Raw genomic sequence first — 286,606 nt, 5'->3', positions numbered from 1 at the left:
TGGAAGGGACCCAAAGGGACCCCACTCCCAACTCCCTGCGGTGCAGGAATGATGGCTAGGAGGCAGAATCTGGAGACTTAAGCAAATTTGATTTCCCCAAAAACACTCTTCAAAAGCCCCCTTCTATGAATTCTGGATATATAGCAGAGTTAGGAAAAACATAAGACAAAAGCATGAATGCAGCTCTCAAGACTTGGCCCTTGGGAGTGTTCCTAGGCCATTCCCCTTCCCAAGCCACATCCCCCATGAGTCCTACTCTGTTCCCTCCTCAAGGACTTCTGCCAGGCAAATCTCAAACCTTTATTGAATGAATGATTGATTACAAACTTTATTGGTATAACAACAACAACAACAACAACAACAACAACAACCAATCATAAAGTGTTGTATTTATTTCAGGACAAATACATGTGCAGATGTACAGCCTTGAACTATGATGATGCCTCTTGCTTGCCTGTATGGAGAACAAAGAGGCAGCATGTTGTTGTTGTTGTTGTAATTTATTATTAGTCCTTCACCCTAAGATCCCAGAGCTGGTTAAAAATTGAAACTCAACAATAAAAACAGCTTAAAACTGCTTAAAATAACAAAATAAGGTGCATCCTAAAACACACACACCTCAGGTGTCAAAGACCAAGGTAAAGAGGCATGCATTGGCCATACATTGACAACTCTGTGGGAAGGTGTCAGGAACCCCCCCCCCCCCCGCGGGAGCGATTGCAGTATAGGGAACTCCCCAAGCTATTTACCAGCTCATCCTGCAGTATAGGGAACTCCCCAAGCTATTTACCAGCTCATCCTCCCCCTCTTCAGCCGGAAGCGACCATTCCTCCAGTGGGGAGGGGGAGTCAGAGGCAGGAAGGCGGTGCAGGGGCTCTGAGAGGATCGCAGAGCCTCAGCACCGAGGGGAAAGCGGGGAACGGGGTCAGGTTCCCACGCTCCGAGGGCGCAGGCTGGAAGGATGCGGAAGGGGGAGGCGGGGGTTCAGAATCCCACGCCTCTTTTGCTGGACAAAGAACAGGAAGGGGTCATTCCTGGACTCTGCGGAGGGATGAGATGGACGTTTGATCTTTTGCTCCACTGTATATAGCTGTGCACAATAAAGAACTTAGTTTTAGAAGTTCTGCGTCTGGCGCTTTACTCATGAGCAACCACTCAATGTCCTTACAGCAGGGAAGTCTACAACTTAGGGGCCACCAGAGAGAAGGCCCTTTCCTCCTGGGCCACCCTGTCCCCAGCCTCTGAGGGTAGAGGACCTACGAAGAGGGCTCACTGTGCCCATCTCAACATCTGAGAGATGTTGCTGTGTTGTGTGTGCATGTGTAGAAAGCTCTGGTTTATACACAGCTAGAATGTAGCCTGCCGTACAAAGTCAAGAGGAACATTTGTTGCTCTGCCCATGTTTGCCTCTGGCCCTGCCCACCCTTGGCATGCTGCAAGGGAGTGGCTTATATTCAGGTAATGTCTCCCCTCCCCTTGAATTTTAAATGTGCAGCTTATATTCGGGTGCGGCCTATATTCGGGCAAATACGGTATATGTTTAACCATTTGGTTTCCCCCGATATACATAAAAATGTATGGCTGTCGTCACGCTGCAGTTCACGTGACCACCTTTTATTTATTTAACATTTTCTGTGCGACTTTTTACACTTAACCATGAGTGTGGCCTCCTCTGTTTCTTTTGATGCACTAAACTACCCTCGTTGGTTTTGTTCCAGCGAGCACGATCTGGGGGAAGACATCTATGACTGCGTCCCATGTGAAGATGAAGGGGATGACATCTACGAAGATATTATCAAAGTGGAAGTCCAGCAGCCCATGGTGAGGGCACCATTGAAGGCCTGAGCATGCTCAAATGACAATGGAAGGAAGGGCCTCAGCCTCACAACTTTTTTGGGGTGGTCCCCTTAGCTACTGTTTTTAGAACTGAATATCAGGAGGGTGGCAATCTGAAGAGAATTGTGGTGGTGGTGGGTAGCCACTTCAATGAATTGGGGGAAGGGCCATAGCTCAGAGATAGTGATAGTGTGGATCAGTGATGGATAATAGATCAGTGATAGCGTGGGTGCTTCCACACTAAAATACTTTTTTCTTACCAATGCAGAATGATTCTTATGTGCCACTTGTAATGGGGTGTGTGTCTCTTATTCCCATCACCAATGACATACCCACACCCATTTTTTTTTTTTTGTTCTTGTTTGAAATACAGCTTCTTCCTCCCTCTCTGAGAGCCAGTGTGGTGTAGTGGTTAAGAGTGGTAGACTCGTAATCTGGTGAACCGGGTTCACTTCCCCGCTCCTCCACATGCAGCTGCTGGGTGACCTTGGGCTAGTCACACTTCTTTGAAGTCTCTCAGCCCCACTCACCTCACAGAGTGTTTGTTGTGGGGGAGGAAGGGAAAGGAGAATGTTAGCCGCTTGGAGACTCCTTCGGGTAGTGATAAAGCGGGATATCAAATCCAAACTCTTCTTCTTCTTCTTCTTCTTCTTCTTCTTCTTCTTCTTCTTCTTCTTCTTCTTCTGGGTCATCCTGCACACTAAACCTTCACTTCTGCCGCTTTTTAGATGGAGAAATAAAACATTTTGGGAGGTCATCTGGAGTATGGGGAGTGCCTTCTGGAAAGGGGTGGGGAGAGAGAGATGAATGTGTGAGAGAGGCATAAAAATAGCAAGCAGATGACAACCTGCCCTGGCTGGCTGTCACATCTTTTCTCTTGAGGCTGAAAAAAGTTGGGGTGGATGGGTGGCTCAATTAGCCAGCTGCACGTCTTCTCCTGAGAGTATTTTTAGATTCTGGCAAGCGTTGACAGACATTTGCAATCAAGGTCCTGATATTCCGCTCCCAGGGGGGGGCACCTTTTCCCCTTTTTTTGAGCTGTGTGTTAAAAGTCATGCAAAGTATGCTGCTTTCAAAAGGGAGGAGTTTGGGACTTTTCAGTTTATAGATTGTGGATGGAGATTGTAGACAGAGAAAAGTTTTCCTCTCCTCTCATAACACTAGAACGGGTGGACAACCAATGAAGCTGCATGTTGGAAGATCCAGGACAGATAAAGCCCCTATTCACACAGAGCATAGTTAAACCATGGATCAGACAAATTCATGGAGGAGGAGAGGGCTTTTGTATGGCTACTAGCCATGATGGCTCTGCTCTGCCTCCAGTTGGACGTAGCAATTTCTCTGAATACCAGTTGCCAGAAACTGCATGAAGGGAAGAGTGCTCTTCTGCGCAGGTCCTGCTTGTGGTCTTCCCATAATGGGCATCTGGTTAGCCACTGTGAGGACAGGAAGCTGGGCTAGATGCAACCCCTATGGCATGATCCAGCAAGATCTTCTTTCATTCTTATGAATATACCCATGACCTATTAGCGGCCTTTGCAAGCCTTTGTAACTTATTCCCACAATGTGCAGCGAAAACGTTTTTAGAATTCCAAATGAAACAGGTGATTTGTGATGTAAAATGTCCTAACCCTTCTTGATTTTGCCTGTGTACCCCTTCCATGCTTCAGATCAGATATATGCAGGTAAGTGTTCCCGGCTATAAGCGAAAAGAGTTTTTATCCATTGCACATGCCATAGTCCCAAGCCCAGGTTTGCATGCTTTTAAATGGACATCTCAGGTGCCTTTTGTGCCTCATTTGGAAGATGCATAGATCTGGCTATTTATTTATGAACTGATTTTTTTGTGTTTGTTTTTGCCACCAATAGGTTACAAAGCAGTTTACACCTCAATAAGTAAAACAATTCATTGGTTAGCATAAGACAGTATTAAACCAAACCAAACCAAAACAAACCAAACCAAAACAAAACAAAACAAAACAAAACAAAACAAAACAAAACAAAACAAAACAAAACATACATTCATACACTTAGAATGTGATAGGACAAGAAGGGGCTGCAACTGCCCTCTTAGCCACAAAGTGGTGAGGGTAGCTATCGTTTTCTCCCTTAAAGAGCACATAAAGTTGAAAGAGGAAGTTGGCAGAGTGACCCTTTTCCCCATTTCCTCATGTAACCCTATATGCTCACGGCTGAAATTAATTCTACTGGGTCCAACTTTTACCCAGATCCCTTGGGAAAGTGGAGTGTGTGCAAGAGAAGGACTGGTTTTTGGGGGTGGGGTGGGGTAGAAGTGACCAAAGGAAATAGCACCCAGAGCAGTCCCTCCAATATCCAAATATTTCCATAGGCCTAAGAAGGTTGGCGAGTGCTAATCCAGGAGCTGCTTCTGTGAACATCCTGCCCCATGTGTGTCTAGCTATCTAGTCAAAGCTACTGATGATGGCATTATACTGTGGTCTGATAAGGCAGATTCCTTCATTCCTATTTTAATATTACTTTCTTTTCGGTGAAAGGACCATAGCTCAGTGGTAGAGCATCTGCTTTGCATGCAGGTGGCCCCAGGGGCAATCCCCAGTGGCATCTCCAGGCAGGGCTGGAATTGCCCCCCCCCCCAATGCCTGAAACCCTGGATTGCTGCTGCCTGATAGCATAGACCAGGCATGTCCAACAGGTAGGTCATGATCTACCGGTAGATCACTGGACATCTGTGGTAGATCACTGATAGATCAGTGGCTCCCTCCAAAGAAGCTAAAAAACTTTGGCTCTTCTAAAAAAATGCTCAACCCCTAGAATGACCTGAACCACCAAAAATAGGGCTTTCCTTCCTAAAAAAAAAAAAAAGCTCAACGTCGCTTTCCTCTTCCCTAAAAAAGCTCAACAACTTTTACATGAACCCCCCCAAAACAGGGCTTTCCTTCTTGAAAAAGGCTCAACAACTTTGACCACAGTCTCTTGGAAGTTGGCCACCCCTGGCATAGACAGTCCAGTGGTCTGCCTCTGCATGAAACAGCTTCCCTTGTCCACCTGAAGGTATCCCTAAGTTCCATTCTGTTGAGTTCAGATCAAAACGAGCAGCTTAGACATGCTAACATGTCGGTGTTTATGTTTTCCCCTCTAGAAAATGGGCATGACAGAAGATGACAAAAGGAATTGCTGTTTGCTAGAAATCCAGGAAACTGAGGCCAAATACTACAAGACTCTCGAAGACATAGAAAAGGTGAATGTCAAGTGCAAATTGCTACATTACATATGTCAGTGTATTTGATGCTTGGGCTCTACGATGGGGATCTTACAATCAAAATTTTGACAATAGGGAATAGGTCTAGGTATGACCTTGTGGGCCACTCTCTCTTTCTCCCCTCCCTCCCCCTCTCCTTCTTCCTGCCTAGCCTACCTATGCACCACCTTAAGCTCATTGGAGGAAAAGGTGGGAGATAAATGCTGCAAACAAACAAACAAGGGAAGGAAGGAAGGAAGGAAGGAAGGAAGGAAGGAAGGGAGGGAGGAAGGAAGGGAGGGAGGGAGACTTTAAAACAGCCAGACCACCCTCCTTCCATGGAAAAAAAATCCCTGGAGCTGAAGGCATCATGAAAGGAGGCGGAGAGTTTTGTATTTCTGTCCTTGCTGCCAAAAAGTGTTTTTTCCCCCCTCCCTCCTGCAACATCCAAAGGCTCTTCTTTGTCCCAGCCCCCTTTCGTGCCCAGTCCAGTGACAGCTTTTAACAGACTCATTACTCTTCCTGATGGGCAGGAGCTCCACAACCATTCTGATAAGGACCCTTTCCCTTACCTCCGTTTGATGGCCTTCAAATGATAAGGGAGCAGGGCCATTTATCTTGTTTGGGGGGGGCATCTTGCTAGCCCTTCCTTTTAATTCATTTTGATGAATTATGGATTGGTTTTGCATTTCAGAATTGTTTAAAACCACACACACACACACACACACACACACACGTATGTAAAGATGATGACTTCAGGAGCATAATGTGGAGCCAGGAGCCAAGTAATTACTTTCCCCTTTGGTGATTAAGCAACAGTGTAAACACATTGTTGTTTTTAAAACATGAAATTAGCTCAACTTACAATTTGCTTTTTATTTCTTGGCTATATATATATCAAATGGATGGACAAAGAGAGGTTTTGTACATTGAATATTTAGTTACGGCAAGAGTTGCTCTTGTGCTCAGGTCCTGCATGTGGGCTTCCCATAACAGGATCTGGTCAGCCACTGTGGGAACAGGTTGCTTTTATTGGATGGGCCACAGGCCTGATCCAACAGAGCCTTGCTTAGGGTCTCCTGTTTCTTCTTCACTACTGGAGGCAGGTACATGCTGTTGCAACTTTGGTCCTGTTTGTGGCTTCTGGTTAGCCAGTGTGAGACCAGGATGCTGGACTAGATGGGCCTTTGGTCTGATCCAGCAGCCAGGCTCTTTTGAAGCTGTACCTCTACTTTCGGAGGCAGCATTGCCTCTGAGTTTCTGGGAATCTCAAGTGGGGAGAGTGTTGCTGTTGTGCTCAGGTCCTGCTTTTGGGTTTCCCATTAGGGCATCTGGCTGGCTACTGTGAGAGCAAGATGCTGGACTAGGTGGGCTTTGACCTGATCCAGCAGGGCTCTTAAGTTCTTACTCCCTTGTGGGCAGTGTTCTGAGGGCCATGTTCTGAGGGGCCAAAGACAAAAGTGGCAGAATAAACAATATGACTCTCACCCTTGTACAGTAAGCTATATTCCAAGTCATAGGTTTCTAAAGATACACCCATCCACCCTCCCTCCCTCCCTCCATTCAGGTAAGCAAGAGACATGATCACAATTCAAGGGCACATTCCAGCCAGGCAAAATTACCTGAGGAACCTGCAGAGCAAGACCGATGAGCAGCACAAATATGGGAGATGGAGAGTGGCCTGTTGGGAATTTCATGTGCTTAGAGGGCCATGTTAGATTCCCTCACCCCTGCTGTAGAATTTGGGTGTTGTGGCCTATGCTTCCCACCTTTTTCTGTTTCACTCTTGCAGAATTACATGAATCCATTGAGGCTGGTTTTGACTCTCCAAGAAATGGAAGCAATATTTATTAACTTGGAGGTAATGTTGTCTAAGATCCGGACCTTTAAATCTCTTCTCCCCTCCTTCACACAAGCTGCAGATTTAGTTGCTTGATTTAAGGAACCTGGGTTTCAAGTCTGACCCTGCTGCAGTTTATACCGGTAATTCACTTTACACATAAGGACTCCTTTTTAAGAGTTCCTGAGTGGTTAATTATGGTGGCCTGAGTGGAGCCTTTTTGTTTCTAAATAATAAGTAAATTGTACCCTCTTTTGCATAAGTGGGCACTGGCGGAGGAAGAGGAGTGCAGGGGGGGAGCGCATCGCCCCTGGCAGCGCGATCCCGGTGGGGTGTCATCATGGCTACCCCCCCCCGCCCGTGCTGGGCGCCACACCTCCGCAGGTGCTGTGCCACACTCCCAGGACATGCACCAGCCCCGCCCCCGCCTGCTCTCCGCCCCCCAGTGCTGGAGCATGAAGCTGCACCACTGTAAGTGGGCATAACCTTTGGGTACTATGTCTCTTCCCCTTTCCTTTCTTTTCCAGGACCTCATCAAAGTCCACTTTAATTTCCTGAGAGCCATCGATGTTTCCATGATGTCTGGAGGGAGCAGCTTGGCCAAAGTGTTTTTAGAATTCAAGGAAAGGTAAAAGAAAAAGGAGGAAAAGGAAACTGGCAATTGTTGGAGGGAGAGAGAGAACATGGCAGGGATTTGTGGGAACCTCCTTCAGGTGTTCACAGAGCCCCAGATCTTTAGCCGCATGGGGGCATAATGATGGCAGATGGCTGTATTTCAACCCAGGTCTCCTGCCACCACAAAGGAAGAAGGATGTGGGAGTCTCAATCACAGAATTGTAAAGTTGGAAGGGACCTACGAGGGTCCTCTACTCACAGCTAATAAGCCGACCCCCTGCAGGAACAACAAAAAAGGGGGGGGGACAACTTTGGATGAGTCTAGCAAATATATCCCAGGCGTGTTCTGCACACACCCCACTGGGGCACCCAAACTGTGCTATGGGTGATTCTCTTGACCTCATGCATAATCTGGTCCACATCTGGTGAAAGATCTCAAGCTGGGACTTGTGTCCTGGTGGGAATCCAGAGGCTCTGGCTGGGGAGGAATTTCTAGAGAAGAAGGTTTTCAGCAAGACTGCTGGAAACTTCTCGGAGGGACTTCGGTGCATCTCTGATGCCAGCTGTCCCTGTCCGAATTGTTTGGCACTGAAATCCTGCCCTTCCTTCGGAGTTCCGGCCCCAAAATGCATTCATGTCAAGCTTGGCAGCACAAAGATTGCAAAGGCTCCAATTATCTCCCTCAACGAGCCGCCCAAGGAGAACTGTTTCGACATAAAAGCATGTGGCCAAATTGGCTGGAACAAGAAGAAGGTGATGCAAGAAGAGAGCAAGATATTATGTAAAGGTCCACCCAAGTTTGTGTGTGTGTGTGTGTGTGCGCGCGCGCGTGTGTATGTTCCACCCTTTACACAATCCAGATTCTGGAACAGTTTCATACAAAGCTCTGGCTAAGATTTCTGGTTTCTTCTTTGGATAGTTTAGGTCACACAAGGGTGGAGAACTTTTCTTTTTTCAGCCCACTATTCTGAATATTGCTTTTTATAGGGCAGGATAGGATATTATTTTTATTTATTGCTTATTAAATATGTATATGTCCCTTCATCTGTAGATCTCAGGTTCACAGCATAAAAATACAATAAAGAAACACAAAATGCATAATAAAAACAAAACCAAAAAAGCCATAATCCCTGCTCTCCAGGCCCCTTCCTATGAGCCCATTTAAAAGGGGTATAAGATGTTAATCAGCCAAAGGCCTGGTTGAAGAGGGAAGTTTTTGCCTGGTGCCTAAAGGGGTATAATGAAGGTGCCAGGGTAGTGGGCACTGGTGATCAGTTTATGGAACCACTTGGTTCCATAAAGTTTGGGGACCACTGTATTAGGTGGGTGCTGGAGCTAGAGCAATCCCACCCTGAATCTTGGAACCTAGAATACAAACCAAAATCCAGTGCATGGATTGTATGTACTCTGCACGGGGCTCTTTTGGAGAGAAGGGAGAGGTAAAAATATATTAAAACTTGTGTCAGGAGTGGGATCGTCACATCACCAACGTTAACTAGGGTTGGACTGTGTGCCATGCCAAAGTAGGCCAAGCAGAGAGTCAGAACAGTTGTCAAATGTGTTAATCCTTTCCCCTTCTTCTTCCTTGTAGGCTCTTGATATACGGCGAGTATTGCAGCCACATGGAATATGCACAGACCACACTGAATCACCTCATGGCCAACCGGGAAGATGTTCAGCACAAAATCGAGGTATAGCTATAGAGGTATAGCATAGCCATCATGGCTAGTCACCATTGACAGCCTTATTCTTCTTCGAAAGCCTTTCATGTTGATGGCCATCAGTGAAAGAAGAGCTCAGCTTTGATCCCTTATAGTCTAGGCCAGGGGAAGGCAACCTTTTTGAGCTGTGGGCTGGTCCACCGGCCCTAGACCTTGTGGTGGGCCGGACTATCTGCAGTGAGGGGGGGGGAGGGAGAAATGGCGCCGGAAAAAAAATGGTGCCGATTTTTTTTCCCGGGGGGGGGGGGGCAATGTGCGGAACCCCCACACCGATCCACGGAACAGACATGGGCCAGTTCCAGGAGGCTCATGCGCCGGATCCGGCCCATGGGCCATAGGTTGCTGACCTCTGGTCTAGGCACTGTTTTTTAGATGCAAATTGGATTTCCACAGTCAGAGCAATTGAAACTAGATAATTTCTTAACAGTAGCATGATGTGATAGTCTTTTGAAAACAAAGATTTTCTTTTTTCCTTTTGTTAAGCATTCTCACTTTTCTCCCCCCTCTTTCAGGAATGTACGCTGAAAGTTCAGGATGGGAAGTTTAAACTGCAAGACTTGTTGGTGGTGCCAATGCAGAGAGTTTTGAAGTATCACCTCTTACTAAAAGTAAGTGGGTTCACCTGCATTCTGATAGGGACAGAAATTCCTCCAGCTACAGTGTGTGTGTGTGGGGGGGGAATTACGGTAAGGTATATAAAGCAAATCAAGAAAAAAACAATAAATGTTTCTTGTGAATATTATTATCATTGTTATTATCACAATTATTATTACATTACTATGCCTCATTTCTTCCAACGAGATCAGGGTGGTGTAAACAATTCTCCCCCTCTTCATTGTGAGGGGTAAGTTAGGCTGAGAAAGAGTAACTGAGCCCAACATTACATTCAGTGTGCTTTATGGGAGAGTGGGGGATTTGAACCCGGGTCTCCAAGGTCCTACTCTGACACTAACCACTGCACCACACTGGCTTTCAGTAGAAACTGTAGAAGAGCATATTTGATTGATGTGTGCATTGATATTTGATTGAGGAATGGAAAGGAGTATCGCGGAAAAGAGTAGAGTCGGCTAAAATCAAGAGCAGGGAAACACACCCATGCTTGAAACACTTTGTTGCAGGTCCTGCTTTTTCCCAGGGATTCAGAGCCAGATATCCCTTATCTGAACCCAGGACTCCAGGTGTTATTCCACAGCTTTAATTAGAGGGCTCAAGTTGATGGATGTTGCAACTTCTACCACATCTACAGTTCCCTTCAGGGCAGCTTACAGCCCCTTATCAAATTCAAATAGAAAATTAAAACTCATCGATGTCAAAGCAATTAAGCAAAACTACAAGAAATAACATTTAGATTGAAAAGGTCACTAACGTGTTTCAGTTTTCCTCAGTTGTCAGATCAATGGGCAGCAAAAATTTGCTACCTTTTGTCTTCTGAAACAGCCTTGGCTAAGCAAATGGAGTTTCCTTCATCCTGTGGCAGGTAGTCTTTTGGATGAAATAAGGTTGTGGCCATCAGCATGTGGAAAGGAATGATGCAGGCATCTCCCTATTTTGATCTGTGCCATGTTGGCAGATGTGATGTGATCAGCCTGACAGCATAGGTCACATCGGATGCCCTCTCCGGAGTGGCCTTTAGCTACAACACTTCTCTCCTCTCCTCTCCTCTCCTCTCCTCTCCTCTCCTCTCCTCTCCTCTCCTCTCCTCTCCTCTCCTCTCCTCCCCTCTCCTCCCCTCTCCTCTCCTCTCCTCTCCTCTCCTCTCCTCTCCTCTCCTCTCCTCTCCTCTCCTCTCCTCTCCCTGCTGCCACCTCACTCTTGGTTCAATATCCAGCCTGAGGGGGCACGTTTGGCAAAGTCTGAAAGTTAGACAGGAGTTTGAAGTTGGCAGAAGGAGAGCAGCAGTGTGTGCAGAGTTAGCCTGGAGAAAGATGTCCCCAGTTCACACAAGCTACAGTTTGTTATACTAGCTCCCTTGTGCGAAGCTCAACAACTCCCATAAGGTGAGTTGAGGCACTTACCTGAATATGCAGAAGCTGTGTCTGGATAGGCGGGGTGGGCAAGTAAGCCCCACCCCCAGCATCCCCTTGCACAGCATGCTCAGCCCCCAATTGTCCCTGCAGGGTAGGCCTGTGGAGGCTTGTGTTGGCACTTGTTTGATCAGGAGCGATACCTCTCGTGCAAACGTGGAACCTGATCAGTCAGGACCTGGGTATTTCGTGTTCAAGCATTTTCTGTTCCGCAATAAGGAAGAATACAAGCTATGTGGACTTGCAAGATTGTCAGCAGGAGGGAACCCCTCTGCAAATCCACGGGGGACTGTTGAAGATAGATTCTGGGGCTTAGCTTGGGACTCCACTGAAACTCCAGTCCCTTTTCTCTCATCAAGCTCTATACGCCGTTCTTATTTATTGCATTTCTATTCCACCTATTTCTCCAGGGAACTCCAGGTAACATACATGGTTCCTCCCACTTCTCGATTAATTCCCCACAACAACCCTGTGAGGTAGGTTAGGCCAAGAGGCAGCAACTAGGCTAAGGTCACCCGGTGAGCTTCATGTAGCAAAGTGGGAACTGGACCCTGATCTCCTAGTCTGGCACAATTGAGAGCTACGCTGTTGCTACACACCTTTTCCAGGAAAGGATGCATAGCTCCCTTCCCCACATTTATTTCCCTCCACCCTCTTTCGCTTGTCTTTTTAAATGTTAATAATTGCACCAGCGCCTCCATGCAAGGGAGCCTTTGTGAAGCATGGGCTTGTTGGTCCTCATTGTTTTGCAAGGAGGGTCAATTAGCTGATGGGGAAAGAAACCTACAAATAATTTGCTGATGCATGAAATTCTTTCTGTTAGCTCTGGGTGCACTGGGCTGCCACAACACACCCCTCATGGGTTACTTGCTGGATGATTGTAACAGGCTTCTGGTTTGCAGCAATACACAGTGGAGGTGGAGTCATCGCCCCCCACCCCCCTCACTTCCCTGCTGCCATTGATTCTGTGGCTGCAGAAAGTTTGCCACTGATGTTGGCTTCCATTGTGAGGCTCACACTGTGGGATGGAGCAAGACATCAACATGCCTCTGACATGCTGCAGTTTCCTTTCAGGAGCTTCTCAGCCATTCATCGGATCGGCCAGAAAAGCAGCAGCTCAAGGAAGCCTTGGAAGCGATGCAGGTAGGAGCCCCAATTTTTAAAACCAGGTATTGAGGTGGGGGTCCTTGTATTGTTTCAAGGCCACACTTGTTCCTAATCTTGCAAAATTCCAGATATTCTTATAGGCAAATCCACGGAGGGTCACAATGGCTGTGTTTGACCTCCGCTGTTGGAGGCAGTGTGACTCTGAATGCCAGCTGCTGGAATCACAGGAAGGGAGGGGAGCTCTTGTGCTCAGGTCCTGCTTGTGGGCTTCTTCCCACTGGGGCATCTTGTTGGCCACTGTGAGGACAGGAGGTTGGACCAGATGGACCCAGCTGCAAGGCTTTCATGCTCCAAAGTTCAAAGTCCCAAAGTTTGATCTGTCAACTTAATCTGTCAATCATATCTGTTTCTCTTTTCCAAGCTGAAGTTCTGTTCACCTCTGCATCAAGTTATGGTTTTCTCTGCTGAGTTTCCACACTGAAGCATCTCAAAGCAAAAAACTGGAAACAATGCAAGTTGAAAAACCATCACAGCAAAAGTCTAAATGCTACAGTAATTCCTTTCAAAGTGCCATGCTCCAGTCCAAAGGAATAACTCCTTTTGATAATACAGATGTTATTGCAACATTTTTCTATTTGTGGTCAATTAAGACATCAGTTGTTAAAGCCTGTCCAATGATCCCAGTTAGTTAAAATATCTAAACCATAGTAAGATAATATTAAACATCTCCAACAAAGACACTGACTCTACTGAGCATCTGCCAATGGATTCCAGTGAATACTCAAAATTATTAAAAAAAAAGCCACAGCAAAATATGTCACTTTAAATGCAGTGGTCCATGAAATCCCTAAAAGCAATCAATTTTTTGTGATTTTTCTTGGGAATGGGGTTGGACTAGAGGATCCTTCCAACTCTAGGATTCTGTGATTCTATGAAACATTTAAAAGCTTCTTGAAATGAAACAAAGGTGTTCAATAGGTGTCTAATAGGGAAAGAGGGAGGGATCTTGCTGGCTCTCCTTGGAGGTGGCATCCCCTGATATGAAGGGAGGCTCCTAAAGCTGCACATTGGGAAGCCCTGGACACACTACCTTCGGGGACGTATTTCCCTGACATTCTGAACCTTTGATTGACCCCTGAAGAGCCCTTGAGGTCCCTTGAAACATGGTTTGAAAGCTCTCCCTGGATTCCCGAACCTTCCTGAAATAAGCCACTTCCTGGAATGCAAGGAGATGGTGGCCACAGGCAACTCTCGGCTCACTCCATTTCACTTTGGGTGTTGTTTGCCTTGCTAACTGTTGCTGCCACTCAGTGTTTGAAACCCTGGGACTGTGTGACCCTTAACAAGCACTGTCACTTCAGCCAGGGATTAATCTTCCTTATGTTGGGGAAGCTGCGGAAGGTCAGCACCCCCAGGGCTTGTCTTGGAAAAGTCTCCATCCCTCTGACTTAATCTGAACTGACAGGGCAGAAAGTGTGTTGTGGGGCAGGGGGGATGGAGGAGATGGAGGAGGTAGGAGACTATGAAAAGTAGTGGTATGTGTGTGTGTGCGCACACACACACACACACACACACACCATGCACACATTCTAAAGATACAGTAGAGCAGAGGCTGCCAACATGGTGCCCTCCAGATTTTGCAGATAGCAGTTCCCATCATCCCTGACTGGCTGATGGGAGTTGTAGTCCAAAACATGTGGAGAAGGACAGGTTGTTGAAGGCTGCATTACAGTCTTAGAGCAAGAGCTACCTACATTTATTCCCAGTGTCTCTGCATGAGATGCTGATTTTGAGGGAAGGTTATCCCAGAGCACTGACAATATGCGGCACCATCCTGTGAAGGCAGGTTCTTCTGCTGGGCAGCTCTTCAGAATGTTCAGATTCCTCTCTTTCCTCCCACTGGGGCAAAAATAATCACCAAGGACTCCGCCCCCAAATATGTATGCACTGCAGGGGAGAGGCAAAGATTAGAGCAGGCGTCCTCAACCTCAGCCCTCCAGATGTTTTGAGAATACAATTCCCATCATCCCTGACCACTGATCCTGCTAGCTAGGGATCATGGGAGTTGTAGTCCCAAAACATCTGGAGGGCTGAGGTTGAGGAAGCCTGGATTGGAGCCTGTCAAAGTTTGCACAGGGACTCAACGGGCAGCCTGTTCTCTGCATGAGTGCTCGGGCTCTCAAGTCTGTTTAATTTATTTCTGGTGGTGGATGCCGCCGCATGCGCACACACACACATGCACACGCACACACACAGGAACAGAAAACAAACGTGCTGCTCTCCTTCCTCAGCCTTACACCATCTGCTGCCCTCTCCTGCCCACCAGGGGATTTGCAGCATCGTGACCAAGGGCTCCCTTCTGCTCAGCGATTGCATTTCTCCCAATGGCAAATCTTAAAACATCCCTGAACATTCTATGCTGCCAGTGGGCATGCTCACATGCAAGTGTGGTGAGGGAGACCACCGTGCTGCATGTGTTTTCTGCATGAAATTTCGGTGCTGCCATGTAAAATGCAAAGCAGCCCCTGTTGCAGTGTGCACATTTTGGGGACCGAATTGTTTTTTGTTTACATTTATTGTATCTATCACTTTTTATCCAAGTTGCTCAAGGCAGCATTATGTGGTTCCCCCCCCCTCCCTCTGTTCTTCCCTCACAAACAACCCTGTAAGGTAGATTGGGCTGAAGGAGAGAAAGTGAAACAGAGATTGGTGCAAGATCACCCTGTGAGCACCTGTCAGTCTGAGTGGGGGGTTCGAACCCTGGTATGTCCTGACTCCTAGTCCCAGCCCTTTAACCACCACACAAATTTCATCAATTTTGAACAGCACCACAGCTCCATTCAAGAGGGCCCTGTGACTTAAGAATCCCCATGGAAATGGGAGCAGCAATTGCTGACGTTTGCTTATTCATCCCATGTCTAGAACAGAGATCAATCCATCAGATATAATCAACATTTGCTGTTCTTGCTACTTTCAGTTCGCAAATGATACATAATTGATTACGTCGTGTCCCCCCCCCCCCACTAATTGGGTTGCATTAAATGAAGTTTACCATGCCCATAAATGCCAATGAGTCTACTCTGAGCAGGACTAGCACTGGACACTATTCATTGCACTTCCTTTGCCATTGAAATCTGTGGGGTGCAGTAACGTAATGATGGCATAAGTAATTAGTATATGAAGCCCATGACAACTTGGGTCCAGTTCACCTCCAAGAGCACCTTACCTTCTATGTACCCACTTGGCTGCTTTGATCAGAACTGGCCCTGTTATAGGGACCATGTAATACCCACCCCAAATATGTAAGAAATTGAGCTTTTAGTGCAGCAGAACCTATATTTTGGAACTCCCTGCCTAGTGATACCTGGCAGGTGCTTTTGCCTGTACTCTTTCGGGTACCTGCTGAAAACATTTTTGCTCATAGACAAACATACCCAGATGTTTAGGAAGTTTATGTGAGTTTTGATCTGTTTTTAGTCTGTTGCTATTTTAACTTTTGAAAGTATTAATTTATTATTATTTTCTTGATAATTTGTTTCATCTTTTTGTAAACCGCTTTAAAGGACGATGTTTGTTTTTTTTAAGGGCTATACGGTGTGTGAAACAAACAAACAAACAAACAAACAATCGTGCAAATGGTATAAGTTACATAATTTTGCTACAGTAGGCGGTGAGGCGAATAGGAAGATGCACTGCAACTGATTGGAATCGTGTTGCATACAAAATAGAAAACAATGCTGCCTTTTGCCCCCACCTGTGGCCATCCCTGCAGCAGCATTGCAAGGGATTCTGGGTGTGGCATCTTCTAGGCTCTGCCTTGGAATAGCCCTTCTCTGAACTGATCCTTTGAAAAATATCAGAACAGGCCAATCCCAAAGCCAGTGTATGCGTGCCTGTCCACCACTGTTTCTTATTGTGTTGACGGCTCTCAGCTGATTCTGCCAGATCACAATGTTACAGCCAGCTCTGTGTGTGTGTGTGTGTGTGTGTGTGTGTGTGTGTGTGTGTTTCATTTTTTCAGGACCTGGCCATGTATATAAACGAAGTCAAGCGGGACAAGGAGACGTTAAAGAAAATAAGTGAATTTCAGAGTTCCATAGAAAACTTGGTGAGATAAAATTCTGGCGACCTTCTGAATGCTGTTCCCCTAAAAAATAAATTGAGGGTGTAGTCCTCATTGTTCTGAATAGAGGGATGGATTAAATAGGAACGGAGGAAGCAGCTGCCTTATGCTGAGTCAGAGTCTTGGTCCCTCTAGCTCAGTGTTGCCCACACTGACTGGCAGCAATGGTTAGGACATTCCTAACCCTACCTGGAGGTGCACCTGGGGATTGAACCTTGGACCTTCTGCATGTAAAGTAGTTGCTCTTCCACTGAGCTGTGACCCTTCCCAGAAACATAGGAAGCTGCCTTCTATTAGTCAGACCCTCAACCCACCTAGCAAAATATTGTCTATATTCTCTGCCCATTGCCTTGACAGGGGACATTCCCAGGCCTCTCTGGAAACCTTCTTATTGCAAGATAGGCTTGCCACTGAGCTGCAGCCCTTTCCAACATAAAAACACAACCTATAAACAGAACAAAAACAAGCACAACCAAAGCAGCTAAAAGCAAAGAGAGCAGCTTTAATAACAGATCACACACCACAGAACGTTGGGAGCCATGGGATTTATAAACACCAGACCAGTGTTGGTGCTGACCTTTAAAAGCCCTAAACGGCCTCAGCCCAGTATACCTGAAGGAGCATCTCCACCCCCATTGTTCAGCCTGGACACTGAGGTCCAGCACCGAGGGCCTTCTGGCGGTTCCCTCACTGCGAGAAGGGAGGTTACAGGGAACCAGGCAGAGGGCCTTCTCGGTAGTGGTGCCCATCCTGTGGAACGCCCTCCCAACAGATGTCAAGGAGATAATCTACTATCTGACTTTTAGAAGACACCTGAAGGCAACCCTGTTTAGGGAAGTTTTTAATGTTTGATATTTTATTGTGTTTTTAATATTCTGTTGGGAGCTGCCCAGAGTGGCTGGGGGGGGGGGGTCCAGCAAGATGGGTGAGGTATAAGTAATTTATTATTATTATTATTATTATTATTATTATTATTATTATTATTATTAGGTTTTTGTTTCTCCCCCTCTCTCAACACTTTCCTGTGTTACCCCACAGCCAGTGAAACTGGAAGAATATGGGAGGCCCAAAATAGACGGTGAACTGAAGGTCCGTTCAATAGTGAACCATACGAAGCAGGATAGGTGAGCAAGCGAGAGAAGTGCAGAACAAGCAGGTGGCTTCTCCTCACCAAATAAACCTGGGAACTCTGGTTTGCTAAGGATGCTGGGAATTGTAGTGCTATAAGTGTAAATTACACTTCCCTGAGTTCTTTGAGGGAAGCCACAACTGTAAAAAGTGGCGTAAATATGCTTTAAATGGATTATGTGGATGGGAAGAGAGTGACACTCAAAATTACTTTAATGCTGTTGAAAAATGTGTCTTTCAAGCCTTGGCTTTGTATTTTTTCTTTGGTGTGGGGCAGATACTTGTTTTTATTTGACAAAGTGGTGATCGTCTGCAAACGAAAAGGCTACAACTATGAGCAGAAGGATATCATCGAGCTGTTCTGCTACAAGATGACGGATGACCCGATGAACAATAAAGATATAAAGAAGGTTGTTATTATTATTGATGATGATGATTACTCACCACCCCAATTTCTTAAGTGGTGAGAGACCCCAGGGGTTCCAGGCACTTACCCAGGTTCCGTTTCCTTGCAATGAGGGTTAGCTGAGACTGCTGTTGCCCTTGGGATATATGGTTTCATTTACACATCTGTACAACCTGAGCATAGGATGGAGGGGCTCACATTAGTGCTTTTCCATTAGTCTCAGCTTTGGATCCAGCACAGAGCAAGCAGGCCTCTGTGTATCCAGCCTCCAGCCTGCTTTCAGCTCAGCCTCCCCAGCCACTCTGGCTCTTGTTTGCTTACCTAACAGCTAGGAGTGGATGGTGAAGGAAAGACCCACGCCTTAGCCAGAGGGGCACCTTCACTTAGTTGGGGCTTTTGCAACCAACAAGCTCCTTCTTTGGGGTGCTGATGAGGACACTAAAGTAGCCGGCTAAGGTCTTAAAAAGAAACTTCTCTCACTAGTTTGGCAAACTCCTCTGCTGGATTCCAATCCTCACTGGGTACAGGAATTGGAAGGGACTAAGGGCATCTTCCAGACTGACCCCCCCCCCAAACCCACATTATTAGCATTTACATTCCTATTCTGTCCTTCCTGAAGAGCCCAGGGCGACAAACCCCAGAATGTTAAAACAATACAATTAAAAAAATAAAATTAAAACATTTATGAAATGTTTACGAACCTCTAAAAGCAACCATATTACCCTGATTATTTTAGGGTTTCCAGGAACAGTCTTTTCAACTACCAAAGACCTGGGTGAAAACAAATATTTTAAAATCCCTCTGAAAGCCAATAGCAAGGGAATCAAGCACATTTTGCCAGTGAGGGCATTCTATAAAAGGGGGGGGGGAGCATCGAAAAGACCCATGACTGGAATCTCCTGGTGGAAAGAGCTTCCCTTGCCTGCTAGGGTCCTGAGAAGGTTAGCTTTGGCAGGTGGGCTGCGTTTAGTAACCATTTTGGGGCAGAACGCTCCTCCATATTTTTGATCAGATCTAAGAATGTAAAAATTCCCTGACCTCAATTCAAAATGTGGCTGATGGAGGACTTCTGATGTGGCCATGTGCCCATCCTAGTTCCTTGCCTCTTGATCATCTATATTTTGGGGTGCAGGGGTTGGTTGGCTGGCAGGAGGTTGAGTCTCATGGAAGCCAATCTCTCTCTTTGAAACATGGGTGAGCTGGACCCAGGAGCCTCTTTTTAACAAACTGTGTCTCCGCTTTCCCCTCTCATGCTTCTCAGTTGCATGGAAAAATGGTAAGCTGCGTCCACACATTCAGATTTAATTTTATCTTATTGCTGTGACACGTCAATAAGGGACGCTTTGTAAGGAAGGAAGGAGGGCAGGTGGGGGCTGGCTGAGGGCAGGCTGAGGTTGGCGGGACAGCGCTCCCCGTTTGCCCTGATTGGACCAGACTCCATTGGGAGGAACCATTTTGATTGCTTTCGCATCCACTGCTCTCTCTCATTTCCCTTGGTAGTGGTCGTACGGTTTCTACCTCACTCACCTCCAAGGCAAGCAGGGCTTCCAGTTCTTCTGCAAGACAGAAGACATGAAAAGGAAGTGGATGGAGCAGTTCGAAATGGCCATGTGAGTATTGGGGCACTTAAGGGTTGACAGCCACCATGTTGGCACATATCAAAGGAAACACCGGCAAAACCCCAGAGCCAGTAAAAGACCCGACAACAGGCAACATTGAGGCAGTTTGACATTACGTAATTTTATTTCCAGTTCTATATATATTTTAAGAGAAGGGTTTTTAAAAGCAGGTGCCACCAGTCTTCCAGTCCTGCAGCCCCTGAGAGGATGTCCCAGGATCTCCTTGTCCAGTGTTTCTATGGGATTTGTCATTTGAATTGTTGTTAGAATGTCAGACTAGGACCTGGGAGAGACTAGGGTTCAAATCCCCACTTGGCCATAAAGCTCATCTTGGGCCAATCACTGTCTCTCAGCCTAACCACAAGCGTTGTTCTTGTGGGGATTAAATGAGGAGGGAAAGAACCTTGTACACCACTGTACTTGCACTTCCTTGAGCTTCTTGAAGAAAAGGAGAGGAATAAATGCAAATAAAATAAATAAAAAAATATTTTAATTTAGAAATTAAAACAAAATAATTGAAATGCTGAGTTTATCAGGGAACTTTGGGTTCGTGATCCTCAGGGTGCCCACCGAAGCCTCCTGAATAAGTTGGAAAAGCGTGCAGTGTTACTGAAGCTGATCAGGATAGTCTTGAGAACTAAAAAATAAAAATTAGCTGTTTTCCTTTTGGATCAGGTCGAACATCAAGCCGGAAAAAGCCATGGCAAACAACCACAATTTCCAGATGTACACCTTTGACAAGACGACAAACTGTAAAGCATGCAAGATGTTTCTCAGGTGAAAGGGGACTCTTCTGCTGGAAAGTGTCTATCCAGACCAATGGTCGGCGGGAGGTGGTTTGGCATCTGCTGGCAGATCTCTGGGTGATTTGCAACAGAGCGGCTAGGCTTGCAGACTCCCAGTGGTTCAACAATGGCAGTGACTAAATGACTTGGGGACAGGCCACAGCTGAGTGGCAGAGCAGCTGCTTTGCAAGCAGAAGTTCCCAGGTTCAATTCCCAGAAACATCTCCAGGTAGGGCTAAGATTGTCCCCTGCCTAAAATCCTGCAGTACTGAGCTAAATAGACTTAATATGGCCTGACTCCATTTAAGACTGGAATCGTATTTTATTTTGAGGGAAAGGATGCATGGTTGTAGGTCGTCAGTTTTGCATCCAGGAGAACCCAGGTTCATTCTCCAATGGCATCTCCAGGTAAGGCTGAGAAATAGCTCTGCCTGAAATCCCGGAGAGCCTTTGCCAGTCAGAGTGGACAGTACTGAGCAAGATATACCAATAGTCTGACTTTGTGTAAGGCATCTTTCTGTGCTCTCTGCTTGGGGAAGGGGAAACACCTAAAACGAATGCAGGTAAATTGGTTTGGTGTGGGGAAGCTTGTACATGAGAAGTATCTGGTCCTGTGTCTCTGCTGATGGTGGGGGAAATTACAAGAAGGGGGATTACATCTAGACCTTAAGAAGGACCTTCTGATGATAAGAGCCATTCAAAAGTGGACGGGATTCCCTTGGAAAGTGGTGAACTCTTCTTAACTGGAGGTTTTTAACAGAGGCTGGAGGGCCATCTGTCATGGATTATTCAGCTGTGATTTCTAACCCTCCCCAACTCCTCTTTTCACAGAGGGACCTTCTACCAGGGTTATCAGTGCGTGAAATGCAAAGTTGGCGCTCACAAGGAGTGCTTGGAAGTCATTCCCCCCTGCAAAATCAGTAAGTTTCTCCTATGCGGAAGCTGCTTTTCACAATTGTGGTTTGCATCAGTGATCTGTCAGTCCCTAACGTGGTACTTTTGAGTGCAATGGGCACCCTTGAAGTCTTCTCTTGGTGTGCCCACAGAGCCTCAGAGCAGCCACCCCAGGCAACACACTGCCCCCTTGGTTATGAAGGGCCTTCTTGGTGGCTGCTCCCAGACTTTGGAATTCCCTCTCTAGAGAAATTAAACCGGCTCCCTTTTTGTTGTCCTCCTGCCAGCAGGTGAAGACTGTTTTATTCTCTCAGGCTTTTGGGGACTTTTTAAAAAATTATTATTATTATTATTATTATTATTATTATTATTATTATTATTATTATTATTATTATTATAGGAAAGGGCTTTGAAATAGTGCTGTGCTGTTTTTATTGTCTGTATTTAAATATATTTGATATTTTTATTGTATTAATTCTATTAAATTAGTTTAATTCCTTTTTAGCAATTATCTTTTATATGCTTTTAGCTTTTTGTATTCTGTTTGTGCTCTTTTAATTTGTGTATGTCATCTTGAGTCCTAGTCTGGGAAAAGGGAGGGGTGTAAGTAAGTAAGTAAGTAAGTAAGTGAGTAAGTAAGTAAGTAAGTAAGTAAGTAAGTAAATATTCTCTTGGGGTTTGGGGATCCTTTCAGCCCATGGTGTAAACTGAAATGTGGAGCTTCCTGCTCAAGCTAATCAGAATTTTCATTTCATTTCTCCCCAACCCACCCAAATCTTCAGGTTCACCTGCAGACCAGGTAAGCTCCAACACTTCTTTTTGCCTTCTCTCCAGGAAAGGATGTTCCTATCTGTTGGTTGCAACTGCCTGTGATTTCATTTCCTCTGTGCACTGGCATCACTGGGCAATGGAGATGGGGACGGGAGCAGTCGGTCACCCCTGCAAAGTCACTGCCACATACTGGGAAAGTTGAGGTGACAACAGGGAGGGCAGTTCTGTCCAAGTGTGGCAGCAGAAGCAGCAGATTGGCTCTACTGACAGGCATACCCAGTGCCAGCCTACCTGATGCCTTTTCTCTTTGCTCCGATGGAGGACAGAGAAAGCAAGGCAAAGTGTGGGGAAACCTCGGGCTTTTGCATAGCTGAATTTTATCCACCTGTACTGTGTTTGCCCCCCCCCCTTTTTTGCCTGCTGCGCCCACTTTTTATTTTAGGCCCAGTCACCACTGACATGCATCCCCTAGGAAGAGCTCCCAGATTGAAAAAGGGCCCCCCACCCCCGTATTAAGCAAGAGTTAATTTTTTGTAACTTGACAAGGTTTGTACCTGTTTTGCGATACTTAAAAAGAAAAACTCTCAGAGGGAAGATAGAGGAAGAGGATGTTTTGTGTCCCAGAAAGAATCGTATACCATTTTAAAATCTCTCCCTTTCTTTCTTTCTTTCCTTCTGTCTGTCTGTCTCTCCAGGATTCATTGAATATGGGTAAGGTTGCTATTTTCTCTTTATTATTATTGCTGGTGCTTTTTCTTTTTTTCTCAAATTAGTCCTGCTGCTTAGTGAGATGAGTAACAGTAAATTGCAAAACAGATCAGCTGCATCCCGGGTGTGTGTCTCAGAGCATGGATGAATGGTCTGCATTATCCTGAGTCACACCACTTGCCCATCAAGCTCAGTATTGCCTACACTGACAGCAGCAGTTCTCCAGGGTTTCAGGCAAGGGACTCTTTCCCAGCCTTGTCTGGAGATGCCAGTGGAGCTTGAACCAGGGACCTTCTGCATGCAAAGCAGGTATTCTGCCACTGAGCTAGGGACTTTCCACTAAAAATAAATGAGGTTCATGTCCTCATTGATCTGAATAAGGGTAGAATTAAATACTAGCATTATACCCCAAAAGTTGGTCTATCTAATTCAGTGTTGTCAACACTGACTGGCAGCATCTCTCCAGGGTTTCAGACAGGAGATATTCACAGCCTTACCTGGAGATGCTGCTAGGGATTGAACCTGGGACTTTCTATATGCAAAGCAGCTGCTGTATTCTCCCCTTAAAGTGATAGTCTAGTTCTCATTGTTTCTGAGTAAACGGTAGGATTAAACAGGATAGGCTGGGTTGGTGTTTTTTTTAAAAAAAGAATATAAGCTCAAGGGCAGAGACTGATTTATTTATTTCTAGTTGATCTGTAGGCTGCTCTGGGAATCTTTATTAACTTATTCATTGGCCAAATAGTGAAAAGGGGAAATGCATTAAATAAATGAGGCTGCCCCAAAGCAGTATCAGCCTTCGATTCCCCCATATAAGAGCAAAGTCAACAGATAAACAACTATGGCTTTTAGGAGACATCTAAAGGCAGCCTTGTATAGCAGATGTTTAATGTTTGATGTTTTATTTTGCTGGAAGCCCCCCAGAGTGGCTGGGGCAACCCAGTCAGATGGGCGGATGATGATGATTACATTTTAATAGAGGTTCATTCACGGACTAACTTCAGCATGGCTTCTTCTCCTTCCTTCTGTCTACATGCAGGTCCCAAAATGGTGGCAGTCCAGAACTACCATGGCAACCCAGCTCCCCCAGGGAAACCCGTCTTGACATTTCAAACGGGAGAAGTTATTGAGCTCCTCCGAGGGGACCCAGAGTCACAGTGGTGGGAGGTGAGTGCTGGGAGGCCCTCTGGAAACATCCAGGAGATCTTAGGTGAAGATGGGGTACAAGTTCAGCCATTGCATACAATGGAACTGATTTGCAACTTCGTTTTAGATAAGGGTGGGGTATTTCAGGCTCTAATCTGGCCCTCCAGACCTCTCTCTGTATGGCCCCCAGGCCACACCCTCCTTGAGCATTTTTGCTTGGCTGGAAGGCATTCTTGATTTCTGACATGTCTCTTCCTTGAGGGGGGACCTCAAGGGTGCCAGTGCACCCATGGGTGCTATGTTGGAGGCTTCAGAACAGTGGTCTCTTGGGCAACTTTGAATGCTAGCATAATTCCCCAGCCCTTGCCCCAGCAGCTTGCTTGCACTGCGGCCTTCTCCTGGTCCTGCTTCTCCTGGTCCATGTTAACTGAAGCTATGACTCTCTGAGGCCAAAAGCAGCCCCCTATGACTCTGCCCTATGACTCTTTTTCTCGTCTTTGTTTCCAGGGAAGGCTAATATTGTCGAAGAAGTCCGGTTATTTCCCCAGCTCGTCAGTCAAACCCTGCCCAGTGGATGCCAGAGTAAGGAGACAGGGATGTTAGCAGAGTCACTTAACTTCTGCAGATGGGAGAAAAGTCTTTAGAAAACCAGACAAAACCAGTGTATAAGAAAAAACAAATCAAGAGGTTTTGTGTTTCTTATTCTGGAGACATTCAGCCAAACATACAGGGGGGGGGCATGGAAATAAGCCAATCAGCATGCATGCTACTAGCCATGATGAGTATACTTCTGAATAATACCAGTTGCTCTGAATTTTCAAATGGTGAGAGATTGTGTTGTGTTCAGGTCCTGCTTGTGGGCTTCTTCCCATTGGGGTACCTGGATGGTGACTATGAAAACAGGATGGGCTCCCTGTGGCCTGATACAGCTGCAGGCCTCTTACGTTCACTTAAGGGCACAGTTATGTTGCTAACATATTGTCCAGTGTGGCCAATTTCATCTTCCTCACAGCTAATTCATTAACTTACACACTTATACTTGGTCCATGAACTCTCTTGGAAAGTGCTGGGCTCTCCTTCATTTGAGGTTTTTAAGCAGAAGCTGGACGGCTATCTTTCAGTTATTCTTTAACTGTGATTCCTGCATTGCAGGGGGTTGAACTAGATGACTCTTGGGGTACATGCCAACTATACAATGCTGTGATTCATTAAAAACAACAACCACCCACTCTTTTCTGCTCTGCTTTCTGCAGCCTCCCAACAGCCGGCCCCCATCACGAGAGATGGATTACTCTGCCTATCCTTGGTGAGTTCCAGTGTTCAAATTAGGCATGCATTACCAGGAGACCTAAAGGTGGGAGCTCACGGCTTTTGTTTGGCATACCTTGGAGTAGCCAAAGTCTTTCTGGAATCCAACTTCCATTGTCCCGTGACAATTGTCATGACAGCTGGGACTGATTAAAACTTATTTATTCAAGTTACCTTATTGATAACTTGATTCAGATGAGTTCTGTAGCACTTAATACATAGCTGTCAACTTTTCCCTTTTCTTGCGAGGAATCCTATTCGGACTAAGGGAATTTCCCTTGAAAAAAGGGAAAAGTTGACAGCTGTGACTTAATATGTAAAATGAATCTCGGAGCAGCATACAGAAAACTAAAGCAACAACAGCAGACCACCTAAAACAACAACAAATGCTGAAATAATGCAAATGTGGCATGGATACAAATTACTAATAAACCCATACAAGTTACTGCTTGGCCACAGGGGCTAGAAACTTGGAGAAATGAAAGTAGGGGTTCCAAACTAGAAAATTCAGCTCTCAAAAACAAATGAATATCTCTTAACAATGAGCGTTTCATGTTTTGTTTTGTTTTTTGCAGGTTTGCTGGAAACATGGAAAGGCAGCAGACAGACAATCTCCTGAAGCTGCATGTTACTGGGACGTACCTGATCCGGGAGAGGCCGGCAGAGGCCGAGCGCTTTGCAATCAGCATTAAGTAAGTGATCTAACTAGGCTTGTTCTGAGATGGGGGTGTAGTTCCTTGCAGGAGTGGTTGCAGTTGTATCACCAGCCTTGTTAAGAGAGGGGATTCTGCCTGGGCAGCACCACAATAAAAAAGGCTCCTGTTGCTGTAGGGCAAGGAGAAGGACCTCATGCTTCTGTCCTGGCATATGAGCACATGGTTAGGGTATGGGCCCCGTGGGGAGATGAGCCCTGGGTATTATTTTGCCTGCAACCCCAATCTTACTGCCCCATAAACTATATTGTTTTGTAAGCTGTTTTTGCTCACTCTGCATTTTAACACCTTGATAACGCAACCAGAATTTGCGTGATAGTTCCCAAGATCAAGGGGCAGGTTTTTGTCTGACCTTGGATACAATTTGAGGATGCAAATTCCGAATCAAAATAAGTCGTACCTTGGAAGTCAAATGGAATCTGTTCCGGAAGTCCGTTCAACTTCCAAAATGTTCAAAAACCAAAGCACAGCTTCTGATTGGCTGCAGGGAACTCTTGCAGCCTATCGGAAGCCCCGTTGGACATTCGGCTTCCAAAAGAACATTCAAAAACTGGAACAATCGTTCAGGAGCCAAAACGTTTGAGAACTAGGCAAGTTCGAAAACCAAGGTATGGCTGTAGTGGACTGAAGCTTCCACAACCACCAATTCAAAACTACATCGTACACTAACCACACATAACAACACATCCCCTCTTTCTTAAATATTTCTGGCAAACTGAAAAAAGAGAGTCAGATTTGCCCATCCCTTGTGGTCAATAGGCCTTTTTTAGGACACTACCATTCCTGTAGGGCAGGGGTTGTCAAAGTTTTTGTGGCTTGGGCCGGTTCACTGTCCCGCAGACGTTGCGGTGGGCTGGAGTGCATGCATGTGCAAACGCTATTTCCAGCACTCCTTCCAGCACAGAGGAGGCGTACACAGCTTCCCATTGGCTGCAGGAGCTTCCTGTAGCCAATGGGAATCTGGCCAGCGTGGCGGAAGGCAGTCCCCGCTCTGCTCCACGCCGGTTTAGCATGGTGCACAGGAGCCGACCAAGCGGGCAGTGGGGGTCCGCGAGCAGGCGGCGGGGTCCATGGGCTCGTTAAATGACCCCCATGAGCCGCTTGTGGCCCATGGGCCTTAGGTTGCTGACCCTTGCTGTAGGGGCACAGTGGCATTCCAAACCACCCCAATCGGACTGTGATCTTTCTGGTTCACCAACTCCATGTCTCCCCCTGCAGGTTTAATGAGGAGGTGAAGCACATTAAGGTGGTCGAAAAAGACAACTGGATTCACATCACAGAAGCAAAAAAATTTGAAAGCTTATTGGTATGGTTTGTTTGGAGATAACAAATTAAAATTATTATTATTATTATTATTATTATTATTATTATTATTATTATTATTATTAAATTAATTTACATATCTCATAACATTTATACACAGCTTGGTTGATTGTAAAAAAAAAAAATCCCTCATAGCTATTCACAAAAAAAGATAAACCAAAAAGAAGAATTGACAACAATACAGTAATTTAATACTTTTGAAAAGTCAAAATAACAATAGACTAAAAACATTGATGCTCGTATCAACTTTCTAAACTCCTGGGTAGACTTGTCCAAACAAAAATGTTTTCAGCAGGCTTTGAAAAGAGTACAAAGACGGCACCTGCCTGGTGTCAATAAGCAGCGAGTTTCAAGTGAAGGGGCTGACCGTCCGTTTCTAGGCACAATTCAAAGTGCTGGTTATGACCTATAAAGCCCTACCTGGCTTGGGTCCAAGCTATCTGAAAGACCATTTCCTCATACAAACCTGCCAGAGTTTTGAGATCTTTGGTGAAGGCCCTTCTCTTGGTACCACCACTTTAACAAGCCCACTTGGTGGGGCTGCGGGAGAAGGCCATCTTCGTTGACTGCTCCCAGATTCTGGAACTCCCTTCTTGGAGAAGCCTGACTGGCTCCCTCCTTGTTGTCCTTCTGCCAGCAGGTGAAAACCTTGTTCCAACAGGCTTTGGGGAACTGACTGCTTTTAATTAAAGAGCTGGTGCTATTTTTTAACTTGGCCTGGTATGCCTGCCTTGGTGTCTAAAGTTTATTTAGAGAACCCTCTTCCAAGAAGTTAACACTTTTGTGTTTTTTTTAATTTCTTCCATCCCCTTGTAGGAACTTGTTGAATACTATCAAACTCACTCACTCAAGGAGAGTTTTAAACAACTGGACACAACATTGAAGTACCCTTACAAGTCCCGGGAACGCTCTACCTCCAGAACCTTGACTCGGTCACCAGGTAATAAAAGGAAGTTGAAATCCCTTCCTTCAGTTTCTCTTAATCACTCGAGAGTAAAAAAAACACCCAGGACAGGGAAGTTATGGGTGCTGTCCACATTTCAACAGTAGAGGAAACCCTCTGCTTGCGAGGCACAGGCCAAGGATTGCACCCAAGTAAGTTCTACTCAAAGTAGACCCATTGGAATTGCCGTACCTACCTAAGTTAATCATGCCTATCAGTTTCAGTGGGTTTGCTTGGAGCGTGACAAGCATTGCATGCAACCCCAAAAGCTACAGGGGCTTAGTTGCTACCAACATGCTATATACTTTGCGGGAAGTGGGTCCTATGGGATGTGTGTATCTCACTGCCCCCTAAGAGCAGGCAAAGACAGTCGGGCTCCCTTCTTCCTTGCTCTAGGCCAAAATGGGCAATTTGCGAGGGCAGATGAGCTATGCTCTTCCTCCACAGCCAGAGGCAGCAATGCTTCTGAACGCCAGTTGCTGAAAACTGCAGGAGGGGAGGTATGCTGTTGGGCTCAGGTCTTGCTTTCCACAGGCATCTGTTTCCAGATGGCCACTGTGAGAACAGGATGTTGGGCTGGATGGGCCATTGGCCTGATCCAGCATCCAGACTCTTTGTATGAGCCTTGGTCTGATCCAATGATAAATGTTTTGATATTCCAAAAAATAAAACATAGTTATTGTCATTATTGAGGGGGGGGGGGGAGAGAGAGAGAATGAAAAAAATAATAATTCTGCATGTTCTGAGTTTGCTTTTACTGGGTGTGTGCCGTGTTTTTCTCTCCCCACCTTTGTTAATTTCCCTCGTTAATTGTGTTTTCCGACCCTTTTCTTCCTTCTTTCCTTTCTCCTGTTGCTTTGTTTCTCTCTCTCTGACCTTTCTGCAGCTGCCTGTGCTTCCTACAATTTTTCCTTTCTCAGTCCTCAGGGCCACAACTTCACTTCTCAGAATGCCTCCACTCCTTTCTGGTCAGGTATATATATATACATATGTGTTTGTTAGTGTGTGTATATATATATCTAAATATCTGTATGTATACATGTGTGCATGAAAATAGTGAGGAACTTGACCTCTGGTGGTAACCTGAGAAATTGCAGCATGTTGCCATCTCCATCATCACCACCAGCAGACATTCATCCATTGGTCACCTGGAAGAGAAAAGGTCCTTTCACATTGGTCCTTGGCCAGATCCACAGCAAACTTTTAATATGCATTCAAAGTTACATTTAAAATACATGGCTTCCCCCCCCCCCACTCAAGAATCCTGGGAAATGTAGTTTCCCCTCACAGAGTCCAGGGTTCAAATCTCCCACTCAGCTGTGGCATTCACTGCAGGTGACTTTGGAGCCAGCCACCGCCTCCCAGGTTAAACTACCTCACAAGGTGTTGTGGAAATTTAATGAGGAGGGGAGAGAGCTATGGAGAAACAGGTGAGATATAATGCAATAAATAAATGCAACAAATGAATAAAATATTCACCCTTAACAAACTACAGTTGCCAGGGGAAGCCATGTGCTTTAAACGTATGTTGGTTGTGATTTAAATTTATGGTGTGGATCTGTGCCCCACCCCACCCCGTCATCCCTGACCATTAGGCAGAGTGAGGCGGTTGTGGGTGGTCAGACAGCAGCAAGGAGTTGCAGAACAAATCTCTGTGTGCTACAAGAACTGGCTTGTACCTCCTAAACAGGTGGCCTTGGGGGGGGGGTTCTGTACATTTCATGGGAGGGGGCAACCCTCTTGTCCTTTGCTTCTGGCAGCAAAATATCATTGGCTGACCCTGAAAATGCTAATAAATTATGGAGAGAGAGAGATATATATTTCCACCCCCCCCCCCGCCCAGTAATTCCCCCAAAGCTCACCTCCGACTTCCATTTAGCCAGAACTTGGTGGCAATATTGGACTGTGGTGGATCAAAACACAAGTCTCTCTCTGAGCTGAATTTCCTACTGGATAGCTGTGGAAACCTCCATGTTTCTCTTTGCAAAAAAAAAAAAAAACCTGACCAGCATTCTCTGTTCTGCCCTGATGTGCCTTCCATTTGTTTCAGTGGGGCATTGAATGTCCTGGTGGGATTGTTTCCCTTTGCTGTCTTTGCACCCATCCTGTGTCATCTTGGATTCCAAACACAAGCTGTCCTTGTGTCCCATTCATTTCCACATTTCAGAGGCGTATCCATTGCATCCTTTCCTGATCCCACATTTAGAAGCCTCTCTGGACAGACTACACTTTTCAGCCTGCATGGAACGCAGTTCAACTTCTGTTTGCTGATTGGATGCATTAAAGCACAGGGAAACTTCACCAGGGATTTCTTTTTTTAAAAAAAAAGCATGTTTGTAAAAATCACTCCTCTTCCAGCACATTTGCAATTTTGGGAAAAAATTGGCAGACTTTTCCTTTCTGCAGTAATTACGTTTTAACTATTTTGAATGAGGACATTCCAAAGAAGAAAATTAGCTAATATTGGGGTGGGGAACCTAAGGCCCAGAAACTGAATGCAGCCTTCCAAACCTCTCTGTCTGGCCCTTGGGACTCTCACCAGACCCACCCCTCTCACTGAGCCACCCCCCTCACCTCATCCTTGCTTCACACCTTCATTGACTGCTTTTGCCTGGTAGGAATGCTCCCTTGAACTGTGACCGTGCATTTTAATTGTATGGGTCCTCAGGGTTGGTGAGATGCATGTGTTGGTGTTAGGCCTTGGCAAGCCACCAGCCACTGGAATGTGGCCCCTGAAAGGTTGTCTGCAAGGGAATGCAGCTCTCTGGCTGAAGAAGGTTCCTCACCCCAGCACTGTATGATCTGTACAGCACTTCATCAGTGGCTTAATTCACATGCCAATTTTTAAAGAAAAATCCAAGAATTGTATTCCATTCCCACAAAGCAGTAGGCACAAACCAATTTAACAATGTCCTGTGACACATTTCAAATGAGGCCTATGTGCTTCCCTGCACAAGGCGAAATTCTGCTGCCTTGCTCTTACAGCAGATGCAAGAGGCCAGGTTGAACTCGGTCCAGCTGTGCTCAGGAAAGAGTCTGGCAGATGTGAAGCACCACAATGCTTCCTAACCATCCTCCCTTTTTTGTCTGCCCACAGTATTCACACCTCGGGTCATAGGGACGGCAGTGGCGAGGTACAACTTTGCTGCGCGGGACATGCGGGAGCTCTCGTTGAGAGAAGGGGACGTTGTGAAGATCTACAGCCGAATAGGCGGGGACCAGGGCTGGTGGAAAGGAGAAACCAATGGAAGAGTGCGTGCTGGTTGTTGGGATAACTGGGTCCTTCTACATTTTAACATGGGTATCTGGGTCCTTCTTAAGAGTGGATACCTGGTTCTGACTCTGGGTGTTGTTGTTTTTAATTGCTGCTTTCCATCTCCCACTGCAGATTGGTTGGTTCCCTTCGACCTACGTTGAAGAAGAGGGTGTTCAGTGACGTCTGGAGCTCCCAGGTGCTGTCAGCAGTTGGCCCAGTGGAAAGCCAAAACAAGCCCTTTTTCTCTGGGGCTCTGAAAAAGCGACTGTCCCTCTTCCGGCACTAACAACTAAGACAAAAGCCTCTTGTTGGACCCATTGTAACAAATGGGGTACAAGCAAGCAAGCAAGCAAATGCACATGCACATGGACATGCAACAGAACAGGATTCTTTGCTCATTTGTGCTTTCTGTGGGTGAGGGGTTGGGAGAGACAGTTTAGCTTTATCTTTCATTGATGGCTTGACTTGTACATAAGATTTTGAAATCCAAAGTTGGGTGGTGTTTCTGGAAAGTTGTGGGGCGTCTGAGGGAAGCCTTCCGTGACACATGGCTTAGGGGTGATTTACGAAGCCTGTTTAGTGAAGGTTGGACCAAAACCACCACAGGGATGGCATGGTGGAACTCTGGAATTGGAGAGTGTCTCTTGTTCCTGGAAGGGGAGTGATGGAGAAGGGGAGTCCTGATTTCTACAAGGCTTCTGGGGACTCTGGCATTAGGACAATGGAGGGAGTCCTCTCACAGACTACAGACGTAGTTTGGATGGTATGTGGGACTGATCTCACACACTCAACAGCCATGAATCGGTGTCTGGGACAGGGCTTCGGTTGTGTTGTTCTCATTCAGGTATCAAACCCTCTCCAGTTGGCATAAAAGGACTCCCTACTCAACTTGGGTGAGGATGAACCCTGAGAATATCACTCCTGGAAGGTTGCCCAGAAAGGTGAGGCATCACCTGTGTCTGACCTTGTTCATCAGGTTCTCCTTCACTTTTGAGGAGTGTGACATTGATCCTCATTTCTTAGTGCAGGTGGGGGATTTCAGGCCACAGGGGGCTGAAAGTGGCCACTCCACACCCACACACCCCTGTCCCCATTTAACAATGCTTGCTCCACACCTTAAGTGGGTTTGGCTGACTGGATATCTCACCTTGCCAGTGGGGTAATGCCTCTTGCTTGGGTAAATGGATGGAGAAAGGTGGACATACAAACACTTGCCTTTTTCATGGCTGGGATATAGCTTGCCATAGAAATGTAAGACTTGCACCTGTCCCTCCACCAACTTTCGCTACTGGCCCAGCCAACCACTGTGATGTGTTCCTTAGAAGGTTCTCTATGAGGGGATGTAGCTCTCAGTCTGAAAAATGGTCCCTTGCACATCTCTGAGTGGATTTTCTCCCTTGTGATTGGGGGGTGTCAGGCTGGTTATCTGGGGCTTGTGCTCCACAGCAGCCTTCCCCACCCAACCTAGGGTCCTCCATGTGTTCTTGGACTATAATTCCCATCATCCCATGCTGGTTACTGGAGGCTGCTAGGAGCTGGAGTCCAAGAACATCCTCCGCACACCCAATCAAGAAATTGGCAAATTTCACAGTTTTCACTCTTTTGGAAAGAGAGAAGTGTTAAATCACCCATTGACGTCCAAACATTGGTCACCCTAAGGGTTAGGATTTGATAAGGGCTGTCAGTTCTGAATAAAATATGCAACTCGTTTTCGTAAAACTCAACATGTCTCGCTCAGTCGTCACCTTAAAATTATTTATTTCTCTAAATTAATATCCCACCCTGTTTACCCAGATTGCACCATCACTGGCAGTTAGATCCTGCCACCCCCAACTAAGTTCATTTCCCATCCAGAGGCGCTTGGTGCACTTAAGAGATAATATATTTAGGGATTGCAATGACAGGCAGAGAGCCAGCTGGTTCTAGTGCCATCCCTACTGTCCCTGCTGAGCTTTGCAAGGACAACACAGGACTGATCCATTGCATTCATGCAAAGCACATTTCAACATGCATGGCTTTTCCCACAAAGAATCGCAAGGACTATAGTTTGTTATGGTTGTTGGGAAGTACAGTTCTGTGAGGGTGAAACTACAGTTCCCAGGAATCTTTGCAGGGTAGCCATGTTCTTAAATGCCTATCAATGTGCTTTAACTGTTTAGTGAGGATCTGCTTAGAGGAAGAGGAGGAAGCTGGTAGCCAGCACCCCACCCCATCCCAGTCTGGCTTGGAAGTAAGAAGACGACAGGCGTGAGGACTGACCAGGGGTTGGCGAGGCTGTGCCCCGATGAACCAACCTCTCCTGCCTCTGGGTGCCTCTTTGATCCATAACTGTTACCAAATGCAAAGAGCTGGTCTTGGAACTTGCTGCAGGGAGCAGCCCAGAGAAGCCAGCAAAGCATAAACTGATGCACCTTTGAACTCCTACTTCTGTGCACCTTCAGCTGTTAGGCTCCCTTGTAGTATTTGCTTCCAATAAGATGTGCATGGAGTCTACAGCCTTACAGTTCTGTTGGTCAGCTTTTGGAAAACGGAGGGGAAAGTGGGGGGGGGTATTCTGCCAGAATAATGAAATAACTAAGGGTTGTTGGTTGCTTACCCCTCGGTGAAGGTAAATCATACTTCCTTCAAAAATGAAACCAGAGCACCGCTCACCTCTCTCTTGAAATGCCTTTGCTGCCTTCTGTGGTGAATTCTGAGAAAAATCAAAGCATTTCTTGGGGTGGGGGAGGAAAGGGATGGTGGGTTGGGTTGGAGGAGGCTGGGTTTTCTTCTTCTTTTGTATGTTTGTTTACTGATGTAATATTCCCCCTCCCCCAACCTAAGGGATTATTTTGTTTGTAATTAATTATGGACCCACTTTGTCACCACAATATATATTTGTGAATAAGAAAGAAAGTTTTCTTCAGTGATGATGATGATGATGTGGTGAGAATATTGTACATATATTTTAGTTGGTTTTGAAGAAGAAAAAGCATTTTTAAAATAATTGTACCAATGGACAAAAAAAGAATATGTAAATTACCTGATTTGTTTGCTCTTGTTTGGTTCTTTTTGCACTAACTCTGAATTGGGGCCAGATGGAAGATGGGAGATTATATAAGATCATGTGAAGTCTGGTTTATAGATGGGGAGAGGAACTGAAAATCCATTTGCAGTTGTGATTGTCAGGCAAACAGGAATGGAAGAGCTGCTCGAGACACACAGATGCTCCCATCACCTGCCTTTGTTTCTCAGAATCTTGGCACAGTTGTGGGATATGATCTAAAGCAGGGGGAGGCAACGTGGTGCCCTCCATATATAGCCAGACTTCCAGCAGCCAGTATGGCTAATAGTCATGGATGATAGGAGTTCTAGTTTATCAACACCTGGAGGGCCACATCTGCCCTGGCCCTGATCTAAGAAGCAGCATTTCTTCTCTTGCATGCAGGAAATGGGGAAACGTCCCTATTTTAAAATAAGCATTCTCTTGTGAGAGTGGAGTGCTGCTTCTTACATCAGGGGTGGGGAACCATATTCGTTGGACTTCACCTAATTCATCATGGCCAATAATCCTACTTTAAGAAGTAGCATTCTCTACAGGGGGTTGAATTAGATGACCCTTCCAACTCTACAATTCCATGGTTCTGTTGCATACAGATGGAAGAATACATCTATTTAAAAGAGGCGTTCCCCTATGAGGCGTCAGCAAAATTGTGTTGCCTCTAGACTTGGTCAAAAGGAGACACTTATTTAGGGGACTTTGGTGCATACAATTTAAAATGCGGTGGATTTAGTGGCCTTACACTTTAATACAGAGAGTTTTTTGGAAAAGTGTTCTAGGAGATCCTGGTGTTTCTCTTAAGCTTGCTGGGGGTTTCCTCAGACAACAGGGGTACAGCTGGGTGACCATAGACTATGGAATGTCCCCCAACCCTTTAGATGGTGTCAGTAGCAAGCCAGCAATAAATCACATGGAGCAAGTGAAGTTTACTCTTTATTAGAAAAAACAAGGTCTGCTCAGGATTGCCAGGCCTAATGAACACAGTAACTCTTCTCAGTAGGTCATGCCTTTATGAGGCAGTTGTGGAGACTGAAGGTCCCTGTCTTCCCACAGCTGGCAGGGTTTGGATACAGAAGACAGGGTTGTGTGCCAAATTCTCTCCCTCTTAGACCCTTGGCAAAAGATCTGAGAGAGAGAAATGCATTTTTAGTAAGGCCAAAGAGAGATATTTTTGCCACCTCCGCACTGAAGTTTAATGGCAAACACTTCAAATCAAATTTCCAATGGAGGCGGCTATATAAATAAACTTTTGTGTTCTCCTGAAGAAATGCTGAACTGTTGATTTGCATCAGACAAAACTTCCCAGTAGAACCTGAGTAAAAACAACATATGCTCCTCACTTATTTTATTTTACATTTGTATCCCACTTTTCCACCACAAATCTGGAGTGGAGTCCTTAAAGCACGGTTGGCTGGCACATTGTACGCCTCCGAGCAACTCCTGTAACCAACTTGGTACCAAACGTATTGCTCTGCTTTCCTTTGGACCCCATCAGCGAGCCCAAGAGGGGGATCTGGTCTGGGTAGCCCATGAGCTCCATACACACTGCCCAGGCTTGTGTCCTGGGGAGGTCACTTCGGTGCTGCAACTTTAGCAAAGAGAGACCCTCAACCAGCTCATGTGTCAGGTGTCTGAACTATTGATTTCTCCAGTCTGACACTCCAAACAGATATGTAATCTATGAAACAATTTCTCTTCTGATATGAATGCTGGTTTTCACCACAGTGCTTGCCCCTTTTGGTGTTTTTTTCCGTAATGAAAAGCACCCCAAACTAAACCTCAGGTTCAGGGGCAAAAGTGGCCCTCCAGATATCTCCCATCTGGTTCTCAGAACTCTCTCTCTCTCTCTGTCAGCTACTGTCAAGAATCCTGCATGAGTTAAAGCAGGGAGGGTGGGTATCTCTTCTACCTGCTCTGCTATCCAATCACCCTTCAACCAATCACCCTTCGGTGGCTGCTTGCTCATGCTGGTGATTGGGCAGATCATATAGGAGCCACAGAGTTATGAAACACCCAAGAAATAACCATATCCTTGTCTAGATATGTCACTTCTGAGTACACACTGAGACGGAGTTTGTGTGTGTGAAATTCTCCCTTTCAGGCCAGGCCCCTTGTGAAAGACTGGAGAGAACAGGCAACAGTGTGGAGGCTACCCCTGCCAGGTACTTCTTAGGTTGCTCACTTGATCATAGAGTTCAAGAGGTCTTGCTGCCAGGGAAGCAGCCACCTAAGAAGCTGCCTTCTACAGAGTCAGGGCATTGGGTCCATCTAGTTCAATATCTACACTGACTGGCAGTAGCTCTACAGACTTTCAGGCAGGGGTCTCTCCCACCCCCCCACCTGGAATTGCCCAGGACTAAACATGGGTCCTTCTGCATGCAACACAGGGGCTCTGTTACCAACCTAACCTCCCCCTCCCCCTTAAAATTTGTGGGGTAAATATCAGCCTCATGTAATCAGCATGCTTTGTATCAGGTCTGGAGTCAGATGCAGGTCAGCATGAAGAAGCAGAGTCAGTTGTCAGTGAAGTTAGCTCCTTATTCAAGGAAACTGCATACCACTCAGCAACACTTCTCCGTCTTCCCCTATAGAGCAGTTGCCAGGGCTGAAGGTGCCTGCCTTCTACCCCTCCTAAGACGACTGCTCTCCCAGATGTTCCCCAAGAAGTCTCAAACAGTGTCTGAGCACCTTCTCATTATCCTGTGCATTCTTGGAGATCGTCGGGGAGAGGTGTTTGTCCTAGCAGGAGAGGGAGATTCTCTGGATTCTTCTTCCCTTCTGCCTCAGCCTCAGAGTCTGAACTTCTCCCTCACAGGTTCCTTCTGCTCTCTGAACCCTGTTGTCCCTTCAGTAGCCAGCACTTCCCTCCCCATCTCCCCCCTCTGACGTCTCCTCAGTGTCCCACCACCAGTCCCGGGGCTCTGAGCCTTCCTTCTCTGGGATTTCCCTTGGGGCTTCCCCAGCTGGTGCCTCCCACCACTCCTCTTCATCCACTCAGTCCATGACACTTAGCTCTAGTTAATGCCCGAAGGCTTTAAGACCATAGCATGACAAACCATTGGTTTTCAACCGGTGAGCTGCAGCTGCTTGGGGGAAACTTGAGGAATGTTTAGGGGAGCTGCAGCTTTCCTCCCCTCCTTTTTTCCCTTCCCTTAATTTACTTGCAGTCCATATCTTTCTGCATCTCTCTCTCTCTCGCTCTCTCCTCTCTCTCTTAAAAACAAAAACAAAAAACCCGCTGCCCCGCTTTAAAGATAAAATGAAAACATATATGCAGAAGCAGCTGCTTTTCTCTCTATTCCTCGCATCTCCCGGGTCCTCTTCCGAGTAGCATCTGAGGCTTTTGAATGATGCCTGCTAGCTGCTACTGTTTATCTTTATAAAATCTCCCCAACACACAAACACACCAAACAAACAAAAAATCCCCACCTTCAGTAATATTCCCCCTCTAACATCTCCGTGGTTTTACACAGAGGGATTGAGAAATGCAAGAAAACAGCAAAATAGCTGGATGATGTGCACGCTTGGAAGTGTATGTGTGTTCCCTCCTGTAGCTTTTTTTCTGCCCCCCTCACCAAAAAAACCCACCAGCACCTTCCTCCATTTTTAGAGCCCCCACCCCCAGTCCAATTTGGAAAGATGTAAAAATAACCCTGAAAGTGGGGAATGTCATCTGTGTTTATTTCTCCTTCCACTCCAACATCCCTTCCCCCTCTTGTTTTTTTACCTCCCCCCCCCAGGCAACCCCCTTCCTCCTTAAGAGTCACCTAGCTTTATGGGGGGCAGGGAGAATGTTGCAGGAAAGGACCATGTCTGTATGTATGTCCTGTGCTGTGTGTTTCTTGCTTTCCTTCCCCCCAATAACAAAATATTTCTGCTTCGGTTCTTAATTTTGTTTCCCCCCCCCTCTCCACTGCCCCGCATGTGCACACTAATTTTTATACAGACTATTATAAACATATAGAAAATTACAATAAAAACAGCACTGCACCAGCTCTTTCATTAAAGCAGTCAATTATTGTTCTTGTTGGAACAAGAAAAATCCTCACCTGCCAGTCAAAGGACAACAAGGAAGAAGCCAGTATGGCTTGGAGAGGAAGAGAGTTCCAAAATCTGGGGGCAAGCAGTGGGAAGGCCCTAAATTCAGCTCCTTTTGGTAAACATTGGCAGGCTCACATGCCCAATTCAGCAGGCACCTTCTGTTTTAACTTTTCAAACTCTGCTGAAAATCTTTCTATTCCAGAAAGCTTATGCATACAACTGAGATGATATATTTTACATTCATTTTTTATTGTATCGGGGATGGTGCTGCTATTTTAAACAGCTTTGATTTCTTTTATGAATGGCAGAATATAATTATTCTTATAAATAAATAAATTCTGAAACTTTGAACTTTCTCTTTGCTTGTAAGACTGATAGCCCTTTATTGTGCCACAAAGCTCTGCTTGGAGGCAATTATTTCATTTATGTGTTTATTCAAGAACGTTTACCACTTGATTGTAGTAAAACCTCTAAGCGGTTTACAAGTTAGTCATCCGCCCTGTTAAGAGGGCCCAATCCCACCTCCCGTGGGAGCCCTGTGTTTGGTGTTGCTGTTCCCATGCTGCATGGAACACTCTTCCTGCAGAGATGCGGCTGGTAGCCTCTAACTTTTCCCTTTCATGTGACTCTTGAAGACCTTTCGCTTACATTGACAGACATAGGCAGTTGTTTAATAATATTTTCTGTGTAGCCAGTCGTTTTCAAGACTTGCTTCGCACTGCTTTTAAAGATTTTCTATCTTGCTGGACAGCTCCCCAAAGGTTTTGTAAGGGGGTGGAATAGAAATACTTTTTACAAATAGAAAAAAGGAAACGTTATTGAAAGGAAAAGTCTCCTCCTTAATTGGCGCACAGGATTTTTTTGCAGAGCTCAGAAAATGCCCAGCCTACAACCGACAGAATATCGCAATGTGCAAAGGTAGAGCTCGGAAGGTGATCCCTGAGCTACCCCTCTTTCCCCTCTATGGTAGGTCTGGCTCTTTAACCCAGTTTCAACACAGCCAGACCCTCCTTCCTCAGCTGCACTGTGGCAAACCCCTCCCTCTCCAGTCTCTTGTCCAATAAGAGCCCAGCTAGCCGACACTGCCCACATTTGATTGTTCTTACAAGGAATGGTTCTAGCTGTAAAGTTGCTTCGTGTTTTTTGGCGCTGGAGAGAAGTGCGGTGCTGTTGAAAGAGCTCAGAAAGAAGCAAAGGTATCATCCTCTCTCTCTCTCTCTCTCTCTCTCACACACACACACACACACACACACACACACACACACTCATGTACTGCCACATGTACTTTCTCTCTTTCACACTCACTTTCTTACTCTCTCTCTCTCTTTCTTTCTCCCTTCTGCTGCTGGTTCCTGGTTGCCTTTCCTCCTCCTTCTCCTCCTTCGGTTGTCTCCTTCCAGTTCTGAAACAAATTGATTGTAAGCTCGGTGGAGCAGAGAGTTCTGTAAAAGTGGCTATGTACGTTGGAAGGCTGATGTAGCTGTGGTTAGAGTAGACCGTTGGGAGAGACCAGGGGGTCAAAGCTCAAACTCAGCAACATGAATTTCACTGGGTGGCATTGAGCCAGTCGCTGTCTCTCTCAACCTAGCCCTTCATAGCAGGGTTGTTGTGAAGGTAGCATGGAGAGGGGGAGAGCTATGTTCGCCGCTTTGAGCTCCGTGGAGGAAAAGGTGTGATATAAAAAATAATATCTAGAAAACCTGACCAGTGCTATGTATAAAGCTTTGGAAACGCATAAATATTCACTTTGCAGACTTGGATTAACTGCCACTTATGAGTCTCTGTTCCTGTGAAATCTACTTCTGCCCCAAATATCTTCCCAATGTATTTTCTTTTTGGGGGGAGATCCATTCAGTTGCCCCCTCTCCTCCAGCATGATATTGTCTGATGTTTCTTTAAACAACCATCAAACAAAAAAGTGTTGTTGAGCTTTTTTATGGGTGGAGGGAGCAAAGCTGTTGGGGGCCAAAAAAACAGCACTGCCATGCATCCGGCATTAGTTACTAAATTTTTTATTTTAATGTTTGTTTGTTTGTTTTTTAAAAAAACCCTGACTCCAGCCCACACACTGCTGCCGACTGCAGTATTCTGTATATGTCTGGGAAATCCCAGATGTATGGCAAACATAAAACAGACATGTGTGACATGGGGGGGGGGATACCCCCCAAACAAGGAATTTGCCCCCCCCCCCACAATTGTTACCTACATTGCTGGTTATTAACACATGCTGTTAGTTTACAAATATACTTTGCCCTTCTGTGCCACCATGAATCCCCCCCCCCCGTGCTGCCAGTGACAACAGATTTTCTATCAACAAATCCCACAAGTTAGGACTGTGCAAAGTTCAATGCAAGGCATGCCCTGGTTTTGTTAATTGTGCCAAAAACATCTGTGCTTGCCCATTGGAGCATAGAATTACGTGATTCTATTTCAAGCCAGACTCTGCCAAAGCTTGCTGCCCAAATGAGCACAGATGCACAGATGTAGCTTCTTCTTCTGAGGTAGGATGTGCCCACATGAGCATGGGCATAGCCGGGATTTTTGTTAGGGGGGCAGGCCTTTTGTTAGGAGGGGGGAAGAACCTCACTTAGCTATGCATTTTTATTGCTTTTTATTGGTTGGGGTGGGCAGCTGCCCTTGCCTGCTCCCCCTTGGCTATGCCCATGCACATGAGCTGTGTACACGTCACTCCACATTCCCAGAAATGCACTGACTGGACTCTGGGACTAGCAGCCCCTGGCCAATAGCAGCAGCAGCTGCTGCCTTCACTTCTGCTCCGGTGTCCTCTTTCAACTCTTGCTTAATTTTTGTGTGTAATAGCAGCGTGGTTAACAGCCCAGCCCGGCATTTCTAGCAGCCAGAGAGAAGAATCCGGCAGCAACCTGACTTCAGAGGTAAACAGGATGGAGCTGACTGTCCTTTCTGTTGCATTTGAGGGTGGTGTTTGACATGCATATGAGCTGTGCATGAAGTGGATGTTATGTCTTCCATGCATCGACTGTGTAAATCGTGATAGCCTTATTCTGCATGAATGGGGCTAATCCTCTTTTAAAGCCGTCCCCAAGTTGGTGGTCATCACTGCCTCCTGCAGGCAAGTTCCATAACACTTTGTGGCATGAAGAAGTCCTTTATTTTGTCTCTCCTGAATCTTCCAGATCCAGCTTCATTGGATGTCCACGAGTATCCAGTGTTAGGAGAGATTGGGGGGGGGGAACATAACTGCATCCACTTTCTCCATGCTGTGCATAATTTTATATACTTCTATCATATCTCCTCTTACTCGCCTTTTCTCTAAATTAAAAAGCCCTAAACTCTGCAACCATTCCTCATAAGGGAGCTGTTCCATCATCTTGATCATTGTGGTTGCCTTTTTCCGAAAGGGTACCTTTCAGAAGGCATGATAGGAGAAAGTTGATGAGTGCACTGGTGGTGGAATCACACATTGTTGAATAATAATAAAAAGGGTTTCTTTGGCTACGTTTGAAGCAAGAGGTGGAACAAGCAAGTGGTAGGTCCTCTGGATGGATAAGACAAAGAAGTGCTCTTGGGTGACAGAGAGAAGGTGGAACTGCTCAACAACTGCTTTGCCTCTGTTGTCACCCCAAAGGAAAGCAGTGCCCAACCTGGTGATAACAGAATAAACAATGCTAGGAGGCAGCTGCAGCCCAAGATAAGAAAAGTGGTAGCCAGGGAACTCTTGGCTTCTTTAAATGAATTCAGATCTCCAGTGCCTAATGAGCTGCAGACTGGAGGTGGGCAAATGTTATTCCCATATTCAAAAGGGGGGGGGGAGAAGACCCCGGTAACTACAGACCGGTGAGCTTGACACCGACACCAAGAAAGGTCAGTCTGCAAGCTCTTGGCTCCATCTCCCCTTTTTATAGTTACAAGCTTGGTGGATCAGGGAAATGCTGTGGATGTAGTAGTGTATCTTGATTTCAGTAATGCTTTTGACAAAGTCCCCCATTACATTTTTGCAGAGCAGCTAAAATGTGGTCTGGATGAGGTAACTGATAGGTGGACTTGTAGCTGATTGACAGACCTAACTCAAAAGAGTGCTCAGTAATGGTTTGTCATCTTCCTGCAAAAAAGTAGCAAGTGGCATACCACAGAGTTCTGTCCTGTACCCATTGTTGTTCAACACCTTTATAAATGACTTGGACAAAGGAATTGAGAGGATGCTCATTAAATTTACAGATGACACCAAACTGAGAGGGGTAGCTAAAAATGCAGCAGAAGACAGAATTGGAATTCAAGATGACCCTAACAGATTGGAGAACTGAGTCCAAACTAACAAAATGAATTACCAGAGGGACTAAGGTATGGTTCTGCACTTAGGCAGGAATAGCCAGCTGCACCAATAGAAGATGGGGGACACTGGCTTGTGAGTAGTACATATGAAAAGGATCTTGGGATCTTAGTAGACCACAAGCTGAACATGAGTCAACAGTGAGATGCAGCAGCAAGAAAAGCCCATACATTCTAAGCTGCATCAACAGAAGTCTAGTATCCTACTCAAGGGAAGTCATAAAGGTAAAGGAAAAGGTAAAGGGACCCCTGACCGTTAAGTCCAGTCGCAGACGACTCTGGGGTTGTGGTGCTCATCTTGCTTTACTGGCTGAAGGAGCCGAAGAGACAGTTTTTCTGGGTCATGTGGTCAGCATGACTAAGCCACTTCTGGTGAAACCAGAGCAGTGCACGGAAATGCAGTTTGCCTTCCTGCCGGAGCGGTACCTATTTATCTACTTGCACTTTGACGTGCTTTTGAACTGCTAGGTTGGCAGGAGCTGGGACCGAACAACGGGAGCTCAGCCCGTAGCGGGGATTCGAGCCGCCAACCTTCCGATCAGCAAGCCCTAGGTTCAGTGGTTTAGACCAGCGCCACCCGCGTCCCCAAGGGAAGTCATAGTACTGCTCTATTCTGCCTTAGTCAGACCACACCTGGAGTACTGTGTCCACTTCTGGGCAACACAGTTTAAGAAGGATATTGAGTAGCTGGAAGGTGTGCAGAGGAGGGCGACAAAGATGATTGAGGGTCTGGCAACCAAGCCTTATGAGGAATGGTTGAGGGAGTTGGGGATGTTAAGCCTGGAAAAGAGGAGGGGATATGATAGCCATCTTCAAATATCCAAAGGGCTGCTGCATGGAAGATGGAACAAGTTAGCTTTCTACTGCTCTGGATGGTAGAATCTGTACCAACAATTTCAGAAAGAACTTTCTGACAGTAAGAGCTGTTAGGCAGTGGAATGAACTCCCTCGGGAAGTGGTTGACTCTCCTTCCTTGGAGGTTTTTAAGCAGAGGTTGGATGGCTTTCTGTCATGGATATTATACCTGAAATTCCTGCACTGCATGGGAATGTGCATTTTAAGCATTTGCCTTGTTCTTTCCTGTCTCTTTCAAGCTGTAGTGTTTATATTCATACCAGAGAGCTGTGCTGGAAAATTCCTATTTTTCAAACATGGTTTCATCTACTGGAAAAGGAGGTGGTGTGTTGCAAATGAGAGTCTCGGGTCCCTACTGCAAAAGCAGAGATCCAAGCCTGCTTGACAGAGGAATTCGTTGACTGTGCAGGATTCCAAGAAGCTCACTCTGATGGAATAGTGGAGGAGCCTGAAGGGGGTGGGGGCGTGCACACTGGAGCTTGGAATTAGGAGCAGTGAAATAAAACCAGGCCAACTCTCATATGCAAGAGCAAAGCTCCTAACCACTGGCTCTTGGCAACGAGGGTGGGATATAAATGAAATAATAATGGTTTGTCTTGCATGAAGCAGACCCATTAAAATTCATGGGCCTAAGAGAGTCATGCCATTAATTTCAATTAAAGGTAGTACAAACATTGGATATAACCCAGTAATAATAATACAATTTCAAAATGAGAGGCAGAATAAAAACATATGGATGATTATTGAAAAGGGAACCATAGCAGAACTCTTATCAAAACATGGGAAGCTGCTTTCTGCAGAGTCCAAACCACTGGGGTTCACATTGCTCAGTATTGTCAACAATGTCTGGCAGCAGTTCTCCAGCGTTTCAAGCAGGGAGACTTTGAATTCTGCTTCTGCTGTGGAGCAGTCCAGGCATCTCTTCCCTCTCCCTGGTTCTGTGCAGAGACAGAACCTCCTCTGCTTCCTGCAGACTCTCTGGCTTGAAGTTCAGATGAAGGAAAGACACACCCAAAGTCCTGAGCCTCCAGCAACTAAACCACCCTTCCACACACCCCTCCCCGTAACCCTGCTATCCGAAATTGAATTGCCCCTGGGCTTGGCCAAATGAAGACACTTAATTAAGAGGTGTCTAGTACAATACAAGTTAAAACATGAATATGAGTTTAGTTGCCTTATTTATAGTTAATTTAATATGGAGCAGTGTTTTTGAGACTGTGTTCTGGGGGATTCAGGTTTTTTCTTAAGCTTGCTGGGATTCCTCAGAGAGAAACAGAGGTGCAGCTGGGTAATTTTAGACACTGGACTGTATGATTTTACAGCACCCCAACACTTTAAATGACCATGAGCAGGATGTAAGTGGAAAAGAAGAAGAAGAAGAAGAGTTTGGATTTGATACCCCGCTTTTCACTACCCGAAGGAGTCTCAAAGCGGCTAACATTCTCCTTTCCCTCCCCCCCCCCAACAAACACTCTTGTGAGGTGAGTGGGGCTGAGAGACTTCAGAGAAGTGTGTCTAGCCCAAGGTCACCCAGCAGCTGCATGTGGAGGAGCGGGGAAGTGAACCCAGTTCCCCAGATTACGAGTCTACCGCTCTTAACCACTACACCACACTGGCTCTCAAGCACCCAAGTTGAAGTTTCTCTTCCTCCACCTCTCCATACCTTTCCTTTACAACTGCTTCTAACACCCTCATTACTACAGGAATAAAACAGTGTTCACTTCCGCTATGCTGAGGCTAAACACATTAACTTGGGAATGATAAGCACCCATTTGTTAAAGAGAAGGATTTTTACTCCATGGAGTTGCATCAACGCCTTTTCTTTCTTCTCCAGATCGCCATGGCCACCTTGAAGCAGGGATTTCGAATTGCCTCTTCCTTCCAACTGCCATGTCCCTGGCAACATATACGACTCTTTAGCAGCAGGACGACAGGCCAGCAGACCGAAAAGAGCGTCCCTTACCAGAAGACCTTGAAGGAAGAGGCCCCTAAGGGCCAAGGGCCCACCAAGCCAGTCCCAGCGTCTGCTGATGTGGTGGTGGTAGGTGGAGGCAGCTTAGGGTGCCAGACCACCTATCATCTTGCCAAGATGGGGGTGACTAACGTTGTCTTACTGGAGAGGGACCGCTTGACCTCAGGGACCACCTGGCACACAGCAGGTAAAGGGAAATGGAAAAGAAATACCACCTCTGTCAGTGGAGGCAGAACATAGATGTCATGGCTAGTAGCCATTGATAGTTGCCTCCTCCTACTCCATTAATTTGTCTAATCCTGTTTTCAATCTGTCCAAGTTGATGGCCATCTCTGCCTCCTGCAGGAGGGACTGCAGTGGCAGTTATTATTTTCTGACGAATTTCATCCCTGTGCTCATAGAGGATGCTCCCTGGCAGAGACGAGAGATCCTGATCGCTGATAGTTTATGCATGCCTTAAATGTGGCACAGTGTCCAATTTCCCCTTCTCATTGAAGAACAGGGATGCCCGAAAGTTCTGATGGAAACAGGAATGGGAAAACGGTCAGTGTTGGCTTACTCACCCCATGTCTGGAACAGAAACAGATCCAGCAAATATAAATTGGTATCTGCTATTGTTGTCTTCCGTTTGCAAACAGAACCATCATGGAATGGAAACAGTGCTTTGTGTGCTGAACTTGGGTCACAATGGAAACTGGCGCCTTCTTGCATCGATATTGAATAATAGTTTACTTCCTTCCCTTCCTGTCTCGCTTAGGCCTGCTGTGGCAATTGCGCCCCAGTGATGTGGAGGTTGAACTGTTGGCTCATACTCGTACCGTCGTTAGCCAGGACCTAGAGCAGGAGACAGGCCTCCACACGGGATGGATTCAAAATGGTGGCCTCTTCATTGCCTCTAACAAGCAAAGATTGGACGAGTACAAAAGGCTCATGTCTGTAAGTAGAAAATGTCCTAGCTGGTTCCTCTCCTGTGTTGAGAAGAATAGGGAGGCCTGAGGAGCTAATTCTGTCCCATTTCAGATCCTGCTTGCAGGTTTCCCATTGAGGCATTTAGTTGGCTGCTGTGAGGACAGAACTAGATAGATCTCTGCTTGATCCACTAGTCAGTCTCTTGGATGTTGTTTTGTGAGACACCCGTCCTCTTGATATGCTTTCTAGCTAGGTAAAGTTTACGGTATTGAATCGTATGTCCTATCGCCTGGTGAAACAAAAGACTTGTATCCCTTGATGAACGTGGATGACCTCTACGGTACACTCTACGTCCCCAAGGATGGCACGATGGATCCTGCTGGGACCTGTATGACCCTCGCCCGGGCAGCCACCGCCCGAGGAGCTTTGGTGAGTCACAAGGGCCATAAAGCTCACTGGGTGACCTTGGGCCAGTAATTGTCTCTTACCCTAACCTACCGGTACCTCACAGCGTTGTTGTGAGGATAAAATGGAGAGGGGGAGAACTGTGTATGCCTCCTTGAAGAAGGGTGGGGTTTAAGTACAGGAAAAAAACATGCAGCTTCTTTGTCACTTTGCTTTGTCTAGGTGATTGAGAATTGCCCTGTGATAGGCATTGAATTAAGGGAGGATGATCTGGGAGCCCGACGGGTAGCAGCTGTAGTGACAGACCATGGAACCATCCAGACGCCCTGCGTGGTGAACTGCATGGGTAAGAAAAGTGTCCCCTCCCCCCAGATTCTAGAACCATGATCCATTGGGGTTCCTTTCTATCTTGGTCCATCTCAATTAGCATTGTCTACGTTGACTGGCAGCAGCTCTCCAGGGTTTCAGACAGCGGATCTCTCCCAGCCCTACCTGGAGATGCCATTAGGGACTGAATCTGGGACCTTCTGCATGCAAAGCAGATGCTTTGCCAGTGTGCTGCCTTATCCTGAGTCAGGCCACTAATTCTTCTGGCTCTACACTGCCTGGAAGCTGCTCTTCAGGGTTTCAGACGGAGACTTTTCCAGTACTAACGGAGTCTTCTTCATGCAAAGGGCTATGGCCTTTGTCAAGCAAACCAGAAGCTGATGTGAGCTCAGTGCACCAGCGAGTCCTTCCCACCCCAAAGGCACCCCTGATTGCTGTGGTCATTCAATGGTAGATTTTCCTTCTCCCAACAGGTGTGTGGGCCCAATCTTTGGGGAAGATGGCCGGTGTCAATGTGCCGCTTGTGGCGATGCACCATGCGTATGTCGTCACAGAGAGGATAGAAGGGATCCAGGTTAGTGGATTGCAGATACTAGTTTTTAATCCAGTGCTTTCTAATTTCCTTAGTTTCTCTCTCTTGTGTGTACCACAGCATTTCCCTTCATTGAAGATTGCTCATGAATATTATTGACTGAAGAGTGTGATATAAATATTGGGTTTTATCCAACCAGCCATATGCAGAGTAGAACCACTGAATTTATTAGACATTATTGTGGATTACTGACTAGCAAAATGCTTGGGGAGATTAGGTGATTTTTTGTTTTAACCTAACCTGAAACTGTAACAGCTACCCCTGCAAGAAAACCACTGCACCTATTCTTCTGAAATTTGGTGGGATCTGTGCCTCTGGAAGGGACAATCTTGCCTGCAATTTTCATCCAATTCTGCTGAAAAAAATGTTATGTTCGTGTGTGTGTGTGTGTGTGTAATCTGCAATTTGATTGGACAGTGTTCTCAAAGCGACTAGCATGAGTTTGGCCAAACTGCGGGACGCAGTGAAAGATAGGCATGCCTGGTATGCTCTGGTCCATGGAGTCACGAAGAGTTGGACACGACTGAATGACTGAACAACAACAACAACACCGAGCTTGCAAATTTTGTCCTGTGATAAGGAGAATAGCTGCAGTCCCCCACCCCCCACAATCCACCTCCCTCCAATAATGAATAGTGGGGAAACGAACAGGCTCAGACTGACCCCAAGCTGAACTGGCGAGCCAATGAAGCACCTTCTATGAAGTTGGGCTATTTTACAAAGCCCCAAATCAGGGTCCGCACTGAATTTTGTGATGGGTGCCTGCCTGTAATTTTTAGTTACAGGTAGGTAGCTGCGTTGGTCTGCCATATTCGAAACAAAATTAAAAAAGATCCTTCCAGTAGCACCTTTGATACCAACTAAGTTTGTTATTGGTATGAGCTTTCGTGTGCATGCACACTTCTTCAGATATCTGTATCTGAAGAAGTGTGCATGCACACGAAAGCTCATACCAATCAATAACAAACTTAGTTGGTCTCTAAGGTGCTACTGGAAGGATTTTTTTTATTTTGTAATTTTAGGCAGTCTCAAGAAGGTTTATTCCTCAAGTTGCCACTAGATGTCATTCTAAGACCCTCTATTGCAGCCCAGGAGAGGCTAGTAGTGCTTTGCATCAGTGATTGCTGTGGAAGACGTCTCAGATCCTTTATGGACGGGTTGGGGTGTCTGTGTCCTTTTCTTCTTCTTCTTCTTCACCAGATTGCTTTACAGTGTATCCGATGCAGGATCCTATGCTCCTCACTTTACTCTAGCCCCTCCAGGGGCCACTTGGTGAGCCTAATCAGATGAGTGTCTATTACTTTGGTTGCTTTGCTACAATTGTCACTACCACCAATTACTAATTTTGTATCTTGCCTTTCCTCCCAAAGGAGCCCAGGGCAACAAACGCATCAGTAACTATATCATTAAAAATGTTTTTGCAAAAACAGTTCAAAGCAATATGAATATCTAAACTAGTGATTCCAGCATTTGCCGGGGGGGGGGGCGCATGGTGTCGTCAGGCTGCCCCACATATCTGCCTGGCAGCCTCGTTCTGCATTAGCTGAAGGCTCCAGGTTGCCTTCAAGGGCAGCCCCACATACAATGCGCTCTGGAAGTCCAGGTGGGAGGTCACCAGAGCACCAGACAAGGCTGCTCAGTTGCTCCAGCTTTACCATGGGGTCTACATCTACCCTAAAACATCCCAGTGAATCGAAAGCTTCTGGAGTGAGAATCTGGGGTGTCAAAGAGGAGAGATCGGTCAGGGGACAGAGCATATGGAAAGCCCACTGAGTCTAGCATCCTGTTCTTGCCATAGCCAAGCATCCTCACCACAAAACTAACAATATACATACAGTGCTTCTGTTGAAATCAGACAGCACCTATGATATTGATATTTCATCACCCATTGAAAGCATCCCCCCCAAGTGATATTAGGAAATTAATTTAATTCATTGATGCCCTTTGGTCTGCATTTTATGATTTTACAAAGTTGCGATTTTGCTGTACATCGCCATAATGTATATTGTTATTTGTAAATGATCTATAAATAAATAAACCCAGGAGCAGAAGAAAACATACATTCTGCTAACAGAGCTCTTAAAATCACAGTAGGCCTTAAAATGATTGTAAAGCACCCAGGAATATAATAATAAAAAAGATTGGGCACCAGGTGAGTAGGGTACACAGTTAAAAACAAACAAGCAAACAAGCAAACACCGTGTGTGTATATATATGTGAACATGCTGTGTCTTCCCCCAGATTTGTTAGTTTTTCCTCTTTGGGTATTTTTAGAACATGCCAAATGTTCGAGATCATGACACCTCCGTGTATCTGCGTCTCCAAGGCGATGCCCTTTCTGTGGGTGGATATGAGTCAAATCCCATCTTCTGGGAGGAGGTGAGTGGTGTTCAGAAGGAATTCGAAAAAGCACAGCACTGCACGGGGCTGGGAAGAGTTGTGTGTGTGTGTGTGTGTGTGTGTGTGTGTGTGTGTTGAACAAGGTGCTTAAAACACTACATTTTAAAAACCCACACCACTTTGAAATCAGAGATGTTTCAGGAGGCTTTTGAAGGCACCACATTGGTCTACCTTGAAGAGGTGTCGTTAAAATCCCAAGGCTTGCACAAAGAACCTCCTGGCTTGCGAATGAGTCCCTGCTTAAGAAAGCTGTGTGTGAACTCTTGCACAGATATTGGAGCCCCTCCTTGAGGTGGAGAAAGGGACTGCAGCACTGTCACCTGTGATGGGCAGGCAGTGTGGACAGGCTTGGTGTGAATAAGAACACAAGAAGAGACTTCTGTATCAGGCCAGTGGCCCACCTAGTCCAGCATCCTGTTCAAATGACCAAGTGGGAAACCCACAAGCAGGTTCTGAGCACAAGTGCTCTCTTCCCCTCCAGTGGTTTCCAGCAACAGGTATTCAGAAGCATTTTTGCCTCTGTTCATGGAGGCAGAGCATAGCAATCATGGCTAGTAGCCCTCAACAGCTCTCTCCTTCCTGAAATGAAGGACATGGGCTTCTGTCTTGACCAAAGCAGGACAGTATTGGACTGGCAATCACAGCTGTCCAATACTGCATCTCCATCTTTGAAAACTCATTGAGAGGGCAGAACAAATGGAAATGAGCATGCTGGCTCTTTCAGGTGCTGGACAAGTTTGCTTTTGGCCTCTTTGATCTGGATTGGGATGTGTTTACACAGCACATTGAAGGCGCCATCAACCGAGTTCCAGTGCTGGAGAAAACCGGAATCAAATCCACAGTCTGTGGCCCAGGTAAGGATATTCCAGGCCCATAAAAGCATGGCATAGGTTTTAGAGACGTTCTGCAATCCTAACCCCATTTACCTGAGAAAAAGACCCTTGAATCTAACAGCACTTTATTCTCATTAACTGTGGTTAGGAATTGACTGCTAGTTTTGGATAGAAGCAAAAGACCTTCATTGCTCAACCCTCATCTCGTTTTAATCAATGGTATATCCAGGTCAGACCCATTGGTCCACCTAGCTCAATATTGTTGACACTGGCTGGCAGTGTCTTTCCAGGGTTTCAGGAAGGAATTTCTCCCAGCCCCACCAGGAGATGGTAAGGATTGAACCTGGGGCCTTCTTGCAAGCAGGATTCTAGTCTTTGTGGTTTCCGAATAAAGGGCTGGATTAAATAGGAATGCAGAGAGGTGCCTTGTACTGAGTCAAACCATTAGTCTGCCTTGCTCAGTTTTGTCAACACTGACTGGCAGATGGTCTCTCTGTGGTACCTGGCCAGGCTATCCCAGCCCCACCTGGAAATAACTGCCGAGGGTTGAACCTAGGACCTTCTACATGCAAAGCAGATGCTTTACCAGTGAGCCGCGGCCTTTCAGAGGCAAAAGACAAGCTGACATTCATTGAAATCCCATATACAAAAGCTGCCCACGCTGGCAGTTGAATCTTATCATAGCATCCTCTGCTGCAGCTGAGACTAATTTAGGAGGTACAGGACAGTCTGCATGAAGCACATATGCCCAGCTCTGCCATCTCGCCACTAGGGACTTAAGATGAGACACTTCATCCCATTCTGCATGGTATTCATTGCCTGCAGACCCATTTCCACTCCGCTGCAGTTTTACCTTCCACCGAAACCAGCATTCCTTATGTTGCTGTCTGCTGCGGGCAAAATGATGTAACTTTCATAATAACTTATGTCAACTCTGGTGTCATTATTTTATTCCAACCCCTCCATTTCAGCGCAAAGGAAACACTATACAAATGGGGAGGGGGAGAGAGCATTTTATTTGTTGAAGTTTTATTTATTACATTTATATGCCTCCTTTTCCTTCAAGGAGCTCAGGGTAGTTTACATGGTCCCCCCCTCCCCATTTCACCCTCACAACAATCCTGTGAGGGTAGGTTAGACTGAGAGAGTGAGCTTCATGACTAAGTGGGGACTCAAACCTAGGTCTCCCAGGTTATAATCCAACACTCTAACCATTGCACCATATCGTTGGCTGGCTGAAAGCAGCAGCAGCAGCTACTACCAACCCCATTTGCTGGATTGTTTTCTGTTCCAGACATGGGATGAATAAGCAATTTATGCTCCAGTTTCCATTTATGTTGTAATTTTATGACATCCCTCCCTGCCACTTTCCCACCTGGGGCATCTTCCTCCCTCGGTCTCGTGGAGTGGCTGGCCCAGGGAGTGAGAAAAGAAGTTAAAGCTTCCTAGCTTTAACTAGGGAATAGAACTGGAAGGGTTTAAATGACTGTTGTCCAGGGCTAGGAGTTAGGTAAAAGAAAAAGCTGATTTCAAAACTCAGAGGGTGGTGACCAAAGGAGGAGAGAGGTTGTCAGAGTAGAAGAATGCCATGATTGCTAGTCCTAAAGGTGGCACCAGAGTTCTGTTTTCTTGGCAGTCAAATTAGCTAGAGAAAGTGGAGATAGTTGCCAGGCTACATTGGTCAGGCGGCATTTGCCTGGGATTCTTATTTATATACAGTTTGCTGTCAATTTGCATCAACCAAACCAAACAGGATCTTGAGCCAAAGAGTTTACAGTCTAATGGGGAGAAGGAAGATTTCTATCACACCTACACTATCCGTCGAATGCACTGTGATATGGCATTAAGCAATCAAGAGTTCTGTAGTTTGTTAAGGGTGCTTAGAGTTGCTGGGAGACTTCTGTTAACTTCAGAGAGCTAAAATTCTCAGGATGACTTAACAACCCCTCTTCACAGGAAACTCTGGGAACTATTGCTCTGTGCCCAAGCACCCTTAATGAATGGCAGTTCCCAGAATTCCACGACCATTTAAAGTAGTACTGTAGTGCTTTACATGTATGCTGTGAATCTACAATGTTGTTGTTCAGTCGTTCAGTCGTGTCCGACTCTTCGTGACCCCATGGACCAGAGCACGCCAGGCACCCCTATCCTTCACTGCCTCTCGCAGTTTGGCCAAACTCATGTTGGTAGCTTCGAGAACACTGTCCAACCATCTCATCCTCTGTCGTCCCCTTCTCCTTGTGCCCTCCATCTTTCCCAACATCAGGGTCTTTTCCAGGGAGTCTTCTCTTCTCATGAGGTGGCCAAAGTACTGGAGCCTCAACTTCAGGATCTGTCCTTCTAGTGAGTACTCAGGGAATCTACAATAATAAAGTGCAAGTATCTCTGCGTCCAGTCCCTGTGTCCGTGGGATTGTGCTACTGCGCATGTGCCCCATGGGCAGCCGTTGGGACTTGGAACACAGAGACTTCGGGCGGCCGGGCGAAACTGTAGAAGCAGCGGGTGTGCGCGGGCACGCGGCGGGTGCGCACTCGCGTGGATGTATTTCTAAGCGGCAGCGGCCGTTACAAGTGGCGGCGGGCGAGCAGTCTGTTTTTTAAAATGTTTCACCACATATGTTCTAGCGCCCATTAATTTAACATGTTTAATGCACCAGTATGGCCATAATTGTTCAGTAGTGGTAGGTGTAAGATTCCTAGCAAATTTCAAAAGCTTGCTCTTGGACCTTATAGCCATCCAAGTTGGTGGCCACCATTGCTGCTGTGGGAGTGAGTTCCATAGTTTAACTATGTGGTGCATGAAAAATGTTGTTGTTGTTGTTGCTGCTGCTGTTCTTTCTTTCTTTAGTCTGCAAACAATGTATAGATTTCAATTAAACAAAATCGTTTTGACATTTGATTTCCACCGAAATTTACATAAATGGTTGTGTAGGGTATGTTAGGTACCTTAAATAGATTGTGGGGAGAGAAAGGGAGCTTGGCTGAACTCTTCGGGGATTGAACCGCAGTGTTTCAGGGCACTGTTATGATACATATTTGATTTCATAAAATTTATGTTTGTTAAAAATCAAAACATCAAAGCAGTTTACACAAGGAGTAAATTCATGAAAGCAGTTGAAAACATCCCTATGAAACGTTGGGGAAAAAATTAAAATCAGCATTGAGCTAAAAACAGATTAAACCACATGCCAATATTATATATATCTGAGTAGGCTTGGCTAAGCAAAATATGTTTTTAGCAGGTGCTGAAAAGAGTACATTGAAGGTCAACAAGCAGGGAGTTCCATGGTCTGGTTGCTGTCACATAACACCCCCCCCAAAAAAAAGAAACATGTAGAAATTCCCCTTTGACTGACTCTTCTACCCCCACAATCTGAACACCAAAACAGGGGTGCGACACATCAGGGCCCTTTATTTAATTTGAAATATTTATCCCTTTCTTTCTCTCCACCTACCACCCCATACCTTGTTGACATTTATGAAATGTTGACAGCAGAAATCGGTTCAGCTTTTTACTAATATATAAAATATATATCCCCTGATGATAATAAAAAAATAAATATCAGCTACAGGGAGAATACACGATGGTAATTTATTGGAATGCGTGGGTTGGAAGTGAGAGAAAGATGACTGTATATATATATATATATGTAAAGTAATCATTTTGAAGCCAGGAATAGCCCCTTAAGTATTTTCAGCTCAATTAGGGGAGTTTTGAGAGAACTGTTCTTAAGGAGGATGCTTCTTCTTCAGTGCTCTGATTCACCTTCCACAATTTTGGAAATAATTGGAGTGCATGAAAGGATGACTAAGAACAGGGAAGGCCAATGGCAATTTTGCTGGCAGAGGGCAAAAAGCCAATGACTTCTCTTCCCCGGGTTCTTCTTAAACCTTGTTGAAATGAGTGCTATTTCAAGGCCAACCTAGGACACTGGTGAGCCTCAGGTCAGTGGGAATATATGGCCCCAAAGCCTTTCATAGAATCTTGGAATCGTAGGGTTGGGAGGGACCCCAGGCATCATCCAGTCCAACTCCTTGCACCACAGGAGCCACAGCTCAAGAATCCCTGACAGGTGGCCACCCACCCTTTGCTTACAAGCCTCCAATGAAGGAGATAGTCAAGCACCTTTCAAAGGAGTCCGTTCCACTGTTACAATCAGGATGTTCTTTCTAATGTTTCCCCATTTGGCCTGACAGGCCATTTCTCCTAAGTCACATCCACCTGCCCCATACCAGATGACACGTGAGCTCCTGAATTTCCTTCACTGAAGTGCGCTGCCCTGTCTACCAGCTGATGGGTGGGAACAGCACATCTTGCTTCAGAAATAGCAATCAGTTTCATAGTAGCCTGCTTTTGGTATAGCAGGCGTGTTAAAATTTTGGTTACACCAAAAGCCTTGAATGCGTTCTTGCTGTATCTGCCCCCCCCTCACTTTTTGCCTATGATTTAATATTTTTAACCTGTCTTCTGTGAGGATTGCAATTTTTTTTGTTAAAAATGAAGAACAGGCTGCTGAATCACAGCACTGGCCCATCTAGTCCAGCATCCTGTTCTCACAGAGGCCAAGAAGCCATAAAGCAGGGCCTAACCACAACAGCTCTTGTTGCTCCTGTGGTTTGCAGAAATTGGTAGTTCAGAGGTCTGTGTTTCATTATTTTCCCCTGTGATTTAGAGTCATTCACTGCTGACCACAAGCCTCTCATGGGGGAAGCGCCAGAGGTTCGAGGCTTCTTTCTGGGATGTGGTTTCAACAGCGCTGGTAAGAGGCAAACTTTCTCTTCTACATAAGTATGATCTACAATTATTATTATTACTACTGCTATTTATTAAATTTATATACAGCCATCTCCTCACTTGCATGAGATCTACTTGCACACCACTATGTACACACATGGCGCTGGGAACGGAACCTGAAAGTGGCAGGAGAGAGCTGGAAAGTCTGTGGCTCGCAAGGCAACCCTTCCCAGAGCCTGAGCAGTGCAGAGGCTAGGCCCCTGGACAGTTCTAGGCATGGCTTAGGCTGGAGAGATCCACAGGATGTTGCTTCAGCAGCCGTCATCTTCAGACTGAGCCTTCAATAGGAGCTGCAGCTCTGTCTTCAGCAGCACTGGACAGCTGCTTGCAGGGCTTAGGATGGAGAAGCCAGCAGACCGCCAATGGTGTTTCAGCAGCAGTCATCCCCAGACGTTCTGCTCCATCTGGAGAGGCACCAGCACTCTGTGCTCATCTTGCACGAATGCCTCTGATTCGCTATGTACTTCTCTGGTAGGCACTGAGGGCACTTCCCTCTTCAGTTCTGAATCCTTGGATGCATCTCTTGAGGACTCTGACCCCAGAGTCATCACAGCTTGGGCCTCCAACACATAAGCAGAGAGCTATCCCCTATAATTGGTATGCTGGTGTGGCCTGGCTTGCCCAACTTAGTTCTACTTAGATCAGGGGTCAGCAAACTTTTTCAGCAGGGGGCCAGTCCACTGTCCTTCAGACCTTGTGGGGGGCCGGACTATGTTTTGAAGGGGAAGAAAATGAACGAAATCCTATGCCTCACAAATAACCCAGAGATGCATTTTAAATAAAAGCACACATTCTACTCATGTAAAAACACATGGCAGGCCCTACAAATAACCCAGAGATGCATTTTAAATAAAAGGACACAGTCTACTCATGTAAAAACACACTGATTCCCAGACCGTCTGTGGGCCGCATTTAGAAGGCGATTGGGCCGCATCCGGCCCCCTGGCCTTAGTTTGGTGACCCATGACTTAGAGCAAACCTTTTGAAATGAATGAAGCTAACTGAGTCATGACTATTAACTGCAGGGGGGGGGGTTTCCCCTCTGAATATAGAACTTGCTTTGGATACAACCCATAATATTTGACACTTTCTGTTGCCCTCAGGAATCCAGGAGTAATTTGAGGAGAGTAAAGCCATCAGATCCTGCCCTCCTGAGTTGCATCTCAGCTCAGGAATCGGTTTTCTGTACCAGAACTGAGGCTGAGCTTGTAATCTTTCTACAATTTTGCTCTTTGCTCCCTCCAGGAATGATGCTCGGAGGTGGCTGTGGGAAGGAGCTGGCCCACTGGATCATCCATGGGTATCCTGAAAAGGACATGTACGGTTATGACATTAGGTGAGCACCTTCCTGGTCTGGCCCCGTAGAGAATCTGCCTTGAATACAGAAGGTCCCAGGTTCAATTCCCCAGTGAGGCTGAGGGGGATCCTTGTCTGAAACCCTGTTTAAAAATGTTGCTGAGGCTGCCAGCTTCAGTGTGAAGGGAGCACACAAGTGCTGGATGGAGTTGATGATAAATGCCGCCTGTGTCCTGGCAGTGGCGGGGGGGGGGGGTTTCCAGTGAGGAGGCAGCAAATGGCAGAGAAACCCCCAGCTAGCATAAAGAGTCCTGAGCTAGGGGGAGCAATGGTATGATTCAGGATAAGGAAGCTTCTTGCATCCTTGTTCTTCTGAGCCCTTTACCCAGGGCTATGGAGACTGGAATCTTTCTTTCTAGGGTAAGGACTAAGGACCATAGCTCAGTGGTAGAGTATCTGCTTTGTGTGCAAAGGTCCCAGGTTCAGTCTCCAGGAACGGCTCCTGCCTTGAAATTCCAGAGAGCCACTTCAAGTCAGTGCAGGCAATATTGAGATAGGTAGACTAGTGGTCTTTCTCAGAATAAGGCAGTTTTCATAAACTAATGTATGAAGATAGGCCAGCAGCCAGGCATAGCATGTCCTATCTGCATGTAGAAAGTCCTGGTTTCCGCCCTGGTAGGGGTGGGAATATTCTCCGTCTGCATTGCAAGGGGGTTGCATGAGACTAGATGACCCCCGGGGTCCCTTCCAACTCTACAACTCTCTGATTCATAGAGTTGGCCAGACACTGCCAGTCAGTGTGGACAAAACTGAGCTAGATGGTCCAATGGTTTTTTTCCTAGGTTATGACACGGTCTTCCCAATGAGACTCTTTTGCTACCACCTTTGTAGTCTTTCCATTGCAATGTGGAACCTTTTCTGTTCACGTAGGCCAGCAAGGGGGGGGGGACTTTGGCCCTCTAGCTGCTGCTGAACTACAACTCCCATTGGCCATGGTTGCTGGGGGCTGGTTCGAGTTGTGGTTCAGCAACATCTGGAGCGACAGATGTTTTATAAAACCTTGGCCTCCATTTTTATAAAAATCTATCTTTAATGCTGGGGTGTGTGTTGAAGTCTGTTGTGTTGCATTTAGGTAACTTAATGCTTTTTGGTCATTGTATCCATTGTTAGTTAGAGTAGACCCACTGAAGTGGGTGGACATGATCAAAGTAGCTCTGATGGAGTCTCCTGTGGGTAGAATTTGGTTGAATACAACGCTTTACATTTGTCTTTCAGTTTTATTTATTATTTTTGTACTTTACTCACTGTTAAGTTTTACAAAGAGTTACCGGTATACATTTTAGGGCAATATTTTATTTATTTTTAATTTGTTACATTTATATACCACCTTTTTCTTCCAAGGAGCTTAAGGTGATGTGCATGGTTCTCCTCCTTCACATTTAATCCTCACAACAACCCTGTGAGGTAGGTTAGGCTAAGAGACAGTGACTGGTCCAAGGTCATGGCTTCATGGCTCAGTAGGGATTCGAACCCTGGTCTCCCGGGCCATACTTCAGTGCTCTAACCTTTACACCACATTGTAGGAGCCTGAAAGCGGGGTTGCTGTATAGGATTTTTCTCACCTTGCATTGCAAAGCAGTGTGGATTGCCAGCAGCCGGTGGGTTCCTTCACAAGCACAGGCCTGCTCCACAGATGTTTCTGTCTTTCGAATGGCTGGGAACTGATGGCTCTTAATAGTTGTCATTAATTTCTTTGTCAGTTTGATCTCATTGCCTCTACTCTGCTTTTGTGTGATCACTGGGAGTCGGATGCAAGTTGAAATTATAGCTATGCAGTAATTATATCTGCTCAGGCAAAACAATTTCCTCCATCTTTCATCAAAAGATCTCAGGGAACTGTAGTTCTGGAGGGCAACAGGTTGGAGAAGCTAGCTCTACGGAGCCCAGAGTAGAATACATCTTTCTCTTCTCACCCACCCACATCCAATCTAGCTTGGTATTGTTGGCACTGACTAGCAGCAGCTCCCCAGTAATTTGGACGAGCTGGGCTTTTAGTGTGGATGCGCCTATGGAAGCAGGGGCAACCACACTTTCTGGAAGCAACTGAAGATATTTTTGTTCCAACAGGTTTTGCCAGCTGGATAGATGGGTCTTTACTTTGAGTGGCCACTTGTTAGGGTTTTAATCCTGTTTCAAATGTATTTTCTGGTTTTTGGTGTTTTTAACAATTTCTAATTATCTTATGTTTGTTTAGGAGGCAATTAATAAATCCGTGGTAAAACAGATCTAAAATAAAAATTTCAGTCAGGGGTATAACCTGGGGGCATATACCTGGGGGATTCCAGGATTGAGCATCTGACTTTCTGCATGCTCTTACCCTTTAAAAAAAAAAAACAAAACATACCCCAAACAGCCTAGTTTTCAGGGTTCTGAATGGTTCCACGTCCAAACAGCTCTTACCATCAGGAAGTTCTTCCAGAGGTTTTGTTGGAATCTCCTTTCCTGCCATTTGAATCCATTGGTTTTGATTCTGCTCTCTGGAGCAGCAGAAAACAAGCTCGCTCCATCTTCCATGGGACACTCCTTCAGATATTTGAAGATGGCTATCATATCTCTACTCAAAATAAATTTAAAAAATTGTCCAGTAGCACCTTGTTGTTGTTGTTGTTGTTGTTGTTGTTGTTTAGTTGTGTCCGACTCTTTGTGACCCCATGCACACTTCTTCAGATACTTTTGCACATGAAAGCTTATACCCAGAACAAACTTAGTTGGTCTCTAAGGTGCAACTGGACAATTTTTTTATTTATTTCGACTACATCAGACCAACATGGCTACCTACCTGAATCTATATCTCTACTCACTCTCTTCTTCTCCATGCTAAACATAGCCAACTCCCTCAACTGTTCCTCATAAGGCTTGGTTTCCACACCCTTTATCATCTTGGTTCCAGCTTGTCAACATCCTTCTTAAATTGTGGTGCCCAGAACTAGACACAGGACTCCAGGTGTGGTCTGACCAAGGCAGAATAGATGGTCTGACCAAGGCAGAATAGATTGGAACTATTAGAATAGAATGAAACTAAGGAACGTGTCCCTTGACCTGGACACTATACTTCTGCTGATGTAGCCTAGAATTACATTAGCTTCTTTTGCTGATGCATCACACTGTTGACTCATGCTAAGCTTGTGGTCTTGAAGAAAGCTGCTTTATACCAGTCAGACAGTTGGAGGGGAGTACTATTGATGGCTACTAGCTAGCCATGATGGCTATGCTCTGCCTCACACTGCTTCTGAATCCCAATTGCTGGAAACCACAGGAGGGGAGGAGAGGGCTCTTGGGCTTGGGTCCTGCTTGCAGGTTTCCCATAATAGGCATTTGGTTGGCCACTGTGAGAACAGGAGGCTGGATTAGATGGACCACTGGCCTCATCCAACAGGGTCTTCTTAGGTTCTTATTTTCCCTCCATCTCATTGTTGTCTTCACTGACTGGCAGTCACTCTTCAGGGTTCTAGACAAGAAGTCTTTCTTTGCCCTACCTGGAGATGCTATCAAGGACTGAACCTGGGACCTTCTGCATGCAAAGCAACTGCTCTTCCACTGAACTATGACTAAGTGGTGCGGAGGGCAGCATTGGAACAATGTATATAAGTGAAGCTGGTAGCCAGGCAGACAGTGAGTTCAAGAGCTGGAAATTGGAAGACCTAACTCTACCATGATGCTGCAGCCTGTAATGTCTGTCTCTGCCTTCATACGTAGAGCAAGCGCCTCATACCCTCCTACCTCCAGAGGAAGAGAGTGGTGTCAGCGTAACTCAAAACATAATTTATTTTAATGGTGTGCTGTTCCGAAGCAGAGGAAATGGCATGTTCTCAAACAGCAGGCACAGAAGCACCTCTGTGTCAAAACCTGCCAACATCCTCCTTTGTTGCAATGTACTCTTGAATTCTGCAATGGAAGAGCATCTTAGCACCAAAAGTGGTGTGAGGATAAGCATGCCTGTCATCATTAGCCTCCTCAAGGGGAGCTTAGAATCCTGTTCCTGAACTTATGGCCTTGTTAATCTGTGGAACTCTGCAAATTTTGCAGGGGTTATAAATTGTAAGTATGTATTGGTGCCTGAGGCAAAAGACTGGATAGCACTCCTTGGGGTCCCAGATGCAAGGCTAGGCTGGGGAAGGGCTGTAGCTCAGTGATTAGTGAGTCTGCTCTGCATGCAGAAGGCCACAGCTTCAATCTCCAACCAAAGGCATCTCTGAGTTGGTCTGGGGAAAAACTCCATGCCTGAAACCATGGAGAGTCACTGTTAGTCAGCCTAGACAGTATTGAACTAGATGCACCCAGTGGTCTGACTCCATGTAAGGCAGCTTCCTATTCTCTTATTACTAGCTGAATCTTAATTGGCTGCCTCCATTTGCCACCAGAGGCACTTTCCCTCACCCTGCCTAATGGTAGGGATGGCCCTGATTGTATAACTAATGGTTTGCTGATATCTAGATTTCCCTCCCTCTTCTGTGCTGCTTGGAACCTTTCAACCAGAACACTGAAACCGATCCCCTCCACACCACCACCACCTCCATCTGCCTTCCTGGAAGTCCAACACCATTGTGGATGGAGATCTTTCTGGGTTCTGGAATAAATCAGCAAGACCGCCAACTCATGCCTCTAATTTGTCATGGATGCTGCAACATGATGTAGCGCTCAGAGTGCCAGACTAGGACTTGGGAAAGACCAAGATTCAAATCCCCACTCAGCCATGAAGATCATTGGGCATGACCATGGGCCAGTCACTCACTGTCACCCTAAACTACTTCACAGGGTTGTTGTGAGGAGAAAAAGGGGGGGACGATGACTATGCATGCTACCTTGAGCTCCTTAGAGCAAAGAAGGTGGGCCATAAAAGCAACAAAACAAAAACAAAAACAATTTCCTCCATTTTGAATGTACACACCACTTATAAACTTCTTCAGGTATTAGCCAAATGGAGGAGTAAACAGGTTAGACAGAGACAAGATGGTTGTGCTATATTTGCCTCCTCTGTCACCATTCTCCATGAAAACCCCCCAGTTTGAAAACCCCAAAATTCAGCTTTTAAAAATGTGCTGGGAGCATTTGCAGTAGGGTTTCTGGGAGCAGAAATTGCTGGTGTTTGCTTATTCATCCCATGTCCAGATTGGAAACCAATCCACCAAATATAATTGGTATTGGGGGGAGGGAATGAGGGTGGTGACAGCACACTCATCTCTATATTTCACCATTTGGTCCTCATCTGAAGATAACACTTGGGTCTGTCTCTGAAATGTTCACCTGTCTTTAGGAGGTTTCACCACTCCCTTACAAACAACAACCGCTGGATCCGGGAAAGGAGCCATGAATCATATGCAAAAAACTACTCTGTCGTCTTCCCACATGACGAACCTCTGGCTGGGCGCAATATGAGGAAGGACCCCCTCTATGAGGTCAGACCCAAAGCTCATGGAAGAAATTCTGGGTGGACATGGGGGCGTTAGGCAGAGAGGCATCCAGGGACGTGGGTAGCTTTTGCAGGAAGACTTCTGAAACAGGCATGTCCTGAAATGGATTGTGTTTGCACGACTCTAGGGTTTGATCTAGAAACCTCATGGATGGTCCAAAGCCGATATTTTATTTGAGCAAGCCACCCACCATTGTGTACCCTCACAGCCAGAAGGGATGTGGCACAAGTTGTTTTTAGAGAAGAATCCTCTATGTTGCATTGCAGGTGTGGTAGCAGTGAAGCTGCTGGACACAACTTAGCTGAGCTTGTGTGATGTTCCGGGGGGGGGAGGCTTTGTCAGTTTGGCAGAGATTAAAGCCTCAAGTATGCTTTGTATGGGGGAAATATTTGTGGTGAGAGACCCCAGGTAGACCCTAACGCTATGGGGGCATGGAGCCTAGAACAACATTATCTCCAGGAACAGCAAAGAGGAGGCAATAGCGTGAGAGTGATCACAGGCTATTTTCATGACTCCTAGTTTAATGGAATGTTGGGGTTGAGGTTTTTTTTTTTTTTTTTTTAATAAAAACACTCTTCTTCCCTCCATCTCCTCCCTCTGCACTCAAATTTTTGTGACCCTTGCAGGAACTTCTGCAACAAGGTTGTGTATTTCAAGAGAGACATGGTTGGGAGAGACCAGGCTGGTTCCATCCAAAGAGTGAGGCGCCAGTAAGTACAAAATTTTGTAATACCAAGGAGGAGCATCGTGGAGCATCACTTCTCTGCGTGTGACCTTTGTTCCTCTAGCACTACCATTATAGGTACCCTAAATTTAGGTACCCTAAAGCCTCTTTTGCCTGTTTTCCTGTGCTGCTCTTTGTCCCAGGAGCTTGCAGATTTGCACCGGCCTGTCTCCCCATTAATGTGAGAAGGATGATCAGCATAATGTCCTCCTCACCCCAGTCTTGTCCTGGACCTCCCTCCGACTTTAAATGTATGAGTGTTTTGTCCCCCCCCCCCAAAAAAAATCTTGGCCATTTTGGGCTTTCTGAGGATTGGAAAACCCCAATCCTTGGCATCCAACTCACCAGGGGCAGAATTCCCAGAGGGATGGGTTTGGCTAATTTTGGCTTCTGAAGGCAGCCCTGTTTAGGGAAGTTTTTAATGACTGATGTTTAAATGTATTTTTAATCTTTGTTGGAAGCCGTTTATTTGCAGGGTACAAATAAATTATTTGCAGGGTACAAATAAATTATTATTATTATTATTATTATTATTATTATTATTATTATTATTGCTGCAGGTTTTGGAATATGATTATTATGGCGCTTATGACCAAACCCCACATGAAGACTATGAATACAACCGCTTGCTGTCGGATGAATACACATTTGATTTCCCACCTCACCACCATGTTGTGAGTAGAATGCCCTTGGAGGAGGATGCAGTGGTCCTGTTGCCAAGAGGGGCTTCTAATGGGAGGGGGGAGTCTTCAGGCAAGGGACATTCCCATTTCCACCTGGAGATGCAGTGATTTGAACCTGGGATATTCTGGCAGAGGAACTCAGGCTTGCTTGCATCACACAATCAGGCTTTTTAAAAGCCTCCATTGGTGCCAATTCAGGCTTTTTAAAACTTCATTGCTACAGCAGCATCCTTTTAAGGGAGGGGGTTTCACAGCTGGCTCTTTGTATAACAGCTTCCTGTGTTCTATACACCCAGCGCAGCATCTTGGGGGGGGGGGCACCTTAAATCCAAGGAATATCTGTTGTTTTTCTGACTCACGGGTCCCTTTTCTTTGATTTTGCACTCTCTCGTCACCTTGAGCGACTTCTTACATGCCCCTTGATTCTCCCTTTCAACGTGACGAAGCCTGCCTGCCATGTGCCCCCATCACCCCTTGGCTCTGTTTTCTTTCCCTCCCCGGTTTTAGATCAGGAACGAATGCTTAACCTGCCGGAATGCCCTGGCGGTGTTCGACATGTCTTACTTTGGGAAATTCTACCTCATCGGCCCAGATGCCAAGAGGGCAGCTGACTGGCTGTTTACGGCTGATGTTTCCAAGCCTTCAGGTACCCCACCACCACCACCATCCCACCCGCTTATTTCCAGCGGTGTTCTGCTGGCGCTGCCAATGTCATCCATGCCTTCTCTTGCATCAGGCACATAATCCCCTCCCATTTAATGATACGTTCAGCCAAGGCTTCTGTCAATCAAGCTGGGGAGGTTGCTTTCAAACAAAGGGCTCTGTGCCCGGGAGGAGGTTTGAATACCCCAAACGACACAGGCATCTCTTTGAGAGCTGCAGTGTGTGTTGATTTGGCTCTGCTTCTGATGGCTTTAAGAGGGGAGTATACGAATTCATGGGAGCACAAGCCTACCAGTGGCAACTGCAGTGGCTGGGATGGCTGTGTTCCCCCTCCTCCCTAAAAGGAAATATGCCTCTTAGCAACTAACTACAGGAGATCACAATCTTTTCTGTTTGGGATTCAGGCTTTGACTGAATTCGGCGCACAGTCCTATTGGAAATCAACGCCACCAGGAAAGAAGTGTGTGTGTGTGTGTGTTTAAGGAAGATGCATACAAACTTTCACTCATTTTTTTTCTCATATTACATCTGCCTTTCACCTCATTTTTAAAGTCCTAGAATCATAGAATTGTTCAGTTGGGCATCTAACCCAACTCCCTGCATTACATAAATCACAGTTAAAGAATCCCCGACAGCTTCTCTTTAAATACCTCCAATGAAGGTGAGTCCACCACCTTCTGAGGGAGTTTGTTCTATTATTGAACAGCTGTTACTGTCACAAAGCATTTCCTAATGATTGGTTGGAATTTCCTTTCTCATCATTCAAATCCATTTCTGTCTTGTTTCAGCTAATTGTTACCTCAGCTAAAAGGAGACTGTTTAGTTATTGAACAATTCAGATAAATCCTAATGGAGTTGTTTCCCCTACACCTCCTCTCTCCTAATGGAAGAGCAAAGGCAAGGATCCTTCACTTTGTAGCCTAAGGGTTAATTTTGTTAGTTAGCTAGCCAAGAGGGGGACAAGTGGAAGTGTTGCTTAGCAACCAGGAAGGGTGGCATGACCATTGCTGAGTTAGCACATGCTCTCTGACTGGCTTTGTAGTTCTGAGGGAGTTTTTCCCCCTCTGTGCGTTTGATTGAATGTCTAAATATATGCTATGTACAAGGCCAACCTCTGCATACCTTTCTTCTCACATTAATGCCCTGTTTTCATTTGCTTTGCCCAGTAAAGTGTTATCAGGGCTTCTCTCTCTGGATTCCTTTTTGTGTTTTAAATGACTTTGCATATGCATACATTCCTGCTTCCAAATGCTGCTTTTATGGAATGATCTGGGGATAAAAAAAGATCTGGGGCTTCTGTTTCAGGAGCAACAGTTTATACCTGCATGCTGAATATGCGTGGGGGAGTCGAAAGTGATCTGACCGTTAGTGCAATAGACCCTGGTACACAGGACTCTCCTCTGGCACCTGCCTTTGAAGGTAAAACGGCAACGACAACAACACTGATCCTTGATCATTTTAAACCAATTAGATGCTGGTTTTTCTTAGCACTCTGTTTGAGTAGAGCTGCAGTTAGATTGGAAGTCTTGGTGTGGACAGGAGCTGGGTGGGCAACTCTTGAAACATTTGGTGGGGTCTGGAGGTGGGCAGATCCCAGCAATCCAGGGGACATAAGAGCCTGTCTTCTGACAGCTGAGGGGAAACATACTGGGTAGTCTTCATGACTAGTAGCCACTGAAAGCCCTTTCCTCCATGAATTAGTCTAGTCTCCCTTTTCCAAATCCATCCAAGTTGATTGCCATCACTGCTTCTTGGGGGGTGAGAATTCTACTGCTTAGTGCAAGAGCCATCTTGCCAAAAAAGGGTTTTCAGGAGGACTTGCAGAAATCAGTTTTAAGATGGTTCCTTGACCTCTTGGGCTCACAAGCTGTAAAGAGACATGGCACATGAGGGAAAAAGGAGCAGGTGGGAAGAGGGGAAAGCAAGCACCAGGACAAGCTTTTAAGGTTTCCATTCTTAAAAGTTGCAGCTGATGTCAGTGGTGGTTCTGGCTGTCTTGCCATTGATAAACAGCAGTCTTCCACCCACTGAAGCACACTACCCCCCCCCCAGATCAGATCCAGGAGCATAGAACTGGTGCCAACAGCCAGGCCAGGAGGGAAACGGGCAACTCCAGTCCCACAGTCTGAGTCTTGATGACACTTGGAAATCCTCACAGGAGGGGGCTTGATGGAGTCACCCTCCTCTCTTACTTCTTTCCTCCTCACCTACCTTGCAGGACTGCTCTCCCTCACACCAGACCCAAATGAAGTCATTCTTAGAACAGCAGGAATGAGAATGCCAGTCACGTCCTTTTCTGTCCTGGACCTTGACATGACAGCCTCCTTAATTTTTTTGGATGGCGGGTGGCTGGTGTGAATGGTGATTTCATTACCTATGACTAGACACCAGGCTGGCCATGTCTCCCACCCCAGTCTCCATCCAGCAGCCAGCATAACCTAATTAAACACTCCTCCTTTGAGGCCTTTTTGCAAACTGAAAGGTGCTTATTGAGTTTCTGTCAACCCTTGCTGCATCTACTGTCTCTGGGCTGGCGGGTAGGTGTACCCATGACTGCTCCTACAGCCCTTATTTGGAATAATTAAGGACAAATTAAAAATAAATCAGCCAGTGAGTGGATTTGCACAATTACTGGCAAGCTAAAATGGGTAGCTGGAGGGAGCGTTTCCTACTTGACCTTACACTACAGAATTGGAGAGTTGGAAGGGGCTCAAAGAGTCATCTAGTCCAACCCCCTGCTGCAATGCAGGAATCACAGCTAAAGAATCCCTGACAGATGGCCATCCAATTGCTGCTGAAAAAACATTGAAGGAAGGAGAGTCCAGATGTAAAAAGGAGGTCAGATAGATGAAGCCTGGTGGAGGCTGACTCACTGGGGCTAACAGGGCCCAGCCTGCTCTCAGCCACTCCCACCTCCCTGCCCTCCATCTTGAGGGTGGACCTGGCGTTCATCTTCTTTCTCCCTCTTAGTCTCAGACTGCATACACATCATACATTTACAGAACACTCAAAGCCCCAGTCCTCCCCACATAGCAACAGTAGTTTACCCAACAGAGCTATAACTCGCAGCACACTTAAACTACAGTTCCCATTATTCTTTTGGGGGAAATGTGCTTTACCTGCACATCCTCCTGTGTTGCCCCTGGTAGAACTCAGCAAGGAGGAGGAGGAGGGGGACAAACTAAAGGAAATGCTTTGTTGTTTAGTCGTTTAGTCGTGGCCGAGTCTTCGTGACCCCATGGACTGTGGAAATAAAATAATACATGGCATTGAGAAAGCAGATACATAAATGTTTCTCTCTCTATCAGAACACCAGAAATTGTGGACATCCAATGAAGCTGAATGTTGGAAAGTTCAGGACAAATAAAAAATGACTTTGTTATGCAGTGCATAGTTAAACAGTGGAACTCCTTCCTGCAGGAGACAATGATGGCCACCAACATACATAGAGGGCTATTGACGGACACTAGCCACTATGTCTATGTCCTTCCTCCACTGTCTGAGGCAGTATGTCTCCGAATTGCTGGGAATCACAAGTAAGGGGAGTGCTGCTGTGCTCGGGTCCTGCTTGTGGGCTTTGCAATGGCACATCTGGTTGGCCACTGTAAGAAGAGGATGGTGGGCAAGATAGGCTTTTGGTTGACCTTTGGCTCTTAAGTTCTGCTTCCATTGTTGGAGGCAGCAATGCTTCTGAATACCAGTGGGTAGGGGAGAGTGCTCTTGTGCTTGGGTCCTGCTTTAGTGCCACCTGGTTGGCCACAGAGACAATAGGATGCTGGACTAGATTCATCAGGGTCTTCTAGAATTAAGCTGGCTTTCCTTGCCATTGGTTAGCCCTGCATTCCACCCCACCAGCTCCACTGGGCACCAACTGCCTGCTCTTGAGGCATGGCAAATTCAGCATCCTGGTCCCAGTCCCACTGCTTTCAGGAAGCCTACTGAGAAAGCATCCAAGATGACAACATGCCCACCCTCCATGCTTCTGGGGCCACATACCTGTGGTAGGTGGGATGAGAAGCAAGAGTGGGTGAAACAATGAATGTGACATAAAATAGTCATAAGCAATAAAACACATCTAAAAGTACACCAGGTTGAACAATTTCCACCTAAATCATAGTTATATATATATATATATATATATATATATATATATATATATATATATATATATATATATCCCTGCCCCCCAAAACCCTAGCTGGAGTTATTTGGGGCCCCACCTTCCCAGGCCAGGTGGGGGGAAAGCCTGCAAGGCAGGGAGCAGGTCTTTCAGGACTCACAGCCAAGATGGAAACCCCTCTCCGGATTCAGATAAGTCCATATTCTCTTTCTGACAGGTGGAAACCTCGCCCCACAAATCAGAACCCAGATGCTGCCGAACGCATTTACTTATAAAAGTATTTGCATACCGCTATATCATTTAAAAAATATTAAAGTGGTTTACAGCAATAAAACCATAAAAATAAAACCATAAACAGTTAAAAGCAAGCATCAGCTGACTATTGTGGAGGGATGAACTCTTAATTGCTTGCATGGGACTGATGGAATAGGAAAGTTTTCAACAGGCATTTAAAAGTTGGCACAGAAGGCAGCTGCTCAATCTTTATTGGCAGAGCATTTCACAGGAATGACAATCAAGGTTCAGTTTCTTGTTCTTTTCAAACAAGACCAACTCAGGGGTACGACAAATGGCACTCTTGCAGATGATCTCAGTGATGGAGCTGGGATAGAAGGACTCAGGTGATCCCTGAGGTTCCTTGGACCTAAGCTGTTCAGGGCTTTGTTAATTAATACAAGGACCTTGAACCAGACTCTGTAGTAGATAAGCAGCACTATGCCTATTTAATATTACCTGTCCTCCTTCCTAGGGGATGGCTACTACCTTGCAATTGGGGGAGCAGTAGCACAGCACAACTGGTCCCATATCATGGCAGTCCTGCAGGACAAGAAGTTCCAGTGCCAGTTGATTGACCAGTCAGAACAGCTTGGAATGATCAGCATCCAGGGACCATACAGGTGAGAGACACAGGTGGCAAATGGACCCAGGGGTAGTCTGGTTGTTCTTTTAACCCATGACTGAATAAATTAGGATATTTATTGTACACACCTGGTGGTTCATTCCCCAGTGGCATCTCCAGGTGGGTCTGGGAGAGACTTCTCTCTGAATCCCTGGAGAGCTGCTGCCAGTCAATACTGAGTAGATGATATTGAGCTAGATGTAACTCAGTAGCCTGACTAGGGCTGGATCTATACAGATATAAAAAAAACACTATGGGGAAAAATGCTATAGGGGAGAAAACGCTCCCAAGGCAATCTGTCATTGACTTTGGATTCTGCTCTACAGCACCATCTGGTGTCACATTTTTATAATGCATTTTTAATGTTATAAATTGACCTGTGTAGCTGAGTCCTAGGTATAAGACTGTTTCCTCTGTTCCATGGGGCTCTGGATTTGGAGGCTCTAAAAAAAATCTCAAGAGCCAACACCCCCTCACCCTCAATTTTAATGTACTTGCCCCGATGAAATACCCACTGTTCCTTTTTTTGGCAGCAGTTAAAAGGATTTCAGTGAGTTTGAGAAATTGATCAAGAGGGCTTTGTAAATTTCTAGTTTGGGGATGGTCTTAGATGGAAAGTACCCATATCAGCTCCTGCTTGTGGACTTCCTATTGAGGAGACTGGATGAGATGGGCATCCTTTGGCTGGATCCAGCACCCAGGCTCTTCTTATGTTCTTCCTCCACTGGGATTTTCAAGTGGGGAGAGTTTCTGTTGTGCTCAGATCCTTCTTGCAAGGGTTTCCCATAATGGACATCTGGTTGGATGTTGAGAAAACAGGGTGCTAGAATAGATGGGCTTTTGGTCTGATCCAGCAGGGCATATTTTATGCTCTTATAACTACAGAATTATGGTGGCTCCACGCACACACACGCACACACACACACTCCCCTTCCTTTGGTCCTCAGTATTCTTCAGGAGCATATTGATTATCTTGTCAGCTGCTTAATTCTACATCCTGAGACCCTGTCTGCACTCTATGTTCAAAGCAGTATCATACCACTTTAAGCAGGCATGACTTCTCACAAAGAACCTGGGAACTGTGGTTTTTTCAGGGTGCTGAGAGTTGCAAGGAGACCTCTGTTCCCCTCAGAGAGCTACTGTTCCCAGAGTGGTTTAACAGCTGATCCCTCTTTCAAGAGAACTCCCGGAAGCTGCCTTATCTCAAGTCAGACCAATGGTCTATCCAGCTCAGTATTATCTATGCTGACTGGCAGCAGCCCTTCAGGATTCCAGACATAGGCCTGTCACAGCCCTACCTGGAGATTCCACTGGGGATCAAACCTTGGGACCTTCTCCATGCAAGGCTGACACTCTCCCAAAATCAGCTAAGAGATTCCCTGTGGAGCACATATCATGTCTCTCTGGAGCTTTCCTTTTCCTCCTGATTAGCTTTCTGAGGGCCCTGTCTTGCCAGCTGTCTCTTTGATGGCACATTTCTGAGGGCAGGCAAAGCTTTGCAACTGGAGTCTAAGAGGATTTCCACTCATTATCCTTGCATTCATGCCCTTCATTTTTGTAATGCTGCCCATGGCTGTGTTAATGGCATCCTGTTTCCTCAGCCCAGAGCAGATCCTCAGGGGACAGCCACTGCTTGTCAGCCTTGGTGCGTTGGCGTCTGTGATGTGCCAAGGGACCCTATGCTCAGTGGGCCCCAAAATATCCTGGTCCACTAAAGATAATCTCTGGCTCCTGTCACTTTTCTGTGTCAGCTTATTCAGGGTGGGACAGGAAGATCCTCAAAAGCTTTCCTGGCATGTTTAAAGAAAGTGAGCACTCATCACCGCAGATTCTGGGGGAACTGAGATTTTCAATGTTAGTAGGAAAGTCTGGAAACCATGCCTTATGAGGAACAGTTGAGGGAGCTGGGTATGTTTAGCCTGGAAAAGAGGAAACTGAGAGGAGTTATGATAGCCACCTTCAAATATTTCAAGGGCTGTCACATGGAAGATGGAGCAAGCTTGTTTTCTCCTGCCCTGGAGGGGAGGACCTGAACCAATGGCTTCAAGTTACAAGAAACATCAGCTAAATATCAGGAAGAATGTTCTGACAGTAATTGCTGTTCAACAGTGGAAAGTTCTCCCACAAGAGGTGGTGGACTCTATCTTGGAGGTTTCAAGCAGAGGTTGGATGGCCATCTGTCATGGTTGCTTTAGTTGAGATTCCTGCCTTGTAGATTCCTACCTCGGGGCCCCTTCCAACTCTACAATTCTATGATTCTAAGAATCCCCTCCCGTGCTCCCATTCTGAGAAGCGGTATTGGAGAATTCCATTTAAAACAGGAATGAGTTGGGGCTAGTTAGCTATGCTCTTTACTGCTGCCAGCTTGGAGATTACCCTCTATTGGGAAGACCTTAAAGCCTAATGTCTGATGGGATGGCAAGGGGAAGTTTGGGAGAAAGAAAGTCCTTCTTCACACAGCATGTTGTTGAACTATGGAGCTCACTCCCACAGGAGAAATTGATGGCCACCAATCTAGATGACTTTAAAAGAGGATTGGACAAATTCATGGAAGAGGAGAGGGCTATCAATGGCTACTAGCCACAATGACTATGCTCCACCTCCATGGTCAAAGCCAGTGATTCTTCTGCCTACCAGTTACTGGAAACTGCAGGAGGGGATGTTTTTGTGTTCAGGTCTTGTTTGCTAGTTTCTCATTGGGGCATCTTTTTGGTCAGTGTGGGAACAGACTAGATGGGACATCAGCTTGATCCAGTGGGCTCTTATGGGATCTGGCTGTTTCCAAACATCTAACATAAAGCAGAAGTGTCAGAGGCCAAACTAAACATAATCATGCTGGCAAGGGATGGGCTCCCTGTATCAGCTATGCAAATAGAAGTGATGTCAACGTCAGACCTCCAGCTTCTCATGCTTACTTATGGTTTGGCTACATCATAGAGAATTGAAGCCTTCAATGATCCAGTTATTTGACGTTGACCCCACTCAGTTTTCCTTCTTATACATGACTGATGTATGTATGGATTTTGCTGGAGTTGGCCCATGTCATTTTAACATTTGCTTATTCATTTTATTTAATGACATTTACACACCACCCAACTGTAAAAGAGACACCCCCCCAAAAAGAACAGTTTAAAAAGAGAATGAAACAATAAAATTATTAGTAAAACCATTAAAAACAGCATTAAAAATTAAAATCAGCAACAAACTAAAAAAAAATATTAAAACACACACCCACATTCTAAACATCTTAGGTAGGCTTGTCTAAGCAAGAATGTTTTCACCAGGCACCAAAAAGAGTACATGGAAGGCACCTTCCCAGCAGACAGTGAGATGGATCACTGGCCAAAGTGGAAGAAATTTGAAGGCCCTTGGTAGTTGCTTTGCATTTGGGGTGTGGAATGTGAGGAGATGTCAGTTTGCCCTTTGCCTCAGGCAGCAACATGTCCTCATGGCAGAGATTGTGGGGAATGTTGGAAGTGTGTGTGTGTGTGTGTGTGTGTGTGTGTGTCATTCCTGGCAGTTGGTCACCATCTTCTCCTCACCAGAGTTCCTCTCCTTCCTCACAGCCGCGCTGTCTTGCAGGAAGTCCTGGAGACGGACCTCAGCAATGAAGCCTTCCCTTTCTCCACTCACAAACTGGTGAAGGCTGCGGGCTGCACGGTAGGGATCTCAGTGTGGATTTCCTTTTTTGCCACGGCAACTCAAAGTAACTTACGATATTTTGTGCCAAAAAAAAACAAAAAAATGCATACATTTACATCAGCATAAAAAACCAACAAATTAAAAGATAATTCTTTTAAAAAAAACTACATTAAAACATCTCACCTGTGCAAAAAGGCAATACAGTAGATAATTAAAAGCCAAAGGCCTGATGAAATTGGAATGTTTTAACCTGGTGCCATCATTGCATATATTTGGATGCCAGATGAACCTCCCTGAGCATTCCATAAGTAGGGAGCCACCACTGAAAAGTCCCCATTCTCGTATTCCTGTTATTATTTCATAACCCGACCTGCACCATAAGGTCCTAGCATGTGGATTGCAGTCATTTAAAAATGCAATAGAGAGAGACTCCCTTATCCTTACCTTCATCCTCTGTATACAGTGGGAAGGATCATAGCTCATTGGTAGATGATCTGCCTTGCATGCAGAAGACCCCAGGTTCAACCCCCAACATCTCCAGGTAGGACTGGGGAGGACTCTTGCCTGAAACTCTGGAGAGCCACTGCTAATTAGTGCAGACAATATAGAGCTGGCTGGACCACAGATCTAACTTGGTATAAGGCACCTCTCTCTGTTCCGTTGCCTTATAGCTGGCAAAATAATTTTAAATTGGCAGAGGATTTGCCTTGGACAGAATTAAGTGGTGTGATTTATTTGTTTGTTCTTTTATCAGGATGGATATAGAGCAGTAAGCAGAGCTACCCCTGTTGAATTTCTTCCTGCCTTGTAGTTGTTAAAACATGGCCAGGAATTGGGTGGGGAATAGGCTAAAGCCTAGTGAAGAGAGACACTGAAGTTGGTGGGCTTAAAAAAGACAAACGAGGAGTGGGGGGTTAATTCTCAAAAGACATGTCTAAAATGAAAAGCAACTAGAGTAGAATTCTCTGCTCAAAAGAGCAACTCCCTCAGCAGCCATGGGGTGGGAAACTGAAAGCGGATTGTGGGTTTATTTTGAGCTCCCCTGACAATAGAACCTTGGCTGGGAGCTGTCACACTCTCCGTGGCGCAGCAAAGCATTTCTGAAGGTTGACAATCTAATCAGGAGGGGTGCGAATGTTCAGAGTTTTTTGTAGGTGGGTGGGTGGCTGGAAAAGAATTAACCCTTTTTTAAATTTTCAGAGTTTAAGCTCAGAAAGCAGGACTAGGAGAGGAGAAATTGCAGTTATTTTGCCACATGCCACAGAGCTGAAGAGTGATTGGAAGGCATGTGGGTTTGGGGGATGCTGTCAGGATAGATGCCGGAAGCTGCCACCAGGTTGTTGAGCTTGCATAGGCTAGTGTTGCTGGATCTGACTGGCAGGAGCTGTCCTAGAGACCCTTATGACCCAAGATCCTTTTGGCTGAAGCTGGTGATAATTGAGCATGGTCCCTCATAAATGTTTCTACCTGTTTGCGTCTGAATGCCAGTTGCTGGGAATCGTAAGTGCGGAGAGTTGCTTTTGTGCTCTGGTCCTGCTTGCAGGTTTCCAACTGGGGTATCTGTAGCAGAACAGCTGACCGTCTAGTCCCAGAGAAAGTCTACCTTTGGATGCCAAATGTTGGGGTCCTGGTTGAGGGCTTTTCAGAAGAGGCATCTGGTTGGCCACTGTAAGAACTGGATTCTGGACGAAATAGGCCATTGGCCTGATCCAGCAGCCAGGCCCTTCTTATATTCTCTGACAGCTGAGGGACTCTCCATATGGCCAATCAAAGCTGATAACTTGACACTTCCTTCCATGTCTCGCTTTGTTCCCTGTCCTTAATAAACGGATCTGAACAGCTATCCTCCGCTTAGGAGCCCATGAATATTTCATCTGGCTAATCTAGATTAATGCAACGTGTCGTGTTAAATGATCATCTCCGGAGGAAGGCTTAGAAATCAGCAGGGCTGACGGCTCCATTCCTCCGGGTGGTCAGGGAGTGGGGGGCTCTTCATGCTGCTGACAGGCCCCCATTGTGCTGGTGTAATTGTCAGTGCCTCATTCCCTTTCAGTGGTTTGATGGGACTCAAGGATAGGAAATAAATCTGCTATTTTAAAATACATCCCGTGGGGAAATTCAGGGGACCAGAAGAGCAAGGAGCGAAGGAGAAAAACAACTGTGAGGTGTCCCGTTGTATTAACTCAGTTGCTCTGGTGACACGCCATCTCCCGTCTCTAGCACCAGTAGGCCAACTGTGGCAAAGTTAGAACAAAAAAATATGACTGTAGATGGGTGAAAGGGGTGAAGAGCATGATGCACTGAATAAAAACCCAAGTTGAGACACAGGGCAGGTTCTCCCATTAGGCATGGGGTGCTGGCCAAGGGTGGCTTTCCTTCCTTCCTTCCTTCCTTCCTTCCTTCCTTCCTTCCTCCCTCCCTCCCTCCCTCCCTCCCTCCCTCCCTTCTCTCTTAAACATATCTCCAGCACTCCACAGCCTCCCCGGCTGCCCTGTGGGATAAATTAACTTCCTGACATATTCCCCAGGCTTTAAATGATGTGCTGGCACCCAGTAGGCTGCACAGAGGTCAGGCTACTGGTGAGGTGATATTTGGAATAAATGAAAAGCCATTCCCAAGTGTCCCCCAGCCACTTCAAAACTAAGGCAAGGATGGGAAAACAACAATACCATTGTGAGAACAGGGTGCTGGGCTACATGGGCCACTGACCTTATATAGCTTCCAAGTTCCTCTTTATGTTCCTATGTTCTTCCTTCTCAGGTCCGTGCCATGAGGCTGTCGTTTGTGGGAGAGATGGGCTGGGAGCTTCATGTCCCCAAGGAGCACTGCGTGAGGGTCTACCGGTCAGTTATGAAGGCTGGTGCCAGGCATGGCATCATCAATGCTGGCTACAGGGCCATCGACTCTCTCAGCATTGAAAAAGGTGTTTGGACAGTCCTTGCTTCTATCTGCAGTGATAGCATGGAGACAGACTTCTATCTAGCTCAGATGTTGGGAAGCCTGCACTGCCCTCTCAATGCCCTCTTATCATCCATCCCTGCCTATTAGCTTTGCTGGTTGGGACTGATGGGATTTGGAAATTCAGCAACATCTAGATGGCAGCAGAATGGGAAAGGCCAGCTAATACTGACTGTTCATGGTTTCCAAGCCCTTCCAGGAGACCCCAAGGATTGTTGAACCTGGGACTTCTTAGTCCCATGGAGGGGGAACCCGTGACCCTCTAGATTTTAGGCAGCCCTTATAATCCATGACCATTGGCTATGCTCAGTCCATCTGCATCTGAAGGCTCAGAGGTTCCCCATCCAAGCTCTGAAGCAAGGGTAGACAACATGATGCGCTCTAGACATTGTTGGACTTCAGCTCCTATCATCATCTCTGACAGTTGGCCATGCTGGATCTGATGAGGGTTAGAGTTTTCAAACATCTGAAGGGCCACAGGTTTCTCCACCCCTGCTTTCATGTTTTCAGTATGTCTTGAAATCCTGCTGGAATTCCTGACTAGTTGTGGTCATGGAGTGAAGATGCCACTGAAACCCAGACCTGGATAATAACTGTATAATCAGATTTCCCCTCTGAACATTATTTGAGTGTTGCCATTTTGGATCAGGCTAAGCCTTCTCAATAGCCACTTTGATTCAAACTCTACTGGCAGCTGTGTCTGAATCTCTCTCTGTGTGTATGCCAAGAGCCCACAGTCATAATGGAGGCTACAGACTTCTTTGCCCTCATTCCATTCCTGTTTCCCAGACTTGACTGATTATTTCCCCATTTCTCAGGCTACTTATGATCACAGAGATGCCATAGCTCTTAGGGGAAGGGTCATAGCTCAGTGGTAGAGCACATGCTGTGCATGCAGAATGTCCCAAATTCAATCCCCATTTGCCTGGGAAAAGCTCCTTCCTGAGCTAGACAGGCTATTGGTCTGACTTGATAAATAGCAGCTTCTGGTGGTTCTAGATCACTAAAATTGTATTTCCTATCTTGGGAATACTATTATTATCATAGGAGCCAACTGCTAGGGGCGGAGGGGTCTCCAGCTTCCCCAATAAAATATTTGATTGGGCTAGGGCCCCTCAGAGTTGGTGGGCATTGCCATTCAAATGATGTACATGCACTGCATCATATGATCGATTACCTGCCCTCCAATATTTTATTATTGTTGCTATTTGATATTAGTAGTTGTAGTAGTAGTTGTAATTGTTGTGTAATTTTTGTAACACGCTTTTGCTCTGAGTAGGTTAGGTTTCTGGAAACATGGATATGGTGGGCTGGTAGGAAGTTGTCTCTCTCAGAATAGGCTTGGATGAAGCCCAATGTCTTTCAAAATGGGTTTGGATGAAACCTGGTTGCCCTATAAGGATTATCTGAGGGAGAATGTTAAAAAACTGGGCACTTTCTGAGTTGACCTGGGTGGAGGGAGTTTACCTCCCATTGTCAATGAGTCATCTCTATGTGATCTGTCTGTGAATATTGTGTTTCTTCTCAGGCTATAGGCACTGGCATGCAGACCTCCGTCCTGATGATACTCCCCTAGAAGCTGGCCTGGCCTTCACATGCAAGCTCAAAACTTGTACCCCTTTCCTTGGGCGGGAAGCCATTGAGGCTCAGAAAGCAGCTGGAATATTCCGCCGCCTCGTCTGCTTCACCACTGATGAGTGAGTAGCCACTGGTAGGCAGTTGCATGTATCTGATGGCATCTAGCTCAGCATTTCTGATCAGACTCCCAAGTTGGCCTTTAGGCCTCTCTAATTTGCAAAAGGACAAGGACTGTCACTCAGATGGTAGAGCACATGGCTCTCAAAGGCAGAAGTGTGGACTCCACACCATCTCCAGGCAGGGCTGGGAATGTCCCTTGCTGCAACCTTGAAGAGTCAGTGTTGACAATACTGAGATGGATCGATCTAAGTCAGCCTCCTCCATTGCCCTCTGCAGATGTCGATGTCAAAACTTCTCCAGATCTTTGCAAAACAACTGCTACTTCCTATCTTGAAGAAGTGTGCATGCACACAAAATCTTATACCCAGAAAAAAACTTAGTTGGTCTCTAAGGTGCTACTGGATATTTTTTTAATTTTTAATTTATTTATTTCATCTGTGTCAGACCAACACAATTACCTACCTGAATCTAGAATTGCTACTTCAATTAGGTACCCTATAATTGGAATCAAATCTGCAACAGGCTAGTCCATGTTAGTCCTACTCAGAGTAAACCCATTGAAGCTGATGCACATTTTTAACTTAGCTCCACTGATTTGTAATGGGTCTACTTTAAGCAAAACCTATTCACAGAAACCCCCCCCCCCAATATATATTGGAAAGTTGCCATTCACAATGCATTTGGACACCTCTTAATGGGTCGTAACCAAGTTTTGCATGATAGTTCATAATATTGAGAACCAGGTTTTCATCCGTGATTGGGTACAACTGGACACTATTTTGAATCAAGATGATGGACAGAACCTTTCAAAACTACCCTGATTTTAACCAAATTTTGCACAATGGTTCCTGAATCAGTTTTTATCTATGTTTGGATCCAATTGGATGCCATTTTGAATCAAGGTGGCAGACTGAACCTTTCAAAAATGCCCTAATTTTAATCACTGATTTTAAAAATGCACTGACTTTTGCATTTCTTAGAATTCCTGGGCAACATACTGGGTGTGATGCTGCTAGTGTTGAATGACTGGACGTTTTTGATGGTTCACGTTTTATGCAGTTTAGCAATTACCTTCATTTAGAAGTGGATGCATCATGGGTATTTTAATTTCTGAACAAGTTTGATGGCTAGTGTGCAGCACTTTTTAGCACTGACTGTTTCTGACAGCTGACAGATCTCATATCCAAAGCCTTCTAAAAGGAACAAGAGATGCCAACAGCACTTGAAATACCGAAGCAAATATTTTGAAATGTGCCCCTGAATTGCATTCAACCTTTTGACGCATTACTTTGTGAAATTGGGAAATGATAAAGCTGGGAGAGGATCTTGTGTTGGATACTTGCAAATGTTTGTTTATTCGATGCTCTAGTTTCTCTCCTCAGTTCCTGAATTTGCAGCAAGGCAAGTTTCTGACATCATTTGCCCTCTGCCATAAACTTGCATCATACCTGCTGCCTTTCTACCTAATGACTTTCTCTCCAGAAAAGTGCCAATGTTTGGTTTGGAGGCCATCTTCAGGAATGGCAAAGCTGTTGGGCACATCCGTAGGGCGGACTTTGGACATGCTATCAACAAGACAATTGCTTATGGCTACATCCGGGATCCTGATGGTGGACCGGTGAGTCTTGGAAGGAGCACATCTCCAAGTTGCCTTGGGATGAGTGGGCAATTCTGTATTCGGTGCTAGGAGTGCAAATTATACTTGAAAATGCAGACTTTCTGTTCCTGCCTTTAAAAAACCTACACAAAACAGTACAGGGAGGTTCCATGAGTTAGTGCCAATGGAACTGCATCAGGTTTCTTTTTTTAGGGGAGGGGTAGTTTGATTAATTGGTTAATTAATTAGAATTATTACCTGGGTTGACACAACAATGAAACCCCACACCGGGACCATGGGTCAAGTCAGGGTGAGAACTGGGTGGTGTGCAGCCCTCTCTGATGAATTGGTTTGTGACTGTTATTGTGTTTTATTCATGTCTTGTTTCTTTCCTATTTTAAATCTCATTGTGAGCTGACCTGATCTGCTGAGAGAGCTGTAGGGTAACTAGGTGAAATACTTTTAAAATGAATAATTATGGAGGGGCAGTAGCCCACAGCCCCAAAGTTCTTTAGCAGCCCCTGCCTGCCTGCCCACCTGTTCCCCAATCCAAGAAGGAGATACACCTGTCACTGTGGACATGATTTCCAGCAATTTAATGATGTTGCCTTCCCTATGCCTTTAGCCTCTTCCCTTCTCCCTTTTGCCGGCATCTAGTAATGCAACAGAGGAGCCTTAAGTGAAAAGTGGGGCGGGGGGGGGGGGGAGCTTGACATCAAAGGAAGGGAGGGAGGGGTGGTGTGTGTGTGTTGGGGAGGGGAGGGGAGGAATTGTTGGTGAAGCTGAAATCTCTTGACAGTTTGTTTTGGACCAGATGGACAAGCCACAAGGGATGAGGGCTTTTGTCTGCACATGCAAGAGGTTGAGATGGGAACACTGCACTGTCACGAAATGAGATGATGATAAGGTTTCCTTGGGTGCACTGTGACATTCAGCTGTTCCCTGCTGTGGATTTAGGGTCATTGACCAATTATGGAGTTTTTACTTGATTCGTTGACTTTTTATTGATGAAGCTGTGTTGGCCTGTGTGCCTTAGAACAGGGGCTGTATCTGACTGGGAGAACATCTGCTTTGAATGCAAAAGATTCAGTCCCCAGCATCTCCAGGTAGGGCTGGAAGAGACTCCCTTTCCGAAACCCTAGAGAGTTACTGCCAGTCAGTGTAGATAGTGCTGAGCTAGATGGACTAAATATCTGACTCAGTGAAAGGCAGCTTTCAATGTATCTGTTTAATTCAGCCTCTGCTTTCAGAACCATGGGACTGGAATTTTGCTTTTTTAAAGAAAAATGAATTGCAGCAGCAGAGTGCACGTTCAATCCCCAGCAACTCCTATCTGAAACCCCTGGAGAGCCATTGCCGGTCAGTGCAGGCAGTACTAAGTGAGACGGACTGACTATAGAAGGCAGCTTTCTATATTCCAGAATAGCAATTTTGATGCAGTGTTTTTATGTTTGTTTACTGAACTTTCCTTTCAAGCACCTCCAGTGTTTTCTTCACATTGCTTGCTACCCACATAACAGTATCCTTGATGTGTTTAGAAGGGCACCTCACCTCCAAAAAAACTTTAGTTCAGGCACTGTGAGCCCCCAATTAAAGCAGTGGAAGGGCCCCCCATGCTGGCAAACAGTGCTGCTGCTGCTGTTGTGGCACACAGGTGATGTTCTGCCGAGTGGACTGATCACCGAATGTGCCCTGCAGAATGCATTTCTCATTAAGCAGATGTTTGACATGTGGGGTTGCTCTTTCCCATTTGGCATGATAATCCCAGTCTCATTTGCATGTTAATAGCAGCCGTAAGAAGAACAAGGAGGAAAATTAAACAAAACCATTTTGATGGGAACATATCTAATACTTCTATCTACAACATGGCTTTGTCTCTTCTTCAGGTCTCCCTGGACTTTGTGAAAAGTGGTGAATACACCTTGGAAAGGATGGGGGTCCCTTACGCAGCCAAAGCACACACTAGGACACCCTTTGATCCAGAGAACAAGAGAGTGAAAGGGATCTACTGAGATGGATGGACAAAGGACTGGACTATGACTAGACTATAAACAGGCTGGGGCAGGGGGCAAAAGCTGCAGGGTCTTGATGACTCAGCAAAATTCCACATTGCTTAGGACTCAAGGAAAACTAGAGGAGCTCTGCTGGACCAGATCAATGTGGTAGTGACCTCCACCAATTAATTGGTAGTGGCCAGTGAAATGCCTCAAGAAGAAGCTCTGTAGCAGATCATGACGATCATGTTCCTCCCCCCCCCCTCTCTACCCCATGCAGTGGAGGCTGGTCCATTAGGGCAAATGAGGCTCTGCCCCACCAACCCCACTGCCTTCAGCTAGCTCCTATAAGCCTTCTTTCCTACTTACAAGCCTGTCAGCTTCCTCCTCCTCCTTAGTCCCAGTGTTGCCCTTTGTAGAAGTCAGCTGGTAGGAGGATGGGGACAAAATTAGTTGGAATTAGTTGGCCCTGCCTGCCTCTCATTGGCTCTGTCTCCACCTATAGCTTGGGCGCCCTGTGTTTCCCGCTACCAGTTTCAATGAGGATCATCCTCTACTGCCCCTGTGATTTCTCTTCAGCACCCACTACTCCTGTCAATCTTACCATGAACTTCCTTTTCGGTTGAGATGCTGAACGCCTTCTGCTGGGACATATTGTGATTTCTATTGGCAACTGGACACAAATTGGTGCCCTACTGTCTTGATTTTAACACAACCACCCAGCCCCCGTCCTGTCCAAGAAATCAGAGTTGGGTCACTATATGGCTTTTAACAGTGCGATCCTAACCTTGCCTGCTCAGAAGTAAGTCCCACTGAATTCAGTGGCAGCTTGGGGATGCAGCCAAATTGATGAACTTTGCTTACAAATAAAAGTAGTTCTTGGGATGAAAGTAGCAGAATTTCTTAATGATCTGAGTACTTGTCACTGTCAGGTGGCATCTTAGAAGAGGCAAGTGGAATGCCCTGTCTAGAAGCCAGAGATAAATACGCTTTAGGAGCCAGTGTGGTGAAGTGGTTATAGAGTCTTGGACTAGGACCCAGGAGGCCAGGGTTCTAATCCTTACTTAAGGGTGAAACCTGGAGGGGAAGCTTGGGTCAAGTGCTCTCTCTTGGCTAATCCAACTCACAGGGTAATTATGGTGAGAAAATGGAGAGGAGGAGGAGGAGGAGGAGAACCCTGCATATAATTATGTTTAATTTTATTGAATATTGAAATGGAAGTTGGGAAAGCTAATGTATTTGGAGCAGCAATGGGAGGGAGGGAAAAAGAAGGAAAATGGGGGAAGTTAGCTTTTAAATTTCTATTAATTTGGTGACAATTCGTTAAAATTTATGGAAAATAAATAAAAATAATTGGCAAAAAGAAGAAGAACCCTGCAGGATCAGGCCAAAAGCCCATCTAGTCCAGCATCTTGTTCTTGCAGTGTCCAACCAGATGCCCATTATGGGAAGCCCACAAGCAGGGCCACTGGACTAAAAACATAAGAAAAGCCCTCCTGGATCAGGCCAACGGCCCAACTACTCCAACTTCCTGTTCTCACAGTGGCCAACCAGATGCCCCAGTGGGAATGAGCACAAGAACATTCTCTCCTGTGGTTTCCAGAAGCCGATGGAATAAGGCAAGCAGGGCTCTCAAGCAAACCATAGAACTAGAAGTGACAGGCCAACTGTAACACCACTTTTGCAGATGCAGTTTCTGGGACTAGTCTCCTGGTCTTCAAATGCACAAATAAACAATGATGATTAAATTCTTTGTGTTTCTTCCATAGACTGTGGGGTTTGTCCATCAAGGAGAAAAGAGTGCACATACACACTGCAGCAAGCTTGGTGTGATATTTGCAATTACGTTTATTTATAAATGTTGCAGGTTGAGCTGTAACTATTAATGGGTTTGTGGGTGAAAAACACACACAGATGGTCCATGTTCCTCCATCACATCAGCGCAGGTCCACAGACCAATCAGTCCTCAACACAGAGGGCATTAGGCTCATTTTCTGTGTTTTGACACTCCCACTCAAACCAAGTTTTGATTATTATTTTTAAAAGACTTCCTCTTTTGAGCTTTGGAGCAGAACTTGGGGTGGGTCAGAGGAACACCTGGTGGGATCTAGTTTGTAGGCAGAGCCAAAGGGGAGGCAGGCCGTGTTGTGTGCCTCAGAATGGGGCCATCCATGAAGATAACATCTCTGAGGCTCATTTTAGTTTGAGAAAAAGTCCCGTTGCTCACCCGCAGAGCTGCTATGATTGAAATCCAAGCTTACTGCTCTCTGTAGACTTGTTCTAACTTCTGAACAGAGCTTCACTCAACACCCCCCACACCCCAAAAAACCCTGGCTCTAGGTCTGCCTCCTGGGGTGGTAAAGAGATTCTGCTTTGCCCATTATCCCTTTATGAGGATTGCAGCTGTCTGCTTAAAAGCCCAACCTGCACTATACATTCCAAGCATTATTATCACAGCTTAACATTTCTGCACCCCCCCCCCCCAAAAAAAGAATCCTGGGAACTGTAGCTTGTCCAGGGTGTTGAGAGCTGTTAGAGTTACAGTTCCCAGAGTTCACTGTGAAGAGGGATTGATTGTTAAACCACTCTGGGAACTGTAGCCCTGTTAGGAGAATGGGGATGGGGTGTGTGTCTCCTAACAGTTCTCTGTACCCTTAATGAATTATTGGGGGGAAATAATATTTTGGGGAAGTTTAAAGTGGTATCATAGTGCTTTAAATGTAAGGTGTGGATGAGGCCTAAGTTAGGTCCAGCTCTCACTTTAAAGGCACCTTGTTGAGTTTAACAAGAGTGGGGGACACCGGGGGACGGACAAGGTTGGGCTCGCAGCTTGACTCTGGTTCTGGTAGTATCTCTGTGATCTTTGGTACAGGTTGCCTCTCCCATTCACCCTGGAGAGAGAAGCAGTTTATTAATTATTCATCATCATCATCATCATCATCATCATCCTTTTACATAGGTACATCTCACGGTAAGTCACAGTAACTTACAAATACACTACTAAGAAATATTTTGAATAACAGTTCAAATCAGCAACAATGAACAAGAGGTTTAAAAATGATAACAGACTGAATGTTTAGCCTGAAAAAGAGGAAACAGAAAGGAGATACAATAGCCACCTTCAAATATATCTGAAGGGCTATCACGTGGAGGATTGACCAAGCTTGTTTTCTCCTGCTCTGGAAGGTAGGGCCCAAACCAATGGCTTCAAGTTACAACAAAAGAGATTTGGACTAAGCATCAGGAATAACTTTCTGACCTCATTGAATGTTTTTAAACAGAGGTTGGATGGATGCTTAAGTTGAGATTTCTGCATTGCATGAGGTTAGACTAGAGGACCCTTGGGGTCACTTCCAACTCTATGATTCTGATTCTGTGAATGCCTAAGACACAGACTTCATCCTGCTGGAAAAGCTTGTCCAGACAAAAACTGTGGGAATGTTCAAGGTGGCAGGAGAGGATATATTGTTTATTAATATCCTTCCTAACTTGCACTAGCAAGTTCCTTTACTTAGCAGAGTGCATTCCCCTTTACACAGCAGAATACTAGTTGCAAACTCGTGTGAGTTTCTTAAGACAATACGCAATTCAATCTGGCTTGTCCAGATTAAAATGTGTTCTAATATTTTCCTGGTAAGACCCCTTAAATCCCTCCTAAGAGAATAAAGACACCACAGTCTTATTCATAAGCAATAAAAATAAAGTTTACTCATGACCAGGCAGAGCACAGTGTGATCCCTGAAGGCAGGCTTAAGGCTTAAAGTTACAAGCATATACAAACAGGTTTACCCCATATGTGGGTTGACCTAATGGCTGCAGTTAGCAGTCCGGGAAGTTCGCAGGATGAAAGGAAGATGGAAAAGAGAGAGAGTGGCAGCATGCCTTTGTCTTTTTACCAGGTCTGGAAAGGTCACACCCACCCACTAGTCACATGCAAGGAAGGATGCTCCAGGCCAGGAGGAACAGGAAGTTTCAACTGACTGGACCAAACATTCCCTTGCATGTCCACTCTAGGAAAAAAAGGAATGTTGTACTTGACTGCTCTCAATGGATTACACCCCACAAAGACATCTTCATTCATTTCTGGAAAGAGCCAACAGGGTGTATCTGTGGTATCACAAGATGAATGCTGTTCTACAGAACAGGAGCAGCCACACTGAAAGACCTGCTCCAAGTTGCTGAAAAGAAGTAGTTCTGATATTTTAGGAACTTTGAGGAGAAACTCGCCTGGGGAAATAAGTGACCTTGCTGGGTATCTAAAAGCTGGGTATCTTGAAAGGATTTAGCCATGTCAGTTGCCTTTAGCTGCTGTTTAGTGTCAACTCTAATTGCAGGCAAACTCCCCTCCCTCCCATGGGGCTAGGGCTAGATAAATGTTGCCCACCAATACAGTTTAGAACATAAGAAGTGCCTCCTGGATCAGGCCAATGGCTCATCTAGTCCAGCATCCCATTCTTACAGTGGCCAACTAGATGCCCACAAGCATAACCTGAGCACAGCAGCAAGCCTCCCTATTTATGGTTCCCTAAAACTGGCATTCAGAAGTAGACTACCCCTGTTCATGGAAGTTCTGCTATCACAGTAGACCTCCATATGGCAAGCCCTGCTCCCTCAAGCTAGCATCCTGTTCTTACAGTGGCCAACCAGATGCCTGTGGGAAACCCATAAACAGGCTGTGAGCACAAGAGCCCTCTCCCCTCCTCTGTTTCCTGCAACTGGTACTCAGCTTCCATTGCTGCCTCAGGAGGCAGAGCTTAGTCACCATGGCTTGTAGCCATCAATAGCCTTCACTATTAATTTGTATAAACTTCTTATACAAGCCATCTAGGTTGGTGGCCATCACTGCCTCCCTGTGGGAGTGAGTTCCATAGTTTAACTATGCGCTGTGTGAAGAAGTCATTCCCTCACCTCTGTCCTGATAAGATAGCTGCTTTCAAAGGCATTTCTTAACTTGCAGTCCTTTAAGTGTTTGATGGCAAGGAATGAACTTTCTGCACAATCAGGGCCATGTGCTTGACCTCTCAACTCTAAGCCTTTTGTTCATCATCCCACTTCTTTGGGAACTAGATGCCAAAAAAACGAGGGATGAATAGCAGAACAGCTCCAAAACTCTGGAGTGAGTTCAACCATCCAATGCCAAACTCAGGGAAAGAGGCTTAGAGCAGCCCAATTTTCTTTAGGTATGGTCTTCTCACAGTGCGACAGATTCCTGATTCCATTCCAGAATGCAAATCTGGTCTTATCATTCAGCAGAGTGAGGCAGTTGCCTCAAGAGGCATGTGCAGGAAGCAGTGGCAAGCCGATGGTTTGACCTGCACCCTCTAAACCAGCCTGCTGTCCTCAGGTGCAATAGAGTCACCAGCACTGAAGTTAAGATTCAACAGGGTTCTGCATGTGGAATTGGGTGGGGGTCCCCTCTTGCCCCCAGAGACCACATGGATTCCAGGCATCAGCAGATGTGGAGTTCTGGGTCATCCCTAATAGGCCTTGCCTTGGTGGATCACACAAAAGTTTCCCTGGCCTTGCACTGTCCTCCACATCCAAGAACTTCCCCTTCATAAAGTGGACTCAATCCTTCTATTTATGACTTAAACAGTTTGGGTGATTACTTTTAAAGTCCAACTACAGAAGCAAAGGTCTTCAGTGGTGAAGGCTGCTCATCACATGTCCCTCCTGGCCAAGATTATTCATTGTCACTTTCTATGAGACCTATCTTTGGGCTGAAAGAGTCTAAAATAGACAGTCAAAAAGGCACAAGACATTTTTTTCCTTGGGATGCCCTGAGAGCTGGGGTGTGTGTGTGTGTGTGTATGTGAGTTTGGTGCTTTATATTCAAGGTCACTGAGAAATACCCATGAATTTTTGCACTTCTGATATGAAAAGCATAAATCTGTTGCTCCAGAGGAGTCTCCAGTTGTGCTAGCTGTAGACCTTCATGCACAGGCAACACGCTCTGGCCATTCAGGTTTGCATTACTACAGTACTTAGAAACGTACCTGTGCCTTTGGATGGGCAATGCAATGGGGCAAAAATTAGACAGTTGCGAATAAAGATATGCGTGCAATGCAGAACAGGGCAAAATAATACTTGGCAGGGAGGAGGGGAACTTGTTCCACTTGTCTTCATCATGAAAAAAAGAATGCAATGGGTTGTATCCAATGCTAGCCCTACTCAAAGTAGACCTATTGAAATTAATGGCCAAGACCAACTTGACCAACATTAGTTGTGGGCTGCATTCAAACAATGCTTTATTCCATTTCCCCGATGTTGCCCAAACTATTGATTTGCACATTATATTTGCGCTTTCAAATAATGTAAAAGCCACTTCCTGAAATCTGGCAGAATACAGCAGAAGATAAGCTACCATTTCCATGTTATTTGATTCCAGGGGAAAAAAAATCCATTTGCAACCCCCTTAACCCAGAAAATTGTGGGAGTAAAGTGATTAAATTTTAAGCAATTATACCATATTACAATTCCATCCTGCTGTTTGCAAGGGGGAGATGTTGGGGAACAGAAGCTCACATGTGCAGAAGGGGTGGGGAGTACTGGCGTTGTCCAATGATGTTCACCTATATGTCACGACACACCCAGTGGTGTGAATGACATTCAGCATGACATGCGTTGCAGGGGTTTGGGCTAGATAAAAAAAGCCACTGTGGTAAAAAAAGCCACATCTCCGTAATGCCACAAGTACTGCCACATGAAAGGAATATTAGAACAGGACAGAAATGCTGGTTTTACAATTGGGAAAACTGATGCAATGTGCCCAGGATCTGAATAAACCTGTGGAGTAGACCCATTAATTCCAATAGTTCACTTAGATATTAGCCCTTATGTTCGTTGACAGAGAAACCCAGCACAGACCAAGGAATTGATAAAACACCTTTGATTTCTCTGTCCACTTCCCCCAGCTTCCCCCAAAGTTCTTCATTGCTATACATACCGGGAAAAGCACGGCTGAGGATTTATTACAATGCATAGAAATCGGGGCAAAGTCATACAGGGACTTCAGGACATCTCTGTTGAAAGAATTCCAAGGGACAGAAGCAAATTGCTCTGTGACAGAGGTCTCTGGGCATGTGCAGACATCCTCATCGTTAAACCTGCCAGAAGGAGAAAACTCTTGTCTCAGGAAGGGAAGAGAAAAAGGTACAGATGAAGGCAGCGCCACAGCTCAGTAGTACAGCACCTGCTTTGTATGCAGAAGGTTCCAGGTTCAATACCTAGAATCTGCAGGTGGAGCTGGGAAAAGACTCCCTGTCTAAAATCCCCAAAAGCCACTGCCAGTCAGAGCGGACAAAACTGAGTTAGATGGACCAAGGATCTGATTCAGTATAAAGCAGCTTTCTATGTTCCTATTAAACTCAGTCCTTCCTTCAGAATTCTGGGGACCAGAATCTTGCTTTATTTTAAGGGGCAGGGTGATAGTTCAGTAGAGCAGAGCAACTACTTTGCATACAAGAGGTTCCATCCCCAATGGTATCTACAGGAAGGACTGTGAGTGTCCCCTGTATGTTAAATTAGGCTTTAAATAACCCTAATTAAACTTTAGCCCTGTCCCACAAATTGATTCTGGGGCTGGATTCAAGCTGGGTTGGGTTTTCTCTGGATCAGCCCAGTTTGGGTCAAGGTGGCCCTAAGGTAAAGGTAAAGGGACCCCTGACCATTAGGTCCAGTCGTGTCCGACTCTGGGGTTGCAGCGCTTATCTCGCGTTACTGGCCGAAGGAGCTGGTGTACAACTTCCGAGTCATGTGGCCAGCATGACTAAGCCACTTCTGGTGAACCAGAGCAGCACACGGAAACACTGTTTACCTTCCCGCCGGACCGGTACATATTTATCTACTTGCACTTTGACATGCTTTCGTACTGCTAGGTGGGCATGAGCTGGGACCGAGCAACGGGAGCTCACCCCATCACCGGGATTCCAACCGCCAACCTTCTGATCAGCAAGCCCTAGGCTCTGTGGTTTAACCCACAGCGCCACACTCTGGCCCTACCAGAGACCATTCTGGTGGATCCTCCAGCAAGCCAGTTTGTTCCTCAGTTAATGATCTCACATTAGGGCAATTGCAATGCATTACCTGTTTACTAGATTAAAAAAGCGATGAAGGTAGCCCAAATCTATGGCACTCTTACACAGCTCCAACTCTGTCTGGGGGTAGTAGTGGATGTAGTTCACACACATCTCTTCCATAATGCCAAAACCGCCCTGTAGGTTGCAGAAATTGAGAAGAAGATGTGAATGGAGAGACCCAGCTCTGTTGACTCCTCCCATGAGGGAGGCCTGTCCCATTGCGCACCAAACCCAAACTCCCACATTCCATAGTCTTTCCTTCATTCCATGCCCTTGGTGGCCAAGGCTCAGATCCTATATCCACTCATTTGGGAGTAAACCCCATTCAATCCAACAGGATTTCCTTCTAAGTAGACATGGTCTCACTTGCATTACACCCTCACCCAGTTTCAGAAGGAGGCCAAAAATCATAGTGTTCCATGTTACAAAACGCAACATTAAAAAGTTACGCGATCAAGCAATCCACATTCTGCAAAAGGGTTCTATAAACTATGCAGATTAGGAGTGGGAATTTGTACTACTGTTTATTTTGAATATTTCATTCTGGTTTTGCATGTCATATGCAGTGTTAGACAGAAAACGAAAGCAGCACCCCTTTGGCTTCTGGGTTTTTGCATATCTTCACAAGTGGCACAAATCCATACTGTATCCTAGAACTTATCCAGGGATGCTCACCACAGTTGCCTTAGTCCTGTCTTCAGTGTTATACATGCAGGTGGTTCTGAGAACATCACCCTGTTGGTAGAAAAACACATATTTGAAACTGGATCGGGAGCAGGGAGCTTTTCAGCTTGAGGGCTGCATTCTCTAATGGGCAACTTTTTGGAGGTCACATGGCTGTGATGAGTGGGGACAGAGGTGAAAGTGGGCAGGTCAATGGATATGAATTTTACCCATGTGCAGTACGTTAGTTTCCACACACACACACACACACACACACACTCCTTTCTCAATCCTCCTTCCAGGCAAGCAAGAGGCATTATCAGAGTTCAAGGACATATTTACAGTCATGCAAAAACACTCAATGAGGGTGTGAAGCTGTTGAGGGGTGTGGCTGGTGAGAGTTGCAGGGGTCAGACAGAAAGGACTGGAGAGCTGCATTTGGCCCCCAGGCTCGGGGTTCTGCAGTCCTATAGTAAATGGACATAAGTGAGAGCAGGATGCTGGGCTAGAAGGGCCTTTTTTGCCTGATCCAGCTGGGCTCCTCTTATGTCCTTATCTCTTCCAGCTAAATCACACTTCCCTGTCTCCTATTCTCACAGGGTTTCTGTGCATATTTTCCTCTCCATCCCTTTTTGTCTTATATCTGTTCAATTTGTCGTGTTTGGATAGCTGAGTGCCCCAGCCAAAAAGGCAGTCTATGTCGAGAGAAAACCCTGGAAATAAACAGAAAAGCGCCAGAGAGCTGGTGTCTGCATCACCTGCCCTCACTTCCTCTTGGGACGCTAATGCTTTTCAACAGAGTTCCTTCTGGGCAGAATAACCAGCTGGGCCTGTGCATCTGTGACACTAGGGCTCTGCAGCAAGAGAAAAGGTGGCAGGGATCCACGCCATGCCATCTGGTGCCTCCACTCATGTAATGTTCAAGAATCCCTGCCTGAAACCCCAGAGAGCTGCTGCCAGTCAGTGCAGATGACACTGAGATAGATGGGCCAATCAATATGAAAGAGACTCAGTAAAAGTATTTAAATACAAGACAAGCAACAAGCAATATAAAATAGCAAAATTGCAGCAAAATTGCAAATCACACTCAGTATGAATTTATGAGAAGCACATGAAGTGTTAGGGGAGGGGCAGTTCCTCTGATTAGGAGACATGTCGTGCTCTTTCTGGGGTAGTTTGTCCACCTTTGCTCCCCACCCTGCACTTAGCTCTCACCTACGGCTCTTAGAAGCTGTCGGCATATGACAGCAGCCACACCTCAGGAACAGCTTCAACTGGCCTGCTAAACCAGGTGAGGGGAGCCGATAGGTCACAAACTCCTGGTGAGTTAGGGACTTTCCCTGCATGTGAAGACAGGCACCAGCAGATTAAGCAGATGAGACCAATAGTAGGCCCAGTGGTCAAGAATGCACTGTAGAGGGAAGTGATGGGCAGATGGGGCTTCCCAACCTGGGAAGGGACCCCATGTAGGAGAGAAGGAAAACTCTGATCCTAAACCTCCACTGCCTTGTGGGATATCTTCAGGAGAAGAAAAGGCTAAGAAGTAAACTCTACACAAATACAGAATGGAGTCTTGAAGATGGTTGGATAATTGGATAATGCCTTGCATGACTCCTTCCGGCAACTCCTGTAGCCAAGCTGGTGCCAAACATATTGCTCTGCTTTCCTTTGGACCACACCAGCGAGGCTGAGAGGGTGGTCTTGTTGTGTGGGCAGCCCAGGACCTCCATTCACACTGCCCAGGCTTTGAACCCCAGGGGAGTAACTTCTGTGCTGCTAACACAGTGGTTTGACTTCACCCCTGGAGGTGCACTCCATTGTCTCCTGAGACGGACCCGATGCCAGCAACAACTCATGCTCTCGCAACAACAGAGGTTCCTAGCATTCCATCTCTTGCTTGGAAGCCTGGTCAAATCTCTCCTCCCCCCCCACCCCCACCCCCCCACCCCGCTCAAATCCCTTGCCTAGAGGCAAGCCCGTCTACAACCAAGCACTCAGTCAGAGCAGCTGTTGTCACATCCCAAAGGACTGACCCAAAGGGAAACTCTTTTGGTGTGCGTATGCCCTTTGGAGTTTACCCCATCACTCAGAGGATTATCCTCATCCATATCCCTAGGACTGATGGGTATTATTAATGAATAATAAGGTGGCAGAGTGCCCCCCCCCAAAAAAAAACTCCTACAAGGATTAAAGAAAACATCATTTAGACATGTGCTTACCGGGAAAACAGTCACAATTTTCTTTAACATGCGGATCTCCTAAAATAAAGCGGGAGACAGGAGTAGAGAGATGTACAGGTAAATAGAAGGTAATTGAGGTGGAAGGGAAATGTGATGAAAGGCTTTGAGGGTGAGAGATATTGCTTGGCAGGGTAGAGAACCTCCGTCCCTTAACTGCAGGGCACCCTAGGCTTATTTTAATATGCATTGGAATCATAGAATCATTGTAGAGTTGGCGGGGGACCCAATGCGCCATCTAGCCCAACCCCTGCAAGGCACGAATCACAGCTGAATATTACATAATCTGTATATTATGACTATCAAAGCTGTACCTGGAAGTGAGGGCTGTAGTGCTTGTCGATGTTGACAATTTCCTCTTCTCTCCCTTCTCTCGACAACACCGTCTCCACGCTCCTCCCTGTTAGGTGGGTGTGAAGTTGGGAAGCAAAGATGTGGATCCCAGAAGGTGGCAGTGCCTGGCAAGACAGGTCGCACAAATATTTGTGGTCCAGCGGATTGAATCGCAAATGGCGAATGCTTTCAAGTGGAAGGGAAGGTGGCTACTCAGTTATCAGAAATCAATGTGGAACAGCAAAAAAAGGGCTAATTGCAAGTTGTCTCGTGGAGTGGTTTCACTACACGATATCTAGGACTGGCATTGTTTCCCCCCTGGTTTGGAGAAAGGTCACAATTCTGGGGAAGGGAAATAGTTCAGTGGTGGAGCATCTGCTTTGCATGCAGAAGGTCCCAAGTTCAACCCATAATGGCATTGCCAAGTAGAGCTGAGGGAGGCCTCTGCCTGAAACCCTGGAGACCTGCTGTGGGCCAGTGTAGATGGACTGTTAGCCTGACTTCATACAAGATCAACTTCCTTTGTTCCTATTTAATTCAGCCCTTTATTCAGAACCATGAGGACTAGAATCATGCTTTATTTGTTGGTGCAGGGCCACAGCTGAGTCGTAGAGCAGGTGCTTTGTGAGAAGAAGATCCCAGGTCTGGGGTTGCCCCCTGCCTGAAACCCCACAGAGCTGCTGCCACTGTGCTTAGTCACTAATGAGCTCGGTGGACCATTGGTCTGACTCAGCAGAAGGCAGCTAGCTCCCTGTGTGCTTCATTGGCTATGCTTGCCTAAGGTAAACATACTCACCAGCAGTGGTGGAGCGTTCCCTGCCTGCACCATGGGGGCAAGGCCATGGGTGGGGCCAGCTGCCAGAGCAACCCCTCCCCACTGCTTCAGAGCGAGGCACACTCCCAGCGCCCTGCAAGTCCAATGTCACGTTGCAAGACTCTTTAAAAAAAATGGCACTGGGCTCAGAGGCGTAGGAAGGTCAGGTGGTACCTGGTCACCCCCCCACACACACACACATTGAGGTTTTTTGTTTTTTTGCCTGCAAAAATGGTTTTACGTTATTTCATATTTTCTTACAAAGGAATGTGGATTTTGGGCCTCTGATAACAAGTAGGTGACTATGTGTTTTGGCTTGTGCTATTTTACTTATATTTATTGTTTATTTATTTAATAAAATTTATTTAAAAACAAAACAAAACCCTGCAAAGTGGTTTACCAAAAAAACAAAAACAAAAAAAAAACAAAAAAACCCCACCACAGCAGTAAAATCAAGATAAATTAACAATCCTACTTTAAAACATGCAAAAGCTAAAATATTAAGATTAAAATTACTTCAACTTCCTAAGCATCTAGGTATGCTTGCCTAAAGAAGAATGCTGTTAGCAGGTGCCGGAAAAGAGTCTAGCAAAGGCACATGCTTTGTTGCAATAGGCGGGGAGTTCCAAAGTGCAGGTGCTGTCACAGTAAACAATGCAGTCCAGATATTATGTGGAACCTGTAGTAGTGCCTGAAACTACTGGAGGGAAGGTTCTATTTATTGTGATGTCACCATGCTCTGTATTATCTTATCTACTCGGCCTAGTCTCATTTTCTTCACACAGACTGACTTTCCAGGATCCAGGAAGCTCTGCTCCACTGAATTGAAATTTCAGCCTTCACAACTTAGGAAAACGGCCAAGTAAACAGCTATTTTCTTGGAGGAGAGTCAAGATATTAACTGATATGCATGAAATTTCATATACGGTACTCCCTAGTGTAGTAAGATAAAATCTTTGGAGCAGGCATTTTTTTTTTTTAAAAATGTTTTTTTTATGAACCGCCCTAGTAGTAATTGATAATTTGTCACCTCCCTCCATGATGGTACCTGGGGCGGACCGCCCCGCCCCGCCCCCCTTTTCTATGCCCCTGACTGGGCTCATGGGGTGCAGCGAGCAGGAATGCTCCCTGGCCCCTGCAAGCCTAGTGATGCTTTTGAGAGCAGCTCTGCTTACACGGAGAGTGCCCGTAATCTGTTGCATCTTTCTCCTGACGCCCTCCAGCTTTTGGGGTGGGATGGTGGCTGAAAAGGATGCCATAGGCATGCGCCCTGGCCCCTATGAGCAGCGCCATAGCAAAAGCAGCACTGGGCTTGCAAGGACCAGGGTGTGTGCCTGTTGTGTCCTTCTCAATCACCCTCCAGTTGGAAAGTGCTGAGAAGGAGGCGACAGCTCAAGGTGGAGCAGGGCGCCTTGATGCCACCCCCCCCCCCAAAAAAAAACAACTGTACCCAGGTGACAGCTCTCTCACACACACCCTGCTACACCCCTGCTCACCAGCTGAGTGCATTTATCAGTGCAGTAGCCAGTCAGGTGGAAGTGTCTTTCGCCTGGTGGAATGGCCATCACCGGTGTGTAGACCAAGCCAAGCTCCATGATCCCTGCATTGTAAGGCCGGAGAGAGGCTGTGTAATACAAGCGGATCCCTGAGGAATCACGGCGACCTGTCAAAGTTTGAAAAGAAGAAGAAGCCCATCTTAACAAGAGTTGCAGAACAGCCTTCAGTGTTGGGTGTAGAACTAGGCTGTCTCCATGATCATCTTCATAGGTACAGGCAGCAAATCTTGGAAATGAATTAAGCCTTACAGGGCACGATCTGATGATTCTACCCTTGCTATGGAGCCCACACATCACATTGTTAAACTGTGGAACTCACTCCCACAACAGACAGTGAGGACCATCAGCTTGGATGGCTTTAAAAGAGGAATAGACAAATGCATGGAAGAAGAGAAGACTATCAATGCTTGCTAGCTACAAAGGCTGTGCTCTGCCTCCACCGCTGAAGGCAGTGTGCTGCTGAATACCAGTTGCCAGAAATTGCAGGAAGGGAGGGTAATGTTGAGCTCAGCTCCTGCTCACTGGCTTCCCATTGGGGGGTTTTGTGCGGCCTCTGAGCTAATAGGGCTTAGATGCATCCCCTTTGGCCTGATCCAGCAGAACTATTCCCATGCTCTTATGTTCTTATGGATATATTTTAAAATATATATGGATCTGGGATTAGGTTTGTTGTGTGTGGGGGAATACCCTGAATGTTTTGGTTGTGGTTGCTTTAAAAATGTTATTATTTAATAATCTCTGGCTTCCTTCAGTGAGTAGGATGTTGCAGTCCTGCCTTTCAAAAATATAGATGAGTTTTAGATTTTTCTCTGCTTTGTTTTTAATGTTATGGGCTATGTATTTATTGTGGGTATTTTTTTATTGTTTTGTAAAAAAAAAGAAAAGTCACTAATATGTTGTAAAATACTACTACTACTACTACTATTACTCCAAACTCCATACCTACTAACTTTAAGAACACCTTATAAACAAACCTGCTTCTTTCATAACTCAGGGGTTATGAGCTGTACATGCACTATAGTGGGTGATGTAAGATCTTTTTCTGCCTGGGGCCGTAATTAGCAGCCGGCCCAAGTAGAATCTGCTGTCTTGGGCCCCTCTGAATTTGCTTGAAATGTCATGGCTGTTTAATGGCCCCTCTGGGCACCTGACATACTGCAAACTGCATATTAGATGGAGAAGGATGGTGAGGGAAAGGCTTTCAGAACTTGCAACCCTATGATACATCATGCCCCCCTCATCAGCCCCCTCTGACCTCATCTTGACTCCAAATGTTCTGCTCATTGTGTCTGTGCTCCTTCTGAACCAGCAGGAGATCCATGACTGCAGCTTATTCTTTTCTCATAGCAGGACTGATGATGGAAGAAGCATCAGAAGAACATCTTGCTGGCCAGTCTTGGGGCTGGGCTGTTCTCATGCCCAGTAGGTGCCCCCATCAAAATGAGCCCACTTCATACTCACCAACATCATCTCTGCCATCCTCTCTGCTAAGCCAGATGTGAAGAGCATTCTAAAAAGATGTTTATCTCCCCCACAGTTGAAGGAGAAAATGAGAAGAGCCTGGCTGCTGCACCAGGTCAAAGGGAGAAGCATCTAGTTTAGCATCCTGTTCTCACAGAAGCATAGAATTGGAAGGGACCCTGATGATCATCTAATCCAACCCCTGGCAATGCAGGAATAGGCAGCTGTCCCTTATGGGTATTGAACCTGTGACCTTGGTGTTATCAGAACCACACTCCAACCAACTGGGCTATCCAGCAGTAGTCAGACAACAAGATGCTCCAATGGGACCTCAAGCAGGACCTGAGTGCAAGAGAAATACTCTCACCACTTGCAATTCTCAGTAACTCATTTTCAGAGGTTTTTGACTCTCGAGATCAGACCCAAACTGGCCCGTTTCCCAATCCCCATGTTAAAGCCATAAAGGAAGATAATCTGATTTTGGCCAGGACATCCATCTCCTTTTATGTCCCTGTCTCCAAACTGGGCACAACAGATGGTTAAGAATAAATGAAGGAGGTTTTGGTTCAACAGAAAGAACCAAACCCCATTATTTATAGATGAGTTGCTTCCCAACACCATGCGACTGTTGAGCAGCACAGATGCTGGGGCTTTCTAAAAATACTCAGAGGAAGTCAAGGAGCAGGCAACTTTGTGTTTATGGAAATGCAACCACTTTGCATTTTCTTATCCCTCTCCCCACACCTCCCTGAAGCCAGCTTGCTGTCACAAAATGTGGTAGAAGCCGGAGAGGCTGCCCCTTCGCTCATTATTTTGAGAGGCACCTTTTCATTCTCAGCCTTGTAAGCTCAGCCAAGCAGCTAAATGGCATTTGGGGGAGGGTGGGGAGGAAACAGCAGCCACAAGGTCTCTTTTCGCAGGTTTGAGGGATGCATAAGCAGCCTGCCCCACCCCACCCTCCAGTCAAGGAATGATCTAATCAAACTCCCTGCAATGCAAGAATCACAGTGAAATAACACCTAACAGATGGCAATCCAACCTCTGTTTAAGAACATCCAAGGAAAGAGAGTCCACCACCCTCTGAGTGTGAGGGAGTCCATCGCACTGTTGAACAGATATTACCACCAGAAAGTTCCTGTCATTTGAATTCATTGTTTCAGGTTGTGGCCTCCAGAGGAGGAAAAAACACCTTCCATGTGACAATCCTTTAGATTAGGCATCCCCAAACTCGGCCCTCCACCGGTTTTTTGGGGACTACAACTCCCATCATCCCTAGCTAACAGGACCAGTGGTGAGGGATGATGGGAATTTTAGTCCCAAAACAGCGGAAGGGCTGAGTTTGGGGGTGCTTGCTTTAGATATTTGAAGATGGCTATCATATCTCCTCTCAATCTCCTCTTTTCCAGGCTAAACATGCCCAGCTCCCTCAACTGTTCCCCATAGGGCTTGGTTTCCAGACCCTTTATCGTTTTGATTGCCCTCCTCCGCAAGTGTTCCAGCATCTTTCTTAAATTGTGGCACCTAGAACTGGACATAATACTCCAAGTGGGGTCTGGCCAAGCCAGAATAGAGTGGCACCATTACTTCACTTGATCCAGACACTACTGTTGATGCAGCCTAGGATGGCATTCACTTTTTTGCTGCTGCATCATGCTGCTGAATCATGTGAAGTTTGTGGTCTGTTGAGACCACTAGATGCTTTTCACATGTACTTCTGTGAAGCCAAGGGTCCCCTATCCTCATTCCAGACCCTTGATAACATTGCTTATTATTTATTTAATAAATTTTAAAAACAACAACAATTCAACCCTTCATCGGACAATCACAGGGTGGTATTCATGATGTTTCAAATGTAAGTCACTTGGAGATGTTTTAGATAACAAGTGACTAATAAGTCTTAACACCACCACCAAAGTTTTGTTTACCTTTGAGTTGCAGTGGATTGTGGTAATGGATTTCCAGCCGCATAAACTTGGAAGAACCAGGGCCCCCAAATGCAAGCCCTGCATCCTCTGGGTAGTAAAAGGCCTATAAGAAGGACAAGGGAGGGAGAGTTAACCAGATGGATGGTCATCGTCATCATGCTCCCCCACCCCAATATTGCAATTCTGATGCTGACCCCCCAAGAAGGGAGTATCAGGCAGAGCTCACGACTTTTGGAAACCTGCAGTGCAGAAAGGGAAAGCCCTAGCCCAGAGTTTTCCAAACGTTTCAACATGGCGACACTGTTTTTAGAAATGCATCATTTTGCGACACAGTAATTCAGTTTCCCTAGCAAACAGGAGGTTAAACTTTCCAGCCCCCAGGAGGAGCGTGGGGAGCATTCATGCGGCATACCTACACATTGCAGCTGACACATTACATTTTGGGAAGCTCTGCCCTAGTAGCCCCCAATGATCTCTTTCCAGGATGTCTGAAGGTGTCTGTTGTTGCTGCTGCCTATCAGGCAGAGTGAAAGGTCATCCCACAATACGTGGGCAATAGTGGAAGGGGGTCACTGGAAAGCTGCACGAATTCATTTCCATTAACTGATGGAAAACAGTTCAAAGAGAATGGAATGGGAAGAAACTTTTGCCCCAGCCCTGTATTGGGCAGCTATCGCGATCTGACACACCTGTGCACCCATCGCCCAGGCGGCAAGCACGTGCCGGCAGTAGTTCAGGCGTTCTGGCTTCATCTTGGAGTCGCAGGGCCCATTGTAGTGTGGGAAGGTGTTGAAATTGGCAGCACACTGGAAGACCTCCATGTGGTGGACAATAGCTTCATTCCCCTCTGTGATGACTGGTTCATACTGCAAAGAGAATCAGTGTGGTGTGGTGGTTAGAATGTTGGTCTAGGATTTGGGAGAGACCAGGGTTCAAATCCCTCCATTGGCCATGAAGCTCACTTGGTCACCTTGGAAGCCAGTCTCTGCCTTTCAGCCTATCCTACCTCACAGAGCTGTTGGGGTTAAATGAGGAGGGTGAGAAAGCCATGTATGCCACTGATCATCCTCAGTGCTGTCTTTAGATCTAGGATTTCGGAGACAATGGATGTAGTATTTGAAAAGAACAAAATGCAACAAAACAGTCACCATATATTTAAAGTGCTATGATAAACAGCCATGGCTCACCACAAAGGATTCTGGGAGCTGTAGTTTGTTAAGGGGCTGAGAGTTATTAGGAGACACCCTATGTCTCTCTTAGAGCTAAAATTTCAAAAGCTCCCTGTGAAGAGGGATTGCTGTTTAAAACTCACACTTCCGTTTTTTCCCTCTTCTTTCCCTAACCACCTTGTGGGGGCCGGGGTTGCTATATGGACAGCTGTGACTTTGAGATCTGCTGAGTCATGGCTTTCCTTCCCCCCTCCCCTTCCTACCTCTTTTGTAACCTGCAAGGTGACAGGGTCTGACTAACAGCTCTCCATAGCTGATGACTAAGGAATTCTGCAGGAATTGCCCTCTAGGCTGATTGACTTTTCCCCTCATTAGCTCGATTCTCAGATTTCGCTCTCATCCTGTTGGGAGGCTGGGGGTGGGGGGGTGGGGGACAGTTCTGCAGCTCCTACAAACCCTCCCGTAGCAGAACGTGTAACAGTGCTGATAGGAAGGAGAGACTGGAAATATAAAAAGTAGAGATAGAATTCTTTGGGCCTACCCTCCTCCTAATTAGAACTGTGCACTGGATTCAGACAAAGCCAGGCCACTTCGGGGTGGAGATCTGGACTGAGCTGGGGATCTGAGCTTACACCGAGTCAGCCCTGGATCTGACCCTCAGAGCTGCTACCCAGGGCATACTCTTACCACTGGTCTCTTCCACAAGTGCTTTTGTCAGGCTAGGATATGCAATTGAGCTGTGAAGATGTCTCTTGCTTTTCTGCATGGATGAAGGTTTGGAGGCATATGCAGAAACCTCTGGCTTGCACAGATGGAATCACTGAGAGCTTGCCTCTACAAAGAAATGAGCCCCAACCATTGCCCCCCCCATTGCCTCCAGCAGCATAGTGACAAATTCCTTCAAGATAGTCACAGCCACCACCACCCATCACAACCATGCCCCCTTCTAAGATTATGCAACCTTCTAAGATTTCAGAATAATCCATACACTAATGATAATTAGAAATGCATTGCAACAATCAATGGAGATCTGTGTGTGTTGCCTTTTGACTGGATGTACTATTTTCTGTGCAGGTACAACACAGGCAAATAATTTGGAGTGCTCCAATATACAGCATTCTTAAGTGGGGTTTTCCTTAAAGTTCCATCACACGTAACAGAACTTGTACACTCCTCAAATCATCTTTCAAGTACTCCTAAGTGTTTAGCTTTGGAGTGTACAGAACAACTCCTCAAGGTTCTTCCCATGCACTTTCTTCAGAGGGCACCTAGGAGCCCATAGTTTGTGGCTGACTCAACCTTCCTTCATTCTGATGGTCTCCAATTGATGCAAAGGGTGAGAAAATTCCTTCTCAGTGGCTAAAAGGTTCTCCTTTGGGTGGTGCTGGAGACAGGGACCCTGCTGCAGAAATAGTAATGGGTCTTTGACACACACAAACACACACACACACACACACACACACACCCCTGTCCTCCTACACCACTATTCACCTGTGACTCCACCCACCACTGGCTCCAGGAGTTTGCCACTGAGAAAAAATGGCACCCCTCTTTCACGACCCCTGTTGTAGATATTAAAAAGGTAAAAGAATAATTTCTTGGATTGGAGGGGAATGAAAGAAAAGGAGTCAAAGTCTATGAAGTTGGGAGAAAGATGCTGTACTTTCTCCCACCCACCATGATGATGTGATGCTTTGGGAAGTCCTCTGGGAGCTCCTGGATGAAGCACCAGTAAGTTGTCTCCTGGCTGGGGATCTCCACATCAACAGCTCTTATTTCCATGGTCTTCAGGTCACCAGGCAGGGATGGGATCCTGATGATGGGTTTCAATAGCTGGACACGTTGCAGACCTTTCCAGAGGAGGGCAGAGACATTGATGGCTTGGAGGGAGGGGACCGGTTTCTCCAGGATCCCATAGATAAGATGTACAGTGCCATCCTGGAAGGAAAGACAGAAGGCACATCCATCAGGAAGCACCAGAGCTGAGCAGCAGAGCAACTGCCCTTGGGAACTGGTTCAGAAGCTCCAGCTGGTGCAGAATGCTGCAGCTAGACCACTGATGGAGGCATTTGGTCAACAACATGTGACTCCATTGTTAAAACAGCAGTGCTGGCTGCCCATCTACTACAGAGCCAGGTTGAAGATTCTTGTATGAATTTATAAAGCCCTGAGCAGCTTAGATCTAGGGTACCTCAGGGACCTCCTGAACAAGGAGCTAACTCCCAGGAGCCATGGGGGCTTCTGCCTCCACTATAAAATATTTAAGGGGGCCAGCCCCCACAAAATTAATAGGCATTCCCATTCAAATGATGTGTGTGCACTGCATCATGTGATCAGTTATGGGGGTGGGGCTTATCTGGGCCCCCACAATATTTTATTCAAGTTGGCACCCTGTCCTGAAGACTTTAATCTTTGAGATCATCTGCAGGACATTGTTGGTTGTTCCCTAGATTGGCATGAAGCATTTGACAACAATGAGAAACTGAGCATTTAGTGTCATCAGCCCAGTCTCTACTAACAACAATTCAGTAGGCATCTTCTGTGCTAAACTTTTAAATGGTTGCTGAAAACATTTCTATTCCGCCAGACCTATCCATGCAGTTAAGAACACACCCTTCCACAATAGTTCATTGATGTCCATTTTAACTTTTTTGTTTTTATTATATGGTTTTATGGTTTCGTTGCTGCAACTCCTTCGACATATTTTTATGGCATGTATATAACTTTTTAGAAAATAAATAAAAATAAATAAATTTTCAGAAGATGCTTACAGAGCAGATTATAGCTGTCTCAAGTGGTATATTTGCATGTTTGGCATCAGCCTAGGTTGAAAAAATGACATGCAATTGGGAAAAATTACAACTTTTTGAACTGATGTGCAGCTTTCCCTTGGTGCTTAATATTGTGGGAGGACTGTTTTCTTCTCAACAGTACTGAGCAGCTATTCTAATGGTGCTAAATAAATCTTAAGCCCACCGCAGGAGGCAAAGAGGTTTTTTTTTTTACCTCAATGAGATAGTCCTTGGGGTCACATGTGCTGAAAGCCCTTTTAAAGAGCAGGGAGAGGCCCTCAGCCGTTTGATGGGCACTGATAAGCCTGTAGTTCTGCTGAGGATCCATGTGGAGTCGCTCGTCCTGATCGCTCCAGGCATCCTGCAGGTAAGGGGAGAACATCCCACAACAGATCATATATGACAGACAGTTGTGCCAAAATCTGTCCTCCAGATTCTTAAGAGTTTTCTCTTGCTTTGAAAGAGGCTTCAGCTTTTCTACCTTGTCCTCCAGTCATTCTTAAGATTTCTTTAGAACAGGGTTGTGCTTTAGTGTAGGCTGGTACGGCTGGTACCCCTGCCATGGACTGACTGGACGCAGAGGAATGGTGGGAGGACCAAGGAAAGAAGGCTCAGAGCCCTGGGAGTGGTGGTGGAAAATGATGAGTGGTCAGAGGGAGAAGAGGGAAAAGATAGAGAAGAGGAGGTGTCAGAAGTTGAAGAGGTAACATGATGTAGTGAGCTGGCAGAGTCTGTAGCAGAGAGAAGTCCAGAATCAGAGGCAGAAGCTGAAGCAGGTGAGTAGAAATAGGGAAGCCAAGAGGCAGAGAGGAGTCAGGCTGGTGAAAAGTCATGGGTTCCCCCCCCCCACTGCTGTAACAAGCTACCCACCTGACTCCCAGAACCAGAAGAGATATAAAATGGGCAGAGTAAAGACAGGCTGCACATAGGCACAGTCTCTGATTGCTTGGAATAAGCTCTGGAGAAGAGGAGCCATAGACGGCTGTGGGGAGGCAGGGACCTGGAATAAGATGTACAGGGAATGAGCTTTGTGCTCATTAGACCTGACAGCCAAGTCTATAAAGAACATGGGTTTTGCTAGTAAAGCGTTAATGCCAACTTTGAACTGTGTGATTTACTGACAGGCTTGCTCTGTGACATACTCTAGGGCTGGTAGGGTGCTGCCCCAGCAACCTGCCCTCACCTAGCTCCCACATGCCTGCCATCTGACTTACAACCAATCAGGGTGTGATTCTTCCTGTCTGGGACCACCTACTACCTTCTGTGCTACCAGTGGAGGCATCATGTGACTCTGCCAGTCATTGGCTCTGCCCAAATGGGCTCCAGCCACCAATGGATTCAGCCAACTCCTGAACTGAATCAGGCCAATTCAATAGGATCCTGGCACACGTTAAGAAGACCACCCCAGATCATACTTGGTCAGGCTGTCCAGAGTGATCTGAGGCTTTCAGGTGCTGACATTGGTCAGGAAGGAGATCACAGCAAAAACAGACCCTCTGCTCCCCAGCTGGTGAGTGGATTCAATCCTGCAGGCTGCAGGCTGCATCTTTGCAAGCACCTTCACCACAGGGGTTTTGAGCTTTTGGCATCACTGTAAGAATGGGGTGTGTGCCTATTCTTTCCTGTAAATCTTTCTCCAGCTTTCTACTACCTCCCTGGCTTTCTGTGCTTCCTGATCTGAAAAAGCCCTATGAGGGAGGAGTTTCCTCTATGTATTTGGCAAGATTTATAAAAAGCCTAATAAAAATAAATAATATCTAAGCAGTCAACATAAAAGGGTATAAAGTATTCACTGAAAAAAGAACAATGGAATCATAGAATTGTACAATTGGAAGGCACCTCAAGGATCATGCTGCAATGCAGGAACTACAGCTAAAGAATCCCTGACAGATGGCCATCTGACCTCTGCTTAAAATCCTCCAATGAAGGGAGTCCATCACCTTCCAGTAGCCATAAGGACAGGTTTTTAAAGCAAGGAGGAGTAACAAAATTCCCAACATATAGCGAAAACAGATTTTCAAAACAGATGTGCATGATAAAAGTACATGTTTGAGGAGGATTGCTTAAACAAAAAGTGCTTAGCAGGCATGGAAAACCAAACGATGAATGCTCTTTTCTGAAACATCTTCCTTGGAGATTCAGCTGAAGCGTGGAAAGCCAGAGAGACTGCAGAATGCAGACCGCAGGTGAGACAGAATGGAAGAAAATACACTCACAGTCATCGCTTACTTTATGTTGGAATAATGTAAGCATGGTAAAAACCCAGAACTCCCCACCTTGCAGATTTCACTGAAGTTTTCTCTCCCACAGTGCAATTTTTTGAATACAAGCGACCTGCTCATTAACCGATAGTGGAGAAAGGTCAATGAACCCAAGATACTACGCTCACAACAAAAGAAATATGAACACGAGAAAACATCTTTTATCAAGTCAGACTGCTTGTCCATCTAGCTCAATATTGCTCAGACGGACCAGCAGCAGCTGTCTGAGGTTTCAGGCTCCGGGGTCTTTCTCTCCTAGCCGTACCTGGAGATGCCATTGGGGATTGAACCGGGGACATTCTGCATGCAGAGCCGATGGTGGACCACTGAGCTATTTCATCTAAAAATGAAAGTAAGATCCCAGTCCTCATGTAACTGTATAGGTTGAGTTAAATGAGAACATGGGAAGACGTCTTATACCAAGTCAAACCACTGGTCCATCTAACTCAGTATTGTCTACACTTGATTGGCAGTGGCTCTCCAGGGTTTTCGGCAGGGGTATTTTTGGGACTGAACCTTCTGCATTCAGAGAAAGTGCTTCCCTTGATCCCCTAACCCAGACTCATGTTAAACCTCATTTCCCAAAGCAGAAGGAAAAAGTCTTCATGGTCCCAAGCCCAAATGCAGGACGAAGCCTAGCAACAGACTTACTGCGAAATAGGACTGGCGTCCATCACTCCAGAGGACAGCCAGATCAGCGTTCTGAAAGCCTCCTCGGTCAGACATGCCGAAAAGGATCCCATATTTGAGCTCCTTGACCAGGATCTGGAAATGCACCTCCTGCAGGGGGTAGCTGATGTTCCATGAGAGCTCCAGGAGGCCTTGAGGGTCCAGGGACACCCTGTAGAGGAAGCCACTCTCCCTCGGATCTGTGCCTTGCAGAGCAACCACCAAGATGACCAGGAAGATGGCCACTCCTGTGAAATACATGGAGGCCACTTCCCGGAGCTTGAGAGTCAGGCAGGAGGGTCTCGGCTTCTGCTTCATCCTTGCGGTTTGCATCCTCAAATAGAAAAGAAGTGATTGGGTCATTTCGATTTATAGGCTGGCCCTCCTAGGCAAATAGGGTAAGTAATTCCCACTTAATTGCATTTAGTGGTTGGGAAATTGGATTGTGGCATTGACCCCCTCCTTGTGTCCACCACCCCTCCTCCTTTCCTGGGCCAAAGGCTTTGTCACTCTCCATTTCCCCCCTGCCTTAATTGGCTTTAATTCTCCATGGACATTATCAGAGGCAATTGAAGTAGACTGGATGGATTTTATCTCTCCCCCCCCTTTTTTTAAAGAAAAAAAAGCCCTCCTAACGCTGCCCGGAAAGAGAAGCTTCACGGCAAATTCTGCTTCCATGGTCTAAGCTTCACTTCTTCTCCTTACAAACTGGAGCAAATGTTCCTCCAAAGCAACCCTCATTCCCCAAAAGATGACATACCAGGATTGTTGTTTCATTTGTTACAGGTCTAAAAATATTCTCAAGGTGACTTGGAGTTTCAGAAAAGAGAGGATTACAGTATCTTGTCACCTCATAGCAGTTAGAAAAAGCATACCTGTCAAAATCTCATTCTCTCTGCCACTGGACAGATGTAATCCACGATTTCCAGTACTTGAGGTGGGTGAATCTGTCAGTTTGGGGCTTTCTCCCCTTATCTCATTTTTCCAATCTTACATTCTTGTCTCCACATTTCCATGTCAGTTTGCAATCTTCATTTTTTTAAAATAATCATTAGCATTCAGGTGTGAATTTCTCCTAATATAAATGTTATGTAGGCAATGTTGATGCATTTTTGTATGCTCAAATCAACTCTTTACTGTTACAATCAATGACCACCATTGATCCTTGCATGCTATTTTCACTAATTTCTGCATTTTTATGCAAACTTTACTCTAGTATATACATTTGGGGCCACGGAATTGCATTGCAAAATTCAGAAAAGTGCACATTTCAAAGGATGGCTGCATTTCATTTTCCAAACTGGGATGTATCCAGTGAAGTTCCATGGAGAGTAGTCCCAATGAAATGTATATAGCCAAGTTAGCTCTGTCCATTATTTTCAGTGGGTCTACTCTGAGTAACACTAATGCACAAAACCCATTGTTTTGAAAAGTGAATTACTGTATGGGATGCCCCCCTTTTAAGTGTGAATAGGATTTATTTCCATTTCTGACCTGATGCTGACTTTGGCTCTTACTTGGTTCTCTGTGCCAGATTCCCTTACAGGCTCATCCAGCCAGATGCATCAGAAATGCAATGGCAGCAAAAGGAAGCCCTTCCGTCAACTCCTGGAGATCTGATACCCAAAGACAAGTGCATTCTTTGTGGTCTGGTCTGGTTCTATGGTGTGTGTGTGTGTGTGTGTGTGTGTGTGTGTGTGTGTGTGTGTGTGTAGGGCAATACAGAGCTGCTGGAAGTACGAGAAACAATGTAGGTGCATGAGGCTCATGGATCTGATCTCTTTCTTTCCTCCCCTCCACCAGCAAACATTGGAGGGTGTTGTCTAGGAAAATCAGTGAAAAGCATCTCTCTCTCTCTCTCTCTCTCTCTCTCTCTCTCTCTCTCTCTGTGTGTGTGTGTGTGTGGCAAACTCACTTTGAGCTCCAAGATTTAGCCTAGGCTTAAAATGCAAACGACAGCACTGCTCATTTCTTCACATGGGAAGCTGCCTATTGTCCTCCCTGGCAATAACTCTCAGGATTTCAGGCAGAGTTTTTCTTCAGTCCTACCTGGAAATGCTGCCAAGGACCGAACCTGGGACCTTCTGAATGCAAAACGTATGCTCCACCAATGAACTGTATCCTTTCTCCTCAAAATAAAGTAAGATTCTAGTCCTCATGGTTCTGAATAAAGAACTGAATTAAATAAGAATATGGCAAGCTGCCTCATATGGAGCCAGTCCACTGAGGTCTATCCAGCTCAGTATTGCATACACTGACTGGCAGCATCTCTCCATGGTTTCATAGACAGGGTGTCTCTCCCAGCCTGATTTGGAGATGCCACTCAGTTTTCATCATTCTGGATAAAGAGCTGCATTAAATGTGAACATCAAAAGCTTCCTTTCTAACTTCCTCTTCCTCCCAGTTGCATTTCAAGAAAACATTCTCTCCTTTGCAGGAGCTGCTGCTTCTCATCTCTGTGTGACAAGTGAGCAATTGGATTTTCCCAGAAGCCAGCAGTGACCTTAGCATCTGAGAAGAGGTCACAGAGTGGGGAGACTGGCCTTTTGGCTTGGATGGAGGTTTATGATGCAGCACTTTCTATAGGTGGGTGATGCCATTTCCATTCCTGTCCTCCTGCTCTCCATTGCTCCATGTTGTCACAGCTCTGTCCTAAATAAGAAGTGTTCTAATCAGGCCACAATCCCCCTGGCTGCCTGCACCTGGCATTCCCTAAAGTTTGCTGTCCTGCACACACTTCCCTGGGAGTAAGGTTGGATAAATCTGTCTGTTCAGTTTTCCTGTTTCTCACCCTGCCCACAGTCTTAAGTCCAGTTTGTCACACACAGTATCCATATCAGTTTGCTCTAAAAACAAACAAACAAAACAAATCCTTATGGAGATTTCTCTGCATTTTAGTGTGCTTTCCTCCCAATAGATAACTTTTTGTATCTGAAGAAGTGTGCATGCACACGAAAGCTCATACCAAGAACAAACTTAGTTGGTCTCTAAGGTGCTACTGGAAGGAATTTTTTTTATTTTTTATTTTGTTTTGACTATGGCAGACCAACACGGCTACCTACCTGTAACTTTTTGCAAGCTGTTTTCCATAGCTGCAGTGCCATTATTGAAAACTGCTTCTGACATGTACTCGAAAGGCAGACATTCCCCACAAATATTGCTTGCTTGGGCCAGGGGGAGATGGTTGTACAAAGCAAGACAATGCAGATTTAATCAGAAGGATGTCACATAAGAGGAGCCTGCTGAATCAGACCATTGGCCCATCTGGTCCAGCATCCTGTTCTCTCAGTGACTGTTCGGATGTCTGAGGGAAACCTGCAAGGAAGACCTTAACAAAAGAGCATCATCTTCTCCTGCAGTCCCCGGCAACTGGAATTCAGAAGCATTACTGCCTTCAGTAGTAGAGGGAGAACATAATACGAGTCCTGCTAGATCAGGCCAATAGCCCATCTAGTCCAGCATCCTCTTCTCACAGTGGCTACCCAGATGCCTCCATGGGAAGCTTACAAGCAGGACCGAGCACAAGAGCTCTCTCTCCTCTTGTGGTCTCCAGCATTTGGTTTTCAGAAGCATTTCTACCTCCATCAGTGGAAGCACAGTCAGCATGCCTAGTAGACATGCCCTATTGTGTTCAATGGGGCTTCTTTCAAGATGCATTAAGGGATTCTTCTGATGGGTTTGGCCTTTTCTGGCAACCCCCTGCTTATTTTTCTAGATCAGGAGCAGGGAACCTCAGGCCCAGGGTTGGGTGTGAGACTGTTACAAACCAGCTTACTGTACAAGAGTTAAACCTCTCTTGCTCCACCCACTTTTGCTTCTGGCCCTGCCCCTCACTTGCAAGTAGCCCCTGGAATATTGCCCAGAAGGGAATTGGACCCCCAGGCTGAGCAAGCAGCCCCTTGCCCAGCCCTGCTCTAGAGTTTGGCTCATTTTATTTTTTTACACAGACACCATCCCCATCTAAACTCTTCTGATATGGTGATCCTGGAAACATGGGGGAAAGAGTGGGCCTGACTTTTGGGGGTCTGTTTTCCTCTGATCCTTCTCCCAGTCCCCATGATTACTCCCCCTTTTGTATCCAAAGCAAGCCTGGCATCACAAGATGTCCCAAAGTGCCTGGTGCTGTGGGCGACACCTGTTACAATTCAAAGAAAACAAAACAGAAAAACAAAGTCTCTTTTGCATCAGAATGGCATTCAAAAGAACCAGAGGAACGATTAGGATCAAAGCAGGAGCATTACTTACAGCCATGCAGGGCTTTTCATGTCAGTGGTTCTGTGAGTGTTAATTGGTAGCCCCAGAGAAGAGGTAAGCATAATGAAGGGTCTGTCAACAGGGTTCCAAGTGCGCACACAAGAGGTTGCCAATGGAGCAAGAACTATGGGGGCTCTCTGCCCCTCGAACTGGCTTTTGTCGTAAGAGGCAGCATGGAACAGGCTGTCTTTCCAAATTAAGGTTTCTCTTAATGACCCTCAGCTTCATGTCAGTGACTCCCACAAGGTCTCTTTGTGTCATTCAATACTTTAAAAGCATTGGGAGCAATCGTTTAATCTTGGAGGTAGTTCTGGGATAGGCAGCTGGATATTCTTTCTTCCTTTCTCTGCCCTGTTTAAATGGAACCAGCACAGCCTCTCTCTCTTAGGAATGACATTTCCTATTTGAAGGGTCGAGGCAAAATTAATTTTTGGTTGGGCGGTGGTCCAGGGCTCCCAGGAGGTAAATTCCCGCAGCAACTTCATGTCCAGGGAGGTGATGGATCCATGCCCTGTCCTGTCCTGTGTGGACCCTTTCAGGCACCAAGGCCCAATTTCCCTTCCTTGAGCCCCAAGGAGATCCTTCTGTCAACCCTCCCTGCTGTTCCCCGCTGCTATATACATAGCTGTCAACCCTCCCTGCTGTTTCCCAATGCTATAATAAGGGAATTTCCCGCAAAAAAAAGGGAAAGGTTGACAGCTATGCTGTTGTCAGGCTTTGATGGTTAGTCCACAAGGAAGGCCTGGAGGCTCAAGGAAGGCCTGAGGAGAAATCTTCACAACTGGAAAACCATATATGACCTCAAAGGAGCAAACAACTGGAGGTGGCACCAACCCTTTAACTGGCCAGGAGGCAGGACTTCTAGTCAATCTCTACTACCAGTAAACTCTGCTATTAAACTTAGCCAGTTGTTCCAGGTCTTCACTGGATGTTTGAACTTAGCTGCAGAAGTGCTGCCCATGGTTCTGAGGTATCTCTCCATGGTGCTGAATGGGGATGCTTGACCTGAGCTGCAAGAGTGCTATCCATGGTCCTGAACTCATATATTGATATCTCTCCATGGTGCTGACTTTTACCTTGCCTTAAGAACCCATGACTTCCCCTTTCTTAAGCCATCTGCTCTCCTCAGTAGTGAGTATCTCTGTAGACATGACAATTCATATGAGGTTTTGCTCTACCAGTTGGTTGCTGTCAGAAAGTACTTCCTGATGTTGAGTCACAATCTCCATTCTTGTCACTTGAATCCATTGGTTCAGGTCCTTCCCTCCAGAGTAGGATAAAACAAGCTTGTGACAGCCTTTTTAGTTTTTTGATGATGGCTATAATATCTCCTCTCTTTTCCAGGCTAAACATACCTAATTCCCTCAATCATTCCTCATAAGGCTTAGTTTCCAGACCCTTTATCATCTTGGTCACCCTCTTCTGCACATATTCTAGCTTGTCAATATCCTTCATTCATCGTGGTGCCTAGGACTGGGCACAGTACTCCAGGTGTGATCTGACTGAGGCAGAATAGAGCAGTGGGCTTGTTTGCTTTCACGACCCTCCCCTCCCCTGACTCTTGACATGCATGACTCAAACAGGGCAATCCAATCTATGCCTATGTAATTAAGCTTAAACTCCCAGCATTGCAACCCTGCTTTGGCTGTATGGTCAACTCCAAGCCAGCAGGAAAGATCAGTTCAATGGATATGGATATTTACTCTCCCATGCTCTTCTAGTTCAATGTCCACCTTGAGACTTTTCCTAGTGTGTGCTGAGGTGTAAGTGTGTTTTGCCCTGCACCCCCTTAGACATAGTGAAGACTGATCTAGTAATGGCTTGTGATAAATTATCCAAGATATTCATTCCAGAAACCTTTAGAAAGCCGAATCTTTCAGTGTGTTGCACTAGTAAGAAATGAAAGCATCCTTTGGGAAACTAAAAATCAGCAAAAAGGGGGAGGGAATGTGACTTACAAGTTGTTTTTAAAAACCCGTTGTTGATGCATTAAATTAGGGATTAGAGCAGGCAACATCCCTCGGAGCTACAATCAAATAGATGTATGGCATTGCAGTTTTAAATTAAATTGGTGGAGCAGACAAAGCGAGCAGGAGAGGAGACAGGCTTCCATCTGCTCATCTAAAGACGGACCATGTGCAGCTCTTGGGACGTTCAATGCCCCAGGGCCTCTGACATTCACCACCAGTTATCTGTGTCCTGCACCTGAATGCTCCTAATCCGATTTACTGGGGATCCTGATGAAGTTAGGGAGAGCCTGAGTCACACCACACATTATCAGGGAAGGGAGACCACACTCTTAAGAGTTGGGAGAGAAAGAGGATGGGTCGCTGGTCACGGACCAGAGGCAGGCAAGATGGCTGCACATTGGTATGGGTTGGAGATCGCTGCTCCCAGCGCTGCGGTTCAGTGTAAGGGCAAAGCACAGTAGTGCCTTTATTTTTAATCAGGCAAAAAACAGGCAGGGTAGTGCTCCAGAGAAGACTCTCTGGAAAAGACCCTGATGTTGGGAAAGATTAAGAGCACAAGGAAAAGGGGAGGACAGAGGATGAGATGGTTGGACAGTGTTCTCAAAGCTAGCAACATGAGTTTGATCAAATTGCAAGAGGCAATGGAAGACAGGAGTGCCTGGCGTGCTCTGGTCCATGGGGTCACGAAGAGTTGGACATGACTAAATGACTAAACAACAACAACAGTGCTCCAGAAATTAAAAGTTTGGAAAATGCATTAGTCACAAAACAAATGACAGGATCTCTCTTCTTATTTCATGACTGCTAAGCTTAATTGGGAAACTTTGCTGACAAGTACACAATGTCAACTGAAACATTTTTAGCTATATACTTCTTGACACTCTCAAACAACTCTGATAGGTTGGTGAGACCGAACTCACCCCCTGCAGAAGCCATGCTGGCTCTGCTTCAGCAAGGCTTGTTCTTCCATATGCTTGGTTATTTTATCTTTAACAATATTTTCCACCAGTTTTCCTGGAGTAATACCATTGTCTCCACTATCTCAGTATTGTCTACACTGACCAGCAGTGACTCTCCAGGGTTTCAGCAAGTCTTCACCAGTCCTACCTTCAAATATCTAAAGGGCTGTCGTGTGAAAGATGGAACAAGCTTGTTTTCTCCTGCTCTAGATGGTAGGACCCAACCAATGGATTCAAGCTACAGATTCCAACTAAACACCAGGGATTACTTTCTGATGGTAAGAGTTGTTTCACAATGGAACAGACTCCCTTGGAAAGTGGCAGACTCTCCTTCCTTGGAGGTTTTTAATCATAGGTTGAATGAACACCTGTCATGAATGCTTTAGTTGAGATTTCTGCATTGGAGAGGGTTGGACTAGATGACCCTCAGGGTCATTTCCAGCTCCACAATTCTATGATTCTATAATTCTATACCCAGAGACACCACTGGGGATTAAACCTAGAACCTTCTGCATGCAAGGCAGATGCTCTGCCACTGAGCTACAATCCTTCCCGGGAACATAGGAAGCTGCCTTGGTCAGAACCTTGGTCCAGCTAGCTCAGTATTGTATACTCTAAGTGGTAGAAGCTCTCCAGGGTTTCGCGCAGGAGTCTCTTCCAGTCTTACCTGGAGATGTCAGAGAATGCACCTGAGATATACTGCATGCAAGACAGATGCTCCAACCACTGAGCTATGGCCACCCCTTTAAGGATACTGTTATGAGGGTGTCTCTGCCAGATCTGAAAAACTTGGCTAGTGTGCAGAACAGGGTGGGCTTTCCTCCTTACTTCCTCTTCCTCCTTTTCTGCCCCATTTGACTGGATTTGGGCAGACATGCCAATCAAACCATATAATGGAGTGCTAAAGCTCTCAAGTGGAGCCTCCTTAAACAGGGCTTTTTATCATCAGCTGTCAATTTTTTGCAAAGTCACATTTGCATAAAGAAAATTTGAATAATCCTTTAATACACCACAAATCCGCATCTCTCAGAGGCCCTTGATCTCAAATGCCTTTCCATTATCCAGATTTCACTCCAGATTCCTTGGCATCACAGCCATTGACAAAATAATAATAATCATCCCTTCCAAATATGTCCAAGCCCTCCCTTGCGAAAGCAGATAATGAGTAAACGCAACCCTCTTTACTGCTCACACAGCGGCTGAGGTAGCTTGAGCCTGGTTTGGACTATACCACTTCATTTTGGGTAATAGAATACCTTCCATTTGGTGAGGAGCTTGCAGGAATGAATGCTTCTCCTTGCCCTTTTTTTTGTAAGCCATTTTGAGGTTTTATTGCAACCAAGTGGCACACAAATCTTGTGAAATAAATAAAATAAATACATTTTTTTTTGCATAAATTACGACTCTGTCGTCTGACTCCCTGTCTGCCATCTGAAGGAGCATTACACCCAAGCACAGGCTGAGCACTTAGGAAATGTTGGTACTTTTCTGTAGTATACCCATTTACTCCCATTTATGGCACAGCCTCATTGCCTCTGGTTATCTCAAAGAGAGGGGTTCAGTGTGGCATAGTAATTAGATTGTTGGACTGAGATATGAGAGACCAGGGTTCAAATCCCCACTCAGTCATGAAGCTTACTGGATGTGACCTTGGACCAGTCACTGCCTCTCAACCTAACCTACCTCGCATGGTTGTGAGCCCCTTGGAGGAAAATGTGGGCTAAAAATGCAATAAATATATCATGGAGCAAGAACAAACAGAGAAAAAGGGCAATTTAAAGAATCAGGGTGTAAAATAGGTGGAAGTATTTGAGGGTTTTTTGTGGGGTGGAAGAGGCAGGGGATATATCACAAAGGTTTATAAAATGGTGTTTAGTGAAGAGAACTGAAATAGTAAGGGGTGTTTTTTCCTTCTCTTGTAAGCCTGGAAAAGGTTGCTTTGCTCTCTATTGCTTCCTGCTGGTTCAGGTAACCTGTTGCATGCGTTGTCGTTTTTTATAGGGGTCAGCTAGAGGGGCCTGGAGGGGCACATTTGGCCCCCAGGCCTGCAGTGGCCCATGCCCGCCTCATGCCATAATACAAGAGGAGGCCAGCACAGCCAACAGTTAATGGGAGCTGTAGTCCTAAATATGGTGCTGGAGGAGACTCTTGAGAGTCCCATGGACTGCAAGAGGGTCAAACTTATCCATCCTTAAAGAAATCAGCCCTGAGTGCTCACTGGAAGGACAGATCCTGAAGTTGAGGCTCCAGTACTTTGGCCACCTCATGAGAAGAGAAGACTCCCTGGAAAAGACCCTGATGTTGGGAAAGATGGAGGGCACAAGGAGAAGGGGACGACAGAGGATGAGATGGTTGGACAGTGTTCTCGAAGCGACTGGCATGAGTTTGGCCAAACTGCGGGAGGCAGTGAAAGATAGGCGTGCCTGGCGTGCTCTGGTCCATGGGGTCACGAAGAGTCGGACACGACTGAACGACTGAACAACAACAAAGTCCTAAATAAATATGGAGGGGGATTAAACAACCGGGTTGCCATCAAATGAGATGGTTTTTTCATCTTGCATTCCTTTTTCACAGTGGTGTAATTATGTAATTTCACCTTACAACCAGCACTTTCACCAGCGAGATGGAGGATTTAAAATAAAACAAAATACAGATTTCTAACAGTTGGAACACCTCTTGGCTGTTAAGAATCTTCCTCAGGTACAAATGATTAAAGCATCCTTTTCATTTCGCTTAAGCTTTTGAATTGCCGTCTCTTCTTAAGCCAGCAATTGGGTCGTGTTCCAGATGTATGTTTCAACTGGCAGGCAGATAACCTCAGTCATAATTTATAACAGTCTCACAAATAATTGAAGAAGTGGGCGGGGTTAGCTGGCCTTTGTCCTAAGGACTGACCCCTAGGATTATTATGCGGTATTTGGGCAAGATTGCAGTTCTTCCGCTCTTGGTTACTAACCACCATATGAATCCTTCAAAAAAATTCTCACTCTCTCGGTGTGGAAAGCAGCCTTTTCAGAGCACTGGAAGCTAAACCCTGTTATCACTTTTGCCACAAAGATAATGGGATAGCCATGGGGAGGAAACATGGTGGACTTGGCATCTCTTCGACAAAGATAGTTATGTGATGATTAATGATAGCCAAGCCATACCATAAACCACTTACTCTCAGCTGCTAGGAGTGTCATAACTAGACACTGGAGGGATCTCTTGGTAGTGAACATGGATCACTGGTACCAAACTCTTATGGGAAACTGCCCTACTAGAAAAGCTAACTAACAAATTGAAGTTAGCATGGGGACAAACACAGGAGGGCACCTTCACTCCAGTATGGCTCCCCTTTTTTTACATATACAAACCAACAAGACAATAACCAATCCCTCACAACAGCATATAAATCAACATGGTTAACTTGACCCAACAGCACACACACACACACTAACAAAACCCACTGCAACCAACCACACCCTGGGCCCTCTGGACTCTCAATCCACGAGCAAAAAGAAAGTATCTGTTTACGTGATGCTGGCACAAAACTTTTGCTTATATACTATGTAAAAGAATGAAACGTTACTATCTTCCCTTTTCCTCCCCTCTCTGTTCTCACTTCTGTTTTCCCTCAACCCTATATTGCCTATAACAGTAATATCTCACTCTGAACATGACTGATTTGTTTGAACGATTCTATGACTTGAAAACAGAGACTCTATATGTTCTATTGTCACCCAAGAAAACTCTTTAATAAAAAAATATAAGAAAAAAGTACGTATCTAAAAAAATATGCACCGACTTCTCTGAATTTTGCTCTAAAGAAAGACGCAGCATATATTAGGAGAAACTGCACATAAAATGCATGTATTGGTGAAAATAGCAAACATGCACTATATTATCTGTGGGTTGTGTCCAGGTGAGTTTAATCTGAGTAGACCAAACCAAATGAATGTATTTAATGTGTGGGCATCCAGTGAAGCTGGATGCTGGATGATTCAGGGAAAATAAAAGATATCATTTTTCTATGCAGTGCAGAGTTATACTGTGGAACTCATTCTCACAGAAGACTTGGATAGCTTTAAAAGATGATTGTACAAATCCATGGAGGGTATTGATAGCTACCGGTACTAGCCATGACAGTTATGCTGGACTACCATGGTTAGAGGCAGTAACTCTTATGTACTGCATGGAAGTTAGTCACGTCCATGATTTTCAAAGGGTCTATTCTGGGTAGGACTAGCATTCAATGCCTACTATTTTTTTAAGTCTGTTTTTGATGAATATTTTACCCCGTTTTATGCAAACTGCTTTGAGATAATGGTGATGATAGTTTTGTTTAAGCAGTATGGAATAAATGGTATTAGGGAAATTCTGCATACCATAATGCATACCATAATATTGGGCAGAATTGCACCGGGGGGGGGGGGAATGCAGATGCATTTTCATGTGAATGTTTGTAGTTATTTGCAAACTGGTGCATCCGGGCATCGGGTTGGCCAGTGAAAATAGGATGCTGGAGAAGATGGGCTACTGGCCCGATACAGCTCCAGGGCTTTTTCTTATAGACATCTGTTGTGATAGCAGAATCTCTAAGCCCAGGGGCTTAGGGGGTGCTTTCTAAGGGTACCTCTCAATACCAGTTGATGGGGAACAGCAACTAGAAAGTGCTTTTGTGCTCAGGTCCTTCTTGTGGGCTTTCCACAAGTCTGCAAGGCTCTTCTTAAGTCTTTATGTAAGATTGGGAAAATGGGAAAGAGAGAATCTAGAAGTGGTAAAAGTGATTCATCCAGAGTCTTCAGAGGTTGGCAGCAAATTCATTTTTAAAAAAATAAAATACTGCAAGATGGTATACAGCATATAAAGTTACAATAAGATAAATAAAAACATCAGTAAAAACTGGTTGGGATAAAGAAATCCACATGGCAAATGCCTATTTTTTAAGGAATCTCAAAGAAGGCTGGAAGGAATCCTGCTGAACTGGCAGAGAGTTCCGCAGGACAGGGCCTGCTGTACTGAAGGTTTGCTACCCAACAGAAGCAGACTGAACCTTAGTGGTGCAGAGAACCACCAGAATTGCCTTGTCATTGTTAGAATGTGAATAGATGCTAGGAGAGGATATATTTCTTAGATATTACCTTCCATCCTCACATTTGTGAGCTTAATAGAGTGCCATCCCTTTGCAGTTTAAAGGGAAGCTTAGATAGGCTAGTTTTACCCCTTTAGTTTAAGTAATCCAGGGTGCTTTAAGGCAGGCTAGACTTTCCTAGTATTCCCTTCTTTTCTTTCACTTAAAATAACAATCACACAAACAGCCTTGTAAAAGATAAAAATAACATTTACTCACTTAGAATATTTGTTGAAGAGTAACAGATATAGCAGCTTTATTCAGGCAGGCTTAAAATGATCATTGTTACAAAGACATACTTAAGTCTAGCTTAAAAATGGAGTCTGAGCTTGGAGCTCAGACTGCAGGTGTTCTCACATTGCTGACATGGTGGAGAGAGAGAGAGAGAGAGAGAGAGAGAGAGAGAGAACATACCCGGACAGGCAGGAGAATATATAGCTAGGCCCTCCCCCCCTGTCAGGGTAGAGTGGGAGAATCTCTCACAGAGCTCTCTCTAGCAAGTTTACAGGAAAACTCTGTGAGCTTCAGCTCCTATCGTGTGCCTATCTAGCAAAACATGAATTGTTGGTTTGACACACCTAAATAAATATCCCACACTCAGAGGATCTCAGCAATCAAAGGTGGAACATAGGAAACCAAGGAGTCCTTAAGACTTATTAGTTGGTTGGAGGGTTATAACATGGGAAGCTGCTTCATATTGAACCAGACCATTAGGGCCCCTGTAGCTCAGTATTGTCTGGACTGACTGGCAATGACACTCCAGGGTTTCAGGCAAGGGACCTACAACCTACCCCCCCCTCTTTCTTTCTTTCTCTTTCTCTCTCTCTCTCTCACACACAACAACAACAACAACAACAACAACAACAACAACAACAACAACAACAACAACAACAACCCACACACACACACTCAATACATTTTGCTGCCTGAGGCAAAGGACAACATGGCACTCTCCCCCAAAGCCCATACAGAAGCCAACTAGACCTGTAGCTGAATCTTACTCCAGTACTGATGAAATGACTGCATCTTCAATTGTACTGAAGGGCAGCAAGCCAGCATAGGGGGTATAGGGCAGGGCACATGGTACTCACAGCTCTGTTCACTCCCTGCCCCCACCTCAGCATCTCCCCCCCCCCAGGCAGCTGCCTCACTCTACCTCATCATAGGGCCACTCATGCACGCATTCATACACACATAAGCTGTACATACAGGAGGGGAAGCGATGCAAGGGGACACCTCCTTCTCTCAGACACTGTCTACTCCCTTTCAAGCAGAGCTTCACCCCACAAAGACTAGAGACTTAGGGGGGTGGTTCATTCTTAAATGAAAGCTGAGGTTCTCAGGAAGCTGGAATGCCCACTGGTCTCTTCCCCACAAGTTCAGAATATTATGCATAGTGTGGAGAAAGTGGATAGAGATATTTTTTTTGTTCTCCCTCTCTTCTAAGAGCAGAACTCATGGCCATTCAATGAAGCTGAATGTTGGATGATTCAGGACAGACAGAAGAAATGACTTCTTTGTGCAGTGCATAGCTAACTTATGGCATTCACTCCCACAGCAGGCAGTGGTGACCACCAACTCAGGTGGCTTTAAAAGAGGATTGGACAAATTCATGTAGGAGGAGAAGGTTATCAATGAATACTGGCCGTGATGGCTGTGCTCTGCCTCCATAGTTGGAAACAGCAATACTTCTGAATACCAGTTGCTGGAAGCCACAGGAGGGGAGAGGGCTCTTGTGTCCGAATCTGCTTGTGGGCTTCCCATTGGGGGCATCTGGCTGGCCACGGAATGGTGGGCTACATAGGCCATGGGCCTGATCCAACAGGCTCTTCTTATGCTAGGAAGAACTGGGAATTATGGTGGGGTGGGGGAGAAGAGAAAGAATTTGCCCCCTTTCTCCTTTGGATGGCTGAAATTCTGCAAGCAGAATTTTATTTTTATTTGGACATTGAATGCTTTTAAAGGAAAGGGCATCTGATTGTTTTGGGCTTGTTTTTTTTTTTACACTTTTAAAATTCCATCATAGTTCAGTTGTTTTTTAACAGTTGTATTTTCTATGTTTGTAGCTTTTTGCATTATATTTGCGTTGTTTTAATTTGTGTAAGCTTCCTTGAATCTCAGTTTGGGGGAAAGGCAGGAATAACAACAACAACAACAACAACAACAACAGCTGCGCCCGCTGCTTTTAGGACAGCCATCCAAACAACCCTAGAAAGGCGCCCTCCTGCTGGTGCGCTGGTCCTGTCCCCTCTCCAGCAGCAGAGCATTTCCAGAGCGATTCTCAGCGCGTGTCCTATGAGCTGAGCGGCGCGCGTGGGCTCGCTCACTCTTCGGGACCAGCGCGCGCGCTCTCGCTCGCCTGCCAGCGCCTGCCCAGCCGCTGCAGCGCGTCCCTGCACCAGCCGCGTCGGGCAAGCGAGCAGCCGGCTGCTGCTGCTGCCTTCTCGCCGTCTCCGTCTCCTCCTCCACCTCCTCCTCCTCCTGTGCGCCCCTGCGGAGCCCAGGCGCCCCAGCGGAGCCCGAGCGCCTCGGAACTGGTGCCTTTCCCTCCCGCAGCCCTGAACTTTGGAAAGCCCGCTGCAGAGGGCAAGAGAGAGGGGCCCGTCATCCATCATGGCTCAGGTGTGATGGACTAGTGGAGCTCCTGGCTGGGCAACCGAGCTCAGCTGCGTCCAAAGCAGACTTAATACTATTATTTTAAAAAGGAAGCTCTCAACCGCCTTGTCTTGGAAGGATCGTATACATTCTCTCCCCACCCCACACCCCACCCCAGTTATCTTAGCGCTGATGCCCCGCAGGTAGAAGGCTTTGGAAGAGATGGTCCTCACCTGAAGGAACGAAAAGTGGGGGGAAGAGATATATGTGTATAAGGGGCTCTAAATACAATTCCAGTGTTTAAAGGTAAGATTTGTTTATTTATTTGCTGGAGGTGGCTGGGAAAACGGTTTTCATTGTGTGTGTTTTTAATTTCCAATGGTCATTTCTCTGTTTAAGATCCCCCTCTTTTGCCCCTTCCCATTTCTGCTGAATGTAATTTTGGGGATCTGGAGGAGGGGATTTCCCCCCTCCCTTGCTTATTCTGGTCTTGCTTTTGAAGGGACTGAAAGATGAGTGAGAAAATGGATGCTCTCTAGAAGTGGGGGTGGTCTCTGCTCAGGTGTTGTTGCCACAATACATGCCCAATATATACCCAAAAACCCACATGGTTTAAAAAGGGAAAGGTATCGGGATGGGTGGTGGCAGTTTAAGAAGTTGGAGAGCTAGTTTTAATCCTAACGGTTGGCGAAATGCTGCCTGTTATCATTGGAAAGGAATCTTGTGATCATTTTATTTGTTTATTTATTTATTTGGAAACCAGTCTAGAGAAAATTCATGGATCTGACCAAGATTCAGCAAAAGACTAGGAGGAAGCTCACAAGCAAGGCATGAAAGTGACATCCTTTTAGAGTTTGTTCCCAACACCCAGTACTGCAAGGTACACTATCCCTGATTTTGGAGGTCCTATTGGCTGTTGTGACCATGACACAATGCCATGTTTCTCTCTAGTGTGCCTTCTCTTTATTTAGAGTGTGTGAGTTGTGGGGGGGGAGCATCTGTGGCTCTTCAGGTGTTGCCAACACCCCAGCCCTTATCATCCCTGGCCAATGGTCAGGCTGACTGGGACTGAATGGAGCTGGGAGTGCAGTGACACCTGGAGAGGAAAAGGTTTCCCTAGCCCTGATTTGGAGCATAGAATCATAGAGTCGGAAGGGACCTTGAGGATAACTAGTCCACCCCCTGCAATGCAGGAATAAACAGCTGTCCCATACAGTGATTGAACCTGCAGCCTTGGTGTTATCAGCACCATGCTGTAACTAGCTGAGCTATCCAGACTGAATCCCATCAAAAACATAAAACGGTCACCTAGGATCATATTGAGGATGCCTGCTAGAACTTCCAGTAGCTCCACACAATCTTGTAGAGTGCAGAATCTCCCCCTCTTCCCAGTGCAACAGGAGAGAAAGACCCTCCCCAACATTTAAACAAACAAACAAAAAAAAGAAATGTGAGGCCCACATGCCCCCCAAAAGGTGATCTTGAACCCTGCAGCAACAAATTCTGCTGCTTTCTAGGACCATTCTCCAACAGATAACTTCCCCTGTGTGATGGTTTTCATGCCATCCTGCCTGCACGATTCCATATAGCAAGAGGGTCATTGCATATTTCAAATGCTAGATCTTTACAGGAAAGGAAGTGAAATGTTTTTGGTAACATTATGACTAAGACAGCAACTAAGGCAGCTGGAGAGACTGTCTCCAGAATTCTTGGGGAGGAGCTGTGTATCCCAGTGGGTAGAGCAGCATCTGCTTTGCATGCAGGTTCAGTCCCTAATGGCATCTCCAGGTAGGGCTGGGAAGGACTCTGGACTGAAACTTTGGAGAGCTGCTGCCAGTCAGCGTCAGCAATACTGGAGTAGCTGAACCTATGTTTCTGTTTAATTATACCAGTTCATAAGATCCACGAGGACTAGAATATTACTTGATTTCTAGCAGAAGGCCCATAGCTCAATGGTAGAGCACATGCCTCAGTTTCAACCCCAGGGATCTTCACATAGGCTGGGAAAGACTCCCTGTCTGAAACCCTGAGGAGGCACTGCCAGTCAGTGCATAGACAAACAATCTTGAGTTGCATGCACCAGTCATTCAACTGGGCATAAGGCAACTTCCTACATTTCTGTCCAGTGAAACGTATCAGCAGTAAAGACGAAAAGGAAGCCTTACCTTCTCCCACAATGCACAACTGGAACTTACTGCCACTAGACTGCCGGCTTGATTGTTTTAAAAGCAGATTTGACAAATCCATCAAGGGTGAAATCTCTTGATAGCTGCTAGCTACAGGAACGCCATGGAATTGCCATGTTACAAGGAAGTGTTTGGGGAGTGGGGGCTGGAATCTTGCCACTGCGTGGTGCTTGTGAGCTTTCCAGAGGCATTGAGCCAACCACGCCTGCAAACCATGGTCTGATCCAGCAGGGCTTCAGTTACATTAGCTTCTGATACACATAGATATTTCTTAAAAGGTAAGTTGCAGTAAAGCAAGTTTACAGTGAATACTTTCAGAGGAGATCACCAGGCTGAACTTTTCTACCTGTGCGATTGTTACAGAACGGTCAAATTCAGTTTGCATCAAGCTCTGTTCTTGTTGAGAGTTTCTCCACTGAGAGTCAGGCCAATCATTGAGTGAGTCTTCTAGTGGAAGCTTTTGCAGGAGTTATTCTAGACTTATTCTAGACTGTTTAATTACTGCTTGATTGTAACCAAATACAGTACCAAAGTGGTTTACAAGAAATATTAGAATTATCTATAAAAACAGTTAAAGCAATTATTTTAAAACATGTTTTTAAAAAGTAAAAAACGGCAGTAAACTAAAAATAGATTAAAACATGTCAACATAAATGTGTCTGGATAGGCATGCCTAAACAAAAAAAAATTAAGCAGACACAAAAAAATAATACAGTGAACTTGCCTGGAGGACACCAGTAGTCAGTGCCACCAAACTAGAAGAAGGATTCCTTACAAGTGTGGAATAAGTATTATGTGACACCTGTAACACTGCCAGTTCTGCAGATCGAAGTGGTCAAGTTGGAGCATGTGGGGTAAGGTAAACTGGTCCTAAGTTGCTAAGGGCTTAATATATCTGTGGTAACACCTTGCACTTGACCTGGCAGATCAGCAACCAGTGTAGACCTCTGAGTGTTTGGGCTCTTCTGCTGCTATGAAGAAACATTCGTCCTGATCTGGCTGCCTCTTCTATAGTTGCCTCTTTTATCCCCAATCTGGCAGTGATGTCTCTTTGGAGCGTGAAGTCCAGGATCCACTGGTAATCCCTAGGTTAGATTAATGTAAGGAGTTGTGCATGGGGATGCCTCTGAAAACAGTTTGGAAACCTCAACTGGTGCAGAAAACAGCAGCCAGGTCACTCCCTGGGGTGAGTTGGTTTGAGAACATAACCCCAATCCTAGCTCAACTGGATTAGTGGCCAATCAAAGGGCTTAATCCGAAGTGCTGGTTTTGACCTATAAAGCCTTAAATGGCTCAAGACCACAGTATCTCAAGGACTGCCTCTCCCCATATGAATCATCCCAGGCCCTGCAGTCATCACCTGAGGCCCTTTTGGTGTGCCCCAACATGGAAACTGGCCTTTTCTTTGGTGGCTCCCCATTTGTGCAATGCTCACCCCAGGAAGGCTCACCTGGTGCTTTCACTATCTATCTTCAGGTGCCAGACCAAAACTTTCCGCTTCTCTATGGCATCTTAAAAGAGTACTGGGGGGTATTGTTTTAGTTTGTGACCATGCTATGTATTTTTTGCATTTTTATATTGTAAACTGCTTTGTGGTCTTTGGATGAAGGGCAGTATAGAAGTTTATTTAAAAAAAATATCCCCATGTGCACCTGTGGCCGCCAAACTCTGACATAAAAAATGCTGCTCTCCTGCTTGGAGTCTTGGGAGGTGCAGTCAAGATGGCACCTTGCATATCTAGGCATGGAGGCTAACCTTCATTTGGTCTGAGGTCTACATACACCCTTGGCCAGAGCTGCAAACCAGGGGTGGGTATGGACACCCCGCAATCATGCACATGCGCACACACACATTCTGATGATGCATCCAAACACACAGGACATTGTGCAGATCAGCTGAAAAGCAGGATATCACCCCCTTCCTACTCATCAGATGACCTATCTGACAACTGGTCAAGGAGGGGAATTTTCACAACACCATTAGAGTGTTGAGCTAGGTAGAGATCCAGCCCGCTGCCTACTTTAATTGTTGTTTTTGATGCTATCAAAATCAATGGGGTCATAAAAAAAATACTTGATTTACCTGATCCAGGCCCTGAGCTGGGGTTTGGCCATTCCTGTGGAGAGTGATGGATGGAGCCCAGAGGAATTTGGAGCCAATACCTTTGATCCTGGTAACCTGATGGAAATTAACTTGGGCTGTACCACCCTGATTGGTTGGCATCCCTGACTGGCCAGCAGTTCATGAGGTAACCCTGATTAGTCAGTTGAAGAGCACATCCTGACTGGTAAAGTGCAGAAGGGCCCCTGGTATATTGGTAGGGAGGGGACTCTGGGAACTGTGACAGAGTCGCCATTGGGATGTCCATTTTTCATACTTGGGTGATAATTTCAGAATGAGAATTTTCTAGAAAATATACAACCAACTTGCTTGGCACTTGTGTGTATAGTTTAACCTTTGCCACACACACACACACACACACAGGCATGTAAGTTTGGGACAGAGCTCTCAAAACTAGGAGTGAGCCATCAAGAGGTCCAGAAAGTTCGTTGGGATGTGTCTGATTGCAAATGATGGTGACAGGTGGGAAACTGCTCTGTAGCCTTAAACAGGTTTTTATCCGTGGTTTCTTTTTGGGGGGAACTGTAGTTCTTGGGGGTAGATGTTGAAGCTAGGGATCTCAAGCAGAGAATGCTTAGCATCCACAAACTACAATTCCCAGGATTCTTTGGGGAGGGCAGCCTCAAGGGTTAAAGGGGCATAAAGCTGATAAAGATTTGTAGTAGACACACACACACACTCTCACAAGCTAGTTGCAGGTCTTTATGCTCTGTGTGATGGCCAAATCATAATTCTGTATTGGCATTCCACCAGCTTTTGAAGATTCACCTGTTTACACAGACATTCCTTTGATCTCTTGACCTGACTCCCATTTTGTTAATTGCTGTGTCATTTTAATAGGATTCTTTTATCGTGTACAATTTAATTACAGAAATTTATATTTCAGTACTTGCAAAACTGGTATTTATACTTTGCAAACAGTGCAGAAGTCTGTTTTGGCATTAAGTGGTATATAAATGTTAAAACAATGATTGAGAAATCAAACAATCACAGTTCTGTCCCAAACTGAATTAAATGGTTTTCATCACTTAAGCATATTATGTCAAGTTTCCATACACATATGTATTGTTTTGCATCATGGAGAAAGGCATTAAAGGCCTCTCCCCCCCCCCCCAACCCGGTTATAGAGTAACACACACAGGTCTTCTCCTTGTCTTCTGAGAGTTCACACTTTCTTGGGGGGGGGGGAATACCGAAGGAAATGCTTTTCCCCCCAGCTGAAACTCCCCAGAACTCAATTCTGGCACCTCTCAGGGGTGTGCCATTACCATTCGAAGAGAACTAGGCAGGTGTTCACAGTGAGTTCCAGCAGCACTTTTTCTAGAAAAATAGCACTGAGTGGAGGTTTTGAGTTACTGAATAATCTGCACAACACCTGTTCTGATCTTTGATCAATGGGACTGCAGAATATGCACAGTCCTTGTGATGCTTCTGAGGACTGGAGGGAGGCAGAATGGTATTTCAAACAGACGGTATTGGGGAAAGTGTCTCCGACATGGTCTCTGCTTAGTCTCCTTGGTAGGCATGACTTGACTTGACCTGAGAGCTTTTACAAGTGTCAGTCAAGACTGCATGACCTGCTCTGGCCTATAGCTGTTAAGGGGAGGAGCAAGAGTGAATGACTCCGCTGTTAGGTCAAAGCAAGTCAGCTGCCACAAGCGGAGAGATGTTGGCAACCTACCCCCCCCCCCACGCTATTTTCCAAGACCTCTAAGCCAGCCTGCTGCCCCTCCCCTCCCCTAGATGTGGTACCACTGTAAGCACTGAAGTATGATTTAGTTGTTGGTCCAGCTGTGTTCTTTGTATGGAATGAGGGAGGAGGCCACTATCCCATCCTTTGCCTTAGCTGGCAAAATGGCCTGGCCTGGCCCTGGCAATTGTGGGCACCATGTTGCCAACCCATGGATAGGCTGCAACTAGTGGCTTGGCTGCAATTTATTACCATTTTTATTTATTGTATTTCTGTATTTTTCCTCCAAGGTGCTGAAGGTGATTGTCCCCCAGGTTCAAATCCTCTGCTCAGCTATGAAGCTTGCTGGGTGACCTTGGGTCAGTCAAATACTAACTACCTCACAGAGTTCTGGGGATTAATTCTGGAGAAGGGAGAGGGGAAACTGTGTATGCCACATTGAGCTTCTTGGAGAATAAGGTGGGATATAAATGCAATAAATTTAACCAATCAAAAATATGCACACCTGCACACAGCTTGCTTTAGCATATGCATTTTGGGACACATTACTTGGCTCAGGGCTTTTCTGCAGCCAGAACTCACAGTAACTCAGTTCTGGAACCTCTCAGTTGGGTGCCATTGCCATTCTAAGAGAACAAGGTAGGTGCTCATACTGAGTTACATCACCTCTTCTTTTGTAGAAAAATACCACTGCAAGATGGGGAGGAGAGTGGATTTTTCAGGAGGGCTGTATTTTGATTTGCATGTTGTTTTGGAAAGTACAAATAAAGTATGTTTGCCTTCGAAACGCAAACTGAATGTAATTTTCTCCCTCCTACCCACCCTGTCCCCAGAGGTGCTATGAATTACACCTGTGGCTGGGTGGAAATGATAATTTGGAACAATTCAGAATCCTCAGAGTGTGTGGGATTAACATGAATGCATGACACGCCCTTAAGCTTGCTGGAGTGGTCCAGTAGATAATTGCACTTCCCCTCGGTCTCTAGCAATGGGGTGACTGCATATGCTTTGTAAAGACAGGTGCTTTCAGATGGTGCTTAAGTGGCTCAAGAGTTAACCAAAATCACTCAAAAAGGAACCACTTTGGTGTTTTTAGTTACGGTATCTCTCTCGAACCGAGCTGAGAGTGAGTTTGACCGGGGATGTTGATTGCTGAAATAAATTAAGGCCATGCAGCTGTAATTAAAGCTTTAGCATTCCCACATGCTGGGCCTCTGAAGTAGATTCGTTAATGGGAGTGAGGAACTGGAAACAGGTCGGTGTGATCCTTTAAGTGAGGGGAGCAATTATGGGATTTCTGACACTGATTCATTATTTCATGGCTGGTTGTTTCAGACTCCAGAAATATAATTAATTTGATGCACAAGCAAAGAGGTGAAAGAGCAATACAATACTGCATTTGTTTGTGTTTCCAACACACAATCCTTAGTTTATCATGGCTCAGTACATATTGCGGTAAATACTGTTTATGCAATTGGTTTGTTTGAATAAATGCTAGGATGAAATAGATTTTGAAATTCTTGCAACTTGTTAAACAGGGCTTGATTTGGAGGTCTTCTGCTGCTGAACTGAAGCTTGTGAATAGTTTATTCCACTGTGTTATAGAGGGCAGCCACGCTTTTAAGCACATTTCACCCTTATTCCTGAAAATGTTTACTTTTATAATGTAGAAGGGTGAGCTTTGTCTACCTTCAGAGACAGAGAAATACCCTTTGGGTATTTTTGCATAAGTCTGCTTCTTGACTGGACAGAGGTGAGTCCAGGCCAGGGGCTCATTAGGGATGCAGGAAGTCCCCTTTGCAGGTAGATTGCACTCCTAAGTCTCTGCGCTGGGAGTAACTGAAGGATCCAGCATACCTAATGCAGAGACCGAGCACAATTTAACTGTCCCAAGTAGAGCCTGGTTGGAAGGGATGACAACTGGGGCAGTTACTCAGGCAGAGAAACAGTGGGCAACACCTCCTTCCAAATCAGGAGCTGGTAAGTTACACTCTCATGGTAGGGAGACTGATTAGGAAAATGCAAGGCTGGAACAGAACAGAGAAATGGTAGTACTGATGGCTGCAGTGCTAATGAGCTACTGACACATGGCAAAGTCTCAGAGGCTGTTTCAGTTTGTTGTGGTTGGGGCGGTCAGTCTAGGTGATGCTCTGAGTTCCTTCCAATTCTTGGGGTCCTGTACCAAGTGAGGGTTAGAACTAAAGAGAGCAGCTTACTGAACTGGTCAGAAAGGTTTATTTGCAAGACAGTGACTTTTTAGCTGGCCACTTAAGAGTTCTCACCAGCATCCCAAAAGAATGAGTTAGGTTGCAACTAGGTGATAATGCCCTCCAGGAGAACAATAGCCAGAATGATTTGTGACAACTGAGCTGGAAGCAGGTTGGAAGCTGGAGACAAAGAGACCTGCTTGCTCTGTGCTGGATCCAAAGCTGCAACTAATGGAGAAGCAAGATCTGTCAGAGTGTTAATGCTGCGAGCCCTTCCATTGTATGCTCAGGTTGTATATACCTGTATGTGTAAATAAAACCATATATCCTAATGGCACCACAGACTCTTTTGACCTTCATTCCAAGAGAACCAAACCCCGAGTAAGCGCCTGGAACCCCTGGAGTCCCACTGCTCATTGATTGGAGTGGCTGTCTTGTCTCTTGTTGTTGTTGTTTTTATATTGATTGTCATTGTTTTATTGCTGATCATAACTGTATCTTGTATGAATGTTATGAAAGTTATAAAAAAATTACACAAAGCATGCATGAGAAAACATGGCATACGGTAACTGCAAATATATACAAAATAGAGATTCTCCATATGATGGTTGTTTGGACTAGCATACCTTCATTTATTTCTAGGGATGTATTCCTTGGACTACTCCTTGACTATTTGATTCTGAGGCAGCTGGAAAACTGAACCTAAGAGCAGCCTTTTCCAAAAGTGAGAAAATCTAGAACCAGTGTGGTGTAGTGGTTTAAAGTGTTGGATTAGGAACCAGGAGATCAGGGTTCAACTCCCCATTCAGTCACGAAGCTCACTGGGTGACCTTGGGGCAGTCACTGCCTCTCAGACTAAACTGCCTCACAGAATTATTTTGTGAATAAATTAAAAGCCATGCTCAGAAGGGCTATGTGTCTTATTTTCATATTACTGTAAGTCCTTGGAATGACTTCCTCCTCTGTAGCCCCAGAAAAGAATGATCAAATAGTGAGAGCATAGAATCATAGAGCTGTAAAGTTGGAAGGGACCCAGAGAGCCATTTAGTTCAAGCCCCTGCAATAAAGAATCTTAACTAAAGCATGATCCATGATCACTGCAGATGGTGACAGCAGTCAGGAAATTAAAAGACGCCTGCTTCTTGGGAGAAAAGCAATGACAAACCTAGACAGCATCTTAAAAAGCAGAGACATCACCTTGCCGACAAAGGTCCGTATAGTTAAAGCTATAGTTTTCCCAGTAGTGATGTATGGAAGTGAGAGCTGGGCCATAAAAAAGGCTGATCGCCAAAGAATTGATGCTTTTGAATTATGGGGCTGGAGGAGACTCTTGAGAGTCCCATGGATTGCAAGAAGATCAAACCTATCCATTCTTAAGGAAATCAGCCCTAAGTGCTCACTGGAAGGACAGATCCTGAAGCTGAGGCTCCAATACTTTGGCCACCTCATGAGAAGAGAAGACTCCCCGAAAAAGACTCTGATGTTGGGAAAGATGGAGGGCACAAGGAGAAGGGGACGACAGAGGATGAGATGGTTGGACAGTGTTCTCGAAGCAACTGGCATGAGTTTGCCCAAACTGCATGAGGCAATGGAAGACAGGAGTGCCTGGCGTGCTCTGGTCCATGGGGTCATGAAGAGTCGGACACGACTAAATGACTAAACAACAACAACAACTAAAGCATCAATGACGGCCATCCAACTTCTGCTTAGAAACCTCCAATGAAGGAGAGCCTGCCTCTGTCAAACAGTTCTTACCTCGTCATCAAACAGAAACTTACCTCGTCCAGCCCACATTTTACCAGTTCTCCACAAGTATATCATAGAGGACTTTGTCAAAAGCCTTATAGAAATCAAGATACACTATGTCCACAGTATTCCCCTGATCTACCAAACTTGTAACTCTATCAAAAAAAGAAATGAGATGGCACAATTTGTTTTTGAGAAAGCCATGCTGGATCTTTGTAATCACAGCATCCTTTTCTAAATGCTCACAGATTGACTGTTTAATTATGTGTTCTAGAATCTCTCCTGGTATTGATGTCAAGCTCACAGGTTGGTAGTTACCAGAGTCTTCTCTCTCTCCCCCCCCCTTTCTGAGGATGAGGACAACATTTGCCTGCCTCCAGTTTGTAGGGACCTCACCTGTTCTCCAAGAATTATCAAAGATTATAGACAAAGGCTCTGAGATTACATCCACAGTCTCCTTTGGTAACCCTGCAGCTGATCAAGCCCTGGAGATTTGAACTCATTGAATTCATTGAGTAGTTGAAATCTCCCATGACTGCTATATCTCTCCTTCTAGAAGGTTTGACAATCTGCTGTAGAAAGCCATCATCCAATTCTTCAGTCTGGCAACTCCACTTATTTCTTCACCCATGGAAAGTTTGCAAATATTCTTGAATCCCCTTGAAATCTCACCTGTAGAAGCACATTTGCTGTCAATATCATTGGTTACTAGTTCACTTCCAGGTGTAACTCAAGGTGCCAGTTGTTCCTATGATAAATGGGCATGGGACATTTTTCAGCTATGGTTTGGGGGTCTTTCACATTCAAATTAAATTGGGACAGACAGCAATGTTCTGATCACATTTCATAAGCTGCTGGGAGTTGGTTGTGTTTAGAATTTCTCTCCCCCCCCCCAAAAAAATGCTGGCAATTTCCTCAAATGTGTTAATTTCCCCCCATTCTACCACCTGCTTCTTTTAATTCTGGGGCTGCTGTGTTCTATTTTTGGCTACTTGAATCCAAGCTGGCAACAATCTCTCTCTCTTTCTCTTTCTCTCTCCAGATGGAATCAAAACCTCTTGCTTGCTGGGAGTCCTTGTTTTTCTTTGAACAGTTGTTAAATTTAGGTGTTTTGATTTCAAGGTTCTCTCAAGTCCTCATTCCCAAAAGGTGTGAGGTGTTTTGGTTTTTTAAGCACATGATCTTCTTTTCATTTAACAAGTACATTAAGGGTATATTTCTTCAAAATCAATGACCATTTGTCTTTTGAATTAAGCAAAGAACAGGGGTGGGGAATAAATGTGGTTCACATCATAGAATCATAGAGTTGGAAGGGACCTCAAGGGTCACACACACACACACACACACAATTCAGGAATCACAGATAAAGAATCTCTCACAGATGGCAAACCAAGCTCTGTTTCAAAACCTCCAATGAAGGAGAGTCCACAACCTTGTGAGGGAGTCCATTGCACTGTCAAACAGCTCTTACAGTTAGAAAGTTTTTTCCTAATGTTTAATTTGAATTTGTTTTCTTGCAATTCCAATCCATTGGTTGGGATCCTACCCTCTGGAACAGCAGGAAACAATCTTGCTGCATCTTCCATGTGACAGCCCTTTAGATAAATGAAGATGGCTATCATACTGCATCTCAGTCTTCTCTTCTCCAGGCTAAACATACCGAACTCCAGGGCTTTTTTTCTGCTGGAACTCATCAAAATTCAGGTGGGCACCATTGCCATTATAAGAGAACATGGGAGGTGTTCGTGGTGAGTTCCAGCACCTCTTTTTCTAGAAAAATAGCACTGCCCAACTCCTTCAGCTGTTCCTCATAAGGCTTGGTTTCCAGTCCCTTAATCCTCTTGGTCACCCTCCTCTGCACACCATCCAGCTTATTGATATCCTTCTTAAATTCCAGTGCCCAGAATGGAACACAGAACTCCAGGTGGAGCCTGACCAAGGTAGAATAGGTTGACAATATTTTTTTCCGTTGATGTGGACAGTACACTTCTGCTAGTGCAGCCTAGAAATACATTAGCTTTTATTTTATTTATTTATTTTGCTGCTGCTGATGCATCACACTGTTGACTTATATGAAGCCTGTGATCTATTAAGACACCCTAGATCCTTTTCACATGTAGCTCTATCAAACTTGGGGCAGATGCCATTTTAGTGGCGTGACTGGTGCGGTTGCACTGGGTGCTGCACTGCAAGGAGAGCCAAAACAATGCTTTAGAATGGAGCACGAGAGGTGGAGAGCACCAAATTTTAGCACTGCGCAGGGCGCCACTGAAATTTGAAAGCCCAAAGTCCGCCACTGCTAGGGTTTCCCATCCAATGTTTGTGGCATCTATTTCAGTGCAAACCCATCACGTTTGCACTTCTCAAACCAGCATGCAAACTGAACATGCAAGCTGTCCTTCAAAATCTTCACTTCTCTCACTTGTAATGCAGGTTACCAGCCAGAAAATGCAGGCAAAGGTGGCTGTGTACAAAGGTACCCATTTGTAGTGCAAATAAGTATTTTTTTCCTCAATCCAGAATCATTCATGCTCATCCTTAGCATGCTGCTTTCAGTCTAGATAGAGTCTAGATCGTGCCATCCACAAGAGTTGGTGTGGTTCCTTTGTATACATTTGAAAACCCTCCCCTTTATTAGGTTAGCCATGTCTTTCCCTCCCTGCATATTTGCTCCAGGTGAATGAAGTAGGAAGTGTTGATTGCCACTCTGGGGGGACCCCCACTCACAATGTTGAGCTCCAAGTTTGGACTCCCCCCTCCACTGCTGGGACCACCTCCATCCAATTTCAAATGCACACAGGGCCGGCGTGTCCATTAAGGCGAACTAGGCAATTGCCTAGGGCGCCAAAATGGAGGGGGCGCTGGCCAGGCTTGGGCGGGGAGCGGGGCAGATTAGCAGCAGCTTCTCCGCTGTAGCGGAGAGGCGCTGTTTGCCCCCTACACCACCCCCGGCTCCCGCTAAAGCAGGCTTTGGCGGCAGGTGGCGGGCGGGATGGGCGAGCAGCAGCTTCTCCGCTACAGCAGAGAAACTGCTGCTTCACTCTCCACCACCCACACCTCCCGCTAAAGCAGGCTTTGGCGTGGGGGGGCCATGGGGCACCAGAAGGTGGTCTTGCCTAGGGCACAAGAAGCCCTAGCACCGGTCTGAATGCACACACTGGACAGTAGTGCTGAATCAATCTACGCTCACCTTTTTGTATTTGGGGAATGAAAGTAGTTGATGAAAAGGTGTTTTTTAGTGGCATGAAATCTGCAACAGGTCCAGTTTGTGTGGGGACTAGGTGGGGAAAGCCCAGAGTTCAGCGTGCATTAAATGTTATTTGAAGATAATGTTGTGAGTTTGCAGCCCATGTGTTTATTGTGGAGAAATAACATGTGGAAATGCATTTTGTTGGAGAAAATTGCTTTCAAAGCTGTGTTGTTAGGCAAAATTGTGTATGGTAATGCATATTGCTATCACTGTAAGTTCATTTCAAGTGAATACTGATTTTTAAAATTTTAGTTAGCTGCCTTGAGGCCTTCTGGTGAAAGGAAGGTAATGATAATAATAATATGCATTGAAATATCTCAGAATTTTCATGTGGACTTTAAAAAAACAAAACACCTTCATAAACTGATGCAGATATTGGGAAAATGAAAAGCTGAAAGTGGCAGATCCAACCATTCCAGGTTGAAGAATGGCATGATCAGAGTTCAATTATACATTTTGGCCCAGCAAAAACACTCAAGGAGGGTCTGCATAGAACCAACTTCTAGGAGCCGAGGTCCCTCCCCCCTCTTTCACAATAAAATATTTGAGGGGGCTAGTCCCCCCCAGTTGATAGGCATTGCCATTCAAACGGTATCTGTGCACCATGTCATTTGATCAATTATGCGTGGCTGGTCTTACTCCCCTCCCCAATATTTTATTCAAGTTGGCACCTCTGAGGGTGTGAAACGGGCCTGTGTTTGGTGTGGCTTAAGGAGAGTTCTGAGGGCCAGGCAGAGATCTCTGGTTCACATCCAGGTTCTCCCTCAAGATTTGAGAGCCGGTGTGGTTTAGACTAGGAGCTGAGAGACTGCGGTCCAAATCCCCCCCAACTCAGCCATGAAGCTCACAAGGTGACTTTGGGCTGGTCACTGCTTCTCAGCCTAACCTACCTCACAAATTTGTTGTGAAGTTAATGGGGAGATGGGGAGGAGATCTACACATGTTACATTGAGCTCTTTGGAGGGAAAAGGTGGGCTATAGATGCAACAGAGCCCACCTCATGAGAAGACCCTGATGTTGGGAAAGATGGAGGGCACAAGGAGAAGGGAACAACAGAGGACGAGATGCTTGGACAGTGTTCTCGAAGCTACCAACCAAACTGACCAAACTGCGGGAGGCAGTGGAAGACAGGAGTGCCTGGCGTGCTCTGGTCCATAGAGTCACAAAGAGTCAGACACGACTAAACAACAAAAAGATGCAACAGATGTTACACATTAGAGGTTCTCCATCTCTGGGCCACAGTTCTAGCTCTTGGGGTGTTTGTTTGTGTAGTGACCTAGCCTGACCTCTGGCCCTGCCTTCCTGATCAGCCCTGGCAACTAGCCTGTCTCAGGTTTCCTGCTCCTGAGCCATCTCCATCTGCTCCCCACAGCTTGTCCATGACACAACCAGGCCGATGCCAGGTCTGATTGCTCTGGATAACAATGGAGGCAATTGTGTGCCTTGCGTTGTGTGGTGAGCAGAACCTCTGTTGGCTTTAGCTGTTTCCAATTGTGAGCAACAGCTGCGAAAATTCCATGCTACAGAACGCAGCGCATGGGCTTCCTCCATGGGATGGCGTCTTTCCTGCCAACACCCAAGAGGGTCGTGTGTAGGGAAGGAGGCAGTCTTTCAGATATTTGAGCCTGTGTCAGTTAGGGCTTTAAATACATGAGCACCTTGAATCAGGCCCAGATATGAACTGGCAACCAGTGCAGCTTTAAAAAAAACAAAAACACGAGTTATATGAGATATAACATTGCACTATACTTCTCTAACCCTCCCCTCACCCAGAAATGGCTGGGGGGGACGACGACAAGGTGAAGCTTTGAGCTTGAAATGCAGAATATGGTCCAGGAAATGGTGCGCCAGCACTTACCCCAATACTTAACTATGTTTGATGTTGCAATGCAGCACCCCTTTGGGCTTCCTCCCACAAGCACCTTTCCTTTGAATGATGGTGGAATGCCTGAGCCAGGATTTGAACTTGAAATGTAAAATAGGGCTCTGCCAGATTTTGTTCCGATTCCTGTGGTTCAAGGGAGCTACAGTGTGGCAAACAGGCTGTAACAGCCAATTAAACCAAGGATCTCTTGGCAAATTCTTGAATCCTCTTTCTCTTCTCACCTGGGGGGTGGGGGAGAGAAAGAAGTGGGATAATTGTGAGAGCTTCTGGATATGCCTGCAGGTTTCCAAACAAACGTCTCCCTGCTTCCCTTCTGTTTTGTTCAGAATACTTCAGTCAAATTAGCTCAGTTGGGGAAGAGGGAATCGTTACTGTTATCATCCTCCCAAAAAAAACCCATCTCACTTGCCATTACACAGGTTGAGTAGGGACCTCTCTCTCTTTCTCAAAACAGCTTCAAGCTGTATCTATGGAAACCACCTGCAGTTTTTTGGGTGTAGGAATCGCTTCACAGGAAATAACTGCACTAGAAAAAGCGGGGGCGGGGGGGGGGAGATAGAGTTGCTGTTGTACTTGTGTCCTGATTGCAGACCTCCTGTCAGGGCATCTGGCTGGCCATTATGAGGACAGGAGGCTGGACTAGATGGACCCCCCCCCCTTTTGTCTGATCCAGCAAGGCTCTTCTCATGTTCTACCTCCGTGGCCAGTGGCAATATGCCTCTAAATACTGGCTGCTGGGAATCACAGGAAGGGAGAGTCTCTTTTGCTCAGGTTCTGCTTGCAGGCTTTTCACAGGCATCTGATCCAGCAGGGCTTTTCTTATGGAGTCTATTTAGATATTAGAACCTTCATGGCCAGGAACAGTCTACCTCTGAATCCCATGAGGAATGAGGAACAACAACTGGAGAGTACTGTTGCACTCAGGTCCTGCTTGTGCACTTCCCTCTGCTTGGCCACTGTGAGGACAGGATGCTGGACTAGATGGGCCCCTTCGGCCTGATCCAGCAACCAGGCTCCGTCTTTTGTATTCATTTAAAAACAAAAATGGACACACACAAAAGTCAGGAGCAAAACCCTAGCAGGGGAATAATTTGATGTTCTTAAAAGCTTTAAGTGTTCCGTCAAAACTTTAAAACAACAACAGAAGAAGCGACTATTATTTGTGGAGTGGCAGGAGGTGTCGAGAGAAAAAGGAATAAACCTACACTGGGCCAGTGGTTCTGAAGCTTTTTTCCTCTGGGGCACATTTTCAGAATAAAAACTTGCTCGCGCCACACCGATATTTTTATTGATAAGACATACACTGGAAAACAAAAAGAAACAACTCCTAGCAGTGTTTGATTTATAACATAGAACACAAGTACTTTATAGTATGATCATGGGACATACAGAAAATATAAAAGAATGCAGCTACATAAGAACATGAATCATTCCTAAAATACAATTATAAACAAGCCTTAAGTATGTATACAAATTCAGTGAGAGGTGTGAGCTTGCTTTTGCCGGGTAATCTCATTTATATTGGGTCTAATTTGAAACAAACGAACTCTCATTTCCTCATCAACACAAATAAGCTTTTCTCTTTTCTGATCTTTCATATTTGTCAGAGTTGAAAGTCCACAATGCTCTTGAAAAGAGGCATGAATACTATGGGTTTGTGGCGCTCTTCTCGGTTTCAGGCCGAGGGAGCTGGCGTTTGTCCACAGACAGTTTTCCAGGTCATGTGGCCAGCATGACTAAACTGCTTCTGGTGCAACAGAACACCATGAAGGAGGCCAGAGTGCACGGAAATATCATTCACCTTCCTGCCGCAGTGGTACTTATTTATCTGCTTGTGTTGGTATGCTTTTGTACTGCTAGGTTCTTGCTCCACCCACTTTTGCCTTTGGCCTCACTCACTGGCCTGTGGAAGCCTGTCTGGAAGAGAGTGCAGCCCTTAGGGTGAAAACATCACCTGACCACATTATGCCTTTAGTACTGTATCCAACTGTATTCTACTCCAAGTATACCCATAGAAAAGCATACCCCCCCAAGTGTTCTGATTTTCCAGGAACAGCTCAATAATTATGAAAGCCTTCCGGACATCTGTCCCTATTTCCCCTGCCAGTGCCAGTGCCACTGAGCTCAGGAAGGATGAGCTGGCACTTGTCCCAAGCAACGGTGGTGGCAGCAGTGGTGGCAGCTGCGAGGGAGTATCCTGTTGCCACTCCATGGCCTCTCCATGGCTGCCACTGCGGGCAAGGAGAAGGAGAGGCTGCTGCCACCAAGACCCAGCCCTGAGTGACACACCAGTTCTGAGGTGCAGGGAAAGGGCAGAGCCACCCTGGATGGGAAGAAACAGGGAGTGGACCGGAGTACAAGGTAGATAGATAGATGATAGATAGATGGATAGATAGATAGATAGATAGATAGATAGATAGATAGATAGATATTTGTGTGTCCATGTCTAATTTTCCCCCTTTCTAAAATTTATTTATTCGTGTGTGTTTTTCTTTTTGTAAATCTACCAAAGAATAAAATAAAATCAGGATTAAGGGGTTTTCGCAGGACGGTGGAGGGTGTGTGTGCTGTGTTGCTGTTGTGTTGGTGGCGCTCTGTGGAGGGTAGGGGTGTGTGCATGGGTGTGCAAAAACTGGGTGTCTAGGAGGGTGAATTGAGGGTGAGGCGTGAGAAATGTCCTTGTTTTCATTTGAGGAATGTTGCAGGGTATGGAAAGCAATGAGCCATGCCCATAATTTTCAACAAGTCTTGCTCTCCATAGCACTGGGCGCTATTCTTAACTTTTAGCTTTTCTTGTTGGGCAGCATATACATATTTAAAGGACATAAACGAGTGTACTGCACCCACGTTACATTTTTCCTGCAGACTCTCAAAACGTAGGTGTCCCCCCCCTTCCTGCTTGACTCTTCATGCCGTTCCACCCGCTCCCCTCTTCCTCTCCCCTTTGTTCCTCTCTCCCAGTGTACTTTGAATAATTAAGGTTTTATGCGCTCCCTGCCTGCTCTCCTGCAGATTACATTGTGAGGGAGCCCCAGCAGACAGCTGAATTGCTCTCTCCCCATGTTGCCTAGATGCGAAAATGGAGAATTTCAAAATAAAAAAATAATGCAAGTTACCATTAAATCTCATTAGTTCTGCATTTTCTGACTCATTGGAGGGGGGAGGGGCTTTGGATCTTCCATACATTTCTTTTGTAATATTCTGCAGGGCTAGCAGGACCAGGTACCTATTAGCAGGGCCAAATAGGATTAATCTGAGGAATGTGAATCCTTTTCACCTCCATATTTTCTTTCACAGTTTAGCTACAATCGCTGTAGCTTATCTGTTGCTGGAAATGCAGCATCTTTGGATGCTAATGTCTATAGCGATTTTAATATTAATTCCAGGGGTGATTAAACAGTGCTTTCTTTCCCCCTCTCTGTTTTTTTTTGTTTGGGGGGGGGAATATATTCCACTCCCTCTCCACCATCCAAATACAACCAGGCCTATCTTTATTTTAAAGAGCGTAGGCAGATTATGCATGCGGTGTGGATTAACGCCTGAAATATGGAAATAATTCCCTGATACTTATGCAATGGATGATTGTTTGGATTGCCAGGGGTGGAGGAGGAGAGGAAGGAATTAAATTCCTCAGCCAGAGTTTTAATACCCCCACCTCGGTGCTAAAAAATTCAGCGTTTATATTGCAGCATATGGGCAGAAGCTTGATGATGCCAGTTTGGAACCTGTGAGCTCTCAAAAGGAGGCTGGTGAATTCAAGACTCCAGCGGATGTCTTCCCAGGCTCCGTCTTAGCTCTGCACCAAATTGCCAGTCCTGTCCAGGTGCCATTCTTTGGAAATCAAAAGTGAGATTACTGGAGTCCTCTGCTGCTGCTGCTGCTGCTCTCTCCCTCTCCCTCTCCCTCTCCCTCTGTGTGTGTTTTTGAGGGAAAGTTTGTATTTGCAAGCCTCAGCTCCTGCTCTTAAGCCAGGCTTGCCAAATATCTGACACCACTAGCTCTAAAGAGAAGCCCCTCTGGGGTTTCAGTAAGCACCCAAAAAGGGTGTTTGATGATGATTTTGATTAGATCCCACGTAAGCCACAGTGCATGGCTGTGGGTCTGAGCTCAACCTGAAGGGTTATAAATTGTGTGGGTGGCTGGAGTATTGTAGAGTTGGAAGGGGGCTGCAAGGGTCATCTAGTCCACCCCCCTCTGCAATGCAGGAATCACAGCAAAAGAATCCACGACAGATGGCCATCCAACCTCTGTTTTAAAACCTCCAAGGGAGGAGAGTCCACCACCTTCTGAGGTAGTCTTTTCCTCTGTCAAACAGCTCTTACCGGCTGAAAGTTGTTTTTCTAGAAAAAGAGGTGCCAGAGCTCACCATGAATTCACCTCGTTCTCTTATAATGGCATTCTGTTGCACTCAGATCCTGCTTGTGAGTTCCCCGTGACCATCTGGTGGGCCACTTTGAAAAAAGGATGCTGGACTAGATAGTGCACTGCCCAGATCTAGCAGGGATGCTCTTGGGAGCTGCACGATATACTAAAGTCCACATTCTATTGCAACATTTCTGGGGAAGTGAATTTATGCTGGTCTCCATTGTTCCTGGGGTTGTGCTCTGGTAATTGCAGGCTAGATCATTTTGGGTTGAGCCCAGCCACTGGACAGGGGGGGGGGGGGCACGTGCAACACAGTGGGTCTGGTGGAGAGCCTTGCAATACCAGGAGCCATATTGAGCCATGTGGTCCAGGCAGCAGATTGTGTTCACCCATCTGATCCTGACAGAGCTGCTGACTCCATAACTGGCCACCAACTGTTGCTACTTCTGGTGGTGGCCACTGGACCCTATATCATTTGTAGCCTTGTTCTGCTGCTGCTGCTTCAATGTCTTCTGGGATGAGGGTCTCTATTTTCCTATTGGATTTTCAAGCCTATCACAATGGATTACAGGTGGTGTCACAATTCTACACCACCAACTGGATTTTGGCAGCGTACGGGAATCCTATAGCCAGTTCAGAGCAAGGGCAGTGCTCAGCTCAGTCAGTGCTGCCCTCACTCTGCATGGGCAAACACTTAGCTGCCTTGTTTTGGGTCAGTCTTTGAAAGGTGCACCAAGGGGTTGTATCCAAGGTTAGTCTGAGTAGACCCTTTGAAAGTAATGGACAGGACAATATTTAGGTGTGTTACTATCAATAGGTGTACTCTTAAGCAGTGCTTAGCTAGGTACACTCCAAAGTTATTTGTACCGCTGAGCATTTTAACACAAGAGCATCACTACCTTCTTTTTATTCAATCTGAATGGGCGAAGAAGACTTTCAGTTCTGATTGTTCATTGAAACTCCCATGTACAGGAGCAGACTACCTCTGAGTATATTATGCTAAGGACAGGTGTTAAGAGGTGGCCATCTCAGATATCTCATGCTCACCATCTTCCAGGAGCATCTGTTAGTTGCTGCTGCTGGACAAGTGGAACCTTTTGCCCAAATCCTGATTGCATGAGCTGGCAGCCCAGTGGTTCTTTTCTGCCCTGTGGGCAGGATTTGTTGATGGGCATCAGAGCTCTACATAAAGCACTTTATCCTTGTGGAGAACTGGGCTCAGTGCTTTGGGATCTGGCAGCAGCCCCATCTGCTGGCTCACTTATTGCAAGATTCCCAGCCAGAAGACTTACTGCATTGATCTAAGCAGCCTTGCTTCTTTCTCCATTGACTGGGTAGGATTACAAGGAACTGGGTGGAAAGAGACAAACCTTTTTGGCTCCAAATTATTTTCCTGGGTTATTTTGGCTGATTTGCTGCTTTCTTGATATTTGGCACAGAAAGCAACGATAGGATTATTTCTGTGTCTCCTTAGCTGTGGGGCATAGACCTTGGAGTGATGGAAAACATGTATTTGTTTTCTCTTTAGCTTACTTTTGTAATTAAAAAGAAAGATGAGATTGATTTCAAGTTCAGACTGTGATTAGGGGTGGACAAATCTGTCAATTTCAGTTTCTTTTGGTTCTTCATTTTTCTAATGTTAAGTTTTGCACTCTGCATTTCCACATCAGTTTGCTATTATATTTTTATTATTTAAAAAACCTCTCCTTGATGAAATTTAATTTAGGGTGCACCCCCCATGCATGCCTAGTTGTGTGCAATTTTGCCTAATATAGACATATTTGACAATGCAGTTTTCACTAATATAATGCATTTTTGTATGATTTTTTTCCTCCAATGAATGCTCCTTTGAATTTCTTTTTTGTTTGTTTGCATATACTTATTTATAATAATACATAACAAAGTATAATAACAGATGCAAAATAAATAGGAACAAATAAATAGGAACAAATTTCCATACCAAAATTGAGCATAATAAAATATGCTCACAAGGTTCCAACTAACACACACTTTGCCCCAGTACACACATTTTTTTGTTACACATTTCTTGGCTAAAGAACAGCATTGCAAAATTCGGAGAAGCACAGGTTTTGAAGGATGGCTGTGTTTCAGTTTTCGGATGGCTTTGTGCAAATAAGTGCAAATAAGGTAGATTCACCTTTAAATGTGAACTGAATCAAATTCCTCACCACCTCACATGTGTACTCCACAGGAGTGGCTGCAAATTCAATGCAAAAAAAGAGACTTTTTTCTTCTGCAATTTAAAGTGGGGAAAAGTCAGGGCTGCGGGTTGCATTTCTCCCAGGCTCCTCCAGGGGGTGCTCTTTCCAAGCTTCATGAGCCTTCTGCTGAAGCCTTCAGGATGTTCTCTGGTGCAGCTGAGCATTTCACCTTCCAAAGAAAATCAGTGCTGCCCCAGAAAATGCAAATTGGATATCGGGCATCATAAAGAACAGCCTTGGTTATGAATGTGGCCATCATTGTACTGTTGCGCAATGGAGAAGGGCTATAGCTCAGTGGTAGAGCATCTCCTGTGCATGCAGAAGGTCCCAGCTTCAGTCCTCAATGTCATCTCCAGGTTGGGCTGGGAGAGACTCCTGCCTGAAACTTTGGAGAGCCACTGCCAGTCAGTTTAGCACATACTGAGCTCGACAGACCAAGGGTCTGGCTCAGCATTAGGCAACTTTCCATGTTCCTATTTAATTCTGCCCATGCCCATTTATTCAGAACCATGAGGACTGGAATCTTTCTTCTTCTTCTTTTAGAGGAAAGGCTGCAGCTCAGTGTTGGAGCATCTGCTTTGGATGCAGGAGGTCCTACTTTCAGCCCCTAGTAGCATCTCCTGGCAGGACTGGGAATGCCCCCTGCCTGAAACCCCGGAGAGCTGCTGCTGCCAGTCCCTGTAGACAATACCACGCAAGATGGGCCAACGGTCCTACTCAATATAAGGCAGCTTCCCATGTTGCAGCAAATAAAAAATGCAGTTTATATTGGATCCCACACAAGTGGTGTTTGGATTTAATTGGCAGGTCAGTTAAGCGGGATCGATTAAGGAGAGGACTCTCGAATTGATAAGCTGCCGTATTTACTAATCACAGCATCTGGGTGGGGAGAGGGGTCAACCTTCACCCACATGCAAAGGCACAAAAGAACACAAATTGGCTGAGAGAGAAAAAAAATCATTGAATGCACTTATAAAACATTCATAAGCGGGTTCACTTGGCAGCCCCACTGCTCAAAGAAGCATGCCACTTGGAAGCCACAAAGCACTGGGCTATTATAATCTGGGTGGATGGCTGATTGTTGACAGGGTTGACTGGCAGTTGATATCAGACTTGCACTGAGTGGCAAAGTGGTTGCTTTGCAAGCTTCTCTATGTGGCGTGACAAAGCAGTTACTGCTCATGCTTCTTTGCACTGTGACAAAGTGCCTAATTTGCATGCTCATTTGGAGTGGGTTGAAGGTTAGACAAGGACCTGGGAGACCAGGGTTCAAAGCTGAACTCATTTGTGAAAGCTCACGGGGTGACCTTGGTCCTGCTGTGGTCTCTCAGCCTAACCTACCTCACAGGGCTGTTGTGAAGATAAAATGGGTAGAAGAAGAACCATGTTAGCTATGCTTTGCTTCCATGGCTGGAGGCAGTAATGCTTGCTGGAAAGGGCAGAGTGCTGCTCTTGGGCTTGGATCCTGCTTTGCAGGTTTCCCTTGGGGGTATCTGGGTAGCCACTGTGAGAACAGGATGCTGGACTGAGCCATTGGTCTGATCCAGCAGGGTTCTTCTTATGTTCTTATGTTCATGTATGCCCTCTTGAGCTAAATGGAGGAAAAGTGGGGTGTATAAATAAAAAACAATAATTTTTACGCACACATGCACATATGGTCAAGGAGGATTTCCACTACTTCTGTGTGGCTGTGTGCTCAGAATGAACACCTGTGCAGTGCCAGTATATTTTGCATTGACAGAGGATGGACAACAGGGGGCAGACTTTGCCTCCACGCTCTGCTTCCCAGGGGCATCTAACTTGCCCATTTGGGGAAAGCAGACAGACTTCAGCTTCAGTCTGACCCAAATGCAAGACAGTTCTTAAATTCTGTCTACTTCTTAATCTCTAAGGAGACTTTTCCAGGAAACCCAGACCATGGCAGGAAGCCTTTTGGAAATTTTGTTGATGGACCTATTGTAGTTTATTTGGGTTGCTGTGGGTTTAAATCAACAATTCTTCCTAACTTTTCCAATTGTGAAGAAAGGGAGGAGGGGACCCACAGAATCCCCCAAATCTGTTTTCTGTTACTTATTGGATAGCTGCCCCAAGAGGTTTTTTCTTTTTCTTTTTGGACAGGAGATCCAAAACTCCTTCTATACTACTAGGAGCTCTCTCTAGACCTTCTTGCTACTCATTTGATGCCCAGACCCAACTGAGCCCATCCTCAGCTTTCGCAGACTTTGATGGCCAACCCTCTCTGATTTGTTAGGAATAGACCTGCTGTTTGTTCATGCTTCCTCTCTGCCTTGTAAATAGACAAATGATCACAGTTCACAGATTTGCCGAAAAGTGGTGGTGGTGGTGGGGGAGAAGGAACCGAATTAGGGTTTTACAAATTGGCATGCTCAGTCTCCATGCTGTTAAGCAGATTAGCTGTGGATGCAGATGCAGGTGCTCCCACATTGGGAGCTGCCATTGTTCGTCCCTTGATAGGTGGAGATGTTATGGGCACCATGGTCGTCTTAGCCAGTATGGGGCCACTAGGATCACCTCCTCTTTCAAGTGTTGCAATCAGTGCACTACTTGCTTTAGGAGGTTGAATGGGGGGGGGGAGGTGTAGAGGAGCCTTGGCGGCCATGCCATCATCAGGGCATCTGAGACATGAGACATGAAACGTTCCACTTGTATGATGATGTTTGAGGTCCATGACAGGGTTTCTGATGTGGTGAGTGATTTGTTGAAACACTTCTGGGTGGAGTTTCCATTCGGGGTCCAACATGATTGGAGGTTTTTAAACAAAGGTTGGATGGCAATCTGTCATGGATGCTTTAGTTGAGATTCCTGCATTGCAGGGGTTGAACTAGATGACTCTTGGGGTCCCTTCCAACTCTACAATTCTACAATTCTATGACTGTGGTTTGGCTGAGCCAATCTGCTGCCACATTCTGCAACCCAGCTACGTGTTCCGCTCTCAGGGAGAAGAGATTGACTTCTGAGCAAATCAGAAGGTCTTTTGGCTGTCTCATGAGGCCTTTGGAATAAACATCCCTGGTGCTTCAAACAGGCTTTGACAGAAATGTTGATTCAGATCAGGAATGTGCTCCTCGGGTACTTGGAGCACAGTCCATCAGGGGGAGTCTGACTGCCTGTAGTTCTAACCAGTTTATGCTAATCTGGACTTGGTGGGGGACCATGCTCCCTACATTACATGGAAGTCCAGGTGTGGCCTCCACCACAGTAGGCTTGCACGTGTCGTGATCCCCATGTGCTTCGGCAGCTCTTGGCTCACACCAGTGGAGAGGTGGGTCTGGGCGCAGCCACCATTTCCACTCTGTCTGGAAGTTCCCTGGTATGAGGATTATCCAGTGCCTTGAGGCCATGATCAGGTCCTGGAAGGGGACTTGCGAAACTTGGACCAGTTCACTAGTCAATGCACGATACTATGAGCCCTTGTAGCCTCACCAATTCCACAATGTCTCCATCTTGGGCACTTCTTAATCAGTGAGCTAATTTTGAGTATGCACTCCCCTTTAAGTCTCATATTGAAGTTCTGAGAGTCTATCTGTAATCTTAGGTGAGTTATGGTTTGTGATGGGATCAGAGAGCTTTTATGCCAGTTCATAACAAATCTGTGCCGTTGGAAATAATTGAGATTCGTCCAGATGTCCTTCTTGCACTGGTTCCTTGATAGTGCTCAGATCAGGATACTGTCCTGGTAAGGGTTCAGGTGGATTCCCACGGTTTGCAAATATACTATCAGAGTCACCACGACCTTGATAAAAATTCGTGGGGCCACTGAGAAGCCAAAAGGAATGTTTTGTTGACTACAGCAGAACTGAAGGTACTGAAGGTATCTGAAGAAGTGTGCATGCACACGAAAGCTCATACCAAGAACAAACTTAGTTGGTCTCTAAGGTGCTACTGGAAGGAATTTATTTATTTTTTATTTTGTTTTGACTATGACAGACCAACACGGCTACCTACCTGTAACCGAAGGTACCAGCTGTGACACTTGTTGATTGGTATGTGGAGATATGCCTCTGACAGACATATGGAGGCTATCCAATTGTTCTGCTGTTGACCTCAGGGCTCTCAGTTTGAATTGCTTGTAAAATAGCCTCTGATTCTGCCACTTCAAGTCTAGCAACACTGGTGTGTCCTCAGTCTTCTTCGCGACCAGGAATACTATTGAGTACACTCTGTGCTTTTGTTCCTGTTTTGGTACTGGCTCTATAGCCCAAATTGCTAGAAGTTGGTCAAGGGCTGCACAATCCACTTGGTGTTTCTCTGGTTTCAAGGAACAGGGGTGCGGTGGCGATAAATTTGGCTCTTGGTTGCTTGGAAACTACAAGCAATACCCAGAGGAAACTGTGCTGATCACCCACATGGCCAATGATGTTTTGTGCCATTCTTGAGGAAGGTGGAGACGTCTGCCCCCTATTGGTCCCTGTGGAATTGTGTCATGCTGCAAGACCATCCTTGTTAGAGGCCTTCTGGAATTTGGGGTTGGAGTTGAATCCCCCAGATGATCACTGCCGGCTATATCCCGATGCCTTGTCTGTCCTGTCCCATCAGGGCTTGCATCCCACGTGATTCGGTGCCTATTGTATGAGTGAAATGTGGGAATGATTAGGAACGTGGATGAGGAGATATTGTCAGATATATCCTATCCCAGCTTGTGTTAGCAAGCTCCAAACTTAGCAGTTTCATTCCCTTTTAAAACACACACACAGCAGACGCGCTTGCACAGGCTTGCTAAAGCCTAAAATAATATATATATATTCCTGGTATAATTCCCCTATATCCCTCTTAAAAGACTGCACACGACACAATGTATCTTAAATGAATAAAAGAGTTTACTCACATACTTCCTGAGTTACACAGCGTTTCTCAGAAGGCAGGCATGCTTAGTACAAAGTATTTACATGTGGTTGCTACCTCCATAGGGAAAAGTAGCTCCCTTTGTTCTCTTGGCTGAGAGCCAGGAGAACATGCTTGTTGCTCCATGGATAGACGAGGAGAAAATGGTGACTGGTCTTGGGATCTTGTACCCAGGTGAGACCACACCTACTTCTGGTTATAGAGGTTCCCAGGTGAGACCACACCTACTTCTGGTTAACTCAGTCCAGGTAGCAGGAAGTTATGCCTGGAGGACTGAGTTACCTTCATGTCCACTCTAGCAATGTTGTGTTTTGACTGCTCTGTGTTTACATCCCACATGAAATGAACAAAAAGGCACTTGATGCCTGCTCTTCACCTATTCCAGCTTGTTAGGAGGAGCTTTCTGTTTATCTCTGGTCTCCATCAAGACCATTTCCAGGGGTTCTTCGACCAGCTTCTCTCCTCCACAGGGGGAGTTAGCTAAGTGGCCCTGTGGGGCGATATCCACATCCCAGCTATGCAGCCAGAAATAAAGGGTTTGGGTGAGTAGCACTTACCCTTCTATGGCTGTCCCTTGCGCTGCTGTGTCCCTTGCGCTGGGGGTCTCTGTCTTTTCTGAGAACACCTGTCTGGGAAGTGATGATGCCCTGTTTGTGGGCATAGTGCGAAGCTGCAGCCATGCCAGAGGTGGGTGGGTGGTGGGTGGGTGGGTGTGGAAAATGCTTGCCTGAGTGTTTCCCTTCTGCAGGGCTTGGAGGGCACACCAGTCTCTTGACAGGTGGGTGCACTCCAGGCTCCCCTCACCTGTTTTCTTGTGGCTTCATGGTCCTTCTGTGGCAAAAAGGGCACTGCTGCAGTCCCCTCCGGGCCTGGAGAAGGATGGGGGGGTGCTGCTGATGCTGCTTATTGTGGCAAGAAAGCACACCGATCACAGGTAGGCATGGTCATCTTTGCTCTCGTGGCATGCTTTTGTTTTTCTCCTCACCTGTAGAGCATGAAAAGGCTCATTGCTGCCTCTGTGTGCCTACTAATCCCTCCCCTGCTGTGGCCAGTGACCTTAATCTGTTTCCTGAACTTTTCAGGGCTGAACACTATGGGTAGTCATGCTCTGAATGGACCCATTCAAATTGCTAATAATAATAATAATAATAATAATAATAATAATAATAATAATAATAATAATAATAATAATAATATAATACCACTTTTGACAGCTCCTAAACAGAAACAAAATCACAGGAATAAAACAAATAATGAAAATGAGCTATCTGCAATTAAACATGTGGAAAAGCAACCACATTAAAATGCTGACCGTTAAAATATAAGGGAGCCCATTAGAATAGCATTGAAGAAACTCTTAATGCAAGAGATACACTTAAGTAACTGGATCCTGTCATTTTCAACAGGTCTACTCGGAGCAGTTGCTTTATTGGCTCTCGCCCTGAGACCTGGCAGTCTGACCAGGTATATTTATTACTAAATAGATGGCGATTCCCAAAGCCTGCAGAGCATGGAATTAGGAGCAAATGTGGGAGGAGGGGTGGGGGGAGGAAAAAGGAAAAGTCTAGACAGGAACTGTTCTGCTTTTGGGCTTCCATGTGCTGAATGGTTTGTGTTCTTAATTTCTCTCTCTCTCATGCCCTGGAGAGTTTCAAGCTAGGCATATATATATATATATATATATATATATATATATATATATATATATATACACGCAATAAATACGTTGCTAAAATCCTTCTCTCCACACACCTTTCTTTCTCTCAGTCCCCACGCTTAAAACTCTGCAGGAGTCCTGAGACATGCTTAACTGTTTTATTCCCTTATCTTGAGAGGGAGGTTAAGCAGAAAAGGAGTTGATTATCTTTTCTGTCATTTGGGCTGTGAAAACCCTTCCCCTTCTCCCCAGCTCGAACCTGCATTAACACGGAGCTCTGTGCGATGCAGAAGCTTGTAGAGAAGAACTTCCTAGCTGGATCAAACCAAAGTCCCATCTAGTCCGGCATCCAGTTCCCTACAACATCCGGACAGATGCCCAAAATACAGAAAGCTGCTTAATACTGTGCCAAACCTTTGTTCCATATTTCAGTGTTCTCCACACTGACTGGCAGCAGCTCCCCAGAGTTTCTGGCAAGGTTTCTGGTAGACTTACCTAGAGCTGCTTTCTGGGGATTGAAACTGGACCTTCTGCATGCCAAGCAGCTGCTCTGCTACGATGCCACAGTCTTCCGCTTAAAAACACTACATTGGACTGAGGGGTGTTCTTGGGATTTTAACGGCATCACTGGGTTGTTTTATTTGTTTCTGGAGCTGTGGCTAACCAAATACACTTTGCTGCCTGGGCAAATGGGACAGTGATGCCTCTTCTCCTCTCCCACACCCCCAGTACAGAAGCCCACAGGACTGATGGTTGAATCTAAGAAAGAAAGAAAGAAAGAAAGAAAGAAAGAAAGAAAGAAAGAAAGAAAGAATTAGGGGCTGCCACACCTGATCACATTGCTCCCATCTTGCCAAACCTCACCCCTCCTTTTGCATCCTCTCAAAACTCCTCAGTTTGCCTTCATCCCTGCTTTAATTAAACCCCTGCTCTTGCTTAAAACTGCCTGTTCTTTTGCTCCATTCCCCTGCCATGGCTTCATGCAAATCCAGGGTACTGATAAGACACTGCAAGTCCTCCAGTGGTGGCTTACACGATGACAGTCTTACATTTTTATGTGTATAGGAAGATATGCATATCCTTCTATTCCTTCTAAAGGAGTCCAGGGCAGCAAACATTAAAAAGTTGCAACAACACAATTCTAAAGGGGGGGGGGACACGCTGAAAATATTTGAAAACCATTTAGAACATCTACAAGCACTTAAAGGTAATCACATACCCTCGTAGTTACTAATTTCAGGGCTTGCCAGGTACAGGATCTTTCAGCCACTGACTGCCAGGGTGAATGGGAATCAGGGGCCTATGTAGGGGTTGGCCAGGTTGGCACAGGTCTGGGTATGTGCAGCTAGCCTTGGTCTTCTTAGCGCTGCTTGCTCCTCCAGGGCAACTCTCTGCCTTAGCAAGTGTCTCCTTTTCCTTGGTGCTTAGCGAGCTTGACGGTCGCCACTCCAGCGACTATTTGCATGCCCCACGTGGGGCAAAGGCAGTGCCTCTGCCCTTCTTCCCTGAAAGCAAAGGGGCACATGGAGTGATGACAGAGTAAAAGGTGAGGGTGTCACCTTGCCCCTAACCCTGAGTGGATTTACACACAGGAAAAACCCACAATAAATAAGTCAGAAATTAAATTGTTATAACAAAAGGGGGGAAACCGCTATGGAAAATCACTTAGATATTTTATTTGCTCTCTGGCGCCATCTGATGTTGCATGTTTATAATGCATTCAAAATATTGTTTCTTGACTACTGTAGTTGAGTCCCCTCATTACTTTGTCCAAGTCCTCCTCAAGAGTTTACTGAGGGAGCAAAGAGAGAAAGGTGCTGCCTCCATGGACAACGGAGTGTCCACTTCCTTCTCTCACAACTCAAGGGAGAAGCCTTTCCTTATTCCCCTTGGCCAAGAGGGCCCTCAGGACATGGTAATGGGAGCTGTGAAAGTGCAAATGTGCACTGCAGCACTTGTCAGAGGAGCCAGGCCAGATCCATGTGCTGCATGGGGCAAAGCGCATGGCTGGGAGACCTATATGGGGGCTGACAGGAGGCAGCTGGCCAAAGAAAGCCATGCCAAGGTGTGAGCCCCAGAGCTGCCACTTCCTTGCCCCCAGCAGCTGCACCACCAAGCTGCACCTGCCTTGAGCACAGCTGCATTGAGGAAGGGAAGCATGGCATGGGCTCCTAGCTGCCAGTCCCGGTCACTCCTCGCCCTGCTGGTGTTGGGCCACCTGCAATGCCCAAATGCAAAGAAGTGATTTCCCCCTCTTTGGGGGGACCATCAATACAGCTCTTCCCAAGGGCTCAAGGGACCATAAGTATGCCTCTGGTGGGAATGTTTTAAATTTTCTTATGAATGTCAATAATGGGGAGACAGATTCACTGCAGTGGGGAGGGTATTCCAAAATGGAGGACCTTCTCTGAGAAGGCCCTGTCGTGGGTCCACACTGACCAAGCAGCAGCCAGAGGTAGCACCACCAACAGGTCATCTCCTGCTGAATGCACGGCTCCAGGTGGCAAATGTTTTGGGAGTCTCTCCTTCAAGTACTTGGGTCCTGAGGTACTGTATCCTACATCACATCAAATGACAGCTTAGTAAGTGTGCAGGACAGGCTCTGAGGCATGCCCAATTCCCTCCCCTCCAAAACCTCACTCCCAGTCTCTGCCCTACATCGTCCACCACCTGAAGCAATCCCCTCATTCTGTTTAACAGTAGGGCCGGCTCCTGTTTGGAGCAGGTGAGAACCTCCTCAAGGGACAGAAAGAAGACTACCGGTAATTTCCTTGGGTGCGAGAGATTTTTGAAATGTTTGGGTTCAATGAACCCCCAACAACCCCAACAAATAGGTGCTCAGAGATACCAATCAATCATGATCCCCCACCTCCACCCCATGACTACCTCTCCAAGGAGACGGACATAAAAAGAAACAAAAGGAGATCTGCTTTCTCCATTTCTGAGATTCAGAAGCTCAATGTACAATAGAGATTTATTTTCTTTGGAAGGCGTCTTGACAAATAGGGGCTCCTTCTCTGCCCAGCGCTGCAGTTAAATTCTCTTCAGGCTCAGCTTTCTGCTTTTTATTTTGCTTCGGCAGGATCTGAAGTACAGAAGGCCAGGCTTTTTTTTTAAATAAAAATAAAATCATTACAAAAATAGACAACTTAGATAGTACAGGCCTTTCTCTGGGTACCGTGTCCTTGCCCCCTGGTAATTCTCAACTTCGAAATCAATGCAACATGGAAAATGGGGTGTGCCCGTGTACTCTGCATCAGAGATGGGAGACACCAGGCCCAGAGGCTGAATGTGGCCCTTGGGGCCTCTCTGTGTGGTCCCTGGTACTGTGTGGCCACACCACTCACAGTCTTGCTTTGGATGACCCTTGGGTGTTTTTGAGTGTCCTTAATACAGGGGCGTACCCAGGATCAAAATTAGGGGGGGGCAAGCCATGGTCGTTCAGGTTCAAAAGCAAAAACAGCTTCAAAAAACAATAACAGCTTCAAAAAACAGAAAAACTCCCCCCTCCCAAACAGAAAGCCCCAAATGGCTGAAAAACTCAGTTTAACAGGATCCTCAGTCCTCGCAAAGGAACTACTCACCATGCAAGGGAACTCAGTTTCCCAAGCTCCCTTGCAATGATGAATCCCGGCAAATTCGGAAACCATTCCTCTCTTGCCAGCACGAAGTAGCGTGGATACAAAAAGCAGGCAGACGAGGAAGGATGAGAACCCAGGCTAAGACCATGGTCAGCCCTCGGATTCGCTCCCTGACACTGCCCAAGTCTCAGCCTGCATCCCCATTTGACCAAGCAGGGTGCAGGCTAGGATCCAGTCTCTGATAGGCACGCCAGCTCTTTGTCAGCATGAGGGAGGGGGAAACAGCCGGCGCAACACACACACACACACACACACACACACAGAGAGAGAGAGAGAGAGAGTGGCCAACTGTGCCTCGACAAGAGGGCAAGAGCTCAATTGTTATTGAGATTTTGGGAGGGGGAGAAAGACTAGTCGTTGAGCTTTTATTCAGGAGGAGAGCTTTTTTTCCTTTTAGGCTGCCGATAACCATTTAATTTATTTATTTTTGCTTCTAGGGGGGGCAGCTGCCCCCTGGCCCCCCCCCCTGGGTACGCCCATGCCTTAATATCTAATGGTGCCTCTTCCTTCCAGGGATGGGGTGCAGAGGGGGAGATGTGAGTCAATGAACATTTGCCTCTCTGCCCACTTTTACCCCTGCCCCCCAACTGGTGTGTGGCCTTCGGAAGGTAGTGTGGGAGGGAATGTGGCCCACTGGCTGAAAAATACTTGCCCCATTCACTTTGCATCAAAGGGAGCCATGCATTCTGCTCCCCTCGTGGAGGATAGACCTCTTACAGAGGATGGGCGGAGTATATTTCAGAGCCGACAAAGATTTTTTTCAGCCTGAAGGCCACATTCAGCTTTGCCCAACCTGCTGGGGGCCACATCTGTTTAGCTGACTGCAGCCTCTGGGAGCTCATGACCAGAAACGGGGGGTGATTTGAGAGGGAGGCCCAGAGTGCTGTCTCATTGTGTTTGTAGGACCAAGACAGGAGAGCGAAGGAGCTGCTGCAGTAACCTGCAACACCTGTACCATGTTTGTCTTCCTTTTTCCCCCCCAAAAGAATTTATTGGATTTTAATAACCAAAATACACAAAACACAAATACAAACACTACAAAAAACCACACAGAATACACGCAAACAAAACAGTTATTTACTCATCTTTATCCTCTTTATAATCCTAAACTTGGGACTTCCTCACATCCTCTCTTTTGCGTTCATTACTAATCTTCTTTAGTAACTTTGTAACATTGTAAAATCTATTTTCTTACCTCTAATCTTGGTCTTACAATTATAAACCACATATCTTAAATCCTGAATCTTATTCTTATCAAATAAAACATCAAATTCCACTTCTCCACTTATTTTATCCTCTCTTCATTTAACTTTGTTATGCTGTAGCCTATATTTCATCTGATTCCAATTTCAAATATATAGAAAAAATCAATACATATTAACAAATAACTAAGTATTTCTTCCATCTCATAGTCTGTTTTCCCTCTGGTATCGGAGTGCCGTGGTCAGTCTTTATAATATCCCCATTAATTAATGCTTTACCCCACCCCTCCTGTCCATCATCACCCTTCCCTTTGCCTTTCCCATTCCCCACCGGTCTCCCCCCCCCCAACATTCCCCCAGTCCAGTTTCTTCTTCCTTCATGTTCAGTTTTACTTCTTTTCCTTCTGTTATTGCCTTCAATTGTAGCTTCCACTTCTCCAGAATGTAGCATTCTTCCTGATAAACAGTTGCAACAACTTTATCACAAAGTAACTTTCTTCCACTCTCAGCTCCGAATTGCCTTTTCCATTATTGTTGTTCTCGAACCTCTGGGCTGCCACCCCAGGGGTTCTTTATACTGTCCAAACTGTGGGCACCCACCTCTCACGCCAGGGAAACCTTTCTTGTTTTCCACCTAGTGCATCCTCCCCTTCAGAAAAGTCCTCTGGATCAGCATTATTTCCATCTTTTTCATCGAGTGGATATAAAGAACAGTTATGCAAAGTAGCTCCTATCTGAGCAAACTTGTCTGAAACATTCTGTTGAAGTAGTTGCAATTCAAACAGTATTCTTTCCTGGAGTGGTGTCATTGTTGAGTCAAGCACTTCAAGGACACCATGGGATTTGAGTAGGCAGGAAGTTATGGGGTCTCAGTATTTTTCCAGCTGCGCAATCCAAACCCAAATTGCCATTCCTTGCCTGACCCAGACTCCTTAACCATAGGGTTAGCGGTATCTCTCCTTTTAGTTTTTAGTCCACAAGAAGAAATGAATCAAACTCCCAACCTTCCCCCCCATACAGGGTTTTCTAAAGTCTACAAAATCAGTGTTACACTTTAAAGCAAGTCTTAAGTGGCTGCAGCTTCATTGACATTACTTTGATCTTGCCGCTGTCAGAGAGAGACGGACTTCCTCATTTTAAATCTCTCTCCATAAGCCAAATTCCAGTCTTTTAGATTCGAATTGAGGTCCGTACTTACAGAGTCCTTGTTTTAGGTCCAAATTGAGGAAAAGCGGAGCACTCAAAATCCGGCAGTAGCCGCTGCTTTGTGCCTTCAGTTAGAGATGGCTTCTTCAGCGCCGTCCCGGAGCCCCGTTCGCTCAAGCCTCCATTTTACAAGGGTTGCCTGAGAGCAGGGTTGGGACTTCTGGCACCCGCTAGAAACCCAGGACCGCAGGACGCTCTTCCCGTGGTTTAACGGAGCCCACAGCGCAGTTGCGGTAGCTCCAATCCCTGAAGACACCGGAGCTGTCTTGGAGCTGAGACAGCTCCCGACTGCTCGGAATGGCGCTCACACTGGAAGTCCCATGTTTGTCTTCCTGCCTGAGAATGTGCTAACATACACCTGCTGCAAGTGCAAGCTGGTTTCCTTACTGGAAGAGAAGGTACTGGAAGAGAAGGCCTACCTAAAACTAAGAAACGATAGCTGATGAAGAATAAACGAAACAGGGCCTTGTCCTGGAGTTAACAATCGTTGTAACTGGAATTTGTTTTATACTTTCAACAACAAAAATAGAGAAAACCATTGTTTATTGCCGTCCTGGCCTGAGTCCTTGCAACCTTTCTACTTTATTTCCACATGTGGGTAGTGCCAGCATACATCCCACTTCCCTTTCTTTCCCTCCTCCTCCTCCTCCTACCTCCTCTGCAGCCATTATACCTGTGAATGGAGGGAAAGAGTGAGGCCGTCTCCTTGAACTGAGGAAGAGGAGGAGGAGGAGGCCTTGACAGTCACACACACACACTCGGGTTACCTATTTGTGTTTTTGCCCTCTGACCCGAGGAGATGAAAGGCTTCTGTCTGGCGCCTCAGAGCTCCTCGTGGACAACCGCGGCGGTGGCAGCAATGTGAGACAGCCCTTCTGCGCATGTGCCCTGTGGTGTCTTGCTTCTGTGTACCGCTCTAGCAGATGCACCGGGGAAAGGGGGTGGTTCAATGCCCCCCCAATTTATTCGCATCGCTGCCTCTGCAACCGTGGCGGTGTCAGGAGGAGCCCCTTTTTCTTCGCTCGCCACCTCGGTCCCAAAGGATTGACTTGATGAAGAGTTTTCCTTTTGGGTGGGACTGGCAAGCGGAGAGACATCAGCTGAAAGTTCAACAACTTCATCCCCCCCCCCCAAATGAGTCCTATCTACACTTCAAGCTACAAGGCAAGATGAGGAATGTCTTGATAGAGCAGAGTGGACTGTCCTGGAAGAAAAGGAATAGACGACCAAACAGGAAGGGAAGAGTAGCAGCATTCTATGTAAAGGAAGTTGTATACACTCCATGACCTGGAACATGAAAGGCAAATTGAGAGTATAATAGTCATGGGAGAATTGAACTACCTGGATATCTGCTGGGACTCAAACTCTGCCAAGACTGTAAAGTCCAACCCATTCCTCCATTGCCTTGCTGACAAATTCATTTCCCAGAAGGTGGAAAAAGCAACAAGGGGGATCATCTATCTTGGAACTGGTCTTCACCAACAGGGAGGAATTGACCGACGAAGTGGAAGTACAGGGAAAGTTGGGATTAAATGATCATGCCCTCCTGGGTTTCATGATACAGAGGCAATTCCAGCAAAACAAAAAAAGGAAAGTGGGAGGTATCTAAAGAAATCAGTGTGAACTGAGATTTAAGGGCATATATATGAAATGGAAGACAGGGGAAATCAAGAAGCAGGTGTATAACATGAGTAGCCAAGAGTTGCAGGGTGAATGCTGGGCAGGCCATAGCTCAGAATGAGCTCAGTCTTGCAAGAGAGGTAAAAAAAGAAAGTATTAAAAAGGTTTATTAGGCTATGTTTGCAGCAAGAGGAAGAACAAGCAAGTGGTAGGTTCTCTGCATGGAGAAGATGGAGAAATGTTATTGGATGACAGAGAAAAGACGGAACAGCTCAGCACCTACCTTGCCTCTGTCTTCATCCAAAATAAAAGCAGTGCTCAACCTGCTGGTAGCAGAATAAAAGATGCTAGGAGGGAGCTGCAGCCCAAGAAGTGGTAAGAGAACACCTAGCTACTTTAAATGAAGTAGGGCCTGATGAGCGGCACCCAAGAGCGCTAAAGGAGCGTTCGGATGTATTTTCAGAGCCTCGATCTGTAATCTTTGAGAATTCTTGGAGAACAGGTGAGGTCCCTGCAGACCAGAGGCAGGCAAATGTCCCCATCTTCAGAAAAGAGGAAGAAAGAAGACTCAGGTAACTTCTGACCGGTCAGCTTGTTGTCGTTATCAGGAAAGGTCCTATAACAAATAATTAAACAGCTGGTCTGTGAGCACTTAGAAAAGAATGTTGTGATTACTGAGACATAAAATGGGTTTCTCAAAAGCAGGTCATTGCTGATTAATCTCATTTCTTTCTTTTTTTATAGAATTCCCTGTACAAGCTTGGGGAAATGCTATGGATGTAGTGTATCTTGCAGTAGTGTGCAGTGAAATTTTTCATAGGGAAACAGTTGGAGCCAGAGGTGCCAGCTTGTCAGAGTGATGGGGGGGGGAATGATGTTGCGCATGTGAGTATCACACCTCCCTAAGCTGGGGAGAAGCTTACTGGGCTTTGGGAAGTAGGCACTAGGGGAACATTTAGGGGACTAGCCTAGTACCCCTAGTCCATTGATATCTTGATTTCACTAATGCTTTTGACAAAGTAAAGGTAAAGGGACCCCTGACCATCAGGTCCAGTCGCGGATGACTCTGGGGTTGCGGCGCTCATCTCGCTCTATAGGCCGAGGGAGCCGGCGTTTATCCGCAGACAGCTTCCGGGTCATGTGGCCAGCATGACAAAGCCGCTTCTGGCGAACCAGAGCAGCGCACGGAAACGCTGTTTACCTTCCCGCCGGAGCAGTCCCTATTTATCTACTTGCACTTTGACGTGCTTTCGAACTGCTAGGTGGGCAGGAGCTGGGACCGAGCAACGGGAGCTCACCCCGTCACCAGGCTTCGAACCGACGACCTTCTGATCAGCAAGCCCTAGACTCTGTGGTTTAACCCACAGCGCCACCTGGGTCTCTTTAACAAAGTACCACATTATATTCTTGCAGAGAAGCTGGTAGAATGCGGTCTGGACATGGTAACTGCTAGGTGGATTTGTACCTGGTTGACTTACCGAATCCAAAGAGTGCTCACTAATGGTTGTTCATCATCCCGGAGAAAACTGACAAGTGGGGTGCCGCAGATTTCTGTCCTGGGCCTGTTGTTCAATGTCTTTATAAACATATTGGATGAAGATATTGAGGGGATACTCATCAAATTTGCAGGTGACACCAAACTGAGAGGGGTAACTTATGTTACAGAAGACAGAATCAGGATTTAAGATTGTGGTAGATTTTTGAAGTCAAACCTAACAATGAATATCTGTGCTAGTTAGTAAATGAAGAGATTAAGAACCACAGTGCTGTAATTTGCTAGAAAAATGCTTGGTTAGGTTATGTCCCCTCACCTTCGGAAGTAATGGTTGTTTCCTGTTCCTTCCTCTTGCTATCTGTCTCTCTCTCTCTCTTTAACCATGTAATTAAGCAGGCATCTGAGACTCAGATTGCGTGCTTGAGACCAACTTCTATATTTTGTAACCAAGAATGCTTTGCCTCTGTGTTTCTGCTGTAGCATTGAACGATGCATGAGTGAGACCTCTGATTACTGTAAGTAAAGCATTTCAACTTACTTGAGGTTGTTGTCTATTTATTCTGAGAGGGGTAGAGGTGGGGGAGCACTTTGTCAGTGCTTAATACTGGGATATTTAAAGGTCTAAAAACCTATATTCCCTGCACTTTGCAAATGCTGCACCTTACTTCTGTTTTAAACTTTTTGGCCGGGGGGGGGGGGCAGTAGCTGTTGGCTAAAGGGTGAGTCAAGCCCTGCACTTTTTTGAATAAAGGCAGTCAGCCATATATATTTTTTTCTTTTGAAGCTTCCTACACATGTGGGACTTCAGGGTTAACCTGGTCTTCCCCAGTTATTTCCCAGCATAAAGTTATGGTGACCCAGCATGAGAATAAATCCCAGAGTTGTGAAAGCATTTTGCAAAGACTTTTGACCTTTTAGGGTGATTTTTTTTTTTAGGCTTGATTTTAAAGTGCACTCACAGAGATTGTATTTCTTAGCCTGGGGGGGGGGGGGGGAAGGAGAAGCTTTCCCAGGCAATCTTTTGTTTGCTTTGTTTCTATTGTGAGCGGATAAAGGTCCAGGGTAAAAGGCGGATCTAGACGGATCCTCATGAATTCATATGATTTTTTCATTCAAATGAAAAAAAACCACCATGATACTGTAGACCACATCTCAGTCTATATGTAGCATCAAAAAAATCATGCATCCACTGTTTTGTGGGGCCACAATGGTGCAAAAACTTGTTTAAAAAACACGGATCCTCATGGATCCTCATGATTTCTGCATTGGGACACCCCAAACTCACCGTCAAATCACATATCATGTCCAGGGGCACAGCCTCCACCACAAAAATCTGGGATCCATGGCTTCCTCACGACAATATGGCGCAAAAACTTGGTTTTGAAGCACGGATCCTCACGGATCCGCACCCTTTTTGCATTGGGCCACCCCTAACTCACCGTCAAATCACACATAATGTCCAGGGGCACAGGCTGCACCACAAAAAACACGGATCCACGGCATCCTGGCAACACCGTGGATCAAAAACGTGGTTCTGAAGCGTGGATCCTCACGGATCCTCACCCTTTTTGCACTGGGCCACACCAAATTCACCGGCAAATCAGACATCATAGCAAGGGGCACAGCCTGCACCACAAAAAACACGGGTCCACCGCTTCCTGGCGACACCACGGCCCAAAAACGGGGTTCTGCACCACAAAAAACATAGATCCGAGGCATGGATCCACATGAATTCATATGATTTTTATATTGAAACAAAACAAAACCACCATGATACTCTAGACCAAATATTAATCTATAGGCAGCACCAAAAAAATCACGTTTCCACTATTCCATGAGGCCGCAATGGCGCAAAAACATGGTTCTGAAGCGCGGATCCTCACGGATCCTCACCCTTTTTGCACTGGGCCACATCAAACTCACCGGCAAATCACACATCATAGCCAGGGGCATAGCCTGCACCACAAAAAACACGGGTCCACCGCTTCCTGGCGACACCACGGCCCAAAAATGGGGTTCTGAAGCGCGGATCCTCACGAATCCGCACCCTTTTTGCACTGCGCCACATCAAACTCACCGGCAAATCACACATCAAAGCCAGGGGCACAGCCTGCACCACAAACATCATGGATTCACCGCTTCCTGGCAACACTAGGGCCCAAAAACGTGGTTCTGAAGCACGGATCCTCATGGATCCGCACCCTTTTTGCACTGCGCCACATCAAACTCACCGGCAAATCACACATCATAGCCAGGGGCACAGCCTGCACCACAAACATCATGGATCCACCACTTCCTGGCGACACCACGGCCCAAAAACGGGGTTCTGAAGCACGGATCCTCATGGATCCGCACCCTTTTTGCACTGCGCCACATCAAACTCACCGGCAAATCACACATCATAGCCAGGGGCACAGCCTGCACCACAAACATCATGGATTCACCACTTCCTGGCAACACTAGGGCCCAAAAACGTGGTTCTGAAGCACGGATCCTCATGGATCCGCACCCTTTTTGCACTGCGCCACATCAAACTCACCGGCAAATCACACATCAAAGCCAGGGGCACAGCCTGCACCACAAAAAACACGGGTCCACCGCTTCCTGGCGACACCACGGCCCAAAAACGGGGTTCTGAAGCGCGGATCCTCACGAATCCGCACCCTTTTTGCACTGCGCCACATCAAACTCACCGGCAAATCACACATCAAAGCCAGGGGCACAGCCTGCACCACAAAAAACACGGGTCCACCGCTTCCTGGCGACACCACGGCCCAAAAACGGGGTTCTGAAGCGCGGATCCTCATGGATCCGCACCCTTTTTGCACTGCGCCACATCACGCTCACCGGCAAATCACACATCATAGCCAGGGGCACAGCCTGCACCACAAACATCATGGATCCACCGCTTCCTGGCGACACCACGGCCCAAAAACGGGGTTCTGAAGCACGGATCCTCACGGATCCGCACCCTTTTTGCACTGCGCCACATCAAACTCAACGGCAAATCACACATCATAGCCAGGGGCACAGCCTGCACCACAAACATCATGGATTCACCGCTTCCTGGCAACACTAGGGCCCAAAAACGTGGTTCTGAAGCACGGATCCTCATGGATCCGCACCCTTTTTGCACTGCGCCACATCAAACTCACCGGCAAATCACACATCAAAGCCAGGGGCACAGCCTGCACCACAAAAAACACGGGTCCACCGCTTCCTGGCGACACCACGGCCCAAAAACGGGGTTCTGAAGCGCGGATCCTCATGGATCCGCACCCTTTTTGCACTGCGCCACATCAAGCTCACCGGCAAATCACACATCATAGCCAGGGGCACAGCCTGCACCACAAACATCATGGATTCACCGCTTCCTGGCAACACTAGGGCCCAAAAACGTGGTTCTGAAGCACGGATCCTCATGGATCCGCACCCTTTCTGCACTGCGCCACATCAAACTCACTGGCAAATCACACATCATAGCCAGGGGCACAGCCTGCACCACAAACATCATGGATTCACCGCTTCCTGGCAACACTAGGGCCCAAAAACGTGGTTCTGAAGCACGGATCCTCATGGATCCGCACCCTTTTTGCACTGCGCCACATCAAACTCACCGGCAAATCACACATCAAAGCCAGGGGCACAGCCTGCACCACAAAAAACACGGGTCCACCGCTTCCTGGCGACACCACGGCCCAAAAACGGGGTTCTGAAGCGCGGATCCTCACGAATCCGCACCCTTTTTGCACTGCGCCACATCAAACTCACCGGCAAATCACACATCAAAGCCAGGGGCACAGCCTGCACCACAAACATCATGGATCCACCGCTTCCTGGCGACACCACGGCCCAAAAACGGGGTTCTGAAGCGCGGATCCTCACGAATCCGCACCCTTTTTGCACTGCGCCACATCAAACTCACCGGCAAATCACACATCAAAGCCAGGGGCACAGCCTGCACCACAAAAAACACGGGTCCACCGCTTCCTGGCGACACCACGGCCCAAAAACGGGGTTCTGAAGCGCGGATCCTCACGAATCCGCACCCTTTTTGCACTGCGCCACATCAAACTCACCGGCAAATCACACATCAAAGCCAGGGGCACAGCCTGCACCACAAACATCATGGATCCACCGCTTCCTGGCGACACCACGGCCCAAAAACCGGGTTCTGAAGCGCGGGTCCTCATGGATCCGCACCCTTTTTGTATTGGGCCACCCCTAACTCATTGTCACATCACATATCATATCCAGGGGCACAGCCTGCACCACAGAAAACACAGATCCACAACATCCTGGCGACACCGTGGACCAAAAATGTTGTTTTCAAGCGCGAATCCTCATGGTTTTTGCATTCTGGGACCCCAAATTCACCCTTAATTCAAATATATTGTACATAACCACAGATCTGACCACAAAAAGCATGGATCTACTGCTTCGTGGTCCTGGCCAGATGCTGCCCTGGATATAATGGCCAATATTTAGGTCTGTGTGCTGGGGTGCAGGAAATGGAGTCGGCTGAATCTCAGTCCATTAAAGATGGGGGTCCAATGGCTTGGCCGGAATGATTTTGGTTCGGTTTGCCAGCTCCCAGCTCTTGATGATGCACAATAGTCACCTGTACCCGCCATCAGGAGTCTGGGTGTGATCCTGGATGCTTTTGTCTCTATGGAGGCACTGGTCACAAATGTAGCCAAACTGGCATTTTAAAATCTTTACAGGTTAGGCAATTGGTACTGTACCTGTCTCTTTCCAACCTAGCCATGGTGATCCATGAAGCAGTCACCTGCAGTCTAGACTACTTTAACTTGCTCTACGCCTGAGCTGGGGTGGGCGGAGTATAAATGTGATAGATAGATAGATAGATAGATAGATAGATAGATAGATAGACAGATGATAGACAGAGAGACAGATAGATAGATAGATACGCAGGGCTACTCTTGAGACTACTCTAGAAACTCCAAATGGTCTAAAATGCAGGTGCATGAGTTCTTACTCGGACTTTGTGGAGAGCCCACATTCAGTTGGTGGTTCATCAGCTGGATTGGCTCCAGGTGGAGTATCAAATCAGGTTCAAGGTTTTGGTGCTAACCTTTAAAGCCTAAACAGTCTGTCACCTTTCTTATCTGTGGGAATTATCTTCCAATACATCCCCCAAAGAGGGTGATGCTTATCTAACAGCAACCTACTGGTGGTTCCTGGCCCAAAACATATCCAGCTGTCCCAACCAGAGCCAGAGCCTTTTTGGTGGAACGCTTTGTCTAATGAGACCAGGGCTCAGCGCAATGTATCTCAGTTATCTCACTCGCTGGGTCGTCACCTTACAGTGGTGAGTGGGCTTGCACATTCCTATGGCCCTTGTGAGCGAAGCAGGGCCTCCCAAGGCGGTAAGGTCAAAGGGAAGGAGCTAGACAAAGAATGATCCAAGAAGTCCTCATTGGCAGAATAGGCGGATGTAAACAAGCGGTATGTTACAACGGCTGTGAAGGCAGATGAAGGCTGCAGCAGATAAGATCTACCAGTTTGTCATGACTACTCATGCCATTGGAACAGAGCCCTACTGCAAAGACACTGCGTTGGTCATTGTGCACTGATCTACACACCTAAAACAAATTCACGCACAGGCATCTTCCAAAAACCCAACCCAAACCCCAAAAGTCCCATGGTGATTGGCAAATGGTAACGGGGGCAGGATCATTAAATCTGGAAGCCCCTAGTCATGAACTGGCACATGGGCGGTAGATACAGATTCAGTTGTTCTGACTCAAGGAACGAGGCAGTTGAGCAGCTCTGCAGCTGTATCCATGACTGAGCAGCCCTTTTAGGATCCACTCTGCTCACCCCGAAAAGGGGGAGGGGCTAGGAAAGGTGGCCTAAACATAGTCTGCTTCCCCTTTTCCCTGTCTGGATTACTGCACCCAGTGAGGTCACCACCCAGTGGTCGTAAAAGACAATCCAACTTTGGAACATGGAACATACGGACTTTGTCAGATAATACAGATAACGAGCGTCCTGAATACAGAACTGCCATCATTGCAAGAGAGCTGCAGCGTTTTAACATCAATATTGCAGCGCTTCAAGAGATTCGAAGAGCAGGCGAGAAACAGCTGAAGGAAGAAAAAGGAGGCTACACATTCTTCTGGAAAGGTCTATCTGAACAAGAACATTGAATACATGGGATAGGCTTCGCTATCAAAAACGACCTTGTGAAGCTCCTGTCAGAAGTCCCTACCGGTATTAATGAGCGACTCTCAACCCTTCAAATAAAGCTCACCAAAAACCAACAGGCTACTATTATAAGCGCTCATGCACCAACACTGGATGCTGATGAAGACGTGAAATAAATTTTTTACTGTCAGCTGGATACCATCCTATCAGAGACACCTAAGGAAGATAAAATTATCCTCCTGGGTGATTTTAATGCAAGAGTTGGGCGAGATTTCGATCTGTGGCCTGGGACTATTGGGAAAGAAGGAGTTGGCAACAGCAACCAGAACGGAATTTTACTTTTGATGATATGTGCAGCGCACAACCTTGTTATTACCAACACACTCTTTCGACAGAAAAATAAATTTAAAACTTCATGGAGGCATGAAAGTCTTCTTCACCGTCGCTATCGCCACTTGGTAGGCTTGACGTTGAGCTCTAACCAGTGTCCGGTCCAATTCAGAATGAGTTTTCTGCCACCGGCGCTCTAGCTGTCTCAGCGACCGTTTCCTCACCCTCAGCTCTGGAGAACACCATGGGGCTGTCTGGGCTCCATGCAATCGGAGAGGGCGCCTCAGAACCAGACAGTCGATAGCCCTGGTTAACTCCGCATTCCAGCGAGCCACCAGGAAATCAGATGAAAAGCCCTCAACATGGGATAAAGCATCCCCTACCACTCTCTGGAAACCATTTGGACCCATTAAGTGACAGGGGCGGACCATCCAAATCGGTCCCACCTCCCTGCAGAGGGGAAGGGTTGCGGAGAAGTCCACTTGCACCAGGAAGTGATCCGACCATGGCACTTCTTTTGTTTTGCTTTTACTTAATGTCAGATCACCAGCATCCATAGAGGTGAGCACCAGATCTAAGGCATGTCCATGACTATGAGTTGGGCCAAACTTATTCAGGGACAGCTCCATGGAGGCCATGCTTTCCACGAAGTCCCGAGCAGCCCCTTGTAAGGTCGTGTCGGCATGGATGTTAAAATCCCCTAGGACCACCAAACTAGGTGTCTCCAGGAGAACATCCGCCACGACCTGACCTGAAGCAGCTCGGGCAGGGAATCCTTGGTGCAGCGGGGAGGTCGGTACACCAAAAGGAATCCTGTACTGCCCCTATTGCCCAACTTCCAGAACATGCACTCAGAGAACTGAGTATTTCAGGTAGGACACCTGATGCAAGCTAGTGACTTCCTAAAAATCACTGCAACCCCCCCTCCCCACCCACATGACCTGGGTTGCTGTGCATAACAGAAACCTGGTGGACAACCAGATGCTAAGACAGGCCCATCTGCTTCATCCAACCAAATCTGTTATACATGCCAGGTGAAGTCCTCCATCCACAATCAAGTCAGGGATGGCAGTGGTCTTATGAATCATTGTCCTAGCATTGCACAGCAGCACCTTCAGGTCGTGTGGGTTTCCCTTGTTGAGCACAAATATAACATTGAATCACAATGGTACAAAATAACTCAGCAAGCTGACATTCATAGAATCATAGAATCAGAGTTGGAAGCAGAGGCGTAGCATCCAGGGGCGGCATTGCCGTGGAGGCACCCCCTGGGGGCGGGACATCATGACGCCATGACGTCATGACATCATGATGCATGCGTCAGGACCCACCGAGCGAACGCTGGCTCCTGGGGCTTCCCTGTCTATGCTGCTTTAAAAATCCGGGCATGCGCAGTCCATCTCAGCCGGCGCTGCTGCTCCAGGGGCGACCCGCTAAGCGAGTGCTGGCTCCTGGAGCTCCCCCGTCCGTGCTGTAGCAGCACGGGTGGGGGAGCCCCACAAGCCGCCGATCTCGCAGGGCAGCCCCATAGCGGCAGTGACGGGTGGACCCCGGATGGGCCGCAGGGCAGAGTGGCTTCACTCTGCGGCTTTCTCTGGGCCACCGGCGGGGCGGGGCTGGCCCAAGTGTCACCCCTGCCCTCCCCTGGAATCTGGGGCAGACCGCCCCCCGCCGCCCGTCTCTACGCCCCTGGTTGGAAGAGACGACAAGGGCCATCCAGTCCAACTCCCTGCCAAGCAGGATACACCATCAAAGCATTCCTGACAGATGGCTGTCAAGCCTCTGCTTAAAGACCTCCAAAGAAGGAGACTCCACCACACTCCTTGGCAGCGAATTCCACTGTCGAACAGCTCTTACTGTCAGGAAGTTCTTCCTAATGTTTAGGTGGAATCTTCTTTCTTGCACTTTGAATCCATTGCCCCGTGTCCGCTTCTCTGGAGCAGCAGAAAACAGCCTTTCTCCCTCCTCTATGTGACATCCTTTTATATATTTGAACATGGCTATCACATCACCCCTTAACCTAATCTTCTCTAGGCCAGCTCCCTAAGCCGTTCCTCATAAGGCATCGTTTCCAAGCCTTTGACCATTTTGGTTGCCCTCCTCTGAACACGTTCCAGCTTGTCAGTATCCTTCTTGACCTGTGGTGCCCAGAACTGGACACAGTACTCCAGGTGAGGTCTGACCAGAGCAGAATACAATGGTACTATTACTTCCCTTGATCTAGATGCTATACTCCTATTGATGCAGCCCAGAATTGCATTGGCTTTTTTGGCTTCTGCATCACACGGTTGACTCATGTCAAGTTTATGGTCTACCAAGACTCCTAGATCCTTTTCACATGTACTGCTCTCAAGCCAGGTGTCACCCATCCTGTATTTGTACCTATAATTTCCCCCCCCCCCCAAGTGTAGTACTTTACATTTTTCCCTGTTGAAATTCATCTTGTTTGCTTTGGCCCAGTTCTCTAATCTGTTAAGGTCATTTTGATGTGTGATCCTGTCCTCTGGGGTATTAGCCACCCCTCCCAATTTGGTGTCATCTGCAAACTTGATCAGGATGCCCTCAAGCCCATCATCCAAGTCATTGATAAAGATGTTGAATAGACTGGGCCCAAGACAGAACCCTGTGGCACCCCACTAGTCACTTCTCTCCAGGATGAAGAGGAGCCATTAATGAGCACCCTTTGGGTTCGGTCAGCCAGCCAGTTACAAATCCACTGAATGGTAGCATTGTCTAGCCCACATTTTACCAGCTTCTTTATAAGAATATCATGGGGCACCTTGTCAAAGACCTTGCTGAAATCAAGATAGGCTACATCCTCAGTGTTCCCTTCATCTACCAGGCTTGTAATTCTGTCAAAAAATGAGATCAGGTGAGTCTGACATGACTTATTTTTCAGAAACCCATGCTGACTTTTAGTGTTCACAGCGTTCCTTTCTAGGTGCTCACAGACCATTTGCTTAATGATCTGCTCTAGAATCTTTCCTGGTATTGATGTCAGGCTGACTGGGCAGTCATTTTTTGGGTCCTCTCTTTCCCCCTTTCTGAAAATCGGGACAACATTTGCCCTCCTCCAGTCTGCTGGGACTTCGCCTGTTCTCCAGGAATTCTCAAAGATTACTGCCAGTGGTTCTGAAATCACCTCTGCCAGTTCTATTAATACTCTTGGATGTAGTTCATCTGGCCCTGGAGACTTGAATACATCTAAACTAGCCAAGTATTCCTGTACTACCTCCTTACTTATTCTGGGCTGTGTTTCCCCTGCTGAATCATCTGCTCCGTATTTTTCAGGTTGGGCATTGTTTTCTTTTTTTGCAAGCAAGCCGCGGAGCGGGGCCGCTCCACCCCGCGGCCTGCCAGGGACCCGCCCACCAGCGCCACTATGGCGCGGCACGCATGCGCTGTGCGTCGCACTCAGCAATGGGCCAGCGCCAAGAAAATCCTGAAGAAGAAGAAAAAGGAAAGGAAAGCAGCACAAGCGGCTGCTTCCCTTTCTTTTTTCGTTTTTTAGGAAGGGAGAAGAAAAGCGTGTGGCGGCCAAAGAGCAGACTGTGCTCCATAGCGCATGCGCCGTGACGTCGCCACAAACAACAACAAAATAGATACAAAAAAAATACACAAACAAACTAAAACTACAATACAAAACATCTATCAAAAAATAAAAACAAAAAACAAACTTTCGTATTAAAAAAGCTCCACTTTCCTCACATCTTTACATGGACTTCCTCCTGTTTCCCCTTATTTGCGTCCCTTAAAAAATATTTCACGTAACTTCCCAATTTAAATTTATCACATATTCTATACACACTAGTAAATGCAAAACAATTTCCAGATCTATTTCTATACTCTATACTCTCCTAAAATTCGTATTGTTAATTCACATTATATATTTGACAGCCTATCCTTTTCCTTCAAACAAAAATCTAATTTTGAATCTTACAATACTTTTTTAGATACATTTTAAATTTTCCCCATTCCTTCTCCACCACGTCGTCTCTCTGGTTACGGATTCTCCCAGTCATTTCTACAGGCTCCATGTACTCCAACATCTTCATCTGCCATTGTTCAATAGTAGGCAATTCCTCCAACTTCCAGTTCTTGGCTATTAATACTCTCGCTGCTGTTGTGGCATACAAAACTAAATTTCTATCGCATTTCAAAATGTCTTTACCTAAAATGCCTAATAAAAAGGCCTCTGGTTTTTTCTTAAAGGTATATTTAAGATTTTTTTTTCAGTTCATTATATACCTTTTCCCAAAAGTCTTTCACCTTAGGGCACAACCACCACATATGAAAAAAAGTTCCTTCTGATTGCTTACATCTCCAACACTTGTTACTTAAACCACGGTAAATTTTTGCCAATTTAACAGGTGTCAGATACCACCTGTAAATCATCTTCATAAAGTTCTCTCTTAATAAACTGCACACTGTGAATTTGATATTCTGACTCCACAACCTCTCCCAATCTTCCATCATGATGTTGTGCCCCAGGTCTTTTGCCCATTCAATCATTGCCGATTTTACCAACTCATCTTGTGTATGCCACCCCAATAACAGATTATACATTCTGGAAAGATTTTTCCTTTTCGGCTCTATTAATTCCGTCTCCAACTTGGATTTTTCTATCTGAAAACCAACTTTCTTATCTGCTTTAAATGTTTCATTGATCTGATGATATTGTAACCAATTTGTGACTTGTTCTTTCAATTGTTCATAAGTTTTTAATTTAAAATTCTGACCTTCTTGTATCAAAATGTCTTTATATTTCGGCCATTGTCGGTCCAAATTTGCTCTTTTATGTGCTTTAGCTTCTAAGGGTGATAACCATCTGGGTGTTTTGCTTTCTAAGAAAACCTTATATTTCATCCAAATTTTAAACAGAGAATTTCTAATTATATGTTTCTTAAATCCACTATTTACTTTGCATTTATCATACCATAAATATGCATGCCAACCAAAAACATTGTCGTGACCTTCCAAATCTAATACATCAGCATTATCTAATGTAAACCATTCTTTCAACCAACAAAAAGCAGCTGCTTCATAATAAGTTCTTAAGTCTGGCAGGGAAAATCCCCCTCTGTTCTTTGCATCTATTAAAATCTTATATTTAACCCTGGGTTTCTTTCCCTGCCAGATAAATTTCGTTAAATCTTTTTGCCATCTTTTAAAACATTCCATCTTATCAATAATTGGCAACGACTGAAACAAAAATAGCTTTTTTGGCAGAATATTCATTTTTATCACAGAAATCCTTCCTAATAATGACAATTTCAATCTAGTCCATATTTCTAAATCTCTCTTTATCTCTTTCCAGACTTTCTCATAATTGTCTTTATAAAGGTTTATGTTATTAGCAGTCATATTAACACCCAGATATTTTACTTTCTTCACAAAGCTAAGCCCTGTTTGTGATTCCAATCTCATAATCTCTTGTTTACTCATATTTTTGGTTAAAACTTTGGTCTTGGTTTTGTTTAACTTGAAGCCTGAGACCTGCCCGAACTGTTGAATTGTTTCCAGTGCACACACTGCACTATTTTCAGGATCCTGTAGGGTTAGGACCAGATCATCGGCAAACGCTCTCACTTTGTATTCTCTTTCTCCCACTCTTATTCCTTTAATATTCTCATTCTGCCTGATCATATTTAAAAGGACTTCCAGGACCGTAAAGAAAAGTAATGGGGATAGGGGGCACCCTTGTCTTGTTCCCTTCTCAATCCTTATTTCCTCTGAAACCACACTGTTAACAATGATTTTTGCTTTCTGCTCTTGATATATTGCATTTATTCCGTTCATAAAAATTACCTCCCATCTCCATTTTATAAAAGTTTTGTTTCATAAAGTTCCAAGATATGTTGTCAAAGGCCTTTTCCGCATCTACAAACATCAAAATAGCTCTTGTATTGCTTCTCTTTTCTAACCTTTCCAGCACATCCACTATATTCTTTATATTTCCATTGAGGTGCCTTTCTGGCAAAAAGCCTGCTTGATCATTGTGGATGTACTCCTTCAACACTCCTCTCAGTCCCTTGGCCAAAATACTTGCAAATATTTTGTAGTCTACATTCAATAAGGAGATTGGTCGGTAATTTTTAACTTGTGTTTTTTCTGTGTCCGGCTTTGGTATCAGAGTAATATAAGCTTCCTTCCAAGACTCAGGTGCCTTCTTCCCCTGTATTATTTCATTGCAAACCTCCATCATTGGTTGTATCATCCAATCTTTTAAAACTTTATAGTATTTTGCTGTAAGTCCATCCGGTCCTGGAGCCTTATCCAACTGCATATCCTTTATTGCTTCTTCTATCTCTTGCTTTGTGATGGGGAGATTGAGCATAGTTTTCTTTTCCTCTGGTATCTTACGCATTCCATTTTTCTCCAAAAACTGTTGGATCAAATCACTATCCTGTTTTTCTTTCTTATATAATTGCTTATAGAATTTTTGAAAACATTTCCTAATATCCTTAGGATCCTCGATGCTTTTTCCTTCATAATTTAGACTTGTAATAGTGTTCTGTTTCTGACGCTTCTTCAATTGCCAAGCCAATAACTTTCCGCATTTATTCGCCAACTCAAAGGTTCTCTGTCTCAGCCATTTAATTTTCCACTCTATTTCCAAATTTATCAAATTTGAAAATTGAACTTTTAGCGCTTTGATTTCTTTTTGTATCTGCTGGTCTTTTGGTTTACTCCTCAATTTTTCTTCTTTCTCTTTAATTTTTGCCAAGATTCTTTCTTTCTTTTCATTTTGTTCTTTCCTTCTGATCGCATTTTGCTGAATCAGAAAACCTCTCATTACGGCTTTGCTCACGTCCCAAATCACCCTCTTTTCCAAATTCATATTTAAATTGATTTCAAAATAGTCTTTTAGGGTTCTTTGGGCCTTCTCAATAATTTTATCATTTCTTAGAAGCGAATCATTCATCCTCCATATGAATGAACCTTGCAAAGTCAATTTTAATTCCAATTGAACCGAATTTTGGGTCTATCTGTACCTTAGTGATTCTTGGTGCCAAATCCTTTGTAATCCATATATAATCGAGTCTGCTCCAAGCCAACACCGCCTCTGAAAAGAAAGTTGCCTCTCTTTCCAGAGGATTGTGCAGTCTCCATGAGTCGATTAAGTCCAAGTTATCTGTCATCTCAAAAAATGATTTTGGTAGTCTTCCTTCATTCGAAAACTTGGTTCTTTGTGACCGATCCATTAATGTGGAGACCACACCATTCAAATCTCCCATGCAGATAATTTTGTAATCCAAATAGTCCAATAGAGTATCATGGATTCTTTTAAAAAAGTCCACTTTAGCATCATTCGGTGCGTAGATTCCCAGAATTAAGAATTTTTCTCCTTGCATGTTTATTTCTATTGCCACGTATCTTCCCTCATTGTCCTTGAAAAGTAATTTTGGATTGTACTTTTCCTTTGCGTATATCACCACTCTTTTTTTAACTTTGTCTGATGAAATAAAGTCCTGTCCCAGCTTTTTGTTCTGTAATACTCTTCTGTGGATTCTCACAACATGAGTCTCTTGCAAACAGATTACATCCAAATTTTGTTTAATCAATATATGATTTACCTGGTTCCTCTTGGCCTTTGAGTTAAGACCTCTTACATTCCACGTCAAAAACCTTAGCGCCATTTTTACTCTTTGTCAGGTATCGGTGCTGTTGCTCCCAATAGCTCTTTGTCGTCGTCCTGTTCAGGTCTAGCTGGTGGTCTTGATGACGGTAGTCCCAACCTTCCCAGAAGTGCTTCTTGTTCTTTTCCTGCGTCAAATTCCTCTGAATATGTATCCAGAAACTTTTGTTTCTCCTCCACTGATCTTATTCTTATCTTTCAATCTTTATACTTGAAGGAAAGGCCTTATGGAAACTCCCACCGGAAAAAGATTCCTTTTTTCTTCAAAACTGTGGTCACGTCAGTATATCTCTTCCTCAGGTCAAGGAGGAGTTGAGGGATGTCTTTAAAAAGTATAAATTGCTGGTTGCCAATCACCAAATTCGTTGCGTAATGGAGTTCCAATATTTTATCTCTATCTTCCTTGGTTCTAAATTCGATCATACAGTCATTTACAGTTTTCCTTTTCTTACTTTTCCCACCAAATCTGAATGCTCTCACCACCGTTTTATTCAGCTCCTCCTCATCCAGATCCCAAAATTCTGCCAGCTCTTCAATTTAAAAAGTTTTAAAGTCCTCTTTTTCCAGTTCTGGTAGCGATCTGATCCTCAAATTAGTCTGTCTCTCCTTCAACTCCAGCATAGCCATCCGAATCTGCAATTCCTCCTGCTGTTGATCCACTGCCTTTAATTTGACATTTTTGATAGTATTGACTTGTACTTGCACTTCTGTAAGTTGTTCCTTAGTTTGCTTTATTTCTGTTTTCATAGAACCCACCTCCTTACCCAATCTGTCAAGTGTCTGTGTATTCTGACGCACCTCCTGAGAATTTTGCTTCAATTGTTCTGTGTTAGCATTCACACTTGCTGTCAATACTGCCAGCTGTGCTAAAATTTGCTCCTCAAAAGATTTCACAGAGCCTTTTCTTTGATCCCTTCTTTTCACTGTCTGTGCTGGTGTTGTTTTATCATCATCCATTCTCAAGGTCACCCAGCTGCAGATGGTTTCCTAGGCTCTGAGAACTCCAAAAATCACTTTAAACTGTCAAAAGCACTATTTTTATGGCCACTAGAGGGACCCTTGCTGTTCAGTCTGTAATCCCAATAGATAACCACAGAAGTCGTACTGTTTCACTTTCAGTTACAGGTGGGTAGCCGTGCTGGTCTGCCATAGTCGAAACAAAATAGAAAATTCTTTCCAGTAGCACCTTAGAGACCGACTGAGATTGTTCTTGGTATGAGCTTGGTATCTGAAGAAGTGTGCATGCACACGAAAGCTCATACCAAGAACAAACTCAGTTGGTCTCTAAGGTGCTACTGGAAAGAATTTTCTATTTTGTTTCACTTTCAGGCAAAGTCAAAAGAGTTACCAAAAGTTTTTGTACAAATCCAAAGTGTTTCAAAGTGGCTTTCTGCTCCTTCTAACCCTTCAAAGTCCTCCCAGGGCTTCCACAGGTTTCAAAGCAGCAGTAAATTCAAGTCGGAAACAATGTATCCAACAGTATACTCAGTTCTTTGCATCACAATGGCTGCCCGCAGACTGACCCGGCTTCCGTATTCCAGAGGGCGCGTGGGGCTTCCTCTTTCAATTTCGCCTTCAAAAACACTCTTAAGTCCCACTTTCTTGCCCCCCCCCACTGGGTTTTACCCCTCAGGGGGCTTGCTTTTCCCAAACTTTAAACTTTTTATAAACTTCAAAAAGTTCTCGGCTGTACATTAAGTCCCGTTACAACAGTCCTATCGCAAGCAGGGGGAGACGGACTTCCTTTTTACGTCTCCCTCCGATCCAAATCTTCTAAAATTTTCAAATAATGAATGCTCCTTACTTACAGAGTCCAAAACTTTCAAATCCAATTTAAGGAAGGATGAGGCGCTCTTAATCCGCCGGCAACGCTGCTTCACAATGTCAGGCAAGCGGTTGATTCAAGCGCCCGCGCCTACCACCTCACCCGCTCTCGGCAGCTCTTATTAGAGCTTACCGGGGGGCAAAGGAGGCGCAAAGGGCATCAGCCGAATCTCCAAGTCTGCAGAACTCTCAATCTGCAGTTTAAACGGGGCCGTATCGCAGTAACGGTACCCCAGAAGCCTGGCAACGTTGGCACCCCCCAGACTGGGAAGGAACCCTGCCGATCGGTAATGGCGCTCACCGGAAGTCCAATAGTTTATAAATTTTACCCAAAAGGTAGACCTCTATTATGATGGACTCAAATTTTGTCTTTTCAATGATTGAACTGTCTTTCTTGAATCTGGATATAAGTTGAGAGTAAGCAAGCAGATTCATTGTAGAATTTTACAATTTTAAAATTCTACAAGGCAGGCTTAAATTTTAAAATTCTACAAGGCAGGCTTAAGCAGTACGTGGACCGAGAACTCCCAGAAGTGCAAGATGGATTTTGAAGGGGCAGAGGAACCAGAGACCAAATTGCAAACATGCGCTGGATTATGGAGAAAGCTAGAGAGTTCCAGAAAAACATTTACTTCTGCTTCATTGACTACGCAAAAGCATTTGACTGTGTCGACCACAGCAAACTATGGCAAGTGCTTAAAGAAATGGGAGTGCCGGATCACCTCATCTGTCTCCTGAGAAATCTCTATGTGGGACAAGAAGCTACAGTTAGAACTGGATATGGAATAACTGATTGGTTCAAAATTGGGAAAGGAGTACGACAAGGCTGTATATTGTCTCCCTGCTTATTTAACTTATATGCAGAATTCATCATGCGAAAGGTTGGGCTGGATGAATCCCAAACCGGAATGAAGATTGCCGGAAAAAATATCAACAACCTCAGATATGCTGATGATACTACCTTGATGGCAGAAAGTGAGGAGGAATTAAAGAACCTTTTAATGAGGGTGAAAGAAGAGAGCGCAAAATATGGTCTGAAGCTCAACATCAAAAAAACTAAGATCATGGCCACTGGTCCCATCACCTCCTGGCAAATAGAAGGGGAAGAAATGGAGGCAGTGAGAGATTTCACTTTCTTGGGTTCCATGATCACTGCAGATGGTGACAGCAGTCACGAAATTAGAAGACGCCTGCTTCTTGGAAGAAAAGCAATGACAAACCTAGACAGCATCTTAAAAAGCAGAGACATCACCTTGCCGACAAAGGTCCGTATAGCTAAAGCTATGGTTTTCCCAGTAGTAATGTACGGAAGTGAGAGCTGGACCATCAAGAAGGCTGATCGCCGAAGAATTGATGCTTTTGAATTATGGTGCTGGAGGAGACTCTTGAGAGTCCCATGGACTGCAAGAAGATCAAACCTATCCATTCTTAAAGAAATCAGCCCTGAGTGCTCACTGGAAGGACAGATCCTGAAGTTGAGGCTCCAGTACTTTGGCCACCTCATGAGAAGAGAAGACTCCCTGGAAGAGACCCTGATGTTGGGAAAGATCAAGGAGAAGGGGACGACAGAGGACGAGATGGTTGGACAGTGTTCTCGAAGCGACTAACATGAGTTGGGCCAAACTGCGAGAGGCAGTGAAGGATAGGCGTGCCTGGCGTGGCCTGGTCCATGGGGTCACGAAGAGTCGGACACGACTGAACGACTGAACAACAACAACAACAACAACAACAACAACAACAACAACAAGCAGATTCATATTTCTCTTCTTCTTTAATACTTCAGCATGAATTTGATCTGTTCTTGAAGACGAACCATATCTTGGTACAATATATAGTCGTACATTCTCCTCTTGGCTCTAATAAAAACGTTCCAGTGGTCACATTAACAGTGCAGGAGAGGGTATTTTTGTGTTTAATGTGGTGCAACATGATTTTTGTGGTGCAGGTTGTGCCCCGGGCTATGATGTGTGATTTTCCGGTGACTTCTGGGTGGCCCAAAACAAAAAGGGTGCGGATCAATGAGGATCCGTGCTTCAGAACCAGGTTTTGGGGCCGTGGTATCACCACGAAACGGTGGATCCGTGTTTTTGTGGTGCAGGCTGTGCCTCTGGCTATGATGTGTGATTTGCCGGTGAGTCTGATGTGGCGCAGTGCAAAAGGGTGCGGATTCGTGAGGATCCGCGCTTCAGAACCCTGTTTTTGGGCCGTGGTGCGGCCAGGAAGCGGTGGACCCGTGTTTTTTGTGGTGCAGGCTGTGCCCCTGGCTATGATGTGTGACTTGCCGGTGAGTTTGATGTGGCGCAGTGCAAAAGGGTGCGGATTCGTGAGGATCCGCTCTTCAGAACCCCGTTTTTGGGCCGTGGTGCGGCCAGGAAGCGGTGGACCCGTGTTTTTTGTGGTGCAGGCTGTGCCCCTGGCTATGATGTGTGACTTGCCGTTGAGTTTGATGTGGCGCAGTGCAAAAGGGTGCGGATTCGTGAGGATCCGCGCTTCAGAACCCTGTTTTTGGGCCGTGGTGTCTCCAGGAAGCGGTGGACCCGTGTTTTTTGTGGTGCAGGCTGTGCCCCTGGCTATGATGTGTGACTTGCCGGTGAGTTTGATGTGGCGCAGTGCAAAAAGGGTGCGGATTCGTGAGGATCCGCGCTTCAGAACCCCGTTTTTGGGCCGTGGTGTCGCCAGGAAGCGGTGGACCCGTGTTTTTTGTGGTGCAGGCTGTGCCCCTGGCTATGTTGTGTGACTTGCCGGTGAGTTTGATGTGGCGCAGTGCAAAAGGGGTGCGGATTCGTGAGGATCCGCGCTTCAGAACCCCGTTTTTGGGCCGTGGTGTCGCCAGGAAGCGGTGGACCCGTGTTTTTTGTGGTGCAGGCTGTGCCTCTGGCTATGATGTGTGATTTGCCGGTGAGTTTGATGTGGCGCAGTGCCAAAAGGGTGCGGATTCGTGAGGATCCGCGCTTCAGAACCCCGTTTTTGGGCCGTGGTGTCGCCAGGAAGCGGTGGACCCGTGTTTTTTGTGGTGCAGGCTGTGCCCCTGGCTATGATGTGTGACTTTCCGGTGAGTTTGATGTGGCGCAGTGCCAAAAGGGTGCGGATTCGTGAGGATCCGCGCTTCAGAACCCTGTTTTTGGGCCGTGGTGCGGCCAGAAAGCGGTGGACCCGTGTTTTTTGTGGTGCAGGCTGTGCCCCTGGCTATGATGTGTGACTTGCCGGTGAGTTTGATGTGGCGCAGTGCAAAAAGGGTGCGGATTCGTGAGGATCCGCGCTTCAGAACCCCGTTTTTGGGCCGTGGTGTCGCCAGGAAGCGGTGGACCCGTGTTTTTTGTGGTGCAGGCTGTGCCCCTGGCTATGTTGTGTGACTTGCCGGTGAGTTTGATGTGGCGCAGTGCAAAAGGGGTGCGGATTCGTGAGGATCCGCGCTTCAGAACCCCGTTTTTGGGCCGTGGTGTCGCCAGGAAGCGGTGGACCCGTGTTTTTTGTGGTGCAGGCTGTGCCTCTGGCTATGATGTGTGATTTGCCGGTGAGTTTGATGTGGCGCAGTGCAAAAGGGTGCGGATTCGTGAGGATCCGCACTTCAGAACCATGTTTTTGCGCCATTGCAGCCTCACGGAATAGTGGAAACGTGATTTTTTTGGTCCTGCCTATAGATTAGTATTTGGTGTAGAGTATCATGGTGGTTTTATTTTGTTTCAATATAAAAATCATATGAATTCATGTGGATCCATGCCTCAGATCTATATTTTTGTGGTGCAGAACCCCGTTTTTGGGCCGTGGTGTCGCCAGGAAGCGGTGGACCCGTGTTTTTTGTGGTGCAGGCTGTGCCTCTGGCTATGATGTGTGATTTGCCGGTGAGTTTGATGTGGCGCAGTGCAAAAGGGGTGCGGATTCGTGAGGATCCGCGCTTCAGAACCCCGTTTTTGGGCCGTGGTGTCGCCAGGAAGCGGTGGACCCGTGTTTTTTGTGGTGCAGGCTGTGCCTCTGGCTATGATGTGTGATTTGCCGGTGAGTTTGATGTGGCGCAGTGCAAAAGTGTGCGGATTCGTGAGGATCCGCACTTCAGAACCATGTTTTTGCGCCATTGCAGCCTCACGGAATAGTGGAAACGTGATTTTTTTGGTCCTGCCTATAGATTAGTATTTGGTGTAGAGTATCATGGTGGTTTTATTTTGTTTCAATATAAAAATCATATGAATTCATGTGGATCCATGCCTCAGATCTATATTTTTGTGGTGCAGAACCCCGTTTTTGGGCCGTGGTGTCGCCAGGAAGCGTTGGATCCGTGTTTTTTGTGGTGCAAGCTGTGCCCCTGGCTATGATGTGTGATTTGCCGGTGAGTTTGATGTGGCGCAGTGCAAAAAGGGTGCGGATCCATGAGGATCCGTGCTTCAGAACCCCGTTTTTGGGCCGTGGTGTCGCCAGGAAGCGGTGGACCCGTGTTTTTTGTGGTGCAGGCTGTGCCCCTGGCTATGTTGTGTCATTTGCCGTTGAGTTTGATGTGGCCCAGTGCAAAAAGGTTGAGGATCCGTGAGGATCCGCGCTTCAGAACCATGTTTTTGCGCCATTGCGGCCTCACGGAATAGTGGAAACGTGATTTTTTTGGTCCTGCCTATAGATTAGTATTTGGTGTAGAGTATCATGGTGGTTTTATTTTGTTTCAATATAAAAATCATATGAATTCATGTGGATCCATGCCTCGGATCTATGTTTTTTTGGTGCAGAACCCCGTTTTTGGGCCGTGGTGTCGCCAGGAAGCGTTGGATCCGTGTTTTTTGTGGTGCAGGCTGTGCCCCTGGCTTTGATGTGTGATTTGCCGGTGAGTTTGATGTGGCGCAGTGCAAAAAGGGTGCGGATCCGTGAGGATCCGTGCTTCAGAACCACGTTTTTGGGCCGTGGTGTCGCCAGGAAGCGGTGGACCCGTGTTTTTTGTGGTGCAGGCTGTGCCCCTGGACATTATGTGTGATTTGACGGTTAGTTAGGGGTGGCCCAATGCAAAAAGGGTGCGGATCCGTGAGGATCCGTGCTTCAAAACCAAGTTTTTGCGCCATATTGTCGCGAGGAAGCCATGGATCCCAGATTTTTGTGGTGCAGGCTGTGCCCCTGGACATGATATGTGATTTGACGGTGAGTTTGGGGTGTCCCAATGCAGAAATCATGAGGATCCATGAGGATCCGTGTTTTTTAAACAAGTTTTTGCACCATTGTGGCCCTACAAAACAGTGGGTGCATGATTTTTTTGATGCTACATATAGACTGAGATGTGGTCTACAGTATCATGGTGGTTTTTTTTCATTTGAATGAAAAAATCATATGAATTCATGAGGATCCGTCTAGATCCGCCTTTTACCCTTTTCCGCGGATAAACTCACCCCTCATTTGTCTACCTACTCTTCTAATGCAAAGCAGTTATACTAAAGGATTCTTATTTTGCTTGGTGCTTTTTGCTTTGGGGTTTTTAGCAAAGAGGCTTAAATAATTTTATTTTACTTTTGGAGATTTTGAGAATGTTTTAATTTTTTTGTGTGATTTCCCCTATTTTTATTTTGGAATAATTTTCCTTTCTCCCCACCCCACCCCCTTTTTGGGAATTTTTCCATTTTTGATTTTTCTAAAATGGATAGCATGAATTCCATTGTTGAGGAAAGTCTCAAATTACCTAAGCTTACACGAAGCAATTTCATCCAATGGAAAAGACAATTAGAAGCCAAACTTGATATGAAAGCTATTTTATAATGTATTGAGAAAGCGAAACCTAGTGAGGATAAAGCCTCAAAGGAGTGGGAACAAGAGAACAATAAATTGGCGGTGCCTATCATTCTGGATAGTATTTCAGAGACCCAAATGGTTCACACAAAGAGAGGTGATACAGCTGCTCAGGTGTTTGAAAAGTTGCAAAAAGCATTTGGATCCACAAGCAAGGGGTTCCCACCATGCCTGGGTGAGAAATCTATTTAAATTAAAACTTGAAGCCAAGAAGGACTGTGACAGACACATGACAGAGTTCCTAACCATTATTGAAAAGCTGGAATCTAAACAATACAAAATGGATGAGGAACAGGAAGTTCCTGCTACTTCTTGAGGTCACTAGGACCTAAATTTCAAAACTCTCATGGAGACAAGCCCAAACCTAAGGCTAGCAGATGTGATCGAGCACCTGAGAGAGGAGAATGTGGAGAGAAGAGCAAGCTTCCTAGCAGGGATACAAGACCAATTAACTCAAACTGTGTCTCAATCCCAAGGAGAGCCAAGGCTACACTCAGAAAAATTGTTTGCTTCAAGTGCAGCAAAGAAGGCCACATATCCAGATTATTATTTTTTGTGATGCCCAAATTCAGGAAGATCCCCTGCATTTAAGCAAGCAAGCCGAAGTAAAGGGAGCAGAGGGGGGAAAGGGGCCTTCTTTTGCAAGAGAAGAATCTAACTGTAAACAAAATCAAGTAGATGGTTAGGTTATATCCAAGCTGCAGATGGCAAAACCATAACAATATGTGGTGCAGGTGCAGGAACCTTAAATTGCAAGCTAAGCAATCTACTGTGAGAGTATCCTGTGGAACAGGTCCTGTTGTCCTACAGTTGAATTGCAACATGTTCGATGTATCCCACCTTGGACAGAAAAATGGTTTCTGTGTGCAGTTTGAAGACTGAAGATGCCAGTTGACCGGAGATTGTGAATTGTATGTTGAGACTAATCTCACAGAACCCCAGAAGGTTGAAGCAGACCCAGAGCTCCGGCACAGAAGGCTTGGCCACAGAGGCATCAAAGCTATTAGGGAAATGCAATGCAAGGAGCTTGCAAGAGGGGAGAAGGTACTCCAGAGTGCACCAACCGCAATGAAGTGTGTAAGTTGCCTAACTGAGAAAAGTGTTAAACCTCTTCCCCCCCCCTCCTCCATATACTCAACAAAGAAGCACCAGAGTGCTTGATGTAGTCTGTAGTGATGTATGTGGTCCACTGAGTGTTCCCTTGCTAGGGAAAATTAAGTAAATTTTTATTTTTTCTAGATGACTTTTCAGGATACTATGTTCTGTACCTCCTCAGGGAGAAAAGTGAGACAGTGGATATGTTCAGAAAGTACCTCGCCATGGTGAGCAACAAGTTGCAGAGGGAAACTACAACTTTCATGAGCGACAACAGTGGTGAGTTTACCGTACTTCAAACCACATGAGAACCCTCCTGGAAGAGGAAGCCATTACACCTGGGAGGAGTGTTAGTCACACCCCACAACAGAGCTCAGTAGCTGATACAGAGTTTATGGAGATGACCTGATGCATGCTGAGTGATGCTGGCCTCCTCAAATGCATGTGGGGAGCTGCAGCAGCCACTGCAGGGTATCTCCACAACAGACTGCGGGGGCAGCATGCACACCTTTTGAACTTTGACATGGAAGTGCACCTAACCTATCACACATGCATGTATTGGCAGCATTGCCTATGAACCCAAAGAGATTAGGCAAGCTAAACCCCAAGGTAGAACGAGAAACTATGGTAAGATATACCGGTACTACTGGAGGCAAAGGTTACAGAGTTATGGACTTAGAAATAGGAAAGGTCAGTGCAAGAAAAGTGGTTCATTTTGATGAGCGCAGTGAACAGTAAAATGCTTTTTCTGGGCAGTGAGAGGAAGAGACACAAGACCTCATGTACTTTCCTGAATTGATATACAATAGTCCAGGTCTGCCTTCTACTGTCACACCAGCTAGCAGAGATTATGAAAAAGAAGCAGAGGAGCAGATTCCAAGTAGCAGCAATACCACAGGGGAGGATACTGGTGCCTGCACTCGAGGGTGATGAGGATGCTGAGGCAGCTGATGACAATCATCGAGACCCAGCAAAAGTATCCCAGCTCCATGACTGTCCTACATCGCAAGGTCTGCACAACTCCTAGAACCTTCCACCTGGGAAGAGATTAAGCAGATGCCAACCGCTGAACAGAGGAGAAGCCTTAAGGCACCTTTACTATGAATGCTCAAGCGATGGAATGTTTGCTCTTCACACAGAAACTCCCGGGTTCAATCTTCAGGAAGGACTGGGCAAGGCCCCCTACCTGAAGCCCGGAAGAGTTGCTGTCGGTCAGTGTTGACAATACTGAACTAGATGGGCCAATGATCTGACTCGAGAATAGGCAGCTTGCAATGTATATCTGTGTCTGAGAGTGCCAGAGATTGTTCTTGGGTAAAGGGGAGGCATCTTTTCTCCCTCATGTAGCATCTGCCTGATGTGGCATTCAAGTCTGACAGGAGGTGCAGAGCCCTGAATAAAATCCAAAATAAAGCCGAGAAGAGCATGGGCCTGGCTCCCTCACTCCCCATGGGGCCACCTCCTTTCCCGTACACCTGCTTGCAAGGCAGCCTCTTGCAGAGGCCTCCAAGTTCCAGAGCGCCTGTCTAACGGGTTCGTTAGCTGTCGCAGATTCCAGCCAGCTGGCACTGCAAGGTGGGCTGGAGGCACCAGCGGGTGTTTCTGCAAAGCTTCGCCACCGTCTGCACAGATTTAGAAAGGTTGTGTCTGTGGGGAAAGAGCTTGGCATCCTCTGCTTGAAAATTAAAAGGATGAAAGGGACCCCTTCTTATTCTGAGGCTCTGCCACCAAGCAACAGCAGAAGCTTCCTCTACTCTGTCAGTGATTTGATTGATTGGTTGATTGGTTGGTTGGTTGATTGCATGGATTGCATTGATTGCATTGATTGATTGCATTTATAGCCCACCTTTTCCTCCAATGAGCTCAAGGGGGCAAACATGGTTCTCCTCCTCCTCATTTAATCCCCATAACAACCCTGCCAGGTAGGTTAGGATGAGAGGCAATGGCTGTGACCAAGGGCACCCAGTGGCCAAGAAGGGATTTGAACCCTGGTCTTTCCCAGGTCCTAAAGGTAAAGGGCCCCCTGACCATTAGGTCCAGTCGCGGACGACTCTGGGGTTGTGGTGCTCATCTCTCTTTATTGGCCAAGGGAGCCGCCATACAGCTTCCGGGTCATGTGGCCAGCACCCAGTGGCCAAGAAGGGATTTGAACCCTGGTCTCTCCCAGGTCCTAGTCAGACACTTTAGCCACTATACCACACTAGCTGTGATTTTTATTATTTTTATTGATGGGGAACAGGATCTGGTTGGCGGGCCAATTCTGACAGATAGGTGGGGCTGCCCAGCTTTCAACCACTGGAACGTGGTACAGTCCAAGCATGGCATGGCTTGGACTGTACCACGGCAGGCTGGAGGAGAAGACTTACATGTAAAAACTTCACTGCACCCAGAGCTCCCCCACCCTTGTGCTCCCGGCTCCATGAGATTTTTTGGTCATAAGGACAGGAGAAGAGCCCTGCTAGGTCAGACCAATGGCCCATCTATTCCAGTATCCTGATTTCACAGGAGTCAACCTGATACTCATTATGGGAAGCCCCCAAGCAAGACCTGTCCCCTCCTGTAGTTTCCAGCAACTGAAGCATTTCTGCCTCCAACCGTGGAGGCAGAGCACAGTCATTGCCCTCTTTGGAAACCATCCAAGTTGGTGGCCATCACTGCCTGCTGTGGGAGGGAGTTCCACAGTTTAACTGTGTGCTGCATGAAGAAGTCGTAGAATCATAGAACTGTAGAGTTGGAAGGGACCCCAAGGGTCATCTAGGGCAACCTCATGCAATGCAGGAAACTCAACTAAAGCATCCGTGACAGATGGCCATCCAACCTCTGCTTCAAAACTTTCAATGAAGGATAGTCATTTCTTTTATCTGTCTTGAAATTTCCAGCATTCAGCTTCATTGGAAGTCCAGGAGTTCTAGTGCTAGGACAGAGGGAGGAAAACGTAACACAGAGGAAATGATGGGTGGAGGGCACATGGCCTGAGAGTTGTACCCTGTGCAGCTTTGCAGAGATCCAGGCACACGCTGTCAAAAAAAAATCTCACTGCTACCCCAATCACTGAGGCCACTGCTCTGGCCCCAGGCTGCAATAACTACTCTGTTGCCTGAAAGTCTGGCTCTTAACTCTTTACACCTCTTGTGTCTTCCAGGGTGTTAATGGAGAAGAGGTCGAATGACAGCCGGGACTGTGGTCATCACAGGCGGAATATTAGCGACTGTCATATTACTGTGTATCATAGCAGTTCTCTGCTATTGTAGGCTTCAGGTATTTCAATTATAAAAGTGTGCGGGGAGAAGGGGTTTTAAAGGAGAAGAGGCAAAGGTGGGTGAAGCAACAGGTGACCACAAAGCTATGAATTCCAGAATGGTGTAATGATCAATCAGTCTTTGCAGGGAACTGTAGCTGTGAGGGGAAGAAGGGATCTCCTAACAACTCTCAGTAACCTCAACAAACTACATTTCTTAGGATTCTTGAAGTGGGGGGCCATGGCTGTTTAAAGTGGTATAATTGTTCAGACCCACCACCCATACAGGCCCACTTGATGGGGACGCAGGAAAGGGCCTTCTTGGAATTCCTTCCCTTGAGAAGCCAGACTAGCTCCCTCTTTGCTCTCCTTCCACTGGCAGGTGAAGATTGTTTTATTCCAACAGGCCTTTAAGAACTGATTGCTTTTTTAAGGGCTAATAATAATGCTGTGCTATTTTTGCTATCTGTGTTTTGATAGAGTTGTTTTTATATTGTTTAGATTCTATTAGAATTTAATTACTTTTAAATTATTTTCTTCTATATGTTTTTAACTTTTTGCATTTTATCTCCGTTGTTTTAATTTGTGTAAGCCATATTGAGCCCCAGTGTAGGGGGGGAGTGGGATTATTATTATTATTATTATTATTATTATTATTATTATTATTATTATTACTGTGTACACAATATACATTTAAAGCACATTGAAAGTGCATTCTTTCCTTCAAATAATTCTAGGACCTGTAGTTACAATTCCCACCAACCGTTAACAAACTACAGTTCCCAGAATTCTTTGAGCATGGGCAGCAGGAGCGATGTGCTTGCTTGGAGTATTTGTGGATCTTGTGAGAAAGCATCAATGTCAACCTGAAAGGGAGACATGGTGAGACGTACAGCCACCTTTTCATCAAATCCCCACCTCTTCCCCTCTTTGCCTCCCCCAGTATTACTGCTGCAAGAAGGAGGAGTCCGAAGAGGACGGAGATGAACCAGATTTTGGCATGGATTCCCACATCCCGCCTCTCCACTGCAACCGCAACGTGGCTCTGACGAATGGCCCCTCCTTGTACCGATCTTCCTCCTCCCCCTACAAGAAGCACTCCCAGTGCCGGACAGTATGCCCCAACTGCTCCCACTATGAGCCGCCCACCTTCTTCCTCCAGGAGCCAGAGGAGGAGGAGGAGGAAGAGGAGGAGGAGGAGGTCCAGAATGGGGGTGATCTTATCAACTACAAGGCCATCAGCCAGGAAGACCTGGAGCTGCCCGTCAACATGAGTGGCCTCCAGGCCCTCAACCCCAACCGCCTCTCAGCCATGCGGGAGGCTTTCTCCCGCAGCCGCAGCATCAGTACGGACGTCTGATGAGTGCCAGCAGCCGTGACCCACAACTCGATGGTGGGTAACGTTGGTGGCATACATATCCTGCTGATTCCTGCATTGTAAGGGGTTGGACTAGATGATCCTTTGAGCCTCTTCCAACTCTCTAATTCTATGATTCTGTGAAAGGGTGTTTCCTCTCCCCCCCTTCCCTAAATACCCTTGTGGCTTAAAAATAATAACATGGCGTCACTCTTTTACAGGACAAAAACATACCCACAGAGAGTCTTTTAAAAATGATGAATGTATTTATATGTTAACGATGGATAATTATCTATATACCTATTAAATAATGCACTGTATAAAGGGGAGGAGGAAGAATTAATAGATTTGATGGGTGCATATAGGTTTTCTAAAGTTTAGTGTTGACAATAGTTTCTTATATCTATATATATCTATATATATAAATATAGATATAGATAGATAGATACAGTGGTACCTTGTGCTATGTACTTAATCCGTTCCGGAGGTCCGTTTGTAACAGGAAACCGCTCGTAACATGAGGCACGCTTTCGCTAATGGCACCTCCCGCTGCTGCCACGCCGCCGGAGCACGACTTCCGCTCGCATCCCGGGGCAAAGGTCGCAACAAGGGGCGTCTACTTCCAGGTTAGCAGAGCGCGTAACCTGCAGCATTCGTAAGGGGGATGGTACGTAACACGAGGTACCACTTTATAGATATAGATATATAGAGATATATGAGAAGATTTTGATACAGGGCATCCTTTTGTAAACGTTAGATTCCCCCCCCCCGCCTTTTCATTTGCTGTCATGGAAGTCTGCAAGTACAAGGCTATGGTGGAGGGGGCGTGCCAACCCCACGCTTCATGCTGAATTTCCACTGTGCCCTCCTTTATGCCTTCCTGTGACAACTTTTCAGATGTCTTCTAGGACCTTGGCTGGAGACAAATTCAATCTTGCCTTTATTTTACTTTTTTTACTAAATAACAAGCCACAAATGCCACCCAACCACCTGGCACATAATCTTACCTCCTTAGGACCCGCCACCTCCCAGGCAGCAAGAAGGGATTTCTAAAGAAATGACCTCTGGGTATTGCCATGAATGAAAAGAAGAAGAAAAATGATTTTGCCAGAGTTAATGGATTTGAGTTTTCCAGTTCTGGTGCGGGGAACCTTTGGCCCTCCAGAAGTTTCTGAACTACAACTCCCATCATCCCTTGCTGGGGCTGATGCTTGCTGGGGCTGATGGGAGTTGTGGTTCAGCAACATCTGGAGGGCCAAAGGCTCTCCACATCTGATTCAACCACACCATTTTAGCACTTTTGACTTTGGTGTGCTCCCATCTTTAAAGAAAACAGGGAGATCTATTATTATTGTCTTGCTTAACACCATTGTTCTACATCAGAGGTTGGGGGGGCAGGGTCAGATGTAGTCCTCTAGGTAGTGGAGGTTGGCCTGTTTGCACCAATGGGGCACTGCCCCATCCACCTCAGTCTAGGAGTGTGCTGCTGTTGCATTTTAAGGCAAACCTACCCAATCTGCACTTTTCAATACAAAGCACGGCCCAAAACACAGCTATCCTTTGAAATTCGCACTTCTCTGAATTTTGCAATGCAGTTCTCCAGCCAATGTCCAAAAAATGCATATACTTGGGTAAAGTGTGCATATAAAAATGTATCTGTCTGTGAAAATGCATTATATTGGGAGAAATTCCTTTGCAACAATGTATATGTTAGGAAAAACCGCATACACATATGTGCATGGTATAAGAATTTTGCACTGGAGTGCTGATGACATGGAAATGTGGAGAACTGAATTTAAGAGTGGAAAAATGAGAAAATGACGGGAAATGAACATTGACAGGTCTGCACAGCCAGCCAGAACAGGTGTATTAAGGTGTTCTATTTGCCCCAGTTATTCTGCATTAGCTGCAGTTCTCAAACAGTCTTCAAGGTCAGGCCCATGTATTGCACATTGCAGCAATCTAACCCAGAGGTTTATCAGAGCATGGAATGCTGAAGCCAGGCTCTTTGCCATGCAAGCCATAGAGAAAAATGTGGTGGCATTACTCCAGTACCATGGCTACTCCTTACGCCCAGATTGGTTCTTCCCACTCACGTCCCTTGTCAACTCAATACCGTGTTTCAACACTCATGATTGGGAAATGTGTTCAGATTTAAAATGTACTAAACACCCGGTGCTATCACCCCTCTGCAAGGAATTTACAGAGGAGTAGCTGATCATTTAATCTTGTTTGGACAGACAACCTTATACGGGGTCAAGTCCATGTTTCTAATGAAAGTGAAACTATTTTAGGGAAGATCTGCCATTATGTGACCATGTTCTTGCTCTGCAGGATATTACATCAACTTGCCCCTATCCAAAATTTCAGGAACCCTATCACAGATGCAGGCTTCAATGCAGGGAGCCACTTGTTAGATTGAATCTGCAAGGGGAGAATAGCAAGACTGGAGATAAGTTCAGCAAGAGGCAAGGAAACCAGGTTCAGTCAACAGCCATTCACATAATGAGCTCCATCTGGATTTCTTTTCTAATTCCATGGGGTGGGTCATCTTGAATTAAAGCACATTGCTCATACATGAGTTCAAGAAACATTCATTTCACTGGGAGCATAGGCAAAAGAAGTAGCTAGTGGATTGGGCCTTGCGTTCTGGACACTCAGCAATTTGTGGAAGATGGCAAAGAACTGTTTCATTCAAACAAACATTTGGACTGCATTATAGCTAAAATTGATGGGATGTGGGTGGCGCTGTGGTCTAAACCACAGAGCCTAGGAAGGTCGGCGGTTCAAATCCCCGTGACAGGGTGAGCTCCCATTGCTCGGTCCCAGCTCCTGCCAACCTAGCAGTTCGAAAGCACATCAAAGTGCAAGTAGATAAATAGTTAAAGCTCCGGCGGGAAGGTAAACGGCGTTTCCATGTGCTGCTCTGGTTCGCCAGTAGCAGCTTAGTCATGCTGGCCACATGACCCGCAAGCTGTCTGCAGACAAATGCCGGCTCCCTCAGCCTATAGAGCGAGATGAGCGCCGCAACCCCAGAGTCATCCGTGACTGGACGTAGCGGTCAGGGGTACCTTTACCTTTATAGCTAAAAGTGCGCCCTTGAAACAGCTGCAATCAACAAATATTATAGAGACCCTGCCAATGATTCGGGATTGAACCAAGAGGTTTAAAACAAATAAAATTTTAAAATATTTATTTAAAATAAATAAAGAGATTTAAAATAATTAAGTGAAAAGATCTTGCCTCAGCCTACTTCCTTGAAAATAATGCCCAGCTTGGCAAAATTTCATGCTGTGAGCCTGAAGAGTCTTAATTCCTATGGTCCTCTGTAGTTGCTCTCATCCAAAAACTGTCATCAAAAAACTCTGCTCTCATCTGAAAGCTCTCATCATAGCCTAAGATCACAACCACACCATATACTTAAAGCACTTCTATAGCTCTTTTAACAGGTATGGCTCCCCCACGAAGAATCCTTGTAGGGTAGCTTGTTAAAGTGTGCTGGGAATTGTTGGAACATAGGAGACTGCCTTCTACCCAGTCAGACCCTTGGTTCACCTAACTCAGTATTGTCTTGCTGCGGTGCTCCAGGATTTCAGGCATGAGTCCCTCCCAGAACACTGGGAGCAACTTGTGGCCTTTCAGTCAAAATTAAAGCAGGTCACCTCAATCCCTCCAAATGAGCAAAGGATTTCGCTTCGCAAGCACTTCCGGTTTGAAAGCACAAAGATGGAGACCGTTAGCAATGTCATCCGTTTCCTGGACTTGTAAAACTCCACCCAGGAATAACTTTGCAACATTCAAGGGACTAACATTCCAATTGGTGGTTTGGGGTTCAAAGCTTTCAGGGTTGTAGGACTTTATATAGAGACGGATGTACACAACCTGAGGCGGCAGGGGTGTATGGTTGTCCAAAGTGCAAGATATCTTTCTGCAACATTGACTAGAAACATTGGTATTTTATGTCAATGGGTATTATTATATCAATGGACATGCCAGTTCTGTTACTGCTTGGTGTGTCCCCCTCCCACCTGTTGCCTGCCCCCCACAGCCATCCAGTTTGTGACAACATCCAACAGACTTGTCTGAGGCCCGGGGGCTAGAGTCTTGTTAGAATAAAGTTATAAACTCAGACAAAAAAGCAGCTGTTCCCTGGGGGAGCCCCCAGCCAGCTTAGCCCTCTGAGACTCAGGACAAGTGTACCCAGCTACCCATCCCACCCCACCCCCTGCACGGGCCTGACTCTCACTATCCTAGGCCATGTCCTGTATGACAAGTTTCCATTTTGCTGTGCTCAGTCTTTGAAGTGATCTGATGTAATTGCAGCTACTTCTACAGAACTCTGGGTAAATTTTGTACAACTCTTCTTAAAACTTGCACTTTTTTCGATGGCATTTTTATTTTCAAAAAGAAAAAAAGGCATTTGTTGCATTAAAATTGTGGTTGTGTTTATTATCTTCCTATTATTTATTCCGTGCTCATCTCCCCACCCCAACCCCATGGCCCTTCATTGTATATCTTTGAAATTAATTGAAATATTTCATGGGTTTTCATTCATTTTGCCTTGTGGTTATCTTGTACAGGCCTTCTGGAGTCTTAAGAACAAAAACTTTTAAAAAAATAAACCTATCTTTGACTTTGTTCTCGGGGGAGAAGTGTGCTCTTTTTCATAACACCTGTTTTATTTAAGGGTTTCAGGCAGGGGGCATTTTCAGCCCTATCTGCAGATGCTGCCTGGGATTGAATCAGGGTCCTTCAACATGCAGAGTTGATGCTTTACCACTGAAGGATGGCCTGTCCCAATTTAAATTAGCCTGCTAACTTAGTCATGTCAATTATTTTCAGTGGGTCTCCCCTGAGTAGGATTATCATTGAGTACAGGCTATGGTATTCAGTGGTATTCTATGTGGTGCAGAATATGGCAACCTGAAAATTTCAGCTTGCTTCCTTCCTTCAGAGAAGGAAGTTTTCTGGACCACCGTTTGCAAAATGTCTGCCAACGAAGGCTCATTTTTATACTACATTAAAATGGAATACACCCTTTTAGTGCAAGAAGAAACACCACTCTATTTTAACTGAGCTCAATTTCTCCATGAGGCACTATAAGCAGGGCATGCACATAGATGCAAAGGATCATCTTATCAGAGGGCACAATTGCTACCACTCTATATTGGAAGTGATTGAATGATGCAGTCAGTCATTCCAACTGGCATGCGGATGGCCCCGGGTCCAGGCCCCAGGTTCAGTCAATTAAAATGATCAGGCAATGGGGCAAGTGTCCTTCTACCCAAGACCCTGGAGAGCTGTTTCCAGTCAGGGTGTACTTGAGACAAGGCATATGCATATGCAGTCTAAAATCAGTGAGAGTTCTCCCATTTATGATTCATAAGCAGGGTGGAGGAAGAGGTCAGTGCCCTTCTACTGTGGATCAGCACCTGATGTTCAGGTGCTATTCATGTGATCAGTTACATAAATTACAGAAGTTGCGTGATTTTGCCACGACAGACAGATGAATGATGTCATTTTGGGCAGAAGATAAACTGCAGCTGAATGGACACATAATATGATGCCACCTTAATGTCCCTAGAATCCAGAGATCCCAGATTCTAGTATTTGTTGTGTGTGGGGGGGTGGAACATTCATTCTCCTCGTCGTTCTTTTAAACCACAATGTCAAAAGCAAAAGCAAATGGGCCAAACACCACGAAGACATCAAGCTGGCACTATAAATATGACAACTTTTATTTTAAAATATACTTAATGGGTACAGTTTCTGTGGTTACAGGGATAAAGTTCACTGTTTGTAAACAAATATACTTATTTCTTTATTTATCTTTTAAAAAGAGAGAGAGAGCGTGACTCTCTTTGTGATATAAAGTGCTGCTGTTACGTTTTCGTTACTCTACAACTATTGTTGGTTTTATGTTTTTTCTTTTAATTAAAGGACTACACGGTCTGGGACTTGATTACACAATAAAATAAAATTTAAAAAATCTCTGGAAATGTAGACACCTACATATTATATCTAATGGGCTTTTTGGCTTAGAGTCGCCTGGGGAGTGTTAAGTTCTGCTCCTTAAGTGCTGAGCTGCTGGGGAATGGTACTGAAAATAGCAGGGAAAGGGACAGCTTACAAGAGGATGAAGTCAAAGAGAGAGTAAGAGAGAGAGAGAGAGAGAGAGAGAGAGAGAGAGAGAGAGAGAGAGAGATTGTGTTTTAATTCCAATGGGGTCATTCCTGGTGCCGCTGTGTGTGAGTTTAGAAAAATGCCTTTTACAAGTCTAGAATGTAACCTACTGGCATCAGTGAGGGCCAGCAACTAGGATCACTTTAAAAGAAGATTAATTTATGGTGGGGGAAAGGATCAGTGGCCACTAACCCTGATGGCTATGCTCTCCCTCCACTGTGCATACCAATTGCTGCGAGTTGCGAATAGGGAGAGTGCCGATGCGCCTGGCTCCTGCTTGTGGGCTCCCCATTGAGGCATCTGGGCAGTCACTGTTAGAATGGATTAGGTGGCCTTACCCAGCAAAGCTCTTCTTAGCTCTACCTCCACTGTCTGAGGTGGTGTGCCTCTGAATACCAGCTTCTGGAAATGGTAAGTGGGGGGGGGGGTTGCTGTTGCACCTGCAGGCTTCCCATCGGGGCATCTGGTTGGCCACTGTGAGAACAGGGTGCTGGACTAGATGGGCCACTGACATCACCCAGCAGGAGATGGTAGGAGAAAGGTTTTCTATCTCAGGGATACTTGGCAGCAATGCATTTCTGAAAGTCAGTTCCTTTACCTAAGGGGAGGGCCAAGATGGATGGATGGCTGATTTTAACTGGATGGAATGTATGTCCGTCGTGCAAAATGGTAAGCTGGAGAACAAACCACGGTGTTTCAGTCATTACAGCAGTGTGTCAGAATCTCTTTCTCAGCAGCTCCAGATGGAGTGCCTCACCTGGTGCTAAGCAGGTCAGGTCAGGGTGCCCCTCGATGCAAACCTACCATATGTGTAAAATTAGAAAGTGGAAAGAGTGCTCCCAAGGGACAGGGATGAAAGGGCTGTTCTAATTCTGTTCAAATTACAAAGGAGATGAAGGGGAGGCACAAAAGTTCAAAGGCAACATAGCCATTGGAAAACAAGAACTAAAAGGGGGGAAATATTCATGATGTCTTTTTAAAAAACAAAACACGACTTTCCTCATGGAGTGGGGGGGGGGGTTCTGATCTACAGTAGTAGCAAATGTAACAATGCGTCCCTCCATTTCCGGAACCCAGGAGGGAGGAGGGAGGTGAAGGAGGTGTCTTGGATTACAGGACCTCCATCCCTTACTCTCCATGTTGTGGCATAATGGGTAGGCAGACAGGCAGGAACTGTCCCAGTTCGCACCTGGCTGCTCCTGTGTCCCGCTGGATGCTCTGGAGAACCACTGGATCCCTTTGGTCCTGTCTTAGGAATGGGGAGCTCGGCAGGACCTGCAACAAGCTTTGCTGTAATACCAGTGGCTGCAGAGGTTCACCTTGATGGCCAGAGCACAGTTGGTCCCCGCTTGGTCCTGGCAGCTGTCATCTGCAAGAGGAAGCCCAGACAGGTGAGTGGGGTCAGGTGTGGCATGAATGAAAGCAAGTGGGAATCATCACCTGTGCAGAGAACTCCAAACAACTTCACTTTCAATACGGTGAGCCAGTTTTCCCAGGGCAGCCACAGACATTAATTTTTGGAGGTGCTCACTCCAAGGAATTCTCTGAGGAATTTCAAAGAGGAACAGGGTGTAGCTCCCTGGGTAGGGTACGTGCTTTACTTGCAGAAGGTCCTAGGTTTGAACCTTGGCATCTCCAGCTAAAGCTGGGGAAAGACTCCTGACAGAAACCCTAGCAATTCATTGCCAGTCAAAAAGCACTCTTGCCCACCTAGAGATTCAAGCCCCGCCCTCTGCCACCTGGAGGGGGCCAGGCAAGCCTGGAGACCTCAGGTCAGACCCGGAAGTCCAGCAACCCTACACCCATCTCCCCCTGACCTGGTGGTTCAGTTGGACAAGGCTGAAGATCGCATGTCTGTTTCCCAACAGGCTTCACGAGAGGGTCACAGCCCCGGACGAGATCCTTCCCCTGGTAACACTTGACATCTCGCATCCTCACGCCAATGCCACAAGTTTTTGTACACTGTGGGCAAGGAAAAGAGGGGAGGTTTGTTTGTTACAACAAGCAGCTTCAGGACTAAGATTCAACTTTTTGAGAAGTGTCTGCTCAGAGTAGGCCCACTGAAGTTAATGGACATGGTCAATGTAGGGTTGTTGATTTCAAGTCGCCTGCTCTACCTAAGGCTGCATCCGTACCATACATTTAAAGCAGTATCATACCACTTAACAAACTAAATCTCTGAGGATACTTTGTGGGAGGCTAGGCTCATAGATGTTTAAAGTGGTATCACAGTGCTTTAAATGCATAGTGCTTTGGAGTATACCTGCTTCACAGAATTGTAGCATTTGAAGGAACCCCAGGGGTCTGTCTAGTAAAGCCCCCTGCAATGCTACAGACAACCTGGCTGTCCTTCACTCTGCTCCCCGGTGGGCATGGGATGGTAGCAGTGAGGTGATATTGCTTTAAAATCTGTGGTGTGGTTGTGGTCTAAAACTGAGTGGGATGCAACCCATATTTGGGGTGTGGGGGAAAACTGCAGAAGAGTCCCCCCCCCCGGGTAGAATGTTTGGGGAGCCTAATTAACTCCACCTCCAGGAATCCGAAAGCTCTGCAGCATTCCAGCGGCTATTGGGCCGATCCCCAATGTTATCCGAGAATGCCCGGCAGCCATCGCAGAAGCACAAATTCCCTTTAGAGGAGCAGAGTGCAGAATGAACTCTTTCCCCCTGGCTCTCACCCGGCAGAGGCCTGTAGCCGCTCAGCCAGTGGAGACTTCAGCATAGGCAGTTGCCAGGAACTGATTAGAGCCCAGTTGCTGTCGTTGCCGCAGCCAAGGCGAACTGCCGTCCGCTGTTGTAGTGGCTCCGGGCAGGACACGGCCTGCCAAGATGTAATCGGAACTGGCTGTGCTTTTTTTGGAGGAGAAGGAGGGAGGAAAGTGGAGCACAGGGAGACTTTCCTTTTCACCGCTGAGCCAAGGAAGGGGGAGGGCAGTGACGGAGTGCATGGTGTCTGGACGTCAGAAGGCCAGAGAAGCAATTAATTAGGCCTGCCAGTGTGAAAGCAGTTTACCCATTACAGTGGTACCTTGGGTTAAGAACTTAATTTGTTCTGGAGGTCCGTTCTTAACCTGAAACTGTTCTTAACCTGAAGCACCACTTTAGCTAATGGGGCCTCCCGCTACCGCTGCGCCTCTGGAGCACAATTTTTGTTCTTATCTTGAAGCAAAGTTCTTAACCTGAAGCGTTATTTCTGGGTTAGCGGAGTATGTCACCTGAAGCGTATGTAACCTGAGGTACCACTGTAGTGATAAACAACCTAATGTTTGGTTATGTTTGTGGACAGTCCTAGAATCGAATGTCTGTCAGGCCACTCAACCAATATGAAATCTACTTGCTACGATTCCCTGTTGGTTACATTGTGCTCCTAACAGTTGCTATTCACTTGATTGTCAGGTCTGTCAACTAGTATGAAATCACCTGGTATGAAATCACTCCTCTTCATTTATATTGCACTCCTAGTAGATACTGCCCACTTGCTTGTCAGGCCTATCTATCCATATGCTCCTAGTTGCTGCTGCTCATTCATTTATTTTGTGCTCCTAGTTGCAAGTACTACATACCCTTGTTCATACTGCGATTTCCCAAAAGGGGAAAGTATTTTTAATTTTGCAGGCGCAACAACCCCGTGAAGTAGTGCGGTCCGATTCTCATTTTAACAGAGGTAGAATGGAAGCTGTCCAAAGCTCTGATTCGTAGGGTGCTCAGTCCCATCGCAGTCCCCTACAAAGAGGATGATTTCATCTTCCCAATATGGTTCACCCACTGTCTGCCTCCCTGCCCACCTGCTTCTCACCTCTGACCAAGGGGTCGTGTACCACTTGAAACAAGGCCGTTCAAAGCAGGTTGTGTCCTCAGCTGGCTTCTTGGTGACGTCACATTCAGTTGGGTTGCGGGTTTTGAGCTTCCCGTTGACAATCTCCAGGCAAAGGACAATTCGCTTTTTGACCCCCCGGCCACATGTGGTATTGCACTGTCAAGGTAAGAGTGAGAGGCAAAGTAAGAGGAGGGGTTGGGAGCCAAATCCAATCCTCCTGCCCCTGCCCTCTGGCTCCTCTCTAGGCCACACACTCTTGCTTCACCCTGTTATTGAGTGCTTATGCCAGGCTGAGAAGTGTCATTGAATCCTGACAGTGCCTCTTGCTTGCATTGAGAGGACAGAGAAGAATGTGTCTAGAAACTAGCCTAGTAGGGTTGTCAGAATCCCAGGTCTGACACCAGGAGACAGGTGGAGGGCTTGAATCTAATAATAATAATAATAATAATAATAATAATAATAATAATAATATATTAAGAAAACTGTGTGTGCAGCTTGCAAGCTTCAGCCTGGCAGGAGCGGCTGCAAATTATAGCATAGACATTCTGGAGAGGTCTGCCCTCCCCGACTTCTCTCTCTCAATTAACTCCCATCTCTAGGGCCCATCCCTAGGTGTCTGGTTTGGGCTCTGAATTCTCAGGTTCTGTGATGCTCTTGACCTGGTAAACTCTATAGTCAAGTACTGTATACAAAGACAAAAAAAAAAATGCATTCAGTGCTCCGCCTGCTTTTTGACTCTTGATTCCTCCCCCCATTGGCAGGTACCCCCACCCACCCACCAGAAGGTTGACCAGAAAGGAATGCAGCCCTCAGGCAGGAAAAAAAGGTTCCCCCTGCCCCCTAGGCTAGAGAGTGGACCATGCTGCTCTTTGGGCAAACTCAAAGGCTCCCTTACCCTTTCCCAGTCCTGGGTGAGCCAGTGAGCAGGGCAGTTCTTGTCCCCACAGGGGTGGATTGCCAGTGGTTTGGTCTCCAAGTTGCACTGCGATTCTGGCACCACACGGCCATCGCTGGTTTTGCAGTAGACGTGCCGGATCATCCGCCCCTGTCCACAGCCTCCACTGCACTGGAAGATAAACAAACAAGAAGGTAATAAACACAAATGTGCATTTGCATAACATCCACTCAATGCCACTTCAGCCCCTTTGGCTGAATTGACTACTAACCTCAGATAACACCCACCCACCCCAAATAATGTACCAATCTCTCCTTCCACATTAAAAGGATCATGGGAGGGTTGTTTCTGGGACTGATGTGAAACTGTGAAGCTCCCTTGCTATTTTGGCCATTGGATGCTGCATTTTGTTTGAGCAATCTTGTTATATTTATAGTATTGAAACATATTTTTGTATGTTATTATAATTTTGCTTTGCTATGTTATTATGAAATTGTTACTATGCTATTATGTTGCTGTGTTATTATGAAATAGTTTTTGCGGTGTTTGAAATGCACCCGTTTCTTTCTTGTAAGCTGCTTGCATGCAAAGCAGAAGCTATGTCACTGGGCTGTGCCACTTAACCTAAAGCAAGATTCTAGTCCTCATCATGATGAAGAAAGGGCTGAATTAAACAGGAATGCAAGAATCGTCCCTCTGCTGAGTCAGGCCACATTCCCAGCCCTACCTAGATTGAGCCTAGGACCTTCTGCATGCTAAGCAGGTGCTCTAGAACTGAGCTACAGCCATGCCCTAGGCATATTCTCATTTTCAGGAAGCAATCACACAGGAGAACAATCCCAGTAGGTCCTGACCTTTTCCCTAACCATCAAGCCAGCCTGTTAATTCAAACCAGTTCAGGGCCTCCGACAGAAAGATCTCCCCAGCCCCCATTTAAAATGCAAATGTCTGCAAATACGTTCCCTTTGCTTACAAAAAAAAAAGAGGGAGGCATGGAGGGGGCATTGCCTTGGCTGATATTTACAAACCCCAGAGTTCCTTTGTGGGTCTCCTTTTGGGAGACAAGCTCCTCACATTTGCCAGCCATCACCATGGAAACGGCTTATTTTTAGGCACTGCCACTGAATTGAAAATGGCGGGGTGGGAAATAAGCCAAGAAGGCAGTCCACGTGACGCAGATTATTTCACTTAAAAGACAAACAAAGCCTAAGACAACTGCGTTCTAGACCAGCTTGGGTTTTTAAAAATGCATGTCATCTTTGAGACAAAGTTTGGATGCTTCCTCAAGGTCATAATCCTGCCCCATTTCCAAATGTGGGTGGAATGATAGGACAGGATGCTTTGGGCCCTGAATTCAGTTCTTTGCAAGCTTTGATTCGAGAAGGTAGATTATTCTACTAGTAGACCCCAGACCTGTTTCTGGAAGACCACTTGGGGCCTGCTGGATTGCGTGTGCATGTAACACTTGGTGAACTGACCCAGCAAAGCCACCTCTGATGTTCCTAAGCAGCCATGGAGGTTCAGGGTAGTCTCCAACAAACACATCTAGTCAGCACGAGCACTATTGGAACATAGGAATCTGCTTTACACTAAGTGCATCTAGTCCAGTATTGTCCACACTGATTGGCAGCAGCTCTGCAGCAAATGGCAGACGTTCCCAGCCCTACCTGCAGATACCACTTGGAGATGAACCTGGGACCTTCTGTATGCAAGGCAAATACTCTACCACTGAGCTATGGCCCTTCAGCTTGCACCTCAGGACTTCTGCCTCTCTTCGCGCTGCTGCACGCACCCAAACAATTAGGTGGTATGTGAGCAGGAGAAGGGGGAAGTCCCATTGCACAAGCAAAACCCCCCGCAGCAATGTGATCTGTTGCTCAGCATTACTCTGAATGCAACCCTGTGAATTACTTTGGACAATGGATAGGGAAGCAATCTAGTCTCTTTTTCATTATAATGTAAGCCTAACCCATGGACTGCAAAAAGATCAAACTTATCCATCATTAAAGAAATCAGCCCTGAGTGCTCACTGGAAGGGCAGATCCTGAAGTTGAGGCTCCAGTACTTTGGCCACCTCATGAGAAGAGAAGACTCCCTGGAAAAGGCCCTGATGTTGGGAAAGATGGAGGGCACAAGGAGAAGGGGACGACAGAGGATGAGATGGTTGGACAGTGTTCTCGAAGCGAATGGCATGAGTTTGGCCAAACTGCAGGAGGCAGTGGAGGGTAGGGATGCCTGGCGTGCTCTGGTCCATGGGGTCACGAAGAGTCGGACACGACTGAACGACTGAACAACAACAAGCCTAACTCATTAACAGCTTCCTAAAATAAAGCATAAACCACAAACACAGCTAACCCTCTGAAATTTTCAATTCTCTTAATTTTGCAGTGCAGCTCTCTAAGCTAGACATTGTACAAAAATGTGTGCATAAGGCGAGAGTGTTCATAAATATGGATCCATTTGTGAAAACATCACAGCCAAAATATGATAGGGGGTACTCCTTGGAAGAAGAAAAAAGTGCATCGGGGAAAGTGTGTGTAAAAATGCATCTATTTGTGAAAGTATCTCAACAAAAAATGTACTATAAGAGGGGAAATCACTTGCAAAAATTAGGGGAAAGTGTACATAAATTGCATGATACTGAAAACAGGATTTGGCAATGCATCCTATCAGGGAAAATTCTGAGCAAAAAAAAAAAGTGTACATTAGCAAAAACTTTTACAAAATGTTTGCTGCACCCCCGAGCCTCATCTTAAAAAACTGCAGCACACACACCCTCACAGTGTCATAAAAACAATTATGAAATTGTTTCCATCTCTGCTTCAGAGGCTTCCAGAGCAGGGGAGGAACAGCCACCTGTTCTTCTGTCCCCTCAAGGAAGTAGGACAACCTTTCCCAACCTCATGCCTTCCAGATGTTTCAAACTACAACTCCTATCAGCCCCAGCAATCATACAGCATTGCTTAGGCTCATGGAATCTATGGTTTCTCTCTGCCACCTGAACTGAGTCCAGCAGCAGAGAAAATTACAAGTTTCATGTTCTTCAACCTGCATTGAAGCAGCCTTGTCCATTCAGTGCCCTCTAGATGTTTCAGACTACAACTCCCATCAGTCCCAGGGCAGCACAGACATTCTCTCATTAGCCTCAGCATCATACCGGCCGAACTGGCAGGGACTGATGGCTGCCTTATAGGAGACAGGGGTGAGGAGTTGTCTGCAGCTGGACTTCTGCTTACAGCTGGAGACATGCTTTTTTACTGGAAGCCAAGGAGTGTCTGCCAAGCATACAGCTAACAAATGCAATTTAATCCCCACACTGTGGGAAACTGTGCCAGCTTGGCTTAACCGATAGCTTTCAGATGGCAAAAACAGACACCACAGACATGGGTAATTCAGACGCTAACCCAAAAAAGGAGCCTTCAGGGTCCTCTGGCTCACGCCAGTCTTCTCTCGTAATTGCACAGAGCAGCCACCCAGAGCTGTGAGGATTTTGCATGGGGCTTTAAATAGCCACCTGACTCCAGGCAAATAATTGGAACAAAAGACGTTTTTCTCCCTCTCTCATAACACTAGGACTCGTGGATGTCCAAAGTTGGAATATTCAGGACAGATAAAAGTAACTCCCTCTTCACCCAGAGCAGAGTTAAACTATGGAACTCGCTCCCACAGGAGGCGGTGATGGCCACCAACCTATAGAATCATAGAATGATAGAACTGTAGAGTTGGAAAGGTGTCAGGAGTTGATGTCGGGAATTAATCACAAAGAGTAGTGATGCTAACTCTTTATTAGAAGAAATAGGGTCTGCTCAAGAGTGCCAGGCCTAATGAACACAGCAACTCTTCTCAATAGGTTTCCTCCTCCCCTGGGTACTTCCCAAGCAACCTGAGACTACACTGACATGCCTTTCTCTGTTCCTCCCTCTTCATACCTCGTTTTGTCCTGGGAGACCAGGAGGAAGGGAGCTTGTTGCAGCAAGGTGGGGAAACACCCTGGCATCTTCACCAGCCTGACTCATCTCTGCCTCTTGGCCCCCCTCCGTTCCTGCTTCTGCCTCTGATTCTGATTCTGGACTTCTCTGTGCCAGGGACTCTCCCTGCTCACTAAATCCTGTTACCTCTTCATCTTCTTGATGACATTCACCAAGCTTTTAACTCGTACCGAAAAAAGAAATGAGATTGATCTGGCATGACTTGTTTTTCAGAAACCCATGCTGGGTCTTTGTAATCACAGCAACCTTTTCTAAGTGCTTACAGACCAACTGTTCAAGGACCTTTCCTGGTACTGAGGTCAAGCTCACTGGTTGGTAGTTACCTGGGTCTTCTTTTTCCTCTTTTCGAAAATGGAGACAACATTTGCCTGCCTCCAGTTTGCAGGACCTCACCTGTTCTCCAAGAATTCTCAAAGATCATAGGGACTATCAACAAAGCTAAATTAGTGGAACCACCATGTACAAATGCAGTATATCTGTAGATAGCAGACGTTGGGTTCAATCAGTCAGGGAGTGCAGCTGCCTCCCTGCCTTGCTTATGAGTTTCATGGAGCAAAATCCTTAGCCAGCTAGAGTAGCCAGCTGCGAACACACACAACACGCCCTACTTTGTTTCTCATATCTGGTTCTTCCTCAACTCCCCCGCCTCCATTTGCAGATGGTTCCCTCCCCACATACCCTTGTGGACTCACCGGTCCCCAGTCAGAGACGGTCCATTGTCTGTCACAGGGGGCACCACTGCAATTCTTCTCCGCCAGAGGCCTGGTGCTAGCATCACACAGCCTCTCCTCTTCTGAACACCGGATGTCTCTGCTGACAATGCTTCTCTCACCGCACTTGGCTGTACACTGGGGGAAGGGAGAAAGGGAACAGGAAGTGATTGAGATGGCAAGAATCCGACCCAAGAGCTTGTGTTTCTGACAGAGACAGGGAGCACCCCAGGAGTCAGGCCTGACCAAGAACTTACATGAAGATTTCCATAAGGAAGAAGTGGGGAAGCTCAGGTACTGGGGGTGGGAGCAAAATGGCCCTCCAGGCCTCTTTCTCTGCCCTCAAAACTCTCCCCAAGTCACACCCTCTCTTTTCAAGCCACACTTTTCACTAGCTCTCCTTTCTGCCTATCTGGAATATACCCTTGAACTAAACATGTCATGTGCTCCAATGCCACAACAGCAAATTCCTGGACAACATCTTCCCGTTTTTTTTTCTTGTGAGAGCATAGTGGCCATTTTGGGAGCCATGATCTCGTGTGATTTTGCACCACAATTTCCCACCCAAAAAGCACTTTTTCCCAGACATGGCACACCAAAATGTGTGTTTTAGGGTGCTGCGTGAGATCGCAGCCCTGGGAGAAAGAACTTTTGGGAGGGGGAGAATCGTGGCATGAAATCACGCGAGATCACTGTGCCCAAAATGGCTGCCATTCTCTCGCGAGAAAAAAAATGGGGTGTCCCTGTTTTTCCGGGACATTTGCAGGATATGACATGTAAGAACATAAAAAGTTAAGAAGAACCTGCTGGAACAGGCCAAAGGAGGCCCATCTTACTCCAGCACCCTGTTCCCACAGTGGCTAACTAGATACTGCAATGGAAAGCCCCAAAGTAGCACCTGAGCACAACAGCACAACTCCACCCCCCATGTGATTCCCAGAAACTGGCACTCATAGGTATACTCAGTGCTTTTTTCTTTTAAAAAAATTGTTTATGGGTACTCTCATTTTGACTCAATAAAATCACCATTTTATAGTTCAAATCGGGGAAAATAAATACAGTAAATGGACAAAAGTACAAAGATTCACAAAATGTTTAGGGGTATGTGTACCCCTGCATACCCCCCAGAAAAAAGCACTGAGTATACTGCCTCCAACAGGGCAGGTATCAACTCTGATAATGCCTCTTGCTTCCCTGGATGAGGGCTAGAGAGGGTGTGGTTTTACCTGTACAGTAAATTAGCCTTCAAAAACAAACCTCTCTACCCCACATCCAGAGAAGCAAGAGGAATTATCAGAGTTCAATTACACATTCCAGCCAGGCAAAAAACCAGGGTGTGTAAAGCAAAGGGTTTGGGAAGGTGTGGCCTGGGAAGAGGAGCTGTGTCCTATGAGTGTCACCAGGGCTAGACAGAGAGGCCTGGGGACACATTTGGAGTTTGGACCTAAGTGCCCCTACATTCCCAGTTTGATCTTCAATGTAACATCTCAGCTCCGCTGAGCCCCAAGTCTTGTCTTGAATGACACAGGTGAGCCAAACCCACCAGTATTATGCAGAGTGGGCTTGAAATCACACAGGTGTTGCATTATGCAAGTCTGTTTGGTGCATATTTATACTGTGAAAGAAGTGATGACAGCGGAGTGTGGCAATCAGCACCCAGAACTCCTGATACAGTAATTCACTTATCTCTTTGGGACTTTGTGTGTGTGGGGGGGTAGTACAGGGTGCTAAGGGATGCTGCTCATTATTTTTTTTGGACGGGAAAAAGGAAGCCAAGGTCTGAAGCTGGCTTGGCTTGAACTTTGCCTGCTGGATCAAAATTAAATTAGTGTTGCTATTTTGGCTGGAGGAAAGACCCCTGCGCTCCAATGATCTCAGCTTGACACCTACCAAACTGTATAACATAGGTAGCTAAACACAATCAAGACTCTCTCTTTTTAAATCGCTCAGTTCAGCATGGGGAGAAGCAATCCATTTTTTTAAATACCAAAGTGTGGGTGGATGTGTGTTTCTTTTGTGGGGTGGTGGTGGGAGGGGGGGGGAGGGAGAAATAAAAAACATCCTATAAAAGCAAAGAACACAGCAGGATTTCAGTGGGAAGGGCTGGCAGCCAAACATTTACCGCTGGCACTCAGTATGGAAGGGGAATTTCAAGTATGAACCAGAACCATATCCAAGCTCTCTCTCGGGGACGAAGGAGGGTGATCTTGCCATGCCAAGTGCTCTCTATCCAGCAGACCGGTTGCCCCAATATGCTCCTACTCAGCCTTCAGGAGTATGCATGAGGGAGAAAAGGCAATACAAGTCTCGCCTGGGGGGGGGCGTTTGTTGCCCCCACCCCACTGCACAGGTGGCACAATAATTCTGTGGTGTTCAGGCAGAGCTAAGTAAGGAGAGCCTTCTGGATCAGGCCAATGGCCTGTTTAGTCCATTTGTTTGTTTTACAGAGCAATCCTGACATACAATATCTGGTGCTGGGAAGAATTAGGGTGCTGGGCAGTTGGTGGTTCTCTACCAGCAGGAGGGGCTCTGCTTCCATAGATGCCCCTTTTGTGCCTGCCAAAAGGGGCCACAGAGCACAGGCTACAAAATTACCCTTTGGAGTTCAGAATTCTCTGAATTTTGCTGCACAATTCCTCAAAAACAAACAAATCCCAAAATGTGTACAAGATGCAAATTACTATAAGGAGAAGCGGGCTCTAAAAAGCTTATGAATTTTCAAGACGACTTTTATTTTTTAAAAAATAAAATACTCTTGAAAAGATGTGTGGAAATAGGACAAGATGAACTTAAGATTGGAAAGATAATGGACAGATTCGGTCATTCCTAAGGTCAGCTAACTCCAAGCCTAAATCCTTCCCTGTCAAAAACATATCCCTTCTGCAGATTTACCTCTGACCACTCAGACATCTCCCACTGTGGCCCGCAGGCTGGGTTTTTGCAGATCTTCCTCTCTTCTGGACGGGTGATGTCAGCAGATTCACACAGGTCACTGTAGACGGAACTGTCGAACCCAGGTGAGATCATCTTCCAGCATCGGACAATGCGGAACTGGTAGCCTTCACCGCAGGTCCTGGAGCACTCACTCCAGCTACTTGTCTCCCACCTGTGTTGGATGGAATGGGACATTTTAGGATAGAAGGAGGTGATGGGGGCAAACTTCAAGAGAGGGAATGTGCTCACAGCTGCCTGGTGCCTAAATGTCCTTACAGACACACCCCCCCCCGGAGCCAAGATCGGCAGACGGGGCCCCCTTGGTAGTCCCTCTACCCTCAGAATCTTTTGGGGGTTGGCAGCCATGGAGAGGGACTTCTCTGTGGCAGTTCCAAGCTGTGGAACTCCTTTCCCACAGAAACTGGTTTAGAAATTGGTACCTGAGAAATTGGTTTTGGTTTTCCTTTTCTCTCCCTGTCCCTTTGTGTGTGTGTGTGTGTGTTGTTGTTGTTGTTGTTGTTGTTGTTGTTGTGATTGTAAGCCTGCAGGTAGGGACTGTCTTGTCTTAATTGACCATATGTAAGCTGTTCCAGGGAGCCCTTTTGGCTAAAGGATAGGGTACAAATACCCGTTACTTCAGGGTAAAGGCAGTGTAATCAATCAATCATCATCATCATCATCTGACCTCATTCTGCTTTTTAAAATTTCTGCTTTCTGGAATTTGTTGCAGGCAAGTAATGGAGCCAAAACCCACTGCATTTTTTTAAATACAAAAAATAAGGCTCTCCTGATCTAATAGACTGAACAGAAGCTAGGAGAAACTAGGAAGGGGGTTCCACAGAATAAGACCCACAACACTGGACTCACCACTGTAGGTGGATAGACTTAGCAGACAAAGCACCAAGACAGCAAGGGAGTTAGGTGCCTTAAGACAGCAAGGGTGAGGGGCCACCCACCTGTCAATCACCTGACATCATAGCCTTACCTTGGTTGGCATTCCCTTCCTGCACAGAATTCATGGACTGGCTCAGGGCGGGTCATTGCATCACAGTACATGTCGTCCACTTCAATTCCATCATAGCGGATGCACATGGCATAGGTGGACATCACACCTGTATTTAGACAGGTCAGTGTGGATCAGGGAAGGGGGACATACCTGCAGCCCTGCAGATGTCACTGGGTGCCAGCTTCCAGCCACTGGAATTAGTGTTGGCTATATGGAGCTATAAGGACCAGTGATTTGCATCATGGGGACACCATGGGGACATTAGAAACTGCCCAATACAGAATCTGTGACATTTGCTCCTCCAGCCCCACCACCTCAAGTTCTTCTGCCCTATCAATAGTCTCTGCCCTAACTTCCATCTTACTCTGCATCACTTTTCCCAGGAAGACTTTCCCAGAACACTCTTAGTTCCCATGCCCTGCTGTAGGCATAAGAACATAAGAAGGGCCCTGCAGGATCAGGCCAATGTGGGCTCATCCACTCCAGCATCCTGTTCTCACAGTTGCCAACCAGATGCTCCAAATGGAAGCAGGATCAGAGTGCAAGAGTTTTCGCCAATTACCTTGTATTCAGAGGTATACTCTCCCTAGACCAGGGGTCGGCAACCTAAGGCCCTAACCCCCACCACCTGCTCGGGGACCCCTGCCCCCCACTTGGTTGGCTCCCATGTGCCGCGCTAAACCGGCACAGAGCAGAGCAGGGACTGCCTTCCGTGATACTGGCCAATGACCCACAACTGTTCTTACGGTGGAAAGCCACATGCCTGTGGAGAACTTGCAAACAGGACCTGAGCACAAGAGCCTTCTCCCCTCCTGCAGTTTCAAGCAACTGGCATTTGGAAGCATTGCTGTCTCCAACTGCAGAGACAGAGCACAGCCCCCCCCCCCATGCTAGTAGCCATCTATAACTCTCTCCTCCTCCATGAATTTGTCTAATCATCTTTTAAAGTCATCCAAGTTATTGCCATCGTTGGCTCCTGAGGGAGTGAGTTCTGTAGTTTAACTATGCGCTGTGTACCTTTTGTTCTTCTGCATCTTGAACATTCTGCTGGAATGTGGCCCTCCAGGGCTATCTATCAGGATGTTCCCATAGTCATTCATACCCAGTCTCTCCAGGCCACACCCTTTGCCAGACCTGTGCTATACCCTCCCTCTGAGTATTTCTCCCTGTCCAGAAGGGGGCCTCGGACTGTGACATTAAGGCCATCTATCTGCCTTGGACAAATCTCAGATCCCAAACCAAATCAGACAGTTTTTGGCCATTCTGGAATCTGTCTGGACTGGGTCCTGACAGCCCTGGATTGCCCTGGGTGGACCTACCTGGAGTGACCCAGGGCTGGAAAAGGGGTTGCTTATGGTCAGGCAGCAAGGAGAGGGGGCAAAAGGAAACTAAGTAGTCTGCATATATCCTTCTCGCCTTACATTGACCACGTTTAATTCAGGTTGAAAAGGGTCAATTAAACATTAGGTGGGTGCAAGCCTTCCCCATTGCAGTCCAGGTCAGCTCATAACCATATCAAGTTTGCCAAATCGTGGCCCAAACTGAACCAGAGGTGTCTTCCACAGACCTAATAGAAATGCAAATGGTTTGCTTGGATTGGGAGATGTGAGTTCGGAAACTGAATTCTGCACGGGTGGGATGCTGCCTTCTGTACAATGGCAAGGGTTGCTTCTATTGGTCAACCCACTTTGGTTTATGGTCCTCCCTTAACACTGGCATGTAGCCCCAGGAGGGAATCCAGTCCTTGTGCTAATGGATGTGCCTGTCCAGGGTCCTTATATAGTAATAATAGTCAGTGTGGTGTAGTGGTTAAATTGTCAGACTAGGACCTAGGAGTCCAGGGTTCAAATCCTGACTTGGCCACGAAGCTCATTGGGCCAGTCACTGCCTTTCAGCTAATCTTCTTTACAGGGTTGTTGTGGGGATTGAATGAGGAGGGGGAGAACCATCTTGGAAGAAAAGTGGGGGTATAAATGAAATAAATAAATAAACCATCAGAATCACAGAATGGTAGAGTTGAAAGGTACCCCCCCCCCAAGAGTAATCTAGTCCAACCCCCTGCAATGCAAGAATCACAGAATGCTCAGTGTTTAGAGCATCTGCTTTTTGCATGAAAAAGATCCCAGGCTCATTATGATCGCCACTGATAGTATTAATAATATATTAATTAATATGAACAAGAATGTTGCTGATGGTGCATTTTAAATGATTTTTTTATTTTAGAAAAACACTAATATACACATTTATATAGCCATTGTTTGATCAGAGAACTGCATTGCAAAATTTGGAGCAGCAAAAATCTCACAGGGAACAGGTGCTTCAGTTTGTGCTGAATGGGATTTAGCAATCTGCTTCCTCTCTTCCCATCCTTGAGGTGAGGGGGCCCCTTGCTGAGCTCACCCCCTCGGGCTTACCTGTGGTGCAGGTAGAACTGCAGGGTTCATGGGAGGAGAGTTTCCACCTGTACATGTCAGCTGGGCTCATATTCTGGCCCTTTCGGAACAGCTTCAATCGGTTTCTACACAATGAGAGAGGACAAATCAAATGATGGGTTGATTTTCCACCCCCCAATACTTCCTCACATTAAAAATATTGACGGGGAGGAAAAATAGTAATAATTAATAGTTTTCATCTAATTGGGATTAGGGAGGGTGCTTTAGGCTGCTTGTTGTGCTTTATCAAAATAAATGGGGGGAAATAATAATTTTTGTGAGGGGTGCAAAAAATTTTAAATTTTAAGGTCTGGGATCATTTGGCTATAATCCAACATACCTGTCCTGATTCCCCAAGCAGACTCCCCAGCCTGGTTAGAGGCAGAGCTTCAACTGTCTAGAAATAGAGAGAATGGGATAAAAACACCCACAAAGAGAAACAGTTCAAGTTTTCAATGACAAATATATGTATATAAATATATCAGATAGTTTGCACTCAATCCAATACCCCTGATCGCTAGACACAGAGGGTCCAAAAAGGTGCGGTTTGAGTCCTTGGCATGGAACAGAACCAGGTATGCTGTACTATAAAGTGGCCAGGAAGTCTTGGCACCAGTGTCAAACCTTTCAGAAAGGCCCAGGAGGTAACATCCATCTTCCCCATGCATGGCTATGCCTCAAAAACATTTCTCTCTCTCTGGCTGCAATCACTGCCTCCTGTGGGAGGGAGTTTCTTAGTTAAACTTTGCACTACATGAATAATTACTTTCTTTTATCTGTCCTGAATCTTCAAGGAAAAACAGTAATATCATAATGATTGCCTCCCCATGGAAGGTTATTCCATTTCCCTGTTAATTTCCGCATTATATTTAAGCTTTCATATGTCATAAAAGCCACTTTTGGAAATCTAGGGCTCATGTTTAGCACTCATTTCTGTATGATTTGATTCTAGGTTTTAATTTTTAATTTTTTTTTTTTAAGAATCAGTTTGCCGTAAGTACCCTTAGCCCAGAAAATTGCAGGAGTAAAGTGAAGGAATTTGGGTAGTTTTACCAGATTAGAGTGCTTTCCTGTCATTTTTATAGGAGATTTGTGGGGGGGGGGGCAAAGGCATGTGTGTGAGGAAAGTGTGGGGGAGTGCCACTGTTTTCCTATGAAAGTTTGTTGTTGCATCACACCACGTTCATTGGTGAAAATGAAATCCAGCATGACATGCATTGCACGGGGCTGGACTAGATGAACCCTGAGATCCCTGCCAACCCTACATTGCCAAGATGTCAGTCAGAAAGGAATGTTAGAAAATGGAATAGAAGTTCTAGAATTATAATCAGAATGCATCCCTTTCTCCGTGTTTACCTTGCTACTTGTGTAATGAATGATTGCTAGAATGTGCCTGTGTTCAGAGTCAGCGTGGTGTAGTGGTTAGAGCAGTGGTTCTCAAAGGGTGTGGTACATCACACTGGGGTGTCAGAAGAGGATGGCAAGTGTGGCGGGATGATTCAAGGACAATCAAAGAAACTTTTAGACATTTCAGACTAGATATAGATATAGATATATTGCAGAATATGGATAGACAGTGCTGCAGAAGACACATTTAATTCCACACCAGTAGCAGGCCCAAGCAAACCTCCCCCAAAAAAAGGAAAGAAAAAAGTTGGTCAACAATATGTGGCTAGCTATCTGCATCTCAGTTTCACACGGACTAGAGATGAAAACATCCCTCAGCCTACATGTTTGATGTGTGGTGAAAATCTTTCCAATTCCAATATACATACATGTATACATGCTTAACCTACATATGGAAGAGGCTTGTTTATTATTACATTTTGGGAATGATTCATGTTCTTACGTTGCTGCATTGTTTTATACTTTCTGGGTGTCCCACAATCATATTATAAAGGAGTTGTGTTCTAGGTAATAAATCAACCCCTGCTAGGAGTCGTTTCTTTTTGTTTTCCAATGTATTTCTTATCAGGAAATTAGACTGGCCTTGACCAGGGCCGAGGCCTTTTCGGCTGTGGCCCCGGCCTGGTGGAATGCTCTGTCACAAGAGACCAGGGCTCTGCGGAATTTGACATCTTTCTGCAGGGCTTGCAAGACGGAGCTATTCCGCCAGGCCTTTGACTGGGGTCCAATCTGACTCCCCCTCTCTCCTTAAAAGAACTTGCATGAAAGTGGCCCCCCAACCTTTCTCACAGGTTCATAGAAAAACGAAATATAGAATATAAAAATTCCTTCCAGTAGCACCTTAGAGAACAACTAAGTTTGTTCAGGCTCATATAAGATCAGTATAAACAGTTAGGCCTGGTGAGCATTTAAGGTCCTCAACTTTGCAGGTTGCCATCTGGTTGGATTCCACTTTGATTCTGACTTGATTTTAAGATGTATTTTAATTGATTGCTTGATTTTATGATAATGTGTCATATATTTGATGTTAGCCACTCTGAGCCCAGTTTTGGCTGGGGAGGGTGGGGTATAAATTATCATCATCATCACCATCAATAAATTTTTGAGGTGGTGTGAGTCAATTCCCCACCACCACCTGCAAGTATGGCCCAGAGGAAAACTTTGAGAACCACTCAATTAGAGTGTCAGACTAGGACCCAGAAGAACAGGGTTCAGTTCCCCACTTGGCCATGAAACTCACTAGGTGAGTCTAGCCTACCTCACAGGGTTGTTATGGGGATGAAAGGAAGAGGCAGAAAACTATGTACACCACCTTGAACTCCTTGGAGAAGAAGGTGGGATATAAATGCAATAAATATAAAACTAAATAAAAAGAAATAGATGTTGACGCCACAGGGCTTTTGATAGTCAGTTCCTAGCAGCCTTTATTAACCCCAATGTGCTACTGATACTGAAGGGAACAATATCCAGTAGAAGGAAGAATAATAACAGAATGATAATAATTTGATTTATATCCCTCCCTCCCAGAGCGACATAGGAGCCCATGGTCTGATTCTGTGTAAGTCAGCTTCCTATATCCCTGTGTACAATAAGTAAGTGTTGAAAACAACATTCGTAATTCATTTTTTAAAAACCAAACAGAATTGCTGTCTTTTTGCAAAATGGACTCAGAATACAGTATGGCGAAAACTCAATTGTCCCTGAATTGCCAAATCATGTTGTCTGTCATCATTTCTGGATAGAAGAAGCTCTGACCTGGCCCATTTTGGTCTATTTTATGAACGTACAAATGATAAAGAGAAAAGGACAGAGGCGTTGTTTCCCAAGGGGTATGTGGGTTAAACCACAGAGGCTAGGGCTTGCTGATCAGAAGGTCGGCGGTTCGAATCCCTGCCATCGGGTGAGCTCCCGTTGCTCGGTCCCAGCTCCTGCCCACCTAGCAGTTCGAAAGCACGTCCAAGTGCAAGTAGATAAATAGGGACCACTCCAGCGGGAAGGTAAACTGCGTTTCCGTGCGCTGCCCTGGTTCGCCAGAAGCGGCTTTGTCATGCTGGCCACATGACCTGGAAGCTGTCTGCAGACAAATGCCGGCTCCCTCGGCCTATAGAGCGAGATGAGCACCGCAACCCCAGAGTCGGACACAACTGGACCTGATGGTCAGGGGTCCCTTTACCTTTACCTATGTTTCTAAAGGTAAAGGTAAAGGGACACCTGATAATTAGGTCCAGTCGTGGACGACTCGGGGTTGCGGCGCTCATCTCGCTTTATTGGCCGAGGGAGCCGGCGTACAGCTTCCGGGTCATGTGGCCAGCATGGCTAAGCCACTTCTGGCGAACCAGAGCAGCACGCGGAAACGGCGTTTACCTTCCTGCCGGAGTGGTACCTATTTATCTACTTGCACTTTGACATGCTTTCAAACTGCTAGGTTGGCAGGAGCAGGGACCGAGCAATGGGAGCTCACCCCGTCGTGGGGATTTGAACCGCCAACCTTCTGATCAGCAAGCCCTAGGCTCTGTGGTTTAACCCACAGCGCCACCCGCGTTATGTTTCTAGACATCAACAAAAAATCTTTTGGAGGTGCACTGAGTTGAGAGTAAGCCACACTTAACTCTGTGGAGCTTATTTCCAAGTAAATCTATGGTATATATTTTGCTACTTAAACCATTACAGATTTTTTTTAAGTCAATCTGTTAAAAGGTTTGTGATTAACCCATTTAACAATTGAAGAGTAGCAACACATTTGGACTGTCTTCAAACCTCGCATGGGGGTGACTCTCTGAGACACTCTAAAGGAAATGAGGCAGAGTATTTGTCTTTAATAAGCAAAAATGACCCTTCGTTTTTAGAAGAAGAAATAACTAAAGGAGGCCTCCTTTTCTCATTCCCTAGTACTACCAGCAGATCTCAAATATTTCCACCAAAAAAGGAGAAAAAGCTAGTATCCTTACTTCTTAATCCTGGGAATGAAACACCTCTCTTCTAAGCAATCAACTGAAGTGTCTAAGTAGGTATTTGTATAGGTTTGTGCTGTGTTGGTTGATTAGTTGACTGCTGTGAGCTGATTAATCTAACACTTAAATGCCTGCAGCTCTGTAATTGAGTTCAATGTCATTTCTTGGGCTGCCTGTGCCGACAGAATGCCAGCCTTTGCCCACCTGGTGCCCTCCATATGTCTTGAAATAGCCCTGGGAGCTGATAGGAGTTGCAGTCTAAACCATCTGGAGGGTACCAGGTGGGAGAAGTCTAGCTGACACCGACAGAAGGGAGAGAAGTGAGCAAAGCAAGCAATTCAGTCCCTCCTGTGGTCCTCGTCACATACACCAAGCGAAAGTTCCTAGTAATCTGAGCTGCATTCACTAAAACGGCCTTTCTCCCAGCTAACTCACCAGACTGGGAATTGTGGTATGGTAATTATTAGGCATGGAGTGGAAATCAAGGCACCAGACCAAAGTTAAACCAAGAGCATATTTTGTTGTTATTAAAGTTTTTTTTTTTTTTTAAGCACCAACCGAACAGATATTGCAATGACATTCCTAGGAGCTGGGTGTGGGGGAGGGAGATATTTTAAAATGGTTTGGCAAGTTAACTGTAACAGTGGGGATGAGCAGAGTCCACCAGTTTGGATTCCTGTTTTTCCAACTGTAAGTTTAGCTTGCCATATTTCTCCATCAATTTGTGCTTTTATTGGTTTGTACGGAAATTTCCCTGATATATTAAATGCTATTTTCATGACTATACACATTTTAAAGCAAACTCCCTCCCTCAACATAGCATTTTTTAGTTTGTTTTGGTTGGTTGATTGGTTGGTTGAAAAACTGTGTGGCAAAGTTTGGAGATGGGAGAATTTTGAAGGGGAGCTGAGGTTCAGCTAGTGGATTGTTTTGGAAACTATGGATTTGTGGCAGTCCCATCAAAATGTGAATTTCTCCTCTCCCCACTGACGTAAGAACCAGGAAGATGGCAAAACAACACAGAAAAACATGCCCATGTAAACCTAGTCTAGACTGTTTCCCCTTGCTTAAGTCTAGACTTAACAATAAAGCCATTTTGGTCAACCCTGATCCAACTATCAGTGCAGTGTGCCCCTCAGCAAGTGCAGAGGATCTTCCCTTGACACCAAGTAGCCACAATCAGAACCAACACACCTGTTTAAAGGAAGGGCAATGGGTTTTGATCCAGCAAAGTTGTACTCAGAGTAGACCTGTTGGCATTAATGTGCCTAAGTTGGTCACATGCAGCGATTTCCAATGGGTTCTACTCTGAGTAGGATTAACATTGGATACAACCCAATGTCTCCAGTGGATGAAATATAGCAGATCAAATCTCAGTTGCAAAGGAACACCGCAAGGCCTCTTACCTTGTTTTGTGGGTTCTGTTCCCTTGAGGACTAGTAACCAAGATGGTGGCATTTGGAAACTGAGTCTCTGAAGATGTGTTGATGATTTTGTCACTGCTCAGCTCCAGGAAGCTGCTGTTGAAGGCATAAGCGATCATATCGTCACCGTCATCGTAATCAACATAAAGGCTGTCCATGTGAGAACCAACAGAGTTAACGGGGTCCCTTGGGGAAAAGATGCTGTTTGCCGTCTTGTTCTGGACTGATTCTTTTGAGTCTGATGTCTTTTCCAAAAGTTTATGGGTGATAGCATTTTCAGAAAGGAATTCTTTGGATGCAAGCCTGGAGTCAAAATCTCTCCCAATTCCGTCCACCATGTAATTGGATTGGGTTGCATTTGAATCTGGGGGAGAGAAGGAAAATGAAATCAAGAGAATTGTAAAATTATAGATTTGTTTTTCAAATTTTGAGCAGATTTGGTATGTGAAATTTCAAATTTGGGGGGGTTTGAATTTGTTAGTTAGTTAGTTTGTTTACTTCTTGCATTTACATCCCTCCTTTTCCTCTAAGAAGCTAAAGGTAGCATCTATGGTTCTCCCCCTCATTTGATTTGCACAAAAACCCTATGAGATAGGATAGCCTGAGATTGAGTGACTGGTGCAAGGTCACCCAGTGAGCTTCATGGCTGAGTAGTGATTCGAACCCTAGTCTTCCAGGCCTCTAACCACTACTCCACAATGGCTCTCATTTAACTGTGTCCTTGCTTTTGCCAGATATCAAATTTGAAATGTTATAAGCCGTCCCTGTCAGATCCCAGATACTCTTGCATGTCAATGATGAAGTCAAATATTGAAGTTGAGCATCTTTTTATGTCAAATATAGCTATATTAAGTACTTCATGAACAGTCAATGAATATTGAAATATTCAGTGTCTACCAGGTGGCGAATGTTCAGCATTGCAGGAGAATTTCTGAAGTCAATTCCATCCACCTTGTACAAATTTTGAGATGTATGTTGTGGTTTTAGAACTCTAGCTAAAATAGTGAAGGAAGCATATTAATCTGTAGGCCAAGAGTTTGCATGATGAACAGTCACTGCCTTAGCAATGAATGAACTACAGCTGGTATGAAGACCTGGGGTTCACCTCACCTTTGGCCTGTTTGCCCTTCAGAGTTGGGTCGCAGTCATTGCTCTCTGTTCTTTCATAGACTTCATTCGTCTCTTGGATTTTGCTCAAGTCTAGGTCTTCAATGGTGTCCTTCCTTCCAAACACCTGATTCTCCAGATGGATCTTCTCTTTGGAGAGGGTTCCAAAGAAACTTGCGTTGTGCTGAACAAAACCCAGAGGCTCTTCTGCATCAATCTCTCTGCTTTCTCCACTGTCTGACTCAGAGAAGGTGTAATAAATGGGCTGGATGTTTTTTGAATGTGGCTTCCTCAGAAGGGTATATTCATAGGTTATAGATGGGTTTTTACCGTTTTGGTTCCAGACCTGGAAGTGAGGAGGAATAGCAAACATAAGAACATGCATCATATTATGGGAAATGGCTTGAAAAAATATCAAGCAAAATTACATTAAAAATATGTTTAGGAGAAACATGCATGAAAATGCACAGGGATTTTTGAACCCACTGGGGGAAATGCAAACTGATATAGAAATGGGATGATCTGAATGCATGACTGGAAAAACCGAGAAACTGATACCTGTATCCATCTACGTTCTCAGGCTATCACACTCAGGTTCTCACTCAATCTCAGGCTAGACCATTTGAAATTAATGGACCTAAGTTAGTCATCTCTACTAATTTCAGTGGGTCTGTTCTCTGACTTATACTGAGTCAGACCATTGGGTCCCGCTACCTAGGTATTGTCAAGTGCTGTCTTGACTGAGGCTCCTCACAGTTTCAGACAACGGGTCACTCCCAACACTAACGGGAGATACTCCTGGGGAATGAATTTGGGACCTTCTACATGCCAAGCAGGTGTTCTATCACTGACCTGTGGCACTTCCCCAGATTCTAACCCCTGGATTCTTCCAGTCCTACTTGCAAACAAACTTGTTTTTGCTTGTTCCTAAATTGACCACCTATCTCTAGGTACAAAGAAAAAGCCCCACCCCCACTTACCATGATGTTCAAATCTTGGTTGGTTGGCCCTTGGGCCACAATGTATTCGATGCCAGTTTCATAAATGTCCATTGGCCTCCTGTACTTGAAAACAGTCCCTGCGATGTTGAAGTTTTTAGGGCTGTCCACTCTGTAGTTCCCATTGAAGAAGTAGTAGCCAGCTTCATCCGCAACAGCTGCAGAAGTCAGCAGAAGCAAAGAATTCCCCCCCCCTTTAGAACAAGTCATCTTAAAGACACCTCAATCTCTGCTACGTGCTAAGCTTGTATGACTTTGCTTTACACCCTCCTCCCTCCCAACACCCTTTTCTCTTGTGTCATGTGTTTCAGATTGAGGAAGTAACTTTCTTATCATTAACATTTGCAAGCCTCTGGTGGAAGCTTTTTTCTTTGGCTGAACCCGGGGTCTTCATAAACATCCCAACTTCTCAATGTAGTTGGCAAAGGGCTGACATGCAATGCCAGTTCTGTGAGGGAAGGGAAAAGTTGGGTTGGCGAAGCAAAATGTAACACTGGGTCTCAGAATCAGAAGGGCATTTAACTGTTGGCAGATAAAGACCACACAGGCAAATATGTTTTGGAAGCTAGGGGGACAGACAGCCAGGCAATCAAGAGCGGGGAGGAAGGTTGAACCCAAAGAGGCCAGGATGAGACTGAATTTCACATACCGATTTGGCTAATAAGCTACTTGACGAACAGTTTCATTTTCGCAGAAATATAAAATTACAAACATTCAGCTTCGTTCCTGCCCCTGACACCATACACACCCAGAACATCAGCAGATTTCTTCCGTTCAACGATCTGGATGTCTCTTGCTCCGGCAGGGATGTGTGTGACCAGAGAATAGCCTGTGGAAAACTGCATCCATGTATGAAAAGCAAACTTTGCAAGAGTTAACAGTCCTAGGCTGGGAATAACTCTTCACATACAGGAGCAAATTCGCAAATGACTGAAGGATCCTTTTTTTTAATTGATTCAATGTTGGTCCTTTGAAAAGGGGGGGGGGAGAGTTGTGGAGGGAGGTGGCGGCAAATTTGCCGCAGTCCAGATGCAAGGAAGTCCAGACTCCCCACATCCCTGATCATGCACAAATTCACCTGCCCACGGTCGCATCTTGCTCAAGGATTGGCAAGCCTTACCCCCATAAGAACAAAATACCCCTCCAGTCTTACCAAGATGTGAATTTCCCTTTCTGTAACTCCCAGAGACGTGAGTGCAGCTGCTCCCATTTCCTTGACAAACACCACATTTGTCCAATGTGTGGGTCGAGAACAGGATCCCATCACATCCAATGGGCTGGAAACAGTGTAAAATAGAATGTCAAGGGTCAGGTAGAGGGGCACAGTCACTGCAATTCAAATATCATGCTGACATTTTGGGCTGTGTCTCTGTGTGTTTGGCAGCAGTAATCTCAGGACCAGGGACATTGTGTGTGATGGAGAGCCCTCTGTTCCACCCCTTCATGTTATGAAGCCCCTGTAAATATCACATAGTCATAGATCTGCATCAGAATCAGGCTGAACAAACTAAAAATGTTGGAATGCTAGAGCCTTCTAAAGAGACCTGTGGAAGAAGGCTGTGATGGGATGCAAACAGCCAAGGCAACACTAAGTCAAGAAATGCCTGACTGCTGGATCAGGCCAGAGGAGGCCCATCTAGTCCAGCATCCAGTTCTCAGAATGGCCAAACCAATGGGAATCCTGTAAACAGGACCTGAGAACAACAGCAGCTCTCCCCACCTGTGAATCCAATCAGCTTCCTGGACCTGGAGGTTCCATTCTCAGCTATCAGTTAAGAAGAGCCCTGCTGGATCAGACCAAAGGCCCATCTGGTCCACATCCTCTTCCCACACTGGCCAACCAGTTGCTGATGGGATTCTCTGCAACCTATTTCACAACATTATGCTGACCTGAGTACAATTGGTGGTGACCAAGGGGAGGACTTTTTGCCTGAGTTACAGCCCTTCCTGGGAACAAAGGAAGCTGCTTCCTACTGAGTTAGAGCATTGATCCATCTAGCTCAGTATTGTCTACATTGACCAGCAGCAGCTCTCCGGGGTTTCATGTAGGGGTTCTATCCTAGAGATGCCACTGGGGATTGAACCTGGGACATTCTGCATGCAAAGCAGGTGCTCTACCACTGAGCTAGGGCCTTCTCAACTTCTCTTTAAAAAGGAGGAATGGAAGATTGTTAAATAAATCATAAGCAAACTGCTCTGGCTTCTGGGTCCAGTTCAGAGTGCTGATGCTTACCTACAAAGCCCTAAATGACTCAGGGCCAGGATATCTGAAAGATCAGCCTCCTCCTGTATGAAGCAGCCTGCAGGCTGAAATTGTCTTCAGAAGCCCCACCGCATCTCCCACCATGAAAAGTACTCTGGCTGGTGGGAATGCAAGACGGGGCCTTAACTGTGACATCCCCCCCCCACTCCCTGCCCATAGTTGCAGAGTTAACTCCCAAAGGTGAGACCAGACTTATCCCTGGCAGGAAGCAAAAATATTTTTATTTGATGCTTCTCCTCCCACCCCTCAAAAAAATCTGGTTGGATTTTTAAAACATCCCACTTGCCTATTCACACTCATTCACATACACTTATATGCTCACCACCACCACCACCCCGCACAGTCTCACCCACATTCAACGCGCGCGCACACACACGCACACACACTTTTTACATGCATAAGAACACAAGAAGATCCCTGCTGGATCAGGCCAGTGGCCCATCTAGTCCAGCATCCTCTTCTCACAGTGGCCAACCAGTGGGATGCCTGCAAGCAGGACCTAAGCACAAGAGCCCTCTCCCCATTGCAGTTTCCAACAAGGTGGTATTCAGAAGCATTGTTGCCTTGAAGCACAGGAGGTAGTAGCCATGGGTAGCCTTCTCCTCCATGACATAAGAAAGCCTGTTGAATCAGGCCAAAGTGATCCAATGTTGAATGAAGAAGCCCAACTGGCATTCAGAAGCAATACTGCCTCTGACCAGAGCATGGCCATCATGGCTAGTAGCCACTGGTAGCCTCCTCCTCCTTGAATTTGCCCAATCCTATTTCAAAGCCATCCAAGTTGGGGGCCATCATTGCCACACAGACGGACCAAAGAGATCCTCACCAGCTGGATTACAATAGAGCTGCTGGCTGTGCTTCCAGTCCTCCTGGCTCGGATCCTGTCTCTCTGCTCCTGCTCCAAGATACCCTCTTGTGCCCCAAGCCCCATATCAAATGATATTCAATGTCACCTTGGCCAACGGGAAAGAAAGAGGGGTTGCTGGCTGCTATTTCACTTCCTGGACATGTGGTGCAATAGAGATCTTGCCCACCCATCACTTCCTCGCTGATGTTGCTGGAAGAAGCCTAGCCTGGAAGTTTTCTCCCCTGGGATCTTTACAGATGCTGAGAGTGGGAGGTGATGCGAGGGAATACTCTGCAGAACTACAAATTCCAGCAGCCTCTAGTACAGGGGCGTACCCAGGATCAAAACTAGGGAGGGGGCAAGCCATGGTCGTTCAGGTTGTGACATTTCAGCACGGAAAGGCGAATGAAATCAAAATTTTAGGAAAATTATATATAATTATAGCAGTGCTTTATTACGGTAGTTATTACAATTATTTGCTTGAATTTTTTTTTAAATTTTTTTTCTAGTTACATGGGTGGCCAACTCCCAAGAGACTGTGATCTACTTTCAGCAGTGATCTACCCCCGTTTTTTGGGGTTCAGCTCAAAGTTGTTGACCTTTTTTGGGGATGAGAAATGCCCCGTTTTTTAGGGGTTCGTTTCGTTTTTAGATTACTGACCATATTATGTAGACAGCAAACAAAAACAGCTTCAAAAAACAGAAAAACTCCCCCCCCCAAACAGAAAGCCCCCAAATGGCTGAAAAACTCAGTTTCCTAGGATCCTCAGCCATCGCAACTCACCATGCAAGGGAACTGTTTCCAAAGCTCCTTTGCAATGATCAGCCGGCGCAACACACACACACACGCAGTGGCCGGCTGCCAGTCGGCAGAGCTCAATTGTTATTTAGATTTTGGGAGGGGGAGAAAGACTGGTAGTTGAGCTATTTAGCAGAGCTTTTTTTCCTTTTAGGCTGCTGATAACCATTTAATTATTATTATTTTTTGCTTCTAGGGGGGGCAGGTGCCCCCTCCTGCCCTCCCTTGGGTACGCCCATGCTCTAGTGCAACTTCACCCCACAATGGCCATGTAGTTTCCCGCTGGTCAGCACCCACCACCCAGATTCTGGGCTCCCCACAACAGGGTCATTTGTGTGTCCCCCTCTTCTTGTCCCATCTCCCCCACCCCCTGGGCTGACAATATGGTTGCTATAATGTTTAACAACCTCACATTTTCCAGAAACGCAAACCCCACGGAAATCGGAGTATTTACAGGACGTCCCGTCCCGAGCCAGGACCATGAGCTGCCTTTGACCATCGATGGTTGTGCAGTGGAGATCACAGGGCTTGCTGGAGATGTGGACATAGTCATCTGGAGATAGGAGGACAAATGATATTGCACACACTGACCAAACACACACATGCACACGCACACACACAAATGCACACAGTTGCTTATTAAATGTCACCAGCAAAATATCCATCGTTGTTGGGTAGAAAGTATAGCATAACATAAGGACATAGGAAGAGCTCTGCAGCTGGATCACACCAAAGGGGGCTCATCTAGTCCAACATCCTGTTCTCACAGTGGCAGACCAGATAACCTCAACGGGAAACCAGCAAGTAGGATCTGAGCACAAGAACACTTTCCCCTCTTTTGGTTTCCAGCAACTGGCATTCAGAAACATTACTGTCTCTGACTGTGAAGGAAGAGCATAGCCTCCATTGTGGCTAGGACATCCCATTTCATTTTCACTGTTACTCAATTGAAAGTCTGCCCTGCCCTGTTTTGTGTAGATTGGGGGGGGGGGCATGAAACTTCTGCCTTTAAAATTTAAATGTGCTTGTTAAGCACATTATTATACGCATTATGGAACAAATTTCCTCCAAATAGGTATTTTCCAGTGTGCTTCCCCATAAAGTACACATTATGGATGCATCACAACTGTAAATAACACAAATTTTTGAGTGCACTTTTCACACACTGAGGTGGCGTCTCAAAATCTGGATAAGTATTTGATCTACCTTGAAGTAGTGTTCTAACCTCTGATCATAATCTGAGGCCCTTCTTCATGTGTCTGCTTCCACGGGATGCCCAGACGGTGGCAACACATGAACTAGGCCTTTTCAGTGGTGGCTCCCTGCTTGTGCAATGCTCTCTCCAGGAGGCTTGCCTAATGCCATCATTATATATCTTCAGACAAAAACATTCCTTTTTAACCAAGCCTTTAGCTCTAAACTATCTAGGGCCTTTTAGAGTGAGTGGGATGTTTTAATGTATCTACGGGGTTTGTTTGTTGTAAGTCACTAAAAGAGAGAAAGCAACTAAGCAATTTAAATAACAGCAGCAGCAACCCAAAAGCAAGTTCACGACTGGCTTTCAGATAGGGTCAGTTCTGCATATGCATTAGAAACTATTGGATATTTGACCCAGACCTTGTTCATCACAATGCTTCCACTCCCCTACTCCCTTCTTGTCTTTTTCAAAGCAGCTGTTGCAACTGCAGAGGCCTTTGAGCCCAGGGAAAGAAGTGGGTGGGGAGCTTTGCTCCTCTGATAAAATCTGGTTGGAGCCTCCTTCCTAGTACAGAAGAGAACTCCATTCATTTCAAATTCTCTCTCTCTCTCTCTCTCTCTGTGTGTGTGTGTGTGTGTGTCTGTCTGTCTGTCTGTCTGTCTGTCTGTCTGTCTTTCTGTCTTTTTTGGATTGGGTGGGGTGGGAGTAAGCTTTGCCTTATCAAAAGCGCCTGGACAAAAGGCCTCCTTGTTTACCAGGATACAATGGCTTCCATTGATACGTCTGCCCGTTGTACATGTGGGAGTTGAAGGATGTGCACTGCTGCTCCCGGAAGCTCCTGCCATTCGGGGGACACTGCTGGAAAAGGAAGAGACGAGCGTCCGGATGAGGAAGAGGAGGAGGAGGAGGAGGAGAGTCTGCTGCTACATTCCAGAGACTTTTCCTGCCCTTGCGGGTGAACTGATGGTGGGCTGTCAAAACCCAAATGTGCAAGGGAATCAGGAAGATCCTGGGACTGTTACGATCAGGCTAATAAAAGAACACCAGAACAGCCTGCTGGATCAGGCCAGGGCTCCTCTAGTCCAGCAACCTATTTTCACAGAGGCCAGCTAGATGCCTGTGGGAAACCAGCAAGCAGGACCCCTTCTGTGGTTTCCAGCAACTGGCATTAGGAAGGTTCCTATTTCTACTAATCGAGAATGATGATGATGAATTAAAGCCATATCCACACCATACTATTAAGGCTTTGAAGAATCCCGAGAAAAGAGCTACAATTTTCCAGAGTGGTTTAACAACCAATTCTTCTTCACACTCTGGAACTCTGGAAACTGTAGCTCTGGGAGAGGAATGGGGGTTTGCAAACAATTCTGAACACGCTTAGCAAACTCCACTTCCTAGGATTATTTGGGGGAAGCCATGGCTGTTTAAAGCGGTATCATAGCACTTTAAATGTATGGTGAGAACGTGGCCTGAGTTTGAAATGGTGGTAGCTGGTTCATATTTTCTACAGCTGCATGGAATCTGTACCTTGCTAGTTAAGACTGAAAGCTGCATCTCAGTAATAAAAAAGCATGAAAATGCTTCTCTTACTTGCACTTTGCATAGCTGGTATCTTTTTGAAGTCCCAGTGCATGTTTTATTAGCGAGCCCCGTCATGGACTTCTTTCTAAACACAGAAAGAAAAGGAAACAGGATCAAGTCAAGCGAAAAATGAAACTCATCATTATCATCCAAAAGAAAGGGTCCCAGAATGGCTTACAAATATCAGCAAGAATAGGGTTGCCATATATCAAACAATCCAGAGAGAATCCAGACAGAAAAGTTGATGAGCTGGGGGGGGGGGGGGACAAAGCTGTTGATCTTTAAAGTTGCTGATTTTCCCAGACATTTTACCAATTCCTGCCCAGACACTGTATTCCGGATATGTCCAGGGAATCGCAGACGTATGACAACCCTAAGCAAGAAGGCAGTCACTGCCCCCAGACTCACAATATCAGAGACATGACACAAAAGGAAAAATGGGCTGAGAGGGAGGAGAACAAAAACAAACTCAGGTAGTAGTTCTTAGTGACATTTTATTGATTGATTGATTGATTGATTGATTACATTTCTATGCTGCCCTTCATTTGATGATCACAGGATAGTTTGCAATATAAAAACACAAAAATACACAACCTATTAAAAAACAAAAACACCCCTCTCCACCATTTAAAAGACCATAGATAGTTTAATTAGCCATAGGCCCAGGAGAGGAGAATTTTTTTTATTTTTATTTTTGCCTGGCACTTAAAGATATGCAATGAAAGCACCAGGTGAGCCTCCCTGGGGAGAGCATTCCATAAACAGGGAGCCACTGCAGAAAAGGCCCATTCTCATGTTGCCATCCTCCGGATCTCTGGTGGAGGAGGCACATGAAGAAGGGCCTCAGAAGATGGTTGCAAGGTCTGGGTTGGTTCGTATGAGAAGAGGTGGTCCCTAAGGAATATGCTCTGATGTTTGTAAGCGAGGCTGCTTCTCAAGGTCCTGGGCAAATGCCACTCCTGCTCGCAGCTACCCAAGACTCTTGGGAATGAGAGGTGCTCTTGTGCATACCTCCTGCATGCCTTTGCCAAACATCTCCTGTGCCCTGTGGGCTTAGAGAAGTGTGTCTGCGGCTACCCCCCCCCCCCCAGTGATAAAATGTTGTCTGGATTCATTCATTAAAAGCACAAGACTCACTCTGTGTCATGAACCTATGCAATCCACTTTTAAAGCCATCCAAGCTGGGGGCCATCACTGCATCCTGTGGAAGCTAGTTCCACAGTTTAACTATTCATGAAGTCCTTGCTTTTTTGTGTCCTGAATCTTCCAGCACTCAGCTTCATTGGGTGCCCAGGAGTTCCAGTGTTATGATAGCAGGAGAAAAAACTTTTCTCTCTCCACTTTTTCCATACTATGCTAAATGTTATAACCTTAGAATCATAGATTCCTAGATTTTGTAGAGTTGGAAGGGGCTATGAGAGTCATCTATTCCAACCCCCTGCAGTGCAGGAAACGTTTGCCCAAGGTGGGGCTTGAACCCACAACCCCGAGATTAAGAATCTCATGCTCTACCAACTGAGCTATCCCAGCTATAACCTTCTATTATGTCACCTCTTATCTGGCCCTTAAAATTCTCCCAAGGTTACAAACACAACCTCTCTTGATACCCCTGCTCCACTGCCTCCTTGAGTGTGTTTGCCTGGTTGGAATAGCGTTTTTGAACTGGGACAATGCCTCTTTCTTACCTGGATGGAGGATGGAAAGATATGTCTGCATATAAAAGGAACCTCTGCCCTGTGTGCAGCTGGAATTATCCGGCTACACGATGGTAATAGTCACAGCCACTAGCCTGCCTGCTTTTGTCCTGGCCATGCCCACCCTTTGCATGTGGGCTTCTGAAGGTTCCCTTCAAGGGGACTGTGATCCTTTGGCTGAAAATGTTATCCTTCCTGCAACAAACCACCAGGGAGCCCCAGGGACAACCAGAGTGGCACCCTCTCCAGATGGATATGGATTATAGCTCCCATCAGCCCCGGTTCAACCTCGAGGGCCCCTGATTCGAGGGAGGCTGCCTGAGATGCTCCCTTCGGAACCAATGGGAAAGTTTTATTGTTCAGAGGATGGGGGCGGGATCAGTTCATTGGAGGGAGGGGTTTACCTCTGCCGGAGGCAATGCCTCTCTTGGGATTTGACTCCTCCCCCACACGTCCGGGTGCAAGCCGTCCACTTGGTCCATTCACCCCACCAGTGGGCAGTGACATCGCTGCCTTCCTCAAGGCTGTTGGATGCCTGAAGGTTCTCCTGTTTGCCATTTAGGGGCAAAGAAGATAAATTAGAGGTGAGATGGGTTGATTGGTTGAAGGGATACTTCAACAAACATGGTTCAGCTGCTGAAACCAATTCTTTCTCCATTTCTTTCCTGCTTCAGTTCATTCGAGGTTTCATGCCTGTCTACCAGCTGCATCTCCATTTCCTTCCCCCACTGAAGACAGGAGCCCCAGTTTATCGGTTACTCATATATAGCACATACCTGTGCAGAGCAGCCACTCAGCAGTTGCTCCTTCAGCTAAACATAAAGTAAGATTCTAGTCCTCATAATTCTGCATCTGACTGCAGATATAGGTAGGAACATAGGAATTTGCCTAATGAGTAAAACCCTTGGTACTGCTTACACTCACTGACAGTGTCTTTCCAGGGTTTCAGGATAGGGTTTCACCATGGCGTAGCAAGGGTGCCATTGAGGACCGAACCTGGAACTCAGGGGCTCTACCACTGAGCTATGGCCCTTTTGGCACACACTGATTCTTCATGCCTGCCACTGTCATTTTTCAGCACTTCTTGACTGCTTCATTTGTGTCCGATTTTAAATTGTATTGCATATTCAGTAGTGTAGTGGCAAATTCAGAAGTGCAGGGTTCCTTCATGAGAGTCATAGCCAGGCCCCCTTCTAGGATTATACAACAACTTTATAATTATACAACAGTAATAATTAGGGATGCATTACAGTGATCAATGCAGATCTCCATGTGTTTCCTTTCAGCTAAATCTATTTTCTGTACATGTATGTGGACAAATCATTTGGATGCTCCAAAATCTTATTTCAGAGTGACTTAAGTTGTGTTTTCATTGAAGTGCCATTGAATGTAACAGAACTTGTACCCCATTCTCTTGAAACGGAAGCATTCCTTCCGTTGTCTTTTCAGCGTTCCTAAATGCTTAGCTTTTCAGCTTACATAGCAACTCCTTGGTGTTCCTCTCATGTACCTTATCCAGAGGGGCCCCAGGAGCCCATTCTCACTCTGACTGGATCCAATTGGTGCCAAGTGTAAGAAGGCTTCTTCCCAGTTGCTTAAAAAAACAACAACTCCCCTTTCATGCTGATTGATCGGCTCTAGGACCCCGGAGACAGGGAGCCTTCTGGGATGATGTTGCAGAAATAGTAACAGGTCTTTGACCCCCCCCTCCAGTGACCCCCAAACCACTAGACCACTGTTGTATTGCATTTTACACATCGTCACTGGACAGCACCTGGAGGTGCTAGCATACCTGGTGGTATATGGATATTTTTAATACATTTGTGAATGAAGAAAATTCTCACTTGTGATATCACCAGGGCAACATTCCCTATGAAGAGTGCAAATGCAAGAGCCCCTTTCAGGTGAGTGCAGTCGCCAATGAAGTTGCACTCCCAGGTCCCCTTGATTCTCTTCATCCTAAGAAAGCAAGAAGCAAAGGTTGATTTTTTTTCCAGAATTGTAGTGATTTGGATTGGATGGCCTTTTGGGTCCCCTCTATAATTCTATATTTCTATGAATGGCTGTATTAAACTCTGCAGGTTTAACTGCTTCCGTGTGTATTTTTTTATATATATATAATAAAAAGCAGTATATAAATTTTATGAAATGAAGGAATGAAAAATCTGGCAGGAAACAAGCACTGGGGAATTTGGTCATCATTGCAGGACCATCTTGCTCCTTATGTGCTCATCGATCTGCAGAACTGACACTGTTAGAGGTTCCACATGATACTCATTCCCCAATTGTGAGAAATTGATCTTTCAGTGTGGCACACATTCACTTCAGAAGTCCTTGCCTATTAACACCAGGCAGGCAATTTCACTGTATTCTTTTCAGTGCCTGCATTAAACATTTTTGTTTAGGCACATAGATGTTGACATGTTTTATTCTCTCTCTTTCCCCCCTGTTGATTTCTAATCTAAAAAACTTTTAAACCGTTTTTACTGATAATTTTAATATATATATATATATATATATATATATATATATATATATATATATATATTGTAAACTGCTTATAGGTTTACAATCAAGTGGCATATAAAGGTAAAGGGACCCCTGACCGTTAAGTCCAGTCGCGGATGATTCTGGGGTTGCGGCACTCATCTCGCTTTATTGGCTGAGGGAGCCGGCGTACAGCTTCCAGGTCATGTGGCCAGCATGACTAAGCCGCTTCTGGCGAAACCAGAGCAGCACACGGAAACGCCATTTACCTTCCCGCCGAAACGGTATCTATTTATCTACTTGCACTTTGACATGCTTTTGAACTGCTAGGTGGGCAGGAGCAGGGACTGAGCAACGGGAGCTCACTCCATCACACGGATTCGAACTGCCAACCTTCTAATCGGTAAGCCCTAGGCTCTGTGGTTTAGACCACAGCACCACCCATGTATAAATGTTGTCAAATAAATAATTGCCCCATCACAACGTGGTGTGGGGGACTCCTACACAAGCTGCCCTTTTGGAACTGCCATTCTGCTTGTATTCCCGGGGGGGCAGTCTATTAAGACACCTCCGCTTCATCTAAGCATGGAGTTTCAGTGGTGCAAAATTTGCAATGAATTTCTCCCCTTGCTCTGAATAAAGCTTTGAATAGGAAACCCCAAGGTCCCCCTCATTAAAAAAGTGTAGTTCTGCCAAGGGATGTGGGGGGAAATCTGACTCCTCTGACAGGGTGTCATCACAGAGCTAATTCAGAATGAGGTCAGGAATCACTGTCCTCTCACTGGGTGGAAATGTGGAAAAATGGGTGCTTCCAGACCAGGGATGGAGGAAAAATTAGACTCAATTTGCATTTAAAGACAACCCTACCAAATTAGTGCTTTCCAAAACTCGCAGCCATCCTTCAAAATTCTCACTCTTGCAGTGTAGTTCTCCAGCCGAATAATGTGTCCCAAAATGCATATATTAAAGCAAAAGTGTGCATAAAAATGCATGTATTAGTGAAAACAGCAGTATATTGGGAGAAACTGCATTGTGTAAATGTGTAGATGAGGGAAAACTATATTTAAATATGTGTCTATTAGGAAAAATATGTACTAAGGTGCTGATAATTTTTCATGAGAACTTTTTTTTTTTAAGCAAATGAATCTGAAGATTGACTGAACTTAAGATTGGAAAAGTGATAAATTGAGAGGAAGAGCCAGTGTGGTGGATTGTAGTGGTCAGTGTCAGACTAGGACCTGGGAGACCAGAATTCAATGCCCCTGCTGCGCCATGAAGCTCACTGGGTGTGACCTGGGAGGTCAGTGACTGCCTTTCAGCCTAACTTACATCACAGGGTTGTTGTGAGGATAAAATGGGGAGAGGGAGGACTATGTACCACCCCCATGAGCACCTTGGAAGAAATGTGGGGCATTAAATAAAGTGAAATTGACAGATTTGCCCACCACTTACCCTTCCCTCTTTGGGCTCCTCCTCCTCTGTCTTACAGAAGAGACACTGAGGATTCCCCTTTCTAAGAAAACTCAGCCTTTCGGAGTAGTGCTGGCTTCTTCCCCCAACTCCACATTTTCTTTGGCTGCCTGGAGAGTGCGAATTTCCTACTCATCCCCGCCTCTCTGCCTGCCGGGAGTGGAGGTGCTGGATTTTCCCAAGCTGGATTATTATATTAAAGCTGCACGGATGTTCAGACTGTGTCTGAGTCGCTTGGTGTCCTGTTCCAGCCAGGCAGGGAGATTTTGGAGCACTGGAACAAGAGACTGTGGGGAAGAACTAGCTCAGAACAGGCATCAGTGAGGCTCAGCAATGGGGAGATGATTGTCCATAGGTGTTCAAACTCTTCTGGAAGCTCTCAAAGAAGGGACTGTTACGATCAGGCTAATAAAAGAACACCAGAACAGCCTGCTGGATCAGGCCAGGGCTCCTCTAGTCCAGCAACCTATTTTCACAGAGGCCAGCTAGATGCCTGTGGGAAACCAGCAAGCAGGACCCGAACACAAGAACCCTCAGAGCCCCCAAAGCAAGAAAGGACATAATACCATTTTGGCAGCCAGAGGCTGCTGCCACCATCCTACACCCATTGGGGAGCAGCAGGGAAGACAGACAGCTTGTCTGCAGCAAATGGGTAAACTCCATGACTCCAAGATAATAATAATAATAAAAAACATAAGAAGAGACAAGTGGATCAGGTCAATGACCCATTTAGTGCAGCATTCTGTTCTCACAGTGGTCAATTGGATGCCCCAGTGAGAAACCTGCAAGCAGGATTCAAACATTGTATGAACCAGGCGTCCCTGGCACCCATATCCACCTCCCAAGAAAGTACACATTAATTTGGGTCAAATCAGGCCACAACTTTTGGCAAGCCATTGGGTATAACTATTTGAACCATCAGCCCATCAGCCTCTTGGGGTATACCTGTAGGGGTCACTCCTAGTTGAAGAGTTCAGCCCCTATGACACAGGGGTGGTCACCTTGAGGAGTGCTATGGCCCTAGCTCCTGCCTGTGCTTCAGGACAAAAACAACTCCTCTCAGATTCATTTAACAAGATACCCCTGAAAACTGGAGAGGCAGGCAGAGGCTACAACCTCCCCTCCAATAAAGATTCAGGCTTACTCAATGCCTTAACCACCAAAGTTGTGACAATTGCTATGAGGCAGGAAAAACCAAAGGACAGATCCAGTTAGTCTGCCTGGCCCCGAATCAGTCTGACAAATTCCTTCTTGGCCCCGAATATGGTGACCAACAATAGTCCATAGCAAGGTCATGCAGAGCCCAAGAGCCAAGGGAAAAGGAGAGGTGGTGGGAGATCCAACTAGGAACTGGACAAGGAGGTGGAAGCTGGATGGGTTTAAATTCCCAAACTGTGGACCAGAGTGAAGCCTGCTGGCTCCAGTCTAATCTGCCCCAGGGGTAGAGCCTTTGGTCAGCCTGCCTGCCAGTGGCGTAGGGAGCTGCTTTGCCACCCGGGGCGGCAAACGTGGGGACAGCATCCCAGGTGGACTGCGCATGTACGGACATGCACAGTCCTCCCAAGATGGCAGGTGCAAGCAGCCAGCACCCCTTCCGACTGTGCGGCGGCACGGCAAGTTTTAAGGCTGCAGCGTGCAAACAGCAGCACAGACACTGTGCTGCTGTTCACGTGCTGCAGCCTTAAAACTTGCCACACCACACGTGCGCCGGCTTTGGAAGCGCCGATTGCGGGGGCGGGGTCCCACCCCCAAGTGTCACCTCCCAGGGTGGTACCTGGGGTGACCCGCCCCCTACGCCCCCCCTCGCTCTGCCCCTGCTGCCTGCCATTGGCTGACTGGCAGGCAGGTTGTAATCCACTTCCTGGGCTGGTGTGAAGCTAATTTTGGGGTTTGTGCTGGCCTGGGAAGACCCCACAACTCCATGTCCCTCACCGGATCATGGTGTGAACGGAAGGTGATGCCCCATAAAGGTGCCCGACCTTGAAGGTAAGCATCACTCTCCCACCCTGTGGTTTCCAGCAACTGGTATTCGAAAGCATTAATGGCTCCAGCTGTAGCCTCCTCCTCCTTCTCCGTGAATTTGTCCAGTCCTCTTTTAAAGCCATCTACATTGGTGGCCAAAACAAAACAAAAAAAATAAAAAATTCCTTCCAGTAGCACCTTAGAGACCAACTAAGTTTGTTCTTGGTATGAGCTTTCGTGTGCATGCACACTTCTTCAGATACTTTTTAGTATCACACTGCTTTAAAAGTATGGTGTGAATGTATGACTTTGTATCGGGATCTGCTGGAAGTGTTCAAGAGTAGGCAAAGAAAATGAACAGAGACACATTTGTCCTCCCTCTCTCAAAACATTTAGAACCCCGTGGGGCCACCCAATGAAGATGAATCTTGGAAGATTCATTGCAGACAAAAGAAGATACCTCTTCACACAACACTTAGTTAAACAATGAATTTGCTGCCACAAGAGACAGTGGTGGACAACAACTTGGGTGGCTTTAAAAGAAATTTGTGGAGGCAGGTGGTTCAAGCCCACCCAGGATTCCTGCACTGCAGGGGGTTGGACTAGAAGACTTTCAGGATCCCTTCCAACTGACAATTCTATGATTGTATAAGGATATTAGTGGCCGCTAACCACAATGGCTGTGTTGCTGGAAACCACAGGAAGGGAGAGGACTTTTGCACTCAGGTCCTGCTTGTGGGTTTCCCATAATGGGTACCCCGTTATTCACTGTAAGAAAAAGATGCTGGACTAGATGGGCCATTGATCCAATCCAGCAGGCTCTCCAAGTGGAGGTGTACTGTGATGGCAGAACCTCCATGCCTTGGGGCAGTCTATCTCTGAATACCAGACAGTGGGAAGCACAACTGGAGAGCGCTGTTGCACGTGGGTCTTGCTTGCAGGCTTCCCATTTGGGGCATATTGTGGGCTATTGTGAAAGCAGGATGCTAAACTAGGTGGGCCATTGGCTCACTTAGTTTAGCAGGCTCTTATTACACCCAAAGCACAGAGCTCCTCTGAGCAGGGCCCATTGACTCCCCATGTCATGCCCTTCCAGGGAAGCTGCCACGGATTAGTCATTTACAGAGCAGATGCAATGAAATGAATGAACATGGCTGCCTGAGAATCATAGAATATTAGAATTGCACAATGGTAGAGTTGGAAGGGACCCCAATCCTCCTGCAGGAATTCATTTCATTCATTTCAATGCCTCTACTCTGGGCATAACTTACTTTGATGCAACCCTGGTGCTGGTCACTGTGTCTCAGTTATTTTAACGTACAATTTTCTTAACATCTATTTTATCTCCCCTTTTCTATCCTTCATAAAAACCACACCCCCGTTCCTTTCACGCCAGCAGGGATCTCTGACCATTTTGGGCCTGGGGGGGGTACATCTGGAAATCTAAGAAGCTGTCATGTGCCTCACAAAATGCACATTTCACAGAAGAAAAAAACTGGCAATGCTCAGAACCAACCCTCTCCCTACCAAAACCCAGGCCAGACATCTACATAGGTGGTGCCGTGGCTAGAGTGTTGGACTAGCTCAGCCATGAAACTGACTGAGTGACCTTGGAGGCTGGTCTACAGCTCTCTCAGCCAATAAACTACCTCACAAGATTGTTGTGAAGATAAAATAGGGGAAAGAACTATGTATGCCCCCTTGAACTCTTTGGGGGGAAGGTGGGATATAAATGTGATAAACAGATTATAAATTAATTAATTAGACCCACAGGCCAGCCCCGCTTTTGGCCATGGAGATGGCCAAGGTTTTTGTCCAGTGGAGTCGCAACAGAGTATCATATTTTCACCCACTCTTTCACGGTGTCAATTTTCATAGAATAATAGAGTTGGAAGGACCCCCCAAGGGCCATCTAGTCAACCCCCCTGCAAAGCAGGACTCACAACCAAATATTGCCTAGCAGGTGGCCACCCAACCTCTGCTTCAAAATGTCCAAGAAAGGAGAGTTTGTGGGCTTCACTGCACTTGGATTCCCAAAGCTCAGAATCCATACCAATTAAATTTAAAGCCCCAAAATTATTGACTGCGCATCCTGGGGACAGGTGGCTGAAACCTGCCCAGAGCACTTGGTTTTCATTAGAGCTTCAAGCCACCTCTGGTCCAAAGCCAGCCAAATAAGTATTCTTCATTCAGTCCAAAAGGCTGGAGAAGGGGGGGGGGAGAGAGAGAGAAAGAGAGAGAGAAAAGCCTATTGTTCCTACTTCTATATATATTAAATAAGAAAACCCTCATCAGCAGAACAGTGGATCCAAAATGCCTCTCTGGCTTTGGTTATTTGGGGGCAGGGAGGACTTTCCAAGGAAATGCACTTAGCAGGACACAGAAGGGAAAAAGTCAAGGTGGCTGCCCATTCTGGGATAGCTACACTCGTATTATATAACAGCCTCCTGCCTCACACAGCACCTAGAGAAAAGCTCTGTCTCAACCAAAAATGCAAATATGTTTTCCCCTGAAAGCCATTTAGCAGGAAAGTGTGTGTGTGTGTGTGTTTGGAATCTGTGAAGTGGGTGCAATTAAACATGCAACACACACACACACACACCAACAAGCAAAAGAAAAAGGAAATTTGTGTTTCTTTATAAAAGAAAAAAGAAAAAAAAAACCTACCTTGGAGAATGTGAGAGACAGCCAGACAGCCAGATGCTTGCTTTTTCAAGTGCAGAGTGTGTGTGGGGGGGGGGAGATGCTGCAAGGGTCCAGGTGCAACAGGCTCTGGTCGGTGGAGGACTGGGGCGAAACTGAGAGGGAGCAGAGCAGGAGGAGGTGCAGAAATTGCAGACACACACTTTCTCTCTCCTCCCGTCTTCTCCCCCACCCCTCTCCTCAGACTTCAAAAGGGCAGCCAAGAGCCTTCAGCTTCCAGCAAGGAGGAGGCTGCTTAGCGGTTATCCCAAGTCAACTTGAGTCAGTTTTATAGCTGTCAGGCAGATGGGCTAGGAGCTCTGCAGTCTCCCTGAGATGCCTCTCTTCAGCGGCTCAGCACTCCTCCACCACCACCACTGTGCATTTCAGTCATGGTGCTTTCCCTCCCGGTTCCCCCCCCCCCGTAAAAAAACCCCACAATTGTTCCGCCAACCACAGCTATCCAGCTTCCTGCAGTCGGGCTTGCTGGATGAGGGTTGGGGTGTGTGTGTGTGTTTAAAGGATTGGAGAGTGTTTGTGCCTGAAGATGTGTCTAGGAGGCAAAAGCTAATCCTGCCATCAGAGTCCGGCCAAATTGATATCACCTCCGCACCACGGGCAGGAATCAATCAGGTTTCCAGGCAAGTGAGACTACAGAGGCTGCCAGCTTTGTCTCTGTTGACTCAGTAAATTGATCATTTGGGGGGGGGGGTGTTGCAGTAGAATTCAGGGAGAGATTGGAGTGGGGGGGGAGCCACATTGGTGCATATGGTTGGCCACTGTAAGAACAGGATACTGGACTGGATGGATCATTGGTCTCATCTAGCAGGCTGTTCTTGTGTTCTTGTGATGCAAAACCATGTTCTGGAACCTAAATGCAGCCTTTTGCACATTGATCTGCAGCACAAACACCAGTCAGGGGGGGAAATTACTTCCAGTAGGACCTTAGAGACCAACTAAGTTCGTTCTTGGTATGAGCTTTCGTGTGCATGTATCTGAAGAAGTGTGCATGCACACAAAAGCTCATACCAATGACAAACTTAGTTGGTCTCTAAGGTCCTACTGGAAGGAGTTTTTTTTTAATTTTGTTTTGACTATGGCAGACCAACACGGCTACCTACCTGTAACCAGTCAGAAATAATTTGATATACCATCAAGCCCATGGGGAAGCCACAAAACTTCTTACTATAATATTTCCAGGCCACTTTTAAGAGCCATAGCCCACTCAAAGCAGATTGCAGGGTAAAATAATATACAACAAAGCAGATGGTGCAATACTGTATGTGTCTACTCAGAAGCAAGCCCCACTCAGCTCAGTGGGACTGAACTCCTGTGCAAAGTGTGTGTTGGATGGAGGCAATGAAGAATAAAACCAGCAATAAACAATAAAACCTGGGCTTTTTTCCAGCCGGAACTCTCCGGAACTCCTTTTTTGGCATCCCTCAGATGGGCACCACTGAGTTCCGGCACATCTTTTTCTAGAAAAATAACACTGAATAAAGCAAATGAATAATTAGAACCCAAAACACGGTACAACTAAAATCATCATTGTCAGTCTCTGAAATATAATGATCAGTTTGGTGTAGTGGTTACTGTGCCTGCAGGACATTCAAAAAGTTAAAAGAGCAATAGACTAAAAACAGATCAAAACTCACATAAACTTTCTAAAGATCTGGGTAGGATTGTCTAAGCAGGAATGTTTTTAGCAGGAAGCAGAAAGAGTACAGTCAGTCACTGCCTCTCAGCAGGGACAGGGTGTCTCTGCACATGTATAAGCATGCACCAGAAGAGTACAGAAAAGGCACCTGCCTGGTGTCAATAGGCAGGGAGTTCCAAAGTGTGCCACACTAAAATATTGTTTCCCTTCAAATGCAGAATGGGTATACAGTGGTACCTTGGTTTAAGAACAGTCTGGTTTAAGAACGATTCGGTTTACGAACTCTGCAAAATTGCAGTTACAGGTGGGTAGCCATGTTGGTCTGCCATAGTCGAAACAAAATAGAAAATTGCTACTGGAAAGAATTTTCTATTTTGTTTCTGCAAAATTGGAAATAGTGTCCCAGTTTGAGAACTTTACCTCAGTCTAAGAATGGAATCTGAATGGTGGAGGGGACCGGTTGCAGGAGGCCTCATTAGGGAAAGCGCGCCTCGGTTTAAGAACGGTTTCGGTTTAAGAACGGACTTCTGGAACAGATTAAGTTCGTAAACTGAGGTACCACTGTATATGGCATCTGTAAAAGCTAGTTCTGCAGATTGAAGCAGTTGAATGAGTGTATATGGGGCAAGGCAATTGAATAGGTAAACTGGCCTTAAGTTGTTCAGGGCTTCATATACTAATAGTAACACCTTGAACTTTGCTTCTGAATTTCAGGAGATGTGTTCACACATGATGTTCAGCAAGTGTGCAATCTGTGTGTGCACACATATGGTTAAAATGTGTAACAAGTGTGCTGCCTCTGGGAACAAACAGTTGTACACATCAGCAAGTGTACACACTTTATTCTCTCTCTCTTCTCTCTTCGTGTTGTAATTTGTTACTTTCTGTACTCAATTTATTAGTTCTATTATCCGAAATGAACTTAATTTAAAATCTAAGTCTTATATTTATCGGAAATGTAATATGTATATTATCTGACGGATGTATTTTTAATATGCAATAAAATTTAAAAATAATTTTTTAAAAGGCAAGTGTACACAATTACTTTCCATGGGCTTACTTTCCATGGGCATTTGCAGGTTGCTTGGTTTATTTAAAGCATTTCTTCACCCCACTTTTCAGCTAAAAAGACTCCCAGAGGGCCCCCCCCCTCCACTGACCTTGGAATTACAATCTAAAAAGTACAGCACAAAAGGAAACAGGGAGGAGGATGGAATAGGAAAGCTAGGCTTCCTTCCATCCTTGCCAAGGAGTTGTATTGGCACTCCCTCCATCCATCCCTTGCAGAGCAGCGGAGAAGTGGTCAGGAGAGTGCATGTATGGGTAGGCAGGCCCCTAGCCATTCCTTGCAAGAGTGGAGAGGTGTGATCTTTGCATCTCCACTGGGCTTGGACCTGCATTCTTGGCAGGGGCCAACATAGCCAACCCCTATGTATACCCTTGAACTCAGTTCTGAATGTCACAATGTTATTGCAATAACCTGCCAGGGCCAACATTTGCCCACTTAGTTGCATGGTGATGATGATGATGATGACGACGATGATACAAAGCAGTAACATTCTCAGACTCACAGCCTGTTTGAGACACTCCACAGCAACAGAGTAAAGAGGTGGTTATGATGTAGGGAGCAGAAATCTGTGGCTGTTATTCAGAGCGTCCCTAAAGTAACCAGTTCCAGATTCCAAAATGTTACAGAGGCAGACTGTGAGCCAAGGCAAAAGAACATGAAGGTGCTGCCAGCTTCTCTGCTTCCAGTAAATCAATGCAGCTCCCTCCACACAATGTGATTAATGACCTACCTGCCCTGGATGGATGCTCTGGGCTGGCTGGGCTGTTGAACAGGTGTGTCATTAATCACAGGCAGACAATCAGTGCATGATGGTTCTATGCATCTTCCTCTCCCTTTTAGCAAAGGAGCAAGAAATTGAAAGCAGATGTTATTTACTACCCTGGTGCTTGTAAAACTGAGAGAAAGGAAGGTGAAACAAAGACAGATTGTGGGAAATTGCAGAAAAAACATAACTTTGTGTGAGTGCTAGTTAGTGCATGAAGGGGTTAAGACTACAGGGTTATATTCCTAGACTCAGCTAGCCATGCCCCTTTTCTCAGATGGGAGAGGAAGTTGAAGCCTTCTCTTTCTGCTCTCTCTCTTTCACGCTCTCTTGCTCTCTCTATGCCATGTAACTGATCAAGGAAGATGTGCTTAAGCAAGTGTTTAGCTTAGAGCACATGATTGAAGCTATCCTTCTGTCTTTTCTATCCAAGAGTATTCTGCCTGTGTTCTCCTTGCTACTGCTTGGATAAATGCATAAATCTGACATTTGGAACATTTTGTAAGTAAATCATTTAAAACTTACTTAACAGTGTATGGTCTGTTCATGCCAAGAGGGGTAGATAGAGGGGGACTCTGTATGCAACTGAACAAGATATGGAAATGGTTCAACAGCCCAAATCCCCACATTATACTGCTGCTTGAATTTTGTGTGTTCAAACTCTGCTATTGGGGCTCTCTCCTGCTGGAGACTGTACGAAGCCCCATGTGTTGAATCCAGGCACCCAGCCAATTCTTTTGTTATTTAACCCACACATGTGGGTCACAGGGATTCATATTTTCCTCCCACACATAAAAGGTACACCTGTGTGGGACATGGAAAACCTGACCTTTGGATGCTCTCTGTTTATTTATAAATGTTTGTTTGCAAGAAGCTGGTGTTTTGTTAGGTGAATCTGATAGGCCAGGTCACTTTGAACATAAGAACATAAAATGAGCCCTACTGGATCAGGCCAATGGTTCATCTAGTCCAGCATCCTGTTCTCACAATGACCAACCAGATTCCCTAAAGGGAAACCAACAAGCAGGATCCAAGCACAATAGCACCTCTCCCCTTCTGCAGTTTCTAGTAAGTGGTGTTAGTTACAACTGAATTACAGCCTCATTCAATAAAATACCCGATAGCAAGCCCAAGACAAAACTACAGAATGAGCAGGTAAAATACCTGATATTTGACAGATCTGACTAATCAAGTAACCAAGAAGCAGAATCCTGAAGAGGGAGATCTTTCTTTTTCACTTTTCTGTCTCCCCGCCCCCTTTGCAGTTTTCAGAACAATACTTAACTGAAGTCAAGAGAGCATATAGGAGGCACATGGCCTCCAGGAACAGATAAACAACAGAGATGCTGTGAAGAGAAGATTATCCTCAGATAGCCCATGCAAAGGAGGGATCAGATTCACACTGACCAGCAAACATCATCTGCAAGTTCAGCACCAGCGAGAGACCAAGATTGTAATTACAGCCTTGAAATTAACTCAAAAAAGCTAAAAAGGAACTGGACAGGAAATTGTATCCCTGGGGGTTATGTTTATCTCTGAATATCCCTCCTCACCAACTCTGAATGTAGGAGGAAGTGCCAAGCAATGTTAGCCAGATAACTGGATCCATGGCACCCCAGCTGGGTCCACTGTCTTAAATCATGGCTGCATAACACACTATACATTTAAAGCACATTGAAAGCAAATGGCTCCCGAAGATCCTTGAAACTGTTGCTTGCCCCTCTCATAGCGACAATTCTCAACGCTCTTAACTGCATTTCCCAGGATTCTCAGGGATTGGGTTGCCTGTTTCCAATGTTATTTCTGCTGGAATTTCAGTTGTTGTTGTTGTTGTTCAGTCGTGTCCGAATCTTCCTGACCCCATGAACCAGAGCACGCCAGGCACGCCTATCCTCCACTGCATCCTGCAGTTTGGCCAAACTCATGCTAGTCGCTTCGAGAACACTGTCCAACCATCTCATCCTCTGTCGTCCCCTTCTCCTTGTGCCCTCCATCTTTCCCAACAACAGGGTCTTTTCCAGGGAGTCTTCTCTTCACATGAGGTGGCCAAAGTACTGGAGCCTCAACTTCAGGATCTGTCCTTCCAGTGAGCACTCAGGGCTGATTTCTTTAAGGATGGATAAGTTTGATCTTTTTGCAGTCCATGGGACTCTCAAGAGTCTCCTCCAGCACCATAATTCAAAAGCATCAATTCTTTGGCGATCAGTCTTCTTTATGGTCCAGCTCTCACTTCCATACATTACTACTGGGGAAACCATAGCTTTAACTATATAGACCTTTGTCGGCAAGGTGATGTCTCTGCTTTTTAAGATGCTGTCTAGGTTTGTCATTGCTTTCCTCCCAAGAAATTAATGGGCATGAGTTGCTCAGGTCCATTGATTTCAACAGGTCTACTCTGAGTCAGAGAGAGTCTCAAGGGATGAGGAGAGACAAGTGGATAAAGAATAGTTTTTCTCCCTCTCTTATCACACGAGAACTCATGGACATCCAATGAAGATGAATGTTAGAAGATTTAGGAAAGATAAAAGAAAGTCCTTCATGCAGTGCAGAGTTTAACTACAGAACTCACTCTCCCAGGAGGCAGTGACAGCCCACCACTTGGACAGCTTTAAAAAAGGATTGGAGGGGAGTGGGGAGGAAGAGATTATCAATGGCTATGGGCTGCAATGGCTCTGTTCTGCCTCCACCATTGGAGACAGCAATGCTTCTGAATAGCAGTTGTTGGAGACCACAGAAGGGGAAAGGGCTCTTGTGCTCAGGTCCTGCTTATGGGCTTTCCCACTGTGGGAATAGGATCTTGATCTAGATGGGCCTTTGGCCTTATCCAGCAGAGCACTTATGTTTATGACCCAAGTCTAAAGGACTGTATTCAGCACCCAGGTCTGAAGTTCCACACTTCCTTAGTCTGGCACAACAACAGCCAACTAGCTGAGTTTAGGTTTTGTAACCACAGAGAGGATTTTAAATGGAGCAAGCAATCCTCCACTTTCAGCCCGAAGCAGTCCACTCTTCCCCCTTAAAATTCTACCACCTTTCTCTGTTACAAGTCCTGGCTTTATCTTCCTATATAAATAAAAATGCAAGGCTGCAACCACGCAGCCCTCATCAGGGGGCTTGTAGGGATATAAACATTAAATAGAACCTATAAGTGTTTTTGACAACAACAGAAGCTAAAACAAATGGGAAGAAAGAGCGGAAGGCTGGAACGATGGAAAGCCTGGAGGAAAGGAGGAGGAAACAGCAATAAGGAAGGAACATTGTTAAGAGGCTTATTTCAGACGAGGTGGGGAGGAGGGACAGGTGTTCCGCTAATGCGCCACTCAGGGTGGCCACATGTTGGAAGGCGACTATTTATGTGGCTAATAAAACGGCAATGAGGATGCAGGTGCAGCTTGATACAAGGAGTGACTAGCAATGGGAGAAGCTAAAACCAAGCCATGAAACAGTAGTTACCATGCATGTGTTTGTGTTCAGAGAGAGAGACAGATAGATAGATACAGTACACATATACACGCATATCAAATATATGGTATGGGGAACTTGTGCATGGGGGGCCCATTGGTCCACCTAGCTCCATATTGTGTACAAGGACTGGCAGAGGTTCTCTTTCAGGCAAGGGACATGCCCATCCCTACCTGGAGATGCTGGCTATTACACCGGGAACCTTCCACATGCAAAGAAGATGCTCTGCCCTGTTATATGGCCTGTTCTCAGTGAGTGTGTCTAATCCTCTGTTTACATCCACCCACTTGGCTTGCTCCCAAAGAAACCTGTGAACTGTAGTTTGTTTGAATATGTGTTGGGAATAGTAAGGTCGCTGCAGGGTGTGTGTGTGTGTGAACTGCCATTCTCAGGACCCTTTGAGAGAAACCAATTTTCAGCGGGCTGCAGATGTATGGTGTGACCTCTGAAGCCCTGGAAGTGCAGGGTGACGAGATGCTGGGATATGTGGGGTCAGCGTCTGCACCACAGGCCACCTCCTGTGGTCACCCCCTCCCTCTCTCAGAGCTGCATCCAATACAAAGGCTTTGCAACCCCAGTTCTCCTAGCCAGCCACCTGCCTTCCCCAGGGGTAGCAACTTTTTTTTTTAAGTGACCCATTTTCTGTAATTGCTAGAACATGTGCACAAACCTGCTAGGCTTCCCCTCCCCCCCCACCCCACCCCACCCCGCCGCCTTCTCTCCACCCCCTTAACTTCATGCATCACCAATAGCAACATCCCAGCGCTGTGTCCAGGTCTGCAGCTGTGAATTTTTATTTTATTTTTATTTTTTTAAAGCCCAGTGGAATGTTTCCTAGCTTCTGAGAACTATAGCATTTTTTATTGCTCTGGAGGAGAGATGGAGGGGTGGGGAGAGGTTTGCAGATGGAACTGGCTCTTCACAAGAGTCATCAACCGATAAGGGTTCCTTGCCAATTGGAGGTACAGGTAGACACGTCTGTCCATTTTACCCCTCCCCCTCCCCCCACTGCCCATCCCTGCAATTTTAAGTTTCGTTCAACTCATTTCTTTTTTTTTAAGCCCTGAATGAACGACCATACGTATTTTCCATGCGTGGTTTTCTCCCTATATACTCCTAATATACTTGTATGCAATTTCCCATGCTTTTAAGATTTTATGTGCAGAAAGGTTGGAAATCTAAATATAAGCAATTGTATGAAATTTCATTGCTTCTTATTAGATGTTATTATTAGTTATTTTTTGTATTTTTGGTAATTGTAACTTTTTTTAAAAAAAAAAAACTTTTAATGTTGTCTTTAAATTGTTGCAACCCACCCTGGGACTTTAGGGTGGGCAGGCAAAAAATACCGGTAATAAATCAATAAATCATCAAATAAATCATCATACAGAGGGGACCCTTTGACCTGATCCAGCAGTCAGGCTCTTCCGGTGTTATTTAAAAATACACAATACAAACACAACAATTCCATGGCAGTATTTTTTATTATTATTATTATTTTGTCGGCTGTGAGGGAGGGTGTTCAGTGTGATCTGTCTCTCCAACCCTTGGCACTGCTTCATACCCCCAGACCCCCCAGATGACTAAGCCTAGTTCAGCCAGCAGCAGCAAGACAGACAACCCTCTCTGTGAGAGGAGGACTTGTTTTCAAACACACACACCTTGCATCAGCTCCCAGGGTTGGATAATGCCTAAACACCTTTTGTGAACAGCAGACCATATCCAAACTGTCTTCAGAGGCAGCCCTACATAAAATGCATTGCAGTAATCTAACCTACAGGTCATCCTACAGGGTGGCCAAAGCAGTTTCTGTACCAAAACTGGGCCTAAACCCTGATTGAAATGGATGTAGAAAATCTGTTTCTCCCTAGGGCATCTGGATATGCCCTGTGACCACCTGTTCAAGAACTTTGCACAAGAACAATTAAAACACAATTATTAAAAATAATTCAAAACAACTTGCCAGCATAAAAATAAGGTGGGTCCTAAAAATATACACCTCAAGCATCAAAAGCCCAGGATAAAGTGATGTGTATTCAGCATTCACTGGAAGCTGTACAATAACAGACTCACCAAGTGCCCCTATTTTCCAGGGACGTCCCTGATTTAGAGAAGCTGTCCCGGTTCATGATTTGATCCCAGATTGTCCCACTTTTCCTTAGGATGTCCCTGTTTTCATAGGAGAAATGTTGGACAGTATTGAATTATCTGACCCCTGAGCTGTCTGAAGGCAAGCCCGTATAGGGAAGGTTTTTTAATATTTAATGTTTTCTTAAGTTTTATATATGTTGGGAGTTGCCCAGAGTGGCTGGGACATCCCAGTAAGATGTGTGGGGTATAATTAGTAAAATTATCATTATGGAATGGGACGTCCCTATTTTCATCAGAGAAATGTGGGAGGGTATACAACGAAGGTGCCAGACATGCCTCCTTGGGAAGGGAGTTGTATGGCCAGGGCCGTCTTAAAGGGATCGGCCGCTGTGGCGCAACAATCCCTCGGCGCCCCCGGCGGGCCGCCTCTCTGCCCACCTCCCTCCCGCACTGGCCGCCCCTCGGGAGGGGGGGTGGGCGAGCGGGGGATGAGGGGCATGGCGCTGCAAGACGCCCGCCCTCCGGAGCCCCAGCTGGAGCGCTGGGAAGGGTGCGCAAAGCCCCGCGCCGCTCCAGCGCCACGCCCCTCATCCCCCGAGGGGCGGCCAGTGCGGGAAGGAGGTGGGCAAGCAGGGGGTAACGGGCGTGGCGCTGGAGCAGCGCGGGGCTTTGCGCACCCTTCCCAGCGCTCCAGCTGGGGCTCTGGAGGGCAGCCGGCTTGCAGCTCCCCCCCCCCCCGGCACGCGAGCGCCCGCCCACCCGTGGGGGCGGGGGCGGGTTGGGGAGGGGGCGCCCGGTATGCCAGCGGGCTTGCGGGGGCGCCCCTGGGGGGCCTGGCGCTCTGGCACGCTGCGCCACCCAGCCCCTATGATGAGACGGCCCTGTGTATGGCTTAGGGGCCAACTCAGAGATAGCCATCTCCCTGACCACCACTCCCCCCAAGCCTTGGAAGAGCTACCAAGGGGGTCCCCTCTGAATCTCAGCAGATCAGAGGGTCTGGAGAGAAGGAGACTGTCTTTCAGGTACAGTGGTACCTCGGGTTAAGAACTTAATTCATTCTGGAGATCCGTTCTTAACCTGAAACTGTTCTTAACCTGAGGTACCACTTTAGCTAATGGGGCCTCCCACTGCCGCTGCCGTCCCACTGCCCGATTTCTGTTCTCATCCTGAAGCAAAGTTCTTAACCTGAGGTACTATTTCTGGGTTAGTGGAGTCTGTAACCTGAAGCGTCTGTAACCCGAGGCACCACTGTATTTGTGACCTGAGTCGTTTCTGGCTTTAAACACCAGAGTGAGCACCTTGAATTGAGTTAATTCTTATGCAGCGTATCCAGTTTCATATATATTACTTAGCTGGAGAACTGCACTGTTAAATTTCAAAGGATGGCTGTGTTTCCGTTTGTGAATTGTTTCAAAAAGTGCATATTTGGTAGGATTGTATTTAAATACAAACTGAGTTGAATTTCTCCCCTATCCCTAGTCTGGAAGCACCCATGTTTCCATGTGCCCACTCAGAGAGAGGGGAATGATTCCTGCTGTCACTCTGAATTGTCTTTGTGCTGACGCCATGACAGAGAAATCAATTTTCTCCCCCACATCCCTAGACAGAATCCCCACTCTGTATTTGTGTGAGAGAGACAAGGAGTTTGTGCTGTTGGCTAGTTTGTTTTTAAATTTATTACATATTGCTATATCATGCACAATTCCATAGCAATAGAAGAAGAGAAGAACAGCGCTGTTTATAACAGAAGAAAGCAATGAAGTCATAAAGCACTTGGCCCTGAGAAAATAAAGAATTAACATTAGGAAGTAAATACTTAAATCAGTCCTATCCATAATAATCACAAAATAAATAGCACACTTTCCAAGAAAACTGTCCCAGAAGGAAAATATGTATATATCTGTCTTGAAATGCTTGTGTTACCTAATTAATCATTAAGGCATTGCAAGCTCGTAACTTGTATTTGGTGATAAAACCACATTTTTACAGTCAATAAAATCCTGCCACTTTATAACAAAGTGCTGTCTTGTGGAAGGGCTGTGACTCAGCAGCAGAGCACCTGCTTTGCATGCAGAAGGTGCCAGGTTTAATCCCCCATGGCATCTCCAAGTAGGGCTGGGAGAGACACCCTATCTGAAATTGTGGAGAGCTGCTGCCAGTCAGTGTAGACAATACACAGCTGGACAGACCAATGGTCTGGCTCAGTATAAGGCAACTTCCTCCTCGGTATCTTAAAAATATATTAATAAATCACAGAACCATAGAATTGTGGAGTTGGAAGGGACCCCAAGGGTTATCTAGTCAAACCCCCTGCAATGCAGGAACTAAAGCATCCATGACAGATGGCCATCCAACCTCTGCTAAAACCCTCCAAGGAAGGAGAGTCCACAACATCCCATGAGAGCCTGTTCTGCTGTCAAACAGCTCTTAAACTGCTCACAGAACTGGCTGTTTAATTATCTGTTGTAGGACCTTTCTTGGTATCGATGTCAAGCTCACCGGTCAGTAATTAACTGGGTCTTCCTCCCCCCCCCCTTTTGAAGATGGAAACATTTGCACTCCTCCAGTCTGCAGGGACCTCACCTAATCTCCAATAATTATCAAAGGTTATAGACAGTGGCTTTAAGATTACATACCATCCAACACAATGTGGCCCAAATTTGGGACACCAGCTTCCAGGTGACCCGTGCGAGATTGTGGACACAAAAAAGCATTTGGGGGGTCACATGTTTTGGGGCACTGTGCAATATTGCAGACCACCCTTTTTTTGGAGCAAGATCTCAGCCCCAAATTGCACGAGAACAAGGTGCCCAAAATGGTCACCGTACTCTGATGGGGGGAAATGGGGGCTCTCTGTTTTTCTGGGGCAGTTGACAGGTATGAGATTATATCCACAGGCTCCTTTAGTACCCTTAGGTGCAGCTAATCAGGACCTGGAAATTTGAATTCATTCAAAGTAGTCAGGTGTTCCCTGACCACCTTGTTTATTCTGTTATCACCAGGTTTGGCACTGCTTTCCTTTTGGGTGAAGACAGAGACAAAGTAGGTGTTGAGTAGTTCCGTCTTCTCTCTGTCACCCAATAGCATTTCTCTGTCTTCTCCATGCAGAGGACCTACCATCTGCTTGTTCTTCCTCTTGCTTCAAACACAGCTGATGTAACCCTTGTTATTAATTTTAACCTCTCTTGCAAGCCTGAGCTCATTCTCACCTCACCTTCTCCTTGAAACAACTATTGGCTACTCCTGTATACTCTTCCTTCTTGGCTCCCTCTTTCTTGCATTTCTTATACATGCCCTTCTTAAACCTCAGCTCATCTGGAAGCTCCTTATGCAGCTACACCAGTTTCTTTAGACGCCTCCCACTTTTCTTTCTTGTTGGAATCCAGGCAGACGCAGACAGTAGCTCATATCTTGGTGACCTGGCTACAGAGCTCTAAACCACAGAGCCAGTTGTCTTGCATTCCTCCTCCCTGGTTCATCTGAACAGCTGTCTCAAAAACGACACAAAGAATCTGCAGAAAGTTCCAAGGAAAAGATATTAATACCAGGAAGGAGAAAAGCAGGAGGCTTGTAATAAAGTCATTGGCTGGCGGGGGGGGGGAGGGGGGGAGGAGATATCATAATAAAATAAAGTTGGCCAATTGACTTGACATCCACACACTCTTAGCTGTGCCTCTCGCCGCCCCCCACAGACTGTTGTTGCTGTATTGAAAACAAAACTGCCAATATCATAATGCCGATTCTACAAATCAATGGTTGGAATACAATTGGAATACAATGTAGAGTTCTGGTCGCCTCACCTCAAAGGGATATTGCGAAGTTAGAAAAGGTTCAGAAAGGTTGCAGTGTTTGGGACTTTTTAGTTTAGAGAAAAATCGAGCAAGAGGCAGCACGACTGAAGTTTATAAAATAATGCAGGGCGCGAAGACAGTGGAGAGAAAACTCTCTCATAACACTAGAACCAATGAAGCTGAATCGTGGAAGATTCAGGACAGATAACAGGAAACTCTTGTTCATGAAGCACATAGTTGAACTGTGGAACTCACTCCCACAGGAGGCAGTGACAGCCACCAACCTGGGTGGCTTTTAAAAGAGGATTGGATAAATTCATGGAGGCGGAGAGGGCTAACAATAACTGCTAGCCACAATGACCAAGCTGTGCCTCCATTGGACAGGGGAAGCAATGCTTCTGAATACCAACTGCTGGGAACAGCAGGAGGGGAGAGGGCTTTTGGGTCCTGGCTGCAGGGTTTCCCATAATGGGCATCTGGTTGGCCGTTATGAGGATAGGGTGCCAGAATAGATGGGCCTTTGGTGCCCCAATCCAGCAAGCTCTTCATATGTTATGATCCTATTTAATTAAGCCCTTTATCCAGAATGATGGGGGGGTTTTTTTAGAATTTTTAGGAGTAGAGCTGTAGCTCACTGGTAGAGCACCTCATTTCATCCAGAAGGTCCCAGGTTCAGTCCCCAATGGCATCTGCAGGTAGGGCTCACTATCTCTCCTGTTTAAAACTATGAAGACTGAACCATGCCCGTCAGTGTTGACAATGCTAAGCTAGGTGGACATATAGTCTGAACCAGTTAAAGACTCTGGATACAAGCACTCATTCTGTACATATCTTACCTGCCATAATGCTGTGCATTTTGCTAGATGGATTACAATAATGGGTAAGGAGGAAGAAATTGCTTTCCCTAGCAGCCAAGAGCAAATGTGACCCCACCTGTGCTTATCTATTTGCAAACATCCCAAAGGCTTGCTGGCCTTTGCAATGGACCATCTGTTGGTCTTGAAGAGGTCTCCAAGCCTCACAAGTGTGGCCTGTGTTGTATGCCAGCTGTCAGCTGTGCACCGTCATAAACCCAGCCCCCCCCCCCAGCACCTGTCATCAGCTGACATCTCACGCACACAGTGGCTAAGTCAAGACTGGGCCATCTGAACTTGAAAGTCCATTTGGCTCAGCTGTCTCTTCCAAGGCCCAGATCAGGACAGTAGCCTTGGAGCTCAGACTTTGCCAACCAGCTCTGCGATCTGGTAGGATCTTCCAGCCATCCTGCCTTCCCACGCTCTGGCAATCTCTCTTCCCTTTCGATGGGCTCTCTGGTCGCCAAGCTCCTTCTGCCAACTCTAAGTAGCCTGGCTTTCCTCCCGACCATCAGCATCGCTGCCAAGAGACAGTTCCACATGGAGGCTATGGTGTACTTCTTCACCATGTTCTTTGTGTCGGTAAGAAACTTTCCCCTCCCCTTCCTCCCTCTCTGTTCCCCAAAGGTGTCTGTCCATTTGTTTAAGTGAAAGGGGGTGAGGGGAAAGGCAGCTTCCTATGTTCCTATTTAACTAAGATTTCTTAGCTCAGTGGTAGAGCAGACACCTTTATCCATATGTTTCTTGACTGTGAAAAAGAAAAGGGGGGATGACCTCACAGCCAGTTTACAGAAAAGATAAAACAATAAAAAATAATAAGAAGTTAAAATAACAAACTGAAAACAGATGAAAACTCACACCAGCTTTCTAAATATCTGGGTAGATGCTTTCAGCAGGTGCCAAACAGAATGCAGTGAAAGTGTCAATAAGCAGGGAGTTTCAAAGTGTATGTGGCTCCACACTTAAAGATCGAATGCAGAACAGGTATTATGTGGTTGGGGTATAGATGCAATAATAAAATTTAATTAAAAAATTGCACACGATGTGGGCCAATTAGGAAACGGGCTCATGAGTTTTTAGTGGGGGCATTGAAAGTACTTAAAAATAGAACTGAAGGCTGGGGAGGAAAAACGAGACAGACTTGCAGCTGCTCCACATCCTCCAGCCAAGACCTTCTGCAGCTTCTCAGAAGAAATGCAGCCATTGCTGTCTTAGCCTTCGAAGGCACTCCTTCTCCATCTCCCCAACAGGAAATTATTCAGACCAGCAAACACATCTGCAAACTAGAGATGTGAAGGCCCAGAAAAAACCCGGAAAAATTCAGTGGGAAAACAGTCCCCCCCCCCCCGTTTTTTTCCTGAAGCCTTTTTTGTTTTTTTCTGAAAAATTGAAAAAATTGTTTCAATCAAGCAAACCTTCAGTTTTTAGAAGTCCATAATAACTGTGATAATGACAGACACAACAGAGTAGATGCAGAAGCAGAGACTGAAACTGATACTGATCATTACAGCTCAGAAAATGATTCTGATTAAATTTCATGCCCATTCATTGAAATTTAGTCCCACTTCCTTCTTCAGGTTTTTTTTATGAGAATGTTTTTTTAAAAAAATACTGTGGAGAGGAAATATGAATAATTGTTACTTCTGGATTTTTAAAAATTGTTTTGTGGAGTTGTGTCCCCCCCCCTAAACTAGTAAACAGTTCAGGAGATTGTTGCTCCATTTGTTACAAATACAAATAAATATTATTTTAAAAGTAAATTCTGTTTGTAGTAATTGTTTGGATACACTATATTTTTAATATGCTAGTTGTGATAATTTTATGCCCATTAAAATTGTCCATAGTTATATTTTATGTTTCTAAAGTAACAGAATGACTTTCAATCTGGAAAAGAAAAAAAGAAGTGCTAATGTAGCAATTTTTTTCAATTTTTCTGAAAATTTCCGTTTCTTTCCGAAAAAAACCAGGTTTTTTTCCAAGCTTCAAAATTTATGGAAATTTTACATCTCTACTGCAACCCCCCCCCCCCAAAGGTTAAAAAAAAGGGTAAAGGACCCCTGGACAGTTAAATCTAGTCAAAGGCAGCTATGGGGTGCGGCACTCATCTCGCTTCAGGCCGAGGGAGCCGGCATTTGTCTGCAGACAGCTTTCCGGGTCGTGTGGCCAGCATGACTAAACCGCTTCTGACATGACGGGACACCGTGACAAGTGCCAGAGCGCATGGAAACGCCATTTACCTTCCCACCCAGACAAGGGTTCCTGCAACAGCCGAAAACATCTGCATGAACTCCATCTCTCTCCTTTGCCTTCACAAATAACCTGCTCATTGCAGCTCAAAGATGGGTCAAATGTGATAGAACAGGGCAAATGTTCGTGATACAGGGCGGTGGTGCTAGAAAAGGAAATCCTTTTGAGGGATGGTCATATCCACAAAAAGGTGTTTGGGACTTGACAGCTGCAGCCTTTGGAGCTACACTTTGAAACTCCCTGCCTATTGATACCAGGCAAGCCCCCTTCACTGTACTCTTTTTGGCACCTGCTAAAAAACATTTTATCTTTTAATTTTTCTTTAATTCTATTTATAAACAAAAATAAAGAGCATAAAGAAAGTTGATGCAAGTTTTAATCCGTTTTTGTTATTTTAACTTTTCAAACATCTTTAATTTTTGTGTATTTTCCTTACCAATGATTCTACCTTCTTGGTAAACCTTTTAAAAGGATTTTTAAACCACCATGCATTGTGTAAATCTTACAAAATAAGTAAACAAATCAACATTGGACAAAGATTTGCTGGCGATAAACAGCTAGTGTCTGCTGTACTACAGATCTATGGCAAGGCCACATTTGGGGTGCCATGTACAGTTCTGGTTGCCTATCCTCGGGAAAAGTTGTTGTAGAGTTGGAAAGGGGCAACCAAAATGATTGAGGGGTTGAGCTTGTCGGGATACATAGAATGTTGTGTAGCCTAGTAAGTCTGCAGGCTTGAGCTTGCATGTAAAGTAAAAGAAGCTGATGCAATAGACCTGCAAACCTTACTGTGTCAGAGTGACTCAGCAAGAGTGGGCCGACAGATGATTGGCTGTTGTCTTGTATTAAAGGGGAACCTGTTAAGCAGGGTGTGGTGGTGTAGAGTGGAGTCAGAGAGAGTGAGAGTGAATTTGTCCTACTTGTCTGAACTGTCTGTATGTATATAGCTCACAATAAAAGAATACTGCACTAAAGAACCTGTGGCGTTTGCACTTCTCTGCTGCAACGCCGTGGAGCAATCCGCGACAGAGTACCCCCCTGTGTGGAAAGGCTGCAGTGTTTCTGACTTTTCCTTTATAGAAAAGGCAAGTAAGAGGCAACACGGTAGAATTTTATAAAATGATGCATGGCAGGGAATAAAAATGAAAAGTTTTTCTCCCCCTCTCTCAACACTAGAACTCGTGGGTGTCCAAAGGACAGGCAAAAAGAAAGTTCTTCTTCATGCAGCGTATAAACTATGGAACTCACTCCTGCAGGAGTAAGCGGCGATGGCCACCAACTTGGATGGCTTTAAAAGAGGATTAGACAATTTCACGGAGAAGGCTTTCAATGGCTGTTCTCTGTCTCCACTGTCAGAGCCAGCAATGCTTTTAAATACCAGCTGCTGGAAAGTGCAGGAGGGCAAAGGGCTCTTGGGCTCAGGTCCTGCTTCCAGGTTTCTTACAGACATCTGGTTGGTCACTGTGAGAATAGGATGCTGGAATAGATGGCCCACTGGCATGATCCTGCAGGCCCTCCTTATGTTCATATGTTGTTATGTTTCCCCAACAGATTTACCACGCATGTGACGGCCCCGGTTTATCCATCCTGTGCTTCATGCAGTATGACATCTTGGAATATTTCAGTATATTTGGGACAGCTTTATCAATGTGGGTGTCCCTGATGGGTAAGAGCAAGTCGTTCTTTGGGAAAGTTTCTAATGCCAAGATACTTTGAGGGTGTCAAGGCAAATATTTGACATAGAGGAAAACAAGCAATGCCTAGTCGCAGATTGTTTTTTAACAACAACAACAACAACAACAACAACGAAATTTCAGAAATAAAATAATATTGAGAAATTCCTCTGATGAGGGAGAAGTCTTCTGTACTTATGCTATTCTGTAATAGAGATGGGCAGCCCTATCCACTTCAGTTTCTCTCCATTCCTGATTTTTCTAGACAATTTGCACATATCCAAACCAGCTTGCATTTCTTTTTAAAGTCCTCACAAAACCCAGCAGCTTATTAATTACACATACCTCCTAATATACAATTACGGCAAACAATTTCTCTTAGTACGGTATAATGCATTTGTGTGTTATTTTTGCTAAGAAATGGATTTTGACATGTGCATTATAGGGGGCCATGAGACTTGGCTGGAAAATAGCATTACAAAATTTGGAGAAGTGCGACTTTTTGAGGGATGGCTGTGTTTCGGTGCAAAGCTTGTTTTGGGATGTGCGAATTCATAGAATCGTAGAATTGTAGAGCTGGTACACCCAAGGGTCATCTAGTCCAACCCCATGCAATGCAGGAATACCATCTAAACTATCCATGACAGGTGGCCATCGAACCTCTGCTTATAAACGTCCAAAAAAGGAGAGTCCACCACCTTCCGAGAGAGTCCTTTCTACTGTTGAACAGCTCTTACCATCAGAAAGCTCTTCCTGATGTTTAGTTGGAATCTCGTTTATTGTCAACATCATTCCTAAACTGTGGGCATTAATAAATAGGTCCATGTTAAAATGCCAACCAAATCCAAATTTCTCTCCTACCAACTACTCTGCAAAGCACCATATACCTTGATAATGCTATGTAAATAAATTACCAGGGCCTAGAGTGAGTTTTTGAATATGAAAAAGCTTTGCAATTTAGGGTGGTCTTGCTGCTAGAATTCTCAGGGTAGTGGTGAAGAAAACTTGCTGGCACACCTTTCTGTGGTGCCGGCTGCCATTTTTAATCCCAATACTTCCATGGGAAATCCCCATAATTTCACAGGACTGGATCTATCTGATGGGGGAGGGGATGTCAAGTCAGCAGACACGCAGAACAGATTAAAAACGGGATGTTATTCCTTAGCCAAAAAAGCAAACAAACCTCCATTGAATAATAATAATTTAATAAAATGCAGTCCAAGGACACATGGGCATGTAGTGTCTGGGACGTGAAGAAAACCTCTCCTCCATCTTGCTTTGCAAAGAGCTGGACATGCTCAGCTCCTTGCAGGGACATTTCCTGGGACTGCAAATCTGAAACAGCTATGCTACAGCTGTGTAATCTGGAGAACTCATGGAGCCCGCCGGGAGCCATAATTTTTACAAGCGATTACCGCATTCCCCGTGCAATGACAGTCTCTGATAATTCATAGCCTCATTGATGAAGTGTGAGTTAGCGGGCTGCAGGCAGGTGCATGACACTAGAGAGGAACCTCAGCCCAGTCTGAAAACATCCTGGGACAACTCAGAGAATAGCAGATAGAGGGAACAAGGGGTGATGTTCTCCCCAAAAGATACTTGACTCAACCTTTTCACCAGTATTTCCCTTTGCAACTCAAGGTTCCCAGGTACCAGCCACATTCACACTGTACATTTAAAGAACCGTAGTTTATTCAAGGTAGTTCATTAACTCACACCCATCAGAGCATATTGTCAGCAGCAAACAGGTATAGTCCAAGGCCCCGTCTGCACTGTGCATTTGAAGCATACCACTCTAAACTACTTTAAACCATGATGGCTTCCTCCAAAGAATTCTGGGAGCTGTGGTTTGTTTAGGATGCTGAGAGCTATAAAGAACTCTTCTTCCATTCCCCCTCACTTAGCTTTAGCTCCCAGAGTTCCCTGGGGAAGAGGGATTGTTAAATCACCCTGGGAACTCGGGAACTCTTGGAACCCTGAACAAACTACAGGTCCCAGGATTCTCTGGAGGAAACCGTCATTGTATTGGTATTGTAACTCTTTCAACATATGGTGTGAATGTGGCCATCACCACGTTGAGTTTTCGTTAGTGTGCTGGGTAGAGTTCTCCTTGTGTTGCTTCAAAGATGATATTGTGCAGAGATGGGAATAGTTCAGAAAAGGTTGACCCAAATTATCAAGGGAGTGGAGTGACTCCTCCTATCAGGAAAGGTTACATATGGGGCTTTTCAGAGAAAACTCAAGTAAGTGGAGATATGACAGAGATGTTTAAACCAATGTATGTTGTGGAGGAAGGTGGGCAGAAAGAAGTTCCCCCTCTTTCTCTTAACACTAGAACTACAGAAGCCAAACGCTGGAATGTTCAGATCAAATGAAAGTCTGGATTTTGAAGGACTGTGGTTCTTCAACCAACCCATGTGTACAAATATGCATTATATTAGGGAATTATTTTTTTGGGGGGGAGTATCTATTTGCCCAAACTACACACAAAAATGTATGAGAGAAAATGAACATTAATATACTAAGAATTTACATGAGGACGAAATGCTGAAGAAATGTGGAAGAACTGCATCCAAGGTTGGAAAAATGAGGTGAAATGGACAAAGACATCCATTTCAAGGGAGATTTAAAGCTGCCCTAACAACACAGCATTTCAAATCACATTGTATGTCACCTGTTGCTCAGCCCTGGCAGAGTTCGATGAGCCTAAACGGTCAACATTTGTGATGTTTGGAGTGCTCACCATCGCAGTCAGAATCTACCATGATCGGTGGGGCTACGGCGTCTACTCAGGACCAATTGGGACAGCAGTTCTCATGATCACTGTAAAATGGGTAAGATTCCCCTTCTTGGTTGCATTAAGCAAGTATTGCCAGCCAAGTCAAAGTGTGTGTGTGTGTGTGTGTGTGTGTGTGTGTGTGTGTGTGTGATGCCCTCCTCCCACATTCCACCACCTCATTATGGGAAAGGAGGAAATTGGCTTCCCACAGAACCAGCCCAATACATTTTGCAACCTAAAGCAAACAAGATAACAGAATAATAGAATTTAGAGTTGGGACACCAAGGGTCACCTACTCCAACCCCCTGAAATGCAGGAATCGCAACTGAAGAATACATACATGGCAGCCAGTAATTCAACCTCTGTTTAAATGAAGGACAGTCCACCACCTTAGTAAGCTCCTATGGAAAGATGCTACCCAGTTCACAAGCATCTTCCTGTCCCCACCCCACCCCTAACAGAGAACCTTTGGCTCACACCTTGATTTTTTATTCCTTCCTTTGAGAAAACTATATCAAAGGAATTTTGAAGGGAGGGAAGAGCTTTAAAGAATCTTGCAAAATACTTCAGGTGGGGCAGTGGGAGACTCCGTACCTCCTTGCAAGCCAGTTTTTTCCTTTTGCAAAAGGCCATGGCAAACGAAATCTATCATCTGTTGCCTTCTTTCTTCCCAGCTGCAAAAGATGAAGGAGAAGAAGGGTCTCTATCCAGACAAAAGCGTCTATACCCAGCAGATTGGTCCTGGCTTCTGTTTCGGGGCCCTTGCTTTGATGCTGAGGTTCTTCTTTGAGGTAAGACTGCCCCTTGCAAAACATAAAACTTAAGATCTGCCCTGGTGAATCTGAGCAGGTGTCCACCTGGGTCCAGCATCCTGGCAAATGGCCAGTTAAATGCCCTCTGAGAAGCCCCCAGGAAATGTGCAAAAGGCAACAGTGAGGGCATTCTTCTGCTTCATAGCCATGGATGGACCCTCCTTCCTGCTTCTGCAATGGTGAATTCAGGTAATTGCATACTTAATGGTCTTATGCCCTCTTGCTCTTTTAGATAGCCATGCACAACTCTGAAATTTGCCACCTGAACAGGTAGTGATGGTCACGACCTTGAAGAGCTTTAAAAGGAGGGTGTTATACAAATTTGTGGAGGATAAGAATATCCATAGCTACTAGCCATAATCACTGTGTTCTCCCTCCACTGTTGAAGGCAAGACGCCTCTGAATATTGCAAGTTTCTGGGAATCGCAAGTGGGGGGAGCTGCTGCACTTGGGTTCTGCTTGTGGGTTTCTCAATGGGGTATCTAGCTGGCCACTGTGACAACAGGATGCTGTACTAGATGGGGCCCCTTTGACCTGATTCAACAGCAGGGCTGTTCCCTTGGAGACAGTATGCCCCTGAATACCAGTTGTTGAGAGCTGCAGATGGGGAGAATGCTCTCATGCTCAGTAGGGCTGGATAATATATCAATATATTGTACAAAACCACTTTGAAGTTCATATCATGATATCTGTTTCATAACTTTTGACCTGGCAATATATCGTGTGTGTGTGTGTGTGTGTGTGTGTGTGTGTGTGATGCAAAAAAAACACAATGTGGGAGAAACTGTGAAGCCAGCCAATGCTATTCTTGATTCCTGCAGCCCCTGTTAACTTTACCAGCTCAGCTCTCCCCTGCCTCATGCAGGGGCAGCGAATTACAAGAGCAGGCGCTAACCAAAATCACGATGCAGGGAAAACCATGAAGCCAGCCCATGCCTCTACATAGCTCTATCCTTATTTCAGGCATCATGATATATCAGTATATTGGGATGTTTAGCCAGTTATATATCACAATGTTGAAAACAAGATGTTGCCCAACCCTACTGTTCATCTCTACGTAGTTCCATCCTTATTCCAGACATCGTGATATACTGTATTGGTATATCGCGGTGTTTAGCTGGTGCTATATCGTGATGCTGAAAACCAGATATCGCCCAGCCCTTGTACTGAGGTCCTCTTTCTGACACGAGGGAAAAGGAACTCAGTAGCAAGAAGTGTTCCATGGATGAAAAGATGGCAACAAGCCTCGTCTGAAAACAATTTTAACCCAATGAGTGTGTGGCAAATAAACCAACATTTCCAGCACATGTGTTGTGGGTGGTGGGAGCAGGGGGGGGTAGAATTATGAGGCTAATCAGAGCCAGCTTCATGAGTAAGCTGGTTATATAGCCCCCCCCCCCCCGGCAAATCACCCTGTGTAGAAAGCATGTCACTGGCAGGAGATTAGTCAAAGCCCAAACATGTTCCACATCCCAGCAAAAGGGGAGGGTTGAAATCTTAAAATTCCTGGATGAACCCTCCATCACACTCCGACAGGCCTGAAGCAACGATACCATTTTAGGTAAGAGGTCCTGAGATTCTCCGCGTGGAAAAGCCAGCTTCCAAAGTTCTTGGCATCTGACTCATGAGATGTCCAAGGGAGAGTTGGCTTATCTCTCGGAACGTGGGCTCGCAGGAATGGTCTTCAGCCCACAGCTGGGGGAGCAACACCCACCCAGTTTTTATTGTCTTTGTCACTTCCCTCAGTGTGTCGACATTTGGCCTCTCTCTCTCTCTCCATATATGTGTGTGTGTGCGTATGTGTGTGTACACACACATATTACCAAAAGGCATAGACCTCAGTCTCTGCATGACCAAAGCCCCTGAATCACTGAATCTTAGTTGTAGAGCAGGAATGGATCCAAATGGACATCTAGTGCCTGCAATGCATATATAAAATCATTTAAAACCTTCAGTCCATACAAATATCCGTCTTCTCCACTTTCTGTTAACCAATCTTTCTTTTAAATCAGGGTGTCCCCTAATCAATTTATTTCCATTTTTCCCACTGCAAAAAGCCCAAGATAAGCTCCCTTTATTAATTCCCACCACCATTACTCCATATTGCATAATACTAAATTCTTCCATCCATATCCATGTTAAAGCCTCTTCTCCATTGTGATCTCACATTAGATCAATATTCAGATTATAATGAGAAACAAAATTGGAATATATGTTTGTCACAGTTTTCATAATGAGCAAAAGAGAACACTTTATTTAATTATTATTATTTATTTTACTTCATTTATATTCCACTTTTCCCCCCTCCAAGGAGCTCAAGGTACCATACATGGTTCTTCCCCCGCTTCTCATTTAATCTCCACAACAACCCTGTGAGGTAGGGGAGGCTGAGAGGCAGTGACTGCCCCAAGGTCACCCAGTGAGCTTCATGGCTGAGCGGGGATTCAAACCCTGGTTTCTCAGGTCCCAATCCAACACTCCCAACTACTACACCACTGAATAACTAGACACCATTACACACACACTTGAAGAATCTCATTTGCTTTTTCTTGTTCCAGGAGTGGGATTACACGTACGTCCACAGCTTCTACCACTGTGCCTTGGCCATGTCCTTTGTCCTCCTGCTCCCCAAAGTGAACAAGAAGGCCGGCAACGGAGGCGCTCCAGCCAAACTGGACTGTTCAACCCTCTGCTGCTGTGTTTGAGAATGTGGGATGTGTGTGTTTCTTTGTTTGTGTGTGGCTGCTGCTGCTGCTGTTGCTGCTGCTGCTGGAACAGATAGAGCACCTGCACCTGTGCACCCCACCCTGCTAGCCGTAGGGCAGGTCCTATGCATCCCTTGCGCAACTTGTGGCCAGCCAAGCTGAATGCGTTTCCTAGCCCTACCAGCCAGGTCTGGCGATCCTTAACAGGAATGGGGGAGAAATTAAGAGTCAGTTTGCATTAAAGAGATGAATCCGGTTGCCAACTGAAACACAGCCACCCTCCAGAATCTGCCCCGCTCTAAATCTTGCACTGCAACTCTCCAGTCGAGTAATGGGTTCAAAGAGGAATATCGTAGGGGGCAAGGTGTCTATAAAAACACATGCATTTGTGAAGATGGCATGCAAAAAATGCATTATTTTAGCGAAATCGTTTTGCGAAAAGGTGCACATTAAGTAAAACTGCAAGAAAACATGTTGTAGGTCAGTTAAAATTCAGATCACAATGCTGATGAACATCATGGGGACTTTTTTAATGGGGGGGGTGGAGAAAATTGAGAGACCAGAGTCCTCACTATGATTCTATGAAACTAAAAATTGAAGTATTCCCCCCACTCACTACTGATGCAAAGGAGCAGCCGTTGTCTTTCTGTCTGTACAGTAGGAGCAGGCGGAGGGAGAGTTTGTGTTTTTCTTTACTTCCTCTTCTATTTATGCTTCCTCACCCAAATAAACATCTTTATTTAACCTACAGCTTTTTCAATACATGTTTCTGGACGTGGCATGGTTTTAAACTGGCCTGCAGATCCCACAATTCTGTAGTCATCCTTGATGTCACAATCCAGATGTTTATTCAGCAAAGGGGAGCAGAAAGAGTTCTGCTGACTAAATAAGGAAAGCCAAGATAAGAGAGCAGTGGAAGAGAGGGTGGATTTCAGAATGAAGCAAAGAGTAACCAGGGGGATAATTATGGGCGGGGGGGGGGAGGATTTAAAAAGAATTGTTAGGAAAAAGAAGCTGCCTTCACTAACCCGCCTTTCTCAGAGCTGTCGACACAGACTGGCAGCAGATCCCCAGGGTTTCAGATAGATCCCAGGTTCAATGCCTGGCATCTCCAGTTGGGACTAAGAGAAGGCTATTTGCCTGAAACCCTGGAATGCTGCTAGCAATACTGAGGTCAATGAAATGATGATCTGACTTCTCAGCACAGAGGAGCTTCTGAACTTGCAGGTCAAAAAGGAATGACTGATAAAGTAGAGGGCAGCCCCGTCACTCCTCCTTTTAGAAATTAAATGCTAGGTCAGCAGGCAACTGGAATTAAAGAGCCGCTTGCTCCATTCATGCCTTCTGCTCCCAAGCCTTCCACAGGTGTGCTCTGTGCCTTGCAGGACTGGCCCAAACAGTGCCTGCTTTGTGATGTCCACCTGCTTAACTCTCCACCACTCAAAAACATCCAGCAGGTGTGCTCAGCCAGGCCCTCATTAGCGCCTGCCACATTCACGGGAAATTTAGAGGTGAAGGACACAGCTCCCGAAAGCGGGGCGCGGCACAAAACGTCTGCACCGCCATCCCAACTTAAACAGACTGTTTAGTGTTGCCGAGCAGATGATTTATTTATCCTGTCTGGGAAGGAAGCCAGGGGCTCTCTGTCACGGACAATTAGAGGAGGATGGATGTCCACCAACATTCGCTGAAGGCCAACATTAATCTTTGCTCAGTATCTGCAATGCATTTGCACCACTGCCGTATATCTCGACACACTCCTGGCTAAGCGCAGAAAACAAAACAAAACAAAACCACACACACACACACACACAAAAGTAAGAACGTCACCTTGAACAACAAACAGGGGCATGCATTTTCTACATACTGGATGACCCACCAGTGCTAGTTAAGAAGCTGCCTTAAACCAATCAGGCCACTGGTCCATCTAGCTCAGCATTGTATACACTGACTGGCAACAGGTTCTCCAGGGTTTCAGGCAGGGGGTCTCTTCCCAGCCCTTCCTGATGGGGATTGAACCTGGGATCTTCAATGTGTATGTCATGTGTTCTGATACTGAGCTACGGCCTCCCCCCAAAGTATGGTTCTAGTCCTCATAGTTGTGTCATGTGGCCTCCATAAAGTTGTGCAGAAGGAAATGTGGCCCTCAGGCTGCAAATCCCCCCCCCCCAAAACTACTTGACCGGGGTGTGGGCGACTCTATTTTGACATGGACACTCTTTAGTTGGCTATATTTTCAGTGACATCATACAGCAGCAGACTGTGACACGAACCAAGATTTGCAGATGTTTCTCTCGCTTGCTTTACATTCAACAGTGCACCAGAATCTGGCTGGAATCCAGCCATTTATCAATGACCATCCTACGCTTGCCCATTGGTGCTGATTTAAAGCTTGCTCGCTACCAACAGCAGAAGAAACCAGAGCAAATTTCATTTCAGCTGCAACCTCCCTGCTTCCTTGTTTATTTGGAAAGTCCAGTCAACTGTAATCAAGGGTGGGGAGGGGGGTTGGTTACTCAGCGAAGTTACAGCTGAGCAAACAGAATTAGGATACAAAACAGCAATGCAGTTCTTGCAGGGGTAATATACAGCAATAAAGCCATAGACTCAGGACTATGGATGGGATAGAGAAATTCGATTCAGTTTGCATATAAAGAGAAAGCCAGTGTGGTGTAGTGGTTAGAGTGCCTGACTAGGACCTGGGAGACCAGGTTTCAAATCCCCCACTTGGTCATGAAGCTCACTGGGTGACCTTGGGCCAATCACTACCTCTCAGCCTAACCTACCTCACAGGGTTGTTGTGGAGATTAAGGGTGTGTGCGAAGAACTACATAGACTCCCTTGAGCTCCTTGGAGGAAGAAGTGGGATACAACAACGATGTAAAGAAAGAAAAGGCATACAGTACCTCTGAAATAATATGTGGACTGAAATGGCTGTAGCCACCCTTCAAAATCTGTGCTTTTTCCAGATTTTGCAATACAGATCTTCAGCTGAGTGTGTGTTTTTTATGATTTTTTTTAAGTGGAATTTATTGGTGAAAGCTGCATGCAAAAATGCATTACATTAAGGGGAAATCGCTTTGCAGAAATGTGTACATTAGGGGAAACTGCACACCAAAATGTGTGTATTAGCAGAAATTTGCAGGTAATGCAAATTTTCATGAGTCCTTTTTTAGAAATCAAAAGCAGCAAGCAGGTGTGGGAATGTGGAGAGTGGAACTTAAAAGAGGGAAAATGTGAAAGTGAGAGAAACTGAAATTGGCAGATTCTCCCAGCCCTCCTCAAGAATGAGACTTGCTTTCCCTTCTCAACTCCAGGAGGGGTGACAGGCAGGTAGGCTGTCTTGACAGCAACTCCACCCTGTCACCCAAGGCTCCTCTACAACCACACAGTTTCGAATAAAGGTCTTAATTAAACAGGAACATAAAAAGGAGCCTTATACCAACTCAGACCCATTGGTCCATATTGCTAAGTAAGATCAATACCCTGACAGGCAGCAGCCCTCTGAGGCTTCAGGCAGGGGACATCCCCAACCCTACCTAGAAAAACCACTGGGGATTGAGTGTGGGTCCTTCTGCATGCAATGTATATGTTCTGCTACTGAGCTACAGCCCTTCTGCTAAAAGTAAGATTCTAGTCCTCATCATTTTGACTAACACATTGAATTAAATAGGAGCATATGAAGCTTCCTTACATTGGTCTAAGTGGCTCAGTACTGCCTACAATACTGATTATTGTATTTTAACATTCTTTTGGAAGCTGCCCAGAGTGGCTGGGGAAACCCAGCCAGATGGGTGGGGTATAAATAATAAATTATTATTATTAGTAGTAGTAGTATTACCCCAGTGCTCTTCAGTTTGGGGTCCTTAAATGCTGTTGGGCTACAGAAACCATCAGCCCAGCTAGCTGTGTGCCAATAGAACCTGTTAAAAACCGTTTTTTGCTTAGGCAAGTCTGTCCAGAACGCGGATGTGTTTTTAGTTTACTGCTCGTTTTACTGTTTTGAACTTTTAAATTGTTTATACTAATAATCTTGCCGTTTTATTCTTTTGTAAACCGCTTTGAGGTTTCCTACAATGAAGCGGTCTATCAGTTTAATGAAATAAAGTTCTTGGTGCTGATCCAGGAATGCAGGCGCGTGAGGAAATCAGTGGCCGCCATGCACCTCGCCAGGCACAGCCCCCATAAGCCGGAGCAGCATCAGTGTGGTGCAGTTGGGCACTGATGCTCGCCAAGCCTTCCTGGACAGCGAACGCCAAGGAATAATTCTCAAACATCTACGGGGAATGCAGACAAAACAGCCTCTTCTCACCTTTCAGCGCTGCCAGGAGTTGAGCCTGTAAGGAGGTTTTGGGCCTCCGCCAGCAGCCCCAGCTGCCTTCATAAAAGGAGCTGTTTTTGTCTAAGGTAGTGTCTGAGACGGGTGACCTTCTCTGGGTCTGCTACTGAAATTTCCTGCCTCTCTGTTATTCTCCTCTTCAGTAAGGTGATATGAAACCCAAAACGTTTATTGCCCCTTTTAAAGTGCCTTTATAGTTCCCAGACTACTCCATATACTGCGTTGTTCTCCAGGGCTGGGATATCACTTAGGACGACCAGAATTTCGGGGCTGCAAAAGGCATTGCAGATCTCAGCAGAGTCCAAAGGGAAAGAGAGGGGAAGGGAAGGGAAGAGAATAGGAGGGAGCTTGAAGACTTGAGAAAGATTAAGTGGTGTGTGGGTTGCTGCAGGGAATCTGGGTCTGCAGAAGGGAGGCGTTTCGATCAACGCAGAGCAAGAATGGGGGCTAGAGTGCCTGACCTGGACTGGGAGAGACCAGGGTTCAAATCTGCACTTGTCCATGTAGCTCACTGGTTGTGGCATTGGGACAGTCAATGCCTCTCAGCCTAGCTGACCTCACAGGGTTGTTGTGATGATAAAATGGGGAGGGGAGGAACTGTGCATGCCACCTTGAGCTCCTTGGAGGAAAAGGCAAGATATAAATGCAACAATAATAATCAGGGCTTTTTTCAGGGGGGACTCCCAGGAACTCAGTTCCTGCACCTTTCAGGTGGGTTTCGGCACCTCTCAGGAGGGCACCATTGCCATTCTAAGAGGCACAGATCTGGCTCAGTAGGGACAGAGAGTAATTCTGTTGCATCAAGGTGTGATGCGGAATTTCCTAACCCCAGAGGACGCTGCCTACCAGATCTCTGAATGAGATCCTTCCAGTCCGGAGTGACTCATACAGAGACATAAGAAGTGGTTCATTCTTATCCCCAGACACTGTCAACCTTTTTAGATGTAAGAGCGTCACTCAAATTATTGAGGGTGGGGGGACGTAGGAAATCCAGAACCAAACCCGCAAGTCCATTTCCCTGCTTCCTCCTTGCCTTAGCTAAATCAGCTACCTACATTAGGCCTCCAGTAATTCAGAAATATGAACTAGGTATCTAAATTTAATTTGGACATTGGGGATGGATGCCTTGAGCTATAAGAAATGTTCAGAGAGACATGAGCGAAAAGGGATGGTGAATGACGAATCTACCTTCCACCTTTCTGATTATGTGTATGGAAATGTGTGTGTGTTTGGGAGGGGGGGAGATCTACCCTTTTATGGGCTACAGATGGTATCACATTGCAGCCTCACATCTGGAAGGGATTTGGGGGCAGGTTTACCCAGACTATTACAGACAGGGGTTTTGTTATACAGATTTTTTCCCCCTGAAAAACATAATCTGATAACCAGAAAATTATTTTGCAAATCAATAAGATTCTGCTAGAACAGAGTGGCTGAGAAAGGCTGTTGAAAAAGCCACACTCGTCCTCTAGCAAGGGACCTCAGCTGCAGAGATAGTGAAGAGGAAGGGGACTGGACTTTAAAGGTTTGACACCAAATTGAAATAAAACCAATGTGCAGAGATAGAGTCCAAAGGGAGCTCCTCTCCTGATTGTGGCACATTGCAACTGAAGTTTTAAAAAACCTTGCCACCATTTCATTAAGACGGTTTTAGGAATTGGGCAGCAATTGTATTCTGAAAAATGGCATACATCCTAGCTGCCCCCCTAGGAAAGTAACCTGCAAAATTTCAGAAGACTGCAGGGGTGACGACTTGGCACCACACTGTGGGTGCCCAACGTTGGGCACTCACTGCACTGCAGCAGGCAGGGTCGGTGGGTGGGGTCAGAGGCCAGGCACCCATGGGTACCCACAGCAAAAATGTGGGTGCCTGGGGCCCTGGGGCCTCCTGGGATTGGCACCGGTGGAAGGCTGGTTTCCCTTGTCCCCACTCCATCATAACTCTTAACCATGGAACCCAAACAACTTCAGGGTCATTTTTCTATTCTACACACCTGCACCATACTTTTAAAGCACTTCAGCACTACTTCAAAGAGGAACAGATCCCCCACCCCAAATCCTGGGAGCTGTTCGTGGAGGGTGCTGAGAGTTTTTAGGTGACCCTGTGGGAATGAAAATAGTGGACACCACCCATATGTGGCTAATTAATAAAATAATTGATTGGATCCCTAGATTCAAAGTGTGGGACTAAAACACACTCTCCAGCTGTTGTTGGACTACAGCTCCCATCATCCCTGACCACTGGTCCTGCTAGTTAGGGATTATGGGAGTTGTAGTCCAACAACGGCTGGAGACCAAAGTTTGGACCCTTTTAATATCTGGACAAGATGGAGCCCCTTTGGCCTGATCCAGTAGGCTCTCCTTATGTTCTTAGGACCAGAGACTTGACAGCCTTGATATATATATATATATATATATATATATATATATATATATATATATATATATATATATATATATATATATATATATATATATATTTCTATTACAGGCAACTTCCAATTTACGTGGGGTTACATTCCAACACACGACATGTTTAAGTGAAAACGCGTATATTTGAAACACCATTGAAAAAGCCTGCAAGCACACCATTCTGCCCCCCTCCACATTTAACCCCTTTTTTGTGACGTTTTGGGGTCACTTCTGGGTTTTGGCGTAATGCGCACATGCACGGTTGCGCACAAAATGGACATGCCTAAAATAGTCGCTGCCTGCAAATAAACCATTAACAATATTCTAAGCAGTGTACATTTAAAAAAACAAAAACAAATGGGGGTGGACCCCAAGTTGGTTCATGCAGATTTAAGAAAAGGAACCTATGGCAATCCATCTTTGACATTTTCACTACAGTACTTCTCCTTATGCAATTACATGGGGCAGGGATAGAGCATCAAAGGAAACCGCAGCGACGCAGAACATGAAGGTTTATATTGGCTCCCCCCCCCCCCCCGCTCCAGGTTCCACTGAGTTGATCTTGGCTGCGATGCACAGACAGACATTTCTGCATTCCTCAGAGATTAAGTACAGAAAATATTCAAGAGGGATCCAGCTGCTTCTTGCGTCTTGTAATCACTGTCCTACTTCCAAACACATGGCGGACATCTGAGGAAAGATTAGCTGCGTCTCGATGTTCCCTGCATGCATAGGCCACACCTAGGCCACGGGTGGTTACAGACCTCATGGAATCATAGAACAATACAGTCGGAAAGGACCCTCTAAAGGTCATGTAGTCAAACCCCCTGCGACGCAGGAATCACAGCTAAAGAATCCCTTCTTGTGGTTGGTTCTTAATTTCCATTATAAATGCAAAACTTCACATTAAATAAGAAATTGCCTTGCCTCTGGCTGCGTTTGCAGAATTTTCCCCATTGGGATTTTTCCTATTTGGATACTCTCACGCCCATATGCATGAATGTGCACCATCTCAGAAAACCATTCCCCAACCTTTTCTAAAACCATGGAGGGTCATCTAGTCCAACCCACTGCAGTGCAGGAATCACAGCTAAAGAGCCCCAGACATGGCCAACCAACCTCTGTTTCAAAACCTTTAACAAAGGTGAGTTCACCACCTTCTGAGGGAGTCCATTGCACCGTTGATCAGGTCTTACTATCAGAAAGTTATTCCTGATGTTTAGTCAGAATCTCCTTGAAGCCATTGATTTGAGTCCTACTCTCCAGAGCAGAAAACAAACATGCTCCCTCCTCCATGGGACAGCCCTTAAGATATTTAGAGATGGCTATCATATCTCCTCTCAGTCTCCTCTTTCCAGGCTAAACATACACAGCTCCTTCAACCATTCTTCATAAGGCTGAGTTTCCAGACCCTTGATGATCTTGGTCACTCTCCTCTGCACATGTTCCAGCTTGGCAATATCCTTAGTAAATTGTGGTGCCCAGAACTGGGCATGGGTCTCTGACCAAGGCAGAATAGAGTAGTACTATTACTTCCCTAAGGAGACGCGGGTGGTGCTGTGGGTTAAACCACAGAGCCTAGGGCTTGCCAATCAGAAGGTCAGTGGTTTGAATCCCTGCGATGGGGTAAGCTCCTGTTGCTCGGTCCCAGCTCCTGCCAACCTAGCAGTTCGAAAGCACATCAAAGTGCAAGTAGATAAATAGGTACCGCTCCGGCGGGAAGGTAAACGGCGTTTCCATGTGCTGCTCTGGTTTGCCAGAAGCAGCTTAGTCATGCTCACCACATGACCCGGAAGCTGTACGCTGGCTCCCTTGGCCAGTAACGCAAGATGAGTGCCACAACCCCAGAGTAATCCGAAACTGGACCTAATGGTCAGAGGTCCATTTACCTTTATTACTTCCCTTGATCAGGACACTGGACTTCTGTTGATGCAGCCTAGAATAGCATTCACCTTTTTCGCTGCTGCATCACATGATTGACTCTTCTATGTGTCCTGAACATCTAGTGTTCAACTTCGCTGGACATCCACAAGTTCTAGCATTACAGGCCTACCATCTGTCAGGGGTTATTAGTGTTCTTAACATTTACCCGGCACAACTGATGGGCATTTTGGAAGGGTTTTTTTGGGGGGGAGGGGTTGTACTTTATATCATTTTGATTCATTCATTTATTGTATATATGTTTTGCAATAGGATGTGTTGCATGTTTCTTGATTTCTTTGTTGTTTTCATGAACTGTTTTGAGCTGATCTTGGTTGTTGGAAATTACACATAGATTAAATCAAATATGTTGCCTGTTGTGGTGTGGCACCCATTCTATACTTCTGTAGGGATTACTTTCAATATTTACAGAGTGCTTTTCAACCTGGGTAGTCATACAGAGGTTAACGTATGGGCCGTTGGCCTGGTCCAGAAGGACTATTCAAATGTTCTTAACAAGGCCAGGGACCTTTCCACCAAACTGGAGCAGTCCAACCTCCCTCCGTCTAAGTCTCCACTTTAAAAAATGAATGACTGTTGCTGCATGCCTGTATATCCATGGACATGAGGTCAAAGCACCAAACCAATTATCTGGCAGGCAAAACATAGTCTAATGAAGCAGGTCAGCCAAAATGAAGGAATTAACCAGAGCAATGAATCATCGGCTCGTCTGGAGGAGTCAGACCAGGTTAAGTCAAACGTTTGGAGCCGACTCAGCCCTGACCCTGCGGCCCAGTGACGTCACCCTGCTGGGCTGCTGTTACAACAACCTTTCCCCAACCCTCATTGCAATGACGTGAGCTTTGCTTTGGATTTTTTTTATTAACGAACCAAAAAAGCACCAGATGCAAGCCAAGTGGGAGAAGGATAAGCAATTGAGGAAATGGTCCGCAAAGGAATCTCCTCCTCACTGCTGTCATGTTGGGTTGCCAGACCTCAAGGTCTTATCTGAATTCTCCAGATGGCAGGTGGAGGGCCTGAATTTCCATGTGGGCAAGAGTACCTTTAATCATTACACACACACACACACACACACACACACACACACACACACACAGATATGAATATTTGTGCTTGCAACTTTCAGACTTCAGCTTAACAGGAACTGGCTGGAAATTATAGCGTAGACACTCTGGGGAGGTCTGCCCTCCTCCACTACCTTCTCCCAATTAACCTTATCTCTAGGGCCCACCCCTGTGACATCACCAGGGGGTTTCCTCCTGTGACATCACCAGTGAGACAGCCCCTCGATCTCAGGTTCGGGCCCTTATATCTCAGGGTCTGGAATGCTCCTGACCCGGCAATCCTACGTAGCCTCGATACATAAATAAGTCCTAACTATTGTGATGTAAAAATTAGCCCTAAGTGTTACGATGCAAAAATAAGCCCAAAGTATATTCTCTGTTTGCTTCTTCTTCCTGCCCTCCTTGAACAGCATCCCAGAACCCAAATGAAATCCTGCCAAAATGAAACTGAAAGTTGATTCCCCTGGGAGTCTGCAGAAGGAGCCCCCCTCCCAGGGATGTGTGCATGTCCATCCACCAATCAGCACTCCTCCCTTCCCCTCTCCCAATTAACCTCCTTCTGCAGGTTCCACCCCTATCTCATCACCAGGTCCACCCCTAAGAGTCAAGTTTGGGCCCTGAAATCTCAGGGTCTGGAATGCTCTTGATCTGACAACTCTACTGCTCTGAGCCCAATCCTAAAACATCCCAGCCCCTGAATCTTCTGATCTGGCCACAGCTGTTCAGCCTTGTAGAAACAGAAGCTTAAATCCTTGCTAATTTCTGAGCTGTTTTCCATGTGTGGGAAGCAAGCTGGCAAGGCCAAGTTGAAACCAAGCAGAACTCCAGGGCTGATGGTTTCAGCTGCCTGAAATTCCCCTTCTGATCAGAAATCCTGGTGGTTGTGTGTGTGCCAGAGTCATAGAATCATAGAATTGTAGAGTTGGGAGGGATCCCCAAAGGTCATTTGTCCCACCCCTTGAAAGCAAGGAATCAAGCTAAAGACTCCCTGACAGATGGCCAACCAACTTCTGTTTCAAAACCTCCAATGAAGTTGAGTACACCATCTTCCGAGAGAGTCCATTCCACTGTTGAGTGGCTCTTACTGTCAGAGCGTTCTTCCTAGTGCAGGCATAGGCAACCTTCGGCTCTCCAGATGTTTCGGACTACAATTCCCATCATCTCTGACCACTGGTCCTGTTAGCTAGGGATCATGGGAGTTGTAGGCCAAAACATCTGGAGAGCCGAAGGTTGCCTATGCCTGTCTAGTGCTTAGTCCGAAACTCCTTTCTTGTCATTTGAACCCATTGACTCAGGTCCTCCCCTCCCAGAGCAACAGAAAACACGCTTGCTCCATCTTCCATGTGACAGCTTTTCAGATATCTTTATCACCTCTCAGCCTTCCCTTCTCCATGCTAAGCATCCCCAACTCCCTCAAAGTTTCCTCATATATAAGGCTCGGATTCCTGAACCATATTGGTCACCCTCCTCTGCACACATTCCAGCTTGTCAATCTCCTTAAATTATGGTGCCCAGAACTGGACACTGGACTCCATCAAGGATCTCACCAAGGCAGAATAGAGTGTTACAAGAACTTCCCTTCATTTGGAAACTCAACTGCTGTTGATGCAGCCTAGAACAGCATTAGCTTTTGGGGTGGCTGTTCCATGAGCTTGGAATGTGTTTAAGGAAGAGGTGGCCCACCACAGGGCATGACACTGGCCTGTAAAGCTTCAGTCTGGTTTTTCAGGGTTTTCAAAGAGTCCCTGAAATAAGTAAAGAGCAGGATCTGTGCTGCTCATGGGCCCAATCCATTGCACCTGGAAAAGTTTTGACGAATCACAAAGCACACAGGAATGTCCCGTGCAGAATGAAGGTTGATAATGTACAGGTAGAGGCACTGCGGATCACAAGTCTGACATCTGTAGCAGGTGGTCTGCTAAACCAGCTCCCACTTGCTTGGATCATGGGCAGTGAGCTCCCTTCTCCTCCTCCTCCTCCTCCTCCTCCTCCTCCTCCTCCTCCTCCTCCTCCTCCTCCTCCTCTGCTTCAGCATTACCCTTGAAGAACTCAACAGGGAGGAGGTTAGGATCAAAACTCATTAGCACCACCTACTGTCAGCTTCCATGCCTTCTGCCCAAGCAGTCCCAAGACACACCAGCCACCACTGTTGTCTACCCTAACTGGTGGCAGTTCTCGAGGATTTCAGACAGAGCTGTCTCTCCCAGCCCTATCAGGGACTGAATGTGGAACCCTTTGCATGCAAAGCAGGTGCTCTGCGACTGGAGTGTGGCCCTTAAAAACCCAGTAAGATTCCAGTCCTCGTGGTTCTGAATAAAGGGCTGGAAGATAGGAAGCATAGAGAAATAAGAAACAGCCTGATTCTGAGTCAAACCATTGCCCCATCTAGCTCTGAATTGTCTACACAGACTGGCAGCAGCCCTGCCTGGAGATGCCAGAGATTGGAGATGGGACCTTCTGGGTGCAAAGCACGTGCTCTACCATTGAGCTAGGGCATTTCCTGTAAAAAAAAATAAAGTTAAGATTCTAGTCCTCATGATGCTAAATAGAAGGGTGTGCAAAGCAGATGCTCTACCACTGAGCTATGACCCTTCCCCAGTTGGAGAGTTGAGCTGGGGCCTCCCAGTGGGTGGATCACTCCCAAGCTCTGCCTGCAGGTCAAAGCCAGCCAGAAACCTTCTGCAGCCCTTTCAAAACACGTGGCTGGACCATTGAGCCATTTTGCGGTGCTTGGGGTGGGTAGAAAGGGAAACATCTTTTCTTGTCTGAGCGGCAAAGCAGTCTGCCCTGTATCCTGCAAATGACCAAAATGAAAACATCAGGGGAACCCCCAAAGCTCTGTCCCACCCCTCCAGCCTTTGTGGGAAGAGACACCCACCCCACCTCATCCAGATTCTGACATCCTTGCAGCTCATCACAAAACAAGATGTCAACCCCCCACCCTGCTGCTGCTGCTGCTGCCGCCGCCGATTGCTCTTGGCGTTGGTAACCTGTCAAGATGGCCTGCTCCTTCCAAGAACAACAAGGGGGAATGTTAAACAAACTGCTGTCTGACTCTCAAATTTCAGCTGGGACTGAATTCTCTCTCTCTCTCTCTCTCTCTCTCTCGCTCTCTCTCTCTCTCTCTCTCTTCCCCCCACCCCCCGTTTCCCCTGTAGGCCATTGCATTGGGCTTGGGCTGTCTGTATTTATGATAGGTCTGAAAAAGTCTGAGCATTATCACCCCTTGCAATGCATACTGTATATGAATAAGGGTAGCCAACAGAGGGAGAAAAGTCATGGTTGAGAATAGCTTGCAACATCAGGAAGCAAATGTCAAGCTGCCCCAGAAATAATAAAATCCAGTGCAATCTTCTAGCTAGAAAAGAACTACCTCTCTACTTACATACATACATACATACATACATACATACATACATACATACATACAGGCAAGGTTTTTTGAGCACATGGCTATTTTGATCTATAGTGTGTGCTATAGATTTTCATTTATTTATTACATTTACATGCCTACCTTTCCTCCAAGGAGCTCAATGAGACTATGTGCCTACACACACACACACACACACACACACACACACACACACACTGTTTTATCTTCACAACAACCCTGTGGGACAGGCTAGGCTGAGAAAGAGGTTAGGTAACTGGCCTAAGGTCAAACCCAAATAACTTTATGGCTGAGTGGGAAATTGGAACTCCAGTCTCCCATCTCTTAGTCTGGCACTCTAACCAATTGATTAATTCAGAATGTTTTTATTTGATTCAGTTCTTTATTCAGAATAATGAGGAGTATTTTTAGGGGAAGGGTCATAGTTAAGTGACTGGGCACCTGCTTTGCATGCATCCTCATCGTTTTATTATTTATACCCCACCCATCTAGCTGTTTTTAGGAGGGAAGGAGGATCAGCTGGGGATCTACTGGTAGATCACGATCTACTGGTTGGACATCCCTGCCATAGGACAACCAAACTAGGTGCCTCTAGGAGGACATCTGCCACAACCTGAAGCTGCTCAGGCAGGGAATCCTTGGTGCAACAGGGAAGTTGGTACACCAGTAAGAACCCTGTACTGCCCCTATTACCCAACTTCCAGAACATGCACTCAGAAAACTGGGTCATCCCAATAGGACGCCTGGTGCAGGTTAATGACTTCGTAAAAATCACTGCAACCCCCACCCTCCCCACCCAAACAACCTGGGCTGCTGTGCATAAGTGAAACCTGGTAGACAAGCAGCAGCTCTGCCTCATGCAACCAAGTCTCTATCAGACATGCATGCCAGGTTAAGTCCTCCATCCATGATCAAGTCATGGATGGCAGTGGTCTTGTGAATCATTGACCTGGCATTGCATAGCAGCACCTTCAGGTCATGTGGGTCTCCCTTGCTGATTCCAGTGTCCTTCCGGTCAGGTAGGGATAGTCTTCAAACAGTGATTAAACCTTCCTCCTCGGTAATGACATGGTCTGACACTAGCCTAACTCCTCATCCTACCCATGATCACTGAGATCGGGTGTCCTACTGCACCCCCCCTAATGGAACCTGCCCCAGCCATTCTGCTGGCTGGGGCCCACTCCCAGGCAGCCCCCGCCTCCTCATTAAAACAAAACAACTAAAATACAAAAAAGCTAAAAATCCAATACAAACTAGAAGCTCTCAGGTCCCATCCCCAGCAGCATCTCCTTACAGGGCTGGGAACGTCCCCTTTCTGAAAACCTGGGGGGCTGCTGCCAATGAAGTGTTAGCAATACTAAGCTTGTATGGAGCAGTGGTCTGCCTCTGAATTCAAGAGTAACCTCTTGAATTTAAAGGTTGCACCTAACTAAGATCTACGCAGAGTAGACCCAGTGAAACTAATGAACCTAAGTTCGCCAAGACCAAACATGGCCATTCATTTCAATGGGTCTACCCTGAGCAGCACTAATATCAGATATAACCCCAGGTCCAAAAGCCCAAGAAATAAATTCCAGGATCTATCAAGCTCCACTGAGAAGGCACCAGGGTGGATCCTGACAAATTCTGCTATGGGTCTGCCCCCATAATTGCTATTTTTGATGCTGTCTCCAAGCATGAGCCCCAGCCAGAGGGCCTATCATCTTGAAACAAAATGTTGGCAATGCTGGTTACGCTGCTGGGCTGCAATTAAAGGCAGAGGAGAGAGCCAGTGGTGAAAAACTTGGCAGCCAGCTCTCCATCCCAGGCGGGCTTAAAGGTCAGGCCAGAGTCCTGCTCTGTGTCTCCAAGACACCCCATGGAGTGGTGACGAAGGCAAGAGTATGCCTAGGAAGCTGACCTTAGGGACCCTGGAAAGGAGTGGGGGAGGGTATTATTATTATTCGCCCTGACACATCTTAACTTTCAATTTGACCCGCCGATGAAAGGGAACATAAAACACAATCAGGGCCGGTGGAATTAAGAGCAGAAACAGGCAGAGCGAAGGAGCCAACTTGCTGAAAGGCCTTGAGGAATAAGCCACAGGAAGGCAGAAAAGTGTTAACATTCCTCGGCAAAGGTCTGGCAAGAGGCAAGGCTCTTAGAGGACCTGGGCTGTAATAAACAACAGGCGGGGGGGACGGGGGGGGATGGACGGGTGGCTTCTCGACTTGTTCCGTGGCCTGAAAGGGCCCTGGAAGGCTTCCCAGACTTGGCCACAGCATATCCCAACTTCTGCAACTCTCTCCAGTCTGTCTTTAAAAAAAGAGTAAGAGCCTGTTCGATCAGGCCACTAGCCAGCATCCTGTTCTCAAAGTGTACCATCCAGATGCCCTGAATAAGGGAAGCCCACATGCAGGACCTGGGTGCAAGAGCCCTTTCTCCTCCTGCAGTTTCCAGCAGTTTCCAGCAACTAGTATTCAGAAACATTCCTGCCTCTGATCCTTGAGGCAGAGCATGGTCACCATGGCTAGTAGCCTTATCCCCCATGGTTTTGTCCGTTCCTCTTTTAAGGCCACCTAGATTGGTGGCTGTCAGTCATTGCCTCCTGCAGAAGTGAGTTCCAAAGTTTAACAATGCACACTACGCAAAGGACTTTGTTTGGGAAACTGCTAGGCAAGTCCACCTTTAAACACAATCTGAACAAAGACATTTTACGACCCAGACCATGTTGATTCATACTCACAAACCTGGTGGTGCATTTAGCCCCTAAAATTTCCCACTGTACCTGTATGCACTATGATATTCTTCTATCCCACTAAAATGTTGCATAATACCAGTAGCAGCTGGCATTTCCCAACAGAGTTGACTCTGCATCTCAGGAAACTGCAGGTCACAGGCAGGAAAGTGCCCTATTAAAGCCAAGTATTTCAATACTTTCTGGGCAAATACGGAGTGAAAGGAGTCTTGTGTGTGTGGTTTTTTGGGGGGGAGGGGGTCTGCTCCTCTTTTGTTTCCAGCACAACTTTCATGAGCAGGTATAAATTTTGCTGAGGCTTACACTTTTTTATTAGAAACCCGAAACGAGACCCTTCTACCGTTTTCATAGTCCATTAAGCCTCCCTACCTGAGCTTCAGGACACCTCATCATTCATTGCCACTCATTTCCAGCTCCTATATGGACCTGGACAAAGATTTCTTAGTCTGGGAGGTTTATGCTATATCTTTGCTTACTTGTTCTGCCAGTGGTAGCTTTGTCGCCTCTTTTGTAGGACAGGCCAACACCACTGGCTTAAATGCCCCTTCCTCCCACCACCGCCCCCCAAAAAGATTATTTTCTGTATTTTTCACCTCTTCTGCTCCAGGATTCTTCATTGGTCAGGGACATCACAGTATTATGGATTTCGGAGAGACCCCAAGGATCATTTAGTCCACCCCTTATAGGAATCACAGCTAAAGAATTCCTGACAGGTGGCTGCCTAACCTCTCTTGAAAAACCTCCAAGGAAGGAGTGTCTGCCACCTTCCGAGGGAGTCCGTTCTGCTGTTGAACAGCTCTCACCATCAAAAAGTTCTTCCTAATATTTAGTCAGAATCTCCTTTCTTGTCATTTGAATCCACTGTGTTATGTATTGAAGTTCTCACCCTAGGCCACTAGGGGTGTTGTGTATATAGTTTCACTCTGCCCACCGTGACTGCAGTTCTCACTCAGGTCCACAATATGCAAATGAAGGATTGAGAGTGCCATTCACGGATTGGGGAGCTAGAGAGAGTTGTTACTGTTGCATGTTACTGAGCACTATATAAGCAGGCTGGCTCAGCCCTTCAGTTCAGTTCTGTTCTTGCCTGAGAATAAAGAGAGCTGCTTGGAGAATCACTGTGTCGTTTGCTATATCCACCCACTACTTAATACACTGGTTTGTGTTCTACGCTCTGGAGCAGCAGAAAACAAGCTTGCTCCATTTTCCAGATGACAGCCCTTCAGATATTTGAAGATGGTTATCATATCTCCACTGTCTCCTCTTTTCTAGGCTAAACATACCCAACTCCTTCAACCGTTCCTCATAAGGCTTGGTTTCCAAACCTTTGATCATCTGGAAACACATTCCAGCTTGTTTATATCCTTCTTGAATGGTGGTGTCCAGAACTAGACACACAGGACTTCTGGTGGGGTCTGAACAAGGCTGAATAGAGAGCAATCAGTTCCACTTCAGACACAAAATGAAGAGATAGAACAAATATAAGGGAACCTGTATATTTGTACAATCAGAAAGGATTTGGGAAGATACCAAATAAGCAGTTCAGGGCAATATATGGTGTTGCCAAGTACCAGGAATGGTAAACTTTTACGGTCCTGTGGACAAATGTGCTCCCCCCAGCCCTCTTCATGTAGCCCTTAGGACTCTCCCCAACATCACATACCCTCTCAAGCCAGACCACTCCTCCTTGCGTGGGATGTTTCCTTGAACTCTGGCAATGACTCTCGCTCTCCTGGATGAAGAATAGAGAGGGGTGTTTGCGTGTGTGTGCAGAAACCAACCAACTGGACAACAACAATATTTATATATATTTCTTTGCCCAGTTTCACCTCTGGCCTCACACATTGCTGGCAGGTGGCACCCAGGTATGTTAGCTAGACCTGTGCATTTTAAAGGAGAGCACCTATTTCTGAAATTTCATACCTGATATTGATTATTTAAAAAAAAAATTCTTTAGAGCATTTGCACCCTGCTCTCCAGCCGAAAAGGCACCCGGAGGCACCCATTAAAATTACAACAAGACAGCCTACACCCACAGGATTACAATCAGAAAGACATGACACACAAGGGAAAAGGGAGATACGGAAGCAACTCCAGGCACCAATTGTTAAGTAGTAGTTCTGGCATGCTCCGGTTTTCAGACGAGGCCCTACTCTGGATCCCTTGACCCCAGTTGAGGTCACTCTGTTGTTTTTAGTGAGGTGTGTTTGAAGAAGTAGCTGTTTTCAAAAGCTTCTGGTCCATTTCTGACAGTGTTTTGAGTTTCAATGACTGCTTTTAGACATTATTACTGCATTTGGCCTTTGTTAACATTTTGATTTTGTGATTGCCATTCAGAATGTGGAATGTGACATGTTTTTAAATATTGCCTGAAGTTTCTGATTTGTTAGTAGCCTTGAATATGTGTTTTAAATTATCATACCGTCCTCTAGGGGGTCAGTATCATCCATTACAACCAGCAAGTCGTGAGCTCTCCCTTTTTTGCTAATGGAAAGCAAGTGGTATTAATCTTAGAATCACAGAATTGTAGAGTTTGAAGGGATCGCGGGGATCATGTAGTCGAACCCCCTGCAGTGCAGGAATCTTTTATGCAACTTGGGGCACAAACTCACAACCCTGATATGAAGAGGCTTATGCTCTACCAACTGAGCTATCCCAGTCCAGTTCAGAAACAAAAACACAACTAACTGTTTTATTCTGAGTTAGACCCTTGGTCCATCTTAGTATTGACAGGGCTGATATTGTCCCCTTCCAAAAACCCTGAAGAACCTCTCCCAGTCAGTGTAGTCAGTATTGAGCTGAATGGGCCAAGAATCTGACTCCATATATGACAGCATATTTATTAGGACTATACTCAGTGGCATAAATAAATAAAACGCCTTCCTTGGTTTCTAATTATAGGTTGTGTGAAGACAAGCCTTCCTTTTTTCTGCCCGGAACCTCCTGACAATCATTGGGTGACCCAAGTTCTAGCATTATTGAAAGAATGTATGGGGATTTCCTACATAGCAGGGCAGCCTGGGTGATTCTAAATAGGAATCAAGTTTTGCAATCTAATCACTCATGTATGCTGTACAGGAAAAAAAGTTTTGGGTTTTTTATGAACCAGGATGAAATGCTGTGAATGCATCTATTGCCCTCTGCTGGACAAACATTAGAATTGCCAGATCATATTTATTTTGCCCCCCTTCATGGATCACTGCCTTGTCGTGGCGAAGGGGCTTGAATTACTCAGGCAAGCTATCAACAACCTCAGATATGCTGATGATACTACCTTGATGGCAGAAAGTGAGGAAGAATTGAAGAACCTTTTAATGAGGGTGAAAGAAGAGAGCGCAAAATATGGTCTGAAGCTCAACATCAAAAAAACTAAGATCATGGCCACTGGTCCCATCACCTCCTGGCAAATAGGGGAAGAAATGGAGGCAGTGAGAGATTTCACTTTCTTGGGTTCCATGATCACTGCAGATGGTGACAGCAGTCACGAAATCAGAAGACGCCTGCTTCTTGGGAGAAAAGCAATGACAAACCTAGACAGCATCTTAAAAAGCAAAGACATCACCTTGCCGACAAAAGTCCGTATAGTTAAAGCTATGGTTTTCCCAGTAGTAATGTACGGAAGTGAGAGCTGGACCATGAAGAAGGCTGATCGCCGTAGAATTGATGCTTTTGAATTATGGTGCTGGAGGAGACTCTTGAGAGTCCCGTGGACTGCAAGAAGATCAAACCTATCCATTCTCAAAGAAATCAGCCCTGAGTACTCACTAGAAGGACAGATCCTGAAGTTGAGGCTCCAGTACTTTGGCCACCTCATGAGAAGAGAAGAATCCCTAGAAAAGACCCTGATGTTGGGAAAGATGGAGGGCACAAGGAGAAGGGGACGACAGAGGATGAGATGGTTGGACAGTGTTCTTGAAGCTACTAACATGAGTTTGGCCAAACTGCAAGAGGCAGTGAAGGATAGGCGTGCCTGGCGTACTCTGGTCCATGGGGTCACGAAGAGTCGGACACGACTGAACGACTGAACAACAACAATTTATTTTGCCTCTGTGGGATCTGTTGTTATTTGGGGGTAGGTTTTTCTACTCAGCACTCAAAAGCCCTGCGTGGCTGAAATGTGTCTTTGAACTCTGACGGTGCCTATGGGTGGGGGACAGAGAGGGATTTCTTGTTTCCTTTTTTTGCAGAACTCTTTTTTAATTAAAGTTTTCCATAATATAGTAAGATAATAGAAAACCACTGTAAATGTTAAAAAGCAGATTTAGGCCATAATATTGACATGGTCTCATAGGAAATACTGTGGCAAGTGGATATGAAATTTACAGCCTGTTTTATTTTAAAGGGAAATGATATTAACGCCAAATAAATTGGCGAATATGTGCAAGCCTGTGTCAGATAAATGCTGAGAGTGTAAACATATGAAGGGACGTTTTTTCATATGATGTGGACATATGAAAAAATACATATAAAAGACATGAAAAAGCTAAAGGCTTTTGCGGAATGCTACATAATGAAATGAAAAAGATATTTAAACTACCTTTTCACCCTTCAGTTACCTCTCAGCAGCCTCCCTTGCAAACATGCAAAGTGGCAAAAATTAAAAATGCAAAGATCATGGGGCTTGCTTCCGAGTAACCCACGTGGCGAATCAACAGTCGATAATAACAGCGAAGACAGCCCTGTAGTCCTTGCATAGGAAGAGGGAGGCGGAGGGGAGGGAGAAAGCCGAACCCACGTGATACACCCTCCACGGCTTCCCACTGGCTCTGCGCTCCGCCAATCATTTGCCCTTGCCCTTGCCCTTGCTCCTGCCCGGCACCACGATGGCGCCCGCGGAGCCGGAAATTTAACTTCCCTGCTTTTCCAGGAACCGGAAGTGCCAGCTCTGAGGCAAACCGGGCGGCGGGGAAACAGCGGGGTCCTGCTCCTCCCCGGCCCCGCTCCTCGCCCTCGTCCTCCGGCGGCGGCGATGAAGCTCCTTCCCCCGCGCCGGGCGGGGAGGCTTTTCGTGCTGGGCGCCACCGTGGTGCTGTGGCAGCTGAGCGCGACCGCCCAGGCGGTGGAGCCCATCAGCCTGGGCTTGGCCCTAGCCGGCGCCGCCGCCTCCGCCCTCACAGGAATCATCTCCTACCCGAAGCTCTACTGCTACTTCGCCCACTGCTGCTTCCACAAGCCTGGCGCCAGCAACGGGACAGGTGAGCTAGTGGGCGGGGCGGGAGGGGGGAGAATTTCGGGTTCTGTGACGTCAGAGTGCGGCAGCCCAGGTGGGCCGAGCTCTGTTCGGAGGTGAGTGGTGTGCATGCTCTGACATCAGAGAAGGAAGGTGGAATCAGACGCTCCCACTGGTGCCAGGGAAGGGTATGGCAGCGCAGGGTCTGCCCTAAGTGTTTCTGTGGATCTAGAGGTGATTGCTGTGACATCAAAGGAAGAAGATGAAAGGAGAGTGTGTGCAGTTGTCAGGGAAGGAGAACATTTGGTCCATACAGCTCAGTATTGCTCACACCAACAGGCAGCATGTCTCCAGGATTTCGGACAGGGATCTTTCCCAGCCCTGTCATTGAGGATTGAACCTTGGACTTTCTGCATAAGCATTGCCTGATTTATTACTAAGCTGTGGGTATCCTTTTCCCTCCTTTTTTTTTTTTTTTTTGGCTCCATTAGGCACTTTGACCATGGAACCCCTGCCCCCACTAACGACTGGATATGAAGGTTGAAAGAGCCAAGAAATTGTGACTGCTCATAAATCAAGAAACGAGCCTTTCTCTGGGAATTTTAAGTGGCTTGGGCTAGATAACCCTTAGGGTCACTTCCAGCATTAGAATTGTATTCTTCGGTTCCTCACGTTAATCTTTCCCAGGCTAAAAATGATATGCTTGCACAGAAGGACTTCAGATTTCCAAAATGCTGTTTTAATCGGCTACTCCTTTTATTCCCCCCAGTGCTTCAAGAGGGTTTGGATCACCAACTCTTTGGGCAGCATCTGGCGAAGAAGGTGATTGTGAAATCGCTTACTGGATTTTTGAATAATCCAAACCCGAAGAAGCCTCTGACACTCTCCTTACATGGCTGGACTGGGACTGGCAAAAACTTTGCTAGTAGGATAATTGTGGAAAGCCTTTATGAAGGAGGCCTCAACAGCAAATTTGTACATCAGTTTGTATCCACTCTGCATTTTCCTCATCAGCAGAACATTTCCCAGTACAAGGTAAAAAGACTGATTGCATCTTAAGACTAGATGTAACTATTTCCTTACAGCTGTGGTTCTGGGGAAGGGCTGCAACATGTCCTTGAACTCTGAAAGTGACTCCTGCTTGCCTAGGTGGAGAACATAGAAGGAAACAGGAACTAGGAACTAGCCTACTCTACAAAAGTACAGTGTACATTAATTGCTCACTTTTGCTTCTGGCCCTCGCCTATAACTAGCATGAGGCCCCCAGGAGGTTGCCTGGAAGGATATGTGTCGCTTCGTCTGAAAAAAGTTTCCCACTTAGCTGAAGTGTTCCTACTTTTGAGTGAGAGAAGGGAGAGAGGGTGGGTGAGGACTTTGTCAGAACCACCATTGCCCCGCTCCAAGCTTACACCCCCTGAAGCAACCCCCTGCTAGCTTTAGAGCCCTCCCCACAAGCTGAGAAGGCAGGATTAGCAATACTGTCAGTAAACAGAACATGTTCTTTTGAAATAACAAGGACCAGTTGCAGATGTGGATCCGGGGCAATGTGAGCAGCTGCCCAAGATCCATCTTCATATTTGACGAGATGGACAAAATGCATGCTGGCCTCATCGACTCCATCAAGCCTTTCCTGGACTACTACGAGGAGCTGGATGGTGTGTCTTATCGGAAAGCTATCTTCATCTTCCTCAGGTTAGAAACAAGCCTGGGTGTGAAGCTGCAAAAGTACTTCTAAATTTAGGAGCCGGCGCTTAAAGCTCTTGTCTCCATCTTTGGGATATGTCCTGAAGAAAGATTTCATTACCATAGCCTAAGGCATTAAATTATTGACCATCTGGTGGCAGGGAATTTTCTTCTTCCAGCTTAGCTTCTTGCTCTACTACCATTAATTTAATAATTGCTTTCTAAACGGCCATTTCAAGGCAATTTACACAGTAGGTAATCAAAAACAGTTAAAAGACAGAAAAGCAGCTAATACATTATTAAAAAAAAAAAACTTTAAGCACTGGGCACTCATAGTAAAGTTCCATTTATCCAGCTGGGAAAGTTTGTCAGAACAAATATGTCTTCAATTGTTTCCAGAAAGTGCAGATGGTGGGCATCTGCCATATCTGCAAAACTAGGGCAGCCACACAGAAGGCCCTGTTCCAAGTTACTACAGAATGGGCTTCTGAGATCTCTGGAACTTGTAGGAGACACTTCACCACAGAGATCTATATAGCTTTAAAAGAGAATTAGACAGCTTTATGGAGGAGAGGGCTATCAATGACTACCAACCATGATGGTTATGCTCTGTCTCCACAGTTGGAGCCAGTAATGTTACTTGTGGGACTCCCACAGCCATCTGGTTCACCACTGTGAGAGCAGGATGCTGGACTTGATGAACATTGTCCTGATGCAGCAGGGTGTTGTTAGTTAACATGGTCCTGAACTGTATAGGGATTTACATATCAGAACTAGTATCTTGAACTTGGGCTCCTAGCAAACTGGCAACTGGTGCAAATTTTGCAAGGAAGGTTTTAAAAGCTGGCACTTGTTGAAAAATGCCTTCCTTTCTCACTTCAGTAATGCAGGGGCTGAAAAGATCACCGAGGTGGCGCTGGACTTCTGGAGGAGGGGAAAGAGGAGGGAGGACCTGAGCTTACGGGACCTGGACCTGACCTTGTCTGTTTTCAATAACAAAAACAGTGAGTAATCGGGGATATTAAACCTACAGTCCTTTTTTATTGATTGAAATATTTGTAAACCATACTTTTGTGAAAAATAAAACAAGGTGGTGCTGTGTATATGCTGCTGTACACTGCCATGTTACATTGTATGAATTAGCATGCAAATAAGATTAAGATAAGGGGACGCGGGTGGCACTGTGGGTTAAACTACAGAGCCTAGGGCTTGCTGATCAGAAGGTCGGCGGTTCAAATCCCCGCGATGGAGTGAGCTCCCATTTCTTGGTCCCAGCTCCTGCCCACCTAGCAGTTTGAAAGCACGTCAAAGTGCAAGTAGATAAATAGGTACCGCTCCAGTGGGAAGGTAAACGGTGGTTGCATGCGCTGCTCTGGTTCGCCAGAAGTGGCTTTGTCATGCTGGTCACATGACCTGGAAGCTGTACGCCGGCTCTCTCGTCCAGTAACGCGAGATGAGTGCCGCGACCCCAGAGTCGGGCATGACTGGACCTAATGGTCAGGGGTCCCTTTACCTTTACCTTTAAGATAAATCAATGCTGCCAAACACAGGGGTGGAAAACTGTAGGCCTGGGGACCAAATGAGGCTCTCATGCCCCGTCTCTCTGGCCCTTACCAGGCTCACTTCCCTCCACCCAGCTTAATCCTGTGGCCAGCTTGAGCTACTTTTGGCTGCCTGGAATCTTTCCTTGAAAAGTGACTCTTACTTACCTTGATGAAAGACAGAAGGGTGCAGTGCTTTTTTTTCTGGGGGTACTCAAGGTTATGCAGTACCAGCACCTTGATGTGTGCAAACCTGGCTTTTGTTTGGTGAAACTAGCATGTACAAAAGTTAAGAGTCCCATCCATTGTTCCTTCCGCTCTGGGTCTGCATACTTTTACCTCTGGTCTTACCCTCCACTGGTATGTGGCCCCTGGAAGGTTGCCCAAGTGGGAATGTGGCCCCCCCTGACTGAAAAAGTCTCTATGGCTCACATGAAGAACATCCCAGCTCAGCAAGTAGAGCAAATGAAACATCTAGCGACACAAAATCGTTATTGTTTGGCTTTTTACCAAACCGTTTGTGGTCCAGCACATAGTTAAAACTATGGAACTTGCAGGAAGCAGTGATGGCCACCAACATAGATGGCTTTAAGAGGGGGTTAAACGAACTCACAGAGGAGAGGGCTAGCCCACAATTGAAGGCAGAAAATGCCTCTGAATAGCACTTGCTGGAAACCACAGGAGGGGAAAGGGCTGTTCTTGTGCTTGGGTATTGCTTGAAGGTTTTCTGTTGAGGCATCTGGTTGGCCACTGTGAGAACAGGATGCTGGGCTAGGTGGCCCATGGGCCTGATTATGATTATGTTATGATTTTGGCCATAATTTCCTGTACAATGTGTTTAGTCCCTCACCAAGCTTAAATTATTGTATTTGGGGCATGGAGTGTAATGTATTGGGCTTTATTTTATTGTATTTATCCTTAAGCAATTCTGGACAAAAAGATAATATCAAAAAGAAAATTAAAAGATGAAAGAAAGAAAAATATTTCCCCACCCCATACCAAACAAGATTGCTACCTTCCTTTGCAGGTGGCTTTTGGCACAGCAGCCTGATCGACAAACACCTCATCGATTATTTTGTGCCCTTCCTGCCTCTGGAGTACAAGCATGTGAAAAGGTGCATTCGGGTCGAGCTTGAAACCCGCAACTATGAGGTGGATGAGGACATTGTGACCCAGGTCGCCGATGAGATGACTTACTTCCCAAAAGAAGAGCGGATCTACTCTGATAAGGGATGCAAGACTGTTTGTACAAAGCTGGATTTCTACCTGTAATGAATATATTTATGATTACCTGATTTTTGAAGAAAATGAACCCAATCACAGAACTTTGAGAAACTGAATCTTTTTTTTTCTTTTTAAAAAAGATTTTAAATTATGTGAAGAGAGGAGACAGCTCAATAGTTTATCAGAGTGGAAGGAATGACGAACCTGATCCTACAAATTACTCAGTCTTGTGGCCTTGTGTTGTGGTTTGGTCCACTCCAGAGCATCTTTTACTGATGCCTGTCCTGTGAAAACCACCTGAATTCTTTCCACATCTGCTTTATGGACCAGTATTCTAGAGAGTGACTGCATCTGTGACTGAGTTCTAATGAGATCTCTGATGTTGGAACCACCTCCCTATCTTCTTAAAAATTATGACTTCTCCCAAGGAATGAAGGAATGTTCTTGAGGCAGCTTAGGAAAAGATGTGTAGCTTTCCATGACAGCCAGCTCTTTCTTGAATGGTTTCAGTAATAGCACCAGAGAGAGCTATGTAACATGGTATTTTCAAACTGTTTGCAGGGGTGGCTTTCTGTTCTTTGAAAGTGTTTGGGGGGTGGGGCAGTTCATCAACGAATTGGCCAATATGGGTGGAAAAACCTCAATGAGGGAATACTTGTGGGGGTCAGACTGGCTTCCACCTTGGCCCCCATCTCCATTCAGCAGCAGAATATTTGCGCCCTTATACATGTGAGTGTAACAAATTTACCCACTGCCGTGTGTCAGCAGAGGTGGCCCTCTAGGCCACTCCCAGAATCCTTTGCAGTGTGCAAGGTGTGACACAAAAGATTCCCTGACCCTCAAAACCTTAAAAACCACTGCCTTAAATCTCAAAATGCAAGGGGTTGTGAGATTTTGATATTCAAACTAATTTATATGTAAAAAAAATGACAAATTCAGAAAGGCTTTTTGAAAACAGCACTCTATCAAAAGGAGTATGTAGTAGTCGCTGGTGGCACTAACAGGGAGAGAGGGTTATTTTTTCTTTTTACCTGCCTTAATTCCCACTTCTCTTGGCACCACTGAGGCAAAAACAGGCAGGGATTTCCAGGATGGTTTAAAGTACCAGTACATGTGGGACAACTTCCATTCCTGCTGTTTTGTAGGTTATGACAGCTTTTCGGGGGCTGATTTCGAGTGGTGGGGGAAGCCATGTTGGATTTTCATCCCAATAAAGCCATCTTGTGCTGGAGAAGAGCAGTTGATAAATCAAAGCTCACATAGGGCAGAAGGAAAACAGCTTTTCTCGATCTTGCTGAACACAACTCCCAAGTTCTCAGCACTATTCTCTGAAAGCTCTCTTTGGTGTATCTTCTTACTTTTCCAGCCTAGCTTCAAGAAAAGCCAGTGCATCTTACGAAGAGCACAAGTGCTGCTGTTGGATTATGCAGTTTTGTGTCAAGAGGTCCTCATTTCAACACTTGGCAGCATCTAGCTCACAGGCACTTAGCCTGTGGCCTAATTTCACATCGGTGGCAAGGAGTGTGGAAGAGAGAAAAATATAGAGGTTGCCACACACACTTTTGAGTTTGGTCGTGTCCCGCTGTTGGCACACATCCCAAGAAAATACTCCTGGAGGAATCTGTTTGATATAGCAGAATTAACAGCTGCCCTTAACTGGGCATTCTTTTGTCAAGTCTGGGCATTTGTGAATAAATGCTTCTTCATGGCTCACTTTTGCACATAACTCACCAAACCATGGACAGGGACAGTTTTCACTATGGCTTGGCAGGACAAACCCAGGGGTAACAGCTGTCACAGTGATGGCTGCACAGCAACTGCTATAATGTAGAAACGAGATTGAATAGCAGGGCAGTGTCAATGTAACTTACTTCGCCTGCCGAGAAGTTCAAATTATTGTTTTAAGCAACCATAAGTAAAAAAAAAAAAACCCACACATTTTGATGTGTCAACTGAAGCATTGGATTAAGCCTACATAAAGTCAATTGCACTTTGGTCCTCTTGAAATCAAGCTTAATTAGTTAAGAAAGTCCCCTGTCCCTTCCTTCTACCCAACTTCCACTCCCATTTTTTTTTAAAGCCTCTGTAGGATTGAAGAACTGAACAAAATGTGTTTGCAGGGTGGGGAAATGGGGAAACTTCCTTGATGTGAACTACATGTGAGTTTGTCACAACCAGCTTCTTCACACCGATTTTAAGTGCCACACATCACTTAGGCACCAGGCAGTCATATTCTGTGGTGGGAGGAGGCCCTGTTGAACTCAGGGGGACTTGCTTCTAAGTGCACACAGAGGATTGTGCTCTTATTGGTCTGCCTCAAACCCAGAACCAGCCGAAAAACATGGAGCAAATTGAAGTAGGTGCTGTTGGGAGAAGACTGAAGTTTTGTGATTTTTTTATTTAGAATTACCCAATTATTCCCTCCTGCAACTGATTTTTTAAAATAAAATCGTAAAAGAATTGGTCAAATGTCTCTTTGTCCTGCATCTATTGATTTAAAACAGGGGCAAGTAACCTTTTTCACAGACCATGGACCACTTTCCCTTTGGGGGGGGGGATGTTGTAAAATGCTGGTGGTTAGTGAGCAAGTTAATGTAAATGAGACTAATTGTACAGTAGCATACTTTTACAGTCAACACCCCCTTCCCTGCCATGCAAATAAGCGAAAGGCATTGCCAGCATAATTTGACCAGATGCGGCTGCATTCTCTCCTCATTGTTGGAGGCACATTTTGCCTCTGAATGCCAGTTGCTGGGTATTACAAATTGGGGGGGGGGGGGGTGCTGTTGTTGTTGGGGTCATCTGGTTGGTCACAGGATCCTGGTCTTTCAATAAAGTTTCTCATCTCCTAGAAACTGGCTTTTTTGACGATGAACAAAACCACAGAGAGTATTAAGGAGACAGAAAGACAACAGGAGAGCACAGATGAAAACCATTTACTACAGCAGCTTGTGGCAGTTGAAGCTTACTCTTGTATCCAGAGTATCGGAACTGCAGTTTTGAACACCTGAGCAAATAAGGAAAGGCAAGAGACCTGTTTTATGGTACTTTTGTCCAAGATTAATACAGATAGCAGCAACTGACCTACAGTCACTCCATAGAAGTTACAAAACTTAGCCCACACTGGCCATCTTTAAAATGAATTAAAAGTTTCAAATTTTTCATAACCACTGATTCTGATCTCCTTTCTCAGCCACAAATGAGCTGTTCCTCTGGATTCTTAAAAGGGGAAACACAGGATCAAACCTCCTCACACTCTGAACTTGTGTTGTGAGACTGCCAATTTATCCTTTAGTGATTTTTCTGGCCGTTGCATTCCGAAGTGGTGAAGAAGTCACTGTGTTTCACCACAGGGCTGTGGGGCAACCCCGTGAAGAATGAGAAGGAACATCATAACCTCATGGTGAGATAAAGTGAGTACACACTCAACCAGCACACTTCTGTCTCTTGGCAAAATATCTGATGAGATAGTGTCCGGGCTACAGGAGAATAGGGACTATGCAACCAACCCCTTTCATGCCTAGTCTCTTGCAACAACTTTATACTGCAGCAGGAGCCTAAATGATTTGCCCTAATGCTCAGTGGCCTTTTATTGTACCACTACACCCAGAAAGAGCTCAGTTGGCAGCTCCTGCTTAAACAGGATTCTCTCTACAGCAACACACTATTATAGCCGATATCAGTCACACACAAGAACAGACCCATTGAAATGAAAAGGACCAACTTGAATCAGTTAATTTCAATGGGTCTACTTTGCCTAAAACTTCAAACAGGAAGTTGCAGAATAACCTGTCTGTTCAGGTGCATCTGGAGTTACTTATCAGTTTGCTGTGTGCGCGCACACACATCCCAATTGCATTTCACACATTCGTGTTCTCGTTCCTTTAAATAAATACTGCTTAATTAAGCCTTACAATAGCCTTCACCATCCTGCGGCCCTCCAGATGTTTTGGACCACAACTTCCATCACCCCTAGCCAAGCATCTAGAGGGCCCCAGGTTGGCAAATAGTGCTAAACATATTTATTGCTGCGGTGGTGGTTAGTTAATTGACCCAGTTCTCCCCACCATCCCCAAACCTCTGTAGCTTTAATAAAAAAATTATCACCATTTGAAGGATAAAAGATACTTAAAAAAATATGTTCCTTAATTTCCATTAAAAATATATACAGGTAGGATGAGTGAGAGGCATTATTTGGAGAGGAAGGGTTCTAGTCCTTCATTTAAACCAGGCTGCCTGACCCTGGTGTTTTCCAGAAGTTATAGCTGGGGACTACAACTCCCATCATCCCTGACTGCTGGCCACACTTGCTAGGGTGTGGGTGTGCTGATTGGAACTGGGAATCCAACATCATCGGGTGGGAAGGCATAGCGGTTTGGGGAAGAACAAACCAACCAGGCTATGTGTAACAGTGAACCCAAAGTTGAATCCTCTTTCAGACTTATACCAAAGCTGCAAACCTCATCAAAAACTCAAGGGTAATGTTCCAGCCCATCAACAAGCAAATTATACATACACACGACCCTCCCCCTCTTTAGGGACAGTGGTTTGTTCCTGGAAGGATGACTGTCAAGATTTAAGGGGCAAAGACATACAAATTCATGGCCTATTATAGCCGGTTTCCCTGAGCTCAACCTGACACCTAACTGCATCGTTACGGCAGAAGGTGGATCAGCTTTAGAGTCCCATATACAGAGAGGACTCTTACCTTTTCTTCTATCCATAGGGAGAACTGGTCATGCCATTGGTTACCTGCACACTGAATAACTTCAAGCTTTCCTAGGAAGATGCCCTTGCACAATTTGCAATGCTTTGGCCAACAGATGGAGAAAAGCATTCTGCTTCCCAATGACCCCATGACCTGAAATTCCTAAAATGACACCTGGGAGCAGGTACAGTTGCCACAACAGCATTAGCCATCCTTCATTTCAGACCGAGTGTCATAGTCTAGAGGAATGCGGAGGGGAGAGGCAAAGTCACTCCTAGCAAATCCCAGCTGTTGAAAGCTAATGCTTTATGGTCCATAATTGTGGGTTTGTCTTACATC

General features: G+C 45.8%; 7 protein-coding genes and 1 non-coding gene across 18 annotated transcripts in view; 5 read left to right on the top strand and 3 right to left on the bottom strand.

Moving 5' to 3' along the window:
- VAV2 (vav guanine nucleotide exchange factor 2) overlaps positions 1-34,512 on the top strand; it is a 148,954-nt gene extending 114,442 nt beyond the window's left edge. The window contains exons 5-30 of one of the 8 annotated variants that reach the window (XM_033137009.1): positions 1,719-1,821; positions 3,507-3,521; positions 4,958-5,056; positions 6,849-6,917; positions 7,424-7,524; positions 9,103-9,202; positions 9,745-9,840; positions 12,331-12,399; positions 16,385-16,471; positions 17,525-17,610; positions 17,892-18,024; positions 19,282-19,296; positions 19,521-19,630; positions 20,315-20,416; positions 21,256-21,344; positions 22,101-22,117; positions 22,785-22,800; positions 23,837-23,964; positions 24,451-24,525; positions 25,197-25,249; positions 25,827-25,943; positions 27,183-27,270; positions 28,104-28,227; positions 29,117-29,203; positions 31,328-31,482; positions 31,619-34,512. In XM_033137009.1, coding sequence (XP_032992900.1) covers positions 1,719-1,821; positions 3,507-3,521; positions 4,958-5,056; positions 6,849-6,917; positions 7,424-7,524; positions 9,103-9,202; positions 9,745-9,840; positions 12,331-12,399; positions 16,385-16,471; positions 17,525-17,610; positions 17,892-18,024; positions 19,282-19,296; positions 19,521-19,630; positions 20,315-20,416; positions 21,256-21,344; positions 22,101-22,117; positions 22,785-22,800; positions 23,837-23,964; positions 24,451-24,525; positions 25,197-25,249; positions 25,827-25,943; positions 27,183-27,270; positions 28,104-28,227; positions 29,117-29,203; positions 31,328-31,482; positions 31,619-31,666 — 2,182 coding nt within the window. In that variant the 3' untranslated portion in view covers positions 31,667-34,512. Of the gene's footprint in view, positions 1-1,718; positions 1,822-3,506; positions 3,522-4,957; positions 5,057-6,848; positions 6,918-7,423; positions 7,525-9,102; positions 9,203-9,744; positions 9,841-12,330; positions 12,400-16,384; positions 16,472-17,524; positions 17,611-17,891; positions 18,025-19,281; positions 19,297-19,520; positions 19,631-20,314; positions 20,417-21,255; positions 21,345-22,100; positions 22,118-22,784; positions 22,801-23,836; positions 23,965-24,450; positions 24,526-25,196; positions 25,250-25,826; positions 25,944-27,182; positions 27,271-28,103; positions 28,228-29,116; positions 29,204-31,327; positions 31,483-31,618 lie in introns of those variants that run through there. The other 7 variants (XM_033137010.1, XM_033137015.1, XM_033137011.1 and 4 more) reach the window with 7 other exon arrangements.
- Positions 34,513-39,668: 5,156 nt separating this feature from the next.
- On the top strand, positions 39,669-82,966 carry SARDH (sarcosine dehydrogenase). Of its 3 annotated transcripts, XM_033137309.1 has the most exons (22): positions 39,669-39,763; positions 41,388-41,461; positions 45,565-45,889; positions 46,460-46,638; positions 46,861-47,040; positions 47,239-47,362; positions 47,817-47,917; positions 50,210-50,314; positions 51,060-51,189; positions 55,841-55,927; positions 57,208-57,298; positions 62,573-62,714; positions 63,356-63,439; positions 64,014-64,127; positions 64,644-64,782; positions 66,105-66,218; positions 69,668-69,815; positions 73,384-73,477; positions 76,220-76,382; positions 77,946-78,114; positions 79,598-79,733; positions 81,599-82,966. In XM_033137309.1, the coding sequence occupies exons 3-22, from the start codon at positions 45,571-45,573 to the stop codon at positions 81,722-81,724; spliced, it is 2,745 nt and encodes a 914-aa protein (XP_032993200.1). In that variant the 5' UTR covers positions 39,669-39,763; positions 41,388-41,461; positions 45,565-45,570; the 3' UTR covers positions 81,725-82,966. The 3 variants fall into 3 exon arrangements, with proteins under 3 accessions (XP_032993200.1, XP_032993202.1, XP_032993201.1); XM_033137310.1 differs by lacking the exon at positions 41,388-41,461 and having other exon boundaries at positions 39,694-39,763; XM_033137311.1 differs by lacking the exons at positions 77,946-78,114; positions 79,598-79,733.
- A 1,353-nt stretch (positions 82,967-84,319) lies between these two features.
- DBH (dopamine beta-hydroxylase) lies at positions 84,320-106,085 on the bottom strand. Its single transcript, XM_033137936.1, has 12 exons — positions 105,647-106,085; positions 102,949-103,095; positions 101,620-101,880; positions 99,463-99,639; positions 98,774-98,876; positions 95,328-95,494; positions 92,999-93,142; positions 92,667-92,705; positions 90,460-90,519; positions 89,792-89,919; positions 88,653-88,812; positions 84,320-84,597 (listed from the first exon to the last, which is right to left on the bottom strand). Exons 1-12 carry the CDS (start codon positions 106,025-106,027, stop codon positions 84,463-84,465), a joined length of 1,902 nt encoding a protein of 633 aa, XP_032993827.1. The 5' UTR covers positions 106,028-106,085; the 3' UTR covers positions 84,320-84,462.
- Positions 106,086-120,733: 14,648 nt separating this feature from the next.
- FAM163B (family with sequence similarity 163 member B) lies at positions 120,734-185,548 on the top strand. 2 transcript variants are annotated; one of them, XM_033137954.1, is made up of 4 exons: positions 120,734-120,861; positions 180,906-181,003; positions 183,867-183,982; positions 184,906-185,548. In XM_033137954.1, exons 3-4 carry the CDS (start codon positions 183,890-183,892, stop codon positions 185,320-185,322), a joined length of 510 nt encoding a protein of 169 aa, XP_032993845.1. In that variant the 5' UTR covers positions 120,734-120,861; positions 180,906-181,003; positions 183,867-183,889; the 3' UTR covers positions 185,323-185,548. The 2 variants fall into 2 exon arrangements, with proteins under 2 accessions (XP_032993845.1, XP_032993846.1); XM_033137955.1 differs by lacking the exon at positions 180,906-181,003.
- A 6,939-nt stretch (positions 185,549-192,487) lies between these two features.
- Positions 192,488-244,488, bottom strand: ADAMTSL2 (ADAMTS like 2). The gene is made up of 20 exons (XM_033138232.1): positions 244,411-244,488; positions 232,140-232,270; positions 225,398-225,512; positions 223,958-224,100; positions 221,869-221,944; positions 221,034-221,136; positions 219,488-219,633; positions 216,325-216,448; positions 215,920-216,000; positions 215,154-215,329; positions 214,177-214,519; positions 213,049-213,430; positions 207,267-207,370; positions 204,832-204,958; positions 203,805-204,018; positions 200,895-201,050; positions 196,214-196,384; positions 195,298-195,474; positions 193,320-193,464; positions 192,488-192,871 (listed from the first exon to the last, which is right to left on the bottom strand). The coding sequence occupies exons 1-20, from the start codon at positions 244,486-244,488 to the stop codon at positions 192,753-192,755; spliced, it is 3,111 nt and encodes a 1,036-aa protein (XP_032994123.1). The 3' UTR covers positions 192,488-192,752.
- TRNAK-CUU lies at positions 223,317-223,389 on the bottom strand. The gene has a single exon. It is a non-coding gene; the product is annotated as a tRNA-Lys (tRNA).
- A 1,672-nt stretch (positions 244,489-246,160) lies between the features above and the next one.
- MYMK (myomaker, myoblast fusion factor) lies at positions 246,161-256,070 on the top strand. The gene is made up of 5 exons (XM_033137771.1): positions 246,161-246,423; positions 249,640-249,754; positions 252,447-252,595; positions 253,215-253,331; positions 255,911-256,070. Exons 1-5 carry the CDS (start codon positions 246,289-246,291, stop codon positions 256,055-256,057), a joined length of 663 nt encoding a protein of 220 aa, XP_032993662.1. The 5' UTR covers positions 246,161-246,288; the 3' UTR covers positions 256,058-256,070.
- Positions 256,071-276,876: 20,806 nt separating this feature from the next.
- On the top strand, positions 276,877-281,686 carry LOC117040084 (torsin-1A-like). Its single transcript, XM_033137630.1, has 5 exons — positions 276,877-277,136; positions 277,881-278,146; positions 278,628-278,803; positions 279,677-279,798; positions 281,363-281,686. The coding sequence occupies exons 1-5, from the start codon at positions 276,911-276,913 to the stop codon at positions 281,605-281,607; spliced, it is 1,035 nt and encodes a 344-aa protein (XP_032993521.1). The 5' UTR covers positions 276,877-276,910; the 3' UTR covers positions 281,608-281,686.
- The last annotated feature ends 4,920 nt before the right edge of the window (positions 281,687-286,606 follow it).

This window comes from Lacerta agilis, chromosome Z (genome assembly GCF_009819535.1).
Source record: "Lacerta agilis isolate rLacAgi1 chromosome Z, rLacAgi1.pri, whole genome shotgun sequence".
In the NCBI taxonomy this organism is placed as follows: Eukaryota; Metazoa; Chordata; class Lepidosauria; order Squamata; family Lacertidae; genus Lacerta; species Lacerta agilis.
This window is presented reverse-complemented; position numbering and strand designations above follow the sequence as displayed.

Coding starts and splice junctions, on each gene's coding strand:
- SARDH (XM_033137309.1), top strand. CDS start 45,571: ATGGCCACCTTGAAGCAGGGATTTCGAATTGCCTCTTCCTTCCAACTG. Junction 47,363..47,816: donor CTGCGTGGTGAACTGCATGG/GTAAGAAAAGTG, acceptor TTCTCCCAACAG/GTGTGTGGGCCCAATCTTTG. Junction 63,440..64,013: donor ATCCAAAGAGTGAGGCGCCA/GTAAGTACAAAA, acceptor TTATTGCTGCAG/GTTTTGGAATATGATTATTA.
- DBH (XM_033137936.1), bottom strand. CDS start 106,027: ATGACCCAATCACTTCTTTTCTATTTGAGGATGCAAACCGCAAGGATG. Junction 93,143..95,327: donor CTGATAAATGCACTCAGCTG/GTGAGCAGGGGT, acceptor CTGTCTTGCCAG/GCACTGCCACCTTCTGGGAT. Junction 84,598..88,652: donor CCTCAGCCGTGCTTTTCCCG/GTATGTATAGCA, acceptor TTCTCTCTCCAG/GGTGAATGGGAGAGGCAACC.
- FAM163B (XM_033137955.1), top strand. CDS start 183,890: ATGACAGCCGGGACTGTGGTCATCACAGGCGGAATATTAGCGACTGTC. Junction 183,983..184,905: donor TCTGCTATTGTAGGCTTCAG/GTATTTCAATTA, acceptor TGCCTCCCCCAG/TATTACTGCTGCAAGAAGGA.
- ADAMTSL2 (XM_033138232.1), bottom strand. CDS start 244,488: ATGTATAAGAAATGCAAGAAAGAGGGAGCCAAGAAGGAAGAGTATACA. Junction 214,520..215,153: donor ACCAAGATTTGAACATCATG/GTAAGTGGGGGT, acceptor CCTCACTTCCAG/GTCTGGAACCAAAACGGTAA. Junction 192,872..193,319: donor TTGTCCAACTGAACCACCAG/GTCAGGGGGAGA, acceptor TTCCTCTTGCAG/ATGACAGCTGCCAGGACCAA.
- MYMK (XM_033137771.1), top strand. CDS start 246,289: ATGGGCTCTCTGGTCGCCAAGCTCCTTCTGCCAACTCTAAGTAGCCTG. Junction 246,424..249,639: donor TCACCATGTTCTTTGTGTCG/GTAAGAAACTTT, acceptor TTTCCCCAACAG/ATTTACCACGCATGTGACGG. Junction 252,596..253,214: donor TCATGATCACTGTAAAATGG/GTAAGATTCCCC, acceptor CTTTCTTCCCAG/CTGCAAAAGATGAAGGAGAA.
- LOC117040084 (XM_033137630.1), top strand. CDS start 276,911: ATGAAGCTCCTTCCCCCGCGCCGGGCGGGGAGGCTTTTCGTGCTGGGC. Junction 277,137..277,880: donor TGGCGCCAGCAACGGGACAG/GTGAGCTAGTGG, acceptor TATTCCCCCCAG/TGCTTCAAGAGGGTTTGGAT. Junction 278,147..278,627: donor AGAACATTTCCCAGTACAAG/GTAAAAAGACTG, acceptor TGAAATAACAAG/GACCAGTTGCAGATGTGGAT.